Raw genomic sequence first — 225,055 nt, forward strand, 5'->3', positions numbered from 1 at the left:
TTGTAAAAATGGTTTTTAAAAGTTTTTAATTTCACAGTATATATATACACCTTAAATATGTACAATTCTTACTGCGATAAAGCTTGAAAATCAATGACTAAATAAATAAATTTAAAACAAAACTGTGGGGCTTCCCTGGTGGCTCAGTGGTTGAGAGTCCGCCTGCCAATGCAGGGTACACAGTTCGTGCCCCAGTCCGGGAAGATCCCACATGCCGCGGAGCGCCTGGGCCCGTGAGCCATGGCCGCTGAGCCTGCGCGTCCGGAGCCTGTGCTCTGCAACGGGAGAGGCCACAACAGTGAGAGGCCCACGTACCACAAAACAAACAAACAAACAAACTGTGAACACGTTTGTCATCCACGGTAACAAAAATATTGAAAGCTTATCAAAAAGCCTTGATTAGGAATTTCATGTAGGTGTTTGATCTGACAGAAGGCCTAGTTCTTGAAGTCCATCTGAGGATCACCTGGCTACCTCTTAATATGGCTCAAACTGGGTCTCCTCTGACTCTACCCAGGTAGAATTACTTACCCCCTCCTCTGTGTCCTCGTGGTAACATGCAGATCTGTGGTTCTCAGCCCTGAGCAGTTTTGCCCCCATGGGACACCTGGCAATGTCTGGAGACACTTTTGGTCACTGCAGCTGTTGGGGAGGTGCTCCTGGCATCCAGTAGTTGGTAGAGGCCAGGGATGCTGCTAAAGATCTTACAATACATAGGAAAGCCCCCTACAACAAAGAATTATCTGGTCCCAAATGTCAACAGTGCTGAAGTGGAGAGACCCTGCTGTAGGTCCTTCTGTCATAACATACACTTTATCACATCTATGTGTTTACATATCTGTTTCTTCCTGTTAGACTCTAAGTTCCTCAAGGGCATGTCTTACCTTTACATCCTCAGAGGTGAGCAGTGCTAAACATATAGTAAGTGCTCACTATGTATCTGTGGAATGAATTAATGAGAGAGGAGTCAAGTCAGTTTTATCGGCACCTAACAAGTGGACAACTGCATCTCCAGGCAAAGAAGGCCAGAACATAAAACGCTTGAGAGCAGTATAATTAGGGGAAGTGGGTCTGACAGAGATGCCTGCAGTTATGACCAACTGCTCAACCTCTAAAAGTCAAAATCTCTTAAGTCTTCTATCCCCTCACCATCCTCCCCCACCCCTTCATAACCCCACGTGGTCACCAAATTCTGCTGATATTCTACCTCAGCAATATTTCCTGAATCTAACCCATTCCCATTGCCAAAGTCAGCTCTCATCAGCATCACTTTCCTAGACTACTGCTGTGCCCTCCTGGTTGGTTTCTCTGCCATCTACAAATTGAGAAAGTCAAATATAACTCCCTGTAATCTCTTCCAGCTTTCAAATGATAAGATTTGCAATTTCATCTAGTGATAATGAATTCCAGTTTTTCCATTACATAAGTCATATAAATCAATATTCACTCTCTTCATTATGGATATAAAATTTCAAACCACTAAATGAGAATAAGTATATTAATTTAGAAAGCCTTGAAATCTATCGTGACCTTTGTTTTAGAAACAAACTCATAGCCAGCAACTTTAATTGGTCCTCCCCCTCTCCTAGTAACTCCGTTCCCACAGATGTCAGCCTCGTAACAAACCCAAACAAGGACTAAAGCGTTAAGAGTTTAAAGATGTGTACATTAATATTTTCAGCAAAGGGATGACCAACACTTTCAATTAAAAAGGAATCTAAAAGAAAACAGCAACATCATTTTAAGAGTAGATGAGGCCAGCCAGCTAGAGACTCGTGCTGCTGCCTCAGCATTCCCCAACTCCTCCACCTTCGAGATGCTGTGTTGACTTTTTTAACATGGAATGTTACACATTTTATCAGATATTGTCATTGTCATTCATAATCCCAACAGACTTGCGTTATAAGCAAGTGCTTGTGTTACTGTTATAAATGGATATAGAAAATGAAGTAGTGATGATATAACAGCAAAGGAGATGAGAACAAGTACCCAACATGGGGTCCAACACCAAGTATGGCTTTTTCTCATCAATTTTTTTCCTACAAGAAATCCCTCTATCTTATTGGGAGACAGGGTACAGCTTTTTTTTTTTTTTTTTTTTTGCGGTACGCGGGCCTCTCACTGTTGTGGTCTCTCCCGTTGAGGAGCACAGGCTCCGGATGCTCAGGCCCAGTGGCCATGGCTCACGGACCCAGCCGCTCCGCGGCATGTGGGATCTTCCCGGACCAGGGCACGAACCCACGTCCCCTGCATCGGCAGGCGGACTCTCAACCACTGCACTGCGCCACCAGGGAAGCCCCAGGGTACAGCGTTGAGAATGTCATTTGGCCAACTATTCTGCCAATTCTTGGATCAAAAATTGAGGTACAATTTTAGTTTAAGAGTTTATAGCTAGGACTCTAGATCAAATTAATTCATAACAGAATCAAAGGCTGAGAAAAAAAATCAATAAATGCTACAGTTTCATGCTTTTCCAAATAGAGAAATCTTTTCAGGATGATAAAAAGACTAATTATGTTAAATATCAACTATTAATTTTGAGTGAATACTAAATAATCATGATACTTTTCCCCCTATGGGCCAAATGCAGCTTCAGAATTTTTTTCAGTATAGTGTTCTGGGCAGGAACTATTAATTGAGTCAGGCCCTTGAGAGGAAACATTTGTTCTCCCTATAATAATAATCAGGTTTAGAGAGTAAAAAACAAATCTATTTAAGTTACTTTATTACTAATCTTTTCATTACTTTATTCCCAGTGGCCTAGCATGGCATATATGGAAGAAAGTAATGGAATGGTTTTTCCAGAGCCAACTTGAGTTACTTCAGGTCCTCATTCTTTAATAAAACTTTTTGAGAGGAGAAAAAGCTATCACTATGTGAACTCAATAAATACTGAAAAATTTAAAGTAAGTGAACAATACAATAATGTGATCTGAGCTATCTGAGTAGAGTCATAAATCTCTACTTTGAATGGTTGTCTAGACCAACCTAGCATTCGGTGAGAAATTACTAATAGAGAATAAAAAAGAAATGATCTATTCAATGTTTCAATTTCCTCAGATGCAGGTGGGGCAGCTAACCCAGTTTGCTGCTGGATGGAGCATGGCCAGTGAACCTTAAAAAAGCAACACTCCTGCCTTCATCAAAGAAGCATGGGAACAGAGCCTAGCCAAGGACAAAAGTGTTCCTTTCCTAAAACAGAAGTTAAATCAGATCCCTTCCCTTCTGATTCTTCAAGAAGTAACATCATCAACAGGCTTAAGCATTAGTAAAAATAATAATAAATTAGTAAAAATAAAGAAATATACATAAGAGAGAGAGAAGAGGTCTGGAGAGAGAGGGAGAGGGAGAGAGAGAGAGAGAGAGAGAGAGAGAGAGTGAGTTCTGGGAGAATTTTCCTCTCCTTCCCCCTTTTAAAACCTAAATGTTCCCAGGAGTAGTCAGTCAACACCTTTACCAGTGAAAATCTCAGCAGAAAGAGTAGGGCCAGGATATAAAATAAATTAGGAGAAAGAGGAAAGGTAACCTTGGGAAGATCTTAAGGGGGAAGACGGGGTTGCTTGGGGAGAAGTTTCTAATTTTACCTTAAAGTTACCCTAACTGGACGACCTTTTCTTTCCCGTAAGCTCTTTAGTCTTAAGCGAGGACCACATACCCCATTCTATACGATATTTACAAATCATAAAGCAAAATGCCATCGCACCTTCAGCGGTTTGCGGGCCTCCGTAGTATTTCAGCTCAAATTTTCGTCTCTAGAAACACATTTTAAAACGCCATAAATTGGCATATGGGTTTTCACAAAAACTCAGTGTTGAAGGTGGCACCAAGTCTCAGGGGTGGCGCGCCCCGTCCACAGCTCTCCTGAGAAACAGCTGCCGGGTTTCACCCCGAGCAGAGCCCCGCCTGCCCACCGCCCAGGTCCCGCCCCCGCCCAAGGTCATTATAGTCCCCCGGGGACGTGCCCCGCATCCCTGCCAGCGACTTTGCAGGAACTGCGCTCCTGGATTCGGTCGTTCTGAGGATGGAGAAAAGGGCTCGGAGCTCCTCCAGAGAGGCCCACGGGAGAGGCAGCGGGTCCGCCCACAAAGAGAACAAGAGGGCGAAGGCCGAGAGGGGCGGCAGAGGCCGCGGGCGCCGGGACGCCGGGCCGGAGCAGTCGGCCCTCGGGCGGGCAGGGAGCCCGGGTGAGCCCCGAGCGCCTGCAGCCACCGTGGTGGACGTGGATGAGGTCCGGGGCTCTGGCGAGGAGGGCACCGAGGTGGTGGCGCTGCTGGAGAGCGAGCGGCCCGAGGAAGGTACAGCGGTCAGGCTGAGGCCCCGGGAGGGGGTGCGGCCTTTCCAAGTGGTACCCAAGGGATGTAAATTAAGGTGCAATGAGGCACCGCACTGAGAGCTTCCGAGGCCAGAGCAGCCTGCTGGACCTGCTCAGCTTCCCAGGAAATGAAAGCCGCGAGCTAGGACCCACCGACCCCTCAGTGGTGGAGACCGAAATGCATCAGAAGAAATACAAATAACATCAGCTAAATACCACTGTTCTCAGGGGTCAGCCAAGGATGGGAGGTGGGAGGGAGTGTGATCCAGGTTGGGGACCAATCAACATGGTTCAGGGCAACTATGTAGCTTATTCTCCTCTCCTCATCAGACTTTCCTAAAAGTATTTTACACTTTGCAGTGATCATACTTTCTAAAAAGTAGAGGCAGCAGAGCCAAGTAGAGAAAAGCTAGATCTCAGTTTGAATCTTAGCTAACTATTTGATCATAGTCAGGGACTTAACCATGTATCAAATGGGGACAGCAATAGTACACACCTCAGAGGGTAATTGTGAGGATAAAATGAGATAAGACACTCAAAGCACTTATCTTGCGCAAAGCCTGGAGGGAAAGAAAAAAAAAAAACACCCTTGCAAGCTAAAAGAGGCAAGTTAGACCAAAGGGAGGGAATCACAGGGAAAGGTGTCTCTTTAGCTTCTGCAGGTGAAGCAACTCTTAGGAACAAATTTATCTGCTTCCAATCCTTTCTATAATGAGTGGAAGAAAAAACTCATTACACCTTAATTTCAGGGTGAGGGAGGTTTAAAGGAAGGTAAATAAGGAATAGTGTGTTATACTACTTTCTGCTGACTATGAAATTTTAACATCTCCTGGCTACCAGCACTGCCCTATATGCTGTAGCACTGAAAGCTATGACTTGAGAAAGATTCCAGCAATTGGGATGTAGTTTATGTTGACCATGTTAATGCTGTTTTGCCTAAGTGATGCCCTTTCATGGGTCAGAAACTTCTGGTCATTAAAGGGTTATTGGATTTACTGCTACAGTAGTGCTGAGGTTAGAGGTCTGTAAGTATTGTGCTTCAGACCACATCGGTGGGGTAGGGAAGGAAGGGAGCCCCATTTTTGGAGCTCCTACTGTGTGCCAGGCACATGCTAGGTGTTTTACTGAGTATTATCATTCCCGTGTCACAGATGAGAAAAAATGCTGAGAAATTAAATAACTTGCCCAAGACCTACAGGTGGGAAGTGGAGAAGCCAGCATTCCAGAATAAAACAGTCTTATTGAAAAGCCCATCCTTGCAGGGTGCTGCCCCTGCTTTCTGGTCATGGTTCCAGCACTGCCACCAACTAGCTGAGGCCTTGGGCTAGTAGCTTCACCTTGTGGGCCTCACTCAGTCTGTTCAGCTATAAAGTGACTAGAGCTTCAGGCCCCCCCAAGCAATGGATGAGCCCATTAAGGATGAGACACTCTTGCTGAGCCCTTGTCTGGGAGGTTTCTGTGGCTCCCAGAGGAAAGGGGAACAGACACATCAACATCCCCTCTCCTCCTCACTAGTACCACACTCCCACAGCCAGGCTACCTAAGATTTGGGAGAAACTAAGAGAAGCTTCATTTTACTGAAATGTTGAGGATTCTCAGACTGTCGTATCTCAAGGCGCTTCCTCCTTTAACATGTAGTGTTTCACTATTCACTTACACTAAACAAATTGGATATTCAAGGAACTCATTCTAAGAGAATAATATTTTGTGAGTAAAGCTTCAAGTTAGATTTGGGTATACATATTAGTTTTCTGTTCACATCCCTAACTATGGTATGAAGGAATTTTGAGGACTTTCTTCGCTTATAAAATATAAATTTTGTTGGTATGTGCATTTATTTATTTTTACTTACCATGGTTACCACTGGCAAGTGAAATATATTTATAAGCTAGCAAACATGGCAATAACACTGTTATTGCTCTTAGGGAAGAATATTGCAAAAACTAATACGATGTTGATAGAAACACCTCTCCCAAAACTGCATCTCCCAGAGTAGGTTGCATGAGAAATAAATTCCATAGAACATGAAATTGCTTGGAGAAGACATCGCCTGGTCAAATGTTTGGGAAATACTAGGTTAAACACAGCAAAGAATGCTTCTTTGCTGCAGGGATTCTCCTAGCTTCAATATGCCAGTGACTATTGGGAAGCTCCAGGAGTGGGATACAGTACACAATATTTCCTAAACTTGTTTGCTCCAGGAACACTTGCTTTGTGGAGCTCCCTGGAGGATTAGTGTTCCGTGGGACACCATTTAGGAACTGCCATACATTGGCATTTAGCCCGAATTTGGTTTTGTGCTGGTGCAGCTTGTATATCTGCCCTCTTCGAGTAATCTGCACATCAATTTGGTGATGACCTTTCCAGTTATTTTGCAAGCATGGAAATCAAATTTTCAGGCCTACTAATTAGTTATCCATTTCCTTCCTATCCCTTAAAAATAGACTTTTCACCATTTCTAATCTTTAGTCACCTTCTATTCCTCTATAAGATTTTTAAACTGACAAATAGTATCCCTTTGGCCAGTTTTCTAGTACCTGTGGATTAAAATTCTTGAGATTTCTATAACCATTACATTTAAATCATTTTCAGTATCCACTTCTCCTTCCTTCCTACATTCAACAAGTATTTATTGAGCACCTGTATGTGTCAGGCACTATTCCAGTCCTGGGACACGGTTTAAACAAGACAAGGCCCCAAGAAGCTTATGCCCTTGAGACTGAATTTTCCCTGATACCATTTCATTTATCACCCAAGCAACCTGGATGGCCTGAACTCCAGTTCCATATCACTTTTTTATAGGCACAAATGGGCTAATATCACCCCATATAGGTGATTTTCAAAGACTGTCTAAAGATCCACACCTGAAGCCAAAGGGGCTCTCATGGAGGAATTTCAGATATTGGGGCAAGTGGTAGATGGAGCTGTAATTTCAGGGAAGATGAACCTCTGGACACATGTGGTTTGAACCACTTCAAATAGAAGAAACTATGCAGAGAGGGACAAAGGGTCCTGTTTTTTCTCAAAATTATACTTCTAGAGGATACTAAGGAAATATCACCTAAGAATGGCTGTGTGTGTGTGTGTGTGTGTGTGTGTGTATGTGTATATGCCTTTTTGGCACATGCATATAAAAGGAGCACAGCTTCTGTCGTCTAGTTGGAAATGGATAGCTCAAAAGTAAAGCCAATCGTGTCTAACAAACTTGACAGCAATCTGCTTTTCACACTGAAACATAAAGACTTAAATGGAACCTCTGTAATGCTAAGAGCCTTTGGAACATAAATCTATTTTGTAGCAATTTTATTGATCGTGTATTTTTAAGGTACCTCTTTAAGAGGGGCTCAGGTAGAAAAAGTACTTTTGTAGCAGTTACCACTAGGTAAACATGAGTTTTAAATGACAACACCAGACATGTAAAAAAACACAGTTTGGTGCTTTTATGTTTATACGTCATTTCATTCTTATGCCAGAGATGTGAGCTATTCCACGAGATAGTTATTATGAAATAGTTATGCAATAGCATTTCCTTGAATAGATGAGGCAACTGAGAGGTTGTGTACCTTGCTTAAGGTCATTTGGACAGAAAATGGTGGAGCCAGAACCAGAACCCAGACCTTCTGCCCAGATTCTGTGGTTGTTCCAGTGTACCCTCCACTGCCTTTCCAGGAGCCTGCTCCACCTTCCATCTGCCCACAAAGCCCTTCACACAGACCGCGCCCCCGGCTCTGGGAACTGACCACACTGATATCCAGTTCGTTCCATTATTTCCAGCAAAGTCGGCTGACTGCTCTGACCCTAATACCAAGGACTGGACTAGAGGTGCTAGTCAGTGAATATGGTGAAGTTCCAATATAATTATTCTTTTGCTTTTTTTTTTTTTTAAGGTACCAAGTCTTCCAGTTTAGGGGCTTGTGAGTGGCTTCTTGTCCTCACATCCCTGCTCTTCATCATTGTGACCTTCCCTTTTTCTATCTGGTTCTGCATAAAGGTGAGATTCCATGAGGACCCAATAAGTAATTTCCTGGTGCCTCTCACTGACCGCACCATGTCCACTCTCATTTCTGTGTTTTGGTACGTGCTGTCTGCTCTGCATGGAATGCCCTCACTCCCACTCACCTTCCAGGAGAGCTCTTACTCTTTATACCTGCTCAGAGATAACTGTGAAGCCTTCCTTGACTCCTCCAGACTGTCATTCCCTTCCTTGTGCTCTCGTGTCATCCTACTTTCACATCAGTTCTAGCAATTACCACATGTATAATATTTGTGGATACACAATCGCTGCCATTAGACTGAGAGCCCCTTCAGGACAGGAGCTATGTCTAGTTCATCGACACTCTATAACACAAAGATCAGCCCAGAAGAGGTCATGATGCCTACTCCTGACACCTCCAGGAAACTTCTCAGGCAGCTTCTATAGACCACAGATGATAATTACCTTGGGCCCACAGGTGGTTACACACGGCTGTCCCTGAAGTAAATGAAGACCTGTGTCAGTTTGGGAAGCACATACCAAGATGGAATTAGAAGTGCAAGAGATTTATGGGGTGGCATTGTCTGTGAAAGATTAAGGGGAGAGAGAATAAGAGTAGGCAGGGAAAACCTTCAGAGGATGATGCAGATCTGACACCTCTGATATGAGAAGGGGAAGGAAGGATTGGACAGAGTGCCTCAGACTGTGGGATACCTCCAAGAAAGTCTTGGCCAGACTGAAAGGGAGCTCCAGAGCAAAGTTTGCCTCATAGATGAGTCTCACAATGGGCAGAAATGGCCAAGCCCTTGTATCCCTGCCATTCTTAGTCATTGGCCAGAGCTGTCAGGGAAGAGCATGTCCTTGGCTGGAACGCTACAGATGCTGCCGGGGCTGTGGCCGATTTCACTCCCCACACAAGCTCTCCTTCCTCTTCTCCTTCGTCTTTGTGAAAGGGTGTTGGATTTTGTCAAATGCCTTTTCTTCCCCCATTGAGATGATTACATGGTATTTGCCCTTTATTCTGCCCTTTATTCATTGAATTTTGGATGTTAAATCAACTGTGTATTCCTAGAATAAGTCCCACTTGGTTATGATGTATAATCCTTTTTATATATTACTGGAGTCAAGTTGCTGGTTGTTTGTTGAGGATTTTTGCATTTATATTCATGAGAGATACTGGTCTGTAGTTTTCTTGTCTTGTGATATCACTGTCTTGTTTTGGTATCAGGGTAATACTGGCCTCAGAGAATGGGTTAGAAAGATTTCCCTCCTCTTCTATTATTTGGGAGAATTTGTGAAGAACTGGTATTAATTCCTCTTTAAATATTTGGCAGAATTTACCAGTGAAGCCATCTGGTCCTGGACTTCTCTTTGTGGGAAAATTTTAAACTACTAATTCAATCTTTTAATTCTGGGTCTTTTTCATTTTTCTTTTTCTTCTCGAGTCAGTTTTGATAGTTTATGACTCTGTAGGAATTTGTCCATTTCACCTGTTACTAATTGGTATATAGTTGTTCACAATATTTTCTTTTATAATCTTTTTTATTTCTGTAAGGACAGTAGTGATGTCTCTGTCATTCCTCTTTGACTCCTGATTTCAGCAATTTGAATCTCCTCTCTTTTCTCTTGGTCAGTCTCGCTAAGTATTTGTCAATTTTGTTGATCTTGTCAAAGAACCCACTTTTGGGTCAGTTGATTTTCTCTGATGCTTTTCTATTTTCTATTGCATTTATTTCCACTCTAATCTTTATTTTCTTCTTCCTGTTTACTTTGGGTTTACTTTGTGCTTCTATTTCCAGTACATTAAGGTAGAAAATTAGGGTATTATTTTGAGATATTTCTTCTCTTTTGTTATAGGCATTTACAGCTATAAATTTTCCTTTAAGCACTACTTTAGTTACATTCCATATGTTTTGGTACCTTGAGGTTTTGTTTTCATTCATCTCAAAGTGTTTTGTTTTTTTTAATAAACTTTATTTATCACTGTGTTCTGAATTTACAGCATTTTAAAAATTTATTTACTTTTTATTTATTTTTGGCTGCATTGGGTCTTTGTTGCTGTGTGCGGGCTTTCTGTAGTTGCAGTGAGCCAGGGCTACTCTTTGTTGCAGTGCACAGGCTTCTCATTGTGGTGGCTTCTCTTGTTGTGGAGCATAGGCTCTAGGCACGCAGGCTTCAATAGTTGTGGCTCGCAGGCTCTAGGGCGCAGGTTCAGTAGTTGTGGCACACAGGCTTATTTGCTCCACGGCATGTGGGATCTTCCTGGACCAGGCTCGAACCCATGTCCCCTGCATTGGCAGGCAGATTCTTGACCACTGCACCACCAGCGAAGTCCCTCAAAGTGTTTTTTAATTTCTTTTGTGATATCTTCTTTGACCTATCAGTTATTTTAGAGTGTGTGATTTGATTTCCATATATATGTGAATTTCCCAAATTTCCTTCGTTATCAATTTCTAATTTCATTCCATTGTAATCAGAGAATATACTTAGTGTGGTTTCAATCCTTTTAAATTTATTGAGTTTTTTTTATGGCCCAGCATATGGTCTGTCCCGGAGATGTTTCATGTGTGCTTGAGAAGAATATGTATTCTCCTATTGTTGGGTGGAGTTATGCATAGCTATCTGTTAGGTTTAGTTTGTTTATAGTGTTGTTCAAGTCTTTTCTTTCCTTGTTGACCTTCTGTTTAGTTGTTTTATCCATGATTGAAAGTGGGATAGTAAAGTCTCCAACTTTTATCATTGAATTGTCTATATCTACCTTCAGTTCTTTTGGTTTTTGTTTTATATATGTTGGAACTCTATTTTTAGGTACATATATGTTTACCATTGTTATACTTTCCTAACACATTGGCCATTTTATCGTTACACAATGTCCCTCTTTATCACTAATAACATTTTTGCGTGTTTGTTTTAAACTTCATTTTGTCTGATATCGGTATAGTCACTCCTACTCTCTTTTGGTTACTCTTTGTGTGGTATAGTTTTTTCTCTTTTTACTTTCAACCTATTTGTATATGTAAATAGAAAGTGTATCTCCTACAGACAACATATAGTTGGCTACAGGCTCTTCCTGAAGGGTGATCTGAGCACCTGCATGGCTGCCGTAAGGTCTGTAAATAGCTAATGAGTGATGCATGTAAAAGCTCATAATGCATCAGTCACAGCAATATACAAGATGAAATATGCTGTGACTACTTTGATTGGTGGAACCAATTATTTTTTAGATAACCATGACTCTCTGATCAAAATTCTGTCCACAGTCTCAAAAATTTTATACTTTTTCATTGGTTTCTGAAATTCTTCATTTACTAAGTATATATTTTAGAAATGTAAGTATTAACAGAAATTTTTTCTTGGTTCTCAAAGCCAAAGATTTCTGATACCTAGGATCACTCTCACACCAGGGTCTTCTGAAGACTTCATTTTAATCTCTTGGAGTGATTCAAAAGTATTAAATTTTCCTTTAGGTTATACAGGAGTATGAGAGAGTAATTATATTCCGACTGGGACATCTGCTTCCTGGAAGAGCCAAAGGCCCTGGTAAGAATGATCTTTTTTACCCCTCCAGAGACTTGCCAATTTCTTCAATCCATGCATGTTTGTAATACAGCCCTCAGATTACATGAAGTAACTTGATTCATGATATCTTCATTTTTCAATCTGTTACTTGTAACACAGGTTATTAAGAAATTCTTCAGAGAGCATTACTACCAGGTCACAGTGACCAAAAGAGAGAGTGGATGCAAAAAGCTGAATGCCAGGGCCAGGCTGGCTGGAGTAGCAAGTAGGCTAGGACCTAAGACCAGGCACTGGTTTGAGTAGAACATGTAAGTGGTCTGAGTCCTGTGAATTCTCAGAGCAAAACTGAGCTAGTTCAGGATCCAGGGAATCAGAACACACCAGGCTAGATAGGCAAAGTTCAGCATCCAAGTAACAAATTGGCCTTCAGTTCATGGAAATTTAAGAAACATAGATTAAGCACTTCCCGTGTTTCATTGTTTAACTACAAAGGATATGAAGATGGATGAATTAGACATGGTCTCTAGTCTCTAGGACCTTAAAGTCTTACAGAGTTTGTATCCAGAAGTCCAAGCTGATTATGGGGCACAGATAGAAGTATCATTAGTCTGAAAAGTCTAATAGTTGGGGTTTGAAGAGCTAATCCAGGAAGACATGAGAAGAAGCAAACTCTCACTGTGCACAGATTGGAAAGGGTCCAAGTTCCAAGCCAGCTTTACAGAAACAGATAGAGAATAGACACCAGACTAGGAGACACAAATCAGTTTGAAGATTCAGAGGCAACAGATTGGTTCACACAAAAATAGAACCAGACCCTGTAGTTCCAGAACAGGGACTGCCTTGTTCTGGTTCTAGTTTTTGGTATCCTTCTCGAATGGGTCTGAGAAGGGCTAGTAACTGGGTGGCTCCTCAGAGAGATCATGGGTGCTTGAGGTACTGCTGATTCCAACAAAGCTTTGGCTCTTGTACAGCCTACAGTGTCCAATGGTCTCTCAGAAAATCTCAATAAATCAATCTAAAATATTGATTGCACATTGACCCTATACATTATATTGGGTGGGTGAGGACTAACTAGCCAACCAGAAGGCTGGTATCATGATGTTGCTATTCTGATTCCTTTGGGGCTCACATTTTAAGAAATACCACATGGAGGTTGCTGGCTCTAAAATTCTTACACACATGTATTCAAGAAATAGTTTTACAGAGCACCTAAAAGGCATTAAGGCTAACAGGAATGCATAAGATGCTCTTGTTATAGAGTTTAAATCTAGTGAAGGAGACAGATGTGTAACCCAATATCTGGACAGGTCAGCACCATGACCAAGGTGACCATACAGCCCATTTTGCTGGGGATAATCCCTGTTTATTTATGCCTGTTGTCCTGGTATAAGTCATAATAGTGCTCTCCTTTCACCCTCAAAAGTGTCCCAGCTTGAACAACAAATTATTTGGTAGCCTTAGTAACAACAAACACACCATGGGTGGAGGTGGGATATGGGGAGGTCTATGGGCAGTTGGAGGCTAAGAAAAGCAATGCAACATGCAACTTGACGCCAAAAGAGTGAACCCCAAATGGCCTCCATGCTAGCCATTCACCTGTCACTTCCCCTGCCCCCTCTTCTAGGCCTTTTCTTCTTTTTGCCCTGCCTGGATACCTACCACAAGGTTGACCTTCGCCTCCAAACCTTGGAGATACCCTTTCATGAGGTAAGCCAAGTGGTGGATTTTGCTTTCTTTCTACATTTTCCCTGGCCGAGCTACCACTTCTGGCCCAGAGGAAAATGACTATTTTTGCTCAAAAGTAGAAAAGAAAAAGAGATATGGGCTACATCAAAATTTAAAACTCCTTTACAACAAAGGACACAATCAACAGAATGAAAAGGCAACTTACAGAATGGGAAAAAAACTGCAAATACTATATCTGATAAGAGGTTAATATCCAGAATACATAAAATCTTATAACTCAACAACAAGAAAGCAAACAATCCAATTAAAAATGGACAAAGGCCTTTGTGATGGTTAATTTCATGTGTCAACCTGGCTAAACCATGGTACCCAAATATTTGGTCAAATACATCTAGATGTTGCTATTAAGGTATTTTTTTTAGATAAGATTAATATTTAAATCAGATGGCTTTGAGTAAAGCAGATTGTCCTCCATATATGGTAGATAGTATATATACTTGACTTGAATAGACATTTCAATACAGACTTGAATAGACATTTCTCCAAAGCAGATATACAAATGGCCAAAAAACACATGAAAAGATGCTCCACATCACTAATCATCAGAGAAATGCAAATCAAAAACACAATGAGATACCACCTCACATCTATCAGGATGGCTCTTATTAAGAAAAAAACAGAAAATAATAAGTGTTGGCAAAGATGTAGAGAAATTGGAACCCTTGTATACTGTAGGTGGGAAGGTAAAATGGTGCAGCTACTGTAGAAACAGTATGACAGTTCCTCAAAAAATTAAAAATACAATTACCATATAATCCACCAATTCTACTTTTGGGTATAAATGCCAAAGAATTGAAAGCAGGGTACTGAAGAGATGTTTGTATACCTATGCTCATAGCATCATTTTTTTTCACAATGGCCAAAAGGTGGAAGCAATCCACATGCCCATTGATGGCTGAATAGATAAACAAAATGTATATGCCGACAATGGAATAATAATCAGCCTTAAAAAGGAAAGAAATTCTGGCATATACTACAACATGGCTGAACCTTGAGAAAAGTATGCCAAGTGAAATAAGCCAGTCACAAAAAGACAAATACTGTATGATTCCATTTATATGAGGAACATAGAGTAGTGAAATTCAGAGCAACAGAAAGTGAATGATGGTTGAGGGGACTGCCGGGAGGAGAGAATGGGGAATTGTTCACCAGTTTTCAGTTTTGCAAGATGTAAAGAGTTCTGGACACTGGTTGCCCAACAATGTGAATGTACTTAACACTACTGAATTGGCACTTAAAAATGGTTAAGATGGTGAATTTGATGTTTTGTGTATTTTACCACAATTAAAAGTTAAATGTAGAGATAACATCTAGACTTTCCTGTTACTGATTCAGATTTATAAGCCTTTCCTAAACTGTCTCCCACTTTCAGTCTGAGGTTCTTTCTCATTCTTTCTTTTGGTAAATGGAAATGTGAATAAAAATAATATACTTTTAAAAGGCTTATTTTATATAATAAAATATAAAAAGGAGTAAAACTTATACCAAACCCTATCACCCATAGAGTTGATATTTTAGAATGTATCCTTTCAGAGTTTTCTATATATGTGGTTGTAGTTTCAGACATATATATGTGTGTGCATTTGTTTGTATATATATATATCACACCATACATACTATTTTGCAACATGTCTTTTTTCACAATCTATTGTTATCACCTTTTCATATATTACCTATGTTTCTACCTCTTTGTTTTAAACAGACACACAGCATTTCATTGTATGGATTTTACTCAACTAACTGAGTAACTGGAATTTACTTAACTAATTCCCTATTGTTGATATTACTTCACTTTTTTTTATTACAATAAGCAATACTATGAATCATATCCTTGCAGCTAAACCCTTGAAATATATCCTTGTGATTAATGTCTAAAAATGGAAATGTTGTGCACATCTTTTAGGGCTTTTGATATGTATCACCAAACTGCCCTCTAGATGCACACTCAATACATTTGAGCGCTTGTTTCCCAGAACATGTTGCTCTTTTAGGAGATTTTTTTGGCATCGGTTTTAAAAGACCTGATATACAATCAACTGAATGTTTTCATGTAAGAAAATTATTCCTGATTTTTTTTTTACAAAAGGATTTATAAGATTCCTTGAAATTGTGAGTTCTTTAGTGTATTTAATACAAACTCCATAATTTAAAAAAAAAAACACGTCTATTTTGATTAAAGGGCGAGCCAACTACTCTTTCTTCTTACCATCATCTTACGCTGAGAAAATACCCTTTGAACATATTTAGCTCCTCTATCCTCATGTGGGAAAGGAACCCAAGAATCAGGGTTGTCATCCAAATTTTTTTTCTGCCTAGGTTGTAACCAAAGACATGTTTGTAATGGAGATAGACGCCATCTGCTACTACCGAATGGAAAATGCCTCTCTTCTCCTAAGCAGTCTTGCTCATGTGTCCAAAGCGGTCCAATTCCTTGTGCAAACCACCATGAAGCGTCTCCTAGCACATCGATCCCTCACTGAAATTCTTCTAGAGAGGAAGAGCATTGCACAAGATGTAAAGGTACTTAGATGAATTTAACACCAAGTATGCTGAAGTATCCCTTTATCTTTTATTCCTTTCTTCATTGGCCATTTACTGAATCTTCCATGTGCCATGCATTCAAAGGTACCGTTCTGTAAGGAGCTGACAGTTAAGAGGTTGCCAAATTGACCCTGAGCCAATCATAGGCACCAATCTGTGCTGATTAGTCAGTCATTGCCACAGTTTTTGTTCTCAAAACAAAAAGTGGCTTTAGACTCATTGTAAAGTGCCCACATAGCACAAGGTGGTGGGGGTGGCAGCTGGCAGGGGTGGTGGGGCTGGACAGGGTGGGTTGCTGGGACACAGAGATGATAAGGAATGCATCTTGGGACCTTACAGTCTAGTTGGGGAAACAAGCAAAGTTAGATAATGATAAGTTCAAATAAGACTTTCAGATGAAAAGAGGTAAGATGTCACAGACCCTTATGTGATTCATTACCCAATCCATCACCTAGATTTGATTGAGTTGGAATGATAGGAGGGAGAGAAAAGCAAGAGCTGCCTCACAAGCAGCAGCGTCTAGGCTGCAGGCAGCAAGCTCAGCGACCTTGCCCACAACCAGGGTAGGCATCTTCACTTCTTACCAAGACAAGCTGGCAAAGGTATTCAGAAGAGAGATGAGAACAAAGCAGCATTCTAGGCAGCTGGCCAGTCGGGTGGCAATTACCACCAGTGACGGAGCCTGTCATTGAGGCCATGAGGCACCCAAGCCCAGAACTGAGTTCGGAGGCTATGACTCGAGTCTAGCTGAAGGAAGACCTCAATAGAAGGAACTAAGGATCGAAGGCATTGATAATGATTGTGCCTGATGGGGCCTGAGCAGACACAGCTGAGAAAATGAAGTATCCAAATGTTCGTGACATCTCCAATTCATCACTGATAAAACTGGGACTAGCATCCTTAGTGGAAAAAGGAAGAATTCAGGAAATAAGAGAAGCTGAAAGGAGAAGAAGTTAGAACAAGAAGACACAGGGGAGTTGCTGCTCTGGAATTTAAAAACCACTCACGTTGGGCTTCCCTGGTGGCACAGTGGTTGGGAGTCCGCCTGCCGATGCAAGGGACACGGGTTCGTGCCCCGGTCTGGGAGGATCCCACGTGCCGCGGAGCGGCTGGGCCCGTGAGCCATGGCTGCTGGGCCTGCGCGTCCGGAGCCTGTGCTCCGCAATGGGGGAGGCCGCAGCGGTGAGAGGCCCGCGTACAGCAAAAAAAAAAAAAAACCACTCACGTTGCTCCCCTCTGCCTTCCCTTCAGCCTCTCTTCCTGTTCATCCCTCCCCTCCAAAGGATAAAGGATAAGGTCCAGACACTTGACATTCAAGCTTGCCCTTGTTATGTTGAATTATAATTTATGTATTTACACATTTTTCTTCCCATGCCATGAACTCCATAATGTCAGGGGTCATATTTTATTCATCTTTTGTCCTCAGTACCTGGCATGGGGCTGTTACACAGCAACCAGATACTGGGTTTTTGGATCAGCGGATAAATGACCCAACTGTTGTAGCCTCACCTCTTGCTGTCCTTCCCCCAGTGTATCTAATCCTCCAGCGGACTTAGTGTTTCTCCAGTGTTCGGTGAGTCTAGGCTTCCATGCCTGCTCTTAGGCTGTTCCTCTGTACCAAATATTTCCCTTTTCCCTACAGGCAAAATCATATTGTTCTTTAAGATGTCACCTCCTCTATGAAGTCTTTTTCAACATTCCTTCCTCCCATCAACCCCCTAAATTAGTCTTATCAGGGTTCCCAATGCACTATTTATCTAGCCACCAAGAAATCATCAGAAATAAGTTAAAAAGGAAAAAGAGTATGGCCCGCATATTGCTCCATGCCCTGCCCCCCTTTCCAGAACACACAATTCATTTTCTTCCCACTCCTGGGATGGGGAGGTGGGGAAGATGCGTGCCACCAACAGGAAGTGAAAGCACCTGTAAATGAATATCATATGGAAGAGAATATCATATGAGAGAGAGACTAAAGATTTTGGTTCTCTAATAAATGCATTTTAGAACAAATTTAACAAATATACCATCTCTATTATTTCCCATTGCTTCTGTAACAAATTACCACAAACTTGACGGCTTAAACCACCACCAATTTAACCTTACAGCTTTTTAAAAAAAATATCTATTTATTTATTGGCTGCATCGGGTCTTAGTAGCGGTGCGCAGGCTCTTGGTTGTGGCGCACGGGCTTAGTTGCCCTGCGGCACATGGGATCCTAGTACTCTGAACCTGCGTCCCCTGCATTGGAAGGCGGATTCTTTACCACTGGACCACCAGGGAAGTCCCAACCTTACAGCTTTGAAGGCCAGAAGTCCAAAAGAAGTTTTACTGGGCCAGAGTCAAGGTGTCAGTCAGCAGGACTGGTTCCTTCTGGAGGTTTTGAGAGGAGAATTCATTTCCTTGCCTTTTTCAGCTTCAGGTGACCACCTGCATTCTTTAGATCATGGTCCCTTCCTCCATCTTAAAAGCACAGCACTCCAACCTCTGCTTCCATCATCACACCACCTTCTCCTCTTCTGTAGCCAGATGTCCCTCCACTTCCCTCTTATAAGGACACTTGCAGTTGCTTTTAGGGCCCACCAGCAAGATCCAGGATAAACTCCCCATTTTAACAGCCTGGAACTTAATTGCATCTGCAAAGTCTCTTTTGGGGTAACACTCACAGGTTCCAGAGATTAGGGCATGGATGTCTTTAGGAGCCATTAGTCAGCCTACCATACCATCTTTAATTCCACAAATATTTGTTGAGTGGCACTGTGCAAATTAAACAACTTTTGCAAGGCCCTATAATGTTAAAACAAAACAGGGAAGTACATAATGAGAAATGTGCTTTCTCAGTGCAATGGCCATCGGTGCATAGGGGTGCTATCCTCCCACCTGGAGGTTCTTACTGACATCTAAACTCTTCCCTCCACAGGTTGCCTTGGATGCAGTGACCTGTATTTGGGGAATCAAAGTGGAGAGAACAGAAATGTGGGTAGGAAATTAACCAGGAAGAACAATATGATAAAGGGAGATATTTAGGTTTTATTCAAAACTTCTATTTGAAAAATTACTTTCATTGAATGAGTACTGTAGCCATATTAGCATAAATTTGGAGGAAAGAAAAAAATTTACCTATTATCTCATAGCCATAACATAACCACTGTAACATCTGGGCAAATTACTTTCATATTTCTATGGATTTAAACATTTTTAAAAGATAAGATTCACATAACATAAAACTCACCATTTTTAACCATTTTAAATTACAACTCAGTGGTTTTTAGTATATTCACAGAGTGATGCAACCACCACTACCATCTAATTTCAGAATATTTTTACCATCTACAAAAGAAAGTCTGCATCCACTAAGCAGGAATTCTTCATTGCCTCCTCAACCCCTAGCCCCTGACAACCACTAATCTACTCTCTGTCTCTCTGGATTTGGCTATTCCAGGAATTTAATATAAATATTATAATCACACAATCTGTGGCCTTCTGAGTCTGGCTTCCTTCACTTACCTTAATGTTTTCAGCATCCAACCATGGTGTAGCATGAATCAGTACTTCATTCCTTTCTATGGTTGAATACTATTCTATTGTGCAGCTGGCTATACCACATTTTGTTTATCTACTCATCAGTTGATGGACATTTGGGTTGGTTCCACTTTGGGACCATTATGAATCATGCTGCAATGAACATTCATGTGCAAGTTTTCGTGTGAACGTGTTTTCACTTCCCTTGGGTATATACCCAGGGGTGGAATTACTGGATCATATGGTAACTCCATATTTAACTTTCTGAGGAACTGCCCATTTTTCTGTCTATGTATTTTTTAATAGTTACAATCAGGGGGAAAATACAATTTTGTATCTTTCATGCAATACATTAAGTATTGTTCTCATTTGGTCAGTTCTACCCTTTTCAAAATCAGTTCCTTTTTATAAACTTAGATGACTTCCCTCATTATTAATAGTACGGCTCTTCGAGGCTGTTCTTCATTATTGAAATTTAACAGCTGGGATTTAGATTAAACTTTAAGTGGGAAAATGTTCGTAGTATATCAACACAAAATTTGTTTCACTTGTAAAGAGAAAACCATAACTCTACTATAGCGTCAGTGATAAGAAAAATCAGCCTTTGAGGCACTGCCCTGAAGCTGCTCTTCCCTGCCCACTGTCTGCGCAGAGGTCGGGGGCCACACACGCTGCTAAATCAGGATTCGCTGTGCGTCATGAAATGACAGCAGAGAAGGTGGCAGGTCTGTACGAAAGCTCCGGCTGCTAAAAGCAGTGCTGCACACCTACCTACCCATGCCCTTTCTCTTTCAGTAAGGATGTGAGGCTGCCAGCCGGGCTGCAGCACTCGCTGGCGGTGGAGGCCGAAGCACAGAGACAGGCCAGAGTGCGGGTGAGCCAGCCCTGAGCAGGCCGTCCTCCTGCATGGCTGTTCCTTGAGGATCCCCAGAGAATCCAAAAGAAGGCCTCCTCGTGGAGAACATTTCCCCTTCGCTCCTCACCTATTCATCCAGGCGCTGGGGGGAATCTGGCTCGTACCCACACCACTCTATTAAAATTGCTCTCCTCAAGTGTGTTAACAGCCTCCTAACTGACCAACGTAAGGTCTCTTTTCCTGTTACTCCCTCTCTCTGAAGTTATTGATGACAGTGACCTGCTCCTTGAATCTTGCCTTCTCCCTCTCTCCCTAAAGGCATCTCCCCGTGCTCCATCCCTCTTCTCTAGCACTGGCATTTTTCCCTGGGTAATATCAGTCACCTGTCACCTCTAGGTTAATGACACCCCGACCTGTATCCCTAGCCCTGCACAAGCTCTGGAGGGACAACCACGATCAGGGCCCAATTCCCTCAACGCCAGAGCTGAGAGAAGGCTGTGCTACTCATAGCCTCTACTCAGGCATGCCAGGGAGAAGGTGTGGCTGCCGGCAGCTCCTGAGGATTGAGGTGTGGGCAGGAAGGGTGTTGGGAAGAGAAAATGAGGACTGGAGGGGAGGTGGATTTCCCTTAAAGAACAGAACGTAGGTAAAGAAAAACCCCTAACTATGTAAGAGGGTGGATAACTTTGGAGCTTTGGTGGAGGAGGAAGGCAGTCCTCTGGACAGAGTTGCTTCTGGATCTCTGAGTCCAGTGCCCTTTGCCCACTTTAAGGCGACACCTTTCCTCTAAATGGCAAAATCCTACTACTCTTCCAAGGCCCACCAGACATAGTAACTCCCCTAACACTTCCTCTATACTTGTCATGGCCCTTAAAAACTTCTACCCTAAATTACAATTAACAGTGTAATCTCTCTGCCTAAATCAAGATCCTTAAGAACAAAAGATAGTCTGCTCACCTGTCACACAGTAGATACTAGTGCTTGTTTGTTGAGTCACGCTAAGTAGGATTAAAACCTTCATGGAGCGAAGAAGAAAAATCACTTTGCTTTTCTTCACATCCCTTGTCTAGATGATCGCTGCGGAAGGGGAGAAGGCTGCATCCGAGTCCCTGAGGATGGCAGCCGAGATTCTATCAGGCACTCCAGCTGCTGTTCAGCTTCGGTACCTCCACACCCTGCAATCCTTGTCCACAGAGAAACCTTCCACAGTGGTTTTACCTTTGCCATTTGACTTGCTAAATTTCCTGTCTTCTCCAAGCAGTAGAACTCAAGGAAGCATCCCTTTACCAAATCCTTCCAAACCTGTTGAGCCACTGAACCCTAAAAAGAAAGACTCTCCCATGTTATAGGAGGAAACAAGGATAATGTGACTGCAAAGAGGGCTGCCATATAACAGCTACAGCCCTAAGCAAGGCCCTCTGTCCTCACTTCCTGCCCTTTGGTTGCCATGTGGAATGCCCTTGGAATGTATGAAGTCACAATGCAGCAACACACGAGAAGACAGTGAAATCATGTAATGACAGAGAAGCCATATAACATGCTTAGGTGGATCATCTAATCAGAGTAATTATGGGAAAGACCTTTAGCCAGCATTCTACTTTGGAAAGAATTTTGAATCTATATGTGGCTAAATTTTGACTTCTGAAGATGTAGTTCAAACGTCCTTTTCTCTGTATGCCCTCTGGCCCCTTTGGCAAGGTCTTTGTTGCTCCCACAGCCCTTTCTACATGTCCCTATCATTATGCTTATCACACTCTGTTGTAATCTTGAGATGCAGGCTTCTCTCCAACTCTCCATGCAAGTGACACTTCCGTGTTTCTGAGTGAATGAAAGAAAAAGAGATGTATTTGGGCTGGATATAAAATTTACACCTAATTAAAGAATTTAAAAGGAATTATTTTTATAGAGACTCTTTTTTTTAAATAGACAAATAAAAGGACAAAAACATTTATCTGGTATATGTGGCTTAAAATCTGAGGAAGCATCACTATAAATATGGGGCTGATGTATTTTCAGGGTTGGCCCATACCCATCCCAGTGTACTGGTTTATTGGAGTTAAGGTGGCATCAAGGGTTGCTGGTCACTTTTCACCCCCACATGGATGGTTCCTGATTTCAGGTTGGCAAATGTTGGCAAGAGCAATGAAGGAGGAGGTAGGGCCATGCTGGTTCAGGCATAACCAGAGGCAGGAACAGAACAATAAGTGAATGCCAGGGTAGTAATGCAACAAGGGCCTTTATGACCCTTAATAATTCCTTTTAGCAAGGTTCTTTTTGTCAAAGGCAGATTTGCCTATATATCTGAGTGTCTGTGGTATCACCCATTGGTTGGTCTCCTCTGATGTCTGTCTCTAGTCAACATTTAAATTGCTCATTACCTTGCAGAGGCACCTTCCAGATCTGCTTGAGTAGTCTACAGTAGCTTTAGGTACTTCCCAGCTGTTAAGGTAGGAGGGCTTAATGGGAAAGAATAATGGGGATAAGCTGCTATGAAACTGTGTGCTAGGTGAAAGGGTATAATGAATAGTCAAAGGCAAATTCTTCAGAGACCAGTTAGGTGAGTTGATAGTGTTGTCCACAAGGTCCTAGCAGCAGAAATCTTCTCTTGAGACCCAGGTGCTGTATTCCAACTGGTTACTGATCTTGAAATGATAGGTAGAGGACAAACTGAACAGTATTATCCAAATCTAGGATACATACTAGGGATACATACAGTTTTTCGCTGGAAATTTACAGAGTGGCAGTGTCTGAGTCAGTTCAGGCTGCTATAACAGAATTCCATAGACTGGGTGGTTTATAAACCACAGAAATTTATTTCTTACAGCTCTGGAGCCTGGAAAGTATAAGATCAAGATGCCAGCAGATTTGGCATCTTGTGAGGGCTCACTTCCTGGTTCATAGCCAGCCGTCTTCTCACTATATCCTCACATGGCATAAAGGGGAAGAGAGTCCTTGGGGGTCTCTTTTATAAAGGCACTAGTCCCATTCACGAGGGCTCCACCATCATGACCTAATCACCTACCAAACACTAATACCATCACCTCCTAATACCATCACACTGAAGGTTAGGATTTCAACATATGAATTTGGGGGGTGGGGTGGGGGGAGGACACAAACATCCAGTCTATTGCAGGCTGTAAGCTGATAAAAAGGATAACATATTCTAACTTGGTATTGGAGTACACCACAACCAAACAACATGGTTGTAAGAGTGGAACAAGTCTATGACAATGGTATTCCAGGGCATTTGGGGATTGACAGTGACTCTGGTCTAGACCTGCATTTATTGCGCAGGCATGTGACTTAAGGGCTGGTGTACTGCAGGTTGTTGGACTCCAAATCACCAGAAAGAGGTCATCCTTTTTGACAGGACTAGAACAAATAATCCTAAAATTTACATGGAACCACAAAAGACCCAGAATTGCCAAAGCAACCCTGAGAAAAAAGAACAACGCTGGTGGCATAACCCTCCCAGACTTCAGACTATACTATCAAGCTCCAGTAATCAAAACAGTGTGGTACTGACACAAAAATAGACACATAGATCAATGGAACAGGATAGAAAGCCCAGAAATAAACCCATGCACCTATGGTCAATTAACCTTCAACAAGAGAGGCAAGAATATACAATGGGGAAAAGACAGTCTCTTCAACAAGCGGTGTTGGGAAAGCTGGACAGCTACATGTAAATCAATGAAATTAGAATACTCCCTCACACCACATACAAAAATAAACTCAAAATGGTTTAAAGACCTAAATGTAAGACATGACACCATAAAACTCCTATAAGAGAATATAGGCAAAAAGTTATTTGACATAAATCATAGCAATATTTTCTTAGATCAGTCTCCCAAGGCAAAAGAAATAAAAGCAAAAATAAACAAATGGGACCTAATCGAATTTAAAAGCTTTTGCATAGCCAATGAAACCATCAACAAACTGAAGAGACAACCTATGGAATGGGAGAAAATATCTACAAATGATGAGACCAACAAGGGGTTAATAACCAAAACATTGAAACAGCTCATACAACTCAAAAAAACAGAGAGGGTCATCCTAAGGGGGCTTAGCAGGCCTACCTTAGAACTTCAAGGGCAACCCCAGCTCACCAGCATATCAGGGTAATGCTGGAGCTCTGCAGTTTGGACTCCCCTATATCTGGGAGGCCTAGCAGGTCATTCTGCCAATGCCTCTTGTGTTCCATATTCTTGGAGATCATGTCTGGATGATAAAGTATGTTCCTCCTTATTAGATTGCTCCTGGCTGCTACAATGTTCTTTGGCAGAGTCTATCAGGACTGTGCAGGTTCTGATGTCCTCTAGAATTTTGGCTTGTGTGTCAATGCCATTGCTGAGTATTTGAGCTGAGCAATAAGTAGAGAATGTAGAAGTCAAATTCCTTCAAAGAGGGTTCATCAACTGCGCTTCTAGCTTTTCCTGAACTTGGGGAGGAAAAGTAGCACTGTAACTGAGAGCTTGGACTCTGCTGTCAGATATACCAGATTTGATCCAGACTCTGTAACTTATTAGATGTTTAACCTTGGACATGCAACTTATCCTGACATAAATGGGGATAAAAGTAGAACCCACCTCACAGAGTTGTTGTGACTAAATGCGATAATACACGTGAAGTGCTTAGCACAGTGCTTACATGAGGTAAATGCTCAATAAACCATGACTATTACTATATTTCTGGTTTTAGCCCAGTAGCTCTAAATGACAGTAATTGGGCTCATCCAAATGGGAGCCTGGCCTCGTATACAGGTTGTTGTCCCCATGCTTCAAAGGTAGCCCCAATGGCTAGGAGCTCCTGTCCCCAGGGTTGTTGTTCTTGGACAGAACCAGCTTAAGAGTTTGTATATGAGGTCTCCTGTATTAGAATCCTCCCCACAATATTTCAAGCATTTGTTTCAAAGGTGTAGAGCTCTTTAGCATGATAGTAAAGCAAAATCTAGACAGAAGAGAAGAGTTTCTTCTCTTGATGAGCAATAGTTGCGGCCAGAAATCAGATACACTCTTCTTTCTTACCTGGGTTTGACTATTTGGGTGGCCAGAGTGGAAAATGGGAATGGATTACCAGCTGTACCTTGTGAACTTCAGGATCTGCTGGACATCTGGGATGGAAATATCTTGTCTGCCAAAGAGCAGTTTGCCTTGGTGAGACAGATGATGGGAACTGTTAATCTTATCTTCAGACTTTCAAAATTGTTTCTCACAGCTGGCCTAGAGATAGCCTGAAGTATGCCTCTGTCAGATCAGGGGCTCATGGAACCCAACCCCTGCGAGTACAAGAGGATGCCCTCCAAACAAAAGCCACTGCAATCCAGAAAGGCATGCAGGAGCCCTTTCATCAGCCATTCCAGAACAACAGGAACACTGCCCAGGCCAAATGACATTGCTGTGTACTGGGATTGTCTAGGGAGCGTCTGGAAGGCTGCCTTCACTGGTCTTGCTCTCAGATGCACCACCTAAGAAGTCCTGCTTTCTGAAAAGCTGTACGTGGCAGAGCCCATCTTTGAGGTCAGGGGGATTGGTGGACTTGCTCAACAGTCCTGAATAGGAGATTGTCTTGAGGCTGTGGCAGACCTGGCTGGAATGAACTCTCCATTCTCCTGAGGCAGAGGTAGAAGTCCTGATGAATTCTAGACACTGCTTCCCATCAATATGGCTACAGAGGACCTCAGCCTCAGGCACAGATAGCAAGCACTCCTGTTTTGGAGGTAGGCAGGCCCTAGGCAACAGGGCTACAGCAGTTAGACTCCTAATTTTAGAGCAGCTCCTCTGCTTCCTGTGGGGAAATGTTTGCTGGTAGGTGGCACACTTATTTAAAATTCCAGAAGTGGGCAAATAGTGCTCTAGAGATTTGGGGCCTACAAGCAGAATTCTCAGCAGTCTTTGAAAGTGAAATGCAAAATGTAGGTTCCCCAGGCAATATCAGAGTCACTGATCTCCAGCTAGGAAAGGCCAAGAACAAGAGGAAAGCCCAGTCAATGTGTGCCAGAAAGCACCTGACAAGTGACCTGACCACAGTCAAGTCAGTAGGACCATAGCAGAGGACCAGAACTCTTGGGAGAGAATCACACAGTGCCCACATGCATGGAGTTGGTCTGGGTGTGTGATGAAGAACCAGGCCTGGTGGACTGGGGACTTGCTCCAAGTTCTAGGATTCCTAAGACACTACCACCTTGGCTTCCCAGGGACGTGGACCACATCACCACTGAGACTGGGGACTGGGACCCAGTGGAGTGTGATGAGGCACCTCCAGTCAGCACGGCTGTCTGGACATCTGAACACAGGGTGGCTGCTCTCCTTCAACACAAGCACAACAGCCTCACCTGGCAGCCTCACGGACAGAGAAGTGTAGCAAGAGCTCCTCTCTCCACTCTGCTCAGGAGACCACCTCAGGGTGACCTTGAGATGTGGCAGGACTCAAGGACTGTCTAAAACTTCCCACACATCAGCTACTTGGGAAAGTGGAGGCTGCCCATGATAACTTTCAGGGAGCAGCAGTGCAGAGGCCTTCTCTGTAGCATACTTTTTTTTTTTTTTAACCACCTAACATTCATGATGCCTTCCTACCAGCCTCCTGATTCTCTTTGGGCATTTCCTTCCCCCAGACTGTGTTCTGTCTTGGTGGAACAGCAGAGCAAGGTGTCCTTGCTTCCCTTTAAGGAAGCTAAAGAGATCCCTGAAGTCTTCTCACCATCCCTGGTACATCCATGGGGTGGTCTGTGACTACGAGGTAGCCTTTCTCCCTCATGGGACTTTAAGAATAATGTAAGGATGGAAGAGATGACTGGTGTTCATTTGGTGGTAGCAACTGGGTGAGATGGTGAAGCAGTTCTTGCTTCTGAAATCTAAAACTACCTCATCCTATCTGTTCCTAGCCTGATTCTTTAAGACTTTCCTTCAATCTCCTGAGCTCCCCAACGTGCTTTCAATAAATTATCCTTTCGCTTGTGGTAAGAATGGCTTTTTGTGGCTCACAACCAAACCACCCCAACTAGGTCTATGGTACCAAACATCTCATTCTAATCGTAGTGGCACCAGGCATAACTCTGACCTTTAAGACAGACTTCCACCCGATGGAGCGGACACATTCTGAGGGGCAAGACGCTCATGTTCAGGGATGGGGGCTGCTGGTTTGTATGGAAATGATGACTCATTCCTACAAAGTAGGAAATTAATTTTTTAAAAAGTAGGCTGAAATCCCACTAAAAAGCCCCAAATTTGCTAGAATCATTCAAGAATCTCTTCAGGAAAGTGAAAAGGGTAGGGCTGGCTCTGCCCCAGCAAGTGGTAACTGGAAGCACGAGCCAGTAGCCTGAGCTGTGGCTTTCAGCTGGGCCATGAGCCTAGTCAGCTGTCTGAAGAATTTCATGTTTTCTTTCCCCAGAATTAAGAAGTCATCCAGTAGGCTTAGACTGACCCCAAACATTTTTGAGACCCACCTCACAAACACTTTGATATGTGTGGGCAAAGGCAGGCCTGACCAGTGGTTGGGCTTCAACAGGGCTGAGGACTCTGGAGTCAGAGGGTTTCTGAGGTTCAAGGAGCAGGCAAAGGCCTACAGTTCCAGGAGATAAATCCAAAGGAACACCAAGTATGCAGAGCCAAAGCAGGTGCAGAAAGCTCGGAGGTGTTTGGAGCCAGGGGGAGATATGCAAGTGAGCCAGGAGCAGTGAAGTAGGACGGGCCCCTGCTGAGCGACTGCCCAGATGTCCATTTGTCATTTGCAACATATTTTTGCAGCTTAGTCCATCTCTAAGCCTAGATGCATCCAGGGTCACGAACAGAGCAGACAAATGAAATGAGACAACAAAAGTTAAAAATGGAGATTCTGGGTGAATCTTCAGCAACACTTAGCCCCTGTGAAGGAAGCCGTCTGAGCAATGGCCTGGTGGCCCATCGCCATTGTCAAACAATCCAGACACAGGTCCAGCAAGCTGGGGGCTCTGGCACCAATCAGCTCTGTGACCCTGGGGAGTCTTATACCCATTTGGGGCCTCTATTTCATTCTGAGAAATGGGGATAACAGTGTCTCCTCCACCTACTTTGCAGGGTTATTGTGAAGACCAGATAAATCTTAAGAATGCCTGAAATAAGAAATCTGAAAATGCTGCAGAAACCTAAGGGCATTATCAGGATCCTCTCTCTCTCCCTTTTTTTTTAGTTTATTTATTTTATCTATTTATTTTTGGCTGCATTAGGTCTGCGTTGCTGCACATGGGTTTTCTCTAGTTGCAGCAGGTGGGGGCTACTCTCTTCATTGTGGAGCACGGGCTCTAAGCACGCGGGCTTCAGTAATTGTAGAACGTGGGCTCAGTAGTTGTGCCTCGCCGGCTCTAGAGCATAGGCTCAGTAGTTGTGGCGCACGGGCCCAGCTGCTCCATGGCATGTGGGATCTTCCTGGACCAGACCTCGAACCCATGTCTCCGGCATTGGGCAGGCAGACTCCTAACCACTGCACCAACAGGGAAGCCCAGGATCCTCTCTTTAAATTGAAAAAATAATGCTTTTTATTTGCCACTCTTCTCTGCAGAGTTCAAAGTCCTCAAAAAGCATTATTTTCTTGACAGAAACTGACACTTTTCATAGACTTCTGCTGGGAAATCAATTGAAGAGGCTAGAAAACCTTTGCACAGCCTATTTTTAATCTTGGAAATAAGCTAATACACTGATTCCTTACAGCCATCACTGTGACTTTTAAAGAGAAGATGTCCCTGAGTTGTCTGTTAAGGCTTTTCTGGTAGCTGTTGCAAAGGGAGTCCCTTCAATCAAGCCACAATGTCCACTCAAAAGTGCAGAGATATCTGGGGTGGGTACAGTGACAGAAGCCATGGTGAAGCCTAGTGTCCTATGTTTGCTATTTGGATTTCATCCTGTAAGTGGTTTTAGTCCGAGTTCTGGATTTAGAACTCTCCTTGCGCTGTACCTCTGAAAAGACAAAAACAATTATTGTAGTAACAATATATTTACTGAGGACTTTTAACTTTATAAAGCATTTAAAAAATTCTGTTCTGCATGAGTAAGCCCCAAGCTACAAACTATTTGCCCAAAACTTGACTCTACATTGGTTATTGGGATTGAGAATGCATTTTCTCAAAGTTTCAATGTAGTCAGTTAGTGGGTCCTGGAAAAGAGCAGTATGTGGTCAAGGAGAGAAGAGAAAGAAGAAGAATATTTCTTCCTTCCAGTACATACCCCTAGCTTGGTGGGAAAAAAAAAAATTCAAATAGAGCTAGTATCCAGAATCCTCCCAAATCCATCACTGTAGCCCTTTTGTATCTCCTGGTCCCTCCCTCCAGTGTCCCGTGCACAGACCCTACACAAGCCCCACCCTTGGGATGGGTGCAGGAGGACTTCTGCTGTCAAGCCTGCTCTCCCTGGCTGCTCCATGACACCAAGGTTCTCAACTGGAATCCTTCCAACTGGTGCTGCCACCTTCATCCCACATTTGACAGTCACCTTGTTCATACCCTGTCTTGCCCCCATTCCTAAATCATAAGCCTCACTTTGATCAGAGACTAAGCCATATTCATCTGTGTAAACTTCCCTCTCGATTCGTTTCTTCATTAATAACTCCGAACACAGTGATTTACTAATTGTTAAAAATGACATAAAACAAAAATAAATGTCTTCCTACTCTATCCAAATCTCTTTACTCAGCATTCACAAGGCTCCTACCTTTGCCATATGATTTTCCATTCCTTCACTGCACAACTATCAGGAGAGAAGTGATCTCCCCGCACTAACTCATATAAATATGACCCAGTATATGCCATATGCATGTCAGATTGCTCCAGGGGTGTCTGCATTTTTTAAAGGAGCTGCCTGCTAATTCTAAGAAATGTCTAACTTGTGGGTTTTTCGGAGAAATGTTCAGGTCACCGCATGGCATGGGGACTGCCTTGCTTAGCAGCCAGTTTCCCTAAGCTTTGGAAGGCTTCTCATCCTCTACTTTTGAGCCCCTGGCAATGACTTTGATGAGGGTGTGGAGGAGGGGAAGAGTGGCAGTAACCTAACCTTGTGTAGGTTATTGTTTGCAGGTTGGGGCCTAACTGTATATCGTTATCCTCTACTTAAAATTATTAAAACCTTTAAATTCTGGATTTAAACTAATCCCCAAGACTTTTATGGAAATGGACAAAACTAAAGTCACTCATTCCATGTTGAGGTAACCGCTCTAGTTTAACACATAGACCTTTTGTGTGGTTTGCATACAGTATTTAGTTTTCTGTAAACTGGAAAAAGTCTAGTCTCCAGATTATCAGGATAAAATTACACCACAATAGGAGAAGATACAATTTTTTTTTTTAATTCATGAAAACTCCCTCACATATATTCAGACGTAAAGCTAAAGGATTTTCACACCTGTAATGATTAACATTTTACCAGTTCAGAGTTAACAGAAGGGGAGAAAATGGGCTCACATTCCTCCTCCAACACTGATATGATATACCATAGCTGGGCCAGAGACTGTGAGGGGTTGGCTAACTTACTGCTTTTGCTGGGGGGGCATAGGTAGAGACAGGGGTGACAGAGAAAACAGAAAGTAGATATCTGCCCAGTACTACCCCTGGCACCAGGACTTGTCCTAGGAACTGACGCAGGTTGAAGATGAAAGCAAAAATCAAAAAATAGCCTCCAATATTGGGGATATTAAGAACTGCTTGAGGGCAGATTATAGATTAATTATAGGTAAGAAAATGAAGAGTTAAATTCCTTTTCCTATAGAATAAAGAAGATTATTTTCATCATAGACAATCCACTAAGTACTAAAAACTAAAGACAAAATTCCCCACAAACCTCTATCAACCAGAGACAATATATACCAATGTTTGGGCATATTTTGTTCTGGTTTTTTTTCTAGCTTTAAAATATTGTATCATATCCTGTTTCCTGCATTTGATATTTTAACATAAGAATTTCTCATGTCATTACAAATTCCTTGTAAATACCATTTTAATGGTTGTATAATATTCAGGTATTTTAACGTAGCATAATTTATTTAATCTTTCTTCCATGATTGGAAAGGTAGGTTGTTTTCATTTTTTCTTCTTAGATACAATGATACACTGAACATCTTTGTGCATTAATTTTTGTTTCTGTATTTAGGATTATTTCCTTAGACTAGATTCTCAAGAGTGAAATTATTAAGTCAAAGTATATGTGTATTTTTAAGGCATATCCATACATACACTCAAATTATTTTCTGAAAGAGCTATATCTGTCTGTCCACCCACAAGTATTATTTGTAAAACTAATTACTTTGCCCCCTCTGGCCAGCATTGTATTCTTTGCTTTTAAAAAGCTTTGCCAGGGCTTCCCTGGCGGCGCAGTGGTTGAGAGTCCACCTGCCGATGCAGGGAACGCGGGTTCATGCCCCGGTCCGGGAAGATCCCACATGCCGCAGAGCGGCTGGGCCCGTGAGCCATGGCCGCTGAGCCTGCGCGTCCGAAGCCTGTGCTCTGCAACGGGAGAGGCCACAACAGCGAGAGGCCCACATAACGCAAAAAAAAAAAAAAAATCTTTGCCAGTTTTATAAATAAAAATTGTATCTCATGTTAGTTTATTAGTTACCATTGTTAGTCATTTGGTTTTCCTTTTGTGACTTGTCTGAACAAGATAATTACATAATTATATGTGTGTGCATTCCTAGGAGAAGTATGAACTAGTAGATCATCACTAAAGATATTGATACTCTTCTAAAATATTTATGACCCAATCAAATTTTTGCTCATAAATACAACCTAAATAAAGCAAAATGAGAAAGCAATCCTCACCTTTCTTTGGAGATTTTGAGGCTCTTTCTACTGGCCTGATTTCTTCTTCTTCATTTTCTTCTTCTTCAGATTCCTTCTCTTTATACTTCATCAGTATTTCCTCTAGTTCTTTCTCCAGTTCTTTATTTCTTATAAGGGTATAATGAAGTTTTTCATTCACATCATCAAACTTCTCCTCTGCTTGTCTGGCTCTGCTTTCAACCTCTCTGATGTGGACAAAATCCAGAGAAACATAATAAAATGGAAAGGTTTGGAAAAGTGCCTTTCATATCTAGAAACTCATTATCCAAAAAAGGCAGTGGGATTAGAAGAATATATCTGAACAGTACAAATAAGGGAAGCAGCAGCATCAATGTTTAGCCAAGAATTGGGGGCCTAGGGGCTACTCTGGATGGTAATGTCAGAGTGCAGACATGGTGTGATTTAAGAATACAATATATTTATCATTTCTTAGTGAAATCTGACTTTTGGGTATTTGGAATTCTCCATCAATAGCCAAGGAACCCCTTTTCAGTGGTTAATCTTGGCTTCTCTTTATTGATGTGATCCAACAAACAAATAAAATAGTGTCCCTTCTTTTCCAGCACCTTTAAAACCAGATCTTACAATCAAGAAAACCAGTTTGAAGTGTGTTTCTTAATTACTAGGGCACAAGTTATATGTCTATATTCTCTTCTCGTAGCTTTCTTAGCTATTTAACTCTGTTGTCATTCCTACAATTTGGGTTATGTAACCTTCTTTCCTGCACACAATAGCTTCTCCCAGTTTCATATATTTCTCTAGTTCATCTCTTAGAAACATACTGAGTTGGATCCCTCCTAACACTCTACTCCCACCCCAGATATACACATACACACTTGACTTCCTCCATCTTCACGGTGGCTGAGGACAGATGTCCCTCCTGGAGCAGTGTAGTTCACTGCCTCTAGCAGAAGATTTGAAGATACCCATCCCACTTGTAAGGAAAAAGGAAGCAGGAGAACCAAAGGTAAGCCAAGAAGCATGCATTTCTCAGCTAGACCTCCTGGTCAGCAATCTTTGTCTTCTTACCATTGTGGTGTCTCATACTTACATTAACTTCTCCTGCATGCGTTCAATTACAGCCATTGTTTCAAGATACCTTGGGGCCAATGTACCTTCATTAGCTGATTCTCTCTGACAAAGAAAGTAGTGCTATGAATGAACTGAGGGTCCCAAAGATAAATAGCCTCTTTCTTCAGTATGTTCTGGACCAAGCCTTCTTTTTCTACTATTCATGTTTATATAGCACATGATTAAGCACACTCTTTTTTTTTCTTTTTTGCGGTATGTGGGCCTCTCACTGTTGTGGCCTCTCCCGTTGTGGAGCACAGGCTCCGGACGTGCAGGCTCAGCGGCCATGGCTCACGGGCCCAGCCGCTCCGCGGCATGTGGGATCTTCCCGGACCGGGGCATGAACCCGTGTCCCCTGCATCGGCAGGCGGACTCTCAACCACTGCGCCACCAGGGAAGCCCTAAGCACACTCTTAATACCAAAGAAGAATAGGGATTTCCTGTGGCCAAATACCATACCAGCTTGCAAATTATTCACACTCTGGTGGACATAAATTTGATTAGAGTTGTAAAGAAGAAGCAGGGAGAACAACATCAACAGAAAGAAGCAGGGAAAGAAGAAAAGGTTTAAAAAATAAAGAGAAGGGTAAACATGTTTCTTTAAGTTAAAGATCAAGGAAAATAACTATATTTATCTTATTAATAATTTACTTCATTAAGCACATAACAAATTGCAAATTGCAAAATTCAATAAGATCTTTCAGTTCCTTAGGGAACTTCATAAATATCAAGGCAGAGAAAATATGAAAAAAATAAAACAAAACCTCTTTTACTTATTTTGACTCTATATTCCAGAAAACAAAATAAGAGGAAGACAAAAGAGAAAATTTAGAAGACAAAAACTATAAGCATATTTTAAAATGAATATTATGAGATATTTTCCTAGAACCGTGTACTTTTAAAAATCTCATTTATTCATGTTTCCCAAACAGAGGCAAGTAAAAGTTAAACCCCACCTTACAGATGGAAAGGGAGATCTAAGAGGATAGGCAGCCTGCCATAATCACAGAATGATCTAGCTGATTAAAGCAAAACCCTCATCTAGGCCTCTCCATCCTCAATCACACATTCCGTTGCACTATGCTCGCTGTTTCTAAAAGCGAACCAGCGAAAAGAAACTGTATCAAACATTTTCACTTTTACTCTAGCTCTTTTACTCTCTTCTTATTTTCCCAGTCACATATTTTCCTCTTTCTGTTTTGCTTCCCCTTTGGGCAGTTTGTTTGGGAAGTAAATGCTGTCATTGTTGAGCCTGGACCAGCAACCTGTGATGTGGCTGTGCCTATACAGCACATACTACTAATTTATTTGTTCTTTGAATCCAAAAGAAAGGCTTTCAGAGCAGAGGCATCTGGAAATGCAGTTCCACACATGATTTATATAGCTGCATGAAACAGTTTTAACTGTAGGTGGAAACCAAAGTAAACCAGGACTGTACTCTGCTAACTGTATACATTTGAGCCTTCCGACTCTCTACTAATTCAACAGATAGATATTTAGTTACAGTGTGCGAGGAAAACATCCCTCTGTTTTGACACCAGCAAGTACAGATTAATGTTCTGTGGTCCATTTCAAACCCTCCAGCAGGAAATTCCCATGGTCCAAAATGCTGGACGTTGGGTTTCTAGAATTATGGCCTCCTCTATGTATGCCAGGTGACAACCTTCCCTGCATCACCCATGTACCGACACAGATGCCTCAAGGCTTATCACAGATACTGCCTTGGGCCCTCTTCTCATATTTTGAAGCTTCCTCTGGCTTTTATGCTCTTTTACCTGCTGTATAATAGAGACAAACGTGGGCCGCACGGCTCTTGGAAGCAATCGCATTAGACCTTTCTTGTTCGTGCCAACCTGCTGTAGCTTGGAGCTAGTCTCTCTCTCTGACTCTAATTATGCCTTTGGCCTTTTTGGCTTGGTCTTCCTGAGGTTTGACTCTATTAATGGACTTTAGATTGGACTAATAGCTCTGGCTTGAGCCTATCGCAGGGAGGATCTGGCTGTAGACCCAGTTGCTTGGAATCCAACACTCAGTACTGAACTCCTAGCCAGCCACAGTGGCCCTGTCACCTTTGGACATATTTTCTGGAACCACCAATTCCAAGGACTCTTCCCTGTTGCTGTTATAAGATGGGTAAGTTAGTTACTGCTCTTAATACCTATGCCTGGGGTACATGGTATTGTGGGAGGAAAACACAGGCTTCTAAGGGCCTCCTTCAGCTTGGTGAAAAAATACTGCTGATCCCCCAAGTCTGGCCCCTACTCTCCCTTCCAAAGGAGTTCATAGGTGATCCAGCAAAATCTCCCATTTTCCTCATACTTACAACTCTTTACAGACAGCCAGGACCTATGGTTTGAAGACAGGCCTAAAAGAGATGGTTTCTAACATCTTGCTTGTTAAAGTAGCTGAGCTGTAGGCAACCCAACTCATGCAGCCAGGCGGCAGTGCTTAGGGTCCACGGTAGCTCTGAGCACTTTGGGTAGCCTCAGGGAGAGCCTGGTGAATTTAGTCACCCCATACCTCCACCATTCGGTTGCAGTGTTAGAGCTCAGCTGCTTCTCCTCCAGGGACAACTTTGGAATGAGTCCAGTTCAGAGAGGGCCACAAGGGGTGCCCTGCAACAGGATCTCAGACCTGATTAAACTGGGCTGCACCTGAAGGCAGAGCGGCCTTTCCCCAGGATGAGCAGAGGCAGAGTCAATGCTGCTTACTGGGGTCACTTGATTCACCAGTGAATCAGGCAAGTGTCAAATTGGGTATTGCCTGAAACAGGCACAGCAGGCCAAGCTTTGTACACGGTTCCTGCTTTAAGTATGGTCTTCAGGAATTCCCACAAAGTCCTAATTTCCAGCGAATTGAGGAGAGTTTGGAATAATTGATAGTTCACCCCTTCTCCTCCTAGTTATGGGGGACACTAGGGCATCAGGTAACGATATGAATGAGGCCCTGGTTTAGCAGGCCAAGCAATTAGCCTGTCCAAGGTGGTGGTGACTTACCACCACTACTCCTGTTATCACTCATATCTCAACCCCCAGAAAATCCTGTGCTGGAGTCATTTGAAGGAGGAGATACGAGGAGCAACTGGAATTCTCCATGCTCAGGTCCCTAGCCTCCCAGTGGTCTGGAGCTACTTCTCACTAGAAACCCAGGACCCAGCTATCTCTTGGCGCTCTCCTGCTCTATAACTCAGCTCCCAGAGACAAGACAAGTTATACCTGCAAACCACGAGGTTTCTGCTTCCCTATCCCTTCCTTCCTTTTCTCTTTCCTCCCCCAGTGTCAATCAAACATACTGCCTCTTGGGAGTTGTTTTCAGACCAGAAAGAGAGAGTGCCACTGCCCAGTAGGACTGGTGCCTTGGATCTGTATCCTTGCTAAATGGTTGCTTATGTTCTTAGGGCCAGAGGCTAAGTGTCTGTCAAAAAAATAAATAATTTTTTTTTTTTAAATAAAGGAAAAACAAACAAGCAAACAGAAGCAAAAGAAAATTTTACAGTGAAACTTTAAACTGCCCTCAGGGAGCCCCAATGTCTTTGTGAATGGAAGAAGCACAGAGCCAAGGCCCTTCCTGCCCCATGAAGCCTGCAGTACAGTCCAAATCAAGATAGCACTTCCCCCAGCTCCGCTTCCTGCCCCAAATCTATGACCTCACAAGCCAGGTCAAGGACTCTCCATTCTCTGGGTACCAACATCTCCAAAGATCAACCTTGTCTTCACTTGCCTAGCACAATTAGGGGCCCTCTGTTTGAGTACCTCGTGATCCCTTTCTACCTGTCCAGTGGTCCGGCCACCATCCCATAGGATGAATGTGATTCTTCTTTACCTCCAGGAACTTGCAAGTACATCTGGATGGCATCTTAGTCTACTCCCCAGGTCTTATGGTCAATGAGAACCTGGACAGTTTGGTCTTCAGTGATCTATAGTAGAACATTAGCAACTTTTCAAAGCCTAGAGATAGACTTTCTGGGCCCCATCGTCCTCAGGTGAGCTAGCCACATAGCACCACACTGTTCCAGATGGAATTCTGGCATCCTGGAGCAGAAGTCCCACACCACCAAAGACAAGCACCACACCCTCCGTTTTGCCCCAGGCTACAGGTTCCTATTTTCCTGTCAGCTTCCTGACTCACTCTGGACCTGACCCTGATGCCTTGCCAGGATAGCATAGCAGGGTTTTCACCTCAGGGGAGCAAATCTGGGGCAGGAGGGCTTTGGGTGGGACTCCTGGGGGGTTCTCAAATAGTAAAGTGCTACCCTTTACCTGCCTTTTTTTAATATGTCTCATGACATTGCATTTGCATTGCTTACCCTTACCTCTTTGCCTCAGAGTCTTAACGACTGACATATTAACATATCATTTTAGAAACTTGTTGAAAACGCATTATTTTGGGAGAATGTGATCGTAGCCTCCCCCCACCCCCATGTACCACTCTAACTCCAATGTTGGCAGCTCCTGCCTGACTCTCCACATGGTATCTCCCAGTTCTTCCTCCCAGAGTTGGAGTCTATTTCCTACAACCTCCCTGGACATACATCCCTGCAATCTGCCTCTACTTTGGACCATGCTGCCACTTTAGTGATCTAGCTGCCATCCACCAGGACCCTCACCACAGCTCCTCACCCCGACATGCACCAGTGCCTATTCAGATGCGTCAGACTCCTAGCAATGAAATGGTTCTTAACTTTGGGGTTGAGAAATTTGATGATGTCTATGGATTTCTGGCACATACCCCTCTTCCCCAAGAAAATGCACAGTATGAAAACACATACAAAATGGTGCATACCATTTCAGGGGATTAGTGGGATGAAGCCCACCAGAGACTCCTAAAGTCATGGCATCCTGTACAGAGAGATACCAATCTAGAGCTGACTTCAGTGTGAATGGTCTTAGAACATTTGTGAAGGAATTTTAAATCTGCTTTCCTACTGAGTTTCCATAGCTACTGTCTAAAGGTTTCCAATTTCCCAATAATTCTTGTGGTATCCTCTCATCACAGTTATCAACAGAGCCTGCTGAATGAATATATTTAAAACTTGGTCAAATACTGACCAAGACATTGTTAAGTTAAGGAAAGGGATGAAATGCTGATTTTAAAGTGAGGTTTAGGACTTCCCTGGTGGCACAGTGGTTAAGAATCCGCCTGCCAATGCAGGGGACACGGGTTCAAGCCCTGGTCCAAGAAGATCCCACATGCCACAGAGCAACTAAGCCCGAGCGTCACAACTACTGAGCCTGTGCTCTAGGGCCCACGAGCCACAACTACTGAAGCCCGAGCACCTAGAACCTGTGCTCTGCAACAAGAGAAGCCACCGCAATGAGAATCCCACACACCGCAAGGAAGAGTTGGCCCTGCTCACCGCAACTAGAGAAAGTCTGCGAGCAGCAACGAAGACCCAACACAGCAAAAAATAAAATAAATAATTAATTAATTTAAAAAATAAAATAAAATGAGGTTTAAAGAAGAGAATGAAAAGTTTTTATAAAGCTAAGGTGAACAAATGAGTTTTTCCAAGGATGATGCTGGGAGAAAAAAATATCTGGAAAATATATTATTCAGGAGTTCCCTTGGAAAAGCTAAAAGTTATGTTAGATCCGTATCATTTTTACAAATGTTAAATTTCCTAGTTTTTTTTTTTTTTTTTTTTTTTTTTTTTGCACTATGCGGGCCTCTCACCGCTGTGGCCTCTCCCGCCGCGGAGCACAGGCTCCGGACGCGCAGGCCCAGCGGCCACGGCCCACGGGCCCAGCCGCTCCGCGGCACGCGGGATCCTCCTGGACCGGGGCGCGAACCCGCATCCCCCGCATCGGCAGGCGGACTCCCAACCACTGCACCACCAGGGAAGCCCTCCTAGTTATTTTTTTCTCTAGTTTTGAATTTCCTAGTTGAGTTTCAGCTACATACCCAAGAAGGCAATACATCTGTTCCAAACAGAGGTTGGGAATGGACATTTCCGTCTACTCCAATGACTCGAATGAGTTTTTCCTTCTCTGTAGATGTTGAAGGTTTCTAGGGCACAGAAATACCACAGATGTGTTAGTGAGCTGGTGTGTGACACAGTGGCCTGGCAAGTTGCCTGGCACCATGTCTGAAGCTTTCGTTTTCCATTTGCTTTAATCATTCAACAAGCATTTTTGAAGACTTACAGGAAACACTGTGGGAGAAATTAGTGGGGATGGGGAAATGGGGACAAGGAGAGATAACAGAAAAACAAAAAGGATTTCTTCCGGATCTCAGGAACTCACAGAACAGTGGGAGAGATAAGCAATAAAATAATTATGGTCTACATGATTACTTTTAGCATAGAGGTGTATTCCGAGAGCTATGTGCACCCAGAAAAGGGCCCTGCATTGTCTAGACACTCAGGGATTTTTTTACAGAGAAAATGATATTTGAATAGGAGTTTGTAAAATAGAGAGAAAAGGGCCTGAACTAAGGCCACAGAAGAAGGGAAGGAGGGGATTTGAAAGGTATGACAGATTTAGTGGCCAAAAAATAATGTTTTCCATTTATTTTGCCTTTTATATGCCAAGCACTGTACCAGAAGTAAAACAGAAGATGCTGGTGAAAAGAGGCTTCGGTGTTATAGAATATTTTTGTTCTGTTGTACTGCATGTAGAGTGAGTAGAGGATCTATGTCACAGCCTGGGGTCATGCCAACATTTAAACTACTCACAGAAGAAACACCCCAGGGAAGTAAGTTAAGACAAAATGGAGAGTGATCATGAGTTCTGAAAGCTAAAGACAATAGTAGTCCACCCAGGAATTAGCAAGGGCTCTTATGCCAGACTGAACTAGGTTTGAATGCTGGTTCTGCAATTTATAGCTATATGATTTTCAGTAAGTCAGTCAACCTTTCTGAGCTTCAGTTTTCTTATCTGTAAAATGGGGGCAATAATATTTACCTTGAGGTTGTGTTGTATAGATAAGAGTTAACATGTGCAAAGCATATAGGTCATGGTAGGCACACCATTAACAGTAGTTACCATTGTATTTTCATTACTATTATTATTACAGATGCCCCAAGAAGGGTTGTTTTTACTACTAATGCCACAGCAGGGGTGGAGACAGGATAAGGAGAAGAGAGGTGTGGATGGCCTGGGGGGAGTGAGAAAAGGCAGCTCAGAATGGGAGCTGAAGAAGTGGAGACAAGGAGTTTAAACAACTATTTGAAAAATATGGCAATGAAGGGATAAAGAAACAGCATCAGGGTGAGAGGTAGACTGTGTAGTTAACAGTACTATAGGTGAATGAGGCTAGTGAGAAATGGCTGAATTTAGAAAGGAAGAGGAACACCCTATCCTTGGAAAATAAAGAGATAAGTGTGTCTGCAGGTATGATTAAACCTATATGAGGAAAGGAAAGAAGTTGAAGAGTTCACTCCAGATGCGCTATTTCTATTTTCAGTGGTATATATATATATATATATATATATATATTCATTCTTTAAAAATATAAAGGAAAAGGAAAAAAATACTAATCTTACCTCTTCTGCTTTCTCTTCTTCCTTTTCCTCCTCAAGTTTCTTATCCTCCATATTTTCTTCATCCTTTTTAAGAAGCTTGCCTGTTTCAGGCGTAGTTACTTCTTTTACAGTATCCTGTGAGACAAAACAATATTATATTATAGCTTAGTGGATATAAATATTTTAGCAGAATACTAGCAATGTTTCCATTCAAAAGTATTTAATGAGCATTAATTTTGCAACTGGGCACTGTGCTAGTGATAAGGATACAAAGGTTAATAATAATCCGTGCCCTTAAGCAGCTTAGAATTCAGTGGACAAGAAAATGCTATGGCTACATATAGTCACAGAGTAGGAGCACTTAATCCAGATCTGGTATTGGGCAGGGGTGAAAGAGAGGGTTAATCAGGAAGGTTTCCTGGAGGACATAATGTCTGAGTTTCTTCTTGAAGGATGAGTGAGGAGAAAAAAGATGGCACAAGGGAGTTCCAGGCAGAGAATGTTATTTGTACATGATTGGCTCTGAGAACAAAAGCAGTTCAAGAGGACAGAAACTTAGAGGCAGATGGGCAGGGGCACAATCACAGAGGAAGGGCTAGAATATTATGCCAGGGAGATTGGATTTTATCCTGAAGGCAGTGAGATACCTATAAATCGATTGACCTGTTTTGCATTTTAAAACAATCACTCTAGCAACAGGCGAGTAGATTTAAAGAGGAGGAAGGAAGGGAAGGTGGGGTGATTGATTGAATGGATATGGAATGGTTAGGGAAAGGAAGCATCTTGAATGTCACCTGGTATATACACTATATACCACTACATAGGCCACTGCATAGATGATAATGCCATTCACAGAGATAGTGAACAAAGTTAGATAAGCAAGTTTGGGAACATAGATGAATTCAGATTAGGCTGTGTGAGTTTGAGGCACCACTAGGATAGCCAAGTGGAAATAAGTAAGTAGCTGAATTTGTGGATCTGAAGTTTAGATTGGAGGGATTTTGGCTAAAGGTAAAGATTTAACAGTTATCTACATTTAAAGTTAAAGCCAAGAAAAGAAGCCTTTATAAAGGGTTTATCTACAGTTAAAGAAGGCTTTATAAAGGCTTTATCTACAGTTAAAGCCAAGAAAAGAAATTATATCGCCAAAGAAGAACTTGTGAAATGACTAGAGGATGAGGCCTTAGGACAGGAACCTAGTCACATAAAGGGTCAGGGAAGAAAGAGGAGCCTGCAAAGGAGGGTAAAAGTTGCCTCAGAAATGTGAGAGGGCCACCAAGAAAGCCAAAAGAGAAGAGAGAAGGAGTAAACAGTGTTGAATATCTCAATGGAGTCTGCACAAATATTGACTGAAGACCATCCTACAGAAGTTTATTGCAGCAGTGTTTATAAAACAAAGCTAGATATAAGCTCAATGCCCAAGATAGGAAAATGCACTTAAAAATTATGGTATAAACCATACAACAAGTTATTTTATAGCAATTTAAAAATATGCTGTAGAAATTATATACATGGTATAGAAAAATATTCACAATATATTAGGATATTTTTCCAAAGTGAAAATACCTTGTTTTCATGATAACATACTACTGATGTAAAATATTTGAAAGCTACAGAGAAATTAATAATCTGAACCCTCACAGGTAACAACTTCTATCACTTTGCTGAATATTCTTCTACTCTGCTTTATATACATATAAACGTGTTCATACAAATGAAATAATAATATACGTTATGTTCCCTGATCTACTTTTCTCAATAACATATCATGGGTGATTCTTATTTCACTACATAATCATCTATTTTATCTGTACAGAATCCTATTATTTGAATGTACCATAATTTATGAAACCAATTCCCTATTGATCAATATTTATATTGTTTCTGTATTGTATTTTGTATTGTATATTGTATTTGTATTGTATATTGTATTTTGCAATTATAAATAATGTTGTAATTAATATTCTTATACAGATATATGTTAGAATTATCAGATAGACTACATAGTTATACTTACACTTTTAAAGAAATAAGAGATCGAAACTGTGAAAGATTACAAAAATAATCAGACTTGAAAAAGAACCAAACAGAACTTCAACAATTAAATTTAAAACTCAACAGAAAGCTTTAATAGCAGATTAAACTCAGCTGAAGAGCAAATTAGTAAATTGGAAAGTAAGTCAGAAGAAATCATCCAGGATGCAATGCAGAGAGACAAGGAGATAGAAAATATGAAAGAAGGTTAAAAGACATGGGGGACGGGCTTCCCTGGTGGCGCAGTGGCTGAGAGTCCGCCTGCCGATGCAGGGGACACGGGTTCATGTCCCAGTCCGGGAAGATCCCACATGCCGCAGAGCGGCTGGGCCCGTGAGCCATGGCTGCTGAGCCTGTGCGTCCGGAGCCTGTGCTCTGCAACGGGAGAGGCCACAACAGTGAGAGGCCCACGTACCACAAAAAAAAAAAAAAAAAAAGACATGGGGGACAGATTCCAATATATATCCATTCAAAGTTCCAGAAAGAAAGGAGAGAGCAAATATAGTAGAGACAATAATTGAAGAGATGATGACTGAAAATTTTCTAAATCTAATGAAAGATACCCAGCCAAAGAGTTAGAAAACCAAGAGAATCCCAAGCAAACTTTGAAAAGAAAATCTTCACCCACATGTATCAGAGTGAAACTACAAAATGCCAAAGACAAAAAGAATATCTTAAAAGTAGCCAGAGGGAAGAGATGGATTAACTTCAAAAGAACTGACAGGGCTTCCCTGGTGGCGAAGTGGTTGAGAGTCCTCCTGCCGATGCAGGGGACACGGGTTTGTGCCCCGGTCCGGGAAGATCCCACATGCCACGGAGCGGCTGGGTCTGTGAGCCATGGTCGCTGAGCCTGTGCTCCGAGGCCACAACAGTGAGAGGCCTGCGTACCACAAAAAAAAAAAAGAACTGACAGCTGGATTTTCAGTTGTCAATTTGGTAACAATACAATCCAGAAAACAGTGGAAATAGTATCATAATACGTGCTGAGAGAAAAATCATCCTAGAATTGTATACCCAGAAAAAAATTTAAGAATGAGGGTGAAATAAAGATATTTTCAGACAAACAAAAATTGAGTTTACCTCCAACAGATGCTCACTCATGAAAACTCTAAAGGTTAAGGCAGAATGAAAGAGGAGAAGAATTATTCAATGCAATCAGACAAGAAAAAGCAATTAAAGACATAATAATTGAAAGAAAGAGGTAAAACTATCTCTATTTATAGGTGATTTGATTGAATATCTGGAGAACCTGAAAGAATCTATTGAAAAACTACTGAAACAATAAAATAATTTAGTAGAGTCACCGTACATAAAATTAAAATACAGGAATCAGTAATACATACACAGTTACCAATTAGAAGATATAATGGAAAAGAAGATCTTATTTAAAATACCAAAAAATAAAATAAAATACTCAGGCCTACCTTATAAGCAAAATGAGCAAACTATAAAACAGTACTGAAAGGCATAAAAGTAGACATCCTATATCTCATATACTTCATAGAACAGCTCAACAGCATAAACATGTCTGTTCTAAGTTAATATATAAATTTAATATCATCCCAGTTTTTAAGAATCATATATTTTCTAGAGGTAGATTATATAGAAGAATAAGTAAGAGAGAATAGCCATAAAACACCTAAAAAAGATCAGTGAGGAAGGGCTGGCCCTACCAGATCTAAAAATGTATCATAAAGCCTCAATAATTAAAAGATTGTGGTGATGACTTGTGAATAGACAGATTAAATATAAAATAATAGAAAACCCAGAAATAGACTTAGGTTGAATATAGCTATTTTCAAATATTAAAAAAAAATATTTCCATCTATTCTGTAACAGAATAGATGGAAATACTATAACGTGGGAGACAAATCAGCCCTTTCATATCAACCCAGAAGACTGAACTAGGACCAGTAGGTAGAAAAAAAGCTACAGGGAAACAGGTATCATTTAGTTCAATAAAAGAATAATGTTCTAATAGTCACTGTTCACCAAAAACGAAGGGACTAACTCTGAAAGTAGATCTCCATCACTTCAGATACTCAAACATAGGCATAATGATCAAGCATAGGTGTTATACTAAGACTGACGCATCAGATGGCTGGTTGAATTCAACCACCTTTAAAATCCTTTTTGTTCTTAAGTCTCTGTGATTCCGTATAGGTTTTGAATTTTTTCCTAGATCTGATGTGCAGCCAAGATCATGTCTATGGTACTTCACTAAGTTTCTAAAACTGTACTGTAATTAAGATGTATAATGTTGTTGAGATGATTCAGTGGTTAATTCAAAATAATTCTGGCCAAGACGTGGGCAGCAAAGAAAAATGAGAATTTGTTAAAGGTGTATAATTTAGAAAGGTGGTGTTTCTCCAGTGTTTAAATGTAAAATAAGGGAGTTCCCTGGTGGTCTAGTGGTTTGGATACGGAGCTTTCACTGCTATGGCCCGGGTTCAATCCCTGGTTGGGGAACTCTCACAAGCCATGCAGTGCAGCCAAAATTCAAAAAAAAATTTTTTTTAAATAAATCAATTAAATAAAGGTAAAATAAAAGTACTGCAAGTGTGTAGATAGAACCTTCCTTTTTAGACCCAGGAGCATTGACATATATGCCATCAGATCATACCTGTATAGTTTATGTCTCTGATAGCAACGGGAGCTTCTTCAGACTTTGCTGGAGGTGAACTTCCTCAAAGAGACTGAAGTAAAAGTAAAGATTTGTGACTGCCATTAAGTACATGATATTCATTGACTTGGGATCCTCAGTAAACAGGTAGTTAAAACTACAGGATTAACATAGTAATATGAAGAGTGTAGAATGAGAAGGGAAAACAAGCCAAGGACAGAATATCAACATTTAAGAGGCAGGCAGAGGTCAAAGACTAAAAGAAGGAGTGTGAAAAGGAATAAAGAAGTAGGAGAAAGACGGAATTTTGGTCTTGCAAGGAGAGATTACCAAAAAAGTGAATGGTTAACAGGATCAAATGCTATAGAGAAGTCACGTTAAATATGGGATTGGAGATACTTAGATCTGGCAATAAGGTCACTAGGGACCTTATAGTAGTTTTAGAGTTTTAAGAAAAGTGATTGTGATAGGAAGGAGGGAAAGTAGTAGTAAAGAAGAAGACAATATCAAGGGGCATATTTTTTCAGATGGGAGAGAGACCATGTTTATAGAGAGGAAGGCATTAAAGATACAAAAGAAAGAAGACAATGTGCATGGGATTAAGTACTCAAAGGAAGAAATAACCTTGGATGGGAAGACTGAGACTTCAGTGTGAAGGGAGGAGGGAGGGTGCTTGCAGAAGCAGAGAAGTCTGAGGCTATGACTCAGGAAGTGGCAGGTAACTCCCCTCTGAAAGCCATCCTTTCCTCAGTAAAGTAGGAGGCAAAGTCACCCTCCAAGAAAGTGAGCAGAGACGTTTGGGTGATGATTCTTTCCTTTAGAAGGGAAAAGAGTTGCCAATGCTCTTGGTCACAACCAAAATTCTCTTCTCATAGAGCAAATGAATGAGGATTCAAAACATTGACTGGAAAAAGTCGCAGTACCCTTATCTATTGAAATACAGAAAGAGCATGAATAATGACCAGTGCTAACACATGGCAAATACCTCTTCTCCAAGTAGGTGCCATTTTTCTTCACGTGTCAGTAACTTTATTTTCCTGCCTTTGAGACCAGAAAGGAGGTGAGAGCATGTGGTGATCCACTCATAACATTCTCTCTGAAAAGAGATAAAAGATAATCACTAAGCAGAAAAAATCAGATTACACCAACTCATTTATTCACTCACTCCTACTAAGGAACTGCTAAGAACAATTCCTCTAAATATAACTCCATTCAATTAACTTTGTATCAGTTCAGTTCAAAGATTTGTGCAGAAGTGATTTTCTATTAATATAGACCTAAATCATATCATCTCTTATTGACAGCGTTTGGGATCTGGGTTGAAATGGGACAAGTAGTGAAGTGCTATAAAACTAGATGCAGAAAGATTGTTGGATTTACTAAGGCCTAACGGTTTGCCTCAATAAATGTTATGCAACTGACCAGGGTCAACTATAATTGTATAACAACAGCAAACACTTACATGGCACTTTATTATATGCCAGACTCTGGTCTAAGTATTGTGCATTACCAACTCATTTGATCCTCATTATGAGACTATTACTATCCTCATTTTTTTTTTTTTTGCGGTACACGGGCCTCTCACTGTTGTGGCCTCTCCCGTTGTGGAGCACAGGCTCCGGACGCGCAGGCTCAGCGGCCATGGCTCACGGGCCCAGCCGCTCCGCGGCATGTGGGATCTTCCCAGACCGGGGCACGAACCCGTGTCCCCTGCATTGGCAGGCGGACTCTCAAACACTGCGCCACCAGGGAAGCCCTCCTCATTTTTTAAGATGAGGAAACTGAGGAATAGAGCAATTAAATATCTCGCTCAAGGTCACATATATTACATTTATGCGCTGTGCTTCAATTCTAATCCAGGTGGCCAGGGCTCTTAACCACAACAAAAATATTATTTCCCCTGCCCCAATAAAGTGAATGAGTAAAGAGCTGAAGCACGTTTTTGGAAAAGGTGCTCACCCCTTATCTATTGAGATACAGGATTTCACCATAGCAGGTCTCATCCCTGCAAAGAGAATAGAAAAACTACATTTACTTTACCAAGATCTTCTAACAGCTAAGATCTGGTTTCAAAGTTTAAAAGATGCATTATTCCTTATTAGTGAGAAAAAGCAGAGGGAACTAGGAAACATTATTTCCTCTGGGGAAGGTGATCTGTTCACTCACACCATCAAAAAAACTGTACCATGTGGTGAAATAATCACCCACTTTAGGTCCTTGAAATAACCCATAAAAAGCAGTAATACGTCACATTTTTCCCATGATTAGACGTATTTATTTATTTATTTATTTTATTGATTTATTTTTGGCTGTGTTTGGGTCTTTGTTGCTGCGCGTCGGCTTTCTCTAGTTGCGGAGAGCGGAGGCTACTCCTTATTGCGGTGCGCGGGCCTCTCATTGCAGCAGCCTCCCTTGTTGCGGAGCACAGGCTCTAGGCACACGGGCTTCAGTAGTTGTGGCACGCGGGCTCAGAATTTGTGGCTCGTGGGCTCCAGAGCGCAGGCTCAGCAGCCATGGCTCACGGGCCTAGTTGCTCCGCGGCATGTGGATCCTCCCAGGCCAGGGCCCGAACCCGTGTCCCCTGCATTGGCAGGCGGACTCCCAACCACTGCGCCACCAGGGAAACCCTAGACTTATTTTTAATTGTGGAATTATTGTGAAATGTCAGAGCCAAAAAATTTTAAAAATCAAATCCAAACCCTTGTGTTATGGATAAGGAATGGAAGCCTCTATAGGTAAAATAAGTTTACCACAGCTCTGTTAATGTCACTGATAAGTTTAAATTCTGCATTCAAAGGGTTAGGTTGATGTCTTACTGCATATCAGAAAAGAGGGTCAAACAAGGGAGATGAAAGTGTTAGGTTCTAGTCCTAAGTTCAACTAATTGGTTGTGACTTCTTGAGTAAACTCTTAATAGTCTTCATCTATTAAAAACAAATGAGGTTGTTGGTTTACTCTAGATGACCCCTATGCACTGGGTAGCTGGTTAAAACATTCACTGGCAGTGGGGGGGGATTCCCTAATTTGTAGCATTTGTTGATTTCTATAGTATATACTCCCACTATGGCAATTTCAATGGTATTCATTAATTCAGTATGTTATCACTGAATGTGGAATTGGGAAGAGGTCTGCACGGTCAGCTCTTGTGAGCCAGCATGCGCCTGCATCATACCACTGCTCCTAAAGATCCTTCCAACTACAAAATCTGATGCATATTTTAACTTTATCGTGTGTAGAACAAAAGCATTTGTTAATTTTGCAAATAGTAATTATATTTTAAAAATCTTAGTTCTTCAAACTTGGTCAAACTTGAAAAAGAACAAATTTGGAGGATTTACATTACCTAATCTCAAAACTTATTTTAAAACTACAGTAATCAAGACAGTTTGATAATGGTGACAATGTTGACACAAAGATCAACAGAACATAACAGAATGTCCAGAATAATATGCACATGTATACGGTCAATAGATTTTCAACAAAGATGAAAAGACATCTTAATAGAGAAAGGATAGTCTTTTCAACAAATGGTGCTAAAACAATTGGATATCCAAATGCCAAAAACTGAACTTCAACCCATACCTGTCACCAGATAAGAAAAAAAATGGGTCACTCAAAATGGGTCACAGATCTGAATATACAAAACCTAAAACTGTAATATTTCTAGGAGAAAATCTTCATGGTGTTACTATACAAAATTTTTCTTATCTACAACATCAAAAGCAAGACCCATAAAAGAAAAAAAATGATAGATTGAACTTCATCAGAGTTAAGAAGTTCCCCTCTTTGAAAGATGTTAAGAGAAGAAAAGGCAAGTCACAGACTGAGAGAAAATATTTCTAAATCACATATCTGATAAAGGACTTGTATCAAGAATATATAAAGAACTCTTAAATTCAATAATAAGAAAACAAGCAAACCAATAATAAATGGCCAAAGATTTGAGCAGACATTTCACCTTCTTTCCATAAATAGTTTGTTAATTTTATTTCACTTGTAATGGTTTAAATATCTCAATTATCCACTACCCAAATTATAAAACAATTGCATTTCTTTTTCTAGCATTTTCCAGTTTTATTGCGATATTATTGATGTATAACATTGCATAAGTTTAAGATGTACAACATAATGATTTGATATATGTACGTATTGCAAAATGATTACTACAACAAATTCAGTTGTTGTGGTAACATCCATTACCTCACAGTTACATCCATTACCTCACATAGTTATAATTTTTTTTCTTGTGATGAGAACTTTTAAGATCTACCCTCTTAGCAACTTTCAAATATAACTTTCACCACAGGAGATGTAATGACAAATAAGCCCATGAAAAGATGTTTAACATCATTGATCATGAAGGAAATGCAAATTAAAACCACAATGGCATATCGCTACGCACTTATTGGAATGTCTACAATTGAAATCACTGACCATATCAAGTGTTGGTGAGGATGTGAAGCAACTGGAACTCTCATACACTCCTGGCAGGAATGTAAAATGGTTTAACCACTTTGGAAGACAGTTTGAGTTTCTTAAGAAGCTAAAAATACATGCCATATGACTTAGCCATTCCATTTCTAGATACTTACTTAAGACAAATGAAAGCAATGCACATGTACAAGGATAAGCATTGAAGTTTTGCTTGTAATAATAAAAAAATTGAAACAATTCAAACGTTCATCAACAGAGAATGGTTGATAAATAAACTGTGTATATCCATAGAATGAAATACTGCTCAGCACTGAAAAGCATGAACTTTTGATAAAAGCAACAATATGTGTGAATCTCAAAATAATTATGCTTAGTCAAAGAAGTCAGACAAATAAAGTTTACATTCCACATGATTCCATTTATAAAATGAAAACTAATCTTTGGTGTTAGAAAGTGGATCAGACATTGCCTCGGGACAGGACGAGGCTGCAAGGAGAGATTAAAAAGGGGTACAAGGAAACTTTGAGTTTGTTGGATATGTACTTTTTTTAATCATAGTGATTATTTTACAGGTGTACGCGCAGTTTGTTGCAAATCAATTAAACCTAAAAAGTCTACTTAAAACAAACAAAACAAAAGTAAGGGGAATACAGAGTTATTACCTTCATCTTATCCAGTTCATTAAGTTCCTTAGTAGGATTTTTTCCTAAGTGATCTGCTTTACTCAGAGCCATAGCTGTTACCATCTCTTTGCAACAACTGGAAAAAAAAAAAAGAGCACACATACATTTTATTGTTGGTTCCTCTCCTAAGTCCAGATACAGTGGAAGTTTACCATAATAATTAAGCTACTGACTGACCAGAGAATAATTTGTTTCTTGCTCGGTTTCTCACTCTTGTCCTCTTCCTCCCCTCCCTTCCCGTCACTCTTGACCACTGGTAACACTGAATGGAAATGAAGGGGAAACTGGCTAGATTGTAAAAGCTACTTCCCAAATTTGAAGTAATCATAGTGACAGTATGCTTCCTAGTTAATGAATTACAATTTTTATAGACATCTTTATTTGACAGGAATCTTCTAGCTTTTCAGATATAAGACTTTTTTCAGTTTTTGTTTTTTTAAGAGATGTTTTGGTTGGTGTTTAGTGAAATATGTAAAAGTATACCTTTAACTTTGCATGGAATTACACATGCAAGTTATACCTACTCCCCCACCGTAGGTGCAAAAACGCAAGATGCAACTTATTTATGCAAGTAAGTGATTTGTTTTGTTTTGTTTACTAATTCTCACTCCCACATACATATACACTTCCCATCCTGCCTATGCTAACATTGTTTTCAAAGGAATTCTAAAGCCATTAAGAAAACACCAAAATCTCATATTCCAACATGGCAGTGTTGAAGCTAGTTTAAAAACCGAACTAGCATTTCTTTCAAGGTTTTAAAACAATCTTTTATTGCTGCTACTTAACTGACCTTCTTTCCTCTGCTTTTTTTTTCCTTAATTTTTATTATAGTTGATTTACAATGTTGCTTTAGTTTCTCCTCCGTTTTATGTCACATTTAATCTTCAAAAGGAAAGTAATAAAATAACCAGATAGTTTCACCTGCTCAAATAGATGGAATATCGGGACAACATTTTTGCCAGGGCAATCGCATCTAGCTCCAACTTGGCAATTCCTAGGTCACGTTTTTCAGCACTTTCCTCCTCCAACTTTATGAGAGTATCTGGATCAGGAAAGTCAGGTACCATTAAAATCAGAAAATTTACCATCCATTGAACCATGGGTATATGCAATTCATCCATCTGTTTAAAAAAACGATTATAATACAAATGACCCATTTAAAATAAATCGAACAGTAAAAACCATATAAAAACAGAACTGATCATACCTGTGTCCAATTTTCAACAACACTATTATTCTTAATGAAATCAAATCATCACTACTCAACTACTGTAACCTTACTTTCTTTTGCTCACTATACTACATTAAACTACCCTCTTCTTTAGCTTGGTGAAGCATATTAACCAGTTAAGGCCACAGTTCCCACCAGTGTGCACCAAGGCATCCCAGGGCTTCACAGTGAGCTCTCAAGGATGCCATGGGATTTTAAATTCTTGAGGGAGATAATAATGATATGTGACACCTGTCAGACATAGCATGAATTTGACATGATTCAGTTTCAACCTTAGATACACTATATCACTTTTGATGACACCGTATCTTTGAAAGCTGGTTTTATTGGTGGTTGTGTGATTAAAAACAATTACTGTGTGAAAATCAAGGTGGGACAGGAAGTGAGGATGGCAATGTCCAATCTGATTTCAAGGTTAGAGAGGTTTTACAGTGCAAAAGTATATACATTCCATTAGTAAGTAATTTTGATTAAATGAGAATAAAAGGATTTTTTAAGTGGAGGCGGGGAGATGAGTGAAATACATGAGGAAGATTAAGAAGTAAAAACTTCCAGTCATGAAATAAATAAGTCACGGGGATATAATGTGTAGCATAGAGAATATAGTCAATAATATTGTAATACTTTGTATTTTGACAAATGGTAACTGAATCTATCATGGTGATCATTTTGTAATGTATAAAAATATCAAATCACTATGTTGTAAACCTGAAACTAATATTTTAAGTCAATATACCTCAATTAAAGTCTAATTAATTAATAAAAGGGTTTTTTATTTCAATGAAGTTAAACTGAGACACATTAAATTTTACAAAGTATCTTTGGGCAAACAACAATTCCAATTAGGCAGTGCCAAACCCCAAAAATGGTTAGAGGCACTCTGTAGGTAGGAGCTAGGACAGAGATTTCTACAGAGAAGACACTAAGCAAAGCAAAGCAATTATTTAATTGGCTGTAACTTCAATGTTTGCCTTATTTAGGAAAATTTAGTTATCTGGCTGTTATGAGAGTTGTTCTTGAGTTTCATTTTTTCATATTCGAGAGGATCTAGCTGACTGTTTTAGAATTAGTTTTCCTTGAGTTTCGTTTTCTTGGATTCGAGTGCATCGACTCTGGCTTTGGTTTGTTTACACAGGCTACTAAAAGCACTAAAGCCATGTCCAATGGTCTCCTTGTTTACCTATTTTAACACGTATTATAATATTTTTCCAAAAGTTATACTCATATTTAGGACATAAATATTTAGTAAGCTGTTTGAACCTCCCTATGTAATAATAAATTGGACTGTGTGGTAATTTTTTTGGCTTAGGAGTGTGAAAATACTGGGGCACCCTTAGGCACTGAGAAGAGAGAAAGTTTGGGAACCTTCGCAAACGGCTTTTGCTGAGGCTGGGTCCCAGAAATAAGATGTAAAAAACTTTATGAAATGCAAACGTCAACCATTCTCTTCAATGCCCTATGTAGTCCCTTTCTCTGGTGAGTTTCTAAGTGTTCTTCTTGGCTTAAATATAATCTACTTTGAGAAGAATTTTTAACTTTCACCGGACTTAATTTGCTCCTTATCCTATGTTGCTATAGTACTTTGTACATATCTCTATTATAATTGTTTGCATATCTGTCTCCTCATTTAGTCTGTGAGTCTTTTTAAGGCATGGACCATCATTTTATCCCTCAATACCACACACAGTACTTAGCAGGGAGAAAGTGCTTAATAAATGTTTGTTAAATTAATGAATAAAAATGAAGCTTGGTAGTCTATCCTTGTACTAAAACCCAAACTTCCTGCCTCAAAAGAAAAGGCCATAAACGACCTAAAGCAATCTTTTTATAAAAATAAATTTATTTTATTTATTAGTTTTTGGCTGCGTTGGGTCTTCATTGCTGTGCACGGGCTTTCTCCAGTTGCAGCGAGTGGGGGCTACTCTTCGCTACGTTGCACGGGCTTCTCATTGCGGTGGCTTCTCTTGTTGAGAAGCACGGGCTCTAGGCGTGCAAGTTTCAGTAGTTGTGACTCATGGGCTTAGCTGCTCTGTGGCATGTGGGATCTTCCCGGCCCAGGGATTGAACTCGTGTCCGCTGCATTGGCAGGTGGATTCTTAACCACTGTGCCACCAGGGAAGTCCCTAAGTAATCTTGATTAGTGTATTTTTACACCTGAATTAACACATCAGGAAAAGGGCAACTCTTCCTGAGAAAGAGTTTAAAAAACCACTACCTTCTTTCCACAAGCCAAAGATATTTTCCCCACTAAGCCCCTGCTGCTACTCAATTACATTAATTCTTCTTAGAGAATTAATTAATTCTCTAAACTGTTCTTTCATATACCAATGGCCTGGATGATACTGTCATTGAAATAACTCTCATTTTCGCTTACAAAAAATATTAATAAATCCTTAAACCACCCCTGTGAAATAAACACAAATATGTGTTATCTTCATTTCATAGTTATATTAGAGATTAAATGGTAGAGTCAAGGTCATGCAACAGGTCATAGGTGAATTTAAAATTAGAATCAAAATAAACACACTTTCACTAAGATATGGAATCATTCTCTTTAATTAGATGGAGAGTGAAAATGATAATTTATAAACCAGAGATTTACTGTGATTCTGATATAAAATTCTTAAGAGAAACTTTAAGATTAAGTGTTTTTTTATAAAACGGCTTGTTTCAAATTTACTAATCTTTTCAGGGATGGCAAGTGGCAACACAGCCATCTCCTAGCTGATATAAAAAAAAAAAATCACACTTAATTTTTCCCTTCAAAATACAATTGATGTTTAACAATGAGTAAAAGAAATTTACATTATGGAGCAGTCATTTTGAAAATGGAGAGTTGGAAGGATTTCCATCTTGGTATGATTTTGTTGCTGAAAATGATATATAGCTCACTTTTAAAAACTCTCAAATTTATATACTTGAAAATCTGGAAATATGTTTCTAATTCTTTTAAAATCTTACAAATAAAGTGTATCAACTGGTTGGGGATCTTTTGTTAGAAAAAAGAAATGCTACATTGCCTAATGTTTATAAGAACAACTGATTGACATTATGGTAGATGGAAAATTTTACTAAACAATTTGTTTTAAATCTTTACGTAACTGATTGATGGAATTGAAAAATGAGCATTATTTAATAAATACAGCCAATAATAAACTTCTTCAATTCGCATTGTTCTTTTGTGAGCTATTATTTCAGCAATGACAGTCCTTAAAAACAAGTAACAAAGTAAACTGAACTTAGGAGCAGAACTTCAAATGGCTTTATCACTAAGTATTAACCTGTGATTGTAAAACAATTATGAAGCCTGTTCAATCACATCAGTTTTTTTAAAACCATTACTAAAAATTATTTTAAATATTATTCATTTCATCTCTTTTGACTATTTGTTTTTATTTTATAATGTACCAAAAAGGTTAACAGAGAAATTCTCATAAGTAATTTAGAAATAACTTGTTCAAAGATTTTTTGCTGATAGAGATACATGATAAAAAAAAGATCACTATTTTAGACTGCCAAGCAGCACAGATTAGATGGAGTAAAGGTATAAAGAAAAAAACAAAACAAAACCAAAAAATCTGGAAGAAAATGGATCAGACAGGAAAATGAATGGTGGGTTAAAAAAAGATAAACTTTTCCATTTTTAAATACTTATACCAGTTAATATGGATACACACAGTTCCTCAAGGAATGTATAATCTTGCAAGTTTTCTAGGCAGCTTAACTATATTATAATGCTGTAGTGTTAAAATACAGAAGTATATAAAATATAAAAATGAGAAGTATATAAAGGTACTTTCTAAATAATTCTATATTATAAAAATTGAATTCCACAATATTAAAAATTGAGAATATGATTCCCCGGAGATAATCCCCAATGGTTAGCTGAGTATCCAATGGTAAACTTACCGAAGAAGGGGTTAATGTAGCAACACCATAAAACATCAACAATGCTGGAATGTTCTTTGTTACTTCATTCGAGAAATATTTATTGAGTTCCACTAGGTGAGAGGCACTCTCCTACCCTTTTTCTTCTTAATTTTGGTTGTGTTCTAAGTCATAGAAATTTCTCCCAAGCCTGGGGATCCCCTGGATCCATACTTCCAGTCTTAACATATTTGCTCCTCAACTCTTGATGTCTCTATGTTCACAACGTGCTCATAGACTGTGATATAATGCTTCATAAGTAGTATTCCCATACAACATGCTGATCTCTGCCTTTCAAATTCCCAATTTAAGCAATATTAAAATTAATTAAATTCATTTTATCAATTTTGTAAGGTCAAATATTTGCATATTAAGTTTACTTATAATAAGAGATTCCTGTATAAATTTAGATTATAATTAAGACTAGGAAGTGGAAGTAAACGTAAAAAACTAAGACATCCTTTGGAAATTATTATTTCATGATGTGCTAGTTAAGAATTCCACAGGTTTAGTTCTTCAGAATTGCAGGACAATTCCCTATTTGTTCAAATAACTGTAGACCAGTAGTATTGTAGCATCTTGTCTTTCTTCTTAGAAACATGTTTCTGTCATTCCTTCAGCCAGTCAAGGGCACCAACATAAATTCTTAAAATGATTAATGCTATTGAGGGAAAATTTTTTTGGTATACCGAGTAAAGAGTAAAGATAATAATTAGATCTCAAAAACTTTTGATCATCTGTGAAGCTTCATTCCAAAGGCAGGAACATACTGCAGTTAAAAATCCACTGAGGTTTCCCTGGTGGTGCAGTGGTTGAGAATCTGCCTGCCAATGTAGGAGACACAGGTTCGAGCCCTGGTCCGGGAAGATCCCACGTACTGCGGAGCGACTGGGCCCATGTGCCACAACTAGTGAGCCTGCGTGCCACAACTGCTGAAGCCTGCATGCCTGGAGCCTGTGCTCCACAGCAGGAGAGGCCACGGCAGTGAGAAGCCCACACAGGGGAGAGTAGCCCCTGCTCGCCACAACTAGAGAAAGCCTGCGCATAGCAACAAAGACCCAACGCAGCCAAAAATAAATAAATAAAATGAATAAATTCATTAAAAAAATCCACTGAAAATCATTTCAGTAATTATATTATATAAGTTCCCATTTTTCCCTCCCAACCTCCTGCTTCAATTGGATAGGCATGACTTGGTTTTTCCTTGAAGAAAACTCCCAGCCAAGGCAAAAAATAATCTAACAAATTCCTACAAGTACATACTTGGCGCTGAAGTTCCATGTTACCATTGTTAACTTCATTGCCTATCTTCAAAAGCCATTGCTGAATCATGTTAAATATATGTGCTTGGAGTACCCTGAAGGAAAAAGCAAGTAAAATAAAGATAAGTGACTTACTTAAGAGTATGAAAGTAACTATTGGATAAAAGAAAGGGTTTTATTTGGCTGGGGCTAGTAAACTTCAGTGTGTACAACTGTTTGAGAGCTCAGAGAAAGGTGAATCAAATCCCTGAATTATCTTGTAGAATGGCTACTCACTGACAGCCTCCCTAACCTCACGAGGGTTAGGTGTAATGCACTCTGGACAATGCAGACCTTACTTTCAGTGTTAGACCTCTACTGTAAAGACTTATTACACTCACTCCCTTTACATTTACTTCTAGACCACTGAGGCCACAAAATGAGAAGAATGAGTTTTAAAATCCTCTCAAGAGATCAACTTCCAACATGACAGTGGGAGGAGAAAAGGTGACCCGCTCTCCAGTGAAATTAGTGAAAATTACTAAAACAAAACAAAAACCATTGAAAGCTTCTGGAAATGGTTCTAAGGACAAACAGCAACTGAAGAAACTTATATTCAAGACAATTTATGAAGATTCAGTAGGAAAGGCAAGAGTCTATGGTATTTGAACCGAAACTACTCTCGCTCTTCCCCTTTTCAGCTCAGGGAGGCAGAAACTCCACCCTAGACTGCTGTAGTTAAGAACCCAGGACTCCCTCACCCTCCAGCTCCCAGTCAGATGGCTTTCTTACTTGGAGGAAGAGGATGTCAGAGTTTTTTATCTGACCCCAAATACCCATTGCTGAGGCGAAGTACTGAGAAAATGCAGTTGAGACGTGGGGATTCCCTTCTACCCAGCAGAGAGCTATGGGAACTTACGAGCCAGAATCCACATCTCTGTACTGCGGAACAGTACCAATAACGTTTAACGATGCATCCAACTGAGATTTCATTTCATTAATTTTTTCATTAAGTCCCTCCCATTCTTCAAGAAGCAGTTCAGGAAACTCCAGCAGCCTTTTCAACTTGAAAGAACAGAATTCAAGAGAACTAACCAAACTTGGAAGAATTTTAGAGATACCTGGAAAAGTGAGAAAAGCATTAACTTTTAGAAGTATTTGTAAGTCTACTATCAATAATAAATTATGAAATACTCATGGGCAGGGGCATATCTTTTTCCATTTTCTTATTATCCTACAGCTTGCCTAGCAGAGAATCTTGCAAAGAGTAGTTCCTAAATAAATATTTAGTGAATAAAAACTATGTAATCAGTGCTTTTCTGACTGATGGACTATTTCGTTGATAACAGTTTTTACTCTGTCTTCTCCTCTCAGCTGAGAATGAAATGCATTAAACCCAGAAACCATGAACTGCAGTTTCTGTTAAAGGTATTAATTCACTGAGTTATCCTGTTAAGAAGACAATGATGAAAAACAGCTTCTTCATGATTATAAGATAGTTAATAACAGAAACTAGAACAGATATAGTTCTTGAGTCATTTTTTCGGTCATTGTTCAGGTTTACATGAAGTTTATAGTTTTGGTCTGAATAACTATCAAGTTTGGATTCTAATTTTTGACTGATTCACTGTGAGATCATGGCAAAATACCCTCTCTATACTTTTGTCTAAACTCATTTGCAAAGTAAGAAATGAAAATGCTCCCATCTCAGAGATATATAAAGAGAAATAATTTAAAAACAAACTTTTTCTTGTCCTTGATGAAAATATTCTCACTACCTTCATCAGTAAACTTCAGTCTTTCAGGAGTATTCAAAATGATTTGTTAATTTCACTCTCATTCATCATTTTGACCTCCTCTTTTATTTTAAATCATTTACCACCTGGTTGCATATGTCTGTGAATATACTAAAAATCATCGAATTGTATAAATAGATGAATTGTACTGTATATGACTTATATCTCAATAAAGTGATGCTCCATGCTTTATTTTCCTTGATTTTAAAAACTATATGTATTATTTTGTTTTTAATATTAATTGTATTGAAAATAATAATTACTATTAAAATGCTTTCTATTGTCAAGCCATCTCATTATCATTGTTTTTTTTTCCTTACCATTATCCCCATTTATTCTTATTTCAAATTCTCTGTAGAGTCTTCCTGTACTTTTCACAATTTCCTCCATGTGCTTCTGCTCTGGTGGTAACTTTCCCTCCATACTTTTATGGCGACTAAATATCCCAAGCCCAATATCTGCCCAGCTTTCCTGTAAATGTTTAATTATCTTGAGACAATCATATTTTGACATTAGAAGATCCCCAGAAAATTTGTCTTTTTCTTCAGTCAACACCTAGAGAGTGAAAGGGGGATGAAGAAATAAGCACATTATTCACTGATTTCATCAAAGTCTACTCAGGTGACTCCTAAATATTTTGGAATTACATATCTTATTATTATTTGTCATACCATTTCTTCATATGACATATATTTTATTTTCAAAGTTAAATTTAATCAATTTTGATACTCTGTAAGATAACCCATAGTTTACCAGGGATGAAAATAATTATATTAAATCCTATATAGGTAAAAAAATTAGTGATAGGCAATTAAGTCTCACAGAGCTGAGCATTTTAAATTACTATTTGCTTTGGTAAGGATGTAATATTTCTGTTTACATGATCCCCACTAAACTGGGAAAGTTCATAGAATGTATAGGTTTTCATTTATCTTTTTAATCCCAAGCCCAAGTGCTATATCTGACATATCAATAAATATTTGTGGAAAAAATAAAGGGCAACCTATATATAAAGACTGCCATTATTTATGACTCAGATAATGGAAACAAATCACCCACACTTATCAGTAATCAGTATAGGGAAGCACTGTAGCAGAGCAATTAAGGGTAAGAATTTTGGAATTGGAGAGACATGGACTCAAATTCTGACTCAGCCATTTACCATTTACAGATAACTAAGGCAAGTTAACATTTCTAACCTTCAATTTCCACATCTGTGAGATGGGGACTATAAAACCTGCCTCATGTGGATGCTATGAAGAATATGTAAAGCAACATGTGGAAAGCACCTTCAGCCTGACAAGTTAATGAATGAGAATTATTATTATTCCTACTAAAAAAAGAAGCATGATTTTTTTCAATTTTATCTATGCAATGTCAAACAGATAAACAGTAAAAAAAAAAAAGTCACTAAACTAGCTATGTTTTATATATGACAACAAACATCTTCAATTCTTAGAATATTCTGCTCAAATCATTCCAAAAGAAAAGAAAATGGTTTCCTGGGATCTGGATGTGATTTCATTAGGTCATGAGTTTGATGTTCACACTGGAGGATTTCAGTATCATATATTTTCCCTTGTCAGACTACTATAACATGATAGTAATTTGATTAATGAAACCTATTTTCAAAGTTTGAACCCTTTTAAAAAGATGTTATTAATAAACAAAGTGTGATATATACATACAATGGGATATGATTCTACCTTAAGAAGGAAGGAAATTCCGATATATGCTGCAACATGGATGAACCTTATGGATATTATGCTGAAGGGAATAAGTCAGTCACAAAAGGACTAATTCTGTATGATTTCATTCATATGAGGTTGCCTGGAGTAGTCAAATTTATAAAGACAGAAAGTAGAATCGTGGTTGCCAGGGGCTGGGAGGAGGAGGAAATGGGGAGTTATTGTTTGTTTAATGGGTAGAGTTTCAGTTCAGGAAGATAAAAAAGTTCTGGACATGAATGGTGGTGATGGTTGCACAACAATGTGAACGTACTTAATGCCACTGAACTGTACTCTTAAAAATGATTAAAATGATAAATTTTATGTTATGTATATTTTACCACAATTTTTTTAAAAGATGTTATTAATTTTAAAAGTCCAATTTGTCCTAAAGAAAAAAGCCAGGTAGGGACTTCCCTGATGGCTGGGAATCTGCCTGCCAATGCATGGGTCACGGGTTCGATCCCTGGTCCGGGAAGATCCCACATGCCACGGAGCAACTAAGCCCATGTGCCACAACTCCTGAGCCTGTGCTCTAGAGCCCGCGGGCCACTACTACTTAAGCCCTTGTGCCTAGAGCCCGTGCTCCACAACAAGTGAAGCCACCGCAATGAGAAGCCCATGCACCACAATGAAGAGTAACCCCCGCTCGCCACAACTAGAGAAAGCCTGCATGCAGCAACGAAGACCCAAAGCAGCCAAAAATAAATAAATAAATAAATAAATTTATTTAAAAAAAAGAAAGAAAAAAGCCAGGTACATGAGAGGCACAGATGTTACTTATGTCTGACAATTAGATGAGAGAATCAGAACTACCCTAACTGCCACCCAAGTGTCTTTTCCCAATTTTTTTCTGGCAGCCTAACTTTGACTCGAAAATCTAAAATAGAACAGAAAATAGAATCTTTAAGAGTATTTTTAAAAGCCCCTGTAGTCTTGATGCTTTCCTTATCTTTCGTAAAACCTAGTACGGCATTTTTAAAGGATGAGATGTGACCCAGTTGTAGGTGAAGAGTGACAAGTTTACAAACAGCATTTTGATTACCAAGCTGTTTACTAGAAAGTCTTACCTTTTGCCACTGCTTTAAGTCTTGAACAACTGATTCAAATCTATTTTCTTTACTAGGGGATAGAATGCCTTTTCCACTGAAAGAAGGAAAAAGAGCAAGAGCATGGTCTCATAACAATATATAAACAAAGAAAATCATGAACCCACACATTTATAACAATTAATAATGTTTCTCCCTGATGATTTTCCCAAATGCCTTTCAGGTTCAGCCTCTCCCTCATAGGCATTTATTTTTAAATTTACAAATATAAATATAAATTCAGACACTAATCAGACCTGAGTAAGCAACTTACAGGGTCAGAGGCCATGACAGTATTAAAGAGTGGTCTCTGGGTCCTCAGCACCCAAAATTAGGTCATCATAAGAATGATTCCTGCTGAACACAGCAGCCAAAACAATATATAAATAGAAAGGAAGCCTAAAGAACAATTAAAACTCAACATTTAGGTCAGGAGCCCCAACTTCTGTTAAGAGTTTCCTTTAATATCTTTTGAAGCCTCACAAGGAGAAAGCTCTTGATAAAGAAGTTCCTGAGGAGAAAGGGAGAAGGGAACCACTGCCACCTGTGCTCCTCTCCCAGCTGAACGTCAACACACAGTAGAAGCGGACAATGGCAGCAGCAACCAGCTTGGATATGTACCAGCTTCAGCTTCCACAACTTCCAAATCTACTCACTGGGAAACCTCTTAGAGCAGGTTTCGATCCAGGCAGGTTGGGTTTAAATCCCAGCCTCCAGGATCTAATACCTGATGATCTCAGCTGGAGCGGATGTAATAATAATAGAAATAAAGTGCACAATAAATGTAATGCTCTTGAATCATCCCGAAATCATCCCTCCCAACCAGTCCGTGGAAAAACTGTCTTCCACGAAACTGGTCCCTGGTGCCAAAAAGGTTGCAGACAGCTGTCTTAGAGGATATGAAAAACTGAAACCGCTCTTCTCAATTCGAAATGGAAATGGTACCTAAATGTGTTTCCTCAACAGACAAAGCATCTTAAAGTTAAAAAAAAAAAAAAAACTTTAGAAATCACTGAGTCCAGCCTGCATTCAAAGTACGGATTCCCACTAACCTTGGCTGTGATGTAGTCATCCAGCCTCCAATAAACTACTTTGTTAATTAACAAAGGAAGGCAGCTTCTTCCATTATCAAATTTCTCTAATTGTTACAAGATATGATATCCAATCAGAATCACCCTCCTTATAACTGCCAGTCATTGATTCCACTTCTCGGCACATACACTATGCTACAGAATTTGCAGATGGATCCAGATATTCAAGTCTGCCAAGAGTAATGACATAAGTTGACTTGATTTTAAAAAGAGAGTAAAGAGAAGAAAAGAAGAGTTGGACTTAAGTGGAAGCAGCAGCAGTTGGGTACAGGGATCAAGATGATCAGAGATGATTTGCACCAGAAACTGCAAGACCATTCAAGCTCCTAGCAGGATTGTGCCCGTGTAAGGGCAGCTGGTTACCTCACCAAAATCAATGTTAGAGTAATTACAAGGTAAAAGAGAAACAAGATAAAAAGAGAGGAAGAATTGGACTGAGTTATCAAACATGACGTCATATAATCAGAAAAACAAGATTCTTGGAGACCCACGTATTATTTCTGAAGAACTGCTGCCATTTGACAAGGCCATCCTTAACACTTTGCAATTTTTCTCTTGTAGACTCTTCATTTTCTTCCACTTCCTGTTTAAATTTATTCACTAAGTTTCTCCATTTCTCCGTCAACTTCTGCAACAGTGCAACGTCTGCAGTGTCCTAGATAAAATGCATGGAATTAAACCACTTATTCATTTATTCATGTAACAAATACTTATTAGCATACACCAGGCCATTATTAATATTGCAATACTAGAGTCATATGTAGGAAATGGATCCAAAAATTGAAAAGATATTCCTTTTTCAAAATATCAGTGACACTATTACACAGTCCCTTTGGTGGTGAATTTTTCCACAATAAAAAAAGCATTAGGAACAAGATTTTTTCCTTTGCAACATGAGCCCAGTTTCCTCATAGGATTTGGCAGGCAGTGCAGTACATTGGAAAGAACAGGAATTTCAAAGCCAGACAGAACCAAATGTAAATCCTAGCCATTGACTGGCTGTATAATGTTGGGGGATATTATTTAACTTGAAATTAATTTTTCTTATCTATAAAATAAAGACTCTAATATATATCTCACAGGACTGTTACAAGAATTAAATGAAATGAGTAGTGTAAATGGTTTGGCTCTAGAAACATACTAAATGCCACTTCCTTCCTTTTCAACCTAGTGTGCTCATTGAATTGTCCCATAATATTGCACAGAATGCATCAATAATGCAATTATTTCAATGAACACAGTTACATTTTTGCTTAAGCACTATAACTCTATAAGTAACATCTGCAGTGTTATTAACTTAGACAAATTGCTTAAATTGCTCTAATTATTACAGACAAATGTAAAGAAGGGCCTTTATTCACTTTTCCTTAGATTTTTCATTTTGCCCCCAATAAAGTACAAATATAAAACTATATGTAAAATTTAGTCTATAAATTAGGGACTTCCCTGGTGGCGCAGTGGTTAAGAATCCACCTGTCAATGCAGGGGACACGGGTTCGGCGGGGGGGAAGATCCCACATGCCGCAGAGCAACTAAGCCCGTGCGCCACAACTACTGAGCCTGTGCTCCAGAGCCCATGCTCCACAACAAGAGAAGCCACCGCAGTGAGAAGTCCACACACGGCAAAGAAGAGTAGCCCCTGCTGGCCACAGCTAGAGAAAGCCTGTGCACAGCAATGAAGACCCAACACAGCCAAAAGTAAATAAATTAATTAAAATTTTTAAAAATCTATAAATTAACAAAGGCTTCTTGTAGTTTCAACCCTCAACAGTTGAAGTCTCTTTTCCCATGACTTAAGTGAATTGAGCTTTACCTTAGTTGACAGCAGTATGATGAAATGCTTAGTATATTTATTCCAGCCTTTTTCATTGAGGTAAAGTCTTTTAGCCAACATGACTTTATTTCTTTCAATTACCTATTTTTAGAAAGTACTAAAATTAGGAATCTAAAACATTACCAAACCATTGTAATTTATTAAACCCAAACCAATATCACACACCAATTTTTCACTGAATCATTAATTCAATAACAATTTCTTATTTAAATCATGAACTAGGGGCTTCCCTGGTGGTGCAGTGGTTGAGAGTCCGCCTGCCGATGCAGGGGACACGGGTTCGTATCCCAGTCTGGGAAGATCCCACATGCTGCAGAGCGGCTGGGCCCGTGAGCCATGGCCGCTGAGCCTGCGCATCCGGAGCCTGTGCTCCGCAATGGGAGGGGCCACAACAGTGAGAGGCCCACGTACCACAAAAAAACAAAAAACAAAACAAAACAAAAAAATCATGAACTAACTTGAATCATAAATTCATGTTTTCTAAAACTACTGAACTGGAACCAAATTGAACAAAGTATATAGCAGAGGTTCTCAATTTTATCTCAAAACCCCTTTATACTCTTAGAAATTATTGAGAACTCCGAAGAGCTTTTGTTTATATGGATTATATCTATTGTTATTTATTGCATTGGAAAACTGAAATTATTTAAAATATGTATTTGTTAATTCACTTAAACATTAATAAGCTCATTATATATTTAACATAGTTTTTCTGAAAAATAACTACATTTTCTAAAACAAAAAAAATAGTGAAAAGTACACGCAGTTTCACATTTTTACAAATCTCTTTAATGTTTGCTTTAATAGAATAGAGCTGGATTTTCATTTGCTTTTGAATTCAATCTGTTGCAATATCCCATACCATGTAGCTTCAAGAAAAATCATATCAGAATGAGAATGAAAAAGGCAGAAGATAACTCAGTGTTACAATGACACTAGTTTTCACCTCATGAAGGGTTTTATGGACCTTCAAGGAGGTCCATGGACCATACTTTGAGAACCACTGATATACTGAATCAATTATATAGTCATTCAGTGAATGACTGACTGTTCAAGACACTGTGCACATATCGGTGAACAAAGTCCTTATTTTCAGGGAGTTGACATTATAGCTGTTATTTCCTATTAGGGATGATCCAACACAAAGCCCCATTAATTCAAGGTATTCTTCTACAGAAATCTCTTACCACTGGTCAGTTAGTTCTCTACTGTTTGAATACTTCTAGAGTGAGGGAACTCACTTGTCATCTTTTTTTCTCCTACTGAACACGCTAGCTCCCAGATTTGTTTCTTTTTTCTTTTAAACTGAGGTACAGTTGATGTACAATATTATATAAGTTTCAGGTGTACAACATAGTGACAGTTTTTAAAGGTTATATTCCACTTATAGTTATTATAAAATATTGGCTATATTCTCTGTACTGTACAATGTATCCTTGTAGCTTATTTATTTTATACATAGTAGTTTGTACCTCAATCCTCTACCCTATCTTGCCCCGCCCCCTTCCCCTCTCCCCACTGGTAACTACTAGTTCGTTTTCTGTATCTGTGAGTCTGTTTCTTTTCCAGGTTTGTTTCTTATGTTATATATTTACTTTCACAGTTGTTTTCTCTGGACATGTCAATGTCCCTTTTAAAGTTCTGCATCAGAATGGAACATCTGTGTCGTAGATGAGGTCTGACTATTAAAGAGGAAAATGGTATAAAAATTTGAATCTGTTGAGGGTCATAATTTATTGTTAATATTATAATTTCCAGATGTGAAATTAGGCAACCAACCAGCAAACATTTTAGAAAAATAGAACACTGTATTGTGGGACATTACTACTTTCCTAAAGCATCACTATAATTGTCCACAGGCTGCCATATTTCAAGTCAGTTGTCATCTTGGGTACCAAGGTAATAGAACCAAAGCGAGTTATCAAGTGATCGTAATACAGTTACATTATGTAAAAAAAATAAGAACCACTTTCCCTAGTTTATTAGTGTATAATTAAAGTTGAAAGTTTTAACATGTTCACAAACAACAGAAATAGAATTCTGGCTCATACTCATAGGTTCTGGTGGAAAAAAGAGCCCTTAATTGGACAATAGCCAGCTATCCAATAGAGAATAAACAAAAGAAAACAATGTAACTTTTCCTTTTCAAGGCCCATAATAGAATAGCTGCATTATTCATCAATTAAATATACATCTTTGGGCTTCCCTGGTGGCGCAGTGGTTGAGAGTTCGCCTGCCGATGCAGGGGACACGGGTTCGTGCCCCGGTCTGGGAAGATGCCACATGCTGTGGAGCGGCTGGGCTCGTGAGCCATGGCCACTGAGCCTGTGTGTCCGGAGCCTGTGCTCCGCAACGGAAGACGCCATAACAGTGAGAGGCCCGCGTACCGCAAAAAAAAAAAAAAAAAAAAAAAAAAAAATATATATATATATATATATATATATATATATATATACATATACTTCATTTTTTTAAATTTTGTCTACACGGAAACAACCTAAATGTCCATAAGCAGATGAATGGATACAGAAGGTGTGGTACACACACACACACACACAGTGGAATATTACTCAGCCATTAAAAAGAACAAAATAATGCCATTTGCAGCAACATGGATGGACCTAGAGACCATGTGAAGTAAGTCAGACAGAGAAAGACAAACATCATATGACATCACTTACATGTGGAATCTAAAAAAAAAAGTACAAATGAACCTATTTACAAAACAGAAATAGAGTCAAAGATGTAGAAAACAAACATGGTTACCAAGCGGGAAAGAAGGGGTGGGAAGGACAAATTGGGGGATTGGGATTGACATATACACACTACTATATATAAAACAGATAATGAATAAGAACCTACTATATAGCACAGGAAACTCTACTCAGTACTCTGTAATGACCTATATGGGAACAGAATCTAAAAAAGAGTGGATATATGTATAACTGATTCACTTTGCTGTACAGCAGAAACTAATACAACATTGTAAATCAACTATATGCTAATAAAAAATTAATTAAAAAATTAAAAAAATTTTTTTAAGATAGATATATATATACACACACATACAATGAAATATTACTCAGCCATTAAAAAGAATGAAATAATGCCATTTGCAGCAACATGGATGGACCTAGAGATTATCATACTAAGTGAAGTAAGTCAGAAACAAAGACAAATACCACATGATATCACTTACATGTGGAATCTAAAACATGACAAAAATGAACATATCTACAAAACAAAAACAGACTCACAGATATAGAGAACAGACTTGTGGTTGCCAAAGGGTAAGGGGGGTTGGGGAGGGAATGATTGGGAGTTTGGGATTAGCAGATGCAAGCTATTATATATAGGACAAATAAACAACAAGGTCCTACTGTATAGCACAGGGAACTATATTCAATATCCTCTGATAAACCACAATGGAAAATATGAAAAACAATGTATATATATGTATAACTAAGTCACTTTTCTGTACAGCAGATATTAAACACAACATTGTAAATCAACTGTACTTCAATAAAAATTTAAAAATAAAATAAAATTTTGGGAACTTCCCTGGTGGCGCAGTGGTAAAGAATCTGCCTGCCAATGGAGGAGACATGGGTTCAAGCCCTGGTCCGGGAAGACCCCACATGCTGCAAAGCAATTAAGCCCATGCACCACAACTACTGAAGCCTATGCACTCTAGGGTCCGCATGATGCAACTACTGAGCCCACGTGCTGCAACTACTGAAGCCCACACACCTAGAGCCCATGCTCCACAACAAGAGAAGCCACCACAATGAGAAGCCCGCACACTGCAACGAAGAGTAGCCCCCACTCACTGCAACTAGAGAAAGCCCACATGCAGCATTGAAGATCCAATGCAACCAAAAAAAAAGTAAAAAAAAAAATTAAAATAAATAAATAAAAATTTTGTCTAGATTATTGAAACTGTAAAATGAAACTTTATCCAGCCAAAAAATAAGTTACGATTTCAGATGAACCAACCTTTACGGACAATTCATATGTGGCTGAGCTCCAGATATCTCTTTCTGCCATTAACTGTTTAATATCACTCTCCATCCTTCCTCTTTGTAACGTATATAAGTCATGATATTCTTCTACAATTCTAAAAGAAAAATTTAAAAACAGCTATATAAATACATATTTAAAAAATAATTTTGTTCTAAAGTAGGCAGTTTGTGCCTTTAAAACTCATCACAAGGTAATTATGGTATAACTTCTGGATATATTAGTAACACTAATATACACTGAAATAGAAGAAAAAATACTCACATTTCATGAATAAATCTTACAAAGGTCCTAAAGTAAAATGTTCAATGTATTGTTCCCTGCTCTAAACACTTTTCATCATATTCTTCTTGATTCACTAGAATTTTCACACCATGGTACTCCAGTGGTATAACAACACTATATCTAATGAAAAATTCTGAATACAAGTAGTAGTAATATAGCTGTTTTTCTTTTTTTTTTCTCACAGAATTTAGGATTCTTTATTAAGAAGAGACAAGTGCACAAAGCCCAATAATTGTGAGCTACATTTTAAAATTATATATAATTAGTATAAGATTTAAAGAAATTCTCCACCAATCAACCAAAAGCTTAAGTATAATTAAGTACATTTTTCTTAAATCTTTTTTCTTCTTGTTTACCAGAACATACCTTTTCCTTCTAACTTACACTGAAGCTTCTTTTAGAATTAAAATCCCTTCTGAGGTTAAATACAAACACAGAAGTTAGAAAGTGACTGGTAGCCTTTCACAAACCTTTTGAAAACACTTCCTCCTAAGGAACATTAATTTTTCTGTAAGAATAAAAGGTCAGTGACACAAAATTCTTCTAATTTTGTTGAAAGCCATTAATCGCCAACATCAGTTCCTAAAGCCTCCTTCTATTTGGAGGCATCCACTTGTGCAAACTGAGAAAAAATTAATCACTGTAGGTGGCACACAGATGAATGTACATATAAAAATTCAACAAGCAATAACCTTAAGAGTTATGCACTTTACTATCTAAAAGACCTCAATTTTAAAAAGGGAATTAATGACCCTTATTTATCTTTTTTTAAAATATCTTTATTGGCGTATAATTGCTTTACAATGTTAGTTTCTGCTGTACAACAAACTAAATCAGCTATATGTATACATATATCCCCATATCCCCTCCCTCTTGAGCCTCCCTCCCACCCTCCCTATTCCACCCCTCTAGGTTGTCACAAAGCATCAAGCTGATCTCCCTGTGCTATGCAGCAGCTTCCCACTAGCCACCCATTTTACATTTGGTAGTGTATATGTGAATGAGTCTTATTTATAACAGTCAAAGAAAAAATTCAGAAACAACCTTAATGTCCAACAACAAGGGACTGGCCAAATAAAATATATAATGCAGCTCTATGATGAAAATACTCTGTAGCTAATTAAAGATCATGTTCTTAGGACTTCCCTGGTGGCGCAGTGGTTAAGAATCTGCCTGCCAATGCAGGGAACATGGGTTCGAGCCCTGGTCCAGGAAGATCCCACATGCCACGGAGCAACTAAGCCCATGAGCCACAACTACTGAGCATACGCTCTAGAGCCCACGTGCCACAACTACTGAAGCCTGCACTCCTAGAGCCCATGCTCCACAACAAGAAAAGCCACCGCAGTGAGAAGCCTGCGCATCTCAACAAAGAGTAGCCCCGGCTCACCGCAACTAGAGAAAGCCCGTGCGCAGCAATGAAGACCCAACGCAGCCAAAAATAATTAATTAATTAATTTAAAAAATAAATAAAAAATAAAGGTCATGTTCTTAATACTCTGGTACATAGGAAAAATTTTTGTGTACAACATAAAACAAGAAAACCCAAATGACAATAGTACATATTCAGTTTATATCATTTTTATAAAAAATATATAGAAAAAAGAAAAATATATTGAAATATTAATAGTAGTTAACTTTAAGAGAATTGTGAATGTTTTTAATTTTCTTATTTATGTGTTTCTGTATTTTCCAAATTTTCAACAAAATAATTAGTCACTATAAGAAAAAAATATTACCTACAATATCTAATCACACACACACAAAATGAACCATCCTACTTCAGAACCATCAATGTTTAAAGAAAATGAGATTTTTTTTTCTCTCTTTTCTTCCCCTTCTCTCTGATTTTAGATGTTTTGTTCTGATAATCGACATTAGCACAAAAGAAATTCTAATTTATTTATTTTTTAAAGATTTATTTTTTTTAATTTTTTTATTTTATTTTATTTTTAGCTGCATCGGGTCTCCGTTGTGGCACATGGGATCTTCATTGTCGCGTGTGGGATCTTCATTGAGGCATGCAGGATCTTTAGTTGCAGCATGCAGCATCTAGTTCCCTCACTAGGGATTGAACTCAGGTCCCCTGCATTGGGAGAGTGAAGTCTTAACCACTGGACCACCAGGGAAGTCCCGAAATTGTGATTTTTTTAAATTTATTTTTGCTTGTCTGTGTTTTCTAATTTTCTTATAAGGCACATGTACTGCTTCTATGATAATATAATAATATTTTAAATCAACTAAATAAAAATTAAATGCAATCATATATATCTTTTGATACATACCCAAGAGCTTCCTAGTAATCAGAACTCTAACAGAAAACGAAATAGAATATGAAAATGAAATAGAATAGAGGTTAGCAAACTACAGCCTGTGGGTCAAACCTGGCCCACCACTTGTTTTTATATAGAACATGAGCTAAGAATTTTACTTTTTTTATTTTTTATATATTTGATTTATATTTTTAATGGTTAAAAAACAATAGGAGAATAATATTCTGTAACACAAGGAAATATTATAAATTCAGATTTCAGTGTCAATAAATAAAGTTTTATTGGAACACAATCATGTTCTGGTATTGTCCTTGGCTGCTTTTGCACTACAGTGGCACACATTACAAAGGAACAGTTGATTGAGTAGTTGCATCAGAAACCATATCTCACCATCTGGCCCTTTACAGAAAAAGTCTGCTAACCCCTGAAATAGAATAAAAACATTAGGACCACAGCAGAGTCACTAAAATCTAAAAAAGAACTACACTCACACTACTAACTAGGAAAATGCAAACAAAAACCAGGTACCTTTCATATCTATCAGACTAATAAAAGATATGAGCAAAAGGGAAATCTCATACACTGATTAGAGGATATACTGGTACAACCACTTTGTGGAGTATCTGGTAACATCCAGCAAGACAAGGCTATGCATATCCTATGACCCGGTAATTCCACTTCTAGGTTTACCCCCCTGGAAAATTCGCACACAAGGAGACACAAGATGTGTATTACAACAGTGTGTGGAAGAGTTAATATATACAATGAACTTTAACATATATTAACTCCTTTAAGCACTGTTGTAATTCAAAAAACTTCAAATGCTTCTAAACATTTTTATTTCTTGAAATAAGGTGTGAAGCAAGTATGACATAATGGCTAACATTCGGTAACTCACCTGGCATTCTTTTCAGCGTCTAAAAGAGCTTGTGCCAAAGCTCTGTGGGCCTTCTCTGCTTCCTTTGTTAATTTCATATCATGTGCCTGAACCAAACACAGCTCCCTGAAATAAAGGAAGCAAATTTTGTATTCATAGTTGAAGATTTTGAAAACGTTTCTACCTAGGAAATCAGATTTATACTCAGGAATCTTCTCAGTTATCATGTGTACATCTCTTCCTAGTTTTTCTACCTTATAAACCAAATCAAGAAATCTAGTGTTCATTCAGGTGGACTCTTACCAGGTTTGGCAATGGAATCAGACTGGCTAGAAAAGGCAGAAAGAAGATGGGGAGGATTCTCTAGAATGGAGTGAAGGCAGATGCTGGCAGGCAAGGCCTTAAGGCTGCTCTGTCCTACCCTCTGACATGCCTATCCTATCCTCTTCATTCTTGTCACTAATCATCTGGCCACAAGGTTGGTTGATCACTAAATGTGATTGCTATTATATATAATGCTTATTCTCTTTGGGATTTGAACCTTAACATCCATAATCATGGTGCTGCTCTGTAAACCAAGCTAAGATAAGCATCTCTATTTTGGAAGGAAGAACAAGAGTCTTTTCCCTATCAAACATACAACAGACCGCTAGTTTTGTGTTAACCTGTGTAACCCATGTCTCTACAGTTATATCCAGGTCTTTCTGTTCTCTTGCAAAACACGAAAAGAGAATCAGAGAGTCCTCACCTTTAATCATTCTACTTTCCCTGAGTATTTTTTACTCTCTTTAGAGACAGGGCTTTGATAACCACAGTTTTTACCTGATCAGTTCCTCAATAACATTATTAAAATTGTACAGTTCTTCTAAAATGCGCTGGTCCATCACTCGCTGAGTTACCATGTCTTTGTAGAAGTCAGTCATATGCCAGGCAATTTGATCAAGCATTTGTACATACCGCTCTCTGTATGAGAAAGAAGGAAAACAAGACATCATACAGAAGAAAAGGAAAAACAAGCCAGAAAATATGTGAGAGAGAAAGTAATGTTAGGGAAAGAAATAGCGAACAGATACTCACAAAAGATATGTGGGGAGAAAAAGACAGAAAAAGAAAAGGATCTAGGCTGTGAATTCCTGCCATGCTCATGAATGAATGCGCATTCCAAGTGAATGAACTGTGGAGAATTTTAATCAGAGTCATAAATATTTGGAATATAATGTCTGAGATGTAAAACAAAATAAGGACTTTTTTTATTTCTTCTTCTAAATTATAAACTCTATCAGGATAAAAACTATGTCTTACGTATTTACAAATTTACAACATCTAACGGAGTGCCTTGAATATAGTGGAATTTTTCTAAATAGTTTTTTTTGTAAATAGTTGAATTCATGAATAAAACCACTTTCTCAAACTGACTCAAATGTAAAAAGACACCAACTGTTTAAAAATAAACAAAGACAAAGAAGTCTTTAAGTGCTAAGAAGTAATTTCTCTTGCTTCTGAATAAAACCAAACAAAATATTTGGAAATGATCACAGATGATAAATTATAAATACTATAACTAAGCAGTCTTCATTTATTTTAAAAGTGATCTAGGTATTGTATTCTAAGCCTGAGACCCTAGAATTTTAATATCTTTGAGTTGAAATAATCATTTAGCTTGATCTCTCACCCACTGACAGAAAGAATTATCCAGCCCTTGCTTAAACACTTAAAGTGACAGGGAGTTTATCAGCTCAATGTGCAGCTCATACATTGGGACGTATCAATTTTTAAAACACCTTCTTTAAGACCCTCCCTCATGGCAATATAGAGACAAAATATTCTGAAGGGCCCTCCCATTACAACACAACTATATCCATGATAAAGCATACTTCTTGAAGCATTACTGGGCTCACAGAAAGAAATAGAAGTCTCTAGGGATGAAAAAACAACAACAAACTAAATATGGTAAGCTAACAATGGAGTGTGAAGTGGTAACCAGTATTCACTAGGAAAACCCAAGGTCAGAGGTGGCCCAGTAAAAATACCAACATTGGGTCCCAGAGGCTAAGTCTTGGGCTTTCTTCAAAGTGGGCAACCTGGGAGTAGGGCTATTGGATGGAGCCAGGATTCCAGAAAAGAAAAAATACAAATCATCTCTTCAGGAAGCATCCATGATTTATACCCTGAGGATTTCATGATTAAGATTAGCCAAATATTAGTCACACAAGCAAAGACTGGAAAATACTCATGTAAATAAACCATCATGAATGAGACGCAGAAGAAACAACACACAGTAGATTTAGATACCAATGGTCTTCATATATTAGAATTATCAGATTTAGAATACAATACTATGTATGAAATGTCTAAGAAATAAAAGATGGAATTTAAACATGAATAAGCAACAAAAAACTTATCAAATATGATGAGACAGATATGGACACAAAACAACAGAACTCTCAGGGGAAAAATGTAATTATCAAACTGTAAAACTCAATAGATGAGTTACAGCAGAATAGATGTAGCTAAAGAGAGTATTAATGTCCTGGAAAAAATACCCAGAATGCAGCACAGAGACAAGGAGGTGGAAATTATGAAATAGAGATAAAGAGACGAAGAGCATAGAATGAGAAGATCTAATATAAGTCTAATCAGAGTTCCAGAAAGAGAAAACAGAGAGAATAGAGAACAGACATTCATCAAAGAGATCATCACTGGTACTTCTCCAAAACTTATGAAGGACATTAATTTATACATAGGATTGTGGTACAGATATAGGTGCAAGAAATAAAAAAAGAAATCCAGAGGAACCAAATACACTCTCCTTCCTAAAATAACAATGACAACAACAAAAAAAGACACAGTATGTGAAACAATTTTTGAGACACTGGGTATCAAGCAATGAAAGAAAGTGATTCCTGAGACACCAGAAATAAATAAGGTAAGCACTATGATTGCTCCAACTTGCTGGCCTGAGAGAGTTTTCAGGCCATGCAATAAGGAGATGGAACCCATGAGGACCCCACTGGACTCCCTAATTTAAGGAGACAGAGCTAAGAGTCTAGAAAGATGAAAGTGGCTAGAGTTCAGAGGACAAGCTACCAGGGAGAAAAGAGCTGCACAGAGAGCTCTGGAGGTCTACAGAGGGTCCCCCTCAAGTATTCAGCTAAGTAATGATCAGGGCATAAATGTGAAGAAACTTTCTGAGACCAGGGAAAGAACCATCTGAAAGGATCAAAGGTAAGAGTGCCTGGCACTCACACATGGCTCAAAATCATGCCTGTTCCACCTAGCCAAACTGGAAAAATTCATGATTCATGGGGCAGTGGATAGAATACAAAGAAAAGTCTAGTCTCAGTATTCAGGAATAATTAGCCCTAAATTGAGCACTGTTCTGGTCCTGCCCAAAGGTCCCAAAAGGTCAAACTGTTTTCAAGTAACAGTTGTGCCCCAGAATAAAGCTCAAGAATATTTTTAAGAGTACAAAAGTACATAGTATCCAATAAGGTAAAATTCACAATGTCTGCCTTTCAATCAAAATTACCAAGCATGCAAAGAAGTAGGAAAACACAACCATGAAGTAAAAAATCAATCAATCAAAACTGACCCAGAAATGGCATAAGTGTTAGAATTAACAGATAAGGACATTAAAAGTTATCATAACTATATTCCATATGTTCAAAAAGTTAAGGAGCATAACTGATTCACTTTATTATAAAGCAGAAACTAACACACCATTGTAAAGCAATTATACTCTAATAAAGATGTAAAAAAAAAAAAAAGTTAAGGAGACATGGATAGTATTTTTTAAAAGACCCTAACTGAGCTTCTAGAAATGAAAACTACAGTGTCTCAGATGAAAATACCACTGGATGGGATTAAAAGCAGATTAGATACTGCAGAAGAAAAGATTAGTGAAATTGAAGATACAGCAATAGAAGCTATCCAAAATGAACAGTAAAAGAGAAAAAAATAAAGATTTCAAAACATCAGTGACCTGTGGGATAATTTCATTATTCGTGGCCTAATATATGTGTAAATAGACTCCCCTGAAGAGGGGAAGGGCAGAAAAAATACTTGAAGAAAAATGAGCCAAAAAATTTCCATATTTGATGAAAAATATAAATTCACAGATCCAAAAATCTCAATGAATACCAAGCATAAGAAACATGAAGAAAACTACACCAAAACACATCAGAGTCAAATTGTTCCAAAGCATATCATTGTTCCAAAGCAATGATATTCTGGCATTAAATGCCCAGAATTTAATGAATTCCACAAAATAATGGTCAGGAAATTTTTCATCAGATTAAAATTCAAGTGAGAGTAAAGAAACCAGCCTGGAAAGACCACATAACATATTACCTCAACTGTATGATGTTCTAGAAAAGAGAAAAAGGATAGAGACAGTAGAAAGACCAGTGGTTACTGAGGGTTCAGGGTGAGGGGGGATGGGAAGGGAGGGGGGATAAATAGGTGATGCACAAGGGTTTTTAGGACCATGAAACTATTCTGTAAGATACTGTAATGTTGTGATACCGACTGATACCATATTTTGAAATCAACATGGACAAATTAGTGTGCTTTCCATGTGTAGTATATTTCACTAAGAAAACTTGAAAGAACTGGGGATGTTTAGCTTAACAGAATGCATAAGAGGAAGACAAAATGCCTGTTTTCAAATATTTAAAGAGCTATAAGATGAAAGGAAGAATGGACTTCTTTTGAGGATTTTTAGAGTACAAAATTAGGATTAGCAGGTAGAAGTTATAGGAGGGTAGATAACACTTATATAAAAGAGGTGTTTAAATTTTTTCTTATGTGAAATTTGATACACAAAATAATATCGGCAATGTAAATGAGGAATCACAATGATGAGATGACTACTAAGGAACACTTCGTAATTTTGATTAAGATATAATTTACATGCCATAAAATTCACCCTTTAAAAGTGTATGATAATGTGTTTAGTATATTCACAAAGTTGTGAAACCCTCAACCTATCTAATTCTGGAGTATTTTCATCATCCTCAAACACCTCTTAACGGTACCCGTTAGCAGTCACTCTCCATTCTTCTTTCTCTCATTTCCTGGCAACTACTAATCTACTTTCTGTCTAGATTTGCCTCTTCCGGACATTTCATATAAACTGAATCATACAGTATGTGATCTTTTGTGACTAGCTTCTTTCACTTAGCATAATGTTTTCAAGGTTCATCCATGGTAAATCATGTATCAGTACTTCATTCCTTTCTATGGTTGAAAAATATGCATTTGTCAAAACCCATAGAACTGTATAACAAAAGAATAAACCTTAATGTAAACTATGAACTTCAGTCAATAATATTGATATATTGTTTCATTACTTATAACAAATATACTACATTAACACAAGATGTTAATAATGAGAGAAACTGTATACAGAGGACAGAGGGGTATAGGGACACTCTCTGTATTATCTGTTCAGTTCTTCTGTACATCTAAAACTATGTTTTTTTATAAATTTATTTTATTTATTTATTTATTTTTGGCTGCGTTGGGTCTTCATTGCTGCACGTGGGCTTTCTCTAGTTGCGGCGAGCGGGGGCTACTCTTGGTTGCGGTGCATGGGCTCCTCATTATGGTGGCATCTCTTGTTGAGGAGCACGGGCTCTAGGTGTGCAGGCTTCAGTAGTTGTGGTGCATGGGCTTAGCCGCTCCATGGCATGTGGGATATTCCCGGACCAGGGCTCAAACCCGTGTTCCCTGCATTGGCAGGTGGATTCTTAACCACTGCACCACCAGGGAAGTCCTAAAACTATTTTTTTTTAAACTTTTTATTTTTTAAAAGAAAGTAAGGTGAACACATTTTTTAAAAAATGAATAGGTAAGTAACAAGCTGGGTGAAAATATTAAGTATAGTCAATCCTTGAACACTGCAGGGGTTGGGGTGCCCACTCCACTGCAGTTAAAAATCTGTGGACAGTCATCCCTTGGTATCTGTGGGGATTGGTTCCAGGATCCACTGTGGACACCAAAATCCAATGATGCTCAAGTCCCATAGTCAGCCCTCTGTATCTAAGGTTTCAAATCCACAGATTTAACCAACCATGGATCATGTAGTACTGTATTTATTAGAAAAAAAAAAAAATCCACGCTTAAGTAGGCCCATGCAGTTTAAACTCACATTGTTCAAGGGTCAAATGTATGTATGTTTTAAAATACATTAAAATATATGTAAATATAAAATAAAATTATATATATAACAAAAGACTAGTTTCTGAGATGTATAAAGAACTCCTAAAGCTCAATAATAAAAAGACAAACAACCTGATTTAAAACTAGGCAAAAGATTTGAACAGACATTTCACGAAAAGAATATATGGTCAAGAAGCTCATGAAAAAGTGTTCAACATCAAAAGTTGGCAGGGAGGGACTTCTCTGATGGTCCAGTGGTAAAGAATCCGCCTTGCAATGCAGGGGAGGTGGGTTCGATCCCTGGTCAGGGAACTAAGATGCCATATGCCATGGGGCAACTAAGCCTGTGTGCCACAACTACTGAGCTTGCGTGCCTCAACTAGAGAGCCTGCATGCCACAAATTACAGAGTCCATGCGTTCTGGGACAAGCACCACAACTAAAGAGCCCACCCGCCCTGGAGCCTGCACACCACAACTAAAGAAGAGAAGAAAAAAAAACCCGCATGTCACAACTAGAGAGAAGCCCACGCATCACAGCAAAGAGCCCACGTGCTGCAACAAAAGATCCACATGCCTCAACAAAAAGATCCCACGTGCTGCAACTAAGACCTGACACAGCCAAAAATAAATAAATCTTAAAAGAAAAAAAAAAAGAGTTGGCAGGGAAATGTAGGTTAAAAGCATAATAACATACTATTATACATCCACCATAATGTCCAAAATTAAAAAGAACTACATAACTAAATGTTGGCAAAAATATGGAGCAACCAGAACTCTCACACACTGTTAGCAGGAGTATATAATGGTATATACTGTATATAATGGTACAAACACTTTAGGGAAAAGTATGATTATCCTCCTGCATGCCATGAGGCATGGCCAATAAATAAATAAATAGATAAACTTAAACTTACTTTATCATGTTTTGTACAACATGGGGAATATAGCCAATATTTTTGAATAAGTGTAAATGGAAAGTAATCTTTAAAATTTGTGTAAAAATAAACAAGCTTTGAAAAAAATTAAAAAAAACAAACTTATGAACTAGCAATCCCATTTCTACATATTTACCCAAGAAATGAAAGCACATGTTCACAGAAAGATTCTTACAAGAATGTTCACAGTAGCTTTATTCATAATAGCCCCAAACTGGAAACAGTGCCCATCAATAGGAAAACAGATAAACTGCGTTTTGTTCCATTCATACAATGGAATACCACTCAGCAATAAAAAAGAACAAATTGCCCATACATGCACAATGTGGATGAATTTCAAAAACATGCTATGTGAAAGAAGCCTTACATAAAAGAGTATATACTGTATGATCCCATTTGTATGAAGTTCCTAAATAGGCAAAACTAATCTAAGATTCAAAGAAGTCAGAACTTCTGGAGAAGGAGGGGTGGGCATTTCCAGGGAAAAAGCATTAAGGAACTTTGTGAGGTGGCCGTTATACCCTATATCTTGATAAGCGTTTGGGTTATTTAAGTGTATGTATCTGTCAAAAGTCAACAAATGCAGACAAGATTTGTTCATTTTATTATATGTAAATTTTACTTAAAAAGGAAAAAAAGGCAAATAAATAATGCACTCTGATTAATGACAGACATGCTGAAGTATCTGAGGGAAATACACTGATGTCTGCATTTTACTTTGAAGTACATGAAGTTGGTGGATAAACAGAAGCATGGCTAGATGGATAGACAAGCAATAAAGTGAGAACAGTATAATGTTAACGGCAGAATCTAGATATATGTGTGCTTACAGTAAAATTCTTTCAAATTTTATATGGGTATTTGGAAATTCCCTTAATAAAATATTGGAAAAAATGAAAATAACAATAACTGAAAAATGTCAGATGCCTGCATCCAAAGATATTTATAGTGTCAACCAAAAATAATTACTGCAGTAGCCCTATTTCTGTGTAATCTGAGTCTTATTCAGCTTATAACCAATCTGTCATTCTTCCCTCTATAAAAAATGGTTATTATGAACCTCTGTTTCATATGAAACCCTCCTTCTACAGTAACAGGCCTAAGAGACAGTCGCATGAAAAGCAGAGACACACACAAGCTGATCAGAAAGACACAGAGCAGGGACTTCCCTAGTGGTGCAGTGGATAAGAATCTGCCTGCCAATGCAGGGGACATGTGTTCAATCCCTGGTCCGGGAAGATCCCACATGCCATGGAGCAACTAAGCCCATGTGCCACAACTACTGAGCCTGCGCTCTAGAGCATGAGAGTCACAACTACTGAAGCCTGCGTGCCTAGAGCCCGTGCTCTGCAACAAGAGAAGCCACTGCAATGAAAAGTCTGTGCACCACAACAAAGAGTAGCCCCTGCTCTCCTCAACTAGAGAAAGCCTGGGCACAGCAACAAAGACCCAATGCAGCCAGAAAAAAAAAAAAAGACAGAGCAGAAAACTATAGTGACAAGCAAATGGGGCTGATATAGAGTATTTCCAGGGCATGCATGGCGTTACCATTTATTGGGGACAGCTACTGGATCCTCACAACAATCCTGTGAAACAGGGAGGACTTTAGAAGATACCAGGCTCAGGACAACAGAAGTCTTCCTCATTGAAGGTAGGCCCTAGACCTTCAAAGAGCTCCTAACACAACAAAATGCCGGACAATAGATCATTCTGGACCTACTGAATGTTTCACCATTTCACAAACACATCATGAATGTTTGCAGCAACCACCCTGAAACCTCATTGCTTATCCCCACGTACTGTGTATTCTTAAACTCCAACTCTACCCCATTCTAAAACCTTACCTTTGAAACCCTATTCTGATCCTAACTCTGGCACTTTAGAGTTAGTATTTTTGTCTCCCTAGTGTCTGGCTCAATTTTTCTTAAAGAAATTTGGCTTTGACTTGCCTGCCTATCTCTTTCTGTCTAGACTTCCTGGAATAGGGCCCCACCCTATTTTGGCCCCTAGAAGCTAACTCCTGAAATCAGCTGGAAGAGTCCCACTCACACCAATTCCTCATTAAAGGAAGGTTTGGATACAGTTAGTTATCTACTTCCTCTGCAATGATTCCTCATCTATCTCTCCTGGCTTTGTTCTTAGAGTGACAACTGAGCCTTTAGTTGCCCCTATCCTCATTCTAATTGGGCATTCTGAAGCTCTTGATGGTGTTCCAACAACTTACCCCTTAGTATCTATTCTTGACCAGTCTCCTATTAATGGCTTTGCTCCTAGTTTCTCAGCACTGTCAGATAGGCAGACTCTGTTTCCACAAATCAGATAGTGGCTAATAGGGCAAGTTCATATTATTAATTCCCATTCAGGAGAAACAGATATTCAGAGAAATCTAATAATTTGCCTATGGTTTCATGGCAAGGAAGCTACAGATGTGTAATTTGAACCCAGTATTCTAATTCTACTATTCCTTTCTGCTTTTGGAAAGTGCCATAGTCATAAGGAAAAGAATTATAGTAATAATAGTTATCATCATCATCTATAATAATTATCGTATTGAGCGCCTACTTCTGTGCTTGCATTATTCTATGAAGCATCTTAATGCCTGACACAGAGTAGAAACTCAGTAAATATCATTTAAGAATGGAAAATTTTCACATAGTGGGACTTCCCTGGTGGCACAGTGGTTAAGAATCCACCTGTCAATGCAGGGGACGTGGGTTCGACCCCTGGTCCAGGAAGATGTCACATGCCACCGAGCAGCTAAGCCCGTGTGCCACAACTACTGAGCCTGCACTCTAGAGCCCACGAGCCACAACTACTGAGCCCACGTGCCACAACTACTGAAGCCTGTGTGCCTAGAGCCTGTGCTCCACAACAAGGGAAGCCACCGCAGTGAGAAGCCCACACACCACAATGACGAGTAGGCCCCGCTCACCACAACTAGAGAAAAAGCCCGTGCATAGCAATGAAGACCCGATGCAGCCAAAAATTAACTAAGTAATTAAATTAATTTTTTTTAAAAAAGAAAAATTTTTACATAGTTATTGTCTTCATTTACAAATAAGCAAACTAAGGGGTAGACTTTTACCAAGGTCACACACCTAGATGATGATTTAAAATCAGACTGGTCTGTCTCCAGAATCTATACTGTTTCTACTTTTCCATGTAGCACTTCACTCCCAATCATAAAAGAATATGGTGCCAAACATCCCAACAGAAATCACCTTAAGGAAGTTCTCAACTAATATATTTTTACTATAGAAAATATAATAGAAATGCACTTAGGTCCCTTATTATCAATAGAGAAATTACTTTTGTGATTTTCTTTTTTTTTTTTTTTTTGCAGTATGCGGGCCTCTCACTGTTGTGGCCTCTCCCTTTGCGGAGCACAGGCTCCGGACGCGCAGGCTCAGTGGCCATGGCTCACGGGCCCAGCCGCTCTGCGGCATGTGGGATCCTCCCGGACTGGGACACGAACCCGTGTCCCCTGCATTGGCAGGCGGACTCTCAACCACTGCGCCACCAGGGAAGCCCTGTGATTTTCTTAAAAGCAGATATAAATATAATTCTAATATAAAATTCAGGAGGAAACTGGGGTACTCCAATAACAGCTCTAACCTGATTTTGGATAGTAGTTCTCCTCTATCTGCACAGTCCACACTGACTTGTCGAATAAGTTCATGAAATACTATATTATAAATGGTCTGTTCCTTCTTCAAGATATGAAATAGTTTGTGCATCTGGCAAAAGATAAGTAAGATAATCAGTATTTATTACAGTCTTGCCAGTAAAAAACATCTTAGGAGGTAAGCACTCAATGTGAATAAGTTTTAGAAACACCTTGATTAATTTGTTCACTTACATGTTCCTTTATAAACATATATAAAAAATGATATATTAAAAAAAAATCTATGTCTAATCATACACCTTTTTATATGATGCACTGAGAAAGTCACAATATCACCACTATGTTATACCTGCCAAAAATACAAAACCTGAATTGAATAAGTACACATCAGACAAACCAAAATTAAGGAACATTCTATAGATATTGAGGTCAAGAAAAACAAAGAACGGTTTCAGATTATAGCTGTCTAAAGGAACATGACCACTAAAAGCACTGTGTGATCCTAGGATCCCAAAATGGAGGGGAAAATAGCTATAAAAGCCATTACAGGGACAATTAATAAAATTTGAACCTTGAATATGAACTATATTAGATAATACTATCATATCAATGTTAAATTTCCTGATTTTGATAACTATATTATGGATATATGAGATTGTCCTTATTTATAGGAAACATACCCTAAAATGTTTGGTGATAAAGAGGCATGATGTTGCCAGCTTACTCTAAAATGGTTCAGAAAAAAACCATACACATAGAGATACACAGAGAGGGAAAGAGAATGACAAAGCCAATAGGGCACAGTGTAAACAATTACCAAACCTGGGTAAAGGTTACAGGAGTGCCTTATATTGACCTTGTCTATAAGTTTCAAATTCTATAAAAATAAAAACTTATAAAACAAAAGAGAAATAGCCCCATAAAGAAAAACATCTGTATCTATGTAAGACTGAAAGAGCTCTTTCATTAGGTGCAAAATAAAAATTATAAGTGATAAGAAAGCATGGTTTAATTGGCAATGTTTTTAGTGGTACATAAAATAATAAGGGTCTTATAATCAGTGGTGCCTTATATTCAATTAAATACAATAATAATGACTAAAAATTAATTATACAATGTTTACCACATGCCAAGCACTGTCCTAAGCAATCTACATTCATTATGTCATTTAATCTCTACAACAACCCTATGAGGTAAATAATATTATTATCTGTAATTTACAGATGAGGAAATCAAGGTACAAATACATTAAATGACCTGCCCAAGGTCGTCAGCTAATAAACGGCAGGGTCAGGAGTCCAATCCAGGCATTCTACCTCCAGAGTGCATGCTCTTAACCACTGGTTTACATTGATCTTTGTAATTACCTTGGTTGGCCCTGTATATGCCTGATTTTCCACACCAGCCCTCTCTAGCATAGCATCCATCACATCATTCAGCTGGACCACTTCTACTCTTTTATTAGGTTTCCTAAAAGATTAAGATGGCAGACATATATAATTAATGTTACAATAGGTCATGCTCAGATGGCAAAAGGAACATAATATGTATAAAGAAAATGTACATACTATGGAATATTAATGGTATTTTAAAGCGTTATACCTATATGTACAATACTAATCTAGTGGGATATCAATAATACAGTAAAACAAAATACAAAACAAAACAAAAACCAACAAAAATGCAAATAGTATGATCCTCTTTTTCATAAAAGAAAATAATGTTCCACCTCCCAAAAAAACTCTATACCCCTATTGTGTAAGATTGTAAGAACACAGAAAAATGTGGAGTAATAAACACCAAGCTGCTAAGATCCGCTAGTTCACAATATAAAAGAAAAGGGACAAGGGATAGATAAGAAAAGAAGCCTAAAAAAAAAAAAAAAAAAGAAAAAAAAAGAAAAGAAGCTTATAGCAAAATGGAGAAACACTAATGGTTATATTTAGAATATAAAAGTATTTAAAATATGATCCAGCAATCCCACTTGAAATCAGGATCTTGAAGAGAGGGACTTCCCCGGATATCCAGGGGTTAAGAATCCATGCTTCCACTGCAGGGGGCACGGATTTGATCCCTGCAGGGGACTATGATACTGCATGCCGCATGGTGTGGCCAAAAGAAAAAAAAAAAAAAAAAGGATCTTGAAGAGACATTAACACTCCCAAGTTCACTGAAGCACTATTCACAACAGCCAAGATGTGGAAACAACCCTTGATCCATTGATGAATGGATAAAGGAAATGTGGTGTGTGTGTATACATATATATATATGTATACACACACACACATACATACATACATACATACTGGAATATTGTTCAGCCTTAAAAAAAGAAGGAAATTCTGCAATATGCAACAACATGAATGTCCCTAGAGGACATTATGCTAAGTGAAATAAGCCAGTCACAGAAAAACAAATACTGTGTGATTCCACTTACATGGGGTATCTAAAATAGTCAAACTCATAGAATCAGAAAGTGGAATGGTGGTTTGCAGGGGCTGAGGGGAGAAGGAAATGGAAAGCTGCTCATCAATGGGCATAATATTTCAGTTATGCAAGGTTCTACAGTTCTGCTGTACAATACTGTGCCTATAATTACAATATTGTATTGCACACTTAAAATTTTATTAAGAGGATAGATCTCATGTTAAGTATTCTTACCACAATAAAATAAAATTTAAAAACAAACCCCAAAAAAACCATTTAAAATGGTAAAAAAAAAAGTGTTTTTAGCACTTTGATATTATTATAAATATGTAAAAAAACAATATGCAGGGCTTCCCTGGTGGCGCAGTGGTTGAGAGTCCACCTGCCGATGCAGGGGATGTGGGTTTGTGCCCCCGTCCAGGAGGATCCCACATGCTGCGGAGCAGCTGGGCCCGTGAGCCATGGTCACTGGGCCTGCGCGTCCGGAGCCTGTGCTCCACAACGGGAGAGGCCACAACAGTGAGAGGCCCGCGTACCACAAAAAAAAAAAAAAAAAAAAAAAAATCAATATGCAGTTGGACAAATGAAAACACTGATCAAATGATAGAATTGTAGGCAATTATTGTCTTGGCTTTCTGCAGTAATTTTAATATTTTTGTGTAATAAAGTACCAATAAAAAGAAGAATATGTGTATATAGTTATTCCTTCTTAGAAACACTCTCAAAAATAAACAATACTTACATGGATGGGAAGAGCAATAGTCTATTTTCACTATCTGTGAGGAGAGTAGTATATTTGCTGCAATAAATAAGACAGGTAAATATTATTGTAAGAAAACTGTCTGGCCTATTTATCACATAACAAGACATGAAAAACTTAAGACCTCACAGAATTGAGAAGCTTGGAGACAATCAGAAAGGTCCATCGTTTTACACACAAGAGGATACTTAAATAGCCTTAGACATCTACAGACACAGATATAATGATACTTATCACATTTTAAAAAATTTTAAGTAAAAGAGCTTTAATCACATTCCTCAGTGTATCACAATACAAAAATTTCTTTGATTCATTAAGAAAAATGACATTTTAAAGGTGGAGGAATGTTTTAAGACCACTGAAGTCAACAAAGTTAAGTGACTAAACAGGTTATAAAATTAATAAGCAGAGCTGAAACTAGAAGCCAAGCTTCCTGATGCCCAGCATATTTATCTGTCCTCTGGAAGTACTTGCTTATACCTAAATGGGTATCACAATGAGAATCTCATGGTAATTCTTCAAATTCATTATTATTTATATATCTTTTTTCTTCCCCTAGTTAAAAAACACTTCCTTTGGTTCTGCCCCCTACTGGAACACAGTTGGTTAATAAGGTCCACTTTCAGAATTTAGATTAGTGAAAAATATTCAGGGAATATAAAGACTCAAAAACGTTTCAAAAATGAGTATGTGAGAGGGACTAGAAGCAATGATACCCCAGGAGCAATGAGTACATCTAGCACCCAGATCTTGGTTTCTAAGAATGCTTCTACACTAAAAGGCAAACAGTACTCCGTGGAGAAGTGACTCATAGCTCACTCCAAAGCTGGAGCTGGGAAATACAAGATGAACCTGAAAATCTTATTGAGCCAGAAAATAAGAGAACATTCAAAGAATGATGGGGACATGCCTAAAGAACACAAGAGCCAGCTCAAAGGATCTGGCATTAGCAAAATCAGGAAAAATTTGAACATCAATGATAGCAAAGAATTATAACTCACTGAAAAAAACAGAAATCTATGAGTCTATATTGTAAAATGGCAACTAATATATACAAGAATGATGGAGCTAAAAAAGTCATCAAAAAGATCTATAAATAGTGGGTTACAAGGAAATACACACTAAAGTATTTGGTGGCAAAGGGTCATGAGGGACTCCAACTTACTCTTGAATAGTTTAAGTGTGTGTGTGTGTGTGTGTGTGTATTAAAGCAAATAAGGCAAAATGTAAACACTCAGTGAGTCAGGATAGAGGGTATACAGGAGTTCCCTGTCCCATTTTTGTAACTTTTTTATAATTTTGAAATTATATAAGAATTAAAAGTTACCCAAAAAATGAGTTCCGTTTAGTTCCCTTTGGCAAAATATTGTTCTGAAACCCACCATCATAAGGAAATGCCATTTAACATACGTATTGGATAAGGTAAAAAGAGTGACAGCTTCTGAGTATTTTACTATAAAACCTAATCCAAAGTTCTAGTTTTTTAAACTATGAAACATTCAAGTGTTGTTTCAGAAAATAAAAGCAAGATCCCATTTTCAATTCCATTAGCAGAAATCAAAGAAAACTTGAAATGACTAGTCTGAAGTCTGGAGCTAAGCCCTAGAGTGTGCATTATAGATTCCAACTTAGAGGGCTACTTTCCTTTGTCATTGCTCAAAACCATTCCCAAAGAGGCACAGCAAGCGTTCAGAACAAAGATCTATTTTTTTTTTAATTCAAAATTAAACAGTAGGAAAAGACAGAGAACGATTTAATCTAAACTAAAATCTCAAACTCTCTTTTTAAATTGAAATATAACTGATCTACAATATTATGTTAGTTTTAGGTATACAGCAAAATGATTCAGTTATATATTTTTTCAGATTTTTTTCCATTATAGGTTATTACAAGATATTCAATATCTTGTAATAGCACAGTTCCCTGTGCTATACAGTAAATTCTTGTTGCTTCAAACTCTTTTAAGTAAGACTTTTTTCATTAGTTTTTGATACCTTTCTTAAATTGTATTAGGATGGTAAGCCAGATGTTTACTCACTTCAGTGTAGATATTGCTTGGGAACATGAGTGAACTGCTCAGGTTCCTCTATGTCTGGGAAGTAGGAAACAGTTCAACTTGTCAGATATTCAGTATATACCACAGTACTCACTCATCATAACACTCCAAACCTGAAACTCCTGTATTTGACACAATATGAAATTCTTCAGGAATCAAAGTATCTGTTAGTTTCTTTGGCTTAAAAAGAAAGAAAGAACAACAAGAATGAAAACAAGCAGATGAAAAAAATTGAGTTTCACAAATCCTAATTTCTATACCAAAGGGATACTATTTATTAAGAGATTTTGATCAGAGAAATAACAATATTAGTAATATGGGTCATGGCAAGGAGTCATAAACTTTTAGCAGAGCACAAATTAAAAAATTAGCCAAGGGGTTTCCCTTGTGGCTCAGTGGTTAAGAATCCGCCTGCCAATGCAGGGGACGTGGGTTCGACCCCTGGTCCAGGAAGATGTCACATGCCACCGAGCAGCTAAGCCCGTGCGCCACAACTACTGAGCCTGTGCTCTAGAGCCCACAAGCCACAAATATTGAGCCCATGTGCCATGAAGACTGAAGCCCGCGCACCTAGAGTCCGTGCTCCACAACAAGAGAAGCTACCGCAATAAGAAGCCCATGCACCACAACAAAGAGTGGCCCCCGCTCACTGCAACTAGAGAAAGCCCACGCACAGCAACGAAGACCCAACGCAGCCAAAAATAAATGTTAAAAATAAATAAAATTAAAAATTAGCCATGAATTAAAGAACAATCTTGGTTTTAGTATTAATTACACAAAAATCTATTGACTTTAAAATTCAATAGGAATGTAAAATTTACCTTAGCAACAAGCCAAAAATAAGAATTCTACAATTCTTTTTTCTGCCTTTTTTAAAATTGAAGTACAGTTGATTTACAATGTTGTGTTACTTTCAAGAATTCTACAACTTTAAACTGTTGGTTTCTTTTAAAAAAAATCTAGTCTCCTACACTGTATTATCCAGATTAAAGTAAATAACTGTAGTTTGGAAAATGGCTTAAAATAAGATATGTTTGATCATCTCCCACTAAATGCCCTTTTCTAGAAATAATTAGAAAGTGCTATGAAAACATAAACAATGCAGGTTGTTATAGTATGACATGGCTTTATATTTGGGGGAAATTTTTTTTTTAAGTAGAGAGAGGGAGAGGAAATTATTTGTCAAATACTTTATTTACCTTATGAGGCACAAGGACACCATCACGTGACTGTAATGAACGGTCCATTTGTGGGGGACAAATTGTGCTCTCCCTAGTCTCTCCTTTAACATATTTAACATCGTACAGAAAAGAAATATCCCTAAAAGATAAGAAAAATATATTTACAAAATAAATTTTGTCTGGCTACTGGATAAGAGTGGGTAAAGTCCACACACATCCTTCTAGTGGATACAAAGGGACACAAAGCTGGTCTCCTTACCTCATACTTTACTAAGAAGGCTGAGGCATTAGGGTTTTCCCCCCCGCACTCTTCCTCTTCTCCAGGTCAAATTTCTCATTCGCCTTTCCTTCAGCCTCATGTTAAGATATATTCTCTTCCCCAGGATTATTTCCTCCACTTAAGTCCTTCATTTCATCTTTGCCCACATCCTTGGGGACCTCATTCCATCAATCCTAATTTCTGTGTATTTCCTTCTCTCTTGGAACATTCCCCCTGGTCTATAACTCAAGTCTTCTCCCCTTCTAAAAATCTTCCCTTGACCATACATTGTTGTCAAGTTACCTTGATCTATCTATCTCTCACTTTCTGCTAAACATCAGACTTCTTAAAATTTCCCTGCAGTTGGGAAATCATTCTCCAGAAAGCTGAGGATGACTTTCTACAGCTAAGTCATCAGTTCTCATCTTCCACTATTTTCCTGGAATATTTTCCAGGGTTGATCACCTCTCTTCTTAAAAACACTCTCCTCTCCTCTGTCCTCTGTATGACTGGACTCTCCTGGTTCTCTCATCCTACCTACCCCTTCTTGAACATCTCTGTGACCTCCTGCCTACCAAATGGAAATGCTCCACAACGTCCTGTCCTCATCCTTCTGTGCTCTCCCTATACTTTCTCCCTTGGCAATGCTATCAAATCTCACCTTATCATATTTGTTACCTCTAGATATGACTGAATAATTCTCCTTCATTCTCACTTTTCACCCTTCTATATTCACTAATTCTGTCAGTTAGCAGCACCACTCTACTCATCAAAAATCTCAGCATCCATAATTGATTCCATCCCATCCTTTGTCCTCAATATCTGTCACTAACACTTATTAATTTTACAGTCACCCTCCTCTTGTCTCTTGCCAATGCCAAATCAAGGTAACTTTTGCCATGTAAGGTACCTTTTGCCATGTAAGGTACGTATCCACAGGTTCCAAGGACTGCAGTGAGGACATTTCAGGGAGGTCATTATCCTGTCTATCACACTACAGATCTTCACATTTTAAAAAGTTCCAACTCAGATGTCATTTGACATTAAAACTTTAATGTCAGTTTATTGCTGCATTCAGATATAGCTAATTGTTTTTTCAAAGTACTTCAAACATCTCATAACTACTAATTATTATATAGTAATAATTATAGCCATGGTCTGATGGCATAAAATAAAGTACCAATACTTATGACACCAAAGCCCCAGGACACAGGAATGAAGAGCCTAAATTTCTACCACTTTTTCTAGCACTGAGACATAGCTGAGTAATAACACCTTATATTTACATAGCAGTGTATAGTTTTACAAGTGCTCTTGCATTCATTATCTCATTTGTGCTTTCTATATCCCTGGAAGGTACACAAAATGGAGCAAGTCTATTATTCCCTTTTTACAAGTGAGAAAATGGAACTCAGAAAGACTAAATAACCTACCCAAGTATTAGTAACTGTAAACTTACTATTAAGTGATATTTCAGTAAGGAGCATGGAGGGAGTAAATTTTTTTTTGGAGGGAGTAAATTGATAAATTAACCATACACAGAAAATTAGCAGATTACAATCTTCACAGGGAAAATGTTGTAATTTTGGATATTTTTAGGAATGATATAAAAACAACAAATATAATTTGCTGATTTGATCTAAAACAGTGTAAAGGTTAAGGGTTCGCTTTGAGGAAAAGCAGGGATTAAGCACTTGTTTTTCAAGGTTTTGCAGGTCATGAAGCTATGTTACCTAGTTCTTCTCAGATGTGCAAATAAAAGAGGCCCTAAAGGTCTTCTGCCTGATATTTTCCCTTCTACTAGGGTACAACAAAGAATAGGAGAGTAAGGGGACAAGTACATGAAGGCATGCAAAAGCAAATTTAAAACAAGTGAAAAGTCAACAGAGCCAGCACGTATTGCCATCCTCTTGATAATCATCATACACAAAAAGGTAGACCCATGTCCTCTTCTGATTGTATTCTGGTTCATTAAAGATACTTCAAGCGGGCTTCCCTGGTGGCACAGTGGTTAAGAATCTGCTTGCCAAAGCAGAGGACACCAGTTCAAGCCCTGGTCTGGGAAGATCCCACATGCCACGGAGCAACTAAGCCTGTGCGCCACAAGTACTGAGCCTGCGCTCTAGAGCCCACAAGCCACAACTACTGAGCCCGTGTGCCACAGCTACTGAAGCCCGTGCGCCTAGAGCCCACAACAAGAGAAGCCACCACAATGAGAAGCCTACGTACCGCAACGAAGAGTAGCCCCCGCTCGCCACAACTAGAGAAAGCCCGCGCACAGCAACAGAGATCCAATGCAGCCAAAAATAAATAAATGTATTTTTCTAAAAAAAGATACTTCAAGCTTTGAAATCTTGATTCTATGATTTTATTCTCTGATTTAAAATCGATGATTCTATGATTTTACAATTTTTTCAATTCTGCTCCTCCCAAGGAAATCATACAAAATGAGATAATGATTCTATTCATCTGCATCTACCCAACTATCTTCCTTCTTTACCTTCCAGCTCCCGTTAGGGAAACGGGATGGTCAATCAGATATTTGAACTTATTTCTTCGAATAGGGTTATGCCAAACGTGGTCAACAGGGCGTGGAAGAGTACCCTGGGAAAAAGAAAAACATGAATACACAGCAGAGGGCGCTCTAGTCAAGTGAAATCTATTCTTAATCATTTTTGAGTATTTACATTAAAGGCATTTGAATATTCTATGGAAAAAGAGAGAGCAGAATTCTTATTTAATACCAAGGAGAAAGACTGAAACTAGGACAATTCAATAGTGAAAGAAAAATATCAAGACTAAGAGTAGTAATGATCATTTAGGTAAATCACATAAAAACAGGTTAATGGAAATACTCAAGTATTTCCTTGAAAATATGCAAAAGAGTTTAGTTTTCAATCTAGGAAATTAATTTTAAAATATTCTTAAGACAATCTGGATTACATAACATATGCTAAATGAATACTTAATGAACCGGATACCAAAAGATAAATGTTCCCAAGTACTTTATATATGTATATACACACCTTTGGGGTTTTAATTTTCTTAGGAGGCAGTAAGTTTTCAGGACAAGGACCAGCATTGGCTGTATAGGTCAGAGAAAGTAGAACTTCCTGAGGGATGAACTCATTCTGAAGGGAAGTAGGAAGGGGTTTCGACGGATCCACCAGACTTTTTTTCTCCCTTAGTTTAGGAAGTCCTAAGAAAATAATGGGAAAGAAAAGCTTACTGTAGTTTTTTTGAGAGTTAATTAGAGATTCCCAGGCTACCTCATCAATCCCATATATATGTTGCTAACAGAGAGAAACATTGCTTCCGGTTGCCAAGAATAGCAGCAATATTTAAAACACTGAAAGTCAACTGGTCAAGAAAAAGGAACTCATATTGTCTGCCCTACTCACACTTACATCAGACATGAGTTCAAAAACTCAGGTACAAAGATGAACCTCCATTATTCCAAATTCAAAGTTGAAAATTAAACTCACTTCGCTTGATCAACTAACCGAGATAGCATGAAGATGATGGGAATGTCTATTTTCCCTTTGATGTGAAAACGACAAAAGAAATCTCCTCTCCTCAAAACTGTCAAATTATTTAGTAATTTTTTCTATATAAGTTCAAAGGTGAAAATTAAATTGGAATATTTATAGAGTGAAAGCTATCTGAGTTGGATTTAAATGTAGACTTGGGATCCTTAGAAATGAAGAGAGTAGAATAATCTGAGCAAATTAGTGCAGTAAAACTCAGTATAAAGAGTGTTCTACTCAGTTTGACTAGGGCAGAGGAGTTATAAAGGTAGGGGAGTAGGCCTAATATAGGAAAAGGTCTCCTATACAGTCAGCAAGGAGGGGTAGGTTGTCAATCTTCTTAAAGAACTCTCAACTAATCTATGCCCCTCACATAGAATGGTTTGTTAATTTCTGTAAGGATGTATCATGCTTTGATCACCATCAAAACCTCTGAAGTTCACATTACCAAAAGTCTATCTCTTGAAAGTTTGGGATGGAGTCAGAATATCGGAGGAAATAAGGAAAAAAAAAAAAGTTAGGTGGGACTTTAGCAGAATATCCCCTAAAAACAAGATGTAGGTGAGTTGGAGGAAGCTTTAACATAATGAGGGGTAGGAATGAGCCTAGCAGATTCTTTTTTTTTTTTTTTTTGGCATGCAGGATCTTAGTTCCCAGACCAGGGATCGAACCCGAGCCCCCTGAAATGGAAGCGCGGAGTCTTAACCACTGGACCGCCAGGGAAGTGACTAGCAGATTCTTATTCCAGTACAGATCTGCATTTAGCTATATATGAATGAAAATCTTATACAAATAATTACTTTCATTCAGAATAATTACTAAAACCTGACACAAATACCCCAAAAAAGTACTGTTTCATACAACCATTGGTATTTAAAATAGGTTGAATTCAGAACAATATAAAACTCATTAGCATTTGAAAAAAATTACAAACACAGTCCTTACGCAGAGCAGTGAAAAATATTATAAAAGGAATGGCTTTTGATTTTATTGAAACAAATGTATTGGAAAAACGAAACTAATTAAAGTATCCTGAAATCTCAAATTAAGGAAAATAGTGAACGTATTGTGATTTCTGACTATGGCCATGATTATTTATGCCTTGAAGAACTTTACCTGTCTCTTCCTTGGATGCAGAGATTTTCACATTTTTGCCCTCAGGTGTTGACGTTGAGGGCGTTTTCGGGAGCGACATAGTAAGCAATGCCTCCTATCACTCTCTAGTAATTTGAAATAGCCCTCCAGAAAGCTAACCTAGAAACAAATCAGCGGCATTACTGGGATTTGGCAGGGCTGCCGCATTGACCTGCAGGAAAGAGAGAGAAAGAGAGAGAGAATGAGAGAGAGAGACCCGTTAACTGTTTATGTTAAAATTGGAGTTTACAATTCATCTAGCATGGGTTTTCTTTGAGGAGACTTCCGGGCTCTAAAGTCCTCTGATGCGACTAAGAAGCCTGTGGGTGGATCAGAGTCTGGGCCCAGGTCGGGAAGTACACGCTCGGCCCACCCCTCCGACCACCGGCACCACCTGAAGGCGCCCCTCGCTCGAGGTCCCGGCCTCCCCACAGGCAGCGCCTGGCGCACGCAGCCCCACCGACTCGCGGTCGGGCAGAGTTCGCACCGTTTCTGCATCAGGAGTGATGGGAAACCGACACTTGCAGCCCATACCTGTAAACTGTGCTTCTCGCCAGACGTCTTGTAGCCGCACCTTTTCCCAAACGCCTGCCTGTCGTCATAGAAACCGAGGACCCCGGGCCTTAGCAACCCTCAATGGCGGCTGCCTTCGGCGGTGCCTGCGGAGGACTGAAACGGCTAAGAAACAGTCTCTCGGGGATCCCCTGTGTTTTAAATCTCAACATAGATTCAACAGCAATGAAAAATAAAAATGTTTAATCGGGCCGTTCTCACGGAGTCAGAAAGTGTCTGGATCCAGGCGCTTCCGCGGCAGGCGGTCGCTCTCCCCCTGCCCCGGGAAGACTTCTTAGGCTTGTGACCAAAGGCGAGGTAGGACTTGAGCAAGTTTCTCGCATCACTCTGTCCCACTTTTTTGTTGTTTCCTCTGTTATTCTAAAAGCCACATTCAGGGGGAAATTGGGTAAACAAAAACTCTGTGTTCCCATCAGTTGAGGCATTATTGCAGAAGCTGCTCCTGTCCTTGGCATTTCCATCGAGTCTTCCTTGGATTATTAAGCACCGCCCGCGCCCCCCTCCCCATCCTACTCTTAACTTTCCGTGCAGGGGGAAGGCATTCCTAGGTCTAGACTTTTTTTGGCTGGAGGCAGGTAAGGAGACTGCACTTCAGGCAGAGCCAACCCAAGTCAAATCGTTGGGTCTTACTGCTTAAAAACCTGTTCTCAGGAAGTAATGGGATAAACACATTAGAACGGAGGAGCTGAGAGCCCGCCTCTTACCACCACCAGGATTAGCCAACCAAACTTGGGTCTGCTCGCCCAAAGCATAGCCTGGTTGTGATGAAGGAAAATAGAGTTTATTGCAAGGTGCTAAGCAAGGAGTATAGGCTCAAAAGACCTGAACTCCCCAGTGGCTTTCAGGGAAGGGTTTTTAAAGGCAGGGTTTTTAAAGGGTTTTTAAAGGAGAGAGTCGCAGGTGCCTGATCAGCTTGTGGACATTTTTCTGATTGATTTCTGGTTGTTGGGGAGATAGCCAGGTGGTATTTCGGGAGGCAACATCATCAGCCTTATGGTTCCAAACGGTCTGGGGTCTGTGTGCTTTTGTTAGCATGCAGTCAACTTCTTCCATTTGGTGGGGGAGTTAGTATATGTAAAAAACTCAAGGATATGGCTCAGAATATTATCTATAGCCTTTGGGTAGGAACTAAGGGCCATTGACTTTTGCTTTATAGCTAAACTATTATTTTACTTGACTGTTTTCCTTTCTTTCTGCATTTTCTCACTTCTCTGAATTTGCTCTTTGGAACTTGGGGAAGGCCTAGGAGGCTGACGCTTTTCTGCAAACAAGAGGCAGGGGATGGCGGTGTGGAGCAGTGTCTTTCCCCCGGAAGGCTTCACAGGGTCCTACTGCTTGGTTTCAGGATCATTTTGTATTAGGATGAAACCTTAATGCCAAGTAATGCTGGTGGATTCCCAGCATCTAGATGCCTCTAGTCTGAAAAATAAATTTCAGGAGGGAAGAAAACTTCTCTTGTTCAGTCATCATATTCCTTAGTACCAAGCATAGTGCCTGGCACAAACACCTTCAATACATGATGTTTGAAAATCAGCTGGACAGTTCTAATGCTTCTGTGTTTATATGCTTAAGTCTCTGGGTTTTGGGAGACTCATAATAGCTCACAGAAATATGAGCAAAGTGTTGAAAACAAAAACAGTACAATCTCTATGCCCCTTTTAATTCTTCTAAACACCTTGGGTATCTAAACATTTTAGCCTTTAGCCCTATATCCCATCATCCTAGGTTTTTTCTAGATTTTCCAAGAATTAAAATACACATAGCACACACATATTTCACCTTAAGGACTGGCAACCATCAAAACAGGTGAGGGGGCAGAAGCAAGGCACAAGCAGGTGGAAGGTAATTTTCCTCCAAAGTTTGTCTTCCTCCCTCCTCACTGGTGTCCTGACTCTACATTAGAGTTTGGAACCATAACCAGGATACTGAACTTCAGAGGTCCCAAAACTCCAGCATCAGTTTATACATGGTTTATCAAGCTTTTACATATTAGAAGAACAAAGTAATTCATCTTTCACATTCTTAAGTTTTAAAAAATCTAAAGTAGGGCATTGATAAGATGGGGATAAGTGAACAGATTCAAGAGATACATAGAAAGTAAAATCTAGGGACTTCCCAGGTGGCGCAGTGCTTAGGAATCCACCTGCCAATGCAGGGGACACGGGTTCGAGCCCCGTCCGGGAAGATCCCACATGCCACCGAGCAACTGAGCCCGTGCGCCACAACTACTGAGCCTGTGCTCTAGAGCCTTTGTGCCACCACTACTGAGGCCCGCGCGCCTGAAGCCTGTGCTCCGCAACAAGAGAAGCCACCGCAATGAGAAGCCCTTGCACTGCAACAAACAGTAGCCCCCGTTCACTGCAACTAGAGAAAGCACGCATGCGGCAACGAAGCCCCAAACACAGCCAAAAAAGAAAGTAAAATCTATAGGATTTGGGAAGTGATTGGATCTATGATGTGAAGAAAAAGACATCAAATGTTACTTCTCATTTTCTATCCTGTGCAATGGTGTGGTGATTACACATACCAGTTCCTGACCAAAGGTCTGGGTTAAAGTTGTAGAAGTATATGAAATATAACTACAAGAAAAGATAACATAAGAACATTACAATAAGACCATAACTATTGAAGAATACAACTGCTACTCTTGGGAAACTCCTCTCATCATTGTGAATTATACACAATGATGAACGCTAAAATGTTGTTAAGATAAAGTATTACTGAGGTCTTTGATGGAAAATACCATAGCAAAATGCAAGCAGATAATAATTTTCCTAAATAGAAAATTTCAAGACATAGTAAAAGTGACACAGTTATAAACAGGGCTAACTGTGCTTCTTGATGTTGGCTGACTTCTGTGGCAGCTTTATACCACTCAGCAGTAGGGTCTTCCAGGGCTTCAGGTGGACAAAACAATATCTCGGAAGAGAGCCAGTCAGTGAAATCACCAAACATACCCTGAACTAGGACCAAACAAACACAGCGTGTGCTTATGCACCAATCTTTACCAACTCATTTCCTAAGTGTGAACAAGGGTGATACACACATCCATGTGTGCTTAAATACAGCACGCAAAGCTCCCTGGAGTCTGAGTGGGAAGTAGGCCAGTATCTGTATTTAACATAACAGAAAAATGAAGGTATCAATCACAAATGTTTAAAAGGAGACGGTGAGAAAGAAACCTGGACACTGCTCAGCAAACACTACCCAGGGGAAGAGTAGTAGGGAAGAGTATTGCTTCCATAAAACAATGGCATCTGTAAAACTGAAATGATGCTTCAGTCTGTCTTAGTTTTTATGTCTTGCAATTCACCGAAGTACCCTCCTTCGGATTTCACCTTATAATAGAGAGACCATTAAGGCGGGAGGGTTAGACCCGCGATAGAGGTTCCTGCTCAGCCATTGGTCGGCGCCACAGGGGGCCCCCTTCAGCCATTGGTCGGTGCCACAGTGGGCCCCTCCCCCAAGCGAGCCAGCGTCAATGGGCGACCCTTAGAGGAGCTGCTAGAGTGGTGGTCGTCAGGTGGAGAGTAAGAGGCAGATTCCAGCCTTCTCCCTGGGGCCCTCCAGCTCCAGCTTCGGGCTCCACAGAGGCCTCACCAGGACCGCCCACTGGCCGGGCCCAGGCCCTGAGGCGGCAGTGAACCTCTCCCCCATCTGTGCCTCTGCAGCCTAATGGCAGCGGCCATCTGCATGGGACACAGCCTGGGGCATCTGGGCCCCACCGTTTGGGCAGCCTGAGGAGCCTGAGGGCCAGCTGGGTCCTGGGCGCCTGGCTCCCTCAGCCATGACAGCTGGGCAGTGTCTGGGGACCTGGCCCTGAGGGAGCCACCAACTGAGATCTGCCTCTTCAGCCAGGCCTGGGCACTGGGAGGACCCAGACTGGGTGCTAGACGAATGCTCCGGGGCACGGTAACCACCCACCCTCCCCGCGCCCCACCTCGCAGGGACTCCCTTCTCTTAGCCAGGCCTGGACCTCGGAGGGCGAAAGTTGAGCCTTGGAACCTTGCCCTTTCCTGTCAGAACAAAGGATAACGTTTATTTGTTATGTCCCTGTAAACCTGTCCCTGTTAAGTCCCACGATGTTACAGGAACATGGTGACCTGACCATGACCGGACCTCAAGAACAAAGGATCTGACACCAAGAAGTTTGCAACAACTAACCATGCCCCTCCCTCATCTTCCCTGTAAAAGGGCTTTGCTGAAAGACTTCAGGGAATTTGGGTTTTTTTTTAAGGCATGAGCCACCCATCTCCCTGCATGGCCCTGCAATAAACCTTTCTCTGTCCCAAACTCCAGCGTTTTGGTGGTGTTTGGCCTCACTGTGCGTCAGGAACACAGTTGCGTTTCGGTAACAACATGGCTGTGCCTTGAGGAAGAAATAGGCTTTTTGTCTGGTTCACAGCCTATCTTCAGTGCGCATCACATGGTGTTGATGCCATCTAGGCAAAAAAAAATCATCTTTCTCATTGTACAGTAAGCTGGGCTTCTGCAAGAGAGTAAATTTAGTGACCATGGCCAACCTGAGTATGCCACCCCAAGTGCAGTTGCTCATGCTACATTTACAAACTGGTGTTCCAGTTCTATAAGTCAGATTCATGAATGCAGTTAACTTGGGTCCAAACACAAGCTCAGCCTAAAAGGACAAGATCCTAAACTTTAGTAAATTCATCAAGGAAAATTGCCACACTGTGGCTTCACCCCCAGTGGCAAAGAACAGTCACTTGGTCCAAGAATCAGGGGCACATCTAATTTCCGAAGGGACTTCCCCCTTCCCACTCCTCTGGCACTGCAGAGGCAGGTGGGTAGAGCCAGACCATGGAGGCTAACTCAGTACTTCTTGGCTGTTATACTATGATATATGCTTCTATGTATAGAATGTTGTGATGTCAAATCCTACTCATAGTAGTTTCCTATTATAAGGAGATTCTTTGGAGGGAATGGAAGCAACGTATCTTGCTTCAAAATTAGTTTTCCCAAGTCTTGTTTGAAAAGGCACACTTCCCAGTCAACAGATTTTCTCTTTTCATTAGAAACCTAAATCCATTTCTACCCACTGGGTAGCGGGGTGGGCAGTACACTTTTAGAAATACCCATTCACAAGTTTTAAAAGGCCAACAGGAAAAGAAGTCAAGCAACAAATAATGACCACAGAAAGAAAGGAGGCTCAAGAACCAGGGTCACTGCTTTTCTTGATGCAAATACAAAATCACAACTGGGCCCCATTATTTCTTTGTAATCTGTAACGTGGCTCCCTCCATTATCCTGAAAAAGAAAATTCTAACAACATTGTAAATCAACTATACTCCAATAAAAATTATTGGCTATATTCAGCATATAAAGCTGTGTGCTATTAAGGTGAAAACCATTTATGAACATGAAACACATAGTTAATATAGGGTTAATATCAAACTTGAGTTACTTTTAAAATGAGACATGGTGTTTTTCCAAATTTATTTACCACATTCTTCACATATGCAATTATTTTGCCCTTTTGTATGTATTCTTTTTAAAGTTTAAAAAATGTTAATGCTAATACAATGTGTGCTAAACAAAGTGATGATACCAGTGATTAGACAAAGATATAGGGGGTGGGGGAGGAGGAATTGTAATTCAGGAAAAGAGCAAACAAGAACGAATTAGAAAAAACATCGTTAATTACAGGATAACCCTTATAACAACTTCAGATTCCCGGGACTTTTCTGCAGCTCTTAAAACACTATGGGTTTAATGCACATGCTGGAAAGGTACCAACACATGAAGGAAGCTGCCTTACTGGCCCCAATGGCAGAGCCTTGGCTAGGGTTTCAGCTCTCTTCCCACCCAAGTGGCATGTTTGCACATGGGAATTCAAACTGTATCCCTAAGAGAAGAGAAATACACCTACCATCTCCTTAAGACAAACTAAAAGAACACCACAAAGCATGGTGAAGTATCTGCTAGCATAAAGGCTAGAAGAAAGCATTTAGAAAAAGAGTACGGAGACAGTTTTAGATTTTTTAAAAAACTGCATAACTTCTGAAATTAAGCCTTTATTTTTCTCAAATCCAAATTAGCTATTTAAAAGTCTTTATACTTCACAAGAAAAGAAGGAAACTTTATTAAGGGTTTTACAGATTGTACAGCTTTCCTACTAACCTAAAGCTTATGAATTTTATCAGTATCTACCGATTTTCACACTGGACATTAAATTCAGGGTGGGGAAAAGCACGGGTGGACCAAGTAAGGACTCCTCTCCACTGCAACCAGAGTAGCTGTATTCTACCTCCTTCATAAACTGGCTTCCAACACTCTGTGACCTGATAGAGACTTTAGTGATGTTAGAAACTAATCAAATACTTACATAAGCTTCACTAACAATATTCATTTTATTCCTCAAAACATTTACGTCCCAGTTCCCTCCATTTCTGAGCCATAATCATAAAGCCTAGAGATAAGATATGTGAAAGAATGTCCAAGGCAGGTCTTTCTTTGGTAGTAAATATATATACACACACACATATATAACTATTATATAAATTACATGAAATTTTGCATCAGCAAGCAAGTCATTGAACTATCTTCCATTAAGAAATTCATTCTGCCTTCCAAGACTAGAAGCATCCTTACACTGGCAGAAGTAAGGCCTCATTAGCTTCCGTCCTCTCCATAATTTCTAAAACTTAAGTATAAAGTATACACACTAGTTCTAAACACGATTTAATACTTAGGTAAAAGCATTTCTTTTCAGAAGCTTGCCACTCTACCCTAATGCTAAACAGATAAATCTGAAAGTATCAATAATTTTGGAGAGCTGGAAACAAGAATGCTTTTAGCAATCCTGTTAAATTCTTACCAATTCTATTATGTGAGAGCCTGTATCTATCAAGGTGCAAAGCCAATTCACCATCAGCCTGAGAGTCTATTTAAAAGTATATATTCTTGGGAGTGTGCAGCATTTGAAACACCCTCCCGCCATCCCAGGTCTTTTTTTAAGGATTCCAATGAAATAATAGTAAGGATTTAGGTTTGGAATTTATGGAGAGTAAGAAAATAACGAGGCCCTATTTCTGCCTGGGCTAGTGGTTTGCAGCAACCGAATGAGGTAGTTATTAATCCCCATTTTACAGATGAGGAAAACTGTGGCTCTGATAAATTAAGCAACTTTGGGTGCCACTGCTAGTAAGTATGGGGCTATCTTAATCACAAGGCTGTGCATGGACTTTTTTCACCACACCAGTGGTTTTCAAACTGGGTATTTGGGGGTAAGAGGAAATGGATATAACCAAACAAGGGCTCCAGCCCTGCATCCCTGTCTCAACCAGAAGCAGCATGATTTACATGCTGGGCTTAAGCCTAACAATTTTTTTTAAAGGTTTCGAAAGTAACATGTATAAATTACTATACCACACCAGGCCACCTGCTTACTACATCTATGTTAGTTCATCTCCGTTATTTTCCTCCAAAGAAAACAATGAACTTTACTCAAAATTACTTATGACCGCACAAAACAAAAATATTTTTGCATAAAAGACTTCAACAATTCATGCTATGTAGCCCACATGACCAACTTCTAAAACATAAATGTTGTTAGGTTTCCTATAAAGACTTCAGGATTCAATTTTTCAGGTAAGTATAATTTTTAAACTATGATAAAAACTGCCTATACTAAATGAATTACTTCTACAACATAATCTGTGTATGCAAATATAGAATACTTACTTTACACACTTGTACTTTCTTAACCTGCAAATATCATCCACTTTCACCCTGTAACTATTGAAAATGGAAAAAACATTTCCACTACTCCTTTTGCTTCCAAATGTTGTGGTTACCGAGAGGGGTAAAAGCAGCCTCAATTTTCTAATTAAGCTCTAACATGAGGAAGCAACTTTACCTAGGCAATTGCAGTAATTAATCCACCAAAAACAAACAAAAAACCCCTCCATTTTTCCTCACTACCCAGAATTGAGAATAAGAGCTTCTAACAAATTTATGACAAAGTTAGAGATATTAGTTGTTCTCTTAGATAACACACCCAAACTAATGATTACTATCATTAATACTTTATAGGAAAGAAATTTTAAACTCATTACTTTTCTTTTTTTTAAAAAAATTATTTATTTATTATTTTATTTTGGGCTGCATTGGGTCTTTGTTGCCGTGTGCGGGCTTTCTCTAGTTGCGGCAAGCGGGGGCTCCTCTTGGCTGTGGTGTGCGGGCTTCTCACTGTGGTGGCTTTTCTTGTTGTGGAGCACAGGCTCTAGGTGTGCGTAGTTGTGGCACACGGGCTTCAGTAGTTGTGGCACACGGACTCAGTAGTTGTGGCTCTGGGCTCTAGAGAGCAGGCTCAGTAGTTGTGGTGCATGGGCTTAGTTGCTCCGCAGCATGTGGGATCTTCCTGGACAAGGGCTCGAACCCGTGTCCCCTGCATTGGCAGGTGGAGTCTTAACCACTGCGCCACGAGGGAAGTTCTGGAATACCCTTTTAAAAATAACCTTCTTTGAGGTACACTTTTGTCTGTTGAGGTTGGATTTGCCCAAACTCAACTGGACCAAAGGTATGGGAAACTTAGCTGAGACCTTGCGGTATAAATTAAGTTGTGACTATTAAGAAACTTTACTTACCTTCTTGTGAGATTCAAACTAACTTTTTGAAAACAATTTGAAAAAGATTTCTCAAAACTTTCTGGATAGCAGTAGGGCTGCTAGAATACCAAGATAGTTTCTCAAGTTGGCTGCTTCTCAAATTTTGGGTAATTCATAAGCCTCCCTTCTTTGGGTTGAACCTACATGGTCTTCAAAAACCCTTCCAAAGCTCAGTCTTTACCAACATAATCATGTGTCATTCAAACAACCAAAATAATTCCTACACACCACACTGTATTAGCTATAGGCATCTGATAACATGGAGCATCACATAATAAAGTACATTTTCTTGAAAATGATCACCTATTAATTTATTGCAACTAAAGTACACTACCATTAGAAGTATAATAATTGAAAAAAAAGTATAATAATTGAGCAAATGCAGAAGCCAGCTTCTGTATCTTTAATATTCCCTTTAATATTAATGGTGGTGATTAATACTTATGTAACAGACTTACTAGTCTGAAAAATAATTCATGTCAGTATTTATTAGATAAAATAACTGTACCAAAGATTACTTCTAAATAACTTCAAAGAAGTTATTACCTGAAAGTTTAAACAACAAAAGTTATCTTCCACGTAAGTTCCACAATAAAATAATTTAAACACATTATTGACTCTGCAAGTTCTTTTAAAAATTACTTTAGAAATTAAAAGAGGAAATATTTTTCTTTGTCCTGTGCCACTTCTTTTTCCCTTCCTACTTCTGTCCCCTTCAATATATAATATTATGGATGCAAACTCAAGAATTCAAGGTGAAAGGGATAATTTTGCTTCACAGATATCACGACCTACACTGTATAGCAAAAACAAGATAAAAATAGAACTGAACTTTAAAAAAAAAATACAAATTAGGATATATAACAAGATTATCTTTGGAAAAATAGATATTTTCTCTTTACTAGAAATAGCAAAACATTCCACATTATTTTCTTTCCCAATTGCATGGTTAATGAGCATACATTCCAACAATGCACATGAAAAAATTTCTAAGCCAGGGGTACTTAAATGATTTCTTCATCAATGTTTTGGCTAATTCAGTGGCCAAGAAAGCATGATGTTTAGTCTCAAATTAGATGCAATCAAGAAACAAAACAGAATTTCTGATGTTTAAGCTGATATGACCCAGCAAAAATCTGTCATTATATCAGCTACAAGTCTCCCTTCTCCCAAAAAGGAAAAAATTAAGAACTGCTTAAAAGTGTACAAGCTTCCAGGAAACTTCTAACAGCTCAGCTTCAGGTGACCTAGTAATGGAGTGAGCCATCTGTAAAGCCTGGAGTGGTCCAAATAACACAGATAACTTCAGTAACGGCTGGAAACAGATGCTGGCCCCAAATCAGGTAGAATACCCAATCTTCAGTCAAGGAAGGAAACAAAGTCCAAGCTTCTAAAACACATAACGACAAGTCCAGGAACGTGGCCGGATGTAATCCAGAAATGTGGGCTTTAAGGGGAAAAAAAAGAATGGAAGAGTAGTTTATTTGTGTGCACTGTACGTATGAGATATGGGGTAGATAGGGGGTGTTGATGTTACACATGGCACGTCTCTAAAATGCCTCCCAGCATTTCAGTAACCTTCAAGCTATAAGCAGCTCACTAATTCAAAAGATGTTCATCATTTTTATCTATAGCACAGATATACTTGATTTAGAAGCTTTACATGAAGCTAAGTCCAGTAAACTCTACACAACTGCATGGACTCCTGACCAAATTCTAAAGAGGCACTACCTTTTTTCTGTATCTTGCATTTTGTTTTAGCACAGTCCTATTTTTAGTAGCCCTAAATCTAAATGGTGGTAGGTTAAGGATGATAATATACACAAATTACTATAATACAAAGCTTAAATTACTGAATTATCTAAACGAGGAACAGATGAAATACTATGAAAGTTCAGAAATAGAAAAGAGACTAGAGCAGGAATTTTAAAAAGCTTCATGGGGACTTCCCTGGTGGTGCAGTGGTTAAGACTCCACGCAGGAGGCCTGGGTTCGATCCCTGGTCAGGGAACTAGATCTCACATGCATGCCGCAACTAAGAGTTCGCATGCCACAAGCAAGGAGCCCATGTGCCACAACTAAGGAGCCGGCGAGCCGCAACTAAGACCCAGTGCAACCAAGCAACCAACCAACCAAATAAATAAATAAATAAGCTTCATGGACGACACTGCATCCTAATCAGATCTTGATAAAATCTGACAGGTGAAATCTGAGTGCAAAGAGCAGAGTGACCAGAGACAGAGTCCAGAGTCCAGAGCAGTTAGTTCAAATGCCCAAAGGGGACTCATAGGAAATAAGGAGGGGATGCGAGGGCAGCATAGCAAAATCAGGGTGGACAGAAGCTTTGGGAGAGAAACTGATTAATTTGATTGTAAACATCTTCAGTTATAGGTATCCGTGAGAAATATCCAAGCAGATGTATCAAGAAGCCCCCCACCCCAAATATTTGGGAGTTTTCTACAAGCAGCTGAAAACTAAAGCTCTAAGAATGAGACTCTTACAAAATTACAAACAAGAAAAATACAACAAAAAAAGGGAAATGGGCTCCTAGGCATATGAGTCTAGCTGGACATTTTTATAGAGTTTATTACTTCGGGAAGGAAGAGGTAAAAGATGCATATTTGGGGGTGGGGGTGGATACACATGCCACTGGGAAAACCTTGGAGAAGACCTACATTTTCAGGGCACAGGAAGAATATTAGAAGGAGCTAAAGAAAAATCAGATAAAGAGAAAAAAAAAGAGAGAGAGAACCAAGAACTAGGAGAGTTCAATGGGAAGAAAACCAAAGAAAAGAAAAAGTTCAAGGACAGTGCAGTAAGATAAGTTACTGCTTTTACTCCACATTTCCCTCCCCTTAACATTAATTTATCACCATCTCCACTACTCCCTTCCCCTTAACACTGCCCACCAACCCTCACAATCAGGGGACAAATAGGTTACTTCACCACTCCAGCCTGATCGATGACTCACATTTTTCAAGGGGCAGTGCTGACGTGCATACCACTCTTGAGAATAAAAGCACAGGAGGACTCCATTGCCCGCGAAAAGGGAAGTCCACATCAGAACATTCCAAATTGGCCTTTTCCGACTATCATTGGCAATGAAGTTGAAAGCCACTGAAGTTAGGAAAACAACAAAAAATATATATAGTCATCAAAACAAAATCTACCAGGAGATGAGGGGCCTCAGATATCTGCTACAATCATTTAGTTATCATAAACAGCATCAACTGTGTATATACACGTTCTATGCTGGCCATTGGTCCCATAAGTACAAATGAAGCTTCACTGTTTAAATTTATTAATCAGTGATTATCTGGAAAGCAATCAGTATTCAGAACAGGTGAAAACATATTTCATGGACGCATTCCTATTCTAACTTGTCCCTCTCCACCGCACCCAAAAAAGGGTTAGTTTTTTTTCAGAGAGTGAACACTGAACAGAGTTTAAGAATGGCGAGGTTGTTTATAGTTTTTATGAGCTACCAAGTCAGTGTTATCAACAGTCTTCAAGAGCTTATTTAGTTCATTTCTCTACATCAAAGTGTAAGCATCCTGCAACAGAGTTGTACATAATTACTCAAAATTAATGTTCTTACCATCTGATAAACAAACATTGCCTTGAAATGGTATTACTATCTAGTTTTCTACTTTGATTTTATATTTTATTTTCTAAATTTCTTTTAGCATAATACTCAGTACTCAGGAGATGCCAAGATACTTACTTCCAAAGAACATGAAGAGCACGAAAAGCACTGGATAGAAAAAGTTCAAGCAAACAGCCAAGGCATATTCGTGCACTACAGCAGATACAGCAAAGACAGCTAACATGGCAGCTGACTTGAACTTCTTTGTGAAAAACTAGGGTAAAAGGAAAATATTAGAGGCAATTTTCAGAAAGTAAGTAATTAAACATGAAGTACATAAGACTTATAATTAACACACACTAAAGGCACCTATTATATTCATATTTGATTTTCTAAGTCTACTTGGAGTAATCCAATGTACTAAAATAATGACAAAAACATCTATGCTTAAAAATCCTTACTTTACTAAATGACGTATTTTCAAAACCATTAATGTTGAAAGATCGAGCATATTTTCAAAAACATTAATAACTTATATTTGTAACTCACTATGGTTGACAAAACATAGTTTTCATTGCTAAATGGACACATCAAATCTAGAGTAGCATTGTACAGTAGATTGGGCAGGTACCATTTTTACAGGTAACAAAACTAAGATTTAGAAACAAGGGACTTGCCTCCATAAGTCAAATTACGTTTATAAATGAAAGAACATTCAAATACTGTGCTATTTGCACCACAACACACTGTCATTTAACCAAATAGTGCCCTTATTTAAAAATTCAAACCTGCAATCCAGAGATACCAACGTTAATCAACCATGAGACTCAAGACTACGTTTCTTCAGTCTAAATAAAGTGATGCTCTAAAGAATGTCTCAAAGACATATATTAATAATCTATATCGGAGAGCTGTAAATCCGAACATAGGTGGTTTCTCCACTTCTAACAAAGGAAGAAAAACAAAAAAACAAATGGAAAAAGCTAGGGGAGATTATTTGCTGGCAATGAGACTCCAACAAAATGATCCATTACTGGTGGATCATTTCAACTTCTCCAAACGCCTGCACGCATTCTTACTTTGTAGTCATGTAAAATCAAAATCCAGAGCAAAAACATGGTCTTAGTCCTAGTAACTGTAGATACTGGTCTCTAAGCAGTGCTATTCAAAGCAGAAGGTTTCTTAAGACATTAACGGCTCACAAGAGCATTGAAGACAACTAAGTATAACTTCCTCCAGCTGCACAATAGTAATACTTTCTGGAAAAGAATCTCCATTTCTTAAACAACATTAACTAAATCTCGCTGCTTTTACCCAGAGAAAGTCCTTGTAAGCGTAGTAATATAGCCAGTCATGGACCACCACATTCCAGGTCCTGTAATAGTTAGAGTATGATGTGGAGTTCCACCAGTCCTAAGGAAAAAAGCAAAGGTATACATATACACAGAACCAAAGCAAAACCTACTCCCAGGGAATATACACACATAATATAACACCTAGAGTGTGTTATGATAAATTGTTAGTCCATACACTGATGTCAGAAAAATCTTCAAAGGCATTTTGGTTATTAGTGTTCAATGTGACATTAATCCTAGTTCTATGGATGATTAAGTTCCCAGGTTCACTATCTCTTTATCACACAAGTTATGATGGAAGATACACAACATAATCATTAAATCTAATGTTCATCTAAATAACAATCAGTAAATCCCCCTTACCTTGCTAAAACACAATGAGAGAATTCTAAGGTCACACAGACTTAGATAGGGTGATAACCCTCAGGAGCAGTTTGCTGGTATCATAGAGAGCAAAATTTAAGTTGTACCACGAGTGAGATGGTGGCTACCTCCAAGTCCTGGTGCTCCTTTATATATATCCTGTTTCTTACTCTAAGATCAGACCAATGGAATAAGACATAAAATTTGCAACACACACTCGCTGCTTCTTTGAGAAAGGAGGGGTAGGCTTGGAGTGTTGCCAAAACATGAACAGACAAAATTCTAGAGGGCTTCAGGTGGGATTACAGAACACTGTGAACCACTCTGCCTCTACTCTACAACTTAATTCCAACTTTGGACGTGTAAGAATACTATCTGAAGCAGAATTAATGCCTTTCAAAGTAAAGGAGGGAAAAGTTACTTCCTTCATGAACTGTTCAACAATCTTAAATAGAATAATTTGCTGAGATCACTCCTACAGCACCAGACAGCCGATTTCAAATGAATAAAAAGTCAGCAAAGTCTCAGAATGCCCTCTGGACACCTGCTTTCCCACTGTAATCACCAATACAGGATCCAGCAGGAACCAAATGCGGTACTAAGGGAGATTTAGAGGTAGAAGACAAGACAAGACTACGTCACTTAAATCAGTAATAGAATTTCAGACTTAATAGTGGTAAAACCTGTGGAAGAAAACGATTTCACAACATTTATGTTAAAAAGCTAGTAGCTAACAATGCTCAAATACTTAACAACGAGTACACAAATAAAATGTGAAAAGGAAGATGAGTGCAAGTACACATTACCTTATAAAACATCCTGTCACCAAAGCGTAACATCTCAGCAAAGGCATTGAGCCAGCAGTGCAAAAAGGCAAAAAAACTAAGGAACAGTATCAGCACAGCTAAAAATAAGATGAACAATATTAAGACTCTTTCCAAACAGCTCACATACCAATCAGTTAATTATATGTCGTCATTTGCTTAGCTGGAATTATTTTGTAAAATAAAAGCTATTACTCCAGCTTACCCATTCCAGAAATGATACAGTGTATTTTGAAAGTTAATTATTTTAACCTAATAAAGAAATAACTTTCTTCCAAGTGGGTTTTATAGACAAAAATGACCCAGCCTGTTTTTAATGGAAATGCCTAGATGTATGGCTTAACTTGGTGGTAAAAGCCCTTTAAAATCTGGCCGTGTATTCCTCTAAACCAGCTGTGTAAAACTGGGAGAGATTTTGCCCCCAGGAGATGGCTGGCAATTCTGGAGACATTTTTGGTTATCACAATTCAAGAAGCGGGGCTTGTGCTATGATATCCAGTTGTTAGAGGCCAGGATGTGGCTAATATCCTACAATGCACGTGACAGCCCCCCAAAGAAAGAATTATCCAACCCAAAATGTCAATAGTGACAAGGTTAACTTATCTCTGCCTCTACTCCCAATGTAGCAAACATCGTCCGCAACTGAACTTCTGCCATTCCAAAATACTCCATGCCTTTGAATCCACCCCACTACCTGGAAGCAACTTTCCACCACCCCTCTGCCCGGCAAATGCCTATTTATTTTTCAATACCCAATGTTAAATGTCATCTCCACTATGAGACAAAGTTCAACAGCACCTTAGTATATTATATATTACACTATATTTTGAAATACCCATTTACATGCCCATCCTTTTCATTCACTTGTTTTTTCAAAAAATATTAGCCTACTATGTATAAGACAATGTAGGAGAGACTATGACTGGCTATAAGATACAATGCTTAAGCTTATGGAATTTGCAGCTTAGTGAGGAAGACACACATATGTAACACATATCCCATCAGAGGGACAGATAAAATAATTTATTGGAGTAAATCTTGAGGGGCAATCAGGGAGGATTACTAGCAGATGTCTGGGAGAGAGGGAGAGGAAGAAAGAACGTGATGGCAGAAAACAATACCAACATATAATGGGTAGAGGAAAGAGAAAAGAGTAAGTAAAGGAAACTGTAAATATAACTAAACTGCAAGCTTCCAGAGAATAAAGAGTATGTATGTCTGGTTCACTGCTATGTATGGTATGGCCAGAAAGACAGGAGCATAAGTGGCAAGACAGACTTCAAAATGTGGTCAACAGCACCCAATGCTTCATGGAGATCAAACGGAATAAGGGCTAAGCCAACTACTGGAGGAGATTAGAGATTTTAATAAAGGCCATTTCAATGGCCTGGTCAGATTAGGAGCAAGATTACAGTGAATAGTGAACGGGAAGATAAAGCATGAATACAGACTATCCACAGTCAGAGAAAGCAAAACTTGAGTGAAAGAAGACAAATGGAAAGATTGGCCAGGGACTGGAAGGATGCTTCACCTGTCAGATAGATGGAAAGAGGTTAAAGATGGGTATAGATGCATAGATGGGTTTATAGCGAAAAGCAGGTAAATCAAACGTGCTCACATGCAATGGCTTTCTATTTTCCTTGCAACTTTATGAACAGCCAAATTAACCAGTACCCATGTTACCTGGCAAGATGGAGTTAAATATACATAAGACCAGAACACGAGCGCTGAAGGGCTCCTGTTTGATATTCCGAAACAAGGGGGTGCAGAGCCTTTCAAAGACGTAGTACACATAAAAAAAGCAACCAAAAACCTGGAACACAACAAAGATAATTATAATAAAGATAGCTTGATCAGGAACGATAAAAAGTGATTTTTTTCCTTCAAAAGAACATATAGATGTGACCTGTAAACTAACGTTTACACATATATTCCATTTAACACTAGTATATAAGATTGCCGAACTGTAATCCTTCAGAGATAGTACTCAAGCCTAATTTCTACCATACCTATTCCCAACCCTTTACCAGATGGCATTTTTAAAAGATCAGACTCTGGAATCTCTTTTTCCTGCTACATGAAACTCATAACAAAAGAACCTATTTCATAAATGGGTATTTGATTGACACAAGATTTTAAAATGGGATCTTCTGGGATTTATGATTCTGATAAGGGGTTGAGGGAGTGTCATAACACATCCACACAGATATACATCCAAAAATAAAATAAAAAACAGAATGGGAGGGGGAATTTAATGTAGATGCATACTGAAGTAACCAGATGAAATTATTTTTACTTAAAAAAAAATTTTTTTTAATTGTAGAAAATTAGTTTTGATGTATTGGCAAAGCAAACACCATTTACTGAACTGGGAATAGTTTAAAGACTTCAGTAAGAGTTCTAGGGCTTCCCTCGTGGTGCAGTGGTTGAGGATCTGCCTGCCAATGAAGGGGACACGGGTTCGAGCCCTGGTCTGGGAAGATCCCACATGCTGCGATCCCACTACATCCCTAGTAGCAACTAGGCCCATGAGCCACAACTACTGAGCCTGCGCGTCTGGAGCCTGTGCTCCGCAACAAGAGAGGCCGCGATAGTGAGACGCCCGCACATCGGGATGAAAAAGCGGCCCCCGCTCGCCGCAACTAGAGAAAGCCCTCGCACAGAAACGAAGACCCAACACAGCCAAAAATAAATAATAAATAAATTTTTAAAAAAAAGAGTTCTAGAGCTCCCAGGAGACATGAATTAAACAACACTTTAAATATATTTATTATTATATTCAAATCCCCATCTCCCACCAGCCAACAAACCATAAGCACACAAAAAAATTTACCTGTGCAAACTGCATAGCCACATAACCCCATCTTACAGTGGGAGTCCTAAAACGGAAGAAACAAAATTACTTTCTAAATAAAGTAAATAAATGAACTTTTAAAAAGGTCCTCACGGTATCTTCCCACACAGAATATCTTTTTTTTCTTTTCTGTTATTTTTTTGCGGTACGCGGGCCTCTCACTGCTGTGGCCTCTCCCGTTGGGGAGCACAGGCTCCGGACGCGCAGGCTCAGCGGCCATGGCTCACGGGCCTAGCCGCTCCGCGGCATGTGGGATCTTTCCAGACCGGGGCACGAACCCATGTCCCCTGCATCAGCAGGTGGACTCTCAACCACTGCGCCACCAGGGAAGCCCCCAGAACATCATTTTTGACATAGGAAATACTTGTACAATTCTGTCAAGAATGACTGAAATAAAATCAGATTGCTAGAATCACGATTTGGGGTTTCCCATGCCAGCAAGAAAATTAAAACCCATTCCAACTGCTCTGTAGCCCTACATGAACTGGTCTACCTACCCCACCTCCTTCCTGGCACACTCCTGGTGCTACCCCATTTCTGCTTCATAATGCCATTACCTGGGATAGTTGTCACGGTAGATGAGGGTAGGAGCAAATAAGAAGTACAAGTACTGGTTGACTGTGGGTACTGGAACAGTGCCTGGAAAAGGAAAACTATGCTTAGACTGGAGGCTCTTCAATTTCTTTCAGCAAAACTGAAAGAGGAAAATAAGCACAGAATAGGGAAGACAAAAAGCTACCTCTCCTTAGCTCATGTTGTTTCTTCCTGCTCTCCCAAAATGATGACTTCTTATTCCTAAATTAATTGAATATTACCAATCCCTCTAAACTAAGTTACTCCTGTGACTTAGACATAACTTCTAGAGTGTGAAGCAGCAATTCAAGAAAAGTAAGCACATGGGGTGTAATGACTCTATTAACATTCTATACAAATAACGCAGAAGTTGCAAGAGTCTAATGATCAATGTTTTAAATTTGGGGAACCAAAGGTAAAACAGGGACAATCAGGAAACAGTGAGAAGGTCTTTCAGATCATATATACATTTTTTTCCTCCCTTCCCAACAGGTTTCTTTTTTTTTTTTGGATCCTTGTATTTAAAATCAAACATAAATGTCTACAGAATGTAATATGCCATCCCAGTAAACACCAAAGGTTGAAATACCCTGTGAATAATCCTTTGACTTATGGAATTACATACTTGATTTCTCCTTGGCTGAATTGAGTACCCGAGGCACATTCTCTCTGACAAATGAGTGGGCCTTCATTATCAAACGAATCTACAAAGCAGGGGGGGGAAAAGATGAATTTTCTTTCACTGTCTTGTCTCTTATAAGCAACCACAGAACAGCACTAGATTATAAACAAAGAACTTAATTTTGTATATACCAACTCAAACTCACTTTTATGGACTAAAACAAATGAAAAACAAACTCTAAAGAGAGACATGTTATTACTCAAATTATTTTGCAACTAACAGCACCATCTGTTACAGGTATATTACAAATTAAGAAATTAAAAGCCTGTTCAAAGAAAGTCTCCTGAAAGGGTCCTTGCCATCAGTCAAAAAGAGCATTACAGACAGCCAAACCGAGCATTACAGATAGCCAATAAAAGTCAGAAAATTCTGAAGGGCGTACAAACAAAATAAATCTTTTAGATGGCTATATGACAAAACAATGAATCTGACACTTCAAAAGTAGAGTTTTTAATTACAAAAATATTTTATACTTTAGATGGCTTCTACAAAAAGTGTTCGAGAACAAAATTTGAATTCATCCAGAACAGTTCAGTGTAATTTATTTCAATTATCAAGAATCAGATAACACTGAAGGTAGAACGAATTTTAAAAGACAAGGTGATGGAGCTTCCCTAGTGGCGCAGTGGTTGAGAGTCTGCCTGCCGATGCAGGGGACACGGATTCATGCCCTGGTCCGGGAAGATCCCACATGCCGTGGAGTGGCTGGGCCCGTGAGCCATGGCCACTGAGCCTGCGCGTCCGGAGCCTGTGCTCCGCAACGGGAGAGGCCCGCATACCGCAAAAAAAAAAAAAAAAAAAAGACAAGATGATGTAGTTTAACACTTTAATTTTATAGATAATAGCACAAAGAACCAGATATGAAAATTTATCCAACTAATACAACAAAAAATAACAATTATTATTATTATTAACTAAGCATAGCATTGTACTGAGCAACACTCAAAACCTTACCTGTTCGAGTATAACAATGAATCGGGAAGCTGGTGGTAGTGTATACACTAATACAACATAAAGTGGTCCCAAACCTAGAACTCCAATCTGGAAGACCACAAAAAGGAAGCAATGCAAGACAGAATGGACTACTGGATGAGAACTCCTGTGATAGCCTCTGGCCCAGCGTTGAAACAGGAAATAGGGAACTGTAAGTGTACATAAGAACATGGTGCACCACGTCCACATAGCAACAGTAAGTTTGCCAAAAGCGTAAGACATGAGATTGAACTCAAGCACTAGCCTGGGGGAAAAAAGCACAGAGAAAGAACACATAAGTGGATTTTTAATAAGCACTGACTTATAAAATTAAAAACTTTCAGACCCAAAACTTTCAACTTTAGGAGACACAACAACGCTAATACACAGAAGTCATGGATGTAACACATGTGCTCCTAAGCCTCAGCTTCACAACTTATTTATCTATTTTCTAAAAGCTCTAGGATAATATGGTCTTTGAACATAAGATACCTAAACTACTAACCTAAGGTAACAAGACTCTGAATTTCTCAAAGATTAGATTCTCACATTAATACATTTTAAACTCTAAAATACGCTATGGCAAAGTAAATACTTAAAATATTTAAATAGCAATAATTTATGTACAAAAGATGATTTTGCAGAATGAAATAGTACAATTCGAAAATCCAATATACTATTATGTTTATCTCAAATTTTAATTTACTAATAAAGCACATAATTCAATGTATGATTATCACACTGTCATTTTTAGTTATAATTTGATTTTTATATTAAAAAAATCACGTTTTTCAAACGTTAAATTCCAATAACTACCTATTTTTAGAAACAACCTAAAATGCATACCATAGCAGAAAAATTGGTAAGTCGTATATACAATATTCTCTCATTTAGGAAAACTACCTAGAAACTACTAAGATGGTCTATTAAAATAGACCATTTTAAAAATAAAAGTCATAAAACTTCTAATATTCTTTATAGTTGTACTTTTCAGGAGGGAGAACTCTCACCCTCAAATCAGCTGCTTTGGGATTTTCTGAAGCAATTTACCCAAATCATCTTTTTTCAAAATTTAAATATAGTGAAAACTCCCAACACCCCATGCATCAACTAAGCAAACAGATATACTGTCTTACCTTCCTTCATCAATGTAATCTACTACAAGTGTGCTGAGAATGAAGAGAATGAGGAGGGCAATGAACATGTGATATATCGTTCTGATGTGGTCCACCTCAAACAGCTCACTGTAAATGTAGTTCCAATAAAATTAATCGATATTTAATTTTAAAACACCATATGTTAAAGACTTTACTTCAAAGCAGTTCAGAAGATGCTTAATCCACACTCCAAAAACATCTCAAACAGTAATCACAGAACATTACTCACGAATATCAGTATTCTAATGAAGAAATCAATGATAAATAATCAACTCAGACAACATTTCAAAAGACACATTCATTACCTACTCAAAATGCACCTTTAATTTTCAATTCACAAATGAAGTTGCCACAATTAATTTACACTTCCTATTTTTCCCCCATAAAATCTACACAATCGGGGTTCTAAAATAAGTAAATCTGAGAAAACTATCAAGTCTCAAAAGTTGGCTAGCCAAAGAAGAGATGAAAAAAATTTATGTATCAAGAAGACAGCACCACCGAAACTCTCTTGAAGTGGTTTACCTAACTAGAAAATTTCTGTTCTAGCAGCACAACTTCAAGGAATTTATCAGAGGACCAATAACCATTCTTACCTCCAACTCCTCCTTTGAAACTAGATACAGAACCAAAAGTTCAGAAAGGAGGAGCAAGAGATGGCAAATGTACAAGAAGAAGTATCAAAACCAATGTATTACATGAATACAGAACAAACCTATTAAACATTCATAGAGTACTCAGTGATTCTAACCATCAGAATAGTTTGATTTTTTTAAATGCAAATAATTAAAAAAAGCAGCTAAAAATACTCACTCTAAGAGAGATCGCCTTATAACAAAAATCTTTCCATGTTCTGGAGGTGCTCTCAGATCTCTGGGAAGAGCAAAAAATTAAAATATGAGTACTTCAAGTATTACAAGAAATTTAAACCTATGGATAAGAAAAGCAATATTACCAACTACAGCTTAAAATATTAACTGCCTTCTCACTATGACCCAGGTACTGTGTTAGGGTTTTATGCATGTTTTGTCATTTGCTTCTTCTGAACAATGCTGTGAGGTAGGTGCAGACATATCTGATTAGGAAGGAAGAGATGTTAGACAAACCTAACTAGAGCAGCACTCAAAAGGCCCCACAGCCCAGCCCCTATGGAGATGCATTCCTGGAATCACAGGCTGACAACCACTCTTCCTTCTCCTAAACACCCCTTAGGACAAGCCTCCAGCCATACTTTCCTCAGTTCACATACTATTTTGGTCTGTCCTCCAAAACTGCACTGATGTTTATGATACCCTCCCCTAAGGTCTTCCAACAATCCCTAACAGCCTCCTGATCTAAAAGGTTACCTCCAGTTACTAAAACCTCACATTTTAACATCTAACATTATCACCTTCTTTAGGGCTTCTTGCAGTACCATTAGCACTTCTGCTATGGTTAGCTATTCTGGTCAAAACAGGTCTCCAGAACAGGAGACTGACAGAGACCAAAGAGGCATAAAACCAAGGAAAGTACAAAATGGCAAATTAGCACACACTGGCCTTTGATAGCCTTCCCTCTACTGCTCTGGATGACTGACCAATTAAAATAACGTATACTAATTGCACTGTACTTTATTACAAGTACTGTATAGGGTACAATAGAGAGGCAGTATGAGACATAGTGAAGAGCACAGACAGTGGGTTCAAATCCCCACTGTGTAATCTTGGACAACATTTAACTGCTTCGTGCTTCAGTTTCCTAACCTGTAATATGCAGTTATATTATGTGCCTCACAGGGTCATTGTTTGGTTTAAATGTAAAGCATTCAACAAGCGTTAGCTATGTTATTTTATAAGTCAGCATGGTCTTAAATGAGGTATGCATGTTTGTTATAATCCACGTATTAAGATGAAGAAACCCAGCCTTCAACTGTTTAAAACAGCAATACATGGCTAATACAAGGTAGTGCGGTGTGAATCCAGGCTTTTTTAGTGCAATCCACATTGAGACCACTGAGCTGTGCTAGAGTAGACTTGTGCATTAAAAGAAACTATTACTCATACTTACTTAGCTCTGTGGCTGTTCTCTCCTTCAAGAACAGAAAAGGATGTGAGGGTACAACCACCATTGTCTAATGATGCGGATTTTTCAATGAGATTGGTCACAAAATCATCAAAGTGACTGCCAACTTCCTTCATAAAAAAGGGCTTCAATTCCTAGAATTTTAAGACAAATAAAGGAAAGCATTAGGAGCTAACTAGCTTATGAGTTGTTGACATTTTTTAAAGGGTTCTCCTAAATAGAGCTGGATCAAAAGGAATCCATGATAAGTGAATTCATAGGAATAAAAACAGAAAAGTGATTTCTACAGCTGACCTGTAGTTTCAGAAACTGCTACTGAAAAAGCAACATGATGATTTGTCTTTTTAAGAATGTATACCCGGAGGTTGCTGTGAGAGTTTCTCCGTTTTCCTCGCTTGGCTGCTTCGTGAATAAGCTCTTTGCCACAGACCTCGGCGTCTCAGCATCTGCCTTGATCTGCGTCAGGGCCAAAGCTGTCAGATGTTAAGACTAAAGGTCTGACTTCCGGGAAGATGGCGGAAGAGTAAGACGCGGAGATCACCTTCCTCCCCACAGATACACCAGAAATACATCTACGCGTGGAACAACTCCTACGGAGCACCTACTGAACGCTGGCAGAAGACCTCAGACCTCCCAAAAGGCAAGGAACCCCCCACGTACCTGGTTAGGGCAAAAGAAAAAACTAAACAGAGACAAAAGGATAGGAACGGGTCCTGCACCAGCGGGAGAGAGCTGTGAAGGAGGAAAAGTGTCCACACACTAGGAAGCCCCTTCGCGGGTGGAGACTTCGGGAGGCGGAGTGGGGGAGCTTGGGAGCCGCGGAGGAGAGCACAGCAGCAGGGGCGCGGAGGGCAAAGCGGACAGATTCCAGCGCGGAGGATCGGGCCGACCGGAACTCGCCAGCCGAGAGGCTTGTCTACTCGCCCGCCGGGGCGGGCGGGACTGGGAGCTGAGGCTCCGGCTTTTGTCGGAGCGCCGGGAGAGGACTGGGGTTGGCGGCGTGAACACAGCCTGCAGGGCGTTAGTGCACCGCGAGAGAGTCCGGGGAAAAGTCTGGACCTGCCGAAGAGGCAAGAGACTTTTACGTCCCTCTTTGTTTCCTGGTGCACGAGGAGAGGGGATTAAGAACGCTGCTTGAGAGAGCTCCAGGGACGGGCGCTAGCCGCGGCTGGAAGTGCGGAGCCCAGAGACAGTCATGAGACGCTAGGGCCGCTGCTGCCGCCACCAGGAGGCCTGTGTGCGAACACAGGTCACTAGCCACACGCCCTTCCGGGGAGCCTGTGCAGCCCGCCACTGCCGGGGTCCCGGGATCCAGGGACAACTCCCCCGGGAGAACGCACGGCGCGCCTCAGGCTGCAACGTCACGCCGGCCTCTGCCGCCGCAGGCACGCCCCACACTCCGTGACCCTCCCTACCCCCCGGCCTGAGTGAGCCAGAGCCTCCGAATCAGCGGCTCCTTTAACCCCGTCCTGTCTGAGCAAAGAACAGACGCCCTCCGGCGACCTACACGCACAGGCGGGGCCAAATCCAAAGCTGAGCCCCTGGGAACTGTGAGAACAAAGAAGAGAAAGGGAAATCTCTCCCAGCAGCCTCAGGAGCAGCAGATTAAAGCTCCACAATCAACTTGATATACCCTGCATCTGTGGAATACCTGAATAGACAACGAATCATCCCAAATTAAGAAGCCCTGTGGATGAAAGGCTCTTGGGGCTGCAGCCAGGAGTCAGTGCTGTGCCTCTGAGGTGGGAGAACCAACTTCAGGACACTGGTCCACAAGAGGCCTCCCAGCTGCACATAATATCAAACAGCAAAAATCTCCGAGAGATCTCCATCTCAACGCCAACACCCAGCTTCACTGAACGACCAGCAAGCCACAGGGCTGGACATCCTATGCCAAACAACTAGCAAGACAGGAACACAACCCCACCCATTAGCAGAGAGGCTGCCCAAAATCATAATAAGTCTACAGACACCCCAAAACACATCACCAGACGTGGACCTGCCCACCAGAAAGACAAGATCCAGCCTCATCCACCAGAACACAGGCCCTAGTCCCCTCCACCAGGAAGCCTACACAACCCACTGAACCAACCTTAGCCACTGGGGACAGACACAAAAAACAACAGGAACTACGAACCTTCAGCCTGCAAAAAAGGAGACCCCAAACACAGTAAGATAAGCAAAATGAAAAGACAGAAAAACACACCGCAGATGAAGGAGCAAGATAAAAACCCACCAGACCTAACAAATGAAGAGGAAATAGGCAGTCTACCTGAAAAAGAATTCAGAATAATGATAGTAAGGTTGATCCGAAATCTTGGAGATAGAATGGACAATAGAATGGACAAAATGCAAGAATCAGTTAACAAGGACCTAGAAGAACTAAAGATGAAACAAGCAATTATGAACAACACAATAAATGAAATTAAAAGTACTCTAGATGGGATCAATAGCAGAATAACTGAGGCAGAAGAACGGATAAGTGACCTGGAAGATAAAATAGTGGAAATAACCAATGCAGAGCAGAATAAAGAAAAAAGAATGAAAAGAACTGAGGACAGTCTCAGAGACCTCTGGGACAACATTAAACGCACCAACATTCGAATTATAGGGGTTCCAGAAGAAGAAGAGAAAAAGAAAGGGACTGAGAAAATATTTGAAGAGATTATAGTTGAAAACTTCCCTAATATGGGAAAGGAAATAGTTAATCAAGTCCAGGAAGCACAGAGAGTCCCATACAGGATAAATCCAAGGAGAAATACGCCAAGACACATATTAATCAAACTGTCAAAAATTAAATACAAAGAAAACATATTAAAAGCAGCAAGGGAAAAACAACAAATAACACATAAGGGAATCCCCATAAGGTTAACAGCTGATCTCTCAGCAGAAACCCTACAAGCCAGAAGGGAGTGGCAGGACATACTGAAAGTGATGAAGGAGAAAAACCTGCAGCCAAGACTACTCTACCCAGCAAGGATCTCATTCAGATTTGATGGAGAAATTAAAACCTTTAGAGACAAGCAAAAGCTGAGAGAGTTCAGCACCACCAAACCAGCTTTACAACAAATGCTAAAGGATCTTCTCTAGGCAAGAAACACAAGAGAAGGAAAAGACCTATAATAACGAACCCAAAACAATTTAGAAAATGGGAATAGGAACATACATATCGATAATTACCTTAAATGTAAATGGACTAAATGCTCCCACCAAAAGACACAGATTAGCTGAATGGATACAAAAACAAGACCCTTATATATGCTGTCTACAAGAGACCCACTTCAGACCTAGAGACACATACAGACTGAAAGTAAGGGGATGGAAAAAGATATTCCATGCAAATGGAAACCAAAAGAAAGCTGGAGTAGCAATTCTCATATCAGACAAAATAGACTTTAAAATAAGGACTATTAAAAGAGACAAAGAAGGACACTACATAATGATCAAGGGATCGATCCAAGAAGAAGATATAACAATTGTAAATATTTATGCACCCAACATAGGAGCACCTCAATACATAAGGCAAATACTAACAGCCATAAAAGGGGAAATCGACAGTAACACATTCATAGTAGGGGACTTAAACACCCCACTTTCACCCATGGACAGATCATCCAAAATGAAAATAAATAAGGAAACACAAGCTTTAAATGATACATTAAACAAGATGGACTTAATTGATATTTATAGGACACTCCATCCAAAAACAACAGAATACACATTTTTCTCAAGTGCCCATGGAACATTCTCCAGGATAGATCATATCTTAGGTCACAAATCAAGCCTTGGTAAATTTAAGAAAATTGAAATTGTATCAAGTATCTTTTCTGACCACAACGCCATGAGACTAGATATCAATTACAAGAAAAGATCTGTAAAAAATACAAACACATGGAGGCTAAACAATACACTACTTAATAATGAAGTGATCACTGAAGAAATCAAAGAGGAAATCAAAAAATACCTAGAAACAAATGACAATGGTGACACAACGACCCAAAACCTGTGGGATGCAGCAAAAGCAGTTCTAAGGGGGAAGTTTATAGCAATACAAGCCCACCTTAAGAAGCAGGAAACATCTCGAATAAACAACCTAACCTTGCACCTCAAGCATTTAGAGAAAGAAGAACAAAAAAACCCCAAAGTTAGCAGGAGGAAAGAAATCATAAAAATCAGATCAGAAATAAATGAAAAAGAAATGAAGGAAACGATAGCAAAGATCAATAAAACTAAAAGCTGGTTCTTTGAAAGGATAAACAAAATTGATAAACCATTAGCTAGACTCATCAAGAAAAAAAGGGAGAAGACTCAAATCAATAGAATTAGAAATGAAAAAGGAGAAGTAACAACTGACACTGCAGAAATACAAAAGATCATGAGAGATTACTACAAGCAACTCTATGCCAATAAAATGGACAACCTGGAAGAAATGGACAAATTCTTAGAAAGGCACAACCTGCCAAGACTGAATCAGGAAGAAATAGAAAATATGAACAGACCAATCACAAGCACTGAAATTGAAACTGTGATTAAAAATCTTCCAACAAGCAAAAGCCCAGGACCAGATGGCTTCACAGGCGAATTCTATCAAACATTTAGAGAAGAGCTATCACCTATCCTTCTCAGACTCTTCCAAAATATAGCAGAGGGAGGAACACTCCCCAACTCATTCTACGAGGCCACCATCACCCTGATACCAAAACCAGACAAGGATGTCACAAAGAAAGAAAACTACAGGCCAATATCACTGATGAACATAGATGCAAAGATCCTCAACAAAATACTAGCAAACAGAATCCAACAGCACATTAAACGGATCATACACCATGATCAAGTGGGGTTTATTCCAGGAATGCAAGGATTCTTCAATATACGCAAATCAATCAACGTGATACACCATATTAACAAATTGAAGGAGAAAAACCATATGATCATCTCAATAGATGCAGAGAAAGCTTTTGACAAAATTCAACACCCATTTATGATAAAAACCCTGCAGAAAGTAGGCATAGAGGGAACTTTCCTCAACATAATAAAGGCCATATATGACAAGCCCACAGCAAACATCATCCTCAATGGTGAAAAACTGAAAGCATTTCCACTAAGATCAGGAACAAGACAAGGTTGCCCACTCTCACCACTCTTATTCAACATAGTTTTGGAAGTTTTAGCCACAGCAATCAGAGAAGAAAAGGAAATAAAAGGAATCCAAATCGGAAAAGAAGAAGTAAAGCTGTCACTGTTTGCAGATGACATGATCCTATACATAGAGAACCCTAAAGATGCTACCAGAAAACTACTAGAGCTAATCAATGAATTTGGTAAAGTTGCAGGATACAAAATTAATGCACAGAAATCTCTGGCATTCCTATATACTAATGATGAAAAATCTGAAAGTGAAATCAAGAAAACACTCCCATTTACTATTGCAACAAAAAGAATAAAATATCTACAAATAAACCTACCTAAGGAGACAAAAGACCTGTATGCAGAAAATTATAAGACACTGATGAAAGAAATTAAAGATGATACAAATAGATGGAGAGATATACCATGTTCTTGGATTGGAAGAATCAACATTGTGAAAATGACTCTACTACCCAAAGCAATCTACAGATTCAATGCAATCCCTATCAAACTACCACTGGCATTTTTCACAGAACTAGAACAAAAAATTTCACAATTTGTATGGAAACACAAAAGACCCCGAATAGCCAAAGCAATCTTGAGAACGAAAAATGGAGCTGGAGGAATCAGGCTTCCTGACTTCAGACTATACTACAAAGCTACAGTAATCAAGACAGTATGGTACTGGCACAAAAACAGAAATATAGATCAATGGAACAGGATAGAAAGCCCAGAGATAAACCCACGCACATATGGTCACCTTATCTTTGACAAAGGAGGCAGAAATGTACAGTGGAGAAAGGACAGCCTATTCAATAAGTGGTGCTGGGAAAACTGGACAGCTACATGTAAAAGTATGAGATTAGATCACTCCCTAACACCATACACAAAAATAAGCTCAAAATGGATTAAAGACCTAAATGTAAGGCCAGAAACTATCAAACTCTTAGAGGAAAACATAGGCAGAACACTCTATGACATAAATCACAGCAAGGTCCTTTTTGACCCACCTCCTAGAGAAATGGAAATAAAAACAAAAGTAAACAAATGGGACCTAATGAAACTTAAAAGCTTTTGCACAGCAAAGGAAACCATAAAGAAGACAAAAAGACAACCCTCAGAATGGGAGAAAATATTTGCAAATGAAGCAACTGACAAAGGATTAATCTCCAAAATTTACAAGCAGCTCATGCAGCTTAATAACAAAAAAACAAACAACCCAATCCAAAAATGGGCAGAAGACCTAAATAGACATTTCTCCAAAGAAGATATACAGAGTGCCAACAAACACATGAAAGAATGCTCAACATCACTAATCATTAGAGAAATGCAAATCAAAACTACAATGAGATATCATCTCACACCAGTCAGAATGGCCATCATCAAAAAATCTAGAAACAACAAATGCTGGAGAGGGTGTGGAGAAAAGGGAACCCTCTTACACTGTTGGTGGGAATGTAAATTGATACAGCCACTGTGGAGAACAGTATGGAGGTTCCTTAAAAAGCTACAAATAGAACTACCATATGACCCAGCAATCCCACTACTGGGCATATACCCTGAGAAAACCATAATTCAAAAAGAGTCATGTACCAAAATGTTCATTGCAGCTCTATTTACAATAGCCCAGAGATGGAAACAACCTAAGTGTCCATCATCGGATGAATGGATAAAGAAGATGTGGCACATATATACAATGGAATATTACTCAGCCATAAAAAGAGATGAAATTGAGCTATTTGTAATGAGGTGGATAGACCTAGAGTCTGTCATACAGAGTGAAGTAAGTCAGAAAGAGAGAGACAAATACCGTATGCTAACACATATATATGGAATTTAAGAAAAAAAAAAAAATGTCATGAAAAACCTAGGGGTGAAACAGGAATAAAGACACAGACTTACTAGAGAATGGACTTGAGGCTATGGGGAGGGGGAAGGGTAAACGGTGACAAAGCAATAAAGAGGCATGGACATATATACACTACTAAACGTAAGGTAGATAGCTAGTGGGAAGCAGCCGCATAGCACAGGGAGATCAGCTCGGTGCTTTGTGACCGCCTGGAGGGGTGGGATAGGGAGGGTGGGAGGGAGGGAGACGCAAGCGGGAAGAGATATGGGAACATATGTGTATATATAACTGATTCATTTTGTTGTGAAGCTGAAACTAACATACCATTGTAAAGCAATTATACTCCAATAAAGATGTTTAAAAACAAACAAACAAACAAACAAAAAGAATGTATACCCTTTGGACTTCCCTGGTGGCACAGTGGTTAAGAATCTGCCTGCCAATACAGGGGACACGGATTCAAACCCTGGTCTGGGAAGATCCCACGTGCCACGGAGCAACTAAGCCCGTGTGCCACAGCTGCTGAGCCTGCACTCTAGAGCCCACGAGCCACAACTACGGAAGCCCATGCACCTGAAGCCCATGCTCCGCAACAAGAGAAGCCACTATAATGAGGAGCCCACGCACCGCAACGAAGAGTAGCCCCCACTTGCCACAACTAGAGAAAGCCCACACGCAGCAACGAAGACCCAACTCAGCCACAAAAATTAAAATAAATAAAATAAAAATTTTTAAAAAGCATGTATACCCTTTTAGGCATAAAACAAAGTAATCACCTACTAAATGAACTCCTACGAATGATATACCAAAACAAAATAACAGAAATGCTAAAAATGACAGTATTTTTCTCTCTTCAAATTTTTATATGGAAAACAAAAATCAATATTATGTCACCATTATATAATCTTAAGTCCCCTTTCTTCTCAAGCAACCCCTTCAGTGCCAAGTGTCCAGTGTTTATATTGAATATTTTAAGTCATGCCATTTCTCTGTGATACCAACATTTATACAATAATGTATACTCCTACCTCCACAGCTACATATTTATCTAACTATAACACACACTTTTATAACACAGATTATACATTTTAACACTTTAAAACTTAGTTTTTGAAAAGTATGAGGCAAAAAAAAATTTTTCTTCGAATTATAATGGGCCACCTACTGTGGATGCTCAAATTGTAAATTGTGGTATTTTAAAATTGGCAGGGGCTTCCCTGGTGGTGCAGTGGTTGAGAGTCCTCCTGCTGATGCAGGGGACACGGGTTCGTGCCCCGGTCCGGGAAGAGCCCACATGCCGCGGAGCGGCTGGGCCCATGAGCCAAGGCCGCTCCGCAACGGGAGAGGCCACAACAGTGAGAGGCCCGTGTACCGCAAAAAAAAAAAAAAAAACGGCAGGACTCATCTACACAAAGGAAAACAAAGTGTTACTTACTAATTTTTCAAGAAAAAAAAAATGCTCTCTCCTCTAACTATATTATTTAGGTTGAACCTAAAATATCTGAAGTAGCCTTTTTTCTGGATTCTGTTTTTGTTTTTGTTTTTCTGGACTGTTTTAACAAGAGCTTGGCCAAGTCTTTTAAAAGTAAAGCCTGAAAATATTAATGTATCTAATGGAACTATATGAAGGCTTTTCAAACTACTTCCTTCCAGAGTTCCCAAATGTTTTTGGGGTCCCGGGCAGTGAGAACTGGGCACAAAAGGCTTTCTGTGTTCCCCATTTTTTGTTTGTAGGAAATAGGCTTCATTCAGCCTCCTTGACCTTCCCTGAGTTCCAAAGGGAAGGTTCAAACAGCTGCTTATCAGGGAAGGGAGGGGATGCAGAAACAAGGGCTGAGCAGTCAAGGAACAACAGTGCAAGCCTTGGGACAGGGTCCTGGCTCCTCCTCAAGGAATATACTATATCTTTGAGCTCTTCTGCAGAACAAAGGCCCCCACCCAGATGGAGGATGGCAACCTTAGGCTGAGTGCAAGATTCCTGGAGCACTGCCCTGTTACCTCACCACCAACCAATCAGAAGGAAGCCATACACCCTACAGCCCTCACCCCAAATTTTGCTTATAAAAACTTCTACCTCCAAACTGTAACAAGGAAGAGCCAATTCTGACTCCAAGTTGGATCTGTTTCTTTTACTTTAACCTTTGCGTTTCGTTGCTTCTGTTATTATAATCACTGTCTATAGCTGTAAGCATACATAATGGCCTGCCACAGGGAACCCTGTTCCTCTGTCTGTTAAACTAAAAGGCCTTCGTTCAGCTCACAGAGAGACATTCTGACCCTGCCCACCTTCATTCTGAAATTTTTCAATAGGCATGATGCTGTTACCGAGTCCAAGCTCGCTCTGCTCGCCGCACAACAGGCCAATAAATCGGGAGATGAGGTGTTGAGGCAAAGAATATGACTTTATTCGGAAAGCCGGCAGACCGAGAAGATGGAGGACTGGGGTCTCCAAAGAACCATCTTATCGGGGTCTGGATGCCAGTTTCTTTTATAGAAGAGATGGGGAGGAGGTGAGGAAGTAAAGTAAAAAGGCCATTCATCTTGCAAAATATGAGGGGTTGTGTTAATTTCTTCTTTTCTGTAGCCATTCACAGGTGGGCAGGGTCAGATTGTCTCCCTATGAACTGAACAGAGGAACTTTAGTTTAACATTCAGGCAGAGGGGCAGGGTTCCCTGAGTCAGTCCATTATGTATAATAACAAAAGCAACGAAAAGCAAAAGTTAAAGTAAAAGAAACAGATCCAATGTGGAGTCAAAATTGGCTCTTCCCTGTTACAATGCTTCCCTAACCAAAAACAAAACAAACACCCAAAAAAGGTGGCACTCGGAAAAAAAAGGAGCGGGAGGTGGTGGTGGTGGTTATTTTCTCATTAAGCTCTAGCACTGGACTGCTTAATAGATGAAGGTTTTTTTCAGGTACAAAAATGCTGTCTCGCGTAGAAATATACTAAAAGAGAAGAAGGGAAAGAATTTGTTCATTCCACTAAGTGCTAGGTGTAGTTCAGGGCACTGCTGCAGGCACTGGAAATACAACAATGAACAAAACCTAGTGCCTGTCCTCATGGAACTTAAAATTCCAGTCGGGCTAAACAGGACATACAGTATGCCAGATGGTGTTAGGGAAAGAAATAAAGAGAAGGATCTGGGGGAAAGAGGGTGCTATTTTTCATAGAGAGGTCAGAGAAAGCCTCAAAAATAAGATGACATTTGATAAGATGTGAAGAAAGTAAGAGGGCAAGTTAGTCGATAACTGTGGGAAAAGTACCAGAAGCATAAGGGTAAAAAGTCCTGAGGCAGGAACACCCTTGATGTGTTTGAGTAATAGCAAGGAAATAGGACATTATAGTTGAAGCAAAAGAGTGGTAAGAGTTGAGGTCAGAAAAGATGGGGGAGGGTGGCAGGAGAGGGGCTAAACCATGTAAGGTCTTAACACTTTACCCCCTATTCACATTAGTCCACTGAAATTTTATTCAACACTAAAAAAGGAGCCTGGAATCTTTTAACTAGGATTCCTCATACTCTGGATCTAGCACCCTTCCCAATTAAGTATCAGGTCAAGTAGACCAGAAGCATGGGGAAAAAAAACAAGCCATAATGATTGTTATAAAAAAATCAGTAAAAGCTGATACTTATCTACCCAACTCAAATTAAAAATACTCAACGTCTGACGGCACAACTTCTTGTGCCTTACTCACTACTCGCCCACAGATGAGCCGCTGCCATACATGCCCCAACACTTGCAATTTCCAAAGCCTACAGCAACCTCCTTATCCTCACCCTCCTCATCAATTGAACCATTCTCTTTTCCCCTTCTTTTTCTCCCCATATTCCAAAACTCCTACTGTAAGCAAAGAATGTTGCCCACCATTCCAGTTCTACAAGGATCAAGCCACTGCTACTGCAGTCACCCACCCTTGAGGGGAATTCAGGATGGAGAAAACAAGGAAGCATTCTGTGCTTTGGATATACTGACCCCTAGACAGTAAATTGCACACTAAGGAAAATTTTCAAATGGCCCCAGATTCTTGCATCTTCCTATACATAGAAAAGCACTAAAATCATTAATTTGAGATGTCTATTCTTTGTGATTAGCAGTAATCCTTCTATGCTTGACTACATGTTTTTCCCAGGCAAAAATCTCATATATATCCTGGCTCCTCTCCTGCCTCTTTTGAACAGTCTCCTCAGAGCCACTAAGAGGCTATTTCTTGGGCTATGAGGTTCCTGAATAAAACTTGACTCACAACTGTTCCCTTTTGAGTTGTTCTTTCAGTGGACAGGGAAACTGAGCAGGAACCTGCGGGGCCCTTCCAGGTATAAAAGTCTTCGTGTTTCCTGTTTCTTGTTTGTAGGAAAAAAGCTTGAGCCTCCTAGACCTTCCCAGAGTTCTAAAGGGCAGATTCATAGAGTTACTAATTAGGGAATGCAGAAACAAAGGAAAAGCAGTCAAGAAAGATAGTTCAACAATAAAACAGAGTCCTAGATCCTCCTCAAGGGATATACATGACAATCTGATACATATCTTCAAATTGTTCTAAAGGAACAATTCCAGGTGGAAGATGGTAACTGCAGGCTCAGACCCCAGACTGATCTCAACCAGAAGGGTGATTTGAGATTCCTGGAACAGCACCCTGTTACCTCACCACCAACCAATCAGAAGAAAGTCATACACCCTACAGCCGCCACCCCAAATGTTGCCTTTAAAAACTCTTCCCTGAAAACCACCCGGAGTTCATGTCTTCTGAGCATGAGCCACCCATTCTCCTTGTGTAAGCAGATAGGGTAGGGGGTCCCCGGAGAAAGAAAACTAGGCATGGCTTTCTTGACATATGAGAAGCCATTTTTGGCCTGAGTAATATTGTGATCTAAGCCTGGTCACAATGCTTGCCCTTGAACAGATCTCATAATTCATGATCTTAAGGGAAGTAAGGGAATGCAGAACAAAGGAAAAGGAGTCAAGAAACAATAGTCCTAGTTCCTCCTCAAGGGATATACATAGTATCTTTGAGTTCAGCAGAAACTAAGGCCCTCACTCGGGTGGAGGATGGAATAATGCCGTTGACCCTCATGACTTCAACTAAAGCTTAGACTCTGTGGACCTTTGGCCCAATTCTATGCTTCTCAGCTCAAGCCCCTTCATGAATATGCATGTACCCTTAGCTTAAAGCTTCCCCAATTTTGCTGTTGGGGAGACACTGCTTTGGGAAAGATCCCCAGTGTTCTCAAAGGAATAAATCCTTCTCCTGCTGTCTGCCTTGGTTGTGTCTTTTGGCTTGACACCCACCAAGCAGTGAACCCAGTTTTTCGCGTAACACTTGCTTGGTCCTTGCAATAAACTTTTCTCTGCTCCAAACTCTGATGTTTTGGTTGTTTGGTTTCACACTGCACCAGGCACACAAAGTTGGGTTTGACGACAACAGCATGAAGGCATTTCTTAATGCTGATGATATAAAATTCACATTTTATGGCAAGACGAGAAAGATTTAAACATAATATTTTTCTTTGCCTGTTTGGACCTCCTCCCTCCCCTTTACTGTGTATTGTGCATGTGCATTAACCAGACCTCCTTAGGAGATAACATTCCTTCTTAATCTCATCAAGGGTCACAACTCCTTAGGAGATAACCTTCCTTCTTAATCTTGTAAGGGGCCCCAAAGACCATGACCTACTACCTGCTTTTTACCTCTAGATCTGGATTGCGTAAACTGTCAATAATCTGTCATTTAAAGTCCAGCCCTCTATCTCATAAACTTAATATAACTGTCTATGACCTCTCACGGGCAGACAGTTCTTGGAGCTTTCTGAGAGGCTGTTCCCAGGTTATAATCCTCAATTTGGTGCGAATAAAATTTTCCACTTCTTTCTTAGAAGGACTTACTAATTTTTTTCATCAACGATGCCTTTGTCTTCTTTCTCTATTAGGAATTAAAGTTGATTGAAGCTGCTGCCACTGGGACGCAAGGAAGAACTCTATTGTGGACACTATTAAGTTTCCTTAGCCTCCTCCTTTCATGTATCCAAGTACTGATAGAAATAAAGAGTGACTGCTTATTACTGTCATTCCCTTTGTAAGAGGGAAACACAGTACAAGAAGTGCTCCACTTCTGCCTTCTAATGAGTTCTTCTATTGCATGAAACTCGTGTTAATTAGAACTTCAAAACGTGACAATAAATCTGTCTAAAAATTTCTATCAGTAACCTGAAAAGGAGACAAGCTTATAGGCTTTCTAATTTACTTATCTTCTCAATCTCATCTCTAATAACATTAATTTCATCCAGCCCATGGACTATATGATTGTCCCAGCACAACAGATAGACAGAAGGACAACAGAAGAAAGGAGGCAGGCAGTTAACTAGAACCTAGAAAAGCAAGGTGCTTAGATAATCTATCAAAGAACCTCATTTTTAAAACAAGCAGCTAAAGGAGACAACCTCTAAGATTCTAAGAATGGGGAACAACCACCAAGAAGCAAAGATTCTACGGGTAGAACGCAGTGAAGGCACCACGAGTGATCGGAGACGAGGCTGGAGAAGCAAATAGGGTCTACAGTTCATGCAGGTCTTTTAAGGTTTTTTTGTTGTTTTTTTTTTTGCCATGTCACTTGGCTTGTGGGATCTTAGTTCCCCAATCGGGGATTGACTGATTAATTGATTGATTGATTTAGGCCGCACCGTGCCTTAGTTGCGGCACACGGGATCTTCAATTGCAGCATGCGGACTCCTTAGCTATGGCATGCATGTGGGATCTAGTTCCCCGACCAGGGATTGAACCCGGGACCCCTGCATTGGGAGCATGGAGTGTTACCCATTTGACCACCAGGGAAGTTCCCCCAACCGGGGATTGAACCTGGGCCCTCGGCAGTGAAAGCAAGGAGGAGTCCTAACCACTGGACCGCCAGGGAATTCCCCCATTTTAAGAATTTTTCATTTTATCCTAAGGGCAACTGAAAACCAATAATGTTTTAAGCACAAGGTTTATAAACATATTCAGATTTGCACTTCAGAAAGAGAAACACTTCTAAAAAGCCTTCCAAACAGAGGTTGCTTTGGACTGAGTATTAAAATGTGAAAAGAGCAGGGTCGTTTATGGATAAAGTAACCCTTACAGAGGCATGAAAAAATTATAAAGTAGGCTGAGAGAAAGAAACACAAAATAAACATGTATACTCTGAGTAGAGTATAAAATATTATACTCTGGAACTTCCGGGTTGGTGAACCCATGGTGACGCAGGGAGAATGGCTCACTCAGAGAGCATGGAACCTCCGCACCCTTTCCCCATACTTGCCCTGTGCATCTCTTCCACCTGGCTGTTCCTGAGCTATTATATCCTTTTATAATAAACTGGTGATCTAGTAAGTAAACAAAAATTAAAAAACAAAATATTATACTCTGGGCTTCCCTTGTGGCACAGTGATTAAGAATCCGCCTGCCGGGGCTTCCCTGGTGGTGCAGTGGTTGAGAGTGCGCCTGCCAATGCAGGGGACACGGGTTCGTGCCCCGGTCCGGGAAGATCCCACATGCCACGGAGCAGCTGGGCCCGTGAGCCATGGCTGCTGAGCCTGTGCGTCCAGAGCCTGTGCTCCGCAACGGGAGAGGCCACAACAGTGAGAGGCCCACGTACCCCAAAAAAAAAAAAAAAAAAAAAAAAAAGAATCTGCCTGCCAATGCAGGGCGACACGGGTTTGAGCCCTGGTCTGGGAAGATCCCACATGCCGCGGAGCAACTAAGCCCGTAAGCCACAACTACTGAGCCCTCGAGCCACAACTACTGAAGCCCGCGTGCCTAGAGCCTGTGCTCCACAACAAGAGAAGCCACCGCAATGAGAAGCCCGAGCACTGCAACGAAGAGTAGCCCCCGCTTGCCGCAACTTGAGAAAGCCCACGTGCAGCAACGAAGACCCAACGCAGCCAAAAATAAATAAATAAAATAAATTTAAAATATATATATATACTATACTCTGACTCCACAAGGTCATATCACTAGTTCATGAATTACTTGTTTCTCTGATTTACCGTCTGGCTTTGCACAGAGAATCTTTTAACCTCACAGTGGCATAGAACCAGAAACCTGACCTTTTCGGGCAAAGCAAGTAACACAACAGAACAGGTAATACAGTGTTTAAATTGAATCCCCAAGAGAGGGCTCCCCTAACAATTCACTCTAACGTATACTGCATCTTATTCTTTTCCATCATTGTACTTAATACAATCTAAAATGCTTTATATTTCTATTTTTTGGTGTCTTAATGTCTATCTCCCCCACCTGACTTTAAAACCATGTCTATTTGTTAACCACTCTACAGTCACCTCTCAGCAAAACAACTGCCAAGACTGTAGGTGTTAAATATATATCCAAACAGCTTTTGATATCAACTCCTGCCCCCGAAACCCCTACTCATACCACTGCTTGCTTTATTCAGTATCTATTATAGAGCAGAAAGTAGGTATCTAAAACAAAACAAAACTACATAGCCCTGATTTCTCTGTGGAAAATATAAAGGGAAAGGGACTAAAAATCACTACTGTTCTTATTGTTGATAATGGCTGTTAATAATTGAATGACTGCTTTATGCTAGATACTCTCTTAGGGCCTTTTAAATATTATTTCTAGTCTTAAAACAGTCTTTGAAGTAGGCAATAGAATTCCTATTTTACATATGAGAGATCTAAGCGTGAACAAGTCAAGTGATGTGACTTACCCAAGGTCACCACTTGTAGGCTATAGAACTAGGATCAGAACTCCAGTCTATCTGACCTCAGAGTTCGCATTACATTATATTGCTTTCCACTGTACTTTATATAAAATAGTTTCTATATGATTAGCACCATAAGCGAAAAAAGTAAAACCTAAAAAGTCAATGATGTACATACATGTAGCCTGAAAATGGTAGGTAATCTAGTAAAAAGGTGTTGTTTGGCTTAGTTCTATTACAAACATTTCATTTGCAGGCATCAATGTAGAAGAGGTTTAAAGTCCTAAACAGTGCACTGTAATAAATTCCCCCTACATAGTCAAAAAAAGTCTTGAGTATAACTGTTACATAATCCTTAATACAGGAAGCCAAAGGTTCAAGATAAACCAGGAACTAATCAAATTAGAGCTCTGAATTTTAATCCCTTTTTATTTAAAATCAAATTCATCCTGGGCTATTTCCCAATTTAAGTTAGACTACAATATTCTTGATATCATATTGTTATCAGTCTAAACTGAGCTGAAACACATTTATTTACCTTAATCTACTTAGGTAGCTCCTGCCTCTTAACTATCCAAATGGTATACATTACAGTTTCTCATCATCACTGCCTACCTCCTTCACTTCATTAGCCATTATTAAATACTAGAAAACCAGAAAGGAGTAAAAATATTACATTCCCAGTAGTTACCATATGATACATCTGTACAAATGACTATCATGAAATAATTTTTTAAAAATCACATTTTCAAAGAATATTTTAACACAAAAAAAGCCACAAAATGATGTTAAGAAAAATATACAACTGAATATATAAATGGATGCTGATTTTGCTAATGTATCTGACACACATGCCTGCATGTGTCTACTTGGATCTGTGCATACGATATAAGAAGGAAAACAAATTACGGGAGAAAATAAACCAAAATATTATCTCCAAGTGGTGGGCATATGGGTGGTGAGTGTTTCCTTTTTATACTTTGTCTCATAAATTTTCTGCAATGAGCCTATATTACTCCTATAATCAGAAAAAAAAACTACATTAATTAAGAAAATATATTCCTCCTGTTCTTGAAACAATCCTCCTTTTGTGATATGGTATCATAACATTAAAATAAAATCTTTTAAACCTTGCACTTTTTTCCTAAAAGAAAGTACCTTATCTAAGATGCCACTGATCTTTGTTTGGCACTATGGAAAAAAAAGCTGCCAAGTGAATTACACTACACAGCACAGTGTTTTCTTGTTTCCAGAGACATTACAAAAGAGAGTAACCATCACCTGTAAGATCTTCAACAGAGCCCTAAAATCATGTAATTTCTTACCAAGAATACCAACTTACAGTGACATCACCTTATAGCTTTCAATGAACCTTTTAAAGGTATCTAACTCAACTGCTGTTCCTCTTGCGTATCCATTTTATACATAGTATTCTCGGCTAGCACGAGAACAGAAACGACGTCTTCAAAATCTCAGCACCTAATGTAGTGCCTGACAGACAAAGGAACCAAGTGTTGTTCGTGCAACTAAATTACTGAACGTTCCTAGGGAGCAATGAGGCAGGTACATTTCTTCATTTTGTAAATAAGTGATGAAATCATAAAGAACAATGAACTGACTTTCCCAAGGTTCATCAAAGCAGACTAGAGACTAATACATTTATTTATGTATTTAAGTAAAATGAGAAAAGGCAGAAAGGGAAATAGAAGAATGCAGTCACACTTACACAGCCAAAAGAAGGTAAGATTTGACCAGAAGATCAGGGATAGTAAACTACAATGGGTAGTTATTATAGTGACTGTTAATTGTCAACCTATCGTTTCTCACCCCCTTCCTTAGTACTAGAACCCCTAATTTTTACCTGGGCACCTAAATGCCCAGAATCAATAAATTTCCCAGTCTCCCTTTGCACCTAGATGTGGCCAGGTGACTAAGTTCTTGCCAATGAGGTACAAGCAGAATTGGTTTGACAAAACCTCCAGAAAAACTTCCTTAAAAGACAGCTGGGGGGCTTCCCTGGTGGCGCAGTGGTTGAGAGTCCGCCTGCCGATGCAGGGGACATGGGTTCGTGCCCCAGTCCGGGAAGATCCCACATGCTGCGGAGCGGCTGGGCCCGTGAGCCATGGCCGCTGAGCCTGCGTGTCCGGAGCCTGTGCTCCGCCACGGGAGAGGCCATAACAGTGAGAGGCCTGCATACCGCAAAAAAAAAAAAAAGACAGCTGGTACCTGTTCCTTGCCCCCTTTCTTCCCCTACATCAATTCTGCTCTTTGAAACTCAGATGAAATGGCTGAAGCCACTTGGACAATGAGAAGACAAATCACAGCCTACAAATGGTGAGGCAGGGAGGTAGAAGGAGGAGTCGCTGAGGACCAGAGTCACCATACCAGCTGTGGACCTCTCACCTCTGGATCATTTATACAAGAGGAAAATGCACTTCTATCTTGTTTAAGCCACAATTACTTGTGTTCATCTTGTGTTGCTATTACGGCACAAGCTAATCTCAACTTATACAAATGATCAAAGAATTTCTGGGCAGAAAACCCTTCGACTTGTCTTTCCAGCAGTCTGCCAACAAATCAAATAAGTTGGCACTATCCAAAAACTTCTTACTTTACTTGAACAAGTGATAAGCCATGAAGAGGAGGCCTCGTTTGCAGACATGCCATTTGAGTCATACTCATTACAGATTGCTCATTTAATGGTCAGGCAGCTGCACTAGATACTAATATGAAAAACAACACTAGAAATGCTATATAAAAAGCAAGCGAAATATAAATACTTATTTTTAAGAAGAATAGAAAGTAATTTTTCATCCCTTCAATTTTCACACTAGACCTAACATTTCCTCTATAAAATTGTGTACATTAATAAAAGTTCTACAAACATCGATAGTAAAGATATCCTCTTTTCTCTTCTCAACATACTCACTTTCCTCTGGAAACTGTCCTCAAAGGTGAGGACAGGCACCCCATGTCCAGGTTGGGGCTGTACTATATGGCCCTGCCCTTCTGAACAAAATTCAATTCTCTCTCTCATAGACCTGAAACTCTGAGCTTAGAAAGCGTGACTGGAAACCTTATTAACTGAAAAATTCAGAAATAGCTGAACTCTTGCCATTAAAATAAATATCCTTTCCAAAGCCTGAGTGTGTTCGACTTCTCCTAGGATTCTATGAGATACATTAATCTTTCAAATACACTTCCTTTTATGCTTAAATAAGGCAAAGTAGGTTCCTGTTATCTGCAACCAACAGAAAAAATATAAAACAATGTTAAACAAAGCTAATTTCTCTACTAATGTAGAGAATGTAGCTCTGATGTAGCTGGTTGGAACCTAATCATTTGAATCTCCCTTGGACTTTTCCAAGATCTTTAAAGGCTTGTTACAACACAATTCTAAGGATTTCAAAAGGTCATGATTCAGAGTTACACAGTGCTCTATGACCCCACTAGCACCATATTTTTTTTTTTTTTTTTTTTTTTGCGGTACACGGGCCTCTCACTGTTGTGGCCTCTCCCGTTGCAGAGCACAGGCTCCGGATGCGCAGGCTCAGCGGCCATGGCTCACGGGCCCAGCCGCTCCGCGGCATGTGGGATCTTCCCGGACCGGGGCACGAACCCGCATCCCCTGCATCGGCAGGCGGACTCCCAACCACTGCGCCACCAGGGAAGCCCCATATTTTTTTTTAATTAAGTACTTCAAAGTTTTTTTATGACAGCATTTAGACCTAGAAGTGACCTTAAAAAATTCAATCAGTTCAACCCACTAATGTCATCACCTCTCTCATTTCTCTTCCCTTAGGACTAAAGAGCTTGCTCAGTACTTGACAACCTTCTTCACACCTTTCCTTAATAGGAGCTCCTCTATCTGTACATATAAATTTTCACTGAATTCTTTGTAAGTTGCCATATTTAGCAAATAAAAATATAGGAGACACCCCCCCCCCAATATATATATTTAGGACAGTTGGTTAAATTTGAATTTGATAAACAACTAACTTTTTTAGTCTAGGTATGTCCCGAATATTGCATGATGACCAACAAACTATCTGTGGTTTGCCTGAAATTCAAATTTAACTAGGCATACTGTATTTTATCTAACAACTCTAGTGCCATGGAGCCGGAAGAGTTGCCCAGTAAGAGCTATAGGCTATCTATTCCCTTTACAACAGGAAGTAGAGAATTAGGAGCAAAAGTTTAAGTTAGCTACACAATGATGACACAGATTGTTAGAGCTGAAGGGGACCCCGGAGATAACTAGTCCAGTGTTCTTACTTTAAACATTAGGGTAAGAGTGGTCAGCTGGGTTGGAACATGACACCAAATTACAAATGACTAGAAAGATTGTTCATTTTCATTTGTCTCTAAAATTATTTCTAAAAACCCACAAGGGAAAAGAACAAGTAAATTTCATGGCTCTGAACAATATTCACATACCTGCCACCTCAATGGTCATTGCATATTAATAAATGTTACTAACAAAGCAAAACAACAAAAGAACATAACCAGTTAGACATCACTGTTATGAATGGGATAATTTAAGTAAATAAGATTACATACATAAAGCACCTACCTAATATAAGGCCTAGCCCATAACAGGACTTCTAAATGCAGTTCCCTTCTCCTCCCTGTCCCTATTTACTCAGTCTAGAATACTAAAATATTACAGTAGCTTCCAATCTGGTCTCAGTGTTTCCAAACTCTATAGAGTATCTTCAACTTTGATATCAGTATAGCATTCCTAATGTATCTCCCTCAAAAACGCTGCAATTAATAATGGCAAGATGTTCAATCTCTTCAGATACCAAATTGCCAATTAAAACACTCCTAAGTCAAATCGTCCATAAGTTCCCCAAAGGAATTTTGGTGATTCACTCAGAACAAGCAGTGTATAACAAATAGAGTATATGCTAAGACCTTAGAAGTATAAAAGGGAGGACATCATTTCAAGCTGGGGTATTTAGAAAACTTTAAATTTTTTTTAATTTAATTAATTAATTTATTTATTTATAGCTGTGTTGGGTCTTTGTTTCTGTGCGAGGGCTTTCTCTAGTTGCGGCGAGCGGGGGCCACTCTTCATCCCGGTGCGCGGGCCTCTCACTATCATGGTCTCTCTTGTTGCGGAGCACAGGCTCCAGACGCGCAGGCTCAGTAGTTGTGGCCCACGGGCCCAGCCGCTCCGCGGCATGTGGGATCTTCTCAGACCAGGGCTCGAACCCGTGTCCCCTGCATTGGCAGGCAGATTCTCAACCACTGCGCCACCAGGGAAGCCCTAGAAAACTTTAGAAGCAGCAGCATTTGAGTGAGAATTTGAAGGATATACAGTATTTTGATTGGTGAAGGTAGGAAGTTAAAGGAAATTTCAAGTAGGAAGAGCTTCATGAACAAGGGCATGAAGATAGGAAAAAAAAGGCTTACAATCTAGCCCAAATTTTATTTTTCTTTCTGTCATGCTCCACCAGGGGCACAGATGCTAATCAAGTGTAATTTCCAAGACACAGTTTAAGTTTCTTTGCTCCATACCTCTGTTCAAGCCATTCCCTCCTTCAATGACCGGGAATAAGTCTTGCACAACACAGAGTAATAAATAATACTAGCTAAACCAACCTCTACCTTTCCCTCCGCTTCTATTCCCTTACTTCATCCATGTTTTTCTCTCTCCTTCAAATCTTTCCAACTGACCAAACTAAAGAATAATATTATTCACTGATTCATATATAAAGTAGAGAAGTAGAATATTCTCTTTAAAAACAAAGTTTCAACTTAAATCCTTGAAACATTCCCTCCATTCCCCCTCTCCCCTCCCCTTTTTCTTCTCACTCTACATTCCCTTTCCTCTTTGGGTTACTGATGCTATATTTTTTTTAAATTCCCCTCCCACCTCAGATTTTTAAAATAAATAGCAATGACAGCAGGGATGGACTGCGCTTTCACGAATGTGAAAACGTTCCCTCACAAGCAGAGCACAATAAGGGCTTTGTGTTCTTTCTGGGAAGGGGACAAGGAGCAGAAGAGGAACAGAAGGGGAATCTGAAAAGGAATGGAAGGTGTCCAGCCCGTCTAGAGGAATAAAGGTCAGGAATACTCTGGTAAGCCATAAAAACAAAATTTCTTCATTGTAATGACTAAATTTGCAAGAATGGGCCCTTAAAAATAGCACATATGCCTACAAACTAAAGAGTTTTCTTTTGTTAGCCAAAATTATAAATTAGCCCTCAGAGAAGTGCAAGTGACCAAATCATCAAGCCTTCAATCTCTTATAATGGGACAACAAATTTTTAACTGGAAAAGGCATTCACCAGAAATGGCCTTGATCACTGTAGTTTTAAAGGCTTACACAGGTAACCTAATGGAATCAGGAAAAATAAAATGTAACACACTATTAACTAGAAGTCTAGACTCTCAGTTTCAAGTATAGTCAATATACCTTTTGAATACCACTTTATAAAGCAATGTAAAGTGCTTATATTGTAGAAAACACATATATACCTCCGGAATTGGGGGGGGGGGGGCAGGGAGATATCACAATGTTAAGCAAATAGGTACTTGTAGTAAAATGTCTAGTGAGAGCACCATCCCTGGACTCAAAAAGTGCTGGATCTCCAACAAACGAGATGACAGTGAAAATACCCCAGGACTGGAAATAACTGAAAAACTAGCTCTCACAATTACAAAGACACTAATATCAAAGTGAATGCAAACAATCTTGCATATAGTGTTTTATGAAACAGGATAAAAATATATAAATTTTCAGTATTCTATATAAATGCATGCATGCATACGTAACTAAATTAATAAAAACAGGGCTATTTCATCCACATCATTGGATGTTTATATATTCAAGTTGGCCAATAATTTTTTTCTTTTGCTGAGCACTTATGTATTTTTGTACCATATAAGTCATTTGCTTTTCAGGTTTATTATTTATTGACTAATCTCCTGTGTTAGAACGTGAGCTTCCTGAAGAAAGGGCCCTTTATTTTGATTAGTTATGTATCCCAGGGCTAATAACAGAGCCTGACATGTAGAAGGTGTTCAAAACAGTGTCAGGGAATGAATAAACTGATAAGCAAATTGCCTAAGTTCACAAGGTAGGTTATAGAGGTGGGTCTGTCTGACTCCAAAACCCGAGCATTTCCACTAAGCCTATGTTAGTACAAGTTATTCACATGCTTGGAGGAAACCATTCACTGAAATAAATTCTTAAAAAGAATAACAGACATGTTGTATTTCAAAGGACTCTTAAAAACCTTAGAAATTTTGGAAGTGATCTTATTGGGAAAACGAGAGGCTGCCTTGGATTTGAAGTCAACTTACATTTGGCACACAGAGTATTAGATTGTTTTTATATAAAATTATTTATTTTTTAAATTTATTTTGGCTGCATTGGGTCCTCGTCACTGCGTGCGGGCTCTCTCTAGTTGCGGCAAGTGGGGGTCACTCCTCACTGCAGCGTGCGGGCCTCTCACGGTGGTGGCCTCTCCCACTGCAGAGCACGGGCTCTAGGCGTGCAGGCTCAGTAGTTGTGGCTCGCGGGCTGTAGAGAGCAGGCTCAGTAGCTGAGGGGCATGGGCTTAGTTGCTCCATGGCATGTGGGACCTTCCAGATGAGGGCGCGAACCCGGGTCCCCTGCATTGATTGGCAGGAGGACTCCTAACCACTGTGCCACCAGGGAAGTCCCAGTTTTTTTTGCTGTTTTTTTTTTAAGTGTTCTTTGTCCTCCAGAATTTCCTGAGGTCACTGCTGAATTCTAACTTGTAGAACTGTTTGCCCTGCTTGAAACGTCTGTTATTTAGTTATTTTTTGGCTGTGCCGTACAGCTTCCAGGATCTTAGTTTCCCAACCAGGGACTGGACTCGGGCCACCACAGTGAAAGCGTCAAGTCCTAACTGCTGGACCGCCAGGAATTCCCTGAAATGTCTTGATGTTGTTTATGAGTTGATATTTCTATTTCTTCTACATCCATAACAGGGCATCTACTTCTAAATTCAGATTCAATGTTTATTGAAGGCCTATTATTTACTATGAAACATGACAGATACTTTCATAAAGCACCTACACAAGCACTTACACAAGCATTCAACTGTATCATGTTTGCTAAAATTGAGTTTTACTGGTAAAAGCCAGAAAATGAGAGTGACGGATGATAGTACAGAAAAAAAACAAAAAACAATCTGGTTCTTATGTAGGAAGACGAGATGGCAGACCTTATTTTCCTGTTTCATGTCGACTGCTAAGAAAGGTAAATAACTCTTTACACAGTTTAGCATTAAAAATTGTACTGAATAAAACTCTTTACCCTAAAACTCTACATTTTTGTTTCTGGAAGAGGGAGTTACTTACCTCTGCCTCTGCTGTCAACTGTATCTTCTTTGCTATCAGCTGTTTTAAATCAATCCGACCTAAGGAAAGAAAAAAATATAACTTTTAAGTTGATGGAGATAGTTACCTATCAGCATTATTTAAATCGTGAAGTTGAAAAACAAGCAAAAAATGACGACTATGTAAACTATGGTACAACCACAAAACATGACACAACTCTTAAAAATGAAGCATGGGCAATATAAATAGAAGGAAATTTATACATAAAAATGCTAAGTTGAAAAAAAACAAAACTACTATATGTACACACAGTACTTACAACTATATTAATCATAGGATGCTGACAGTATAGGAAATTCTGACAGTAGAGGAAATTAGTTTCTGTGAATGGATCCTGCAACTATGAGTAGTAAAATGTACAAGCAACAATAGAAAAACTAAATAAATCGGACTTGGTCAAAAATTAAAAAAAAAAAGTTTCTGCTCCAAAGAAGTAAAAAGACGCAAAACGGGGAAAAACACTTGCAAATCTGATCCGGAACCTGCATCCAGAATGTGTAAAGAACTCCTACAACTCAATGGTAAAGACGAATAGTCCAACTTAAGCATCTGAAAAGACATGTCTCCAAAAAAGATATACAAATGGTCAATACCATCTGAAAAGATGCTCAATATCACTGGCCATCAGGGAAATGCAAATCAAAACCACAAAGAAATATCATTTCATACCCACTAGGATGGTTATAATCAAAACACACAAGTGTTGGCCATTGTACACCTGAAGCTAATACAATGTTATGTGTCAATTATCTCAATAAAGCTAGAAAAAGAGTTGTACAAGCAGGAAATTTTGAGAAGAGCATTATTTCAGGGATTGGATGTGATAGCTTTTCTGTAATACAATTAGAGAGTGTTAATAAACACTTGTAACAATGATGTTTATAAGCTTGGTACAAATAAAACAGAGTTTATTATTTACTATTTAAAAAATTTTTTTGTTTGTGTTGGGTCTTCGTTGCTGTGTGTGGGCTTTCTCCAGTTGTGGTGAGTAGGAGGTACCCTTCGTTGTGGTGCACGGGCTTCTCATTGCGGTGGCTCCTCTTGCTGCGGAGCACAGGCTGTAGGCGCACGGGCTTCAGTAGTTGCGGCACACAGGCCCTAGAGTGCGCAGGCTTCAGTAGTTGCAGCACATGGGCTCAGTAGTTGTGGCTCATAGGCTCTAGAGCACAGTCTCAGTAGTTGTGGCCCACGGGCTCAGTTGCTCCAGAGACCTGGAAGCAACTGAGAAGTTGTGGGATCTTCCTGGACCAGGGATCGAACCCACGTCCCCTGCATTGGCAGGAGGATTCTTAACCACTGCGCCACCAGGGAAGTCCCAAAACAGTTTTTTAAGTGAGGAGAAAAAAGCTTTGACCAGAACATGGAGAAATTAAAACCCTCCTACATTGCTGGTGAGAATGTAAAATGACACAATGCTTTTGAAAAAGTCTGGAAGTTCCTCAAAAGGTAAACACAGAGGTACCATTTAACCCAGAAATTCCACCCCTAGGTAAATACACAAGAGAAATGAAAACCCCCCTCCCATTTATAGAAAATTAAAAATCCAAGCCTCCAAAAAACGATCTAATAAGATCGCTCATTATCCTATGATATTCAAGCAACTAATTTTAACATTTTGGTAAATATTATTTGTCCTTTTACTTTGGCAAAAATTAAATAATAATATTAAATATAATATTATAAATATACATACTATAAAAACAGAGTCATTATGAATACTGTTTGGTAACCTGCTTTCATTTAACATATTGTTAGTATCTTTGCATATCATTATATATTCTTCCACATCATTTTTATTGGTCTACTGTTCTATTTTTATGGCTGAAATAGAATTTATTTAATCCTCTATTGGACATTTTGATTCTTTATATCGTTTCACAATATTCCACTTGGAAAAAAGGCATGGAGAAGGTCCAAAATGCACCTAATGAAAGCTCTATAAGGAGAGGAAAAATTTGAAGTAATAATGGCCGAGAACTTCCTGGAAGTGTTAAAAAAGAGCCAATCGTCAAAGGAAGATCAAAGAATCCCAAGCAGGGTAAAGAATCATCATAGTGAAACTGTGTAACACAGAAGTTTATTTAAAAACAAAACACAAAAGGACTCTTAAAAGCACCCAGGAAGAAAATATCACCTTCAAGAGAATTGCCATTATGCTGAGTGTCTGACTCATCAACACCAACAACAGAAGCCGGCAAACAGTGAAATAATATCTTCAACTGTTGATAATAGTGAAGTTTATGACTGGGAAGGAGGCTAGAGGTCATATCGCAGAGAGCCTGTGCGTATCACAACAAGGGCTTTGAGGAAACTAAGAATTTTAAACAGAATAGTAACTGATCTGATATTGGAAAACCCCACTCTCTGGCAGGAGAGGAAGAAAGGACCACATAAGAGAAATGCAATAAATCCTGACAAGAAATGATGTCGCCATAAGCCAAAACAATAGCGCTGAGAATGGACAGGAGAGGATAAATTTTGAAAATATTCCCAAATTGGTAACTTATTAGGTAAGAAATATGAAGGTAAAACAAATATCCATTTGATTTTTCCATCAACTGTAAAAATACTTTTATTTAGTTCTCTACCGTCTATGATCAGACCATGGATTCATAAATAAGCTATTTACTTCATAAATAAATGAATACAGAAACTTCTTTCCTTCAACTAATTACCATAGGGGGATGGGGAAGAAGACGCCAAAGATTAATTCTCACTACCTGTGCATCATTCCCAAAAGTAATCTGTCTATCCATAAATAACCTAACCACCATTCGAACTGGCTTTGAGGAGTCAGGGTCTGGAAAGCAGGGAAAGAGTTTTTTCTCACTTAGACTAGAATCTCCAAAGGCCCCGCTCCAAGTGACAGTAAAGTTATATAAAGTCAAAGAAAAATATATTAAAAATCCAATTCAATTCATTTTCTTTCACCTTAAAACTAACCTCACACAATATTCAAAATTACTTTCTTGCTACCCACCCAAACTTAAATGTCATAAAAATCAAAAGAATAATACTCTAAAAGCTAACATCCAGTGATTTAAAGAACTATATACAGGGACTTCCCTGGTGGCACAATGGTTAAGAATCCACCTGCCAATGCAGGGGACGTGGGTTCCATCCCTGGTCTGGGAAGATCCCACAAGCCGCAGAGCAACTAAGCCCCTGCGCCACAACTACTGAGCCCGCGTGCCACAAATACTGAAGCCCGTGCACCTAGAGCCCATGCTCCACAACAAGAGAAGCCACTGCAATGAGAAGCCCGTGCACCGCAACGAAAAGTAGCCCCCACTGGCCGCAACTAGAGAAAGCCCGCACACAGCAACAAAGACCCAACACAGCCATAAATAAATAAATAAATAAATGTTTAAAATATATAAAATTAAAATTAAAAAATAAAGAACTATGTACAGACACCCAACCACATAAGTCAACTCAAGGTTTCTAAATTTCTAAAACATTGACCATGAAATAGGGATAAGCCAGGACTGAGGGTCATGCAATTTCTGAAATACCTGCCTAGATCTATTAATATCACTAACTGATAACTGATCATTAACTGATAATACCTATTAGTAGACCCAAAGATAAATCCTTAAAGAAAGCTCCTCTAGATTTTGTTTTTTCCTAACCCTCTTATCTCTAAGAAGTCAGGCTTGCGACATTTATCTTCATGAACACTACCTCACCCTTGTAAAGTCTACAACATTGAATTGAGTATTTAAAAATTTACTCCTTGAAGTATCAAAAATCTAATTTGAACCAGTTTTGACAAAGACCTTCCTAAAATTATTACATGCTTTACCACCTTAAAAAAAAAAAAGAGAGACTGTACATAATCTTTATGTCAAATAAAAGATCATTTATTGCACTGTGCTATTATAGTGACACCTTTAGTAGGACTGAAATGAGAGCAACGGAGCCCACACTAAACAGCTCCAGAAAGTTGTGCCTTTCTACTAGGGTTGCTTCTTCACGGCTCTTCACCAAATCTGATTCCTGTAACAATCCTATACTTACGCTCCTATGCCAAATTTACTGCCAATGTTACCCAGAAGGAAAAGATAAATAACCAAGCTTATTAAATTAGTAACGCACTTATTCATTCAATTATATACTCACTCACTAAATAAAAACCCTCTGAGAACCCAATACATACGGGGTACTAGGCATGTATTCCAAACCCCTCCTTTAGGATCGCAATAGAAGTATGCAAACATAGATAATTACAATACACAGAAGGGCTGTGGGATCATCAGGGTGGAGAGAGCTTTTGCAGAGCAAGTCAATATTTGAGCTGACTCAACTGATAAAGAAAAATCACAGTGCACAAGGTATTAGAAAGATTATTTCAGGCAATGGAAACAGCATGAAGACTTGTAAGGACTTGGGTTTTCTGGGACTTGACCCTGAGTCAAATGCCTCTAAGTGCCAAGCTCTCTTTGCTTTACAATACTGTACTTAATATAGGCTTTTGCCTAAGGGCAGCTTTTAACTCCTTACCTTCTAGGTTACCAGTTACTTTCTAGATCAGTGCTGCCCAACAGAAACATAATGTGAACCACATTATGTAATTTAAAATTTCCTGGGAACCACATGAAAAAACTAAAAACAGGTGCAAAGTGAGTCTTTGAAATGTGGTATGTATTTTACAACTTTGGTGTTATCTCAATTCAGACTAGTCACAGTTCAAGTGCTCAACCGGACCAGACTGAACAGTGTAGTTCTAAATCAGGGGTCAGCAATTTTTTTCTGTAATGGGCCAGAGAGTAAGTATTTCAGGCTTTGGGGGCCATATGGTCCAAAAGCACTATACAGCCATAAATGAATGAAAGTGGCTGTGTATGACAACTCCTGTTCTAGATGGCTGAATTTACTGTGAGTCTGGCTGACAAAACTGACAGGTATGCAGTTATTTTTTTATAATCTCACCTGACTGTGGTGAACAACGCTGGTTGCTTCCGCCACAAGGGCATGTGTTTCATTCCCCTTGCCAGAGACTGATTTAAGAATGGGCACGAGCACCAGTCAGATATGGCCCACTCAGGTTTAACTGAGAAGAGTGTAAAGGAACTATTTTATAAATGTGTGGGCAAATTTAAGAAAAGCAACAAAGGATGGTGTAGCATTCTAGGGCTAGTAACAAGCAACAGGAAAGCTGTTACTATCCTGAAAGGGCAAAGGAGGGAAATGGTTTAGGAAACCCAAAGAGAACTCCCTGGAGAGAACTATTAGATAGGAGAGATGGTTACTCAGCCCAGAGGGAACCTATGTTATAAACACACACCTTACTCTCTGCCCTTGGACCTCCTATCAATGCCACCCACCCCAACCATGACCGAACCCTACCAGAAACCAGAGGGCATGGAAGCCATTTGATTGTGCCCGGGGAGGCTGATGCTCTGGACTCTAAGTAGGGTAGAAAAGAGTAAAGAGGTAAAAGGAAGACAGCATAACTTGTAATCTAGTTCTGGCCAGTGAGACATGAGAAGTCTGTTGGGCAATTTCTAGGAAAGATTTCATTGCTCTAAAGAGAGGCACAGGGAAACGGGGTTCCTTCTGATGGAAATTATTCTTTTGCTTTCCCAGTTTTCTTACCCAGCCTACAGTCACTAACCCTCTGTCATTATTTCTATCCTTCCCTCATCAACGCCACTAATTTCTTGGACCCACCTAGCCACATCCCAATCCCAGATATTGCCTGCTATCTGCTTTCTCTGATTTCAAACTGCCATGCACTGCAGAAATATAATACAGAAAATGGGCCCACTATAAACTGTTGCTGTCTAGCGTTAACCAGGCCTGCAATAAAAATGAAATCTTTGTCTCTGCCTCTTGATGAATTTCTATAACATTCCTCCCAAGCGTAGTTCCAAACATTTTCCACCTTCAACTCCCAGCCTTACAAAGCAAACTTCAGTTGATCATTTTGGGGACCAACTACTGAAATGTCTTCTATCTTAATTTTCACTATCTTTAATCCTCTTCTCCACTGTTCCTTTGTCAGAGGAAGGGGTAGCCCATCTCTTTTTCAAGACTACCCCTTTAAACTATATTGCCTTGATCCTTTATATGTCCTTTGAGAAACTGTTCAAATCATTCAACACACTGAGCCATTTATTTTGTCCACATTACATTCAGCACCAAAGTAGTCTTTAAAAATTTTCTGAAATTATGATATTGATGTCATAAGTGGTACTCAAAATTTATCTGTGAAGTATTACATATTTACTTAACGTTTTGGAAACAAATATGTAACTGAAACAAACTATCACTTCATAGAATTTACTGCTTAGGATGAAGATTCTTCTTTTTAGTGAAATTTTCTTTAAATTACATAATAATAAATATGGTACAGAGATAATGGCAAAATTATAAATAACTGAAATTTTGGAAACAATGTCCTTTGGAAACAAACAACAGCCCTTTCCAATGAACCTCTTATCTTTCAAGACCCAACTCATGCTGTCTTTTCCTTTTAATATAAAATGTCCTGGAAAAGTGGTTTGTACTTCCTATCTTCACTGTCTCACTAGCAATTCATCCCCAACATGTTTCTGCAACTCTTCCTTTTCTGGAGTCACTATGGCCTCCAAATTTCTAAATTCTCATCCTCATTAAACTTGCTGCAAGGAGTTCCCTTGGTGGCCTAGTGGTTAGGATTCCAGGCTTTCAATGACAGGCCCCCAGTTCAATCCCTGGTCAGGGAACTGAGATCCCTCAAGCTGTGTGGGATGATATCATATATCGCTTATATGTAGAATCTAAAATGTGATACAAATGAACTTATTTACAAAACAGAAACAGACTCACAGACATAGAGAACAAACTTCTGGTTACCAAAGGGAAAAGGGGGTTAGGGAGGGATAAATCAGGAGTTTGGGATTAGCAGATACAAACAATTATATATAAAATAGATAGGGAATTCCCTGGAGGTCCAGTGGTTAGGACTCGGGGCTTTCCCTGGTGTAGGCCCAGGTTCGATCAGTGGTTGGGGAACTATGATTCTGCAAGCTGTGCAGTGCAGCCAACAATTTTTTAAAAATAAGAAAAAAAAAAAAAAAAGATAAACAAGGTCCTACTGTATACCAAAGGGAACTATATTCAATATCCTGTAATAAATCATAATAGAAAAGAATATGAAAAAGAATATACATATATATAACTGAACCACTTTGCTGTACACCAGAAACACAACATTGTAAATCAACTGTACTTCAATAAAAGATTTAAAAATTAATTAATTTATTAAATTTTAAAAATCAAGGCCTACTTATAGTGACTAAATTCCTAACGATGACTAAGGCCTACTAGGCAGTGATGAATCACCATTTTTCAAGTTCCATTTCTTTTAGTTTCACTTCTTTTAACTAGCATTTTCTTTGTCTCCTTGTGGTAAGTACAGAATTAGCTAATGTGTAGGCACTGACTAGCAGGTTTTTACTGCCTAGAGAAGTTCAAACTCATTTTAAAATCCTGATAATTTTCTAAAAAACTCTCATTGACCATGCCTTAGAAGATCTTCACCCCAGCTTCACCTTGCTCTCCATAGAGATATAAGTAATCTAAAAGAGTCATGTGAAAGCCATCTTTATGTCTAAGGATGGTTGGGTTTAGGAGTAGTCCTTTAAAGAACCAATCATTTATCAATCTTAGAAGCAAAAGGGGAGATACAAAAAAAAAAAAAAGTATAATCCATCTATAGGGACTTCCCTAGGGGTGCAGTGGTTAAGAATCCGCCTGCCGGGCTTCCCTGGTGGTGCAGTGGTTGAGAGTCTGCCTGCCGATGCAGGGGACATGGGTTCGTGCCCCGGTCTGGGAAGATCCCACATGCCGCGGAGCCGCTGGGCCCGTGAGCCATGGCCGCTGAGCCTGCGCGTCCGGAGCCTGTGCTCCGCAACGGGAGAGGCCGCAACAGAGAGAGGCCCGTGTACCGCAAAAAAAAAAAAAAAAAGAATCCGCCTGCCAATGCAGGGGACACAGGTTCGATCCCTGGTCCAGGAAGATCCCATGTGTCACTGAGCAACTATGCCCATGCGCCACAACTACTGAAGCCCGCGCGCCTAGAGCTCATGCTCCGCAACAAGAGAAGCCACTGCAATGTGAAGCCTGTGCACAGCAACAAGGAGTAGCCCCCGCTCGCCGCAACTAGAGGAAGCCCGTGCACAGCAACGAAGACCTGACACCGTCAAAAATAAATTTTTTTTAAAAAGGTATAATACATCTAAATCCTCTATTGCTCCACCGACCTCAAAAACCTTTCAAAATTGTCTACTAATCATATGTCTACACTGCTACAGAGAAAGGAACCTGAACTAGAAATGAGGGTCAGTATATAAATATCATACAGAAAATGAGATTTAATAGATAATGTTGAAACAACTGGCTGGCCATTTTGAAAACCTGTCAAATTAGATCCCTAGCTCACTTATTATTCAAAATAAATTTCAGATGGATCAAATATTTGAATCTTAAAAAACCCAGGGCTTCCCTGGTGGCGCAGTGGTTAAGAATCCACCTGCCAATGCAGGCGACATGGGTTCGATCCCTGGTCCAGGAAGATCTCACATGCCGCAGAGCAACTAAGCCCGTGCGCCACAACTACTGAACCTGAGCCCTAGAGCCCATGTGCCACAACTACTCAAGCTCACGAGCCACAACTACTGAAGCCCACGCACCTAGATCCCATGCACCGCAACAAGAGAAGCCACTGCAATGAGAAGCATGTGCACTGCAAGGAAGAGTAGCTCCCGCTCGCCACAACTAGAGAAAGCCTGCGTGCAGCAACAAGGACCCAACACAGCCAAAAATAAAATAAATAAAATAAAATTAATTAATTAAAAAAAAATTTTTAAGTTATCAAATTATCAGCTAGTAACTCCCATTTCTTTTAACTAATCTTCCTAAAATGAACCAAGATATCCAAACTCATTCTTTTGACCTTAAAAAGTACAAAAGGTACTAATTAATATTCAATAACTTTACTGCTGCTTTTAACTATGTCTCATTGTACAAAACCTTTTTCAAGCAAAGTGGAATCTGTCATCTCTCAAAATGCCATAGAGTTTATTCAAAAGGTCACATCATCCATGACTGAAGAAGGTTGAAGAAACAGGCACTCTCATATGGCTACTGGGAGTGCAATATTTCCAGAGAGCAATTTGGCAATACCCACCCAATAAATCTTATGACCTAAAAACAATTTCTTGGAATGTAGCCAAGGAAAAATCATAAACACTTGAACGTTTGCTTATCTGCACTTTCTAAAACAAATATGTTTTGCTTTTATTCTAAGGGGAAAAAAAATGTGTTCTCAACCTACTCAGTTGATCAAAGCTCTATGTGGACTGGCCAGTTTTATGATTAGATGCATAAATTGGATGAAGGGGCTAAATTACAGAATAACAATGATATTAACTTTTTTTCATATATTTTTGCCAAGGGACTCTCAATCTTTACAAAAGGCAGGTTGTTCTCTCTGTTCAAATACTTATGTACATATCTCAAAGAACACTGAAATTGAATAGAATTAGAAGTATATTAACCAAGTTAATATTTGTTAAACACTTAAAACAGTGCCTGGCACATGATAAACTGTTAGCGGTCATTATCATATTTACTCATTAATTAGCTATCAAATGAACAATGCAGCAAAATAAATGGTAGTCAAGAATAGGCATTACCTGTAAATTAAGAGAAAGGTAGAGAATGTCCCCAACCTGATAAAGGGCACCTACAAAAATCCACAGCTAACATAATTAACAGAAAAACTGAAAATTTTCTCCCTAAGATCAGAAACAACACAAGAATGCCTAATGTCCACTCTTGCCAATTCTGTTCAACATTTTACTGGAAATTCTAGCAAGGGCAATGAGGCAAGACAATGAAATAAAAGGCATGTTGATTGAAAATGAAGAAATAAAACGAATTCTTATGTGCAGATGGCATGATTTTGTATATAGAAAATACTACAAAACACACACACACAAAACTCTTAGAGCTAATAAATGAGCTCAGCAAGGTTGCAGGATACAATATCAATATACAAAAACCAGCTACATTTCTACACATTAGCAACAAATGATTGGAAAATGAAATTAAGAAAATTCCACTTACGACAGCAGCAAAAGGAACAAAATATTTAGAAATAAATTTAACAAAAAAAGTGTAAAACTTATCAACTTAAAACTATAAAACATTGTTGAAAGAAATCAAAGACCTAAATACAGGCATACCTCGTTTTATTGCACTTTGAAGATATTGCAGGATTTTTTGGTTTTTGTTTTTACAAATTGAAGGTTTGTAGCAACCGTGCACTGAGCAAGGCTATCGACACCATTTTTCAAACAGCATCTGCTCACTTCATGTCTCTGTCATATTTTGGTAATTCTCACAGTAGTTCAAACTTTTCATTAATATATTTGTTATGGTGATCTGTGATCAGTGATCTCTGATGTTACTATTGCAAAAAGATTACAACTTGAGGAAGACTCAGATGATGGTCAGCACTCTTTTAACAATAAAGTATTTTTTAATTAAGGTATGTACACTGTCTTTTTTAGACATAATGCACACTTAATAGTTTACAGTAGTAGCATAAACATAATTTTTATATGCACTGGGAGACCAAAAACTTCATGTGGACTCACTTTACCGTGATACTCATTTTATTGCGGTGGTCTCGAACCGAACCCACAATATCTCCGAGGTATGTCTGTAAATAGAAAGACATCCCATGTTCATGGGTTGAAAGACTTAATATTGTTAAGATAGTGTATTAGTTTCTTGCACCTGCTGTAACAAATTACCACGAACTTGGTGGATTAAAACAACCGAAATTCTCTCTCAGTTCTGGAGGCCAAGCTGAAATCAAGGTGTCACGGCAGGGCCCCACTCCCTTTGGAGGCTCTAGAATCCAGTCCTGGCTCTGCAGCTTGTGGTAGCTAGCAGCATTCCTTGGCTTTTGGCCATTGCACTCCAATCTTCAAAGCCAGCATCTACAAATCTCTCTCTGCTCCATCTTCAAATCACCTTCTCCTCTGTGTGTCATCAAATCTCCCTCTGCCTCCCACTTATAATATACAGGACTGCATTCAGGGCCCAGGTGGCTATTCAAGATAATCTCAAGATTCCCAACTTAATTATATCAAAGACCCCTCTGCCCCCTTTTCCTGCCATATAAAGCAGCATTCACAGGTTCCAGGTTTTAGGACCTTTTGGGAGAGGGGGCATTTTCCAGCCTACCACATACGGCAATACTCCCGAAACTGATGTGGATATCCACATGCCCAAGAAAGAAGTTGAACCCTTAACTTATACAATATAAAAAATAACTCGAAATGGATTATTGACCTAAATGTAAGACCCAAAACTCTAAAACTAGAAGAAAACATAGGACAAAACCTTCATGACACTGCGCTTAGCAAAGATTCCTGGATATGATACCAGAAGCACAGGCAATAAACACAAAAATAGACAAATGGAATCATATCAAACTTAAAAACTTCTGTGCAAAGAACACAGTCAACAAAGTGAAAAAACAACCTATGGAACAGCAGAAAATATCTGCAAATCATATCTGATGAAGGGTTAATATTCAGAATATTATAATATTATAAAACTCCTACAACTCAACAACAAAAAAGCATATAACCCAACAAAACAAAATGGCCGAAGGATATGAATAGATATTTCTCCAAGGAAGATATACAAATGGCCAACAGGTATGTGAAAAAGTGCTCAACACCACTAATCATTAGGGAAACGCAAATCAAAACCACAGTGAGGTATCACCCTACACCCATTAGGATGGCTACTATTAAAAAGACAAACCAGGGGCTTCCCTGGTGGCGCAGTGGTTGAGCGTCTGCCTGCCGATGCAGGGGACACAGGTTTGTGTCCCGGTCCGGGAAGATCCCACATGCCGCAGAGTGGCTGGGCCCGTGAGCCATGACCGCTGAGCCTGCGTGTCCAGAGCCTGTGTTCCACAACGGGAGAGGCCACAATGGTGAGAGGCCCACATACCAAAAAAAAAAAAGACAAACCAACCACCAACAACAAAAACAGAAAATAACAAGCACTGGTGAGGATGTGGTTAAATTGGAACCCTTGTGTGCCACTGGTGAAACTGTAAAATGGTGCAGCCGCAATCAAAAACATTATGTCAGTTCCTCAAAAAATTAAAAATAGAACTACCACAGAATCCAGCAATCCTACTTCTGCGTATAGATCCAGAAGAATGGAAGGCAGAGTCTTGAAGAGATATTTGAATACCTGTGTTCATAGCAGCAGCAGTATTCACAGTAGCCAAGAGTTGAAAGCCAAGGTACTCAGAAGTACGTGGGCCTCCAGCAGAGAAACAGTAAAACTGTGGGACTTCTCGGCCTCCATCTGAGCCAACCCTTCATAACAAATCTTTTTATATATCTATATATATATATCCTATTGGTTCTGCTTCTCTGGAGAACTCTGACTAATACACATCCCAAATGAGAACTGTCACTCTAAGAGCTGTGTCTCAAACTTTAACCTGCATATGAATCCCCCGAGAACTTATTAAAATGAAATTTTTATTCAATTAAGTGTGAGGTGGGGCATTTCACAGGCCCCCAGGTGGTGCAGATGCCCCTGGGCCTGGCTGGTAGGCCACGATGACTGGCATGGCGTGGTGTCCTTTAAGCCCTCACTACTCAAAGGTCACATTTTACCCATCTGCTTACTCCCCCAAAGTGAACCAATGTTAAAGTAAGTGGAGAAACACATGCAATTTTCAGATCAGTGTTAGTTACATTAAACCAAGGAGGAGGTCAGACTTCTTGTTTTAGGCTAAACAATTCAATTTTTATTATCTGCATTAAAACCTGGAATGATTAAAACTTAATAAACTGAGGCTATAAGGAGTACTGAAAACACGTAGAAATTAGAATAGTCTAAAAGCTTTTCTTTAAAAAATGGGACATAGTGAGAAAATCATACTGGTAACAGAAAGTTTCAATAAAAAGACAATGTGAATTAGCACCCAGTCCTTAAATCAAGGAAGGGGAAAGTTTCTACCCAATGTTGGCTTACCCTTTTGCACAAATTTCACATTTTATATCACACTGAAACTAGTCCATATGACAATATAAATATTTCATAAATAGCTAATTAAGAGTCCAACAATCAATAAACTACATTATGCAAACTTAAGCAGCAACATTTATATTCCTGGATCCAGCTGCTGTATTTAATTTACAATTAAATTTAAGTAGGAAAAGCAAAAGCTTTTCTTTATGAAAGAAGTCTCAGGATGCCAAAGACAACCTGTCTCAGAAAGTTCCACACCTATTTGTTAACCAAACAAGCCTCAAATTTCAAATCCTCATTGAAATCAAACCTATACAAATGTCACCACAAAAATAAATAGCCTGATTCAATAGATGACATCAGTTGAAGTTGTGTTTACAGGTCTATCAATCTTAAGCACAAACCTTGACCTTAACAAGTACTGTGTCATAGTCTTCTTTGTATTCATGTTAAGCAAACTTGGACATGAGAACTAACAAAACTCCCCCAAGATTTATAACGTAGTATTGAACTAACTAAGTTAGGTACCCTGCTAATTACTCTCATTATGCTCATTACACCTATTAAAAGAGTAATTAGTAGCACTTATTTATAATAATCTAATTATGCTAACGGCAGGAGAGGGGTTCTCATTCACTTAACTTGGAGCTCCATGAGGGCAAACACATCTGTATCAATCACTGCTGTAGCCCCAACACCTAGCAGGACACCAATAATTATTGACAGGTTAGGTAGTTGAAGGAATGAATAAATGAATGAATGATGTCTAAAACATAGTAGATACCCCAAAAATGTTCAATGAGTTAATTTAAAAGGGCTTACTTTCTAGTTTCTTCGTTACCAGATATATAAAACTAAATTAAAGCATACATTGCAAACTCCACTTACATCAGTAAAGCTCACCTCTATGAGAGGTGCAGCAATTTACACACCAGTGTCACCAGCAGTATCTAAAGCAGCTGTGACTGGCAACTTCACCAATTTGTTCCCTTCTATTCTTTTAATCAATTTATTTTTCTCCCCTGCACTTTACAGTGCCTACCAGCATATCCATTTACAAGAGAGCTAAAGAGATGGCAATCCTCGCTCTAGAACACTGAATTTGTTGCCTATTTCGTTAATTCACCTCAGAAACAGCAAAAGCCTCACCGTTACTAGGTGTCTCTTGGCACTCCTCTGTACAGTCTCTCTGGCCTTCTTCCTTTTCCTCAGCATGTTTACTGGACTTCGACAGCCGTTTTCTTACAGACATCTTCTCTTCGCCCAACATCGTGTTGTCTAGAAAAGAAGATATAAAAAGCTTTAAGTATCCGGCTTAGGCAAATTTCACAATATCACCATATTTTTAGGGGAGGCAACAAATGATATATTCTCTTCCTTTTGTTTTACTTTAATCCCATTTAAGCATTTTCCGAGTACCAGATACTATAACAAATACGAAGAAATTGGTCTTTATAAAGTAACTGGCTGGTTTCAAAACACAGCCCCCATTCTTAAAGAAAATTTAGTTGAACAAACAAGGCGTAAGTACATGAAAAATTAAGAATTAAATAAAAGTTAAGTACAAAGATGCCACAAGGTAAAGCACAATCAATAGTCAAGTCAATGGTAAAAACAATACATACCTGAAGTGCAGAGACAGAAGAGATCATTAAGAGGTGCAAAGGTTTCACAGAACAGAAGGTATGTGACCTGAGTCTTGAAGGACGAGAATGGAGCACTTCATGGGTGAGAAAGGATGAAAACAAGGTCCTTGTAAGCCCTGTTCAGGGGACCATGACTGATCAGACTACTTCACTAGAGGACAAGAAACAAGCTTTCGTTGAGTAATTACTAACTACCAGGACTCTGCTAGGTGCTTTAAGTTTTCTCATCTAATCTTCAAAACTCTGCAGAAAACTTGTTATTACTCCTTGTTCCTATATGAGGAAAAATAAGGTTCCAGGTAGTTACTGCCAATGCCTTCCACCCACACACCAGGAGCATACCAATGGCTGAACAAGCTGAGTTTGAACAAGCACATCATGGGAAACTGTGGGGCATCTTGGTAAGAGAATATTAGAAAGGACTTATTTAGGATTTGGATTTGACTACGTGATTTTGGGGGAGAGCCCAAAGAAGCGGGGGTTCACTCTGGCTTGAGTGCTGGCCGAAAGTGAGGACAATGTGATGATGGGGTATACCAACAAATCTCTGTAGGGAGGCAGACCAGAGGGAGGCTAAAGCTGTAATTGGTAAAGCATCAACAATCATTCCCAGTAGCCTGAAGAGGGGAATGTTGGATATTTTGTGACTTGGGCAACATGCATGTCTTTACCTGTGTTAAGACATGATTATAACATGGTCTTCTGCTTGTCTTGACCCATCATATTCAAAGAATGGCTTTGTGTGATGCTGATGTTCAGTAAAACCGTTTGTGTTCAACAGGACACCCAGAAGGCCTAGCTCTCAAGTTCCAAGCTAGGTCACAGCAACACCACGGCCTAGCTGACTGCACCAGGGCAGCTCCAGGACACCAAGGGCTGTTTGCTTCTTCTCATTACAGTAACTTGCCCAAGTCCACAAAGCTATCCAAACTACAAACACCACCCACTATTTGGATTTTTTTTTTTTTTTTAAGTTGGTAACAGAAAAGTGGTGAGGGAAAAAGACTTGAAAAAAAGAACTGGGGTCAAACTGTAAAGGCCTAAAAATTAGGACTTTTTTTCAGTTAGGCAGTAGTGAGACATTTTAAAGCCCTGAAAAATATGATCAAAATCAAATTTTAGGCAGATCAGTATCGGGACAGTACAAGGTTTACTCCAAAGCAGTGTTTTACTATGTAGAAGTTTTCAGCCGTCTGAAAGCAAAACACAATGAAGTACTCACTACATTACTTTTAAAATTCTAAGATTATGGTCTTTTTAAATGGTTATGTTTAAATGTCCTCTTCTGTATGCAATGGAGTACATGGTGAGCTTGATTGTTTTCTTAAATATCACTGCTTGGCAAATTAAAAATCTGACAAATCTAGATCAGTTTCCTTCTATTTTTTTCCGAACTCAAATGAAACAGAATTATGGAAGAGTAAATCAATATATCAAGTAGAAATTTTAGGAGACCAATAAGATCCAGTTAAAAAGAGGAACCTAGGAAAGAGGTCAGGGCAACTGGTAAATTTTAAAATCATTTGTGTAACAGTGACAGAGGAAGCCAGAAGAACATCTAATTCTCCAACAGAAAAGATTAGAGAAGTGAGAACTGACAACTAAACTCTGAGGGATGCCCTCAAGTAAGACAAAAAGAAGTAGACATCAGGGACAAAAACAGAAAAATAAAAGATGCAAAAAGAGCAAAGATGTTTCAAAAAGGAGTTATACAGGAGTTAATAGTGTGGAATTAAAAATAGGGACTCTACTTCTGAGCGCTTATGTGCTTTACGTGTATGATTATTTTAATCTCTACATAATCTTTAAAGTAGGTACTACTACTTTATTCCCCCAATATTGTCTTTGGTCACCATGTCTTCCCATACACTCTTTCCTGTCTCTAGAAAGCTGTTTCTCCTCTGCCCTTTCTAGCTAATCTTACTCACCATTCAAAGTAACAGTCCCAGCAGCAGCAGTAACAACAACAGTTTTGACTTAATGAGCAGCTGTTTTGTCCCTACCAGGCACTGTGCTGCTAAATCCTTTAAATTTTCTTATTCAACCTTTACAATTTCAGAGGTAGGCATTAGCTCATTTTACAAGTGAGAAAAATATAGGTTAGGGAGGTGATTTAATTTGCTCCAAATCATATAATTCTCCAACTGCAGAACAGGGATTCAGAACCAGAACTACTGGATTCCACAGCCTACACTGTAATCACCAGATGGCCCTGACTCACCTCATCTGCTAAGGTTTCTTTGACCACCATCTCTCACCTCACCGTCCTCTGTGGTCCAATTGCACCCAGTACATCCTGTCACACTAAGATACTCAGTGAGCAATACTATCTGCCTCTTACACTCAGCATAAGCTTCTTAAAGACAGGGACTAAATGGTATCTTCTCTTTGAATTCCCAAAATCTAGTGGGGCGTATCTGGAATATGATAGGTATGTATTAGTACAGAAAGTGATGTACCAGTTAATACCACAACCAATTATTCTGAGTAATAAGTTCTCTAAACTCAGAGGAAAATGTATGCTGGCAGAATGCCAATGAGCATCATCTTCTCTGTTAACAGCTTTATACTTTCTACTCAACAATAAGACCTACAACAATCGTTCTTACTTGGGGGTGCGGGGGCCCCCTAGACTAAGGGTATGCAAAACCTACTTTGAATATTTCAGTAACTGAAATAAACAATTATACATTTATCACATAAAGCAAGCAATACAGGCTAACTAAAATAATGTTACTTTGCTTTTGGCTGAGACCGTATCAACTCAGTGAGAAATCAGTTCTCTCTTGCTGATTAGAAGGTGAAAAAAGGGCTTCCCTGGTGGCGCAGTGGTTGAGAGTCCACCTGCCGATGCAGGGGACACGGGTTCATGCCCCGGTCCGGGAAGATCCCACATGCCATGGAGCCGCTGGGCCCATGAGCCATGGCCACTGAGCCCGCGCTCCACAACGGGAGAGGCCACAACAGTGAGAGGCCCGCGTACCTCAAAAAAAAAAAAAAAAGCTAAAGCACAGGTACTGAGTTTGCGCAATTACACTGCCATAGATCCATTGACATTTTAGAAGTGAGCCAAAGAAGAAAACACTAACTCTTCATAAAAAGCTTTATGTCATAGTCTATGGTATTTGGCCTCAATTTCCTCCGTTAGCAGGAAGAGAGAACCATAACACAGTGGCGAAAGCACAAGATTTGGTATCACAACACCGAGAGGTAAGTTAACATCTCTGCTCCATCATATTGCATCCTCAGGTAAATCCTCCAACCTCTCAATCTGTTTCTTCATCTAGAAAGTTTAAAATACTACTGCATACACACACACACAAAGATAACACACATTAGAGTGCCAATATTCTATTAACAACCTAGCTTAAAAAATTAAGTGGATCTGATCCCTACATATCTATGCCCTGTACGCTGAATGACACAAAGTCATATCATCCCTCAAATTCTACTTGTGTTTGCTCTTAATATGTGCTAGATGAGGGTAAATAAAGTTCCATAATTACACACTTTCTCAAATGCAGCTCAAACACCACGTGGCTTCCAAGAAAGCATTAACAAATTTTGTTATTGTCACACATACAGATGTTAGGAAGGATAACTATTACTTACGCCTCACCTCAATTTTAACCAAATCCTCATATCATGTAAATCATAAGATTACGAGATGATGTCTGAATTGAGCTCCTCCTGCCATGCATGTCAGTAACAGTACATGGCTGTTGTGGCAGAAAATGGAGGGACATTACAGTAATGCTCAGTTCAACTGTTCCTTCTCTACACAAATGGATCGCTTTGGCCTCTGTGTGGAGAGCAGACCACAAGGAGGGCAAGAGCGTAAAAAAGGAACACCCTGGCAATCATCCTCCTAGCAGACTCCTGCAATCATCCAGGTGAGATGAAGGAGAGCTGAACGTTCTGACCACTCATTCAGGACTGTGAATCCACCCCCTTACCAATCTAGACACTAGCTAGCCAGACTATTTTAGCTGTTGCAAAGTCAAAAATTCAAACTGTAATTAATTCTAAGTGGTTTCTAGGTGCTGACATGGATCACTGCCCTTATATGTGAGGTATACCATAGTTTTTTCTTGCCCTCCTATTAACACAGGAGGGGAAGTTATCCTCCTTGTTTCCTCTTACTTCCAGGTCGCCGTTCCTCGTTCCCTTCCTTAAATACCTCAGCCAGATTATTACACCTGATACTTCTCTTTGTTGTATGTTCTGTCTTCCTGATCACTCCCCTCCTTTACTGAGGATGTGAACACCTCACTCACTCCCCCTTTCTCCCTTCCACCAATTCTTCCACACTTCTTTCACTTCAACATTTATGTACTAGATCCAAGCTCCTGGCCTCCAAGCTCCTTGACTTCTTCCTTTCTCCAAAAAGCTGTTCTTATGTCCCAGTCACATCTTCCCCTAGAACTTACTGTTACCAACAACTGCACCATGTCCATAATTTTCATTTCTAGCGTCTAACGCTCTGATCACCACCAGTTCACTTACTGTGATGCCCTCCTTTCCTCAGCAGGTCCAGACCTCCCTGAGCTCCAGACTCCTATCCAAAGGCCCACCAGACACCTTTAGGTAGGTAGATGTCTTACAGGCATCTCAAACTTTAACATGACCAAAACTGAACTACTGATGTTCCCTCCAATTCCATTCTTCTGTCTTTCCTAATTCCGTTAATGGAACTACCAGTCAGTCTTTGCCCAGATTAAAAACAAAAAACCCAAAGTTATCCTTGATTCTTTACTTCCCCTTAATCAATCCAACAGCAAGTCCATTTTACTCTGTCTTCAAAATATATATCACATTCTAAACTTTTCACCACATCCATCACCACATCCATCACAGTCTAAGCCACCGCCACCTCTCACTGTAGTAGCCTAACTGGTCTCTCCTCATCTTCTCCCTTCTGGTCACACAGGGCCCAGAGTACCCTTTTTTTTTTTTTTTTTTTTTTTTTGCGGTACGCAGGCCTCTCACTGTTGTGGTCTCTCCCGTTGCGGAGCACGGGCTCCGTACGCGCAGGCTCAGCGGCCATGGCTCACGGGCCCAGCCGCTCCGCGGCATGTGGGATCCCCCCAGATCGGGGCACGAACCCGCGTCCCCTGCATCGGCAGGCGGACTCTCAACCACTGCGCCGCCAGGGCAGCCCCAGAGTACCCTTTTAAAAGGTAAATCTGAGCAGGTCATTCCCCTGGCTCAAAATCCTTCAGGCACTGAATTCTGTTCCAAGCCCTCACCATTGTCTAGTAACTCCTCCATGATCTGCCATTCACCTCCCGACCCTCCACTTCCGACTACAATTCGACACACTCCCTCAAGGATTTCCCCCTCACTTCATTCAAGTTCTCAAATGTCCCCTCCCCAGGGACTCCCCTATCTACCCCAACTAAAATAAACACTCTCACACCCTGTTAGTCTTATCCCTTACCCTGCTTTATTTTTCTTCAGTGCACTTATTTCCCAATACATTATCGTTTTAATTGTCTACCCCACAAGACTAATCCCCATGAAAAGCAGAATTTTGACTTGTTCACCATTTTATCCAACTATCTAGAACTTTGCCTGGAACAGTCTGTACTTAATACATGAATGAATGAATAGTTATCAAGCATTTTCATACACAGTAAGGAAATAAAACAACTTCCCTTCACATGTTCATGCAACAATCATCAAGAGGATAGTATGAGAGTTGGAACTCATGTTCATTTCTAACTTTACCTGTTAACACTAAAAGATAAACATAGACCCCAGTTTGGGGTTTAAGTTGTATGGATGTACATAAAAATGATCCGCTCTAGAGCTTAAGACTTTTCATCAGCATCTGCCATTCTGGACCCAATTATAAACTCAGGCTGTCTAACAGACTTTGAAAAACAGTTTGCTAACAAATGCCATGACTTTTACTTCCCTGGAAAATCTCTCAAACTTGAGAGATTTTTCTCCTGAAACAATTCAAATAATTAGAACAAACATTATTAGAATTGCTGGTAAGTTCCTTTTAATGTGTACTTACCACTGGCTACAATTTCTGATAAGATCTTTGTATACATTACCTCCTTTAAACTTAACAATAACCCTGTGAGGTAGGTAATCCTGTACCCAATTCACACAGAAAAAAGTAGTGACAACCAGAAGCATAATTATAGACAACCGTAAAGAAAGAAAACTTTAAAAGTAGGAATCAACTTTAAAAAAGAGAAAGCAACCATAGGTCTTTTCACGTAGGGTTAAAGGGCTTATGTTTCTTATAAGTCCCCCAACACATTATTGTATCAAAGCAGACCTGCAGGGACTTCCTTGGTGGTCCAGTGGTTAAGAATCTGCCCCCCAATGCAGGGGAGATGGGTTCGATCCATGGGTGGGGAACTAAGATCCCACATGCTGCACGGCAACTAAACCCACGCCTCCAGAACTAGAGAGCCCATGCGCTCTGGAGCCCGTGGGCCACAACTAGAGATAAGCCCGAGCACGGCAATGAAAGAGCCCCCCTGCTGCAACTAAGACCCGACGCAGACAAAAAGAAAAAAGAAAAAAAAAAAAGCAGACCTGCTGAATTCATGCTGTTTTTTTTTGTTTTTCGGTTTTCGGTTTTTTGGGCCGTGCCACGTGGCTTGCAGGATCTTAGTTCCCCTACCAGGGATTGAACCTGGGCCAAGCAGTGAAAGCCTGGAATCCTAACCACTAGACTACCATGGAACTCCCCTGAAGTTCATGCTTTAATGACCCTGGCACATCTTGTAAAACGCTACGGTACTTTAAACATAGAAGGCAAGGACAAAAATTTTAATTTGCCTTGAAAAACAATTTTTTTAAGTTTTGACACTTAAAAGGTACGTGTCAATTATCTGAAAATCCATGTATTTTAAGCACCTCTTTCTACAATGATGTTAGATGTATTGTAAATAATACAGAGGTCTACCCCATTAACTGTTCTCACACACTTACGCACACACGGTGTCAAGAGAAGGCACAACCAACCACTTAGAGAAGTTGCATAAGTCCTCATGGAGGTGACATTAGAGCCAGAGTTCAAAGAAGACATAGAAGTTTGCCAGGCATCAAAACAGAACCAGATGAAGAGCACTCTGAAAACATGAACATGTACAGAACTTGGTGACAGATCCATTATTTCAAACATTTTATTGACATCTACTACATGCCAGGCCCTGGGATACAAAGATGATTAAACAGTCTGAGCCCTCAAGGAATGAAAAACTAAGAGAAAGATATAAAAACATAATTATAGGAGTATTACGGAACAGTAATTTAGATGTATGTACATGAAGGGAATACAGGCCTGATGCCCAATAGAGCTTAGGGGCAATTAGGAAAGGTTTCGAGAAGTAGGTAAAATCTAGGTTAAATCTTAAAGGAAGAGAAGGAAAGGCTGGAGCTCAGGGTAAATGGAAGGGCAAGGACAAAAGGTCAAGGGTCCTTAGGGGCAATTCTAAGGAGTTTGGAACTTAACACACAAAACAAAGAGCTGATAGAGGCTTTTAAACAGAGGGTGACTTATATCTGTCTGACTTGATATTTGTCTTTTAGTAAGAACTCAGGCAGCAATGTGGAGGATGTGCTATTGGCAGTGATGGGGCCCAGGGCGGGCTGCCCCAAAATATGCCTCAGTGGCATACTGACTATTTTGAAGAAACAGCGGTTGCAAGGGGGAGACTGTGACCCTCCTCTCTGTCTCCCTGAAAACAGGAAATAAATCTCCCACATAAAAGGTGCCCTTCCTGTAATGGAAGGTAGAAAGACACCCTTATCACCAGAGATGGGGAGTTCAGGGCCCAGAGACCTGTATAAGGAAACACCTGCCACTTCTTTGCTAATTTACTAACCAAGCCCAAACTTTGCTTAAGTTCCTTACTAATTAAGCACCCAAACCTAAGCTTCTTTGTCCTGTCAATTCCTCTCTAATTTATTGTTGGTCTAAAACATATAAAAGCTGCCTACTTTGGCCACTTCTTAGGTCTTGTTTCTATGAGACCTCCATGCACACGAATCAAAGATTCTTTTTTCTCCTGTTAATCTACCTCCTGTCAAGAATTCAAGAGGGGTTAAATCAACTATACTCCAGTATAAAATAAAATTGTTTTTAAAAAGGTTAATTTTATGATATGTATATTTTATCAGAATAAAAAAGCAAATACTGGGGGGGAAAAAAGAGAACTCAAGAGGGGTAAAGGGGGAAATTTTGCCCTCCTGGATAACAGGGAGAACAATGAGCTCTCGCAATTGATAAGGGCCTAAAGTAACGCTCAAATGACATGTATTTCTTAAATGGACAAATGATTTCATGAAGAAGAGATAAGAGAGATCGGATAAATTTACAAACATTAAGCTGAGGCATCTATGAGATAGCCAGGTGCCTACATCCAGAAGGCAGTTGGAAATACAGATCCCAAGTGAGTTTCCTAACTAAGCCTACGGGTGTGCCATTAAGCTAAGTAACTACAGGAGAAGAGAAATGAGTAGATAAGTTCGATATGATATACCGGTGAGTCAGCCAAGTGATTATCGCCAACAGTCAAATGAATATACAAATCTGGACTAAAGAGAGAGATGTGGGATTCATTGGTGTATAGGCAGCAGCTAAGGCCAAGCACAGGAAGGAAGTCTCAGGGAGAGGCCATAAGTCAAGAAAAGAGATTACTTAGGAAATAACAAAGCTAACATTTGCCTAGTACTTACTTTGGCTCATTTAATCCTCACAACAATCTATGTGGCAGATACTATTAACCCTTTTTTCTTTTGGCCACGCCACATGGCTTGAGGGATCCCTGACCAGGGATTGAACCCAGGCCACAGCAGTGAAAGAGTCCTAACCACTGAACCGCCAGGGAATTCCCACTATTATCTCATTTTAGAAGTGGTTAACATTTTCCAATATTACAAGGCAATTAAAGAACTGTAAAAAAAAAAAAAAAAAAAAAAACAAGGCCTAGGAAAGATTAGAGGAGAACCAGGAGCAAGCAATGTTCCAAATCAAGTTAGAAGATACAAGAGGTAACCTACGGTCAATACCATGGAAAATTCAGGTAGGACCCAAAAAATACAGGAAGAAAAAAAAAAGAGCATGGGGCACTGAATATTTCACAATCTGGGGACATTAGTAGCTACAATTTACATGCATAATTAGTTTCAGGAAGAAGGACGTTTCAGGAAGAGAGAGAAAGAAACATATTGAATTGGGTTGCAAAATGAGTTGAGGAAGTGAAAATCATGATCATAAGACTAGTCTCACAAGAGGTGCAGCAATAAAGGAAATAGGCACTCATGTTTATCATGTCAGTAACATTTAAAGTGCTGGGTGCCAGGGTCAGTGCATCACATACCTCACTTAAAATTTCCATTTAAAAAGGTGCAAAAGATTCGGAAACACTACTAAACTCAGTCACATGACAGTAAGTGGCAGCAGAAACATTTACACCCAAAGTGGCATAAAGTTGACTAGCTATTTTAAAAATACAACACACTGAACAATTATTTCTTAAGAATCCAACCAGTTCACTGGTTTTGGAATGTTCAGTGTGGTAGTATCTAACTTGCCTTAAGAAAGCGAAACAAAAAGAATTGGATTGAACCACTAAAATGAATCACGTTGGAAAGAAGTGTTCACTTCAGCCTGCCTGCAGTGTTCCTTATTAATAAAGCTTTCAAAAGCACATTTAAATCTATTAAAAAAAAAAAGAAACATTGAACAGGAACACCTACTCTAGGTGACGACTTTGTTACATCACTCCCAGGTTCAGTAGGGGTAAAGAGAAACACTTTACAGATACAATTCAAAACAAAAGAATTCAAAACAGATACAATTCAAATTCAAAAGAAGAAAGGTTCCCTTTCTTCTTTCCAAATAAAGGTTTGCCCTAGTACAACCCTATATTTACATATCAAAGAACTGGCTTATCAATTAGCAAAACTAAAGAACACAAATTCTCATTTACACCTGTATGGTCACTATAATCATTTATCCTATGTGATAAATTCCATAAATAAATTTTGTTAACTGGCCTTTGTTAAAAACTTTTTCCTTTTCCTTCCCAAAGGAAACAGGTAATCTCTAGTTAATATTTTTCATTCAAAAGTTCCCTCCTTGAGACTTCCCTGGTGGTGCAGTGGTTAAGAATCCGCCTGCCAATGCAGGAGACACAGGTTCGATCCCTGGTTCGGGAAGATCCCACATGCCGAGGAGCAACTAAGCCCGTGCGCCACAACTACTGAGCCTGCGTGCCACAACTACTGAAGCTCGCGTGCGTAAACCCCATGCTCCGCAACGAGAAGCCACCGCAATGAGAAGCCCGCGCACCGCAACGAAGAGTAGCCCCCGCTCGACGCAACTAGGGAAAGCCCACGCACAGCAACGAAGAGCCAATGCAGCCAAAAATAAAATAAATAAAAGCAATCATTAAAAAAAAAAAAAGAAGTTCCCTCCTCTGTCCTCCAACTCATTCATTCTCATTGCGCCAGGTGCTGGGCCAGACTGCGAACTAAGACCTAAATAAGATGGACTAGCCCAGCCTTCATGAAATTTACATGCTAGTAGAAGAAACAAAGCATCTAAGTAACTAACGCAGCTCATTACAATTGATGATTAACTGCAGCTAAGAAAAATAGAGCGCTAGGAGGGTTTAACCCCCCACAGGATGGATTTCCTGAAAAAGTGATATTAGGGCTGATATTAGAGGAAATGAGCCAATTAGAGGTGAAGGAAACCCCTAAAGACCAGGAGATAGTAAAGAGAAAGAGGCTTTCTTAGAAGAACAAAAATAAAACCGGTGTGGCTGGAGCCCAGATAGCTCAAACTGAACTGGAGATAAGAGTGGCAGCAGTGTTTTGATCTTTATCCTAAGAATGTGAAATCTTGAGAGTTAGCAGCACATGATGCAATGAGACACGTGCATTTTTAAAGGAATAGTCTTGAATGCATCAGAGCTCCTTCCAAAATCCATCCTTATGCCTAAACAACACACAACTTCCCTAACACCAATACCGCCCAACTTAAAGCAAGGGGAAAAAAAGAAGAATGCTTCGAGTTGAATTCGACTCGAATTCAAGGGACTCTGGAAAAAAATTAGTTTAAACAGCACCCACCTGAGAGCTTATAGGTGTTTCTCGCTTACAAATAACTTCTAAACATACATATCATTTAAACTGCATGGCTATTAACATTTAAGAATGACAGAAACTTAATCACATCCTAATACTTCAAAATAAAATGAGTTGATTAAAGGTTTTGGTATCCAGATTTCGATGTCTTGAAGTACCACCTATCCCTTCACACTTTTTTCCCCTAAAATCAGTCAGAAGCTGACACTCTGAGTGCGTTTTTGGTTTCGCTTTTTAAGGAATAAAATGTATTCTAATTCATAACTTTCTTTATTACTGGCTTGAGAGATGTCACAGGATTTGGGGGGACACCAAACAAACCTCCAAGGTTTAAAAGGCTGCCAGCCATACCGGCGCCCGAAGGTAACTTTCCCGCCCGCCCCATCCCCCAAACTGCCCAGGACTCGCGGAGCCTCCCCCTCCCCTCAGCCCAGGACAAGGCCAGGCCCCCGGGCCAGAGTTGCAGCCGCCACTTCTCTCCCCTTCTTCTCCGGCAAAGGCGGGTGGACCCTGGCAGGAAGTGAGGAGGGGACTGGGGAGCATGGGCATTACCTGGGGCCGGAGCCTGGCAGCGGGGACCTCAGCAAGGAAGGCAAAGCCGAGAAGCCGTCACAGCGCGGCTGGCAAGAAGGTCGGCTCCTAGCCGCTCGCTTCCCGGCTGCCCCAGGCCGCCAACGCCACCAGCCCAACAGCAAACGAACGTAACGCTCCCGACTCCCCAGCCCCTCCGCCCCCAGCCTCGCAGCCCGCTACGCAGCGTCAGGCGCACGGCCAGCGCCGGCTGAGGCTTTCATTGGTGCTCCTGCCCGCCGTCAGGCTCCGCCCACCGCCCACGGCCGCCCCGCCCCTCCCCGAGTGCGCGGGGTTCCCAGGGCTAGAGACCCACGCTGGCCTTGGCCCACTAAGCGGGAAGCTTTGCGCGAGTAGAACTTGATTCCCGCGACAGTAGCTTGCTTTCCATTTCTACCCCAGCGATTCAATGTTCTGCAGAAATGGGACCGAGGCAACTTGCTGCCTGTCCGAAAAGGAGCCCTGCATGGTAGCGCAGAACTGACGAGTCTAGTGCCTCTTCCAGAGACTCGCAGAATCCGCCTATAGAACTGTGGAATATTGCAGTTTGAACTGACCCCCTAGGACAACTAGAAGCGCTAGCCAGAAGCGTTTGTCATGGGATGCTTTAATGCTTCGAAAATTGTTCTCAACTGTGTCCTTCAGCGAACTAGATAAAGAGACAGTAAGGTAAGTGAAATACCGGGGCAATGAAGTAATTTAAAAGGGGACTTCACAATTAAAGAGAAAATAATGATGCAGAGAGATTAGGACATTAGATACAATTAGATCGTATCTGTTTAGATTGCTTAGATTTTATGAAGGCCAATACGTAGGTAAAGGTAGGTGAAAAGGGAATGATGTGGGCAACAGGGACTGAAGGGCCACACTCTCAGCCTGCAAACCAGTACGAGCTAACCTAGCCTGTCTAGTCAATCCAACCCTACACTATCAGGTTGAGATGGCCACCCATGACCCGGTCAGGCTGCCCTGAACAAATGGATCAAGGTTACCTAAACTGACTACTCTCGGTGGACCTTTTAACAAAGAGATTTGTATAAGTTCCCCTGGCCGCCCAGAGCACCCAGCATTGTTCACCCCGAAGCAGAACCTGGCTTCAGCGTTCAGTCAATTCAGGACTGGCAGTCATTGGCAGGCACACCCAGTTTACCTCTTCTACAGTTGTGATTGCTAATTCTGCCACCTGGATGACAATAGGATCTGATACATCACCGCTCCCCTCCTACCAGTTTAAGAGCAGTAGGAACACAGGGACTCCTTTCTTTAAGACTGCTCACCACTATATACACATACTAAAAAGGCTCGTTTTTTCCCCTTGTTTCATTTATTCATTCAAAAAATATTGTGTTTTGTTCTTGGTGCTAGGGATACAGGAGTGAATATAACAGAAGCCCAGCACTTAGATGCTTATATTTCTAGTGGAAAAGATAACTTTTTTAAAAAAGTAAATAAAATAATAGCAGGTAGTGATGTGTTAAGAAGAAAACAAAACAGAGTGGTCAAGAAAGGACTTTTTGGGGAGATGATCTGAACTAAGCCTTAAATGAGGAGGAGCCAGCTATGCCAATTATGGGGAAGAAGAGCATTCTAGACCGAGGACATGGGTGCGGAAGTGCTAATGCTGAACAACGTTGGCTTGTTTGAGGAACAGAAGGCCGGGAGGCCTGAAACACCTTGTGTGGAGGGTATGAGACTGAGGTTAGCAAGTTAAGCAGAAGGCTAATCCTGTTGTTTGGATTTTTTGTTTGTTAAGTTATGTCTTGTCTTGTTTTTTAAGTCAACCTATTTTGTAGAGAATGACTTGCAGGGGGTTAGAAATGGAACAGGGAGAAGCCAGAGAATGATCGAGAGCTATTGGACAAGTCCATGCAATATACGATGGTGACCTGGATTAGGGTGGTTGCTATAGAAACAGAAGTTGAAGGATCTCAGGATATTTTCCTGAGGTGCAGGTGTAAAGAAAGGTGGTAAACAAGGTGACTCCCAGGTGGTTTTCTTAAGCAAGTAGGAGGATGCCATTTAGTTCAAGGGGAAAGATCATTTAATATTACTGGAGGGACCCTGAATGCCTCTGCCCAAACTCCAAGCCTCTCCCACCACTGACCCGAAAATCTCACATCATTCACTCCTTGGGATCAAGGCTTGGTTAAATATGAATATTGGCTTTATCACATTCCAAAAACCACACGTACGGAACTTGTATTAATTGCTAGGAATCTAAAGATGAATAAAAACAACTGTCTATTGGGGAGATTGACAATAAGTTAGCCATTTCAAGATAAGTAGGACAAGTATTATAATAAGAAGGGATAATAAAAGTGCCTACCTTGGTGGCAGGGGTTGGGGGGGCGGGGAAAGGAAGCTGGGACAAAGTGAGAGAATGGCATGGGCATATATACACTACCAAATGTAAAATAGATAGCTAGTGGGAAGCAGCCGCATAGCACAGGGAGATCAGCTCAGTGCTTTGTGACCACCTAGAGGGGTGGGATAGGGAGGGTGGGGGGGAGATGCAAGAGGGAGGGGCTATGAGGATATATGTGTACATATAGCTGATTCACTTTGTTATACAGCAGAAACTAACACACCATTGTAAAGCAATTATACTCTAGTAAAGACATAAAAAAATTAAAATTAAAAAAAAAATTTTTTTAAGTGCCTACCTTACAGGGTCACTGTAAGGATGAAATGAGTCAATGCCTACAGAGCTCCAAGTACAGACGCTGGCATATAGAAGTAGTCAATAAATATCAACAGTTATTTTACACTTTTCTACACTGAGGCTTATCATTATTTTTGATGTTGTTATCTTCTGGATTCAGTAGGAGCAGATAGAATGATTATCACAGCCTGCTACTCTAGGAGAGGGAAGGTTGAATGGAGGAAGTCTACCTGACTCTAGCTTTCTGAACCAGTAGGAAGAAAGAGAAATTTAACTGGCAGGCAAGGGAGGAGGGACATTCTAAGCAAAAGAAAAACAAGGTCAAAGGCTAACAAGACAAGAGGGAGCCAGAACTAGAGCCAGAACTATGCAAGAGACTGGAAAGTAGTTGAGTATTGTTGAAGTGTAGGTTACTTACCAAGAAGTGGCAAGAGATAAAGTTGGTGTCAGGGCTTAAGAAATGGGAAAAGAATTTGAAAAAGAATAGATACATGTATAGGGATAACTGAATCACCTTGTTGTACACCTGAAACCAACACAACATTGTTAATCAACTATACTCCAATATAAAATAAAAACTTAAAAAAAAAAAAGAAATATGTAGACCATGCTGAGACATTCTGACTCAGACTCCCATAGACAGTGGGGAGCCAGTAAAGGATGTTAAGTAGGGAAGAGTCATGATTTAGGAGACTGTACTGTACTAGAGGAAATGAAACTGAAGGTGGAGAGACCAGTTAGAAGAGCATTACAGTACTATGGATGAGAGATGATAAGTGCCTAAACTAGGGCAGTAGCAAGTGGGGTGGGCATATTTGACAGAGATTTAAACAGACAATTAACAGAATTAGAGAGTGTTTGGATGTGGTGGTTCAGGATGTATCCAGGATTTTCAGCATAGCAGGCTGGGTGGCTGGAGTTAATGCTGACTGAAGTAAGAAAATGCTTCCTGGAGAAGGACGAAGAATAAGCTTTACTCGGGTTAATATTTAAGCTGCAATAGTCCATCTCCAACTGAGACCTAAAGAAACTGAACAAGAAGCAATCAAGATTTGTTTAATTTTACAATAAAAATAGCTCTAACTTTTTTTGCTGGTTGTGTCAATAATGCATACTTACTGCAGAAAATAAAATCAGATACAGAAAAGCACAAAGATAAAAGCCATCTAAAGTCCTACCACCCAGGGATGCAGCTAAACTTTGATGTGGGGAAGGAAGAGAACAGTGGCCTCAACCTGGGGACTGAGCCATATCACAAGAAGACACTGGGGTCTACAGGGAGCCAGAACGGGAAACTGAACAGGAACCAAATCGGGTTTTAAAATACAAACATCTCAATTCTTTTTTTTTTTTAAGAAAGGTTTTTTAAAAAAATTTAATTAATTAATTAATTTTATTTTTGGCTGCACTGGGTCTTTGTTGCTGCCTGCTGGCTTTCTCTAGTTGTGGCGAGTGGGGACTACTCTTCATTGTGGTGCGCAAGCTTCTCATTGCAGTGGCTTCTCTTGTTGCGGAGCACGGGCTCTAGGCACGCGGGCTTCAGTAGTTGTGGCTTGCAGGCTCTAGAGCGCAGGCTCAGTAGTTGTAGCACACGGGCTTAGTTGCTCCGTGGCACGTGGGATCTTCCCGGACCAGAGATCGAACCAGTGCCCCCTGCATTGGCAGGTGAATTCTTAACCACTGTTCAGCCAGTGAAGTCCACATCTCAGTTCTTCAAAGAGTCACATCTCCCTTAATGATACCAAACAAGCAACAAATCTTTATCCCATTTCAAATATGTGTAATTTCTCCATTGGCACTCAGGCGTAGTGAAAACATAGACTCATCTGGAGTTAAGGTTTTGTGACTAAGTTAGTACGAGGCAAGAGTGTAAATCAGGACAACCTTGATTGGCATGTCCCTGAAAACTCTTGGAGAGTTGGACTCCTCTCTTTTTTATGTATTCTGGAAGCATCCAGCAAAATATGTAAGAGCCACCTGAAAAATATATTGAATGAGTTAATGAAGCCAACTGAAATATAAGATTGTGGGCAAACTAATGAGAGGTCAGACACAACTTCATTCCTTGTTTTAGTGATTCAGTCATCTTGCATGCTGTCATCACTTGTTTTTCTACAAACAGATTTCTTTATATACAGGGAAGAGTGCCACCTATCCCTGTTAAGTGCCACCTATCCCTGTTAAGAGTGCCACCTATCCCAGCTTGACTCGATAGACTGCCTCTAGCTCTAAATAGCAAAGTATTACATTTTAGGCACTGCCATAGATGTAATAATAGTTCAGGTAATATACACACGTAAGAAACACCCTCAAGATTTCCTGAATCACCAGATGATTTTTTTTATCTTACTGGAACTAAGTTGGTATAAATCTAAAGAAGATTCTGGTCAGTTAAGACGATATGGTAAGACCTAGAGAAACCACTAAGAAAATAACTCCAAAAAATATAGGGAAAAAATCATTAAAGAAATTTAAATGTTACGCTAAGGAATATTCAATTAAAGAAAAAAAGAGTAAAGTAGGAAGAGATGAACAAAAAAGACATGAGACACAGAAAACAAAAATTATAATGGCAGACATAAATTCAACTATATCAATAATAATAACATTGTGTGAATGAATTGAACAGAATACATTAATAAACAAAATCCATCTATATGCTACCTATAGGAGCAGTTTAGATTCAAAGATACACAGAGGTTGAAATTAAAAGAATGGAAAAACATGAATCATTCAAAAAGCAATCATAAGAAAGCTGGAGTGGCTATATTAATATCGGATAAAATAGACTTTACAGTAAAAATATTTAAGTGGTGCAACCACTTTGCAAAACAGCCTAACAGTTCAGCATATAATTGCCATATGACCCAGTAATTCCACTCCTAGGTATATATCCAAGAGAAACATTTGTCCACACAAAAACTTGTGCAAAGTATTCATAGCAGCATTATTCATAATAACCAAAAAGTGGAAACAAACTAAATGCTTATCAACTAATGAATGAATAAATAAAACATGGTATATCCATATAATTGAATACGATTCACCCATAAACAGAAATGAAGTACTAATGTATGTTTCAACGTGGATAAAACTTGAAAATATTATGCTAAGGGGAAATAAGACTGTCATAGAAGACCACATATTATATGATTCCATCAATATGGAACGTCCAGGATAGGTAAATCTGTAGAGACAGAAAGAACATTGGTAATTACCCAGAGCTGGGAGAATTGAGTGGAAATTGGGAGTGACTGCTAAGAGATACAGTTTCTTTTGGGGGTGATGGAAGTGTTCTAAGATTGATTGTAGTGATGGTTGTGCAACTCTGTGACTACACTAAAAACTATTGAATTGTACACTTTAAATGGGTGAATTTTCTGGTATGTGAATTATATCTAAATAAAGTAATTTTTAAATACAGAAAAAACTAATATAGAGGTCTGATTGGTGGTTACCTTTTGCCAAGTTATCAATTAAGAGAAGGCATGAGGGAGCCTGCTGCTGTGTTAGAAATATTCAGTGTCTTGATCTGGGTGGTGATTACATGGGTGTTCACAAATGTAAAAGTTCTTCTAACTATATACTTAAGTCTGTGTACTTCACTACATGTAATACATCAGACAAAAAGAAAAACATTTTTAAATGCCAGTTTTATTTAAATAATATGACTTAAAATATTGATAGTCATTAATTATATTTTATTTTTCCATTTTATATTTATATATATATTATATATATAAATATATATAATTTATATTTTATAATATTTTATAAATGAAATAACTTAAAACATATATTAAAATAATTTTTATTTTACATTTTACATGTACTTTCCTAATGAAAATATATTCAACACATTCAATTTTTGTACACTTTAAATTCTACTACATTTTGTATACTAATACTTTGAGTCATTACTGTAGATAGTGCACAAAAAATGAAAATCTTTATGATAACATAATTAATGATTTTGTTGATGATGGCAAGATAAAAGTTATGAAATAAATACATGATAATATATGAATTACATAGGTTTTAATTTTATTCCCCATCCAGATATCATTGGATCATCAGCCCAAAATCTAGACACATGCAATAATATTTAAATTGTAATATTTGACATTTTACTTCTCTTTCAGTCATACAAAAGTTATAGCTTTAGATATATTTTCCCATTTGATTTTTATAAAGGTTTGTTGTTGATATAAGAAGATATATTTTCTTTGATAGTCCTGTGTGAACTTGATTTATAACTTTTACAGACTTAAACATAAGGCACGTGGGCCTCAATTTATTCTTTGGTTCTCAATCCCACAAATGTTATTGGTGGGCCTACAAATAGCATGTGTGACCTGCCTTATTTACAGTTATCTATATACTTTTTTTTTTATGTATATACTTTTTAACCACCTACTTCAACTTCCTGTATACACACACAAACACAAACATACACACACACAAAATTCTCTGTTGTTCCTGAAGAACAGAGATGGTCTTACCCATTCTTGATTCCCCTGTGTAGTGTGTAACACAGTAAGTATAGGAAACAATTAATAGATTTTGAATTTAACTGAATCACATACATAGGAAGTGGGAGGTACACCTCAAGAGATTTCTTGAGAAATCATGGATTTAAGAAATCCAAAAATAGACAGGAGTGATAGGTGTGAAGAGTCAAGACTTTTGCCTTCAAGACATCAAAAGCATACGCAATAGAGAGCAAGTTTACCCAGTTTGCTTCACTAATGTACATCCTTTGGCACGATGAACAATCTATGGAGGTGAGAGGTTCACTGACTCGGAGTCGGGCTGGGCAATGTGTGGTAATGAGACATGTCTTTTGGTATATTGTTTTAGAAGAAGACGTAGGAGCACATTAAACTTCATACTCAGGGATGAAAAGCCACTCTGGAACTATATAATATCCTCTATGCAATGTTTTAACAGTCCACCTTTAATTTCCACTGGAATCTAACTCTGCAGAAATTACCAGGAAAAGTTCAAGAAATAATTGTGGTGGTTTTAGCAATATAGTAAATAGCCATCTGTTAGAAATTTGACTAAGATTCCCTAATAGGTTGTCAGGGCTGAATGAATTTTAAATAACAAAAATAATGTCAAGCAACAATTAATTTCACCAAACTGCTATCAACTGGAAACAATCGCCCTTATTGGCTGAGTTTGTACAGTTGCAGCGTCAGTATGAAACAATGGATCCAGGTCTTCAAATTTTAGGTCATAAGGCAGACTTGCACAAATGTTAGAGGATTGTTTCCCTTCTGTAGGAACACAGAATGTAGATCAAATCGTCCTGGTTCTGGACAAGAACAAGTTGGCTTTTTACCTCCTCTCTTTTACCAAGTAAATTTTGTGACTTGAAAGGTTTGGCGGGAGCCAAAGCACGAAGTCAGAAGATACAGGATGTGTTCAGGAAATAATGAGTAATCAAGTTGGCCAGGAGACTCAGAGCTTCTCAAAACTTTTCTGCCAAAATATCTCCTTACAGAGAAAGAATAAACTCAAATGTCCCATTCATCAAGAAATTTAAGCGTTTGTCCCCATATCCCCACTCAATGTCTTTGAAATCTCATGTTTTAGCTTTAAAATCAATGCAAACTTTGCATACCAGTCTATCATATCAATGGTGCTATGTAAATATAATGTTTCAGATGTCTATTATCAGAGGAGAAAACAAGTTTCCTATTTCTAAACTTGGCTAATATACTTTCTTGGGAAAGGAGGTTCATTATACATGTGGCAAAACCCTTTATATAAATACATATTTTTTGAATTTTGTGAGAATTGTCACGAATATATACATTTATTTTAAATATTATTATTAAACTGTTCTGTTTTCAAACCTATTTCAAATTCAAAACCTAATAAACAGTTTATTATTAAACTGAACAGTAAGTAACTACCACTCAGCTTAAGAAATAAAACAGCCCAGAACCTTAAAGCTCCCAGTATACCCCTCCCAGACTATTCTCCTTCTGCTTGTTTTCCCCCCAGGAAACCACTATCCTGAATTTTATGTTACTCATTCCTTTGCTTTTCTCTATAATTTACTAGTTTACCACAAATATAGATACTCCTAAACAATATAACATAAAGTAGCATAAATAGCTTTACTTATTTGTGACCTTGATATAAATGATATATATATTCTACAATTTGCCTTTTCAGTTCCACATTGTTTTTGTGATTCTTTCATATCAATATGTGTGGTTAGAGTTCATTCACTTTCACTTATGAAGAATATTGCCGTATATTTATCCATTCCAGTGTTGCTGAACATGTTGTTTTCATTTTTTTGTAATTACAAAGTGTTGTGTCTCCAGATGCATATGGGAAGGAATTTCTGTAAGGTAAATATCCAGGAGTGAAGTAAATTTTAGTAAATAGTGCCTATGGCACATAATATTTTCTAAAGATAGCAACAAAAATATCTTCCATCCAAATGCTCTTTTTACAATGTGACCTTGACATATCTCCCATCAAGACATGGAGTCTATGTCCCCTTTCTTTGATAGTGGGTGAGCTTTTGTAACTTTAAATCAATAGAGAAGGGTGGAAGTTACTCTGTGTGACTTTCAAAGCTAGTTTATAAAGGGCCATACACCTTCTATTTTGTTAGCTCAAATACTTGCTCCTAAAAGATTTTAGCTTCCTTATAAGGACTCTGACCAACCAGAGGCCGGAGGCCACCATGCTATGAGCTCAATCTAGCTGCCCAAGTGGAGAGGTCCCAAGGAGGGATGCTGAGACAATATGAAGAATGATTCCAGCCAGTTCCTAGTAGCCCCAACTCCCAGATGACCCACTGGAACTGAATGAATGATTCCAGAGCTGCCCAGCCAAGCCCCTTCCAATTTGTGACCCACAGAAACTGTGGAATGTTATTTTAAGTCACTAAATTTGGGGTGGCTTGTATGCAGCAATAGAACACCAGAAAAATACCAAATAGTCTTCCAAAATGGTTGTACCAACTTTCGCTGGTAGTGAATGCGAGTACCTGTTGTTCTACATCTTCATCACCCTTTATGTTTTGCCTGTACGGTACACATGATATGAAATATGATTATAGTTTTAGATTGAATTTCTCTGATTACTAGGGACTTTGAGCATTTTCATATATTTAGTGGCCATTTGTGTTTTTTCTCTCATAACCTCAAGGCTTTTGCTTGTATTTGCATTAGATTTTCTCTGTAAAATTTAAAAATATTATGAGTACTAATACTTTGTCAGTTATATACATTACAAGTCTCTTCTAGGTTGTTTATTGCATTTTCCACTCTTTTTATAGTGTATTTTGATGGACAGAAAGTAGCAATATTTTCTTTTATGGTTTCACCCTTTTCTGTCTTAAATTCTTTCACCATGGGATCACAAAGAAGGTTTTCTGTAATTTATTTTAGAAGTTTTACAAGTTTTGTTTTTCATATTTGAGTCTTTAATCATCCACTTGGAATTTATTTTTGTTTGATACAAGGAAAAAACTTTAAATAGGTCCAATTGAGCATCTTTTCTCAACTGAAAACTCTATTGTATGTCAAGTTCCCAAAGCATGGTCTGTTTCTGTGCTTTCTTGTCAGTTCCATAGACTTATTAATCTTTTTGTCAATACCACATTGTTTCAATAATTACAACTGAATGTTAAGATTTTTTTCAATCTAGTACGGCATGACTCTCTTGCCTGATTTTTCTCATTCAAGAATAGGCTATATCTCACTATTTATTTAGTCTTCCTTAATGTCTTTCAATAAGCTTTTATAAATTTCTCCACTAAGATCTTATACATTTTTTCCAGATTATTTAACAGTTTTTGTTGCTACAGTAAGGCTATCATTTTTAAATAAATGTTCTTTTTTGCTGCTGGTATAATCATATCTAGAAGTTTTACTAACTGTTCTCATTAACTGTTCATAGATTCTTTCTCAGTTTTTCATGTAGGAATCATATCATCACCAAAGAATTACAGGGTCATGTCTTCCTTTCAAGTTCTTTCCTTGTCTTGCCTTATTACACTGGCTAAGGCCTGTAATACAATGGTGAGTAGAGTGGGGAAAGTGGGCATTTCTGTCTTTTTCCTGGTTTGAAAGAGAATGTTTTTAATGTTTTGCCATTAAACATGATGATTAGGGTAAGTATTTTGAAACTAGCCTTTATTAGATTTAGAAGTCTGATTGTATTACTAAATTACAAAAAGCATATATTTTTGTACATCCAGATAATAATTACATGTTTACTGTTATGTTGTACCTTGCCTCCAAGATGTCCCCAAAGGATTCTCACCTCCTGGTACTCAGAGTCTTACGTAATTCCTCTTGTATTGTACCAGAGTAGATCTGTGTAATCCACAGAACATGGCAGAGTGATAAAATATCATTAGATTAGGTCTTAAAAGATATTATGGCATAAGGTTACAAAGGATCATAAGAAACTATGAACAATTATATGCCAATAAAATGGACAGTCTAGAAGAAATGGACAAATCCGTAGAAATGTACAATCTCCCAAGACTTAACCAGGAAGAAATAGAAAGTATGAACAGATCGATCACAAGTACTGACATTGAAACTGTGATTTTAAAACTCCCAACAAACAGAAGTCCAGGACCAGATGGCTTCACAGGCGAATTCTATTAAACATTTAGAGAAGAGTTAACATTTGTCCTTCTCAAACTATTCCAGAAAAATTGCAGAGGAAGGAACACTTCCAAACTCATTCTACAAGGCCACCCTGATAGCAAAACCAGACAAAGATATCACACTTACACACAAAAACTACAGGCCCGGGCTTCCCTGGTGGCACAGTGGTTGAGAGTCTGCCTGCCGATGCAGGGGACACGGGTTTGTGCCCCGGTCCGGGAAGATCCCACATGCCGTGGAGCGGCTAGGCCCGTGAGCCATGGCCGCTGAGCCTGTGCGTCCGGAGCCTGTGCTCCACAACAGGAGAGGCCACAACAGTGAGAGGCCCGCGTACCGAAAAAAAAAAAAAAAAAAAAAAAAAATTACAGGCCAATATTACTGATGAACATAGATGCAAAAATCCTCAACAAAATATTAGCAAACTGAATCCAACAATACATTAAAGGGATCATACACCAGGATCAAGGGGGATTTATCCTAGGGGTGCAAGGATGGTTCAGTATCCACAAATCAGTGTGATACACCATATTTAAAACTTGAAGAATAAAAACCATATGATCATCTCAATAGATGCAGAAAAAGCTTTTGAGAAAATTCAACATCAGTTTATGATAAAAACTCTCATCAAAGTGGTTATAGAGGGAACATACCTCAACATAATAAAGACTATGTATGATAAGCCCACAGTTAACATACTCAATGGTGAAAAGCTAAAAGCATTTCCCCCAAGATCATCCTTGTTCCACAAGACCAGGTTGCCCACTCTCGCCACTTTTATTCAATACAGTATTGGAAGTCCTAACCACAGTAATCATGCAAAAAAAAAAAAAGAAAAGAAAAGGAATCAAAATTGAAAAAGAGGAATAAAAATGTTATTGTTTGAAATGATATGATACTACACATAGAACATCCTAAGGACCCCACCAAAATACTACTAGAGCTCTTTAATGAATTTGGTGAAGTTGTAGGACACAAAATTAATATACAGAAATCTGTTGCTTTTCTATACACAAAGAACTAACTAATGGAAATTGAGAAAACAATCCCATTTACCATAGCATCAAAAAGAATAAAATACCTAGGAATAAACCTACCCAAGGAGGCAAAAGACCTGTATTCAGAAAACTATAAGACACTGATGAAAGAAATAGAAGACAACACAAGCAGAAGGAAAGATACACTGGGTTCACAGACTGGAAGATTTAATATTGTTAAAATGATCATACTACCCAAGGCAATATACAGATTCAATGCAATCTCTATCAAAATACCAAAGGCATTTAAAATTATTTATTTATTTTTTTATTTATGGCTGCGTTGGGTCTTTGTTGCTGTGCATGGGTTTTCTCTAGTTGCGTTGAGCGAGGGCTACTCTTTGTTGTGGTGCGTGGGCTTCTCAATGCGGTGGCTTCTCTTGTTGCGGAGCACAGGCTCTAAGCTTGTGGGCTTCAGTAGTTGTGGCATGTGGGCTCAGTAGTTGTGGGGCATGGGCTCAAGAGTGCAGGCTCAGTAGTTGTGGCACACAGGCTTAGTTGCTCCACGGCATGTGGGATCTTCCGGGACCAGGGATAGAACCCATGTACCCTGCATTGGTAGGCGGATTCTTACCTTTTTTTTTTTTTTTTTTTTTTGCGGTACGCAGGCCTCTCGCTCTGTGGCCTCTCCCATTGCTCCAGACGCGCAGGCTCAGTGGCCATGGCTCACGGGCCCAGCCGCTCCGCGGCATGTGGGATCTTCCCAGACCAGGACATGAACCCATGTCCCCTGCATCAGCAGGCAGACTCTCAACCACTGCGCCACCAGGGAAGCCCGGTAGGCAGATTCTTAACCACTGTGCCAAAGACATTTTTAACAGAACTAAACAAATAATTTTAAAGTTCGTATGGAAACACAAAAGACCCCAAATAGCAAAAACAATCTTGAGAAAGAAGAACGGAGCTGGAGAAATCACGTTCCCTGACTTGAAATTATGCTACAAAACTATAGTAATCAAAACAGTATGGGGGGGTGGGGGTGGCAGGATGAATTGGGAGATTGGGATTGACATATATACACTAATATGTATAAAATAGATAACTAATAAGAACCTGCTGTATAAAAAGTAAATAAATAAAGTAAAATTCAAAGAAAAACAGTATGGCAGGACTTCCCTGGTGGCACAGAGGTTAAGAATCCACCTGCCAGTGCAGGAGACACAGGTTCGATACCTGGTCCAGGAAGAGCTCTCATGCTGCAGAGCAACTAAGCCTGTGTGCCACAACTACAGAGCCTGCGCTCTAGGGCCTGCGTGCCTCAACTACTGAGCCCACGTGCTGCAACTACTGAAGACCACGCACCTAGAGCCCTTGCTCCACAACAAGAGAAGCCACCACAACGTGAGGCCCATGCACCTCAATGAAGAGTAGACCCCACTCGCTGCAACTAGAGAAAGCCCACGCACGGCAATGAAGAAGCAACACAGCAAAAAAAAAAACCAAAACCAAACAAACAAACAAAAAAACCAACCATTATGGCACTGGCACAAAAACAGACACATAAATCAATGGAACAGAATAGAGGGCCAGAAATAAATTCACACACTATGGTCAATTAATCTATGACAAAAGAGGCAAGAATATACAATGGGGAAAAGATGTCTAATCTCTCCAATAAGTGGTTCTGGGAAAACTGGACAGCTACATGTAAACGAATGAAATTAGAACATTTTCTCATACCATATACAAAAATAAACTCAAAATGGATTAAAGACCTAAATGCAAGACCTGAAGCCATAAAACTCCTAGAAGAGAACATAGGCAGAATATTCTTTGATGTAAATTGTAGCCATATTTTTTTGGATTTGCCTCCTAAGACAAAGGAAACAAAAGCAAAAATAAACAAATGGAACCTAATTAAGCTTAAAAGCTTTTGCACAGCAAAGGAAACCATTGACAAAATTAAAAAAGGATCTACTGAATGGGAGAAAATATTTGCAAATGATATGACAAATAAGGGGTTAATATCATATATATATGTATACATATATACACACACATAGACACACAGACACAGCTCATACAACACAATAACAAAAAATGAACAACCTGATTAAAAAATGGCCAGAAGACTTAAATAGACATTTTTCAAAGAAGACATACAGATGGCCAACAGGCGCGTGAAAAGATGCCCAACATCACTAATCATCAGAAAAATGCAAATCAAAACCACAATGAGATATCATTTCACACCTGTCAGAATGGCTATCATCAAAAAGACCATAGGCAGCTCCCTATTGCTGGAGGAGAAAAGTGCCCCGGATCCTTTCAGGACTCTTGGTCTTTTGGAAGCGACCCAAATAGAGTGAGGGAAGAGGGAGGAAAATCCCCTGGATCCCTGCAGGGTTAATTTATTCAAAAATGAAATAAGAGAAAAATACTCAACACGCAAAAGTCTTGTGAAGAAAATGAAGGAAAAGCACCGAACATGCCAAAGGCTGAGGAAGACCGCCCTATGGAAGCTGTACCACAGGAGGCAGAAAGAAATCCTCAACCTTCTGAAGAAGGTGTAAGCCAGGAAGCAGAAGGAAACCTTAGAGGAGGGCTGACTCAGCCTGGTCAGGGATATAAAGAGGACACTCCGGTTAGGCATTTGGACTCAGAAGAAATGATAAGAGGAGTAGATGAGTTGGAAAGGCTTAGGGAAGAGACAAGAAGAGTAAGAAACACGTTTGTGATGATGCATTGGGAGCAAAGACACTCACGCAGCCGTCCTCATCCTGTGTGCTTTAGGCCTTGAATTTTTTTTAAATTTTTTGTCTGATATTAAAATCTGGTGCCTGCTTTCTTTCTGTTAGCATTTTCTGATGTATCTTTGACTTTTGTTTTATTTTTAATCATCTGGTGGAGTTTTGCTTTAGGTAGTGTCCTTATTACCAGCATCTGGATTTTGTATTTTGACACATTCTCCAGGTCTGTTTTTCAATTGGGAAGTTTCACACATATGCATGAAAATATGTTCATTCCATATTGTAAAGTAAAACATAACAGGTTACAAAGTAGCATATTTAGTATCAGCTCACATATGTAGGAGAAAATCTCAAATTGCGTGTGTGTGCGTGTGCGTGTGTATATATAGATACATATATCAAAAATTTAACTGTGCTTGTTTCTGTGTGGTGTGAGTTTTTTTCTTTTTGCTCATATGTATTTTTTAATGAACACGTCACACATACAAAAAGAATTAAAGTTTTTTTTTATAATTAAGAGTCAATCAAATAATTTGCAACCAGCTTATAAGGGCAATGGGGGCACCTAAATTCTTGAAGAAAGAACTATTAAAAAAAATGTAAACCTCAAATTACCTCTGGATCTCTTAGCCAGGGGAATAAAACTCGCAGTTATCACAGAAAAAAAAAAAAAAAAAAAGACCACAAATGACAAATGTTGGTGAGCACGGGGAGAAAAGGGAACACTTGTACACTGCTGGTGGGAATGTAAGTTGGTGCATCCACCAGGGAGAATAATATGGAGGTTCCTCAAAAAACTAAAAACAGAACTACTTTATGATCCAGTAATTCCACTCCTGGGTATATATCCAAAGAGAATGAAAACATTAACTTGAAAAGATACATGTACCCCAATGTCATAGCAGCATTATTTGCAATAGCCAAGGTTTGGGAGCAACCTAAGTGTCCATCAACAGAAAATGGAGAAAGGAGATGTGATATATATGCTCAATGGAATACTCTTCAGCCATAAAAAAGAATGAAAATTTGCCATTTGCAACGACATGACTGGACTTGGAGGGTATTATGCTTAGTAAAATAAGTCAGAGAGAGAAAGATAAATACTGTATCTTAATCTAAGAAATAAATGAATGAATATAACAAAAATAAGCAGACACAGATATAGAGAACAAACTAGTGGTTACCAGTGGGGAGAGGGAAGGGTGTAGAGATAAGATACGGGTAGTGGATTAAGAGGTACAGACTACTATGTATAAAATAAATAAGCTACAAGGATATATTATACAGCACAAGGAATATAGCCAATATTTTGTAATAACTATAGGTAGAGTATAATTATAAAATTGTGAATCACTCTGTTGTACACCTGAGGTTAATAATATTGTAAATCAACTGTTCCTCAATAAAAAAAACCCAGAAAACCATATTATGGTATAAATTTAGACATATAGATCAATGGAATAGAAGTGAGAGTCCAGAAGAAAAAACAAACCCTACATTTATGGTAAATTGGTTTTGAGAAGGGTGGCAAGTCACTTAAATGGGGAAAGAATAGTCTTTTTCAACAAATGATGCTGAGTCAACTGGACAGCCAGATGGAAAAGAATGAAGTTAAACATCTATCTCAGATCATGTACAAAAAAGAAAAAAAACCTCAAAAGAGAGCTAAAACTATAAAACTCTTAGAAATACAACATAGGCCTAAATCTCTGTGACTTTACATTAGGCAATGATTTCTGAGGTATGACACCCAAAGTACAAGCAACAGTAGAAAAATTAGACAAATTATACTTTATCGAAAGTACTTGTATTGAAAATATATAAAGAACTCTTAATTCAACAATAAAAAGATAAAAACCCCAATTTTAAAATGGGCTAAGAAATTGAATAGACATTTCTCCAAAGACCTAATAGCCAATAGCACATGAAAAGATGCTCAATGTCATCAGTCATTATGGAAATGCTAATCAAAACCACAATGAGAGGGACTTCCCTGGTGGCGCAGTGATAAAGAATCTGCCTGACAATTCAGGGGACATGGGTTCAAGTCCTGGTCCAGGAAGATTCCACATGCCACAGAGCAACTAAGCCTGTGCGCAGCAACTACTGAGCAAGCGCTCTAGAGCCCGTGAGTCACAACTACTGAGCCTGTGTGCCACAACTACTGAAGCCAGCACACCTAGAGCCTGTGCTCTGCAACAAGAGAAGCGACCTCAATGAGAAGCCCACGCACTGCAATGAAGAGTAGCCCCTGCTCACCACAACTAGAGAAAGCCCGTGTGCAGCAACGAAGACTCAATGCAGCCAAAAATAAATAAAATAAAATAAATTAATTAAAAAGAAACAAAAAACCACAGTGAGATACTATTTCATACCCACTAGGGCAGCTATAATAAAAAAGACAAATAGTAACAAGTGTTGGCCAGGATGCAGAGAAATTAGAACCCTCCTATATTGTTGGTAGGGAGGTAAAATGGTGTAGCCCCCTTGGAAAACAGTTCAGCGGTTTCTCAAAAAGTTAAACAGAGTTACCATACGCATGCTCATATTCCTTGGGGTGTCTCTGAGGCCTAGGTTTAAAGTGCATTTTCCCAGAGAGTATTTGAATTTGCTCTGCAAGGTACTTCTGCCAGGTGGAGAAGTAGCCATCCAAGCCCACTTTAAACTACATTTGTAGTTGGAATCTTTTGTTTGTTTTTTGCATAGTTCAGAAATTTTGCCAAAGTCATGTTTTTCCTCCAACAAAACTTAAGTTGAGACAGACAAGAGTCAATGATAAATCCTTCTGTGTGGTATTTTCTTCCTTGTTTATAAGCTGAAGTAAAGTACTATATCTCCTTGGGGTTCTCAGATCCATGTAGGGATTTCCATCCAATCTTCCACCATAAGGGGACAAGCCTTTAGTTTTCTCTCCTGCTCACTGCACCTGTTAGAACTCAAGCTTTAGGCCATCCATGTAGACAGATGCCTCCAGAGCAAACACCAACATTTGATTATATATATATATGTATATATATACATTTTTAGGTGTCCTATACCAGGAGAGTTTCTCTAGACACCTAATCCTCCATAATGCCCGCAATGAAAAATCTGACAAAGCATATTTGTGCAGAAGTTCACATTCCCCATCCACCCCCATCTCTAAGAAAAAGTCTTTAAGTAAACACTAGTCTCTGGGAAAATGTACCTTGTTCATTCTGTGACTTTTTACCCTCTGGACATTCTCACATCAACTATGGTTTCAGAACACAGTGTAGGAGGGAAAGATTAGATTGAAAAGTTAAGTTGCAGTCACATTAAAAGTCTTAAATGCAAAGATAGGAATATTTGGATTTCCAAATTATCACTTTTTGATTCAATAGGTTGAAATTCCATGACAGACATACTTCCAACTAACAATATATATATATTTTTCAAATAGGTTCTTTCATTCAAACTATTGATTGAAGAAATTTTTACATACTAAGGTATGGGGAAATAATTCTAGCTTATACACAAATTAACTTGAATTTTATGCTAACTAAAACAGCCTGTTTGTGGCCTATCAAACATACGTTGTACATCTGCTTTAATTATTAAAGAAAAGGGTGCATTGACCATAAGTAAAGAATGCACATGTTAAAAATAAAGATTAAATGCCTCCCTTCCTGGGACACCAATACTGGTATTCTTTCAATGATAAAGACTCCCTTCCTAGGTACCAAGGCCACACTGACTCACTGTGTACATGGTGATCTGGTTTTTTGAAGATTTGAAAGAATGTATCCCTTGTTTGACGTTCTTTGTTCTTATAAGATATAATACTGCTGAAAACCATGCTTCTCTGGAACAATTCCTCAGAGTTATCTGAGAGGCTGTCTCCTTGGCTATAGTCCTCAGTTTGGCTCAAATAAAACTCTTTTCTATTCTTATTACAGATTGTTTATTGATTATTTCCATCAATATTGCTTGGCATAGTTGGCAGGATATCAGAAAAACCCATCTGAGGTTACCTGGAGTCTATACTGGACTAGCGCCTTGGTACCAAGCACAGCCCCTTGAGCCCCCCTGGCTTCACAGAACCCTTCAGGTGCGTTGGTGAGTTTTTCCTGATATCTAGATCTCCTTGTATTAAGTGACAGTCTATGACTTTTATTTGAGCTGTTATCTTAAGACTTGGAGTCTTAAAGGGGTACTGTTACATTTCCTAGGTGAAGAGAACCTAGGGAAAGATCCTAGGCAGAGGGTCTAGGAGTATAAACTTTAAAAATTGTGAATCACTATACTGTACACCCATAACATATAATGTTTTATATCAACTATACTTCAATTTTAAAAAAATAATGATTATATTTTATGGCCTGTCTACCTAAAAATAGTTTCTCCAATTTTTGGTAACTTGAAACTTCAGAGTTTTGCTAAGTTAAATTGAATGATGAGAATTCATTGAATATCCAGATCATTTCTCATTAAGATAAAATACTGAAACATTAATTGCTAAGCAAGTCTATGTTTACCTACTTTTCTTACTAAAGAAAAACTAAAGATATTTGGATTTATTAGACCTATGTCTTATACCACATTGAGGGAAGAATGTTATAAGAAAATGTACGTTTCTAGAGGTTATAAAATGTGTTCACAGATTTACCAATCAGAAAGTGCTGATATGACAGTTTACAATAGCCTGCTTCTCAAGAGATTAAGGTTTTTTAAGGGTTAAAAATTATAACATAGGTGTAATTAAAGCTACTAGAAGTAATAAGGGAAGCATTTCAGTATACAAGGAAAATAAGATGTGTGTTTTCAGTAAAAGGAGATAAGAAGAATGGAAATGCATTTTGTTAAGGGAAAAGAAAGTGATTTTGTCCTGAAGCACCTCAAAGAGAGATATTAAACTAATTAGGCTTATTTTGTATATTAAATTACATGGGAAGCATTGTCAAATAAAAGGTAACATTAAGCCTTCTTTATGTTGTGTTTATATATAAGTATTTGAGAAATTATATGAAATTCATATAAATCTTATATGTCCTAACATAAAATGTTATTTGTCATCAAAATTTAGGCTCACATGAAAGGGACTGAACCTGAGTATTAGGGAAATACCCTAGGTGACTTTCATACAAAAACAACAACGACAGGGACTTCCCTGGTGGTCCAGTGGTTAAGATTCCACGCTCCCAATGCAGGGGGCCTGGGTCAGGGAACTAGATCCCACATGCTGCAACGAAGATCCCACAGGCAGAAATGAAGATACTGCATGCCACAGCTAAGCCCTGGTGCAGCCAAATAAATAAATAAATATTTAAAAAAAACAAAGACAACACCAACAGAATCTGTAAAGATTATGGCACATGTAGATAAAGTCCATTCTGTTTTTGCAAAAATTTACCCCTCATTGTCAGACTTTTGCCATCCTGATGTCCTGGTAACATGGCAAGAGTCTGCTCCTAGATCAGAGAAATTAAGATGGGTAAACAATAGCTGTGAATTATAAACAGTCAGGGCTATGGGAAACCCAGAACAGCTTGGCACTTCTTGGCTCCCTGGCCAACCCCATCTTTTTGTTTGAAGGTTAAAGCCTCCCCTTGCTGCAAGCTGATGCCCTCACCATGAAAAAGAAACTTAGAAAATGTGTTTTCCACTTGGGGTATAGTTCTACAGTCTCCAGTGATCAAGGCAGCCACTTACTGGGCAAATCAACAAAAACCTCACAAACTTCTTGAAATTATCACTGTCAATACTATCACCCTCAATCATCAGGCAGTGTGGACAGAACTAATGGAAAAAACTAGACTCAAGTAGAACAAAAATTAATTACATGGCTTTGAATGAACTGATAAATATGATTATAATTTTACAACTTTTTGTCTGAAATATTACTAGCTTCTAATCTTTGTTGTCCAGATGCAAGGGAAATTTTCGCCTTAAGCTAATTATGACTTACAGCAATTTAGTAAATTATACCCTTGTTAAGAGAATTGAAGCATTTACCTTTTATCTCTACCTGATCCCTCCAGAATTTGGAAACTCTTAGGTTCCCAGCAGGAGCTTTCCAGGAAGGAAGGAAGGCCACTTCCTGGCAGGTGCAGTAACCTCAAGATATTTTGGACCTCAAGAAGAGAGATATCCACCTAAATCTGTAGCTATTGCAGATGGGATCTGATGACAAGTCCTTGGCATGGCTCTCCTGGCCTTGAGAGGTCTTTTAAAAGTTCAGTTTGAGATTCCTTATGAAAAGTTCCAGCAAAGCAAAATTTAAAAGAGCCTATACGATCAATTATACTTATGTAAATAATCAGGCCAAATTTACTGAAACCAGACTTATTTAGCAAACAAACTGGTTTTAATTTAACTATATTTGATAGAAATAGGATAAGTTTAAAGATAAAACATTATGTTTCAACAATATACCTTTATGGATATTAAGTTTTAGTGTTACTGTCTTTGAGGTTTGGTATTTTCTGCCTTCTACTCCCTAGTTGGCTTCTTGTTACTATGTTACATTATAATAAAATTTAATTGAATTATTAAAAGGATATTCGAAGCTTGTTTCTGAAGCTGATCACAGTAATGTATCTTTGGATGAAGATCAGTTGCCCCATGACCCACAACCAGGGGATTATACATACTGGAGAAAGACATGAATTAAAGGACTCTCTCTCCAACCTCGATGAAAGTGCCCTTATCAGGTATAGTAGCATATGCACAATAAAACCGAAGGGCATTGACTCTTTAATTTATATTTTCTACTTAAGAAGGGCCTCTGCACTGGACTGGTCTATGGAAAGAACTGCTGACCAACAACACTCACACCAGGATAAGAAAAAGATGACAACAGTAGTAAACAGCTTACCCAAGAACCCAGACCAGGACTGTGAGACCCATTCTACTAGTTCAGTTGAAAGCTTACCAAATGTTTGTCCCCCTATCAAAATCTAAAGTTATTGTTTTACCTCTAGCTATACTTTTGACCCTGTATTCAGGATGGCAAAAAAAATTCTTAGTAAATTTATCACAAAGTATACTTCTGGGGCAATGTAACCAATTGTTGGATCTATCATCGAATTCCTCAGTCAACATAAGACCAATATAGGCCCCTCTTAATACCTATCACTGACTTTCAGATGTACTTAATATTGCCATCCCTCTAGACCAACCCCCCTCTGGCCTAACCTTTCACGTTCAAATTCTTCAACATACTAGATGGACACATTAGTGTGTCCATCTAGTATCCTCAGATACTATCCTCAGTCCTCAGAGACTGAGCACAACTTACCCCAGGATCCCTTCACTCTGTCTCTTACTCTATTGAAAAATGTCTTAAAGAGAAAAATGCAAATAAATTATGCCAGCAACTCCCATATGTTAAATACCATGCAGATGACTTTTGGAAAGCCTACAAGAGAAATGACCCATAGTTTAATATTGTGTTGACAAAACTTCCAGTTAATAAGGCTATCAATGAGAGCACTCTGGGAGGGATCACTCGTGCTCCCCCAGGTTTTGTCTTCATATGTGGTACTGGAACTGATCCACTTTCCCAAGGATGGGCATATAAACGTCTTAATAACTGGTAAATAGAAGATTTATATTTATAAGGACATTATGTTACCCCATTTTCTGTACATAAGGAAACAGATGAACTTCCTTCCTTTCTTCATTACAGAGTCAAAAGATTCATGTTAGCAAGAAACCAAGATACCTGGTGGCAAGATCTTTTGGGAATCCTGGTTCCTAATGCAAGAGTATATGCAAACAAAGAGATGATCAGAAATCTATCAGCCACTATTGGTCAAATAGCCAAAAGACTGTAAAAAGCATTTTAGCACAATAGACACCCCTAAATTCCTTAGCCCAAGTAATATTAGATAACAGGGTAGCCTTAGATTTTCTTTCTTTTTTTTCTAAATTAATTAATTTATTTTTGGCTGTGTTGGGTCTTCATTGTCGCATGTGGGCTTTTTCTAGCTGTGGCGAGTGGGGGCTACTCTTTGTAGCCGTGCGTGGACTTCTTATTGTTGTGGAGCACAGGCTCTAAGCGTGCGGGCTTCAGTAGTTGTGGTGCGCAGGCTCAGTAGTTGTGGCACACAGACGTAGTTGCTCCGCAGCCTGTGAGATCTTCCTGGACCAGGGCTGAACCCATGTCCCCTGCATTGGCAGGTAGATTCTTAACCACTGCGCCACCAGGGAAGTCCCTGCCTTAGATTTTCTACGGGCTAAACAAGGAGGTATTTGTGCTATTACTCATACTACTTGTTACACATATCAATACCTCTGGAGAAGTTGACACACCCAGAAAAAATTTCCCCAAAAGCAAAATGGTTACAAGATGTAAGAAAAACTAACCCTTTAAATGATCTGTTCAGTAGACTCCTCTCAGGAATAGACAATTTTTTTCTGTTTTGCTTTACAGACGATTATCATTGTCACAGTATGTATTAGTATTCTTTTCCTAGCTATCATGACATGTATCACTGCTTGCTTTAAGCCTACTGCTAAAAGCATGTGTACAATATTTGTGTGACCATTCAATGCAATTGCTAAAGTGTACAGTCTCTAAAATATTTTCCCATTCGCATACCTGTGTGCTTGTTCACTATATCTGATTAGTTTACCCTCAATGTGGATAACTAGCAAATCTCTATACACATATAAACAAACAAAAAAAAAGAGGCCTAGTCCTGAGGGACATGATGGACCCAGGGCAAGCAGCAATCACTCTGGCATCAGGGGACAAATATTTTGATCATCAATGCTTTCTGTTGAAAGATTTACAATCTAAAGGGGGAAGTGATGAAAGAAATTTTCACATACTGAGGTATGGGGAAGTCATTCTGGCTTAAATGTAGTTAACTTGAATTTTGTACTAACTAAAACAGCCTGGTTTTAGCTTACCAAACATACATTATACATCTGCTTTATTCTATTTTATTTTTTTATTGAAATGTAGTTGATTTACAATGTTGTGTTAATATATCTGCTTAAATTATTAAAGAAAAGTATGCACTGACCAGAAGTAAAGAATGTCCATGTTAAAAATAAAGATTAGGGAATTCCCTGGTGGTCCAGTGTTTAGTACTCCACGCTTTCACTGCTGAGGGCCTGGGTTCAATCCCTGACTGGGAAACTAAGATCCCACAAGACACGCGGCATGGCCATAAAGTAAAATAAAATAAAATAAAATAAGATTAAATGGCTCCCCTCCTTGAATGCCAATGCTGGTATTCCTTCAATGGTAAGACTCCCTTCCCAGACACCAAGGTGATACCAACTAATTGTGAACAGGGTGATCTCTTTTTTTTGAAACGTTGCAGGAATGTATCCCTGACTTGTTTGATGTTCTTTGTTCCAACAATATATAAAACCATGTGAAAACCATGCTTCTCCAAAGCAGTTCCTCACAGTTATCTGAGAAGCTGTCTCTGGGGCTATAGTCTTCAATTTGGCTCAAATAAAACTCTTTTCTATTCCTACTATAGATTGTTTATTGATTATTTCCATCAACACAGCTAACTGGTTCATGTGTGCCTGACACTGGTTTCACGCTGTATGGAGTAAAAGAAATCATTAAAGACAAGTTCTGTCCTTAAGTAGTTTATAAGGAAACGTTTATCTGGGAAACATTTCTTGTATGCAAATAATTACCACATAAAGCAAAAGAAGTGCTAAATTAATGGTGAGAGCTCAGACAGCTAAATAGGTTCAAAGTAGGGAGTAGTACTTCCAACGTGGGCTGGGGGGAGGGTGACCAATGATCCTGGTTTGCTGGGGACTGAAGGGCTTCCTGGGACACAGAACCTTCAGAGAGAAATGCAAGATAGTCCTGGGCAAATAGGCCAGCTGGTTACCTTAATAAAGGCAGTGTTATAGGCGGAGTCAGAGAAGGCCTTGTGGAGGACAGGAGATGGAAATTGAAAAGAACCCTGTAGAATTAGTTGGATTGGATTGGCTACCTTCATTAATACCTTTTACATATATACAAACTAACCCCCTTCACCACTCTTACCAATAGCAGTCCTAACAATTGTGCAGTGATTCCATTTTCGTGAGTACTTTCTTTTGATTGTCATGTGGGTTGAAATCTTCTATCAAACATTGACTTCTACCTTCACTATTGTACCTGTGTATCCTACATAGTTTTCTAATTTCCAGTTGCTCTACTTCCCTTCAATACTGTGTTAAATGAGAGCTTTTTGTAATGCCTCCTCCTCTCCAAATGTATTAAATTACAATGGAGTCTGTATGGGTGGGTCAAAAATTAGAAAGAAGGCTGCTTAGAAGCAAAAATGGGTCTTCATTTGAATACAGATTCTCATAAGCAAGAGTTAGCTGACCTTAAACCAGAGAGGGGAAGTGTCCACCTATGTGAAATACTGTAAACAAAAGCTTATCAAACTTTAATGTGTAAAGAAACTACCACCTCCTCCTCCTATCCTGTAAAACTTGCAGATTTTGACTAGTAGGGCTGGGAGGGCCTAGGATTCTGAATTTCTAATAAGCCCCCAGGTGATTCCATTGCTGCTGGTCCTAGTACCATACCTGGGGTAACAAGGCTGTAAAGCAGAAAGGCCCCTTCTGGCACCTGTACTTGCCCAAATTTCCCTCCACTCCCTAAAATTCTTTTACTTTGCTGCTGAGTATGAAAGTCCACCAATTATACTTTCTGAAACAAAGTGCAGATATATTCACTACTTAACATTAACTTGTTTCATCAGATAGTTTTCCTCATTATACCCACTGAGTTAGGAACTTTAAGAATGGACATTGATTATTGTGGGTAAGTCATAAAGAATTTAGTAATGAGTCACTGTATTAAAGGGTGAGCATAAAGGTGGAACATGAAGAGTTTAGGAAGAAAGGTGGGAATTGGGCACCTGCAGAGTTCTGTGAAAGCAGGGGCACTTGGGGTTCTGCCAAAGGCCATATTAGCAAATAGGAGGAAGTGAAGAGGCGAGAGGCTGTTTATAATGAACCTCATAGTTTCATAGCTTTGCCTTGGGCCAGTCTGAGGAAACCTGATCCTAATAAAAATAGCAAGTCTAGTCCTTATTTTGTATAGAAAGATAATATGACGCCTGTATATATCAGTAAAGATTCACTGTTTTTTCTCAGTTTGCTTATGCAGTTGTGAAATTCAAGAAGTTTGGTAAATGCACATGCTAGTTGAAACTGTAGGAAATGTCTTCTAATAAATATGTAAGATTTCAAGATAGGATTTAGAGCTAAAATTATGACCAGTGACTGACAATACAGAATAATAGTGCTTAAATGAGTCAGAGATCACCGAGCCTTTTTATCCTATGGATGCAGAAACTGAAAACAAGCAGGTTTAAATGGATTTCTCAACTTCGTTCAGGTAGTTAATATAATAGTGTGGACTTGACTACCATGACTGTTGACTTTTAACCAAGGGCTTTCTATAATACTATGTACAAGTTAAAAAACCCAGGTTAACATTTCCCAAAAGGTTTCACATTTTAATGTAAGTTTTTCTTTTTAATGTATATAAGTGTTATTTTTTGTTTTTGTTTTTTTTTTAGGCCACACAGCATGTGGGAATCTTAGTTCCCCAAACAGGGATCGAACCTATGCCCCCTGCATTGGGAGCGCAGAGTCTTAACCGCTAGACCATCAGGGAGGTCCTATATAGAAGCATTTTTGTGCTTAATGATCTTGTACTTAATGGTGCAATTACTTTTGACAAATTTCCAATTTTTTGAAACTTTTCTTTTCTTTCTTTCTTTCATTCTTTCTTATAAATCCTTGTGTCACGAGCTCCATTTTAAAAAAATTTCTAGGAGACCTATGCAATTTATTATAAATGAGATCAACACCAAGATAAACCCATTTATTTTCTGAACATACTCCAGGTGTCACCAAGAGCCATCCTTTTTTTTTTTAACATCTTTATTGGAGTATAATTGCTTTACAATGTTGTGTTAGTTTCTGCTTTATAACAAAGTGAATCAGCTGTATGTATACATATATCCCCATATCCCTTCCCTCCTGCACCTCCCTCCCACCCTCCCTATCCCACCCCTCTAGGTGGTCACAAAGCACTGAGTTGATCTCCCTGTGCTATGCAGCTGCTTCCCACTAACTACCTATTTTACATTTGGTAGTGTATATATGTCAATGCTACTCTCTCACTTCGTCCCAGCTTACCCTTCCCACTCCCTGTGTCAAGAGCCCTCCTTTTGATAAAACAGTAAAATCTCCTCTCTTATCCTGAAAGGAAGCCTGGTTTTCTTCTGAAATTCCTCCACCTACTATACACATATTTCCATGTCTGAATTTGGATAGCTAAAGGCAGATGCGAAGTAGACGTTAGAGTCAAATGAGACATACATGTGGGTCCTGACCTCTGATGTTACCCCACCTGTCAGCTTAGCCTACTTGGTTAGGACACACCTTGAAGCAGTTGGAAGGTAAATATTAAACAAATAAAGGTTAGTATGTACTACTTCACAATGGAGATTGTAAAGCAGTGAAATTTCTCACCAGGAAAGTCACAGACTAATATGTTACTTGCCCAGGCTCCACCTTCCCCCTTGTCAAAAATGTATTATGATATCAGACTTTCATACTCTAATGTGAGTTTTTTTGTTATGTTTTTTTTTTTTTTTTGCGGTACGTGGGCCTCTCACTGTTGTGGCCTCTCCCGTTGTGGAGCACAGGCTCTGGACGTGCAGGCTCAATGGCCATGGGTCATGGGCCCAGCCGCTCTGCGGCATGTGGGATCTTCCCGGACCGGGGCACAAACTCGTGTCCCCTGCATTGGCAGGCAGACTCTCAACCACTGCGCCACCAGGGAAGCCCTCTAATGTGAGTTTTAACTCAACTTATTGCATTTTCTAAAACAATTTGGATCTTATACCTCTGTGCTACTCTACGTAAGAGTGACAAAAATGTGAGGTCTCCAATCTTATCTGTTACTGACATTGGTAGAGGACAAGAAAGCATTGTTTTAGTGGAGAAGGTTTTCAGAACCCCTGAAATCCCTGAGAACAGACTATTCTGGCATTATCGTTCTGGTGCCCGCAGGTTAATTCATTAGGTAATAAAGCACAGAGTTCACTATAGTCAGCCTAAAAGGTGAATGCAAAATTTTGGATTCAATGTCTCTGAAAACCTTTTTAGAGGAGTTCTTCAAATACAAGAGAACTGAATTTATGTTATGCCAGCAGGACTTTCTTTTTAGTGCCCCATTCAGTGGAATTTTATTTGGAATACTTCTGGATGTTAATTTATAATGTCTTCAGGACTTATGTTTAAACAACATGTTTTTAAATAGATTACTTTAGAGGCTGATGAATCAGAATAATAAAAATAAGAAATATGTACATTCATTTCTCAGAGGAAAGACATTAGATAAACCCAGAGTAATATTGGTATTTATTGTCTTAAGATTGCTCTTTCTTTTCCTAGTTCAAGAAAATGTACTTAATAATTTTCTGAATGTCTCTAAAAGTCCGGATGTCATTTCTCTATGTTGAAATTTTGTCTGTTTTAATGAGATTTAATTTATATACAGCAAAACTCACCTGTCAGAGATATTTAATTGTCCTGTAAATCGATCCAATGAACTAATCACTGCTAATGTTTTAACAGGTATGGACTTATCAATGTGTTCTCTAATAGAATTACACTCTGGGAACTTTTTGAAATAGAGTCTTACCCAAAGTCAAGATTCTTCTGGAATGATTCCAAGGATGCTTGCAAATCTGTGGTCAGAGTATTTTGGCACAGACAGTTCTCAAAACAATCTTACCACATAGACCCTTAACTAGCAGCCCAATCCTTTATAACAGTATGGCTGGACTGCCTCTATAAAAATTTTCCCTATAATTACAGAGCTAAATGAGAATTCCCCTTTCTGATGTGTAGAACCTTTTTACAGGTCAAGAATGAGATAGTATAAAGTAAATCCCTTCAGTGTGAGAGACAGAACATAGCATGTAGAAATCTGTGCTTTCCTTTTTAAAATAAATAAATAAATAACTAGCACACATCCCTCTAATACCTTTTTTACCAGAATACCTTTAAATACAATCATTTGGCAAATGAATAAATATTTACTGAGCACCTACTATGTGTCAGACACTATGCTGTGTGGTTTTAAACGTACACATTTCATTATTCTTACTATACCCATTCTTCCCTTTTATAAAGCCAATCCAGTGTTTACAATGCTTACAATCAAGGCTCTAAATTTCACATATGTAAATATAAATAAAATGGTTATATGATTTATATATCCATTAGACCATATTACTTGAGGTAAAAGACTACCTGTTCACTTTTCTACCTCTGAGCCTGAGCCTAGTCCAATGCCTGCCACTTAGTACATAGGATCTCATTAAATCTTTTTTGAATAATTCTTTTTTTGGGGGGGCTGGCCCTGTGGCTTGCTGGGTCTTATTTCCCTGACCAGGGATCGAACCCAGGCCATAGCAGTGAAAGGGCCAAGTCCTAACCACTGGACAGCCAGGGAATTCCCTGGAATAATTCTTAAAGAAATTGTGGAATGGTTTGTTGGACAGATCATTGTGATTAGTTCTTCATAAGTGTATTACTGATATAAATGGTGTTTCAAGTTACTAGGTAAAGGGGAGTAATATGTGAACTTGACCTTCCTCAACAGTGCTTTGTACGTAACGGGTACTCAATAAAGATTTAATTAAATGGGGAATTTTAAAAAGCATTGTGAGGGGTACAAAGCTCTATATGACATGGTTTTATAAAAATATATGTAATCAGAGACTCCACTTCCCTAGTCCCCAGGCTTGGGGTTTACTCATGCCCTAGTTTTTCCTCAGAGTGTAAATACTGGATCCTTGTAGTCTAGGACGCTTGGAGAATCCAGGGTAACCAGTGCACAGAATTTCTTGCTGCTATCATGAAATGGAATGCTGATAGCAAATGGCAACTGGCCTCTACAGAGTGCTGGCTGGTCCTCTGTTCTGGCTTCTGCCAAGGCACTGGCAGGATACTTGTTCATAACAATATCCTCTATCCACATGCACTACTGCCTTATGGGCCATAATCTGGTTCTGGACCCAGAATCAGGATGTGCTCAAGCATTTGCTACTTTATGGACCCAAGGCTCTGGCTAATTTTTCTCTTTTCCTCTTTGGAAGCAGGGCAAATTACTGCTAAATTTAGCTCCAAACGGAAAGATACATTGTTTTTCTAGCCTGAAGTTCCAGCCAAGCCTTCATCCTCAGAGTTATGACCATCTTCTAAGTCCCTGGGCCCCACAGAAGAGAAGAAATAGCTCTTTATTTGTATTTATGGGCCCTCCTTCCTGTACTTTCCTTGGTTCCTGCCATGGGATTCAAAGAATGGACAGTAACTACCTTTTAGGCAGCCAAGTGGGCGATGGTCTTGCTTGGACGTGGCCAGCCCCCATACTGCCTATTTTCTGTTGTTTTGTGGACATTCCAGCCTCTTCGCTCCATCTTGGATCCTTTGCTACCTATGAAAGGAGAAAGAGCTTCTATCAGCCTTGGGATCCTCTTTTCTCTGGGTTGACCTTTGTTTCTTGAAAACTCCAAAACATTCCCTGGCTTTTATGGTTCTCCTTTGTGCAGCCTTCTATAAATACCCATCTTTTCCCGAGCAAATAAAAGCAAGGACATAGCTGGGCAGTTCCTTCTGGGCTTAAGAGTCTTTGATGATTACTCCCAAACAAAGCTCAGAGCTGCTAACATTCCCAATTGACTGTAGGGACCTTAGAGTGGGTCTTGATGGCTCTTTGAAAAGGATTAAGTCTTCTTTTCCTCTTTCAGAATTAACCTCCTTAATTCTAGAAATCTTGGAGGCAGTTTCACAGCTTTAGCCTATGTCTCTGCCCTTCATTAAAAGCAACGTCTCGGGCTTCCCTGGTGGCGCAGTGGTTGAGAGTCCACCTGCCGATGCAGGGGACGCGGGTTCGTGCCCCGGTCCGGGAGGATCCCACATGCCACGGAGCGGCTGGGCCCGTGAGCCATGGCCTCTGGGTCTCCGCGTCCGGAGCCTGTGTTCCGCGGCGGGAGGGGCCACAGCCGTGAGAGGCCCACGTACCGTAAAAGCAATGTCTCTGATAACTTGATTTCTCTATGGCATCCATTGGAGATAAGTTTTTGGAGCAAAGCCCCTAAATGTGTATGATGTCTTAATAGTTTTGAATTTGGAGCTTCCCCTTTCTCTGAGTCTAGTCTTAAAACTTTTGACCAGAGAGATCTGACGATTCTCTATATTCTCAAAAAAATTTTTGTTTAAGTCTTAAGGTCCTAAATCCTAATACATGCAACAACATGGATGGATCTCAAAAGCATTATCCTAAGTGAAACAAGACAGACTCACAAAGTTACATACTATATGATTCCATTTATATGATATTCTAGAAAAGGCAGAGGTCATAGGGACAGAAAACACATCAGTGGATGCCAGGGACTGGCAGGGGCTGGGGGAGGGGTTGATTACAAAGAGGGCAGTTTTTTAGGAGATAGAAGAACTGTTCCATATCTTGATTTTGGTGGTAGTTAAATGACTCAAAACTCACAGAAATGTACTAGTGTACAGTGTTAGTAAAGAGTGAGTTTTAACATATATAATCATAATTTTTAAAAATGGAAAAAACTGTTTCACCTAGATACTTTTGTTTTTTGGTTTTATTTTTGGCAGAGCTGGGTCTTCGTTGCTGCTTGAGGGCTTCTCGTTGCAGTGGCTTCTCTTGTTGTGGAGCACGGGCTCTAGGCGCATGGGCTTCAGTAGTTGCAGCATGTGGGCTCAGTAGTTGTGGCACACAGCCTTCAGTAGTTGTGGCGCACGGGCTTAGTTGCTCCGTGGCATGTGAGATCTTCCCGGACCAGGGCTCGAACCCGCGTGCCCTTGCATTGGCAGGCGGATTTTTAACCACTGCGCCACCAGGGAAGTCCCCCGGATACTTTTAAGAACCTACAAACACTTGGGGGTGGGGTGGGTGATGGTGGTGGGATGACTTGGGAGATTGGGATTGACATATATACACTAATACATATAAAATAGATAACTAATAACCTGCTGTATAAAATAAAATAAAATTCAAAAAAAAAAAGAACCTACAAACACTTCACCACATTTATAAAGATATTTTCTACACGGGGTCATCAATAACTTTTAGGGCACCATCATTGGAACACTATATTGATATCTAGTCCCCTTCTAATATCTGCTGCTTTTGTAGGACTTCAGCAATTTGTCCTAAAATTTTATTTCTTTCTTTCCCGGGGGTGGAAAGGTCATTCCAGATAATACCCTCAGGTCATTCCAGATAATGATTCTGGAAATCATTACTTCTATCACAGGCTGAATGCCCTTTCCCACAGACTATTGCAACATAACGCGTTAGGCATGTCTCTGATGGCTTATCCAGGCTTGGGGTAATTTGCGTTTTCTTGAACACCAAGACGCCACAGTCCTTGCTTCAAGAAGAGTGCTGTAATCTTTTAGAAAGTTTTGGAGTCTGAGTTAGAAACTTAATAAACTACCTTCTATATGTCTACATTACACAAAACTCTCCAGGGATGGGGATCACAAAGAAGAAATATCATCATGTCCTCTCTCCTGCATATTCTGCCAACCACTCTATATCTGCCTGGTTTTGAAGCATAGTTGAGAATCCTTTCAAGCTCAGACTCACCACAGACTCTAGTCTCTATCTACCACATTAGCAGGGACTTTAAGCATCTCATCCATCCATGTGCCCTAGCCTGTCTGTAGCATCATAGCCATTGTCTAAAAAATATTCAATACTTCCTACTTTGGGAGTTTCAATTAGTCCATACTATAAGTATGTGCTAGAAGGGAATTCATAGATATCCTGGATAAGGCCCCTGGTAATGTAACATTGTCTCCATGAACACATGATACAAATACTGTCCCACCTTTTCATCTTCCCAAATAAATTGCACTAGTCCCAAATCCACTTATCAGGAAGTCTAGAATTGCTGTCTCTTCAGGTTCCTTTCCTCCCCCTGAATTTTCAATTAACTCAAGGCCTTAAGCAGTTCAAAAGTTCAGTCTGACATCCTACCTGTGACAAAGAGTGTCAGCTGATCACCAAAGCTAGGATTGTTAGATTTAGCATGTAAACATACAAGATGCCCAAATATTATATGGAACATAACTTATACTAAAAAAATTGTTTGTTGTTTATCTGAAATTTAAATTTAACTAGGTGTGCTATATTTTATCTGGCAATCCTACACCAACCATTTCTTCTCTCTGGACATACAGCTCTACTATATTTCCCAGCTTCTCTTGCAGTTAGGTGGGGTCATGTCACTGAGTTCTCGCCATTAAAACCTCTCAAGCACAATCCTCCCTTCTCTTTTTCTTTCTAGCTGGATGGGGAATCCATCTGGTAAAGATGATGGGGCCACAAGATGGAGGGATTCTGGGTACCTACATCATCACTGGAGTGGGAGATGCCCAGGAGAATCACCCAGGACAGTCATGTGCCATGACCCATGAACACTGCATTAAATGTTATTTTTATTGTTAAGCCACTGAGATTGAGCATTAATTTATTATAGCAGATAGTTTTACCTTAACCAATACAGGACATTTGTATCTTGAAATGGATGGAGTGCTGTTATCTTAGTCTGTTCAGCTGCTGTAACAGAATACCATACACCGAGTGGCTTATCAACAACAGAAATTTATTTCTCACAGCTCTGGAGGCTGGGAAGTCCAAGATCAAGGTGCTGGCAGATTCTGTGCCCGGTGAGGCCCTGCTTCCTTGTGCATAGATGGCCATCTTTTTGCTGTGTCTTCACATAGCAGAAAGGAGAATGGTTTTCTCTGGGGTCTCTTTTAAAATGGCAAAATCTCATTCATAGAGCTCTGCAGCTAACGTATACAAAACCCTAAAATCTGTGACATTAGCATAGTGGATCAGCAGTGGGAAGTAAGGAAACAGATATCCAAACTTAGAAAAATGGAGACGCGTATTATGTGCTAAAAAAAGATTTGATAAGACGTCACTTGAAATAACTTAGAAGGATGACTGTGTGCCTAAATGCATTTGTAATTCTAGGGCAGAGAGGTTAATCTTTTCATCTCTTCTCTTTCTTTTTTCCCTTCCTTCCTTCCTTTCCTTTTTTCGTTTTGGTACCATGTACCCCTATGGCAGTTTGGTGAAGCTGACAGACCCCATTTCAAAGTAATATTTTTAAATTTATGAAATAAAATGCGTACCAGAAAACCAACTGTACTGACAAATGCTTAGGAAAATACTTTTAAAAAGCAAAGATGTTGGGGCTTCCCTGGTGGCGCTGTGGTTGAGAGTCTGCCTGCCGATGCAGGGGACACGGGTTCGTGCCCCGGTCCGGGAGGATCCCACATGCCGCAGAGCGGCTGGGCCCATGAGCCACGGCCGCTGGGCCTGCGCGTCCGGAGCCTGTGCTCCGCAACGGGAGAGGACACAACAGTGAGAGGCCTGCGTACTGCAAAAAAAACAAAAAACAAAAAAAAACAAAGATGTGATACAGTAACATATATGCATTTTTATTAATCCATTAAATAACAAGATCTAGGAATGTGTGATAGTTAATTTTATGTGTTAACTTGACTGGGCACTAGGTGCCCAAGTATTTGATCAAACATTCCTGATGTGTCTGTGAGTGTGTTTCTGGATGACATTAGTATTTGAATTAGTAGACAAGCAAAGCAGATTGCCCTCCCCAATGTAGGTGGGCCTCATCCAATCCATTGCAGGCCTGAATAGAATAAAAATGCTGAGTAAGGGAGAATTCATTCGCTCTCTGCCTGACTGTCTTCAAGCTGGGACACTGGTATTCTGTCTTGAGGCTCAGACTTGGACTAAAACTTACATCATTGGCTCTCCTGGGTCTCAGGCCTCCAGACTCAGACTAGAACTATACCATCAGCTTTCCTGGGTCTCCAGCCTGCCAACTGCAAATCTTGGGACTATCATAATTTCAAAGTAGTAATGATTATATGAGTGTAAACAGTATCTTGAGGTATGTTACAACATGTATACAACAACTATAATATTATATGAATATACCTGGGACATGATTCACAGGAGCTGCTAATACTACTGTGATTTGTTGCCTACATTCATAACTAAATAAAGGAAATATTAACTTTCAGTTGGGGTTAGTGAAAATAAAGACGTAATTTGTTTCCCATGTTGGTTGGAGAACACTGTTGGTTCTCTGCCTGATCTCCTCAGATCCTTTGTAGGGGTTCCCTCTGCTAATCCCACAGTTTCTATTACCTTTGCTTTACCAGCTTTCACCTGAGACATTTCAGAGCACTGTCCTTGGGCTATGGGAGCCCTTTGTCTACAGATGTAGAAATTTGGAAATGCATGGGTGTTTAAGTCCAGAGGGCAGCCATGGCCAGTAAGTGACTGGTGAGGATGTATGACAACCCAGCTTCTTTGCTTTGAGGTATAACATATGCTCCAGAGTTCCCCTGTTGGATCAAGCTGAGGTTGGAACTTTGCCTAAAATTGCATCCTATCATTATTCTGTTTTTCCCTCATTCCTGCTTAATCCTTAATAAATCGCTTGCACATGAATCCTCATTTCAGTGTCTGCTTCCAGACAACTTGACTTAATACACCATCCAAGTTACAAATCCTTAGGTCAAGAATCCCTGCTCTAGGGAAGTGGTTGGGAAGAGTTTGAATACTAGTGTATTTGAGTTTTAACTTTCTGCTCTCAGCAAGTTATTCTTGAAAGAGATGAGTGTAGGCTAGAATTGAGCTGGACTCAATTCAGGCAGAGATCAAAGAGGATGAGGAAAACCCAGAGATCATGAGCTTTATAGGGCTGGGAAATCCTATGGCTTCTGGATTCCAAATATTAAGGGATAAGATAAAAAAAAAAGCCTTGAGAGAAAAAGGCTCAGCAAGACTACTAAGTAAACAAAATGACAGCTGTGCGGCAATTAGGCAATTACGGATGTTTTGTTCTCTGCCAGCCCTTAAGGTAACCACTTTTTAGGTGAAAGAGCAAATCATGAGGTAAAGAAGCAAAGAATTAAGATGACCCTGAGAAATGGATCTAGATGTAGCAAATAAAAATACAGGATACCCAATATTTTATCTGGCAACCCTAGGTCTAGTAAATAACTTTGGGAGTAGTTACTGGCACCTGAGTCTCAAAGCAAATAGATCAGAAGAGCCAAGTTCTGGAACTTGGAATTGTATTGATAAAGAACCCACAAGCCTAGTCTATAAAGCTTTTGCCTATCCAGGAAATTTTAAAACAGCTCTCAAGCCTCCACATCTGCGTGGGCAGGGAGCACACTGTGAAAGCCCCCAAAGATGATGCACTCTCTGACATTGGCTTCAGATGTGGCCATGAAGGATAATGGAAAAGGAAGAGCCTCTTAGAAGAGGGAGCCAGGGACTGCAGAGAAAATTGGGAACAGAAATTCTTCCCAAAGAGCAGGACCATGGTCTAATCAAGGAAATTCTTCCACCCCAAGACAGAGGTCTTCACAGTGCCTGCGCAGCTGGTTTTCACAATTGCAAAGGACTGGCAACTGTGTGTTACCTCCTGTTCTTCTTGTTCCTGAATGGGGGTTGGTTGGTTTGTTTGTTTTACTGTGGATAGTATGTCCTAGCTCTGTCATTGAATGTAGGGGATGGGAGAGGACAATTTACAAAAAACTTGTTTTCCTAATTCTAAAGTCATCAGACCATGAGGAGCTATACCCAGACCTAGTGGAAAATACTGTGTCACCCAGAGATCCTGGATTTTGAGCTTGATGTAATGACTGGAAGAGACTTTGAGTTGTTTCCCTTGGTGCAGAAAGAGGATTGTGTTCTGTGTATGGTAAAAAGGGATGAAATGGATATTTGATGGCCAGGAGAGAAGACTGTGGCAGAGACCAAACCCATGTTCTCTTCTTCCTGGGCACATAGTTTGACAACAGTTCCTAGTCTTTCTTGCAGTTAGGTGTGCCCATTTGTCTGAAAAATATAGTAACTTCTAGGCCGGGTCCATAAAAACTTCCCAGGATTGGGGAATTCCTTGGCGGTCCAGTGGCTAGAACTCGGTGCTTTCATTGCCAGGGCCCAGGTTCAATCCCTGGTCGGGGAACTAAGATCCCGCCAGCCATGCAGCATGACCAAAAACAAACAAACAAACAAAAAGCTTCCCAGGAGTGATCCTTCATGCTTGTCCCCTATCCCCGACTTCTGATCACTGGAAGGTAATGATCCCCAGAGCAACCTTGGGAACACAATATTGAAGGTGGCAGAACCACACGGGGGAACTTGGGTACTTGAGTCACTATTCAGAGGAGAGCTGCCTAAGAGAACCACCTAAACAGAAACACACACTTTGGACTGTTGGGTGAATGAAGATTATGCTAAACTACTGAGATTTTGCCGACTCACCTAATATCAAGATTAAGTGGCTCTCAAAATATGGCCCCAGACCAGCAGCGTCAGTATCACCTGGCAACTTGTTAGAAATCCAAATTTTCAGTCTCTTACCCAGATCAGAACTCCGGAGATGGGGCCCAGCCAGCCTCCAGTTGATCCTGATGCACGCTGAAGTTTGAGAACGACTGACTAAGGAAACAGCTGGTGTTAACTAATACAATATCCAAGTGGGCAGTCCCTAAAGTGGACCAGTTTACTGTTCCTATTGTTTCACAGTGATGCTACTGACCACTGGTCTAACTCTACTGACAGAAGATACTGGTACCCTTCTGACCCTGATCTCAGCACAGGCCATGATAGAACCTTGAGGGAGGATGGTCCTTTTCATTCAGTGATAAGCTCATCTAAGGTTGATTTTCAAAGGGGTTTCATTGGTGCTCGTTTTTCTCAGACCCATTACCTCATAGACCAGGCACCACAAGAGCACTGTGTCAGTTAGGATGATCGACTTGTCCTGGTTTGCCTGGGACTTTCCTGGTTTTAACAATGAAAGTTTCTTGTTCTAGGAAACGATCCCCTGTCTCAGACCATCTGGGACCGTAATAGGGAAGAACCTTCATATTCTATTACAAGTTAATCACTAAAGGGATGCTGCCTATAAGCTTAAATTATACAAAACGGCCCATCTCTGGGAACCCTGCCTTCCAGGTAATAAGCATTAAGCTAAAATACCTTTGTTTAGCTCACAGGAATCATCCTGACCAGGCCCACCTGTGAATGACTGCAAGCAGGAAGAAATGAACACATCCCCTCTGGAGGCTGACCAGAACCAGAAAATGTTTGACTTTACTCCCTTCCCTTTTAGTATAAAAGAACCCTGAATTCTGACTCAGGCAAGATGGTTCTTTGGAACACGAGTCCACCATCTTCTCGGTCTGCCAGCTTTCCAAATAAAGTCGCTAATCCTTGCTCCAATGACTCGTCTCTTGATCTGTGGGCCTGTCACACAGCAAGCAGTATGAGCTTGGACTTGGTAACAGGATGTTTGGCCACCTTAGTCAATGTGGGTTGAAATGTTCACCATTTGTGACCCAGAGCCTTTTCTCTCACAAGGGTGATCCATAACTCAACAAGTCAGGAAACTTTTTATTTTCAACTCCCAAACACAGAAGTCCTAATTACACTATCTTTCCAAGATAATTGACCTACTCATCTTTGAAGCTAGTTACCCTGTCTTATAGTTCTCTGCACACCTGCTTTTGTGGATGTGTGATTGCCGGGGTAGGGGTGGGGGATCTCTTTCATGGTCAATGGATAAAGATGACCAAGGTAACTTTCAAGTGCTTATCTCACTAAAGGGAGGGAGGAAGGGTAGGTACATTGATGTGTACCCCAACTTTATTTTTTATTAAAAATTTTTTTTGCATTTTATTTTATTTTATTTTTTATTGAGGTATAGTTGATTTACAATATTATGTAAGTTTCAGGTGTACAACATAGTTAAAATTTTTAATGTTATTAAAAATTTATAGTTATTAAAAACTATTGGCTATATTTCCTTTGCTGTACAATACATACTGTAGCTTATTTATTTTATACTGTATCCCAACTTTATAATGCAAGGTAGAATGTTAACTTTGCTGTGAATAATACACAAGATAAGGATTTCTTGGGACTTCCCTGGTGGTGCAGTGGTTAAGAATCCGCCTGCCAATGCAAGGGACACGGGTTCAATCCCTGGCCCAGGAAGACCCCACATGCTGCGGAGTAACTAAGCCCGTGCTCTAGAGCCCACAAGCCACAACTACTGAGCCTGCATGCCACAACTACTGAAGCCTGCACTCCTAGAGCCCGTGCTCCGCAACAAGAGAAGCCTCTGCAGTGAGAAGACCGTGCACTGCATTGAAGAGTAGCCTCCACTCGCCACAACTAGGGAAAGTCTACACACAGCAATGAAGACCCAACCCAGCCAAAAATAAAAATAAAGAAATGCACATCCTCTATTAAAAAAAAAAAAGATAAGCATTTCTTCTTTCCTTAATTTCTTTAGGACTCATTCAGAGCACTGGTTTTCAATGGTGGGTGTGGGGTACATATCTAAGTTAAGTGGGGGAGATTTTTTTTTTTTTTGCAGTATGCAGGCCTCTCACTGTTGCGGAGCACAGGCTCCGGACGCGCAGGCTCAGCGGCCATGGCTCACGGGCCCAGCGGCTCCGCGGCACGTGGGATCTTCCCGGACCGGGGCACGAACCCGTGTCCCCTGCATCGGCAGGCGGACTCTCAACCACTGCGTCACCAGGGAAGCCCTGGGGAGATATTTTTTGAAGTACAAATCCTCCAGTGATGTGGAGTGCTGACTGGCCCTTAAATCCTGCCTGCTTCAAACTCATTAAAAACCTGGGGTTGGTTCCAGGACCATCTTCGGATTTGGGGTCCAATTCCATTTTAAATAAGAACCTTAATGTTCAGGCTTATGTACAATTACATGAAGTTTTAGCAACTTAGGGAGGGAAATTCTAAAATGCATTCAAATGGTTTGGGTTGATCCAGCACATGAAGATTAAGTGACCTCTCACACTGTTTTAATCCTACATTATGACCTTGTAGCAGTAACTATCTGTGAAGGAAAAGAATGATGACAAATGAAGATGAACTCATTATTTTATAATGGCTTGATAACATCATCATTACAGGAAGAAGTCCATGGACTTTGGAGCCAAACTACCTAAGTTTGAATTGTAGCTCTGCTACTTACTAGATATGTGACCTTTGGGCAAGTAATTTCATCTCTGCCTCAATGTCCTCATCTGCCCATTTAACCGAGCAGTTATAACAAAGGCACAATATTGAGCAATAAAAAAATCCTTTTAAAAAGGGATGGAAATGGGGGAAACAAGTCTGAATACTTACGCTGGTTTATTTGTGCCCTGTGACTTTATTTATTATTCTCACATCTCCCAGTTTGCAACCTAGTTCACGTGTGCCAAATGTTTGTAGAATCATATAAATTGAGCTTATTTATGTTCTGTTTAGAATTCTGAGGCATGATTAGACTCTTTGATCTATGTTGACCAAAGAAAAATGTATGTCTTCAAATAATGACTGCTCTGGAAAAGTCCTCGGTAGCAAATAGCGACAGATTTCTTCTATCCAAAGAGGACACCTAGAGGTTACTTTTGTAACGTGGTTGCCTATCCTGAAATGCTTTCCAAATTCTGTTCTTCACAGATCCAATCATAAATCATTCATCACAGACCCAGTAAGTCCAAGTAGAATAAATGTTAATGTGTAGCTAATCTTTAAGGAGAGGAAACAGACCAAAAGAGGTTACATTTGTTTTCCAGGCACAGTAGAAGTACATTACAAGGTACAGAAGAGCTTTCAAATGTGATAGGTGGAGGGAACAGTTATGAAGGAATGTTTGGGGGACATTTGGGGAAATCTGAGTATTGACTGAATGTTGGGTGATGTTATTGAGTTCATGATGATATTTTAGGTATAGTTAGGGCATTGTGCTCCTGTAGGAGAATGTTTCTGTTCTAGGAGATGCAGGCTGACATATTCAAGGGTAATGTACAGTTGTCTGAAACCTAGTTTCAGATGTTTTGGCAAAAGGGAAGTGTCCACATATGGAGAGAGATGAAGCAGGTGTAGCAAGATGTCAACAGTTGGTGAATCTAGGTGGGGAGGAATATGAAGCTTCATTATACTGTTCTTCCAGCTTTTCTGCATACTTAATTTTTTTCCAAAAGTTTCAAATTATAATGAAGCATTGAGCTAAATCACTTAAAATGTTAACTGAATTTGTATCTTAACTTGTGACATCTCTTGTGCTGTTTTGTTCCTGTGTTGATATTTAACTTTTTAAGTCTTATATTCCCACTGTATTGTAATCACTCACATGATTATCCACTGCTCTTTGTATCTCTCATAGGAGACACAGCAAACACTCACAAATATTTGCTGACGCTTGAAAAAAACCTGATAGAAAACTTCATAGCTCCCCACTTGTGCCCTGCTCTCACTGACCTTATTTAGGGCCCGGAGGATGTTTCTTTCTGTCCTTTCTCCAACCCCCAGCTTCCCCTGGCTGACTCACGTTCATCTTCCAGATTCCCATTCCAGTGGAAGCCTTCCTTGCCCCGCCTCTGTGCTCTTAGGTCATTTCCTGTCTCTTAGCACTTCATTATATTATAGTGTCTGTTATCTCAGCTGAATACCCCATTAGACTATAGTTTTCTTGAGAAGGGATTTTTTTTTTTTTTTTTTTTGCCTTTTTACAGCTGTAACCTTAGCCCTGACACAGTATCTGGCACATAGTAAGAACTTAATAAATATTTAGTGACTGAATGGCCAATGCTAGAGTGGCCAACTTTTTAGAGAGCCAAACTGGAATACTGCCCTACCAGATGGCCCCCCTCCCCAAATATATGTGTGTGTGTGTAAACTATACACATATGTGTTTTTAATTTCATATAAAACATTTTAAAATAAGTGTTTATTTTGTATCAAAGTTTTAGGAAAAGATACAATAATGCGTGTTAGTCCATGTTAACTTGTTTGGTATGGCCTAACTAATTCAGTTCAGTCTATTTTAGACTGAGTATTGATGTCTTTGGGGGAGAGGAGAAAACTTATGATTGATTTAGAAGTACTTGCCTTTCTCACTCTGGATTTGTGAGATTCTCAGAGTCAGAGCCTTCACTTCCCCTTCACAATGTTCAATTCCAAATTCTTTTCTGCAGATTGTGTGGTATGCTCTGTTTTGGTTATTTGCTTTCTTAACTGTGCTGCATGGCTCCTTCCATCTACCTCTCATTAAAATAACACAGTTGTCTAACTTTCTTTTTCATGTTTAGATCATGCCGGTGTAGGTGTTGTAATTGTTATTTTTCATTACCTGAATTCTTAGAAAATTCACAGTATTCACAGTGTTAAAAGTTAAACTAGTACTATCTTGATACAAAGCATAATAGTTAATCCACAGGCAAAGCCAAAAATGAATTGTTACAGGGCATTTAAATTGCCCACTTAAATTGTATCACTCCTGGCAAGGCAACAATGCATGATTCATTATTGTGAACTGGTAATTAAGGCTGCCAACATCAGCTTCAGGAGTAAAAATGGCAACCAGTGACTACACAGGTGGGGTAGTTTGTGTTGGGAGCCATTTGACTCTAAAAACAGTGTTGCTTTCAGACTGTATTTTTGTGGGCTGCCACAAGGCTTTTGCAGGTTTCCCCCAACCTGTTGCACCAGTGTGGAAACTTTGTGTCCTGTGGAGGGGTTTCCCATTAAGTGGGACTTTTCAGTGCTACAACCCTGGCAAACTAGGACCATTGATCACCCTAGTACTGGCAGCAATCCCTAAAATGTCAGAAAGACATAAGCAAAGAGAACGTCAATAATCAATTTTCAGAAATATGTTCCTCTGAGACTGTAAAATCAATTCTTAACCAAAAGCTAATTTATAAGTAACTTGTCAGCATATATCAAAAAAAGCAGTAACCACTGAAGACAGCCATGGTTCATTAAAAACAATTCTAATGTACTGTTGTTCATTTTAAAGTACCCTTGTTTCAGGACATACTGTGTAGCACAGGGAACTCTACTCAATATTCTGTGATAACCTATATGAGAGGAGAATCTAAAAAAGAATGAATATATGTGTATGTATAACTGAATCACTTTGCTGTACACCTGAAACTAACACAACATTGTAAACCAACTATACTGCAATAAAATTAAAATATGAAAAAAATAAAATACCATTGTTTCTTTTCTCGATAAGTTTATTAGATTAGTCAATGAGGGTAAATTCATAGACCCATATATGTTGATTTTTTTTTTTTTTTGGTAAGGCATTTAAACTGTCAACTGAAAAAAAATGCACAACCTAAAAGTTGAGAATTATGTTTATGCAAGGACATTACTGAGGACTATAGCCCGGGAAGATGCCTCTCAGACAGCTCTGACGACTGTTCCAAAGAGGTAAGGGAGGAGCCAGGATACATAGAAATTTTTGCTGAAAAAAAACCGTAGTCGAACATCAAAAGATTACTGCTAATCACACACGAAAAACAAACGTCTCAAGTTAATGATTTTAGTGTTTTTCTATGTATGGGAAGATGCAAGAGTCTGGGCTTGTTAAATTTATTCCCTTGATATGCATCTTAACTATCTACGGCCAGTATCCTGTTTTTCTCCATCCCAAATTCCCCTCAGGGTGCACCGTTGGGGGTGGCTGCAGCAGTGGCTGATGGCTTTATGGCCACAATATGCTTTGTTTACTGAAGAGGCAGGTGACATTGCTTGTCTACAGAACTGTTTGAGAGTACGTTGCTGATGAGATGTGCCATTATTCCTTAGTACATTAGTGTGTATTTCCTATAAGCATTCTCTTGTATAATCACAATACAACTATCAGAATCAGAAAATTAACATGCATACATAGGTACCTTGTACTTCAGACCCTATTCAAGTTTTGTGAAATGTTTCTTAGAATAAACAGACCAATCCAGGATGATGTTGTCTTTAGATTGTGGTGCCTCTTTAGTCTCTCTCATTCTGAAATAGTTCCCCAGTCTTCCCTTGACCTTCATGATGCACTTTTGCAGATTACAGAATGTAGAATATCTCTCATTTTGGAGTTTCAGTGTTTCCTGATGATTAGATCCAGACTCATTTTTGGTAGGAATATCTCTCCTTGCAACCTATCAGCGGGACCATGATTTTGATTAGTCATGGTGACGTTATTTATTTTGATCATTTAATTAAGATGGTATCTGCCAGTCTTCTCCATCGTAGTGTCTCTTGATTAATAATTACTTATGAATAAGTATTTTTTAGGGAGGTTCTTGAAACATGTACATAACTCGTGACTTATCAAACTTTCAAATTATTTATATATTCATTTATATAAATATGGACTCACGGCTTCCTATTTTATTCAATAGTTTTCTCCCTTTCCATATCTCTAACCTCATTCTCAAATAGTGAGAAACCTGGATTCCATTATCCTGACTATATTTACTTTTTTCCTAATTATTTATTTTGATGCTTGTATTTTCCAGATTTGTAAATGAGAGCCCGTTCAAGCTAGCCTTTGCGTTCTTTTGACATGCCCCACCTTCTCTGAGCATTGCCTTCTGGCATAGCTCTAGAGTCAGCTATTTTCCTGCCCCAGGCCTGTTTCAGACCATTTCTCTAAGAAGTTCTGGTTCCTTTTAGTAGAGAATTGTATTTAGAAGCCAAGATCTAGGCACTAGATGTGCTATTGCTATTGGGGTGTTTCTGATCTCAAATCTTTTCATGGATAGAGTAGGGAATATTATATATTTTAAATTACATATCATATTTCATAATTAGTAATAAAAACAGATGTACATTTCCATCTATGTACATGAATACACCCAGGGCTGGCATCCTGGGCGTGAGACCTGTGTGGTTGCACAGGGCCCCCCACTTAGAAAGACAGCTGCACTTGGTTTAATGCTCTGCTCTCACCACCTTGAAATTCTTAATTTTGAACAATGGACCCCACATTTCCATTTTGCACAGAGCTCTACAAATTAAGTAGTCAGTTCTGAATACACCATAGGGTTCCTTTTAGTTTTTTTCTCTTTCTATTTCTGTGACTCCTTTCTCTGATAGTAAGAAACCTGGCTGAAATTATGAATAAATTTACTTATTTGATTATGCCCCTTCTAGGTAATGAATTTCCCATAACTACTGCTTCCTCCCTGTTGTGGATACTCTCCTCATGGCATCTAGGCTATGACACCCCATGCTGAGCCACCACTTCCACATGGTTGCACTTCCCACAATATTCAGGTTCTGACAGTTCATGCAAGACTGCTTCTCCATGGAGATGCCCTGCTCACCCCACTTGGACTCTGACACTCTCTTTCCCCACTGGCTGGCTGGCCTCCCCACACAAATTCTCCTTTACCTTGCTGGGCCTCTGACAACCCATTCCAAGCTGCCCTTCTGTAGGTATAGTGTTTATACAAACGAAGAAACAAATGGATATAGACTAGCCTAGAATAGAGAATATGAGTATATCATAAGAGTAAGCACTGTTTCCTGAAACTTTTTAAAGTTCAGTCATGTATCAATGTATGTGTGTGTATGTGTGTGAACATACATGCATGTATGTGTGTGTATAACTGAATTGTATTGTAAAATATACTTTTTTACTATGGAGCAGGGTAAAATAAAATTCAAAAACCACTGGTACATACAGTATGATCCCAATTTTGCTTGAAAAAAGCAGACCCCGCCTCTATACACAAAGTAACAATATGAGGTGATGGATGTGTTAACTAACCTTATTGTGGTAATCATTTCACCTTGTATACCTTAACCTTATACGGTGCTATATGTCAATTATAACTCAATAAAGCTGGAGAAAAAAAGTGAACCAACTTTTAACAACTGAGGGCAGGCTTAAAGGACAACTTTCATTTCTTAATCTATGTTCTGTATTACTTTAATTCTTAGGACAGAGGAAGTTGTGTATTATTTATTATAAAGATAAAATTAAAAATGTGTGTGTATATATATATATATATATACACATACACACAAACAAAAGAAAAAACTGAAAGGAAAAACTCCAAAAATATTTATATCTGAATGGTGGTATTATAGACAACATTTGCATTCTTCTTTATAATTTTATACATTTTCTAAGTCTCCTGAAATGAGAATTTATTACTCTGGTAGTTTTCCATTTACATTTTCAAAAGAAATATATTTGACAAATTATTTGTAGAAATGATAGAAAGTAGAGATTTCTAATGTTCTATTAATAAATACTTAATGGCCACTTTGTGTATACCAGGCACTGTACTAAGTTGTTGGGAATACGCTGGTAAATGAGATCAACCCACTTCCTGCCCTCATGGACTTAGAATCTAATGAGGAAGACAGCTATTAAACAAGTAATTACAATAATGTGGGATAAGCGTTGGTAGCAGGTATTGAATTTCTTTGAAAGTGCGTAGCAGCGTGAAGGTGAGGTAATCTAACCTAGACTAGGGTTTGGGAAGTCTTCCTAGGGGAAGACTTAAGCTAAGAGCTAAGAGCTAAGTAGGAGTTAGCCAGGCAACCTGAAAAAAAGACTGCATTTTAGGCAGAGGGAATATTGAGAAGTAAGTTCAGCTTTCTTCTTTTGCTGAAAGCAGACTCACAAGAGATGTAGTTGTGGAGCTGGAGAGGAAACAAGGAAGCTGAGGAAGGTCTGGCAAACCCTCTTAAGGGAAACATGCGAAAATGTCTTTGCAGCTTCTTCCATCTGCACTTGCAGCTTTTCTAGATAGCTCAATGGAAAATATAGTAGTTCTTGAAGCCACTAAACTAGTCACTTATTCACTAAAGGGAGACACTTGTGTGTACAATAAAGGATGGCACTTCTATGAGATTTTCAGCTTCTTTTTTTTTTTTTTTTTCAGGTCTTCATTTATTGCTAAAGGTTTCTCTTCAATTGTGAGAAAGTTTATTACTGATCACTTCAAAACATTAACATGCTGGGAAAGATCCTAATGGAGTAGCACAACTTACGTGTCTACAGACATCATTCTCCAATTTGCCATTTATGGATGAGTAATATGCATTAAATAAACATGGTATTTTATGGCATTTGTATTGACTGTATTGGTTGTATTGATTAGGATTATAACAGAAAAACAGCTCAAACTAGCTTAAGAAAAAAAATGGATTCTAAATATAAATGCTTGTTTTTTCTCCCTGCATATCAATTCCCTCCTCTTCTCTGATCCAAATGAGGGGAAACATGGCTGCCAAAATATCTTGCACTTTACATCTCACAGTCCAAGTTCTCAAAGAGGGGCTGGCCTCTCTCAATTCCAATTCCAAAATGTCCAGGGGAGGATTGTAATTGGCCAAGCTTGGGTCAGCTGACCATCCCTAGACCAATCACTATGGCTGGGGGTTTGAGAGTGAGGCAATTTTGTGTTGTTCTGAGAGCTTCACATACATTAACTCCTCATACAACCCTTGAAGGTATACATTATTATTAACCTCATATTATAGGTAAGGAAATTCAGAGAGGAGTTTTCAGAAGGAAGGCATAAACATTGTAGCAAATGCTGAAGTTTGTCCAAAGAAAATGGTAGCACTTCTGGTATTCCCCTTCCCGCCTTTTCTGGTATTCCCCTTCCCCCCTTTTCTGGTAACTCTTCCCCATTACCCCATCCAGAGAAGTTTTCATGTTCTTCTGTGACTTGCTGTTTTATTTTTCAGTAAACTTTGGAGATCTTTTTAAGCCCTATATACCTATTTCATTCTTTTTTTTTCAACCAGTGCTTAGTATTACATTAACTATTCCTATGTTGATGAACAGTTACTTTGGGTTAAATTTTTCACTATTAGAAACAATACTGTGGGATGAATTGGGAGATTGGGATTGACAGATATGTATAAAATAATATGTATAAAATAGATAACTAATAAGAACCTGCTGTATAAAAAAATAAATAAAATAAAATTCAAAAAAAAAAAGTAGAATGAGGAATAAAAAAAAAAGAAACAGTACTGTGTGGAACTTCCCTGGTGGTCCAGTGGTAAGGAATCCACCTTACAATGCAGGGGACGCAGGTTAGATCCCTGGTCAGGGAACTAGGATCCCACATGCTGCGGGGCAATTAAGCCCGTGCACCACAACTACTGAGCTGGTATGCCTCAACTAGAGAGCCCGTGTGCTGCAAAGTACAGAGCCCACCCGCCCTGGAGCCTGTGCACCACAACTAGAGAAGAGAAAACCTGCACGCTGCAACTAGAGAGAAGCCCACGTGCTGCAACAAAACATCGCACATGCCTCAGCAAAGATCCTGCGTGCCGCAACTAAGACCCGACGCAGCCAAAAATAAATAAATAATAAATAAGTCTTAAAAAACAAACAAACAAAACAATACTGTGGGAATTCCCTGGCGGTCCAGTGGCTAGGACTCCAGGCTTCCACTGCAGGGGGCCACGGGTTAGATCCCTGGTCGGGGAACTAAGATCCTACAAGCCATGTGGCGCAGCCAAAACAAAACAAAAAACAAAACAAAACAAACAAAACCAATACTGGGACCATACTTGAACATGTATCTTTGTGTAAATGTAAAAGTAATTTTTAGGAATTGCTAGGTAAAAGAATATATGAATTGTACACATAGTATGTATATTGTGTTTACAAACTGAGTATATGTATTGATAGATACTGCTACAAAGACTGGTTTCAATTTACACATGGGCCAGTTTGTCCTTCATACTAACCTCAACAACTCTAAACAGGTAACTTCGAAAGCCTGGGGCATAGATAAGGGTTAATGTGGGCCCAGAGAAGGGACATCTAATCCAGCATGTCAGTTAAGCCTTCTTGGAGGAGGTGACTCCTAAGCTGAGTCTTAAAAAGACAAATAGGAGTTAGACAGTAAAAGAAGTGTGAAATGGATTAAAAAGTTAAAGGATGGAAAATATCTAGTGTTAGTGAGGATTTAGAGCAACCAAAACTCTCCTACATTACTTGTGAGAGTAAAATTGGTGAAGCCACTTTGGAAAACCATTAGATAGTATCTACTAAAGCTAAACACCACGTATCCTTTGTTCCAGAAAAATACCTAACAAAATGCATATCTATGGTCACCAGAAGACATGTACTAGGATATTCATATGAAAACCATGCTCGTCAGCAATAGAATGGATAAGTAAAGTATACTATAATCTCATATAATGAAACACTATACAGCAATGAAAAATAAATGATCTGCAAGTATAAATGAAAATATGAATGAATCTCAAACACATAATATTGGGTGAAAGAAGTCAGACACAATGATTACATACTGTCTGATTCCATTATATAAAGTACAAAAATATGCAAAAATCAATGTATGCTATTAAAGTCAGTATAGTGTTACGTTTGTGGAGTTGGGAGGAAACGCGTAGAGACTGAAAGGGAGCATGGAGAAGGCTTCTGAGGTACTGGTAATGTTCTGCTTTTGGACCGAGATGCCGATGACATGGGTGCATTTTAGTTTGTGAAATTCATCAAGCAGTACACACACACATGCTTTTCTATATGAACATTATGCTTCAATAAAAAGATGGAAATAAAAGAAGGGGGTATTTGCTTTCAAGACAGAGGAAACAGCGTAAGTACAGACACAGAGGCTTGGTGAGTTCACCTAGGAGCAGCCCTTAGAATGGAAAGAGAAGGAGACCTCGGGAGTGGGAAGGAGACAGAGGAAATTTACTCAGTAGTGGGAATAAGATTGGCCTGGGTCCCTTCTGATTCTAAGAATCTATGCTTTTATGATTAGCCCAAGGCCATATAGCTAGTTAATTGTCAAAAATTATAAGACCCTATGGAAGACTGAAAACATGACCATAATATTTTGCTGGTCCTCTTATTAAGAGGTGGAGCCTATTTCTCCATCTTTTAAAACTGGGCAGGCCTGTGACTTACCTTCATTAATAGAAGGTGGTGGGAGTGATGTTGTGAGAGCCTTGGAGACTAAGACTCAAGAGATGATACAGCTTCCGCTCTTGCTCTCTTAGAATACTGAGCCACCGTGCTTTAAGGAAGCTCAGTGTTATGGCTTGAATTTTTTCCCCAAAATTCATATGTTGAAATCTTAACTCTTTTTTTTTTAACATATTTATGAGTATAGTTGCTTTACAATGAAATCTTAACTCTTAGTACCTCACCATATGACATTAAGAAATAGGGTCTTTACAGTACACACACACACACACACACACACACACACGGAGAATGCCATGTGAAGATGAAGCCAGGGATGGGGTGATGCTATGCACCAAGGAACACCAAAGATTACCAGGAAACCACCCGAAGCCAGGAGGGAAGCAGAGAACAGATTCTCCATCACGGTCCTCAGAACGAACCAACCCTGCTGACACCTTGATCTCAGACTTACAGTCTCCAGAACTATGAGAAAATAAATTTCTGTTGTTTAAGTCACCCTGTGGTACTTTGTTACAGCAGCCCTAGCAAGCTAATATACCTCTTGTTCTCCAATAGTTTAGACTGTTTACATTAGCTTGCTAGGGCTGCCATAACAAAGTACCACAGATTGGGTGAGTTAACAGAAATTTATTTTCTCAATGTTCTGGAGACTGTAAGTCTGAGATCAAGGTGTCAGCAGGGTTGGTTTCTTCTGAGACCTCTCCTTGGTTTGTAGATGGCTGTCTTCTCCCTCTGTCTTCACATGGTCGTCCCTCTGTGTGTCTGTGTCCAAACTTCCTCTTCTTATAAGGACATCAGTCATACTGGATTAGGACCCTCCCTTAGGGCCTCATTTTAACTTATTTACCTCTTTAAAGACCCTATCCTCAAATACAGTCACTTTGTGAGGTACTGGAGGTTAGGGCTTTAACATATGAATAGGGAGGTGGGTATAATTCAGCCCACAAGAGGCCAGTGGAGGAGAACCGAGACAGCAGCACCAAATGCCAGATATGTGAATTGCCAACCTTTCATCTCAGCTGAGCCTCCAGCTGAATGCTGTTACATGAGTGAACCTAGGTGAAATCAGCAGAAGAACTATTCAGACAATCCACACAATTGCAAGAAGGGATAAATCGCTATTGTTTTAAGCCACTAGGTTTTGGGATTGTTTCTTATTCAGCAATAGATAACTGAAAGAGAAACCCATTTCACATAAATTCTAAGCCAGTCTCAGTTCCACTACACTAGTTAGTGGTAGGCTACATGTTAAATGGATTGTTTAGTCAGCTATTTCATTATTACCATAGAAAAGGAGTGGTACTAATTTATTTTTTTTAATTAAAAAAAATTTTTTTTTTTTTGCGGTATGCGGGCCTCTCACTTTTGTGGCCTCTCCCGTTGCGGAGCACAGGCTCTGGACACGCAGGCCCAGCGGCCATGGCTCACGGGCCCAGCCGCTCCGTGGCATGTGGGATCTTCCTGGACCGGGGCACGAACCCGCGTCCCCTGCATCGGCAGGTGGACTCTCAACCACTGTGCCACCAGGGAAGCCCTGGTACTAATTTATTAATTTAAAATGAATAGATATTATTGCTACTAGTAACATTTATATAGCACTTTGCCAATTGTTTGAAATAGTCTCTTAATAATTTATAAAGTTTTTTAATCCAAGAAGTATTGAATCATAGACCCTTGGGGCTAAAAGGAACAAGAGGTCATTTAATCCATCTCCTTATCTTCAAAAAGAATGACTTATTCTATGCCGGCCAGATAAGAATCCTCCTTCTCACTGTCATCCAAAGAAACTTTAAAAATATCGCTCTGTAAGTGGAACTGTATTTGGCACTCTATAGGCCTTTAAAGATTTAATACAACGACAGTTCAAAGACAAACCATACATAAAACCCAAAGTACTGCATGTGCAAACAGCTTAAAAAGAATGGCTAAAAAGGATATGGTATGTACAGGCAATACTCGGACATACTATGGCTTCATTTCCATACCATTGTAATAAAGCAAATATTACAATAAAGTGAGCCAAACAAATTTTTTGGTTTCCCAGTCTATGTGAAAAGTTATGTTTATACTCTACTGGAGTCTATTAACTGTGCAATAGCATTGTGTCTAAAAAAACGCCACAATATACAGACTTCAATTAAAAAATACTTTATTACTAAAAATACTAATCATCATCTAAGCTTTCAGCGAGTCAGAGAAGTAACATCAAAGATCACTAACCACAGTGGCTCAGTGGTTAAGAATCCACCTGCAGGGGACACAGGTTCAAGCCCTGGTCAGGAAAGATCCCACATGCCGTGGAGCAACTAGGCCCGAGCGCCACAACTACTGAGCCCACGTGCCACAACTCATGAAGACTGTGCATCTAGAGCCTGTGCAACAAGAGAAGCCACAACAGAGAAGCCCATGCACTGCAATGAAGAGTAGCCCCCGCTCGCCACAACTAGAGAAAGCCTGCATGCAGCAGCGAAGACCCAAAGCAGCCAAAAATAATAAAATAGATAAAATAAATAAATTTATTAAAAAAAAGATCACTAACTGGAGATCACCATAACAAATATAATAATAATGAAAATAATAGTGAAAAAGATTGAAATGTTGCCAGAATTACCAAAATGTGCTACAGAGACACAAAGTGAGCAAACACTGTTGGAAAAATGGTGCCAACTGACTTGTGTGATGTAGGGTTGCCACAAACCTTCAATTTGTTAAAAAATGCAAAATCTGTGAAGCTCAATAAAGCAAAGTGCAATAAAATGCGGTTTGCCTGTATATACAACAGAATTTTATTCATGAGAAAGAAGGGAATCTTGCCATTTGTAACAACATTTGTGTTAAGTGAAATAAATCAGACAGAGAAAGAAGACTACTTGTATGATTTCGTTTATATGTGGAATCTTAAAAAGCCGAACTCATAAAAACGTAGACTAGAAAGATGGTTAGTAGGGGCTGAGGGGGAGGAGGGGGAGTAGGATTGGTATTGGTCAAATGATACAAACTTCCAGTTACAAGATGAATAAATTCTGTGGCTCTAATGTACAGCATAGTGATTATAGTTAATAATACTGTATTACATACTTGAAAGCTGCTAAGAGAGTAGATCTTAAATGTTCTTACCATAAAAAGAAATGGTAATTATGCGCCTGCTAGAGGTATTCGCTAACTCTATGGCAGTAATAATTTTGCAGTATATAAGTGTATCAAATCAAGGCACTGTACACCTTAAACAATGTTATATGTCAGTTAAATCTCAATAAAACTAAAAAAAGTGTTGGTTGGCCTGGGGTGACCCAGCACTGGAGCCTACAGGCCCTTTGGTGGGGTTGATGGCAGACTCTGGGAGGGCTCACACCAGGGAGTGCCTCCCAGGGCTTCTGCAGCCAGTGTCCTTGTCCCCGCGGTGAGCCACGGCCACCCCGCTTCTGCGGGAGACCCTCCAACACTAGCAGAATAGCACACATGATTGCAAAATGTGGTAAGCTTCATGACATTGGTCTTGGCAACGATTTCATGGATATGACACCAAAAGCACAGGCAACAAGAACAAAAATAAACAAGTGCAACTACATCAAACGAAAAAGCTTCCGCACAGCAAAGGAAACAATCATCACAGTGAAAAGGGAATGAGTGTCGCTATACTGGGACCCACATTTCAAGATTTGGCAACAAATGTGGATCGCAATATCAGCAGTCTTTCTCTGATTTTTGTGGGCCGTGACTCTGGATATTTGGGTGGCTCTGTGATTGGTGGAGTTCTTTTTGACAATATGAATCATTTTCTTCTTTTGGGGGTGTCAATGTTCGCTACCACAATTGGTCTTTATCTTGTTCCATTTTGTAAGACTGCGGTGTTACTGATTGTCATGATGTTCATCTTTGGTGTTTCAATTGGCATTCTGGATACAGGTAATCCTATTGCTGGGAATAAACCTAACAAGGAGAAGACAAGCATACAAAGCCCAGGGACATTACTGGATATGTGCTGGCCCATAAAATGGTATAAGTTTTGTGAAAATTGTGAAACCACAAAGCAGTCTCAATAACTGATGACTAGTTTAAAAGTTTCTCTGTTTTATATAAATATATAAAATAGAAAGGATAATAAGAACAAAATAAAGATTAACAGGTATAGAATTCAATGCATTCCTCCCTCAGTAAAAAATTTCTGGGGCTTCCCTGGTGGCGTAGTGGTTGAGACTGCCTGCCGATGCAGGGGATGCGGGTTCGTGCCCCGGTCCGGGAGGATCCCACATGCCACGGAGCGGCTGGGCCTGTGAGCCATGGCTGCTGAGCCTGCGCGTCCGGACCCTGTGCTCCGCAACGGGAGAGGCCACAGCAGTGAGAGGCCCGCGTACTGCAAAAAATTCTGTACTTGTACCATAGAATAAAACGTTGAGTTTAAAAAATAAATAAATAAAAATAAATAAAGCTAAAAAAAGAAGAAAAATGCTACATATGAAATTACATTTTTCTTCCAATTTATCTACACAAATATTTTGAGCCCATGTAGATAATATAGACAGAGATTAACATAACTATACAAACATATGCATTATATAGGTAAAAGAAAAGATTTTGAGAAACATGACAGCTCCCAAATATTTGAAGGGCTGTTGTGTAGAAGAAAAGTGAAATTTATTCTGTGTAGCTACTGGGTGGAACTAGGACCAGGGGTGAAACAGATGGAAGTTTCAGGGTGGCATGTGTCAGTTTACCTTTAAGAAGAACTTTCTGACAATTAGAACTCTTCAAAATAAATGGGCTCCCTCACTGGAGTTATTGTACAGGGAATTCCAGAAGATTATCCTAGATGACCTCTAAGGTTCTTTCTAACCCTATGACATTGAGCCGTATGTCAAAATTAAACACATTTGGGGGATGTAGAGGGAGGTAATTGACTTTTATAGGCAAATAATTGTTAACCAGCTGTGGTTATTTTAGGTAGGGGCCAAGTAGAGTACAGGGAAACTATTATGTCTCTATGGATAAGTCTGAGATTTTCCTAAGAGGGAGGCAGGATCTGAGTAGAACCCTGAATACTGTAAAGGGAGTCATTTGGGCACCATATTGGGGAGAATCTGAGTATTGCAAAAGTCAGAGTTAAAAGGAAGACATCCTAGAAATAGGCCTATTGGATAAAACATATATGCCTGCTATAGAAGGGGTGGGTATTTGAGGAACAGGAGCTGATGAACATTAGGCAATTATAATCCAGTGTATCCTGGAAAATAATTTTGAAACATCAGGTGAAAATTTTAGACATTGTACATGATGAAGGGGAGGGGAAGCACAATCAAAGCAATGAGAGGAAGAAGTATTTTTCTTTTAGTGAATTGCTTGGTGAGGAACCTAGAAAGAAAAGGGTAGCAGCAGGAGAATCCAGCAGAGAGATGATCTGAGTCTAAATGAACACTGTATCCATATAGACAGAGAGAAAGAAATATTGACTAATATGGGAGAAAATGTAAGGATGTGGCAATAGCCTGGAAATCCAGATGGGTAAAGACAGGGACCAGTGAAGCATTGCTTACCAGTTCCCTGCTTCTGGAAATAGTGGTATTACTCCGATTATAGGGAAGGTAAAGATGATGAGCATCTATGTCTTCATTGTGCCTTGTTGGTGTTGACGATGGGTTTGATTTTTGGGGCCGTCCCCTGGCCACTGCTCGGGTGAGGCTGTCCCTGTGCTACTGTGTACCATCCCTGCTCCTGTTTTTCATCTGGTTTCTGCACCTGCCTGGAGTTCACAGCTGCCCTCATTTCAGCTTGAGCTAATACTACTTGGGATTGTTTTAAATGTTTTAATCGTTCTAAATGTTTAATTGTAATTCTCAGGTGAGTCACTTGGGCTTGGTTACATTGAGATGAAATAGTGTCCTGCACCTAAGTAAGTAGGTTTCTCCCTGGTCTTTCAACACCCCCCCACCCCAATTCTGAAAATTCCCATTTCACTTTGAAAAACATCTCCACTTACAAGATATTTGCTTCAGTCTAGGCAGGATCTTAAGACTCTCTGGTAGAGGAATATTCATATGCTAAACAAAGGTAATATTTCACATGCAATAGTTCACATGTGCAGGTAACTGGTGATGACCAGGTAGGAATGACTAATAAAGTGATATATGATTCCACCTGTTTTTATTGGTTGATTGGTGTTTTTGTTTTTAGTTAAATAAAGGTGGCAGGTGGTGGATAGGGGCTCACATGAATAAATACTGTAGACTTCGTTCTATTATCTAAGCATATACCACTTGAAAAAAATTAGGCCTGGAAAAGTTGATGGATTTCTGAAAACATTACATTTTTTGTACTAATAGTAAGTGCTTGTATACGCTTTTTATATGCCAAATACTGTTTTTTTTTTTTTTTTTTTTTTTTTTTTTTTTTTTTTTGCGGTACGCAAGCATGTGGGATCTTCCTGGACTGGGGCACGAACCCGTGTCCCCCGCATCGGCAGGTGGACTCTCAATCACTGCGCCACCAGGGAAGCACCCAAATACTGTTTTAAGTGCTTTATGTATATTAACCAATTTAATTCTCACAACAGCCCTGTGAGGTAGGTACTGTTGCTATCATCATCACTTCACAGATGAAGAACTGATGCACAAAGAGGTTAAATATTTGTCTAAGAGCAAACGAATATTGAGCCCAGTTTTGACCTCAAGCACTTAAGTGCCTCCCTTAACCACCGCACTATACTACACTTACCCATTACATACTATGAAAGAAAGAGAAGCCAGACCATTATCCCCCAAATTAAATTCTCTCAGATAATGAAAATCAAACAACAAACCAAATCATAGCTCTATGACCACCTTTATCCCTTGTCAATGATTTTTTTTTCCAGTAGTTGCAACACTTCAGGAATTAAAAGGAAAAGACAAAGTATTTAAACACAGGAAAACTTTGACCAAATGGAAAATTCATATTGTATCCAGTGCTAAAGCATAGTGTTTCTGTTCCCATCTGGTGGGCAATTTCAGTTATTTCTGGTCATACCCTGGATGGCAACGGAATAATTT

At 39.4% G+C, this 225,055-nt stretch overlaps 4 protein-coding genes and 1 long non-coding RNA gene across 21 annotated transcripts; 3 read left to right on the forward strand and 2 right to left on the reverse strand.

Annotated features, from left to right (window-relative positions):
* Positions 1-4,015: 4,015 nt before the first annotated feature.
* Positions 4,016-21,973, forward strand: NPHS2 (NPHS2 stomatin family member, podocin). The gene is made up of 8 exons (XM_019918764.3): positions 4,016-4,295; positions 8,200-8,303; positions 11,753-11,825; positions 13,429-13,511; positions 15,867-16,070; positions 19,009-19,064; positions 20,406-20,484; positions 21,537-21,973. The coding sequence occupies exons 1-8, from the start codon at positions 4,022-4,024 to the stop codon at positions 21,813-21,815; spliced, it is 1,152 nt and encodes a 383-aa protein (XP_019774323.1). The 5' UTR covers positions 4,016-4,021; the 3' UTR covers positions 21,816-21,973.
* A 6,987-nt stretch (positions 21,974-28,960) lies between these two features.
* AXDND1 (axonemal dynein light chain domain containing 1) lies at positions 28,961-94,706 on the reverse strand. Of its 10 annotated transcripts, XM_019918545.3 has the most exons (26): positions 94,574-94,705; positions 94,022-94,211; positions 92,405-92,577; positions 91,879-91,982; positions 89,138-89,258; positions 88,033-88,118; positions 85,865-85,921; positions 84,063-84,165; positions 82,686-82,807; positions 72,795-72,935; positions 71,994-72,098; positions 68,514-68,634; positions 64,497-64,598; positions 63,175-63,338; positions 61,575-61,650; positions 59,098-59,332; positions 57,901-58,102; positions 57,004-57,097; positions 51,504-51,703; positions 50,559-50,655; positions 46,448-46,558; positions 40,827-40,940; positions 39,245-39,349; positions 33,324-33,406; positions 32,252-32,457; positions 28,961-29,402 (listed from the first exon to the last, which is right to left on the reverse strand). In XM_019918545.3, exons 2-26 carry the CDS (start codon positions 94,098-94,100, stop codon positions 29,332-29,334), a joined length of 3,072 nt encoding a protein of 1,023 aa, XP_019774104.1. In that variant the 5' UTR covers positions 94,101-94,211; positions 94,574-94,705; the 3' UTR covers positions 28,961-29,331. The 10 variants fall into 10 exon arrangements, 9 of the variants coding, with proteins under 9 accessions (XP_019774104.1, XP_073659909.1, XP_019774105.1 ...); XM_073803808.1 differs by lacking the exon at positions 72,795-72,935 and having other exon boundaries at positions 94,574-94,706; XM_019918546.3 differs by lacking the exon at positions 64,497-64,598 and having other exon boundaries at positions 94,574-94,706.
* An 8,827-nt stretch (positions 94,707-103,533) lies between these two features.
* On the reverse strand, positions 103,534-168,277 carry SOAT1 (sterol O-acyltransferase 1). 5 transcript variants are annotated; one of them, XM_033854314.2, is made up of 18 exons: positions 168,105-168,277; positions 156,408-156,502; positions 155,932-156,060; positions 155,424-155,480; positions 141,679-141,737; positions 117,652-117,800; positions 116,419-116,478; positions 115,585-115,692; positions 114,431-114,713; positions 113,420-113,498; positions 112,779-112,860; positions 112,201-112,246; positions 111,051-111,180; positions 109,350-109,447; positions 108,140-108,238; positions 106,964-107,099; positions 106,211-106,356; positions 103,534-104,686 (listed from the first exon to the last, which is right to left on the reverse strand). In XM_033854314.2, the coding sequence occupies exons 3-18, from the start codon at positions 156,050-156,052 to the stop codon at positions 104,630-104,632; spliced, it is 1,710 nt and encodes a 569-aa protein (XP_033710205.1). In that variant the 5' UTR covers positions 156,053-156,060; positions 156,408-156,502; positions 168,105-168,277; the 3' UTR covers positions 103,534-104,629. The 5 variants fall into 5 exon arrangements, with proteins under 5 accessions (XP_033710205.1, XP_073659954.1, XP_033710185.1 ...); XM_073803853.1 differs by having other exon boundaries at positions 156,408-156,544; XM_033854294.2 differs by having other exon boundaries at positions 156,408-156,579.
* A 128-nt stretch (positions 168,278-168,405) lies between these two features.
* On the forward strand, positions 168,406-215,833 carry LOC141278548 (uncharacterized). 4 transcript variants are annotated; one of them, XR_012331371.1, is made up of 4 exons: positions 168,406-168,791; positions 187,080-187,239; positions 211,399-211,528; positions 214,993-215,833. It is a non-coding gene; the product is annotated as an uncharacterized lncRNA (long non-coding RNA). The 4 variants fall into 4 exon arrangements; XR_012331372.1 differs by having other exon boundaries at positions 187,080-187,231; XR_012331370.1 differs by lacking the exon at positions 211,399-211,528.
* Positions 169,723-187,067, forward strand: LOC141276699 (transcription elongation factor A protein-like 8). Its single transcript, XM_073793652.1, has 3 exons — positions 169,723-169,807; positions 178,717-178,838; positions 182,844-187,067. Exons 1-3 carry the CDS (start codon positions 169,723-169,725, stop codon positions 183,210-183,212), a joined length of 576 nt encoding a protein of 191 aa, XP_073649753.1. The 3' UTR covers positions 183,213-187,067.
* Positions 215,834-225,055: the final 9,222 nt, after the last annotated feature.

The sequence above is a fragment of the Tursiops truncatus genome, chromosome 1, assembly GCF_011762595.2.
Source record: "Tursiops truncatus isolate mTurTru1 chromosome 1, mTurTru1.mat.Y, whole genome shotgun sequence".
Classification (NCBI taxonomy): domain Eukaryota; kingdom Metazoa; phylum Chordata; class Mammalia; order Artiodactyla; family Delphinidae; genus Tursiops; species Tursiops truncatus.

What these genes read in the sequence shown, in the direction of transcription:
- AXDND1 (XM_019918545.3), bottom strand. Translation starts at nt 94,100, where the DNA reads ATGTCGCTCCCGAAAACGCCCTCAACGTCAACACCTGAGGGCAAAAAT. An exon ending in TGCATCCAAGGAAGAGACAG is followed by an intron (nt 92,578 to 94,021) that starts GTAAAGTTCTTC and finishes TTATTTTCTTAG; the next exon opens with GACTTCCTAAACTAAGGGAG. An exon ending in GGTTTGGAGTGTTATGATGA is followed by an intron (nt 85,922 to 88,032) that starts GTGAGTACTGTG and finishes TATTTATTGCAG; the next exon opens with CAAATATACTACTCTCCTCA.
- NPHS2 (XM_019918764.3), top strand. Translation starts at nt 4,022, where the DNA reads ATGGAGAAAAGGGCTCGGAGCTCCTCCAGAGAGGCCCACGGGAGAGGC. An exon ending in CTATCTGGTTCTGCATAAAG is followed by an intron (nt 8,304 to 11,752) that starts GTGAGATTCCAT and finishes ATTTTCCTTTAG; the next exon opens with GTTATACAGGAGTATGAGAG. An exon ending in AGAGACAGGCCAGAGTGCGG is followed by an intron (nt 20,485 to 21,536) that starts GTGAGCCAGCCC and finishes TCCCTTGTCTAG; the next exon opens with ATGATCGCTGCGGAAGGGGA.
- LOC141276699 (XM_073793652.1), top strand. Translation starts at nt 169,723, where the DNA reads ATGGGTGCGGAAGTGCTAATGCTGAACAACGTTGGCTTGTTTGAGGAA. An exon ending in TGAAACACCTTGTGTGGAGG is followed by an intron (nt 169,808 to 178,716) that starts GTATGAGACTGA and finishes AACTGTTCATAG; the next exon opens with ATTCTTTCTCAGTTTTTCAT. An exon ending in CTAAGGCCTGTAATACAATG is followed by an intron (nt 178,839 to 182,843) that starts GTGAGTAGAGTG and finishes AAATGAAATAAG; the next exon opens with AGAAAAATACTCAACACGCA.
- SOAT1 (XM_033854304.2), bottom strand. Translation starts at nt 156,052, where the DNA reads ATGTTGGGCGAAGAGAAGATGTCTGTAAGAAAACGGCTGTCGAAGTCC. An exon ending in ATTTAACTCCATCTTGCCAG is followed by an intron (nt 109,448 to 111,050) that starts GTAACATGGGTA and finishes TCTTATTTTTAG; the next exon opens with CTGTGCTGATACTGTTCCTT. An exon ending in GCTCTTCATGTTCTTTGGAA is followed by an intron (nt 106,357 to 106,963) that starts GTAAGTATCTTG and finishes TCCTAACTTCAG; the next exon opens with TGGCTTTCAACTTCATTGCC.